The sequence below is a fragment of the Phacochoerus africanus genome, chromosome 2 (genome assembly GCF_016906955.1).
Source record: "Phacochoerus africanus isolate WHEZ1 chromosome 2, ROS_Pafr_v1, whole genome shotgun sequence".
In the NCBI taxonomy this organism is placed as follows: Eukaryota; Metazoa; Chordata; class Mammalia; order Artiodactyla; family Suidae; genus Phacochoerus; species Phacochoerus africanus.
In genome coordinates, this window is record NC_062545.1 from 119061498 (window position 1) to 119305290 (window position 243793).

Below are 243793 nucleotides of genomic sequence, written 5' to 3' on the forward strand. Positions count from 1 at the left end.
ATTTTATATGAAGCAGTTTGTATCTCTTAATTCCCTACCCTTACCTGTTTTCCCCACCCCTTTCTCTCTCCCTACTGGTAACCACTAGTGTGTTCTCTCTATCTGTGGGTCTGTTTCTTTTTTTGTTAAGTTCACTAATTTGTTGTATTTTTAAAATTCCACATATAAATGATATCATACAGTATTTGTCTTTTTCCGACTTACTTCATTTAGCATAATACCCTCCAAGTCCATCCATTTTGCTACAAGTGGCAGCCTTTTTATGGTTGAGAAGTATTTCTTTGTATTTATATACTACTTCTTTATCTATTAATCTGTTAGTGGATGCTAACTGCTAACATAGCTTGTTTCCATATCTTGACAATTATAATAATGCTGCTGTGAACTTTGGGGTACATGTGTATTTTTCAAAAAGTCATTTTGGATTTTTTGTATATAAACCCAGTAGTAGAATTGGTGTGTCATATGAAGTTCTATTTGTAATTTTTTGAAATATCTCCATAATGTTTTTTTTTTTCACAGTGGCTTACCAATTGACATTTCTACTTATAGTGTACAAGTGTTCATTTTCTACCCACGTCCTTGCCAACATTTGTCATTTGTGTTCTTTCTAATGATAGCCATTCTGACAGGTGTGAGATGGTATCTCGCAGTTTTGACTTGCAATTCCCTGTTGATTAGCAGTGTGGAGCATCTTTTCATGTGCCTGTTGGCCATCTGCATTTCCTCTTTGGAAAAATGTATATTCAGTTCTTCTGCCCATTTTTTTAAAAAATCGAGCTTTGTTTTTTAAATGTTGAGTTGTATAAGCTGTTAATATATGTTGGATATTAATCCCTTATCAGTCACATGATTTGCTAATACTTTGCCTCATTCAATATGTTTTTTAAATTGTTTTTATAGTTGTTGATAGTTTCTTCTGCTGTACAAAAACTTTTAAATTTTAAAAATTAAAAAAAAAATTATTTGTCTTTTTAGGGCCACACCCACAGCATATGGAGTTTCCTAGGCCATGGGTTGAATCAGAGCTATAGCTGGTGGTTCATGGATAATGAACCTGCATCCTTATGGTCATATTTGTTTCCACTGAGCCATGATGGGAACTCCCAAAAGCTTTTAAATTTAATTGTGTCTTGTTTGTTTATTTTTGCCTTTATTTCCTTTACTTTAGGAGACAGATCCAAAAAAAATATTGCTGCAATTTATGTCAAAGCCTGTTCTGCCCATGTTTTCCTCTAGGAGTTTTATAGTATCTGGCCTTAAATTTAGGTCTTTAATTCATTTTGAGTTTATTTTCACATACGTTGTTAGAAAATGTTCTAATTTCATTCTTTTCTATGTGGCTGTCCAGTTTTCCCAGCGCCACTTAATGAAGGTACTGTCTTTTCTCTATTGTATTTTCTTGCCTCCTTTGTCATAGATGAATTGACTATAAATGTGTGAATTCACAAAAATGCTTGTCTATATTGATCTTATATTGATAATTGCTAAGCTTTTTAAATATTTTGGGTAATATACTTATACGTGCTGTTGTCTTCTCTTTTTTGGTAATCACATAATCTGTGAATAAATATGGTGTTGATGTCTGTGTTTCCTTTCTTTAAAACTTTCTGATTATTTGTATCTTTTCATTTTTTCTTGTTTCCTATAGGGTTTACTACATATATTTATGGTAGGGATATGTTGATATATATGTGTGTATATATATATATGTCTGTGTGTGTTTTACTATCACTAATTTTTCACAGTCTAACTTGAAATTATTTACCACCACACATATATTAAGAACCAGAAAAGTCCGCTTCTATTTCTTCCTTCCCATCCTTTATATCTTTTTTTCCCTATATTTTACTTACACATATTTTATAAACCTCATAATACATTTTTATTACATTTTGCCTTAGACAATTACACTTACTAATGTATTATTTTGGAATTTTAAACTTATATATAGAAAGTTGCAAGAAGACTACAGAGATTTCCTGTATACCCTTTACATTGCTTTGCCTGAGGCTGTCATCTCAAAAAACACATGGCACAATCACCTAAATCAGGAAATTAACATGATTTAATACTATTTACTACCTTAGTATCTCAATCAAATTATAAGCATTTTTTGCTCATGTACTTGTTCTGGCCCAGGACGTTATCCATGATTCCGCATTTCATCTAATTGTCATGTCCCTTAGTCTCCTCCAGTCTGACATTTCCTTTGTCTTTATCTTTTTTGATGTTGACACATTGAATTAGTATGAATAGATGTTTCTTGCTTGCCACAATTACTCTTGGTGCTTGTCTATTGGATATTTTCTTCCTTTTTTTTTTAAATAATGAGTTTTATTTTTTCCATTATAGCTGGTTTACAGTGCTCTGTCAGTTTTCTACTGTATAGCAAGGTGACCCAGTCACACATACATGTATTCATTCTTTTTTCTCACATTATCATGCTCCATCATAAGTGACTAAACATAGTTCCCAGTGCTATACAGCAGGATCTCATTGCTTATCCATTCCAAAGGCACTAGTTTGCATCTCTTAACCCCAAATTTCCAGTCTGTCCCACTCCCCTCTCTTGCCTCTTGGCAACCACAAGTTTTTTTCTCCAAGTCCATGATTTTCTTTTCTGTGGAAAGCTTCATTTGTGCCATGTATTAGGTTCTGGATGTAAGTGATATCATATGGTATTTGTCTTTCTCTTTCTGACTTACTTCACTTAGTATGAGAGTCTCTATTTCCAACCATGTTGCTGCAAATGGCATTATTTGATCTTTTTTTATGGCTGAGCAGTATTCCAATGTGTATATACCACATCTTCTTAATCCAATCATCTGTTGATGGACGTTTAGGTTGTTTCCATTATTGGATATTTTCTTTTTCCCCTTGTAGCTTCTACATTAATCATTTGGAATTTTACTGTAAGGAACAGCAAATTTTCTTATTTTTATCCATTTACTCATTTATTTATATAAGGATTAACTTGTAGATATTTTATTCTATGTTTTATAATTCATTATTATCATCACTTATTTTGTTACATTGTCCCCATTTTGGCCTTTGGGAGATCCTTCGAGGCCCATTTATAAATTTTTTTTATTGTAAGTTATTTGCTCATGTCTTTTGTCCATTTTTCTATTGTTTTTTTCTTTCTCAATGTTTGGTTTTTGTTACATATTAGGGATATTAACTGTTGTCTTTGGTAAATGCTATAAACATTTTCTTGCATTGTATTATCTTCCACTGAGTTTCTGGGTTTTTTTTTTTTTTCTTTTAATGAAAACAATAAAATTTCCATGCAGTCTCTGTAGTCATTTTTTTTTCAATTTTTATCTTTATTTTCTCTGGGTTTTTGAGTCAGAATTCAAAAGTATTTCCCTACAAAGAGATGTTAGAAAAATTCATTTGTGTTTGCTTCTAGTATTTGTAAGATTTTATTTTTACATTGAAATCCCTGGTCCATTTTGAGTTTATTCTTATGTATGTTGTAAACTGTGAGTCTAATTGTGTGTTTTCCCAATACTGCCTGTTACTCCAGCTTCTTTTATTAAAGATTCTACTTTTGCTTCAGTGGTTTGAGGTGCCATCTTTATTATATTATTTTATCACATACTGTTAGATGTGAAAATCATGTGTTTGTTGAAATTAATTGTATAAATTGATACTTGGTCCTTTTTTTTCTATTTCTTAGATTATTCAGAGGAATGCATAGTCTCAAATTTTTGAGTGCATATTTCTATTTGGGCCCACAAGACCTAATTTATTGATTGTGTTGCTAAAATTGTCTATATTGGTACTGATTTGCATTGTGATTAATGTATTATTCACTAATAAAGAGATGTTAAGTAGTTCCCATCATGGTGCAGTGGAAACGAATCTGACTAGGAGCCATGAGATTTTGGGTTTGATCCCGGCCTCGATCAGTGAGTTAAGGATCTGGCATTGCCATGAGCTGTGATGTAGGTCACAGACGTGGCTCAGATCCTGCTTGGCTGTGGCTGTGGCATAGGCCGGCAGCTGTAGCTCCGATTTGACCCCTATTCTGGGAACCTCCATATGCCATGGATGCGGCTCTAAAAAGAAAAAAAAAAGTCACCCACTATGCTAGTACTTGCATTCATCCTTGTAATTTTGTCTCATTTTCTTATAAGTAGTGTTACTAAGGGAAAACAATTTTAGAATTATTAAATTTTTCTGGTTTGTTGAGGCTTTTTATTAGTATGTAATGAACCTTTTTATTGCTAATATGCCTTTTGCTTTAGAGCATGTTCTGTGTGATGTTAATATAGATTTCTCACCCTATTTCTTTGTATTTGGCTAGTGTGTTCTTAGCCATACTTTTATTTTCATTCGTTTATATACTTACATTTTAGGTTTGAAATTATTGCCTTTTAAGTGAAAATTCTAAACTCATTTGTTTTTATTGTGATTACTAATATTTTTGGATTCTTCCCTACCAGATGCCAAAGACTGCTATAAACTTAGGACTGCTTGACATTAATTCCTCGAGAGTAAGAATGTCTGCAAGATAGAAATACAATAGAATCACTCTTGGTTTTGGTTTTGTTTCTATTTTACTGTGTAGGTGATATACAATTGTCTAAACCTGAGTGAGGGCTTGCCTTTGGTAGCACATGTTCTTAAGAGCCTTTTTCTCTCCTCTACTCAGAGTCTAGGCTGAAACAGACCATTTCTTTGCTGTCTCCCTTTGTTGTAGATTTTTGTCTTCCTATCTTCCCTTTAATTAGGTGTGTAACCCCTTTGAGATTCTTTATTTTTGAGTGGATCTCTGTTCAAATCTTGGCCAGACCTAAGGTTTTTTTTCTTTGTTCCCTTTGTAGTCAATAAAACTCAAGATCTTTGTGTTTCTGCCATGATGCAATGGAGTAAAGGATCTGGTGTTGCTGCAACTTCAGCATAGGGCACAGCTGAGGCTGGGATTCAATACGTGGCCAGGCAACTTCCATATGCCACAGGTGTGGCCATAAAACAAGCAAACAAACAAACATACAAAAACCTCAAGATGCTATGTTACTGACAGTATAAAACCTCTAGATTAGACTTTCTTCTGAACGTCCCATTCATATAGTAAATCACCTAGTTATTGTTTTCACTGAAATAGCTCACAAATACATGAAGTTGAATGTTTCTTTAACTGGACATTTGCTTTATCCTCCCTTATTGGGTCTTCTTCCATCTTCCCAAACTCAATTCAGTCAGTGACATTACCATCTATCCACTTACTCGAGCTGTCAGCTGAGAATTAATCTTGCCTTCCTCTATTTCCATTTCTGTATCCAACCCATTAGCCAGGTGTATTGATTTTACATCCAAATATATCTCACATCTAATTCTCTGATACTCTCTAGATAAAAATCATCCTGCTGTCTATTGACTACTTCAATAGCCACCTCATTGGTCTTCTGCTTTAGAACCCCTCTGGTCTGTCTATGTGTTACACTGCACACAGAGTGAGGTCTTTAAAATATCCTCTGTAATAATTTATCATTACCTTAAAATCTTAATTTTTATACTATTTCCTATATAGCCCTATGTTATCAGGATCTTGCGTTATAAGAATCCTTATTTTTGAACAAACTAGACTTCTCCTACAAACTCTTGACAAAATAGATTTTGACTTTCCCCAGGATTATCTTGAGGGTTCTATGCCCTGCTCTTTTCATTAGAGAAAAATATTTCAGACATCTGTGCTGCGAAGACTATTTATTTTTTGCATTTCAGTTTATAGGTCAAAACTATAGAGGCTTCTTTTCTGACTACCTTATCTAAATTATATCTGGGTCTCTCCCTTCTGGTCTTACTGTCCTTTTCATTAGATACTCTTGCTTTTTGTTTGATTTTGATTTATTTTTTATTTTTATTTTTTACTTATTTTTTTCTTGGTGGCACTTAGCAAATTTTGAAGTTATGTGTTGTTTGGATAGTTTTTAATTTAAATTTTTTTATAAAATTGTCTTATGAGAGTGTAAGAATGATGAGTGCAGGGCTTGTGCATCCATAAACTCTTGTATTCCCATTATATACAATTGTGCCTCACATATAGGGGATACTCAATAAATATTTCTTATATTATTAGTCTTGGCTAAAAATTGAATTTCTCTAAATATTACTATACCTCTCTTTGGAAAGATAAAGCTAGCAAATTTGATTCAGTATTCAAAGTAATAGGCTTGAATTCTCCATGTATTAGAATAATTCCCCCATTAACCAAAAGCCCTAGGGTTTGGGGGTGCCCTAACATTGGGAAACAAGTTAAAGTATCTTGTTTTTGTTTTTTTTTTCCCCTACATGACTCCTACCATGCAGTGGGAATCAAACTATGTTTTGGCCTAAGCCTATCTTAGAAAGAAGAGGAAGTACATGATTATTAATAGGTTCAATAATATAATACTTGTTTCCCATTTGGGCCCTTTTTCCATTTCCACTTTAACCCATATAGCAAAGGGTGGGAGAAGAAGATCTGATGCCTGTTTTCCTTGGAGATCTATCTTCTTTGATATTTCATGATTTGTGACTTAACAACATACATCATGAAGAAATTACTGTGCATTTATTTATGCCAAGCATCAAAAATCCCAATTTATGTACATTTTACATATCGTATAGGGCATTATTCTATTCATGCCTCTTTTTCAGAGGGCAGTAATTGGCTCTAGGAAAGGTATTCTGTAGCTGTTAACAGGCACTGTGAAAAGCTTTCAGCCAATACATGCCCTTTCAACTCTGTAATGCTCTGAGGATATAAAATCAAACACCAAATGTAGAATAGGCTAAGGGTCAAATTCAAAGTTTTTCTATGAGTGCACTCCAATTTATTTTAACACTTGAATTCATAATTAATATTTGGACTTTGCAATAAGAGGTCTTTGAAATTTTCAACTGTAGAAGCATCTCTAACTTTGAGAGATATGCCTTCTAGATCTACTATTCTTTTATTTTAACTATAAAATATACCTATCAAGTTTTGATAAAAATTGTTTTTGTAATTCTTTAGAATATAAATTAGGTATATAATGTTTATATTTATATGATGACATGCAGTTAAACTATTTGAAAACAAGTCAAATTAATGGCTTTTAAAGATTATAGAACAATGAAAGAACCTGTGTTCTAGGTTAGAGTGGATCAATATATATTTTTGTAGGGTTCTTGTGGAAAATAGGACAAACCTATATTTGAATTACATTTCTATAATTAATAAATAACTTGAGATACCTAAGTGATGTATTTCCTCTCCTGCCAGATTCCCAGAGATTTCCCTATTTTATTTTTTAGTAAAAAGGGCAAGTACCCCTTTTAGACCAGGATTAACAACTCTTACAGCCATGTGCCTAGAGATTAGTGAACAGGTTTGTATCATTCCTTTTACTGTTTAAACGATTTTAAATACTTCTGGTAATTTGGAGGAATGGCTCCCAAATGTACATTGAATCTATTAGGTTTCCATTAATTTCCATAAATTGCCTTTTTTAAACGTGTTAAGAATGAGACCTGATTAGAAAACTCAAATTTATACCAAATTCATGGATTTTTAGTACAACCTATAATGATTTGCTTTTACTTAATGGAAGCAGCAGAGTAAGATGCTTGATAGCTTAGACTTTGGGGTCAGACAGATTGGTATGAATTCTAGCTCTGCCATTGGATGGTTTACTTACTTGTTTAGTATAAGTGGCTTGATCTGATAAGTGGGAAGTGGGCTGAGAGAGATTAAGTTCTTGTCTGAAATCACAAAGTTGCTACTGACAGTCCAGAAGAGGATCTAAGCAGCCTGACTCCCAGTCCGCACCTTGAAATAAAAGTAATGTATTTACCCATATGTGACCTTAAGTGTTAATCGCAGAATCTCCCTGAAGGCATTTTATGATTATAATAATACAGTCCTGGTGACTGGTGCTATTGTTGTCAGCTCTGAGTCCTGGGTCTTCTCTGATTTCTCTCACTGTAATGTTTGTCTTGAGGGAGACTCTTTCTATTTTTGGCAACTTTAGTGGCATCTGAGGGCTGGCCATGGGACATTCTTTTAGGAGATGCTCACTAATTGGGAAAGGTGTCAATGGCAGGGAAAGTAGACATGATATGAAGGATGATTTCCTAAATGACTTCTGAAGCAAGTAGTCTGCCTTTTTGAGTGTACTTTTTGTACACTTTTACTGAAATGATGGATTTACCATTATCCCCTCTGTGCTACCTCTTGATCTAGTCAGCACTGGATCTGACATCTAGACATCTAACTCAGATATCTGGAAAGCTCTGGGATTCCAGGATATTTCTTTCATATTCAAATGTCACCCATATACTGAATGACTTTTTATTATTTTAAGCTGATGTTCAGAAATTAATCCAATACTACATTTTTATGTATGTAGCATGATACAGCTATTCAGTCTATGAATTTACATAACCTCTGTTGTCAATGGCTATGTTATTAGTTTGCTCACATATTATATACAGAGATCCCTGAGGACCCCAGTGCTAATTGACAGTGTCTGAAGCCAGTTAGAGTTTCTTACTATCATTGTAAACAGCCTTTCTCTTAAAATATTATTTCACTGGGACTCCATTTGGAACCTCCATTGCTTGTTCTGCAAGGTTTGGTCAGTCACCTTGAAATCAACTTTTCTTATATGTTAGCATTTCTTACCAAAAGGAAGTACATTGAGAGAAACATGTTTGACATCATCTCTCTGCATTGTTACCAAGCCCCTGCTTTCCTTTCCTAGCTAAATGGCTGCCAGCTGCTTGGGACATCCGTGGTGAGGATGCATTGTCCCCAAACTGGCCAAAGAAAACCCAAGAGATCCCTTGAAAACAGGCATGAAAAATTCAAATCCCACTCCAAAGCTCACAACTCTTTTGGAATTTAAGAATCATTAAAAGTTAATTAAGACTTTGTCATAAAGAAAGAATAACAATACCTAATGCTTGGCTGGTATGTTACCACCTGCATACACAGTTGCATTCTCTCTGCACAGCTAACCCAGTCCCGTAAGGCTAAAAATTTGTGTTCTATCAGATGTTTTATTAGGTGAGCAAATAACAGGGCAGGTAGGAATATGGATGTCAGAATCAGATTAACTTGCATTCTAATCTCAGGCCTCTTCTTCTTACTGGATGTGTAACCTTGGACATGTTACATAATCTTGCCAAATCTCAGCATCTCCCCTGATGAAGGATGATAATGCTGTGTATTTCACGCATTCATCCTGAGAATTATATAAAATACCTTAAAAAATAGAGATACAAAACAAAAGCAAAAACAAAAACAAAAAAACTTGGCACAGTTTCTGGCATATATAAGTGCTTTTTAAACAGGAGCAATTATTATTAAAGAAAGAAAATAGCTCGATTGTCTACAATATTTCCCAGCCTTTTGTTTAAAGTAGCTTGCAAATTAATCACACACTGTCTTCCATCCCAGCAAATGATGCTGATAGCTATAAATAAAATATTTTCTAAATTCCAAATTTTTTTTTTCAAAATTGCTGAAGCTAATGAGCATAGTAAACTATTTTGAAAAGGGGCTGCTTTAAGATGTAGCTGGCTAGCCTTGGTGGTCAATTAATCCCCATTCATGCTAGTCCAAGTTCATGTGCCCAATACACAGTGAAACCAAAGCGAAATGTTGGGCATTTGGAGCAGAAAAAGGTTTATTGCAGGGCCATACAAGGAGAACCATGGGTCATACCCCCTAAAACTCTGAATTCCCTGGAGAGTTTTAGTAAAGCATTTTTACAAGCCAAGTATGGGAGGACCATCACAGGGTATCTGATCAGCTCATGCACAATTATTTGGCTGATGATGAGGTAACAGGGCAGTGTCACAGGGATTATTACTATCAGTCTGTAGGCTCTAAGAGGCCTGGGGAAATGTGCTCAAGGTCATCAAGTAGTTAACATCTTCCATTTGTTGAAGGGGCTGGTGATTTCACATTTGTAAAACAACTTAGGAAATGTGCATCTGATACTGTGATCTAGGGACTTCAGAGAGGATCTAAGCAGAGGATATGGTGGGGGGAAGGGCCCGTCTAGGGAAAGACCTATGGAGTCCTGCTCAGTTACATCCATCTTAAAGAAAATGCAGGGTTGATCAACACCCATTACTGGAACAACTTGGTAGAGCAGTTAGAAATAGACCTCTTCTAATTGCACAATCATCCAATGTTCCCCCCCAAAAGAATGTACTTGTCAGTAGTTGGACTGGATTAGACATAATACTAGACCAATCACTGGTTGGACAGTTGGATCCTTTAGGAAGTGCCAGGACAGACCACAGGCCAGTTTGTGCTGGATATGTGCTAGCAGCTGGCAGATAATTCTTCTCCATTTGAAACATAAAAAAACAACCATAGTCAAGTTCAAACACCCACTGACATATTCAGACATGGTTTTGTAATGTCCTGAACAACACCTGGATGTAGTTACCCAACTGTTATTAGACGTTTGGCTATCATCTGACATTTTTTCTGTAGTAAACCCAGAGACTGACACTAAGCAGCTTTCAAAGGAAGAGTAAATGTCATTGAGGATTACATTTCAGATCCTTGTGTCAATCAACAGAGATTAATAGGATTCTGAGAACAAAGGCAAGAAAAATAGATGTCTTTAGTGCTAGGGGAAACAAAATATCTTTTCTTACTAGGTTTCATTTGTGGAAAGGATCTCATGATCTCATTCTTATCTTTCAAAGCTGGTGATTTCAATAATAAAGATGGGAACCTGATGCATAGAAATTCATGACCTGCTCTTTTTGCTGAATATTCTGAATCTGCTTCTCAGGCTTCATCCTCTGGCTTTACCTTACTCTGTGTTCAGGTGGTTGACCTCCAGGGATTGTGTAAACCAGGCTCTCTTGACTTTGAGCTATTGGTTGAAATAGTCAATGGGAGGAACCAAAACATGATTGGCACATGGAAAGAAAAAAAAGTTAAAGTGTGTTTGTTTGTTTATGCTTTCTAGGGTCACACCTGCAACATATACAAGTTCCCAGGCTAGGAGTCAATTGAGAGATGCAGCTGCTGGCCTACGTCATAATCACAGCAACACAGGATCCAAGCTGTGTCTACGACCTACACCATGTTGCATGGCAATGCTGGATCCTTAACCCATGAGTGAGGTCAGGGATGGAAGGTGCATCCTCATGGATACTAGTAGGGCTTGTTACTGCTGAGCCACAACTGGTACTTCACAGTGTTTATTTCTTTAGACACCTCTCAGTGTCTCTCTGCTAGAGGTCACAACTCCAGTTGGATGGCACTTTCTTGGAACTTTCAGTGATTTTCGGTAACCATTCAGACTACTTACTTCCTGTTGTTGTTTGCCCCAGGATATGTCACCATCTTTTGTGGTTTCTTTTAACTCTACCTTTTGTGAATACCCCTTTGAGTCATCACTTTGGAGTAAGCTATTTCCTGCTGTGCCATTGTTTCTAAAGGAGCCAATGGAAGAAATGATAGCCCAGTATAATGAAGGCTTTCTATTGGCTTTCCTACACGCCTGTTAAGATTAGAAAATTTAGTAACCTCAGTATTTATATATTTCTGAATGTTGGCTCATGCCCTGGAGTGGTGGCAGTTGAGCACTCAAGTATTTGGTGGTATGGTGTAGTGGACAAAATGAAAACCTGAGAAAAAAACATATTTGGAAATTAATATATTTCTAAATAACCTATGGGGCAGTAAAGATTTCATCAGGGAAACTGGAAATATTTTGAACTGAATTAAAATGAAAACATATAAAATTTATAATGTTAACATTTTTATGTGATGCTAGTCTAACATATTAAAACATCAATTATATTTTATAGTCTAGCAATGAACAACTAGAAAATAAAAATTTAAAAATTACCATTTAAAGTGGCATCAGAGAATAAGAAATAATAAGGGATACCTTTAACAAAATATGTGCTTAACCTAGATCCTGAAAACTATAAAATACTACTGAGAGAAATTAACATAAATATTCATGGGTCAGAAGATTCAATATTACTTAGATGTCAGTTCACCTCAAAATGCTCTGTAGATGTTATTGTACACACGTTTGGCTGCTCACCACTCATAAACCAATGACTGGAGAGGCAAGTGTCAATAGAAAAGAAACCTCCTTTAATCAGAAATATTGGCAATGTGGGGAGAAGGTAGACTTGTGTCCAGAGACCAACTCTGAAGATTGTATTTCAGCCATGACAGGTTTTAAAGGGAAAAATTGGGGGTGGGGGAAGAATCTCAGTAAATCATCTGGGCAGGAGGTTGTGTTCTGTATCTTCTCCACTGAGTGCAAACTAGCTGCTTCAGATGTTATTTTGACTGCATGATCTGCCTGTAGGATTGCTTAGGTGGGGTTGGTGGGAGTCAAGAACTAGCCATTTTTTTTAACTGCTTCATTCTTCATTTTTACTTCTTTTTATCTAGGAGAAGCATCAACAGGGTATACAAGGCATGGTTCACATTCAGGAGAGCATTCATCAAGAATTAGCTTCAATTTCTTAGTGACCTCATCATCGCTATAATTACATTCTTTTAAAGTTAGAGGGGAATAGAAATGGGGAGACAGAAAAGGGGCAAAAGAGCTCCTTTTCCAGATTCACCACACTGACATAAAACTTGTAGTCTTTTGTTTGTTAGAAATTGAATGTTTCTAAAATTAGTGTGAAAATAAAAGAAAAAAAGAGAATATGTAATGGAGTTAGAATATCCTAAATAATTTGGAGAAAGAGAAATTCGGATAACATACTGATATAAAAAATTTCCATAGTTATAGCAACCAAAACTGTGTAGTATTAGCATAAGAATAAACACAGATCTAGGAAACGTAATTAGAACAGAAAGTCCAGAAATAGACACACATGCTGTGTGTGTATATAAATTGAGAATATATATATTTTACTTTTGTTTTATTATAATTGTTTTTTGAAACCTCATTCTTTACCTTGCACTATACAGAAAAATAAATTCAAAATGTATCAAAGTTTTAAACATAAAAGTTAAAACTAAAAAACTTCTCAAAGAAAGCATAAGATAAAAATGATAAAATCTTCTTGACCTTGGTAGAGAAGATCTGTTAGGACCAAAAAAACATGACTCTCACTCACAAAAAAGGTAATAATTAGACTAAATTGAAATTTAAAGCTTTTACTTATCAAAAAATACTCTTGGAAAAATAAATAGGGATGACACTGAAGACTAAGATGTAATTGAATATATGTATCTATTTATATATGTGTATATTCAACATATTTATAAGACAAACTAATTAAAACTATGCAAACAATTTAAACAGAACCTTCATGTATGGAGGTATATGAATGATTAATACATACATGTGAATATGCTTTCTATCAATTACCACTAGTGAAATGCAAATTAAATATTCAATAACATATGACTATACATGAACCAGAAAGACTGAAATTAAAAATTCTGATAATAAAGTGTTGGCAAGGATATAGAGCAGCTGGAACTTTCACATACTGTTTTTAAAAAAGCCAAATGATAACAACTACTCTGGGGAACATTGTGAAATTTTTCATACAATTAAATAAATATACATTTATTATAAACTCCAGTATTTCAACTTTTAGGGATTTAATCAAAAGAAAGGAAAACTTGTAATTATATGAAGTGTGGACCTTAATATTTGCAGCAGCCAGACTTATAGTAGCCCAAACTCTAAAACAACTTGTGTCTATCAGCAAGTGTAAGGATAAATAAGTTCCATTCAGTGGAATACTACTCAGTAATAAAAATGAGCAAGGTACTGATATTCAGTAGTATATATTAATTTCCAAAATTGAATGAAGGAATTTCCAAAATTTTAATGAAGGAGGTCAACACAAAAGTTGCACAATGTGTATCCCACTTATATAAAAATCTAGAAAAGACATCTAATTTACAGATACAAAGAGCATATAAATGGATTTGGAACTAGGAGCTAGAGTGGTAGGACTCACTGGGGCAAGGAGGAAAGGGAACTTTTTGGGGTAATTGAAGTGTTTATGATCTTTATTGTGGTGGTTTCATGAGTATATACATTTGTCCTTGATGCAGATTATACCTTAATAAAGTTGATTAAAAATAAATTTAACAACATTTACAAGTAGTTCTATTGTTTACTTTATGTTATCAGTGATTAAGAACAGAAACACCTTGATGAATTTATCATGTCTAGAGAATAAGCCATGCAATGATTGAAACATAATTTTTTCTTTCAAACTGGGAAATAATTTATCCTTTCAAGAAAAAAAAAATGATGGATTTTTCTATTTAGCTTACCCTAAATTATAGTTTCAGTGTAGTCCTCCCCATCCCCACCTCAGTGGAGGTTAGGGAATAGTGAAAAAAAAAGATAAAACCAAGAAAAAACAAGGCCTTATTTTTAAGATGTGAAGATACCAATAACTTGAAATACTGGTTGGAATTCCTCCATAAGATTTGGTCTTTACAGATATTTGTGTCTTCTTCTTTTATTTTTCTTTTGGCTGCACTCTGGGACATGCACAAAGTTCCCATGTCAGGGACCAAACCCATGCCACAGCAGTGTCCCAAGTCACTGCATGACAGCATTGGATCCTTAACCTACTGCGCCACAAGAGAACTTCACACCTTCATTTCTTATATCTTCCTAATGCCGGAAATCGTTTGGTTAGCTGTTGTACCTCTCACCTGTGATCCAAGACTCCTATATATGATTATCCATGTCCTCAAAATATCCTCCCCTTCTCCATTAAAGAATGATTTTCCTGGAGTTCCCGTCGTGGCACAGTGGTTAACAAATCCGACTAGGAAGCATGAGGTTGCAGGTTCGGTCCCTGCCCTTGCTCAGTGGGTTAACGATCCGGCGTTGCCGTGAGCTGTGGTGTAGGTTGCAGACGGCTCAGATCCTGCGTTGCTGTGGCTCTGGCGTAGGCCGGTGGCTACAGCTCCGATTCAACCCCTAGCCTGGGAACCTCCATATGCTGCGGGAGCGGCCCAAGAAATAGCAACAACAACAACAAAAGACAAAAGACAAAAAAAAAAGAATAATTTTCCTAAGGAACAATTGTGTTTGCATCTACCTTTTAGGAAAACCATTGTTTATCTCTTTTTATTATAAAAATGATATGTGCTTAAAATTAAAATTTAAAAATAAGAAAGTACATAAATTAAAAATGATAGTTTCACCTTTCCTCTTTTTGTTGATGGAAAAAAAGTCATTAAAGTTTGCTCTGTACTATTTTCTATGCCTACAGAAACATAAAAATATGTGTAAGTTGTATATATATAGTAGGTTAATAGGTAATCATACTTTATATATTTTTCTTTTTCTTTTAAAAATATCATTGTATCGCTATACGGAGATAGCTATTTTCTTTTCTTTTTTTAATTTCTCAATGAATTTTACTACATTTATAGTTGTACAATGATCATTACAACCAAATTTTATAGAATTTCCATCCCAAAACCTCCAGCTCATCACCTGACCCCACAACTTGTCTCATTTGGAAACCATAAGTTTTTCAAAGTATGCTAAGTCAGTATCTGTTCTGTGAAGAAGTTCATTGTGTCATTTTTTTAGATTCCACATGTGAGTGATAGTATTTGATGTTGGTATCTCACCGTCTGACTGACATCACTTAACATGATAATTTCTAGGTCCATCCATGTTGCTAAAAATGCCATTATTTCTTTCCTTTTAATGGCTGAGTAATATTCCATTGTGTATACGTACCACATCTTCTTTATCCACTCCTCTGTTGATTGACATTTAGGTCGTTTCCATGTCTTGGCTATTGCAAATAGTGCTGCAGGGACTATTGGAGTACATGTATCTTTACGAGTCATGATTTCTCTGGATAAATGTCCAGGAGTGGGATTGCAGGATCAAATGGTAATTCTATTTTTAGTTTTCTGAGGAATCTCCATACTGTTTTCCACAGTGGATGCACTGATTTATATTCCCACCAACAGTGTAATAGGTTTCCTTTTCTGCACATGCTCTCTAGCACTTATTGTTTGTAGACTTTTTCATGATGGCCATTCTGGCTGGTGTAAGGTAGTATCTCATAGTGCTTTTGATTTGCGTTTCTCTAATAATGAGTGATGTTGAACATCTTTTCATGTGTTTTTTGGTCATCTGTATGTCTTCTTTGGAGAATTGTCTGTTTAGATCTTCTGCCCATTTTTTGATGGTGTTGTTTCTTTTTTTGGTATGGAGCTGCCGAAGGTGTTTATAAATTTTGGAGATTAATCCCTTGTAAGTTTCATCATTTGCAAATATTTTCTCCCATTCTATGTGTTGTCTTTTCGTTTTGTTTAGGGTTTACTTTGCTGTACAGAAACTTTTAAGTTTAATTAAATCCCATTGGTTTATTTTTGCTTTTACTGTCAATACTCTAAGAGGTGGATCTGAGAAGAAGTTGCTGTGGTTTATGTCAGTGTTTGGCCTATGTTTTCCTCTAAGAGTTTTATAGCGTCTGGTTTTATATCTAGGTCCTTAATTCATTTTGAGTTTATTTTTGTGTATGGTGTTAGGGAGTGTTCTAATTTCATTCTATTCCATGTGGCCATCCAGTTTTCCTGGCACCACGTATTAAAGCAGGCTGTCTTTTCTCCATTGTATATTCTTGCCTTCTTTGTCATATATTAGTTGACTGTAGGTGTGTGGATTTAATCCTGGGCTTTCTATTCTGTTCCACTGATCTATATGGCTATCTAAGTGCCAGTACCATACGGTTTTGATGACTGTTGCAGTGTAGTATAGTCCGAAGTCCTGGAGCCTGATTCCTCCAGCTCCATTTTTCATTCTCAGAATGTCTTTGGCTATTCTGGGTCTTTTGTGCTTCCAAACAAACTTTAAAATATTTTGTTCAAGTTCTATGAAAAATGTCCTTTGTAATTTGATAGGGTTTGCTTTGAATCTGTAGATTTCCTTGGGCAGTAGAGTCATTTTGATAATATTTTTGGAATAGTTTCAGAAGAATAGATGTTAGCTCTTCTCTAAATGTTTGATAGAATTTGCCTGTGAATCCATTTGGTCCTGGACTTTTGTTTATTGGACATTTTTTAAATCACAGTTTCAACTTTAGTACTTGTGATTGGTCCATTAACATTTTCTATTTCATCTTGGTTTAGTCTTGGAAGATTCTACTTTTCTAAGAATTTGTCCATTTCTTCTAGGTTTTCCATTTTATTGGCATATAGCCCATATAATAGTTTCTTAGGATTATTTGTATGTTTGTGATTTCTGTTGTTACTTCTTTTTCATTTCTACTTTTATTAGTTTGAGTCCTCTCTCTTTTTTTTCTTGATAAGTCTGGCTAAGGATTTATCAATTTTGTTGATCTTTTAGTTTAGTTGAGCTTTTAGTTTCATTGATCTTTTCTATGGTTTTCTTCATTTCTATTTCATTGATCTCCACTCTGATCTTAATGATTTCTTTCCTTCTACTACTTTAGGTCTTGTTTGTTTTTCTCTCTCTAGCTACTTTAGATTTAAAGTTAGCTTGTTTATTTGAGCTTTTCCTTGTTTCCTGAGGTAGGCTTTATTGCTATAAACTTTCCTGTTAGAATGGCTTTTGCTGCATCCCATAGGTTTTGGAGTGTCATATCTTTGTTATCATTTGCTTCTAGGTATTTTTTAATTTCCTCTTTGATTTCTTCAGTGATCCATTGGTTGTTTAGTAGCACGTTGTTTAGTCTCCACGTGTTTGTGTTTTTTGCAGTTTTTTTCTTGTTGATTTCCAGTCTTATAGCTTTGTGATCAGAAAAGATGCTTGATATGATTTCAATTTTCTTAGTTACTGAGCCTTTACTTGTAGCCCAGGATGTGATCAATCTTAGAGAAAGATCCATGTGCACTTGAGAAGAATGTGTATTGTGTTGCTTTTGGATGGAATGTCCTATAAATACCTATTAAGTCCATCTGGTCTAATGCTTCATTCAGGGCTTGTGTTTACTTGTTGATTTTATGTCTGGATGATCTGTCCATTGCTGTAAGTAGGGTGTTAAAATCCCCTGCTATTATCATTGTTTTATTGTTGATTTCTCCTTTTAAGGTTGTTAGCAGTTGCCTTATATATTGTCGTGAACCTATTTTGGGTGCATAGATATTTAAAATTGTTATATCTTCTTCTTGGATTGATCCTTTGATCATTATGTAGTGTCCTTCTTTGTCTGAAAATATTCTTCATTTTAAGGTCTATTTTGTCTGTTATGAGTATTGCTACTCCAGCTTTCTTTTGATTCCCATTTGCATGGAGTATTTTCTTCCATCCTCTCACTTTCAATTTGTATGTGTCCCTAGAAATGAAGTGGGTCTCTTGAAGACAGCATATATATGGGTCTTGTTTTTGTATCCATTTGGCCAGTCTATGTCTTTTGGTTGGGGCATTTAGTCCATTAACATTTAAGGTAATTATCGATATGTATGTTCTTACTGCCATTTTATTAACTGCTTTGGATTTGTTTCTGTTGCTGTTTTTTCTTCCCTCCTTCTCTTGTTTTCTCCTCTTGTGGTTTGATGACTATCTTTAATGTTGTATTTGAGTTGCTTTTTCTTTGTTTGTGCATCAATTGTAGATTTTTGGTTTGCGGTTTCTCTGAAGTTTTGATGTAAGAGTCTATACATATACAAGATTGTTTTAAGTTGTTGGTCTCTTAACTGCAAGTGCATCTGCATTTGTACCCTCCTCTTCTCAGGATTTCTGATTTAGGTGGCATAATTGTGTGAGGATGATTTTGTGTCTTTACTGTATATATACCTTTACTGGTGAGCCTTGTCATTTGTGGTGTTTTTGGTTTCTGGTTGAGGCCTTTTCTTTTCTGCCTAGAGGAGTTCCTTTAGTATTTACTGTAAAGCTGGTTTAGTGTTGCTTAATTCTCTTAATTTTTCTTATCTGTAAAGCTTGTGATTTCTCCTTCAAGTCTGAATGAGAACCTTGCTGGGTAAAGTAATCTTGGTTGGAGGTTTTTTCTTTTCATCACGTTAAGTGTATCCTGCCACTCCCTTCTGGCCTGCAGAGTTTCTGCTGAAAAATCTGCCGATAACCTTATCAGGGTTCCCTTGTATATTATTTGTTTCTTTTCCCTAACTGCGTTCACTATTATCTCATTGTCTTTAATTTTGGTCTGTTTAATTAATATATGTCTTGGGGTGTTCCTCCTTGGGTTTATTTTATATGGTACTTGTTTCACTTCCTGGATTTGAGTGAGTGGTTCCTTTCCCATTTTAGGGAACTTTTTGGCTATTATCTTTTCAAATATTTTTTTCTGTCCCTATCTGTCTCTCTTCTCCTTTTGCTGCCCCTACAATACAGATGGTGGTGTGTTTAATGTTGTTGCAGGGTTCTCTAAGGCTGTCTTCATTTGTTTTCAATCTTTTTTCTCTTTTCTGTTCTGCATCCATGATTTCCACTAGTCTGTCCTATACCTTGTTTATTGGTTCTTCTGCCTCCTGTATTCTGTTCTTGGTTGCTTCTAATGAACTTTTAATTTCAGTTACTGTATTTTGCATCTCTGCTTGCTTAATTTTTATATCTTGTATCTCTTTGCTCAGTGTTTCCTGTAAATTATCAATCTTTGCCTCCAGTTTATTTCTAGTGTCTTGCATCATTTTGAGCATCATCATAGTCTTTTTCCTGGAAGCTGATAATCTCCAGATCACTTAGCTGTTTTTCTAGGGGTTTTTTCTTTCTCCCTTACCTGAGTTACAGTTTTCTGCCTTTCCATTTTTTTTATAGGTTTTTGGTGTGGTGTCCTTTTTGCAGACAATAGAGTTGTAGCCTCTCTTACTCCTGATGTCTGCCCCCCTTGTGAAGACAAGTTTTCTGTTGAATCCTGCTGGATCATTGCTTTCTTGTTGCCTTTGGAGATGGTGGGCAAGCCTTGGGATCTTAGCTCTCCTTTCTCCTTTCCTTTGTACCACATCTGGCTTTCTTCTTGGTCTTCTGTGTATTTTCTAGAGACCACTGCAGTGCACCACAGAGAACAGGAGAGATGTTTCTCACAATTCTTGCCTTCAGAAATTCATGTTTGTTTGTTCAATAGACATTTACTGAGTTCCTGCTCCCAGCTAAAACTGGATGATTGGGATTCAAAGGTTTTCACACATGGCAGAGGCCCAGTTACTATGGTTTGGAGAAGAGGGTGAGGGGTGAAGGGTATATATACTTTTCCATAACTTGTTTTTTTATTTAATAGTATAAACATGTGTGTATATAATTGTTTCTCATAGCTGCAGAGTATTTTATAGTATGAACAAACTGCTATTTATTCAACTCTTTGTCCATTAATAAATTTTTGGTTTGTTTTGCTTTTATTTTTGTGTTATAATTTCATTATTTTGCATGTAGCTGTCCAGTTTTCCCAGCACCATTTATTGAAGAGACTGTCTTTTCTCCATTGTATATTCTTGCCTCCTTTTTCGTAGATTAGTTGACCACAGGTTCATGTATTTATTTCTGTGCTTTCTATCCTGTTCCTTTCTATAACTGGAACAAGATAGAAAGTACTTCTTTTTGTTGTGGGTGCCAAATACCATACTGTTTTGATGACTGTATCTTTAGACTATACTACAAAGTCAGGGACCATGATTCCTCCAGCTCATTATTCTTTCTCCATATTGCTTTGTCTATTAGGGTATTTAGCTTTTCCATAGAAATTTAACTTTTTTTTTTGTTCCAGTTGTGTGAAAGATGCCATTGGTGATTTGGAAGGGATTGCCTTGTGTATTATAGTCATTTTGACAATATTGATTCTTCTAATTCAAGAACATGGTTTATCTAGCCCATCAGTTTGTGTCATCTTTGATTTCTTTCATCATTGTCTTACATTTTTTGAAGTTACATAGTGAAAGACAAAAATCATATGATACCACTTTTATGTGAACTCTAAAAAAAAGGATACAGGTGAACTTACTTGCATAATAGAAGCAGACTTACAGGCTTTAAAAAGCTAATGGTTACCAAAGGGGACAGGTGGAAGGAGGAGGAATTAATTGGGGATTTAGGATTGGCATATGTATACTGAGGTATATTGGAGTGATTAGCCAACAGGGACCTGCTGTATAGCACAGAGATCTCAACCTAATATTCTATGATAATCTGTGAGAAAATAATCTGGAAGAGGATGGACAGGTATATATGCATAACTGAATCACTTTGCTACACAGAAGAAATTATCACAATTTTGTTAATCAACTATACTTCAATAAAACTTGAAAAAAAAGTAAAAAAAATTTTTAGTCATCTTTTTTATTGTAAATAGTGCTCCTCTAAACATCTCTCTACTTATTTATTCATGCTTTCATTTCTTTTTAGTATAAATCTAGATGGACCTGAGGAGGATCCTAAATAGTTTCAGCTGTTAGCACATGGCTTTTAAAAATCTGTGTATAAGGCAATAGAGGTTTTATTTTCTTCCTTTTGGCTACACCTATGACACATGAATATTCCTGGGCCAGGGATCAAACCCAAGACACAGCAAAGTGAAAATGCTAGATCCTTAACCCACTAAGCCACCAGGGAACTCCAAGTCTCTTTTTTATTTTTTTCTTTTAAATATTTTTAATTTTTAAATTTTATTAGAATATAGATTGACTTAAAATGTTGTATTAGTTTAAGGTGAACAGCAAAGTGAATCAGTTGTGAATATACATATATCCTTTCTTATTTTCCCATATAGCTTATTAGAAACTACTTAGTAGATATCATTGCCAAACACTAAATTCTTATTAATTATATATTTTATGTAGTAGTGTGTGTATGTTATTCCCAACTTTCTCCTTCGTCCCTCTCCCCCACACCCAGTGATTTCCCCTATGGTAACTATGACTTTGATTTTAAAATCCATGAGTTTGTGTCACTTATATAAGAGTCCACATATAAGTGATACCATTTGGTATTTGTCTTTCTCTGTCTGAGTTACTTCACTTAGTATGATAATCTCTAGGTCCATCCATGTTGCTGCAAATGAAATTATTTCATTCTTTTTTATAGCTGAGTAATATTCCATTGTATATATGTACCACATCTTCTTTATCCATTTCTCTGTTGATGAATATTTAGGTTGTTTCCAGGTCTTGGTTTTAGGAAATAGTGCTGCAGTGAACATTGGGGTGCAGGTTCTTTTGAAATTATTATTTCCTCTAGTTACATGCTCAGGATTGGGATTGCTAGATCATATGGTAGTTCTGTTTTGGATTTTTTCAGCAACCTTGATAATTCCCTCCATAGTGGTTGCACCAGCTTATATTCCCATCAACATTGTAGGAGGGTTCCTTTATATCCACATCCTCTGCAGCATTTATTGTTTGTGGACAGTTTGATGGCAGCTATCTGACTGGTGTGAAGTGATATCTCATTGTAGTTTTTATTTTCATTTCTCTAGTAATTAGTGATGTTGAGTATCTTTCATGTGTTCTTTGACCATCTGTATGTCTTTGGAGAAATGTCTATATCTTCCCATTTTTTTATTGGGTTCTTAATTTTTTTTGATATTGAGCTGCATGTATTTTTTGTATATTTTAGAGATTAATTAATTTTCAGTTGATTTATTTATGAACGTTTTCTCCCACTCTTTGGGTTGTGTTTTTTTTTTATGGTTTTCTTCAATTTTAAGTTATTTAGGTCTTATTTGTTTATCTTTGTTCTTATTTTCATCACTCTAGGTGGTGAATCCAAAAAGAGATTACTGAAATTTATGTTGAAGAATGTTCTTCCTCAATTTCCTCTAGGAGTTTAATAGTGTTTATAGCCTTATGTTGAAGTTTTTAATTCATTCTATTTTGTGTATGTACTAGAGAATGTTCTAATTTCATTCTCTTATATGTAGCTGTCAAGTTTTCTCAGCACCACTTATTGAAGAGATTGATTTTCCTCCATTGTATATATTTGCCTATTTTGTCGTAGACTAATTGACCATATGTGTGTGGGTTTATTTCTGGACTATTTATTTTTTATTATTATTTATCTATGATTTCTGGTTTTGTTTCTTGCCTCCTTTGTTGTAGATTAGTTAACTGTGGATGCATGAGTTTATTTCTTTGCTCTATCCTGTTCCATTGATCTTATTTCTGTTTTTGTGCTGGTATCATACCACTTTGATGACTGTAGCTTTGTTGTGTAGTGTGAAGCCTGGGAACCTTATTTCTCCAGGTCCACTTTTGTTTTTCAAAATTTCTTTGGCTGTTTGAGGTCTTTTGCATTTCCATATGAATTTTAATATATTTTGTTCTAGTTCTGTGAAGAATGCCATTGGTAATTGGATAGAGATTGCATTAAATCTGCAGATTGCCTTGAATAGTATAGTCATTTTGACAGTATTGATTCTTCCAATCTAAGTGCATGGTATGTATATCCATCTATTTGTGTCATCTTTGATTTCTTTCATCAGCATATTATAGTTTTCAGAGTACATGTCTTTTGCCTCCTTATGTAGGTCTTTCCTAGGTGTTTTATTCTCTTTGATGTGATGGTAAATGAGATTGTCTCTCCTTAATTTCTCTTTCTGAATTTTTGTTTTTCACATAGAGACATGCAGTTGATTTTGTGTATTAATTTTGTATCCTGCAACTTTACCAAATTCATCGATGAGCTCTAACACTTTTCTGGTAGCATCTTTATGATTTCTGATGTATTGTATCATGTCATCTGCAAACGATGATAGTATTACTTTTTCTTTTCTGATTTGGATTCTTTTTATTACTTTTTCTTTGATAATCACCATGGTTAGGGCTTGCAAAACTATGTGAATAACAGTTGTGAGAATGGACATCCTTGTCTTGTTCCTGATGTTAGTGGAAATGCTTTCACCTTTTCATATTTGAGAATGATAACTGTGGGTTTGTCATATATGGCCTTTATTATGCTGAGGTATATTTCCTCTATGTCCACTTTCTGGAGAATTTTAATCCAAATGCATGTTGCCAAAGTTCTTTTTTAAAAATGCAAATTCTGGCTTAATGCCCTCCTTCCCATTATTCTGAGATGGAACTCAGATTTTCCAAATTTAAGCAAACATCCTCACTGACTTTAAAACAGACATTCCTAGAGCCACATTTTAGGAAACACTGTTAAATTCTTAAATTTCCTGGGAAACCTGCATAGCATTTTTCGAGTTTGAATTTCCTCATTTTTCCACACTAGAATGTAAAATCCACAAAGGTGAGTAGTGTTTATCTGTTAATTTGTATATAGAACTATGATTGGCACATCAAAGACATACAGTATTTGATAAGTAAAAGAATAAATAAATTAGTGCATAAATAAGTAAAGTGAAACCTAAATGTATAGGATTGCTTTTAGGTTTCAATATAAGAATGCTCCTAACACTATTGTATACAATACTGTCGGCACTCCATAAATACTAACTCATTTTCCTTCTTGAATTTTCATATACCATGGTACACAAAATGCCAACTATAATTCAGTGGAGGTGTTACTTAAAATAACAATAACTATAATAAATGAAGAAGGAAAATGAGCCTGATGGTTTAGTGGCACAACATGATAGGCTGTATTTTTTAATGAAAATTTTATACTGATTACCAAAGAATTACCAAAAATTACCAAAAAATTCATCAAATGGGAACATTAACTGATTTTAATAGCCATATGAAATGTGAAAAATGTGTTATAGACCACTATACTAATGTTAACTATGATAGATCAAACCAAGTGTGTGTTGTAGAAGCAGAGGGATATTTCTGAGGATAATGGGAGAGATATTTAAATTTTAGAATTATCTTAAGTAGTCAAAATTTAAAGACAAAACAGATTCTTCCACATAAAAATAAAATATATTATTAATCCAGATCCTGATTGACAGTATTTTTGTCTGGGCTGTGAAGACTTCCCTTACCATTGTTTACCAAGGAAACACATTGGTCTATGAAGCAGACAAAACGTTGCAAAGCTTTAGTTATACTAAGTTGTGTTGGAAAACTTATACTTACTAATATTAACCTATTATTTAATTGGGCATTTAACGTCACACTCAGGGAGCTTCTGTGAAACCTCATAAGTCATTCAAGAACTTGTGAATACAATTACATTGCTGGAAAATTACTGGAATGATGAGTTTCCAAAATAGGTACTTAAGATTTAGCTTCAAGAAAATTTTATATTGATTATCAAATAGAAATTGATTACCAAAGATAAACATATAATTTCATTGCACTAAATAGGTACTATTGTAAATGAAAAAGTGAAAGAAGCTTACATGGCTTTTTTTTTTGGTGGGGAGGTCAAGTCAAAAGGAAGGAGCAGCAATTTTGCCACTAAGGGGACTATTCTTAGATTAAAACATATAGTAATGGGGTATAGTCCCCTTGGTGGCAAAATCTCTGCTCCTTCCCTTTTTTTCATTATATTATTAACATTAGCTCTATGAAATTACAAGCCTGATGGAATCTCCCTGTATGTTAACTTCCCAAAAGACTGCATCAGAGTGAATGTAAATAACTTGCCCAAGGTACATAGCTGCTAAGAAGTACAACCAGAACAAAAAAAAAAAGTCAAAATATAATAAAGAAAATCTTTGAAATTTCTGACTCCTATTAGATTTATAAATTAAACTGATTGCTTAATAATCTTCTGTCACTTTGTTGGTGAATAATATTACATTAGTCAGCTTCCCATGGTTTCCTAGACACCTTTCCAGGGGGCAGGTAGGCTCATCCAGATTTGACCTGACTCCGTAGATAGTAATTGCCAGTTCACACAAGCCAGGACCACCTAGTGCATTTGTGTACCGAGCTGGACTAACTGCATTGCCTCTTCTGAAGCCATTTTTATCAGACTATCTATTATACACACACACACACACACACACACATATATAATATATTTTTTTCTTTTTTAGCCACACCTGCAACATATGGAAGTTTCCAGGCTAGGGGTTAATTTGGACCTGCAGCTGCAGGCCTAAGCCACAGCCACAGCAAAGCTGGATCTGAACCACATCTGCTACCTACAGCTCAGTTTGCAGCATTGCCAGATCCTTAACCCACTGATGGAGGACAGGGATCCATCTGGCATCTTCATGGATATTAGTGGGGTTTTTAGTCCACTGAGCCACTACAGGAACTCCGATATTTGTTATAAACATAGAGTATTTTGATCTTTGGCAGGAATTGTGACTGTTAGCTGTTTCAAGCTATATATTGTAGTTTTGATCCATGTGAGAAAATAGGCTTGGTTTCTTCCTTTGAATCCTGAAATGAACCCCCACACCCATGGCAGTCAACCCTAGCAGTGTTCTTTGTGTTAGTAGAATGCCCTCTGGGTCCTGCTGCCATTTCTCAGAATGTTCTAACTCCTGGTTACTAGCACTATGGTACACCAGTTTGAATATGCCTAGACCAGATTGAGCCAAGCGGATGAGAGCATGACCAGATAAAAAAGCAGGATTAGAGGTTGTTACCAGCGGAGAAAGCACTTCACACAAGGCTCAGAGGTGGGACTAAGTGTCATATGATTTAGGGGTGGTAGGAAGTGAGTGAGGAGACCAGCCTGGGGTAAGAAAAACAATTAAAGTAAGGAAAGTGAACTTAGGCCCAGAGTGGTGCCAGATTTCTGCCCACTTTGAATTTGAGGCAAGACATTGGAGGTAGTCAGTATGGATTCAAAATAAACCAATATATGGAGAACAATGTAGTAGTGTAGTCACAATGAGAATGTGACTTGAGAAGAAAAAAGCAAATTTGAAAAGTACCAAGAATCACTAGTTTATGTATTACTAAACTCACAATCAATATTTACCTTGTGCTTTTTTTTATTCATTGGATAAAATTTTCCCATCAGTAAGATAGTTATTATTGTGATTTGGAGATTTAAAACCAACTTGATAAATGAGCTGTTACTAGGGAAGTAGCTTGTCCATGGAGGTTGTGTTATTACATGTAATGCAGACCACAGACAGGGTAGCCTACACTGAACTTTGGAAAAAGTAATGTAGCAGGCAAGTTTTCCTTTCTCTTCCAACTCACTCTTCCACTGCAGCTGGACTTCAGATGCCAGAGTCCTCCACAGCTCACAGACTTCTCTTTTTGATGAGGCAGAATCCTCCTGAAGGACTATAGGTCACACACTTGGAATCAGAATGTTAAGCAGCTGGGAATTTGAATGAACTGGACTTGTGCAAAGAAGCATGGCAATGATTAAGTGAGAAAACTCTTGAAATATATGACTTATGTTAGAGTTTTGTATTACTGGCTGCCAAATAGTGAGTCTTAGCACATCTCTCAGAGGGCATTTGCCAGGTCAACTATGGATATAGTACTTGGACTCGAAAAAGTCCAAATCTCTGGAGCTTTCTTAGTCCTTTCCTCTGTGCAGCTGCAGCTAAGGGGAGTTTCTGGCTTATTCACATGATACATGTTTGCTCATAGTATTCAAGAAGGCTTGAGCTTCCAAACCCTCTGGATACAGAAATAAAGATTTAATGAGATGTTAATAGATACATAAACATGTGCATAGTATAAGAAAGGGGCATCTGTGTGCATTTGTGTTTGAGATGGGGATGCTGAGGTTTCCTACAAAAATGTGATGTCTGAACTTGAGTTAAAGGAAAGCCACTAGAAGCTAAGCAGATGAGAAAGGATGAAGGCAAAGCATGCTAGGCTGAGGACAGAGCTTGCAGTAATTCCTGCTTGGCCATTTTGTTTTATCAGTTTGGAAAGATATTTACTGTGCCATGAGGATATCTGAAAGACATTTGTTCTTAGAAAGCTTTCTTTTTCCCTCTTGCAAAAATAAGTGAGTTGTGCTTCCCATGAAGGCTGACAGTGTCAGAAACTCTGAAGGGGAAGAACCCCCTAAAACACGTAGGTCACAGGACCATGTCCTCCAGGAAACTGGAGGAACTGAAGAATCTGAAGTATCATGGGTCTGTTGATAATGATGAAAGGTTTTCCTGAAGGGTGAGGAGGGTCTCAGTGAGTGCCTTCTATAGACTTCTTCAATCATCCTAGTTTTATCTGTTTCAAAGGAGGCAGTGTTTATTTGGTAAGGAAATGTGGAATTCCTTATTGAGCAGGGAGACATGAACGTTGGTAGGGAGCCTGCTGTCCAGTGGGAAATATATGCAACTTCATTTTCAAGATACTGTGTTCACTGAGCAACCACAGAGTCCAGAAAAAATAATCTTTGATAAAAAAAGACATTCATTTTAGGACTTTGAATTCTCATCCTTGCAAAGTTGAAGATTTCGGTGCAATTTTTTTTGTCTAAGTACTGAATATATATGAAAGGTCCATCAGAGCCATACTCTGACTGAATGCATCAAAGGCCATTAAAAAAATCAACAAAAAAGAACTTAATATATCCAGTATGAGGAAATAGGTATGTTTGTATTTGTTCCATGAATAACTTATTAATTAGCTGTTCGAGTTTTGTGGGATGTTTGTTGATTGTGTTTGCACATCTTTCTTCAGCAGTAAAAGACAGTAAAATTTAATCTATTTGCATGATAGAAATGAAAAGCCTTCCTTAAAACGTTGGTGATATTTGTCTCTGTTATGACCTTTATTGAGTGTCATGTTTTCTTCTCTAGAAGTTATGTCTCATTTTATGTCATACACCCTCAACATCAAGCTTCCTACATTATTTGTGACTTCTCTAATCACAGAATGTTCCTTAAAATTCTTAAAAGTTTCTATGTTGCCATCTCTTACTAGAGTTTAACCCAAACAAACATCTGTTTCATAAAACAACAAACAGAAACTTTTAAAATTCTCTCTGTAAATACTTCATAAAATATTTTATTTAAATGCTATTCAGAATATTGTGTAGTTGGGGAAGAGAGCTAATATTTATTGAGTGCCTGCTTTATGCCAGGAATATGACATGTTTTTTTCTAATAAATGCTTTGATTTTTATTTATTTTTTCCTTTTTAGGGCCTCACCTGTGTCATATGGAAGTTCCCAGCTAGAGCTCAAATCAGAGCTGTAGCTGCCAGCCTATTCCACAGCCACAGCAACATGGGATCCGAGCTACATCTGCAAGCTACACCACAGCTCACAGCAATGCCAGATCCTTAACTCACTGAGTGAGGCCAGGGATGGAACCCACATCCTCATGGATCCTAGTCAGGTTCGTTAACTGCTGAGCTATGAAGGGAACTCCCCCCAATAAATTCTTAAACTCAGGAGGTGAGGATTAGGCTTTATTTAACATGAGGAAATTTTGAGTCACAGGAGTAAAAATGATTATTCAAGGTCACACCATTAGTTAATGCTGAGCAATGATTTGAGTTTGAGTTTGAGTCTGCAGGACACCAAAGCTCTTCCTCCTTCTATCACACTCTGTCAATAGGAGGAAATCCCAAAATGTAGGGTACCATGGACTCCGCAACTGCAACGAGAGGTGTGAAAATATGATGACTTTGCGTGAAACAACTAACTTACTACCTAGCATCTCAAGACTGCTGAAATAAACAACACAAAACAGTTTGGCATCAACAAAATGCCCAACCTAACATAAATCCTCATATCTTCCAAGTATGGGATTTGAGTGAAATGTTTTATCCAGACAGTTTTAAAATGCCAACAAGAAGTACAATGACGAATAGGAGGCAAAATGGAGGAAGAGTAAGAGGACACACTCACCCTCTCCTACAAACACATCAAAAAAAAAAAAAAACCAAAAAACCACATCTACATGTAAAACAACTCACACAGGACATCAACTGAATGCTGGCAGAAGACCTTAAACCTCCAAAAAAGGCAAGAAACGCTTGATATAACTGGGTAGAACAAAAGAAGGAAAAAAAGAGAAAAGGAATTGGGACAGAATAAGCATTCCTGAGAGAGAGCTGTGAAGGAGAAAGGCAACCCACACCCTGGGAAGCCACCTAACCCTAAGAAAGATCAGTGGAGTCAGAGGGATTTTCAAGACGCCAAGGAAAGCACAACAGCAGGTCTGAGAACCGAAAAACAGAGTGAGAGAAGCACGGATCATTTGAAACACTGGCGCAGACACTACAGCCTGAGAAGCTTGGATGAGGGCTGGGAGCTGAGACTTAGAGTCTGGAGGTCAGTCCCTGGGAGCAGACTGGGGTTGGCGGTGTGGAGACAGAATAGGGAGCGGTGTGCCCACGGGCAGGGGAAGCCATAGGCTCAGGGCTGGGAAGTGGAAAGCCATGGCAGAGGGAACCCAGGACAAGGTCCAGACCCACAGAAGAGATAAGGCGCCATTATTGGGGAGGGGAGAGGAGAGGAGAAGAGGCAGGCCACCATCATAGAAGACTCCTTGTGTCCCAGCATGCTTACCCTCCCACCCCCATTGCAAAGAGCTGAGCATCCCAAACGCAGCACCCCGACCCAAGCGAAGCGGAGAAGCCGTGCTACTGGCCAATCTGCTTTGCAGCTCTCCGGCCCACCCAATCTGGGGAAAGCCCTGTGCTGCTCTGCATCCATATGACTCTGGGCCGCCTCACCCTGCCTAGCCCTGCAGAAAGCCGCCTGCCACTTTGCAGCGCTCCAGGCCCTGCCCCAATCCACCAGAAGCGGAGGGCCATGTTTTAGCGCTCTGGGCCTGCCCCTACCTGGGAAAAGCCCTGTGCCTCTCTGCATCCCTCTGGGCTGCATGGCCCCACAGGAAGCCATCTGCAGCTTTGCAGAGCTCTGGGCCCTGCCCTGACCCAGGAGAAGCCATGCACAGCTTTGCAGTGCTCTGGGCCCACCATGAGCTGGGGAAGCCTTGCTCCACTCCACAAAGCTCTGGGCCTACTCGCCTCACCCATAAGAAGCATGCAAAGCATGGGCGCAGCTTTGCAGCGCTCTGGGCGAGGTCTAGGCCCGCTCTGACCCACGGGAAGCCATTCACTGATCCGCATGGCTCCAGGCCACCTCACCTGAAAGGAAACTGCACTACCCACCCTAGACTGTGCCTCTCAGGCACAGCCCCTCATGACCAGAAGTTGTTTGCTAGCCCACTGTAGACCTGGTGTCTCCAGCAGTGGGAAGCCGCTTACTAGTCCATGGTGGAGGGGACCTGCAGATGGTGGGAGCAAAGGAAGGCAATTACCCTTGACTCCGAAAGTGGGTGTGGCCTTCCACAGCTAGGGATATCTGAACAAAAATCACTTGCAGCCCCAACCACTTTAGAAGGCATCACAGAGAAGGACACTACAACGGAACTCCACCTGATGTTTCTCTTGCTCCACAGGGGAGCACACTCTCACTGCAGCTGCCACTGCCAAACATTCTGGGAGGGGCCCAGTTGCTTGATCACTGTCCCTTCCTAGGAACCTGCAACTAAGAGTGCCTTGTTCAGCACATCCTGTGGGGGCTAAGCAGGACCAGGTGCTTCTTGCATGATTTACAGTTGGCAGGGGGCAAGCCGCTGCAGTTATCTTTGGCTCCAGAGTTGGCAATGACCCGACACCACTAGGGGATGGTGAACAGGCACCACTTGCAGCCCCATTCCACTCAAGGGCATCACAGTGGAAGGCATTGTGACCGAATCAACTGTTGGTGCTCGTGTACCCTTGCAAACACACCAGCCCTGCTGCTGCCTCTGCTGAATGTTCAGGGCAGTACCCATATGTCATATCTCTGTCATTCCCCAGGATCCTACAACTAGGAACAGCCTGTGTAGCACCTCCAATGTGGGTTAAGATGTATTACCTCATACATGGTCTATAGGTGGTGGAGGTAAACCACCACAGTTATCACAGAAGCTAGAGATGATCATGGCCCACTCCCACTAGGGGTCCCTGAAAAAGCATCACCTGTGGTTCCAACCACCTCAAAGGAGGGCATTGCAATCAAACACAAGCCCTTATTGCTCTCACCACCTCTTGGGAACTCATGAACCCTGCTGCAGCTACAGCCAAATTCACTGGTCACCTTGCAGATCCTTCTAGAGCTCACTACGACTGCCCAGGGCCCTGCAAATAGGGGTAACCTGTGCCACCTTCCTGCAGGTTTCTGCTTCTGTTGAGAGCCCAATGATCAGGCACTGAATGCTGGCACTGAGCATCCTAGGGATAACAGACGGCTCACACCAAAGAAAGAGACAGCAGATTCAAACTCCCACACAAAAGAAACAAACAAAAGTACCCCCCTCAAAAAATACAAAGGGATATTCTTGCATAGAAATAGACTTACAAGACTACAGTTTGGCCTCCCCAAATTCACAGGGGAAAAAAAAAAACACAAGCAAGTGAAAATACTGAAGGAGTTAAGAGAGGATATGAACAGTAATGCAGATTCTCTCAGGAAGTAGAAAATATAAGGAGGAGCTAAGAAAAACTAGAAAATTCAATTGCAGAGATACGAACTGAGCTAAAGACAAAAATGAGCAGAATGAATAATGCAGAGGAATGAGTGATGTGGAAGATAGAATAATAGAAATCACCCAAACAGGACAGCAGACAGAAAACCAAATGAAAAAACATGAAAGCAATATAAGAGATCTTTAGGATAACATAAAGCAGGCCAATCTATGCATAAGAGGAATTCCAGAAGGAAAAGAAAAAAGGGGATTGAAGATATATGTGAAGAAATTATGACTGAAAATTTTACAAATCTAAAGAATACTGTATCAAGATAGCACAGAGAGACCCAAACATGTTGAACCCAAATAGGACCACACGAAGAGATATTATAGTGAAAATGGCAAAAGTTAAAGAGAGGATTCTAAAGGCAGCAAAAGCAAAGCGTTAATTATAAGGGAACCCCCATAAGGTTATCAGTGACTTCTCTAAAAAAACACTACAGGCCAGGAGGGAGTGGCAAGATATATTTAAAGCGCTGAAAGGAAAAAAATTTCAACCTAGAATACTCTATCCAGCAAGAATATCATTTAAAATAGAAGAGGAAATAAAGAATTTCTCCAACAAACAAAAGCTAAAAGAATACAGCAATACAAAACCCATACTAAAAGAAATACTGAAAGGACTTTCTCTCTCTCTCTCTCTCTCTCTCTATATATATATATATATATAATAGGTTTGAAGAAACAACAGTTGGAAAGCAGTCACTTAAATGAGCCAGCATACTGATCTAAACATGAAGATGTTAAAAGAAAAAGAAAAAAAAGACATCAAATTCATACAATGTGGGCAAGGGAAGAAAGAAAAATTAGATTCTTTTTCATTTTTTTTTAAGGATGTGTTTGAGCCTATATGATTATCAGGCTAAACCAAGCAGATATAGGAAAGGGTTAACATACTTAAAAAACAGGGCAACCACAAATCAAAACCAAACATTACATTCACAAAAACTGAAAAGTATTCAAACTTAAAATAAATGGAAATCATCCAATCAAAAAAAAAGAAAGGAAGAAAAGAGAAACATAGAATCAACTGGAAAACAAGGTTTAAAATGGAAATAAATACATATCTATCAATAATCACCTTTAATATCAATGGACTGAATGCTCCAATCAAAAGACACAGAGTGGCAGATTGTATAAAAAAGCAAAAACCTTCAATCTGCTGCCTACGAGAGACTCACCTTAGGGCAAAGAACACTTATAGATTGAAAGTGAGGGGATGGGAAAAGATGTTTCATGCCAATGGACCAGACAGGAAAGCAGGAGTTGCAGTACTCACATCAGACAAAATAGACTTTAAAACAAAAGACATAAAGAAAGACAAAGAAAGACACTATATAGTAGTTAAAGGATCCCTACAAGAAAAGGATATTACAATCATCAATATATATGCCCCTAATATAGGACCACCCAGATTCCTACAACAAATATTGACTGACATCAAAGGAGAAATTGATGGGAATACAATCATAGTGGGAGACTTTAACACCACACTCACATCAATGGACAGATCTTCTAGACAGAAAATCAATAAAGCAACAGAGATTCAAAAGGAAACTATAGCAAAGTTAGACTTAATCGACATTTTCAGGATATTACATCCAAAAAAAATTGGAATAAACCTTCTCAAGTGCACATGGAACATTCTCAAGAATTGATCATATATTAGGGGACAAAGCTAACTTCAACAAATTTAAGCATATAGAAATTATCTCAGATATCTTCTCTGGCCACAGTGGCATAAAACTAGAAATCAACCACAGGAAAAGAAGTAAGAAAAAACCTACTACGTGGAGACTAAACAACATGCTACTAAAAAACCAATGGGTCAATGAGGAAATTAAAAAAAAATACCTCGAGACAAAGGATAATGAAGATACAACCACTCATAATCTACAGTATGCTGCAAAAGCAGTGCTCTGAGGGAAGTTCATAGCAATACAGGCCTTCCTCAAAAAAGAAGAAAAATCTCAAGTCGACAACTTAACCCACCACCTAAATGAATTAGAAGAAGAACAAACATAACCTAAAGTCAACAGAAGGAAGGAAATCATAAACATCAAAGAGGAAATCAATAAAATAGAGATTCAAAAAACAACAGACAAAATCAATCAAACCAAGAGCTGGTTCTTTGAAAAGGTAAACAACATAGACAAACCTCTGGCTAGACTCACGAAGAAGAGAAAAAAAAACCCAGATAAACAAATAAGAAATGAAAAAGGAGAAGTCACAATGGATACTACAGAAATACAAAAAAACCCCATAAGAGAATACTATCAACAATTATATGTCAACAAATTCAACAACCTAGAAAAAATGGACATCTTTCTAGAGACCCACAGCATGCCAAAACTGAATCAAGAAGAAATAGATCAACTGAACAGATTGAACACTAGAAATGAAATTGAATATGTCATAAAAACATTCCCTACAAACACAAGTCCAGGACCAGATGGCCTCACAGGAGAAATCTACCAAACATACAAAGAGGGACTTATAACCATCCTCCTCAAACTTTTTCAAAAGGTTGAAGAAGGAACACTCTCAAGATATTCTACAATGCCACCATCACCCTAACTCCAAAACCAGACAAAGATACCACCAAAAAAGGAAACTATTGGCCAATATATTTGATAAATTTAGATGCAAAAATTCTCAACAAAATTTTAGCTAGCCAAATCTATAACATCAAAAAGAGCATACACATGACCAGGTGGGATTCATCCCAGGTTCACAAGGAAGTTTCAGCATATGTAAATCAATGTCATATACCACATTAACAAAAAAATGTAAAAAACCACATGATCATTTCAATAGATGCAGAAAAATCACTTGACAAAGTCCAATATCCCTTCATGATAAAATCTCTTACCTAAGTGGGTACAGAGGGAACATTCCTTAACATGACCAAGTCATTTATGACAAACCCACAGCAAATATCATACTCAATGGAGAAAAGCTGAAAGCCTTCCCACTAAAATCTGGAACAATACAAGGATGCCCACTCTCACCACTGCTATTCAGCACAGCAATCAGACAAACAAAAGAAATAAAAAGCATCCAAATAGAAGAGGTAAAACTGTCACTGTATGCAGATGACATGATACTATATATAGAAAACCCTACGGACTCAACCCAAAAACTACTTGAACTGATCAACAATTTCAGCAAAGTAGCAGGATATAAGATTAACATTCAGAAACCAGTTGCATTTCTGTATACCAGCAATGAAATATTAGAACAGGAATACAAAAATACGAAACCTTTTAAAATTGTACCACAAAAAAAAAATATCTGGGAATACACCTGACAAAGGAGGTAAAGAACTTACATGCTGATAATCAAGGAAATTAAAGAATATGTAAAGAAATATAAAGATATTCCATGCTCCTGGGTTGGAAAAACTAATATTGTAAAAATGGCCATACTACCCAAAGCAATCTACAGATTCAATGCAATCCCTTTCAAATTACCCAATGACATTTTTCACAGAATTAGAACAAACAATCCAAAAATTTATATGGAACCACAAAAAAAAAACAGAATTGCCAAAGCAATTCTGAAGAACAAAAACCAAGCAGGAGGCATAACTCTCCCAGACTTCAGGCACTATTACAAAGCCACAGTCATCAAGACAGTGTGGTACTTGTACCAAAACAGACAGACCAACCAATGGAATAGAATAGAGAACCCAGAAATAAACTCAGACACCTATGGCCAATTAATCTTGGACAAAGGATGCAAGAATATAAAATGGGGAAAAGACAGTCTATTCAGCAAGCATTGCTGGGAAACCTGGACAGCTGCATGCAAATCCATGAAACTAGAACACACCCTCACACCATGCACCAAAATAAACTCAAAATGGCTTAAAGACTTAAATATAAGACAAGACACCATCAAAATCCTAGAAGTGAACATAGGCAAAACATTCTCTGACATCAACCTTATGAATGAGACCTGAATAGACACTTCTCCACAGAACATATACAGATGGCCAACAAGCACTTGAAACAATGCTCAACATCACTGATTATTAGAGAAATGCAAATCAAAACTACCAAGAGATACCACCTCACACCAGTCAGAATGGCCATCTTAATAAGTCCACAAATAACAAATGCTGGAGAGGGTGTGGCGAAAAGGGAACCCTCCTGCACTGTTGGTGGGAATGTAAGCTGGTACAACTACTGTGAAGAACATTATGGAGGTACCTTAGAAGACTATACAGAGAATGACCATATGACCCAGCAATCCCACTCTCGTGCATATATCCAGACAAAACTTTACTTAAAAAGGACACATGAACCCACATGTTCATTGCAGCACTATTCACAATAGCCAAGACATGGAATCAACCCAAATGTCCATTGACAAATGATTGGATTAGGAAGATGTGGCATATATTCACAATGGAATATTACTCAGCCATAAAAAAGAACGACATAATGCCATTTGCAGCAACATGGATGGAACTAGATACTCTCATCCTGAGTGAAGTCAGAAAGAGAAAGATGAATACCATGTGGTATCACTTACATCTGCAATCTAATATATGTCAGAAAGGAACCTTTCCACAGAAAAGAAAATCATGGACTTGGAGAATAAACTTGTGGTTGCCCTGGGGGGCGGGGAGGGGAGGGAGTGGAAGGGACTGGGAGCTTGGGGTAAATAGATGTAGAATGTAGCCTTAGGAATGGATTAGCAATGGGATCCTGCTCTGTAGCACTGGGAACTCTGTCTAGTTACTTATGATGGAACACTTAATGTGAGAAAAAAAGAATGTATACATGTAGGTGTAACTGGGTCACCATGCTGTGCAATAGACTATATATATATATATGATAAAAAATAAAATAAAAATCCCCAATGCAAGAAAAAAAAAGTACAATGACTATTTTCAGAAACAAAGACATAAAATCATTAAAACAAATAATTTTCCCACACAATACCCAAAGAACGGAGAGATTTATTTGAATCACTTAGTTTTCTCCATCAGGATTCATACAGTTATTTCTCATTTTAATAACATTTTCAGAACTAACATCCTGTTCAATAATAACAGTCACAAATGCTGAAAATCCTCTGTGGACACAATTGAAAAGTAAGCCCTCTTAATGGGATGCTTTCTTTTTTTCTTAAATGGATGATAATTAAATATTTTGCTAATAAGCATGTAAAAAAGCATTTATTAAGTATCTGAGGTATATGCTTTTTATGTCAAGACCACACTGCCGTTAATAAGATGGATGCGGATCAGAAGATAAAAGCAGAGACCATCAGAAGAAAAAAAAGCAGAAGCCAACATCAGCAACAAAGTCTTAGCACAGTAACTCCGTATATGAAAAAAGAACAAGCTACTTGGCATTAAATGCAAAAGAAAGTTTATGGTAAAACAAGCAAGTTCCCTGGGGAAGGGTTAATTAAAGGGGCATTTCAGATAATGACATGTACAGATAGTGGAAGTATTGCTTGAAAATAATAAGAGTTCTCTATTTCCATTTCAGGACTAGGCTAAAAGATGTTTATTTTCTTGGGAAAAAAATAAGTTTTTTTGTGTTTTTTCTGCTAAGTTTTCTGTGAATGCTTTATGCTTTGCAAAGGCCCCAGCTATCAAGAGATAAGACATAGTGTCATTTAGTTGAACTTAGACTTCTTACCTACCTGACAGAATTCAATTGTTTGTTTTTCAAGATTTGAAAAAAAATCTTTAAAAATTACTATTAATGCTAATTGTAGGAAAATATTAAACAGAGTTATATAATAAGAAAAATAAATCTATGACCCTATAACTATTAATATTTTAGAATATTTTTATGTTCATTTATTAAAACATCTATTTAATATCTCTCCATGTATACACCTATACCAGCACCTAATTGTGCCAAGTACTGCATAGGAATATAATAAGGTATCAAACAAATCAAATCTGTGCCCTTAGAATGTTTAGTGTGTATTTGGGGAGAGGGCACAGGTAAATACCAAATAATTACACAAATATGTAATTGCCCTTGTGATTCAGTGCTATGGAGAGAATCATGTGACAAAATGAGATTTATTAAGAAGAAAATAGGTAACTAGGAAAATAAGGATATTTAATAGTGAGATACTGAGGTAACTGTATCTTACCAGATAGATTCCTCTGTAAAGAAGATTTGAGGCAAGATATTAAGGCTGAGTAGAAAATAAGGGACCAGAAGTGTGGAGTAAAGAGAGACAAGGGGAAAAGTATTTTGGGGTAAAGGGAACAACCTATGCCAAGATTCTGAGGGGAAAGGAATAAGGTGCATTTGATGAGCATAAAAAAGTTCAGAAAACCTGGAGCATTGAATGCAATGATGAAGTGGTATTGGAAACCAGACTGTAGTTTTTCTTTTAGGTTGTTAATAATTTGGAGCTTTATTGTAAAGACAACAGGACCTATACTGTTTTAAGCAAAGGAGTTCTATAATGAGATTGGCTTTTATTTTTTTTATTTATTTATTTATTTATTTATTTATTTATTTATTTATTTATTTATTGTCTTTTTGCCATTTCTTGGGCCGCTCCCGCGGCATATGGAGGTTCCCAGGCTAGGGGTCTAATCGGAGCTGTAGCTGCCAGCCTATGCCAGAGCCACAGCAATGCAGGATCTGAGCCACATCTGTGACCTACACCACAGCTCATGGCAAGCCCGGATCGTTAACCCAAGGGCAGGGATGGAACCCGCAACCTCATGGTTCCTAGTCGGATTCATTAACCACTGTGCCATGACGGGAACTCTGAGATTGGCTTTTAAAAATATCAGGCTGGTTGCAATGCTACAGAGAATGGAAGAAAGGCCCAAATGGGTTCAGGTAGAAAGGTTTGTAGGTTTTGATAGTAGTACATAAGGGCCATGACAGTTGTGTTCTAGCCTTAGAACATGACTTAAGGCCTTAAAGTTGCTTTATGATCCTTGATGGTTGCTACACCTCTATCCATCACACCTACAATCTCGGAAGCAAATATAAAGCAGTAGAGAAAGGTACTGTCCATTCACAGCAACCAGGGAAGCTGAGAAATACCTTTTAACAAGTCACTTTGCCATCTGAAGTAATATCTGTTGTCTTCTTCTGGTAGTGAGGAAGAAGGGAACAAGAAAAATGGGTAGGCAGTGAGATCTCTCTGCCATAGAACATGTGGAGATGGTGTTTAATTCCAGGCCCTGCTCTTAATGGGCGTTATTACCTTCAAAAAGCCCTCTGTGAAGAACAAATGGTGTGCTATATGTGAGAATGTTGTTTAGAAAGTGATATATGTTAGCCATTGTTATTATTTCCAAAGTGACTAGCTCTGTAGGTACTTGAAAAGTAGCTCAATTTTTATTATAAATGACAGACTACTTGGATTTCAAAATTACTGCTCCAGAAATAAAGTTCTTCTTGTAAATGTATGAATATTGCATTTCCAAAGCTATAATGAAATATAATTTTATATCTTGCTTTTCTATTTAATATTACATTCCAGGCATTGTCCCAGGTTTTTGCATATTGCTCATAGTCATCAATTTTAGTGGCTGTATAAAACAAAAGGATTATTTTGTAAATTTGCTGCTACTTCAGTAATTTCTGTGAGTGAAGCAGAGAGTCTACTTCCTTTTTCTTTGATTCGTGCATTATTGTGTTCTTTTGAAATTCTAGAAAAGAAACTTTAAATGGAGTATAATCTATTACTTTTTTTTTTTTTTGTCATTTCTTGGGCTGCTCCCGTGGCATATGGAGGTTCCCAGGCTAGGGGTCTAATCGGAGCTGTAGCTGCCGGCCTACACCAGATCCACAGCAAAACGGGATCCGAGTTGCATCTGCGACCTACACCACAGCTCATGGCAAGCCTGGATCGTTAACCCACTGAGCAAGGGCAGGGATCGAACTGGCAACCTCATGGTTCCTACTCGGATTCGTTAACCACCGTGCCAAGACAGGAACTCCCCATTACATTTTAAAATCACTATGTTGTACACTTGAAACTAATATAATATTGTAAATCGGCAATACCTCAGTAAAAACAATAAAAAAGTAAGGTGAAACAAATTCCAGAAAAGTAGTAAACACTGCAGAAAGTATGTGATTTTATCTTTTCCTTCATTGTAAGGGGGATGTTTCTTGTGATGGTTTACTCCTTATTTTCTCTAAACTTTTGTCTAGAGTATTTGTTAAATTTCAAAATTCATAGCATCTAAGGAGAGAAAACTTTAAATTTTGTATATCAATGTGATGCATTTTATTAATGGACTTCCTAACATCTGATCTTTGTATTCTTAGGAGAAATTTATTCTCCTAATTTTCCTTCAATGCTGTGAATAATTTTGAAATTACTTTGATTATAACAATTATTTAAGGAAGTGGATATTACTAGTCTATTAGTTACTTGTGGCATGATAATGCCATGTGCCATTTATTACTTCAGCATTTTACATAATTCATTTAATCCTCTCAATACCTCCAATGCTGGGAACATTGTTATCTCCACCTTGCAGATGAGATAGCTGAGACACTCCTTCTATCACAGTGGACATCAATATTAAATTAGCATCATAAAATAAATTGAGCAGTTTTTTTTGTTGTTTAATCCTCTGACATTTCATAGGGTATGGAGAGGAACTGCTTCTTGAACATCTGAATGAACTCTGCAGTAAGACCAATTCTCCTGAAACTATTGGGGAAAAGATTCTTTTATAATAATTTTAATGTTGTTCATAGTTCTAGCCCAGGCATTTTTTCTGGCTCATCATAGGCCACTGTTGATGTGGCAGTAAGTGGTTACGTGTTCAGTAATGTTGGTTTTCTCTGAGGGATGATGGAATGCCTGCTTTGCTCAGCCTCCATTGCAGTTAGTGGCCTTGCAGTTAGGCCAGAAGACTGTGGATGGAAACGATGCTATTTCCATGACTGCCTTAAAATGGTCTATGTGACTTCCATGGTTATCTTCTCTCTTGTCTAGATGGATGCAAGTGGAGGAAGGATGCTAAAGTCATTGCTTAAAGAAAAACTGCCCAGGAGTTGACCAACTCACATTTCATTTTGCGGTGAGTAAGAAATTAAATCTTTTTTGTGTTTTGAGCCACTAGGACCTTACATTGCTTGCTACAGAAGCTAACATAATTAAGCCTGACCAATCTATTGGTAAATTAAAAAATTGCCAGAGAAGTAGATATTTTATCCATGCTTTCAAGTTTATTAGCGCAGGATTAGAAATTTCTTAAAATTTAAGTCTTTGTATTGTAATTTTCCTTTTATAAAAAACCCCCACAGAACATACCTTTCTCATTCCCAGTTTAGTTTAATATTTTGCTTACATTTTCATCGTCTCATTTTTCTAAAGGAGAGTTACTTTTAGAATTTATTTAGTGTGGGGCTAGTATGGCCTGTATCTCCTTTCTTTCTTCATTCTTACCTGTTTAATGATATTTCCTTTGGCAGAATATTTGATTCATATTTTAAAATATTCTATAAAGCCTTGAGAAAGTATATGCACTGTTATAATATTTGCAGATTTTAAGAATGACATCAATTCTTTCTGGTTTAAATGTATAATTCAAATGTTATATATATTTCCATTATATTACACTGTGTTGGTATCTTTTAAAATTTCAAGCAGTGTTTGCTTTCAGTCCTTACTCCTGTGTACTGGATTTATTTAATCTATTCTTTTATTTTTAATTGAAATACCTGACATATAACTGTGTAAGTTTAAGGTATGCAACATGTTTATATATTGCAGTATGATTACCATTTTTGCATTAGCCAATACTTTTATCACATTACATAATGATCATTTGTTTTATGTGGTGGGAATAATTAAGATCTAGTCTCTTAACAAGTCCAAAGTTTATAATACAATATTGTCTATAATCACTACACTGTGCATTAGATCTCCTGGACTTACTTACCTCCTAGTTGAAATTTTGACCCTCCTACATTGTTGCTGTTCCCCTCCCCCCACCCAGTCCCTGGTAACCACCATTTTACTCTCTGTTTTTAATGACTTTGGCTTTTCTTTTTAAGATTCCATGTATAGTGACATCATATAGTAATAGTTTTTTTATGTCTGGCTTATTTAGCATAATGTCCTTAAGATCCATCCACATTGTTACAAATAGCAGAGACTCCTTTCTTATGGTTGAATGATATTTGCTCTGCTCTGCTCTGCTCTGCTCTGCTCTGCTCTGCTCTGCTCTGCTCTTCTCTTCTCTTCTCTTCTCTTCTCTTCTCTTCTCTTCTCTTCTCTTCTCTTCTCTTCTCTTCTCTTCTCAGGGCTATACCTGGGCATATGGAAGTTCCCAGGCTAGAGGTTGAATCAGAGTTGTAGCTGCTGGCCAACACCATAGCCACAGAAATGCCAGATCCAAGCCACTTCTGCATCCTACACCATAGCTCATAGCAATGCCGGATCCTTAACCCACTGAGCAAGGCCAGGGATTGAACCTGCACCCTCATGGATACTAGTCAGGTTCATTACTGCTGAACCATGACGGGTACTCCCTGAAAGATAGTTCATTGTGTGTGTGTGTGTAGGTATGTGTGTATCAGTGTGTATCACATCTTTATCCATTTTTCCACTGAGGGACATTTAGGCTCTTTCCATATCTTAGCTGTTGTGAATAATACTGTAGTAAATATGGGAATGTACATCTTTCTTTGGTATCCTGATTTCATTTCTTTTGAGCATATACTCAGAAGTAGAGTCCTGGATCACATGGTAGTTCTGTTATTATTATTATTATTTTTAGGAAACTTCATATTGTTTTCCATAGGGCTGTATCATATATATTCCCACTAAGAATACACAAGCGTTCCTTTTCCTCTACATCCTTGTCAACACTTGCTATTTCTTGTCTTGATGATAGCCATTCTCACAAGTATGAAGTGATAACTCATTATGGCTTTGATTTGCTTTTCCCTGGTTAGTGATATTAAACACTGTTTTATGTAAATGCTGGCTATTTGAATGCCTCATATGGAAAAAAAAAGTCTATTTAGTTACTCTACCATTTTAAAAATTGTATAGTTTGTTTACAATATTATATTAGTTTCAGGTGTATACACAGTGATTCAGTATTTGTATTACTCTGTATTCCATTTAAAGTTATTATAAAATAATAGCTATATTTCCCTTGCTGTGCAATATATCCTTGCTGCTCATCTATTGTATACATTGTAGTTTATGTCTTTCTGAATCCCTTACTCCCATTTTCCACACTGGTAACCACTAGTTTGTTCTCTATATCCGTGATTCTGTTTCTGTTTATAAATATATATATTTGTTTTATTATTTAGATTCCGCATATAAATGATAATATACAGTATTTGTCTCTCTGTCTTACTTATTTCACTGTTTAATACCCTCCAGGTTCATCCACATTTTGCATATGGCAGAATTTCATCTTTTTATGGCTGAGTAGTATTCCACAGTATGTTTATGTGTCTGTCTATCTATTTGTTTATCTATCAATAAGTCATTCGTCATTTTCTCACTTAAAGTGATAGCGACAAAAGAAGAATGTCTGATAAGCTTGTGATCAGATGCAACTTAAGTTTTTCTGTTTCAGTGACTATTTATCTACCTCTATGCAAAACCTGTATTATTTACTTGGCATTATGACAAATCTTGAACTCTGCCGGAGGTATAAAGCTGGAGGAAATACTTGATCAATCTTCAAAATTGCCTTGACTATTCTTTTGCCTCCATATGAATTTTTTAATTAGCCTCTAATCTATTACAAAAATACATTGTTTTTTTTATTTAAATTGCATGAAACTTGTATACTAATTTGCAAGGAATTATAATCTTTATAATACTGAGCCTTGCCACTCATAAAGAGACTTATTTTTTCTTTGTATTATTGTTTATGCCCTTTAGTAGAGTTTTAGAATTTTCCGATATGAGTCTTTATGCAATGTTTTTTAGATTTCTTCCTAGGTGCCTTAAAACTTCTATTGCTTTGGTGAATGGATTTTTTTTTCTTTTCTTCTTAATGTATGCTCTAATTGGTTATAAATATGTCCATTTATTTTATATGAGCATAAACAAGTAAATATGTGTACGAATCTGGCCAAATCATTCAACCTCTTCAAAGTTTAGTTTCCTAATATGTGAAGTTGAGATTAAAAATAAATTTCACAGGATATGACTCATTAGAATTTAATCAGTTAATCTAGGCATATACATAAAAAGATGGTTAGCATGCATTAATGTTTTTACCTCCCTTTTCTTCATGCTTAAAGAAAGACTACTTAACCATCTGATATCATTGCTAAAAATCTGTGAGAATTAACTAGCTAAGTAAGATACTACCTTTGGGATAAAATCAGTTTGGCCTGAAGTTATTCCTTTGCTTTCTGGAAACAGCCTTAGATTACTGATTTTAGAGTAAATAGAAGTGCCCCAGGCAATGTATGGCGGGGGGGGGGGGGGGGGGCAGAGAAGATAGCTTCAGGAAAACTAGCTCATCTGGATTTTAGTTTCCTGTTATATTATTAGCTAGCTGATATTAGCCTATTCATTATATACCTCTGGGTCTCAGTTTCTTAAGTGAAGAATTTTGATTAAATGATTCACATGATTACTTTCAGTTCTTAAATTTTATGATTCTATCATATCTTTTTCAGGAAATACCACTGTAGATACTTAAAACTTAGGCCTATATTAACCTTTCAGACTTGTAGCCTAAATGACTTTCTGTAAAGGAGACAAAGGACCAATGCCTTATGAATATTTTCATTTCAGCTATCTCAGATCAAAGTTTTGGGCATTATAAAAAATTTTAATTAATTAGCTTTGTAAAATGGTAGATGATAAGTGCAACAACTAAATAGAGACTGTCAAACTGGATTAAAAAAATGTATGCCACATAGGTGCTATTTACAATGATCACATTTTATGTAGAGTGATACAGATAGTTTAAATGAAAAATAAAGGAAATAAATCAGTCAAATGCCAATTAAAATATATGTTTTCTACTATTAGTTATTGCAAACTTTAGGACAAAGAAAATTACCATGATGAAAGAGAAACATTGCATAATGATAATAGAGTGAATTCACTGAGAAAATACTATACTCCTAAATGTATACATATCTACCAACGGAACTTCAAAACAAACAATGAAAACAGATAGAAATGACAAGATAAATAGAAAGATTCATAATTATATATGGAGACTTAAAAACTCTTCTCATAGTAATTGGTAAAACAATCAGAATCAGTAAAATATTTCCTATCTGAAGCACACTATCTACAACTTGATTTTTGTGTTAGATTTCTTCCTTGGTGCCTTAAAATTATAACTTCTAACTTAAAGTTATAAAATTATACTAGCAAAATATATTTTTTCTTGTGCATGTGGAATATTCAGTATGCATATCTTGGGTCATAAAACAAATTTTGCCGAATTTAAAAGAATTGATATCATACAAAGTACGTTCTCTAACTATGGTGAAAGATGCATCTATTAACCCCCCAAATCCCAATCCATCCCACACCATCCCCCTCCTCCTTGGCAACCACAAGTCTTTTCTCCAAGTCCATGACTTTATTGTCTGTGGAAACGTTCATTTGTGCTGTATATTAGATTCCAGGTGTAAGTGATGCTATATGGTATTCATCTTTCTCTTTCTGACTTACTTCACTTAGTGTGAGAGTCTCTAGTTCCATCCATGTTATTGAAAATGGCATTATTTTGTTCTTTTTTATGGCTGAGTAGTCCATTGTGTATATATACCACATCTTCTTAATTTATTCATCTGTTGATGGACATTTAGGTTGTTTCCAAGTCTTGGCTATTGTGAGTAGTGCTGCAATGAACATACGGGTGCATGTGTCTTTTATAAGGAAAGTTTTGTCTGGATATATGCACGAGAGTGGGATTGCTGGGTCATACGGTCATTCTATGTGTAGTTTTCTAAGGTATCTCTATAATGATCTTCATAGTGGTTGTACCAGCTAACATTCCTACCAACAGTGCAGGAGGGTTCCCTTTTCTCCACACCTTCTCCAGCATTTGTTATTTGTGGACTTATTAATGATGGGCATTCTGAGCAATGTGAGTTGCTATTTCATTGTAGTTTTTTTGTTTTTTTATGTTTTCTTTTTAGGGCTGTACCCATGGCAGATGGATGTTTCCAGGCTAGGGTTCCAATCGGTGCTGTAGCCGCTGGTCTACACCACAGCCATAGCAACATGGGATCTGAGCTGCTTCTGCAATCTACACCATGACTCACAGCAATGCTGAATCCTTAACCCACTGAGCAAGACCAGGGATTGAACCCACGTCCTCACAAATGCTAGTTGGGATTGTTATCCACTGACACACAACAGGAAGTCTATTTCATTGTAGTTTTGATTGGCATTTCTCTAATAATTAATGATGTTGAGCATTTTTTAATGTGTGTGTTGGCCATATGTATATCATCTTTAGAGAAATGTCTATTCAGGTCTTTTGCCCATTTTTCAATTGGGTTGTTGGCTTTTTTGCTGTTGAGTTGTCTAAGTTGTTTGTATATTTTAGAGTTTAAGCTCTTGTCAGTTGTATCATTTGAAACTATTTTCTCCCATTCCATAGGTTGTCTTTTTTTAAATTTTTTTTTATGGTTTCCTTTGCTGTGCAAAAGCTTGTCAGTTTGATTAGGTCCTATTGGTTTAGTTTTGCTTTTATTTCTTTTGCCATGGGAGACTGACCTAAGAAAATATTTGAACAGTTGATGTCAGAGAATTTTTGCCTATGTTCTCTTCTAGGAGTTTGATGGTGTCTTGTCTTATGTTTAAGTCTTTAAGCCATTTTTAGTTTATTTTTGTGCTTGGTGTGAGGGTGTGCTCTAGTTTCACTGATTTACATGTGGCAATCATTTTCCTAGCACCACTTGGAAAGAAGAGACTGTCTTTTTCCCATTTTATATTCTTTCCTCCATTGTTGAAGATTAATTGACTGTAGGCATCTTGGTTTATTTCTGGGCTCTCTACTCTGTTCTGTTGGTCTCTATTTTATTTTGGTACCAGTATGATACTGTCTTGATTATTGTAGCTTTATAATACTGTCTGAATTCTGGGAGAGTTACTCCTCCTGTTTGGTTTTTGTTCCTCAGGATTGCTTTGGCAATTCTGGATCTTTTATGGGTCCATATAAGTTTTTGGATTGCTTGCTCTAGTTCTGTGAAAAATGTCATGGGTAATTTGGTAGAGATTGATTTGATATGTAGATTGCTTTGGGTAGTATGGCCATTTTAATGATATTAATCCAACCCAGGAGCATGGAATATCTTTCCACTTCTTTGAATCCTCTTTAATTTTTTTGATTAATGTTTTAAAGTTCTCAGCATATAAGTCTTTCATCTCCTTGATAAGCTTTATTCCTAGGTATTTAATTTTGGGGGGTTCAATTTTAAAAGTTACTCTGTTTTTATATTCCTTTTATAATATTTCATTGTTGGTATATAGAAATCCAAATGATTTCTGAATGTCGATCTTGTATCCTGCTACTTTGCTGAATTCGTTGATCAGTTTGAGTAGTTTTTGTGTGGCGTCCTTAGGGTTTCCTATATACAGTATCATGCCATCCTCATGATACCTCTTCTCTTCCAATTTGGATACCTTTTATTTCTTTTGTTTGTCTGGTTGCTGTGGCTAAGACTTCCAATACTATGTTGAATTAAGGTGGTGGGAGTGGGCCTCCTTGTCTTGTTCCAAATTTTAGCAGGAAGTCTTTCAGCTTTTCTCCATTGAGTATGATATTTGCTGTGGGTTTGTCATAAATGACTTAGTCATGTTAAGGAATGTTCCCTCTATACTCACTTTGGTAAGAGTTTTTATCATGAAGGGATGTTAGACTCTGTCAAATGCTTTTTCTGCATCTGTTGAGATGATATGGTTTTGACATTTCTTTTGTTAATATGGTACATGACATGGATTGATTTGGATATGTTGAATCATCCTTGTGAACCTGGGTTGAATCCCACTTGATTGTGGTGTATGATCTTTTTTATATAATGTTGGATTCAGTTGGTTAAAATTTTGGTGAGAATTTTTGTGTCTATATTCATCAAAGATATTGGCCTATATATATATATTTTTTTTTGGTAAATACTTTGTCTGATTTTGGTATTAGGATGATGGTGGCTTCATTTTATGTCTTTGAGATTATTCCTTCTTCTTCACCCTTTCAAAAAGGTTTAAAAAGGATGGATATAAGTTCTTTGCACCTTTGGTAGAGTTCACCTGGGAAGCTCTCTGATCCTGGACTTTTGTTTCTAGGGAGTGTTTTATTAGATACTCAATTTCATTTCTATTGATCAGTCTGTTCAATTGATCTTTTTCTACTTGATTCAGTTTTGGTAGGCTGTATGTCTGTAGAAAGTTATCCATTTTTTCTAGGTTGTCATATTTTTTGGTATGCATTTGTTGGTATATAATTGTTTATAGTATTATGGTTTTTTTTTTGTATTTCTACAGTGTCTGTTGTGATTTCTCCTTTTTCACTTCTTATTTTGTTGATTTGGGTTTTTCTGTACTCTTCTTGGTGAGTCTGGCCAGAGGTTTATCAATTTTGTTTATCCTTAGAAATAACCCACTCTTGGTTTTATTGATTTTTTCCTATTAGTTTTTGAATCTCTACTTATTTACTCTCTGAGCTTTATGATTTCCTTCCTTCTGCTGACTTTAGGGGTTTTTTGTTCTTATTTTTCTAATTGTTTTAGGTGGTAGGTTATGTTGTTGATTTGAGATTTTTCTTCTTTTCTGAGGATGTCCTCTAAGGACTTCTCCTGCAGCATCTCATAGATTTTGAATAGTTGTGATTTCATTACTATTTGTCTCAAGGTATTTTTAAATTTCCCTTTTGATTTTCTCATTGACCCATTTGTTTTTTAGTAGCATATTGTTTCATCTCCATGTAGTCATTTTTTTCTCATTTATTTTCTTGTGGTTGATATCTAGTTTCATGCCACTGTGGTCAGAGAAAATACTTGAAATAACTTCTATACTCTTAAATTTGTTGAAGTTAGTTTTGTGTCCCTGTAAATGGTCAATCCTTTGGAATGTTCCATGTGCACTTAAAAAATGTATATTTTGATTTTTTTTGGATGTAATGTCCTGAAAATGTCAATAAGTCTAACTGTTCTCTTTTTTAAATTGCACAAATCATTTTAATCCCTGTACCGAGTATTATCTTCCATTGTTTTGTAAATATTTTTTCTTTTTTATGAATTTTATTACATTTATAGTTGTACAACCATTATCACAACCCAATTTTATGGCATTCCCATCCAAAAGGTCTAACTTTAATATTGTGTCATTTAGGATCTCTGATGGCTTTTAGATTTTTTTTGTCTAGAGGATCTGTCCATTGATGTGAGTGAGGTGTTAAAGTCTCCCATTATTATTTTGTTCCCATTAATTTCTCTTTTACCTCTGTTAGTATTTGATGTATGTATCTGGGTGCTCCTATGTTAGGGGCATATGTATTATAATATACTCTTCTTGAATGGGTCCTTTTATCATTAAATACTGTCCTTCTTTTTCTTTGTGGCCTTCGTTTTAAAGTCTATTTTGTCTGATATGAGTATTGCAACTCCTGCTTTTCTCTTTTCCACTGGCATGAAATATCTTTTTCTGTCACCTTACTTTCAATCTATATATGTCCTTTACCTTAAGGTGAATCTCTGAAAGGCAGCATATTGTAGCTCTTTTGTTGTATCCAATCCGTCACTCTATGTCTTCTGTTTGGAACATTCAGTCCATTGACATGTAAGGTAATTATTGCTAAATATGTATTTATTACTATTTTAAATCTGGTTTTCCAGTTTATTCTGTATTTCTCCTTTGTTACTTTCTTTTTTTTTTGGTTGGATGATTTCCTTTTATTTTATGCTTGTCTACTTTTAGTTTTTGTGAATGTAATGTTTGATTTTGATTTGTGGTTGCCCTATTTTTCAAATATGTTAATCCCTTCTATATCTGCTTGCCTTTAGCCTTGTAGTCATATAGGCTTAAACACAGTCTTAAAAAAAGAGTTGAGATTTTCTTACTTTCTTTCCCACATTCTATGATTTTGAAGTCCTTTTTTTCCATCTTCATGTCTGTTTTTTTTTGCTGTTCCTTGTGTTTATCATCACTTTTACAATAGTTTTTTTTTTCTTTTCTCGTTTTAGATCTATATGCTGACTTATTTAAATGACTACTTTCCAATTGTAATTTCCTCGATCCTATTTCTTTCTTCTTTTTTATTTAGAGAAGCCCTTTCAGAAATACTTTTAGAATGTATTTAGTATTCCTGTACTCTTTTAGCTTTTGTTTGTTGGAGAAATTCTTTATTTTCCCTTCTATTTTAAATGATATTCTTTCTGGTTAGAGTATTCTAGGCTGCAAAATTTTCCCTTTTAGAACTTTGAATATATCTTACCCCTCTCTTCCAGCCTGTAGTGTTTCTATAGTGAAGTCAGCTGATAGCCTTATGGGAGTTCACTTGTAATTGATATTTTGTTTTTCTCTTGCTGCCTTTAGAATCTTTGCCTTTAACTTTTGTCATTTTTAGTATGTCTTGGTGTGGGCCTGTTTGGTCAACTTGTTTGGGGCCCTCTGTGCTTCTCGTATCTTGATATCTCTTTCCTTTAGATTTGGAAAGTTTGCAGACATAATTTCTTCAAATATATTTTCAATCTCCTTTTCTTTCTTTTCTCCTCTGGAATCCCTATTATGCATATATTGGTTGCTTGACATTATCCCATGGATCTCTTATATTGCTCTCATGTTTTTTCATTTGGTTTTCTGTCTGCTGTCCTGATGGGGTGATTTTCATTATTCCATCTTCTAAGCCACTAATTCATTCCTCTGCACTATTCATTCTGCTATTGCGTGCCTTTAACTCAGTTTGCATCTGTGCAAATTAATTTTCTAATTTTTCTATGTTCCTCCTTATATTTTCTAGTTCCTTTCTAAATTAATCTGCATTGTTGTTTATATCTGCTCTTAATTCCTTCGTATTCATGCTTTATTCCTTCAGTATTTTCACTATCTCCCTTTTGAACTCAGTGTCTATTGGACTGCAGAGGTCTGTTTCATTGTTTGTTGCATCAGGTGAATTCTCCTGTGCTTTTAACTGGGAATGGTTCTTCATTTTGCTTATATTTTTCTTATGTTGTGAGTTTAGGGAAGCCAACTACTATAGTCTTGGATCTATTTCTCTGCAAGAGCATCCCTTTGTATTTGGTGGGGGATTACTATTTTTGGTGTCAGAGTTTGAATGCTATTATCCCCTTGATAGGGTGCTTCATGTGTTTTCAGGGAAAAGGAGGCAATGAGCAGGGCTAGTAGTCAGTGCCTAGTTGCTGGGCTCTTAACAGTAGCAAGGACCTGTTGGAAGGTGGCACAGACTATTCCTAATTTCAGGAACCTGAGAAGTGGTAATATGCCTCCAACACAGTTAGGCAGTGCCTGCAGCATTTGGCAAGTTGCAGCATCAGGGTGTGTGATTTCCCTGGGAAGTCAGAGCAACAATAGTTAGTGTTCATTTGCAATGCTCTCCTCTGTGGTGCCCTCTGATGTGATTGGGGCCACAAGTGGTGCCTGTTCACAGATCTCTAGTGGTGGCAGGCCATGCCCACCTCTGGAGTCAGAGATAACTGTGGTGGTTTGCCCCCACTACCTGTAGACTACACAAAAAGCACCCATCTCACTTAGTCCATGCAGGAGGTGCTGCACATGCTACTCTTAGTTGTGGGGTCCTTGGAAGTGACAGTGATCAGGCATGTGTAGGCGGTGGTGACAGCAGGGTAGGTATTTTCTCAGGAGAGTTTGCACAATTATGGGTGGTACTAGGTTGTAGTGCCCTCTTCTTTGTTGATCTCTGAGATGACTAGGGCCACAGGTGAAGCCTATTCACAGACCCCTAGGGGTGGTAGGGCACACCCCCCTCTGGATTCTGAGATGACTGCTGTGGTTTGTCCCTGCCACCTGTAGATCACACAAGAGGCACCCCATTGAGTTTGGCCCCCTGGGCCCTTAGCCCACACAAGAGGTGCCCAGCCTGCACAAGAAGTGCCTCATTCTCCCATAGCTCAAGCAAGTTCTGTCTGTGCCAGAGGTACCCTGCCTTCTAATAGTATGCACATGTGCAGGGAAAGAGATTCCTATGATGGTCCTCCCCTCCTCCTCTTGCCCTCCCTAACAATGGCACCTTGCTTCTCCAATGTGCCCAGACCTCTTCCTTGCTTCCCTCAGCTGTGGTGTTCCACTCCCTAGCTCATAGTACACTGATCCCTAGCCCCTCAAGCTGTCTCCACACAGCCAACCCTAGTCCTCTCCCTGGAATTGACTTCTGGAGCCTGAGTCTCAGCACCCAGTCCCCACTTGAGCATCTTAGTCTGTGGTGTCCAGCAAAAGCCATTCTTGATAAAAACTCTCAGTGAAGCAGGAATAGAAGGGAACTTCCTTAAGCTGATAAAAGAAAACCTATAACTAACTCCACTGTAATTGTGAAGGACCACATGATTTCTCCATAAGACTAAGAAAAAGTCAAGCTTAACACTACTATTCAAGATTGTACTCTAGTTTTAATTATGTATGTGATGAGAACAGGTTAAAATATGAAGTTAATATATTAATGAATGGATAAAACTAATGTAAAAAATGAGAACTGTGCCTATTCTTCCTGCTTTTATATTATATATTGGGATATGAATACATTATAGAGGGAGTTCAGTTACTCTAAATAGTTAAAGACCATTGAAGCACAATTCTTACTAGGGTTATTTTCAGTACTACAAGTTTATAGCTGTATGTGGCCAGTGCATTAAGGAAAGAAAAACAATAATATGCACACATGAAAGAAAAATGCATTTTTGCCACAATTGTCAACTTAGAAAATCCCAAGGAATCTACCAAAAAGATCCTACAAATAAATAATAAGCAAGATTAGTGAGGTTGTGGTAAGGTACCATTTATACAAAAATAAGCAATTGAAATTTGAATTTTATTCTCAAATTACTGTTTGCACTGTTATTCAGGCACACACAGATGAAATCTTTGGTAGGATTTTTTTCACTTTTTTTTTTTTTTTTTTTAGGGCTGCACCTATGGTGTGTAGAAGTTCCCAGGCTAGAGGTTGAATCGGAGCTATACCTACAGCCACAGCAACACCAGACCCAAGCCACATCTGCAACCTATACCACAGCTCACAGTAACACCAGATCCCCAATCCACTGAGTGAGGCCAGGGATCATACCCATGTCCTCATGGATACTAGTTAGGTTCATTATACCTGAGCCACAATGGAACTCCATTTGGTAGGATTTTTATGCTAAAAAAGTAACACAGATGAAATAAATCAATGAAGACCTAAATAAATGGAGACATGTACTGAATTTATAGATTGATGATTCAATATTAAGGTGTCAGTTGTTTCCAAATGATTTGTAGATTCAACAAAATTCCACTAGTGTTTTAAGTTTTTAAAAATGTAAAATTACCAGAACAGTCAACAGCACTTTAAAAAAAAGAACAACATGGAAAACTCACATTGCCTACATTGAAGACAATACAATTCCATATTAAGACAGCGTCATATTGGTAAAAAGGTAGGAATTTTAGAAATAGACCTTGCACCCATTTGGTCAGTGGATTTATGACAAAGGTGCAAAGGTAGTTCACAAGAGAAAGGATAGTCTTTTCAATAAGTGGTGTGAGGTGGTACTGGAGCAATTTGACTTTCCTATGCAAATTAACTACTCAATTAAAAATAATCAAAGAGATAGACAGAAACCTCAACCCAAATCTCACATCCTATAATTAAAATAAATAACTAATTTCAAAATGAATCATGGGTTACAGGCCAAATTGTAAACTCTAAAACTCTAAAACTTCTTTAATAAAATATGGGGAAAAAAAAAACCCTTTCTCTGAAACAATTTTTAAATATAATACAAAGCCATGACCCATAAAAGTAAATAAGATAAATTGGACTTTATCAAAATTTAAAACTTTTGCTCTTTGAAAGATAATCTTATGAGAATGAACAGAGTAACCACAGACTGGGATGAAGTATATGCAAATCTCATATCTGACAAAGGACTTCTATATCCAACACAGATGTCTCCAAATTCAACAATAAAACAAATAACCAGTTGAATAAATGGACAGAAGACTTGCAGACACTTCATTAAAGATAATACATGGATGACAAATACATCATCAATCATCAAGGGACTGCAAATTAAAACCATATTGAGATGTTTCTTATATACATATCAACTAAAATAGAAAGCAAAAAAAAACCCCTGACAATACCAAGTGCTTCAAAGATTTGCAGCAACTGGAACTCTCACCCACTACTGCAGGAAATGTAAAATAATATGATCATTTTGGTAGAAGTTTGACATTTTTAATAAAGATAGATACATGTTATGACCAGAACTCCCACTACTAGGTATTCACTTGGGGAAGAGGCAATTATGTTCACACAAAATCCTGTACACAAATGTTTATAACAGCTTTGTTCATAATATTCCAAAAACCAAAAACAACCCAGATGTCTTTGAACTAAAGAATGAATAGATACTCTTTCCTACGTCCATAAAATGGGATACTACTAAGCAATGAAAACAGCTGATACGTGCCATGAGAAGGATGACTCTTAAATGAATAATGCCCAAGTAAAAGAATTTAGGCTTAGAAGGCTACCTACTATATGATTCCATTTATATGACATTTTCAGAAAATATAAAACCAGGAGGACTGAAAATAGGTCACTGCTGCCAGGAGTTGAAGGTAGGGCGAGTGTTTACAAAGCAGCAGCATGACGGAATTTTGGGGGATGATGGCACTGTCCTAAATCTTGCTTGTTGTGCTTGATACATGATTCTATGAATCTGTCAAAGCAGGAAGTGTATACCAATAGAATTCATTTTAGTATACGCAAATTCAAGTATATATGATGTGTTAAAAGGATAACCATTACTTTTCCTACTTTTATAAATCTTTATATTTACTGTTTCTAAGTCATTCATTGCAAGATCACCATTACTTACAATTAAAAAGGAAAGCAAACCATTAAATTATAGCATGACAATGACCATAAAATGTGTCCTGATTTTAAAATTGTCATAATATGAAAAAATATACTTTAAGTACAATATGATAGTTACAAATTGGATCTTCTCCTCCTTCAAATCACGTGTCCTAGTTCTCGATTTTGAAAAACAAATACCAGACACCTGCAACTGAGAGATCACCCACCTCTGGAGGGCTGGAACTCAGGGAGCAAGGAGCCAGCTATTTCTAAGAAAGGACTTCAGTGAGTATAAACACAGATAGTACGAGGGAAGGCAGTCCATTCCCTTTGTGTACCCAAATTCTGCCATGTGGTAATAAGGGAGTTGGACTTCTATTTAGGGATATTTTCTGAGTCCTGCATAATTATGCTTATTTTTCATTATTTGAGTATGAAGATTGAAACTACTATGCTAAGCCCATAAAAGTGCTAGTATAGTCATGTCTTTATATAAGAGAAATTAAAAGGAGAAAATAAACCTCATTTCAAACTTTTTTTAAAAAGACAAATGAAAAACATTAAGCTAGGATTGTCACTTACAAATGTACCTCATTTAAGGGAAATTCAATATATAAATTATCCTAAAATTAGATGAATTAGAGCAGGGTGTGATGAAGACATCTGATTATTTATCTTAAATAATAATTCATCAGAGCTCCTTTAAATAGTAAATGTTCCACTATGGTTTTAAACACCTCATTTTAGCCAAATTTGATTATCATGTGTTTCTTTGAGAACTTGTGCGTTTCATCTGTAGATGAGTAACAGAGTTGTGTCTTTGTGCATTTTATTTAGAATAAGATAAATAATTTACTAAGCACTTTAATGGAGGCTATTGTTGACAGAGATGGCTGTGAATCTCAAGGTGATGACCAATTTGGATATATAAACACAATAGACTTTGTTTTCAAAAAAACAAATACTTGTATCTTGGGAGAAACAACGAAGACTGTGGAAAATTAGGACCTGTAGTTTACGGTATTGATAAATAGACTAAATTCACACCATCACCATTAGTGTTGGACACATTGTACACACACACAAAGACAGAATGAATAGATCCAATTAAACAAATACTGGAAAAATACTTAGCTCATAATTTTTAAATGATCAATGCAAACCCGAACTGCCATTTATTCAAGGGTATCACACTTCATGACAATAATATGCTCCTAAAGAGCTCAAGTCAATGTTCTATCAAATTGTAATAAATCTTCAATGTATCCTTCAAAAACATAATGAAACTTTTCATAATGTAAGTTTTTATTAAACAGTGTTACTTGTCTATATGTTGAATGTTGAATTTTCTTCATGACTTAACAGTATTCAGAAACACACACACAAGTAGATACATCAGCTTTTTCTTACTTTCAGGTTCATTATCTTGTAATATGTAAATTTTTTGATGAATACAACTCCTGGAAAATATTTCTTTTCAATCCTAATGAGATACTAGAATCAAACAATGTGAAGATTGTTCTTTCCAGTAAAAAGAGTCGATAATTTTATTCCTAAATAATAGAATGATGTTGCATACATGAAATAAAAAGGCAGAAGATATGATAAAGTATTGCATGTGCTCAGTATACATCCATTTATTAATGCATATGCCAGAGGATTGCATTGTATTATGCATTTGGAAAAGTCATTAACAAAGCAATTGCCTATCAATTTAACATGAATTAGTAGATCTTACTATGTTTTCATACCCAGTAACAGCATGGTTCTGAGAGTCATGATACTTTTCATTTCTGTTCTTAACATATCAGATCAGCTTATTCACAAAATACATTCCTTTTAACAGTTTCTTGTTTCTGCATGTGTATGTTGTCCACTAACAGTTATGACCATAAGTTACAATTACAAGGTACTGTTCTACAGCCAAGTATTTAGGTACAGACTGTAAAAAGTCAAATCATAAAAATAGAGAAAATGCAAATATTCATAAACTATTTCATATTCAAATCCAATCTAGTAATATTTTTATCTACAAAGCTGTAATAAGTTGTTTTCCTATTGCATTTGATGCATCTTGGGCTTGTAAATAACACAAATTACACAACTGTAAGCAATTTCTTCAGACTTCATTTTACATTTTTCACTAAAGAATTGAAGAGAAGACTTTTTGCTCCAGTGCAATATATAGTAATGCTGCATTCAGTACAAATTTGAATATTTCTAAAAAGAAAGCATTTAGCTGATTATAGCACTAATAAGGAGTTAGTCATAACTGTCAGAAGGAAAACACTAACAGTATATTTACTTATCATAGGTAATTTTAAGAAACAAACTTTCTGTCGTACTTCTAAGCCATTACTTCTATGACTTTGACTTTTTAAAGAATGAAATTTGGAAAAGCCAAGACATAATGCTAGATGGCAAATGCTGCAACTTACCTTTTTTTTTTTTTTTAAACAAATGTTATATGACCTTGGCAGTTTCAAAGAACAAAGTTTTGTTCATATATCAAACATTGTTAACAAACTCTACTTAGCATTGCTTTGTATAAGTTTGCTTTTAATAGCATTTCTTCACAGTGATATTTCAGGAAGGTTGGAAACTGGTCAGCATAAAATATTTCCCACCTTTTCTATTTTAATTTGTATGCAAAAATCATCACAATAGATCTGCAACTATAAAATTACAAATACTTTCTAGAAGTAACTGCATTTCTAGTCATGGTAGAAAAGGTATATGTAAGACATCTACAATGAGTTAAATCTAAATAAAACAGAATTTGAGTGACAAATGCTTTCATATCTACCAGCCTTATAAACCAATATAATGAGGACAACTAATGGACGAACTCAGAAGACTGTTTCTTAGGATATTTAATGGGTGAGAAACTGGTAATGAAATAAACATTTTAAAAGATACTCTGGATATGTCACTTTACATCATAATTTTGGCACTTCATGGAACATTTATTTCTCAAAGACCAAAATTGGTATAAAAGTTCTGCAGGTTTTACACATACCTTGTAGACATGGTACTTAAGTACTGGCAAACACTGAAACATAATGAAATAAACATTCCCGCGTATTTGCACATGCATGCAGGGGTCAAACAGTTATAGTTGATGAGTTCCGGAAGATGCGATCTTGCAGTGTTTGTTTCAAGCACTCTCTTCAGCAAATCTTGTTTCAGATTTAAGTCTTACAAATTCTTTAGCCACATCATCACTGGTCCTCTGAGAGAGGATTCTAAGGATCGTCAAACCAGTTTCATCCATAGAGATGTTTTTCAAGAGGGGATACCATGCCCCGTGGCTTCCCTTTTCTGCTATGTTCTGAAGCTGAATTACTGTCATTCCGATAATTCGATCTTCCCTGGCAAAGCAGTAATCCTTAACTGAAAGATGAAGTTCATAGGCCCCTGGGCGGTTTTCTTTACTCAGAAAGCTGTGCGGATTAAAAATAGGAATTTTGAGCATTTTCAAATAGAAATCAACATGCTTCTAAGATACTACTGAAAGTTTTGTACATCATTCAGAATATTATATTGGTAAAGAGCATGTCTGCATTTTAACTCTGCTGCAGATATCCTTTAAATTTTATTTAGATTTTTTAAACATAGATATTATTCTGAAATCTAACTTAAAAACTCTTTCTTTCCTAGATACAAATAGGAAATCAATCTAAATATGCTTTACAGCCCTGATGTTAAGGGTATTGATAGAAACTGGAATTAAAATATTGCATCATGTTTAATCATTGGAGGCAAGGTCTCCACAGTGATATAGGGGTAGGAGGGGCTGTAGGGGTCATGGAAGCTAGACTGAGGGTGGGTAACTTTTGGAAGAATTTCTGTGCCCTCTCAATGTCCATTATTATAATTTCCTTTCTTTACCTCAGACTCCTGGAATTGCTATTATATCAAGGAGCCTTTGCTCAGGGGAATACACTGCACAGACTATCAAGCAGTATTCACAGGATACTAAATTGGATACAAATCTCCAGAGTAAATCAGTTTCAGCAGAGCCTGGTGTTTCAATGCCAATTCTTTTCTATGGCAACAGTTAGACCTGTCAAGATTGGGACTAACCATGGCCTCTCCTAATCACAACCTCAGGTACCTTGTCAGTGCAAAACTGAACCTAATGAAGAAGACTGAGCGGTGAAATGCTCAGAGTAATCCTGCCCTGCCTTTTATTTTAATTCATCCTCAGACAGTCTTGACTTTCTAATGACTGCACATCTATTCCTCAGCAGTGCAAGCCTCTGAATTCCTTCCTTTTCTAAGTGACTTTTTTTTCCGATCAGACATTTTGCAGAGCCAAACTTTGTTTTGGGGTGACACCAACAACTAAACTGTGCATTTATTTTAGAGACAATCTGAACTGATGTAAAAGAAAATGGAAGCCTTGTAGGTAAGAATAGAATGGCAAAATGTGATAGGATCTGGGTTTTCCTGTGAATTAAAATGAGTCAAAATGTCACCTTTTCCCAGAATCTTGGTAGCTCATGGTATTATATCTGAATTTTGCATTATTCAAATATTCCTAGAATCTCTCCCTGTGAATCTCTCCTAAGTATAGCTATACAATGCTTACTGCCTGGTTGAATAAATGAGTTGGGTCATAACTTACAACTGAAATGTTTCATTGTACTTTGGTGACCATGTGTTGCTTTTTGTCTTTGTGCCTTGTTTTCTCTTCTTGTCCCCAAGGTTGGGTCCCAGCATAAAAACTTCCACAAAGGGACGGAACATTGCAGTGGTCTGCCAGTGTAAGTCATTAATAGCAATCACTAAAACCAAAAGAATATAAAGCATTAGCAAACGAATGTATGGGATCCTAGACTCTCCCTTTCATCCTTAGAGTGAATTTTTAAGAATGATGCATGAAGCCACATCTTGCATTTGATAACACCCTAACCCCACTGAGGAAAGCAATTTACTCTCTGGAATGCATGCTTGATGGGCTTTTAGCTCTAAGCCATGTGGCTTTGAGATGACAAAAATTTAGTTGTAATTGCAATAGCAATCATTACTACTGAAAAGTTATGATTTTTGTTTAGGTGAAAATGATATGTTTTTCACATGAAAATTATGATTTGGTCATCATCACACATTTAGAAAAACAGAAAATAGTTTAAAGTAAAAACTATAATTTTATCACATAGAAGAAATGACAATATTTTAGTATGATACTTTCAATATATATTTACTTTCTATATAAAATGAGATCATAATGTATTGCAGTCTTAAAAGTTGCTTTATTTTTTAAGTCCATCATGGAAAACATTCTAATTTATTATATATATATATTTCCAACTGCAAATATTACATTATATATATTTCATCATATATTCAACCAATCATTTGTTGTTGCACATTACGGCTGTTCCCTAATTTCAGGCATCATAAATAAGACTTAAATGAACATTCTTATATGTACACCTTTGCCCATTCTTTGATGATGATATCCCTAAGGAAGTATTTTATAATCAAATGTTCTAATGCAAAAGGTTCATAAAACTTTGAGCATTTGATATATAGTAGAAAAATATTTTTCAAAAATTTAATTATGCTGGCATGTATAGTCATGCCTGCTTATCTGTATGCTTACCGATACTGTATATCATCTTTTATAGACCACAGCAGTGCTACTTTTATAAAACATATACATTAGATAGTGCAATTTAAAATATATTAGAAGGTTGTGGTTTTGATGAAAGTAAATATTATTTACAGTGACTAAATCTGTAATAATACAAAAATAGAACATGGTTCTATTGAGCAAAATATTAATCATTAAAGTACATCTTTGAAATTACCCCTATATTCAGATTACATTTTTACCATATAAAACCAATTGATTCAACCACCTATTAAATAAAAATCAAACCAGTTCTTGGAAACTGCATAGAAAAAGCAGGTAGGTTATGTGGATAGTAAGAACACACTGAATTAACATCTAACATGTCCTTGGCAAGTTACAGAGCAAACCATAGCACTAATGTTCAAAGTATGCCACAGCATCAACCACAGAGAAAATGTTCAACATACAGTTTTGAAACATAATCACCAATATAGTTAAACCATTTAGATATTTCAGGTAATATAGGCTAAATATCTGTGCCATTGACTTTTTTCAGTTACAAGATGAAAGTCCTGGGTTCAGGAAGAAATTCTGAACATGCCCTAAAATCATTTAATAGACATTTTTTAAAACAGATCCAGGTAAAAAATGACATTTTCGTTATAATGATATCGTTATTTTTCCAGAAGTTAATGTCTCACATGCTGTTTGATCTTCCATACTTGAAATGTACCTTTTACAGTGACTTTGTGTTCTCCTGTTCCTGGGGTGGTGGTGATGTCCACGTGAACCGATATCTGACCCACTGAATCTTTGGAGGGGCGACCTGCAAATCAGCAAAAATTTACTGGCCTGACCTTTCAGATCATTTAATAATGGACATTGACATTCTGTGCATAACAGACTTTTAAAGTATGATCCTGGAAATAAATAGTTCTTTTTCCTAATAGCCCATCATAGATACTGATAAATACTCACTAAATTAAATTTGCTATGCAGGTTTGAGGCTTGAGTAGCATCATATTTAGCCCAGTAGGTAAACTTTCAAATGATCTTCAGATATCATAAGACACCCTGTTAGTATTACTATTGCTTAAAAAACCCACAAAAACCTTGCCATTGCCTTTACCAGGCACTTAATAAAGCTCTTTTCACTGCTTAGTTACCAAGAGGTGTCACTGCCTTTCACCTTTGTGAGTGCTTTTCTTCCATGTGCCATAGCACAGCACCAGGGTCACAGAGATGGCTCTATGGAGCATGGCCTTCATGAGGACCACACTCAGCCAGGAGAGAGCAATATATACACGTTCACCACACATAGTGCGATAGATTCTAAAATAGCTACATTTGCAAGGTCTACTGATGGTATAAAAAAGGAGTAGTCATTTCTACCCTGATACAAGTTAGCAAAGGGTTAAGCATGTTGTACTGGAAACTGCCTGTGATTTGGGGTCACATAAACTTGAATTCAAATTATAGGTCTGCCACAACTGGTTCTGTGATCAGAATTTGCTATATTTTCAAGTCTCAGTTTTCTCATTTGTAAAATAGGGATAACAATGTCGCCCCCACCCCACACATCTATTAACATATCTATAAACATGTTTTTTGTTCACAAATAGAAGCATACACTCTAATTTTCCTTTAGCTTTTTCACCTAAAAATAGATTAAGATCATTCCATTTCAGTATATATAAAGCTATACCTCACTCTTTAATACAGTCTGGAATATCACAGCATTAATTACAAAGTAAATGTACTTTGTTCCCTAAACATTCATTTGCTTAAAAACAAATTACTTACCTGCTTACAGATAATCAAAACATTAAAATATTTAAAACACTTAAAATAATGTTAAGCCTCTATTCCATTATATAAACATACCATTATTTATTTAACCATATTTTGGTTGTTTCTAGTCTCTTGCTATTATGAACAAACTATAATGAATAATAATTTTTTCATATTTACGAGTTTATAGTATAATTTCTAGAAATGATATTTGTCAACAGTATGTAGAATTCTAATTTTGCCCCATAGAGATTTTAATAATTTACTATATATGAGATTAATAAGAACCTTAGTTTTGTAAAAGATATGGTCAATGAAAAAGCTGAAAAGAAAAAGTTCTAAGAGATTTCCCATTTATAACTCCAGAAAATCACTGGATGTGGGTCAGAACCTCTCAACAGGGCCTGAGAAGAGCTGGTTCACCACATGCACCCCTCTCACTCCCACCCTGCCCCAACCATTTGAGAATAAAAGGACTGGAAGATAGTGATCACTTTGGGCATTAGCCAAGGGTTATCACTTTGGACATTAGCCAAGGGTTATCACTTTGGACATTAGCCAAGGGTTGCTCCCTGGGAAGGGGAGAGGGGAAATGCTTCCTTTTCCTGAGGTATCAGGAAGAAAACCCCAAGCAAAGTACTCCTAAACTCTGGAAGCCGGGAAGATAAGTATCTCATTTTGTAATTGGTTGCCTACTTATCAGACACTATGACTTGAGCATGGCCAAGTGTGTGTATGTTTGGGGTGGGGGGCAGCGACCTACAGTGTGACTGGACCACCACCCCCTCCTTCAAGTTGTGGTTGCTGAGAATATGGGAGATGACTCCTGAATGGGCTTGAAGTGCTAGAAATGGGGACATGAGAGGGAAAATGTGATCAGAGGCTATAGTTTTACTGGGGATTGTCACACATGGGGCACAGAGGCAGGCATCTCAGAGGAATGTGATGTGCTCGTACCAGGTGAGGTGCAACAGGAAAAAGCAGCCAAGTCTTGAGTCTTCAAAGAGTCCATCAATGCCCTTTGGAACTACTTGGAACAAGTCTCACACCAGCCTCTTCTAACAATCTTGTACTTTCCCAAAGACAATGAGCTGGAAAACCTCTACCATTAACCAAATAGACAATGACCTCCAAAGAGATAGCGACAACGAAGGGTTACCACTGAAGTTTAAAGAGCTATCTCCTCTCTTTCTCTCTTTCCTCCTCAATATCAGGGAAACCACCACCAAGAGAAAGAGGAAGGTACATAGAAGAGAAGCCCACTCCTTCCTTCCTCCTCCTTCTACTGACAGAGTCATCAGTTTTGCCTTCTTGTAGATAGAGAAGGAGAGCTTTGAATCCAGTAGGTGACTAAAACTTTAATGTGACCAGAATAAGGTCTTAAAAATCTGAGTAAGTTTCTAATAATACAAATAACTAACATAATGTGGACCTGGACAGTGATGTCAGTAAGGGAAGCATCTGTGCTGTAAAAAGCAAGGCTTACAAGAGGAGCTGATAACCCATTTTGGAAAAATAAAATAATTTGTTGTCATCCCTGAATGGATGACATCCTTATGCTATGAAGTTCTTTTATTCAAGAACAGATCTTCCCATTATTTAAGTCTCTTTTTGTACTTCAATTATGTTTCATTTTTTTCTTCATGTGAATATTGAACATTTTAAAAAGCTTATTCCTAAGTATTACATCTCATTCTATTTTAAATGGGACCATTTCCCCCTTTATATTGTATAACAGGAAGACTCATGATTTTTTGTATATTTTTTTATTCAGCCAACTGAAATTTTATTTTTTATTTTATTTTTTCATTTTTTATTACTCAAATGAATTTATCACATCTGTCCAACTGAAATTTTAATCAAAGCTTTTCATTAACTCTTTTTAAGCTTTGTTGGTATGCAATCATATTATTTTCAATGAATGAAACTTCTCCTTTCCAGTTTTTTACACCTCTCATTGTTTGCCTTGGCTAATTTTATTGGCTTCTATTTCTAATACTGCATTTCATGATAGTATTAAAAGTGGATATGCTTGTTGCCCTATGTTTGGCTCTCTGAATTCATTGTCTACCCTTCTCCATTCTGCCCTTAGATGGACAATTCAGGGGTTTCCTCTATACTCTAGTGTCTAGTAGGGCTTGGCCAGTGATATTGGATGGAGGGAGGGGAGTAAGACCAGGTGTTTGTCTTTAGTCTTGTGGGGTCACCTACTGCTGGCTGAACCCTGCAACCCCAAATCAAAATTCTTTCACCAGCCCTCAGTAGGTGACAGTCTTTTTCCTGGTTCTGGGAGCTCCCCTGCCCCTTATTTTTGTTGCATTATTTTGTTCACTAGTCTTTCTGGTTTCTTAATATCCCGTCCATACCTTTGTACACAGTTTCTTACTAAATCCTTCTCAAATAATCTTAATTTGGGTGTGCCATCTGATTCCTATGGGGACTTTGGTTAAGAGAGTTAACATCTTTGATTTGCTCTTAATTTTAATGGAAATGCTTCTAGTATTTTTGTAATATTCTTAGGTCTTGAGGAATATTGAGACAATTTTGGGAGGATATAGGACTTAAAATATGGGACTCAATAATTGTTATTATGATGGATTTTATAGGGGAAAAAGGAGACTCTTGAAGGTTGAATTGAGATTCATTTTTTTATTCAACAAAAGGAGCTAGAAATAACATGTGCCCATGTGTGGATGCATAAAACAGAATGGTATGTTTTGGAAATTGCAAGTAGTTTAGTATGGATGGAGCACAGACACAGTAATATGAGGAAACATTAAAGAAAATATTGGTACTTTCAATGCCATCCAAAAGTTGTTAAACATTGTCTTGGAGCTACTGAGAAGTCTTTTAAGATTTAGGTTTTGAAAGAATTTGTCTCAGCTGTGTTAAAGATCCTTTTTATCACCCCATTCTCATCTGGAAAACCTCACACTTGCATCTCATCATACCATGAATCAAATCCCAAAACCCAGCCCTTCACTAGGATGCTTCTCATAACCTTTGCTTCATCTTGCACTGCTAGTCCACACTGGTGCCTTTGACTTTCTTCTTCAAAACTTTATTTTCATCATGTTTGGAACACCCTTCTTCCATTATCCTATGAAACTCTGTCCAAACCCCTCTATTGTGAAATACTGTCATTTTTTATTATTCTATAAATAATATATAGTTATATTCCTGATTTCCTCAAATATTGTAACATAGTAAATGGGCAAAGAAGTCACTGATTACAAATCTGGTCTGTCACTCATTAACAGCTTAAAACTCCTTGAATTTCCTTATTTGTAAAGTGGGGATAAAGCCACACACCTGGCAATATGATGGTGAGGGATACTTGAAAAATATGTAGGATATTATGGGCCTCATACATTGTAAATGGATTATAGTTTATTATAATAACTATGCCTGATAAGCATGTTTCAAAGTTATTGAATATCTTGAAGATTCTTACATAATGCTCACAAATAAAAATTATGGAGAAAAATCCATTGATGCTATAGTTATCGAAATAAAAGACTGCAAGAAGACAACACTAGAGTGACTGGAGTTTTCCCCAACAACTTTGGCATTCTTATTTTCTTCAGTGAGACTGTCTGGGTTGAGTATAGTAGAGATGAAGGTTGTTAAAGAGCCCTCACATTTCTATGAGAGAATGTTCTTCCCACTATGAAGTAAAACCTTTGATTAACCAAGAAATTTGGTGAAATGAGTTTTCTTGATTACTGAAGGTTTTTTGTTTGTTTAGCTATTGCTGAAATCACAGTTAACGAGAGAAGTTCTCTCAGCGACACTGAAAATGTATCTGGGCTGTTTATTTGTCTCCGTTGTTATATTAAGGGTCAGATCCTGCTCCGTACCTAAGTTTGTGGTTAAGACTTTTATGGATGGTATTATACGCGTTACTATATATAGCAATGTAGCAATAGTTGGTTTCTGCCCAGAGTACATATCTAGAAATGATGGTCAGTAATTGATTGAACAATTGTGTAAATGAGAAAAATCTTCCATCAAAGCACTCACCAGGAGTGAGTACCATTTCTGAGTTTCTATTCACCAAGGTAATCTAAAGGCTTTGTGTTGTTATAGAATTTGATTTTTTTGGTAGATATATAAAACTTGAATTAGGAAAATACGTAAGTTTCTGTTCGGTGCTCTTAGTTATGGAGGAGAAATTTCATGCTCTTTGTTTTGAAGACAACTAACAGCTAAAGAAATGCGCCTAAAACCTTTTAAAAGGTACTCTAAATGCATAGATATGTTTTCCTCTTTCCCAAATTGCTTCTCTTCAGTCTTCCACTTGTACATCCTAACTCTGAGTGTGTTTTTAAAAAGATTTAGAGGGTTGCCTTGGTGGGTAAAAACATGATAAAAATCAAACTTAGGTACTCAGCAGTCTCTGAGCCACGTTGTGGAACCTCTTGGTTGGAAGCATTTACTAAAAAGTATACATTTCCTTTTCTAACACAAAATGTGAAATTTACTGCCTAATCAGGTCAAACATAGTCTTGAGAACTGGCTTTTTAATGTGGTACAACCCTAAAAAAGTGGGTTTAGAAATGTGACAGTTTTCTGACAATTCTGAGTAGAAGCAACTCATTTAAAAGGTTTTATACTGATTGCAATTATTGCTTAATCATCACGCTATTCATAATTGCCACTTTAGAACTTCAGGTTTGTGTTTTCGAGGCCTGGTGTTTACACCCATGCTATGCCTAGCATTGCAATTAATTATGCAGATTTTTTCTTTCCTAACTACATTCCATAATGTCAGGAAACCTCTGTTAATATTAATAATCCAGGAGTTCCCATTGTGGTGCAGTGAAAATGAATCCGACCAGTAACCATGAGGTTGTGGGATTGATCCCCAGCCTCTTTCAGTGGGTTAGGGATCTGGCATTGCCGTGAGCTGTGGTGTAGGTTGCAGATGCAGCTCGAATATGGCATTGCTGTGGCTCTGGCGTAGGCCAGCAGTGACAGCTCCAACTGGACCTCTAGCCTGGGAACCTCCATATGACACAGATGCGGCCCTAAAAAGACAAAAAAATATTAATAATCCATACTTCTTATCCCTAATTCATATGATAAACATAATATTTGGATACATATTAAATGGCATATATTTATTCATTGATTAAATATGCAAACATCCCTCACATTGCACAGTTTTCATGTTCCATGATATACTTTGATTTCAGTCCCCAGTTTCACTAAATAGCATGCATTTCCCTGTGACATATTCACATTTTAGTTATCATGGCATTTTAAATATGTATCATTACATAAAGTACAAAATTTGCTGCTGGTGTTTTAGTTCACAAATCACTGACTGTAAAAGTAGCAGGTAGACATTATCATCAGTGACCACATCACTTCTTTCAAAGTCTGTTGGTGCTTGGTCACTGTACACCTGTTCAACTCACACCCAGCAAAGTGTGCAGTTGTATTGCTGCCTTGCTTCCCAGTGATAAATCCATGTGACATTTTTAAAACAAGGATAATCAAAAGAGGGAAGTGGCCAGGAAAGAAGAAAGTTCAACAAACAAACAAGTGATAACACTGGAGTGAAATTTGTATAGAATGTGAATGAGTTCACTAAAAAAAATTACTGACCTTGGGAATGTACACATTACTGCCAATGGAGGGACTCTAGAGAAGCAAACAAGGAACTTAATGGAAGTGACCTTATTGGCATAGATGAGAAAGAAGATGAAGATGTCTTAGTGGAAGTGATGTTGGAGAAAAACTTAATGTTAAGGGAACTCTGAGATATAACATTGAAAGCAGGATAAATAGTTGGTAATTAATCTAAACTTTGGAATGACAGTTCACCAAGGCATAGAATAGATGTTCACTCTTTATAGTTATATGATGAGAAGAAAAAGGCAAGCGCTGGTCAAACTACTCTCAATAAAATTTTAAGAGAAATGAAACACTTTAACTCATTGTTTCTCATGTTTCCAATTACAGTGTATTAAATAAATGTTTTAGTTTTTTTCATTTCTTTATATATTTATAGCTGACAGTAAATACTGTTTCTTTTGACAATAAAATTTTAAAAGTCACAGTATAATCAAAATTTTCCCATTGATTAGCAAGATTGCTTTGAACAGTTTCGGTTTGCATAGTTATTTTTATGGTCCTGCATTAATGTGCTAAGTGAAGGTTGTACATATATTTGAGTTGAATCAAAGTATTAAATACTTTGGCAGATGCTGAAACTATGGAAGCTGCCTAATTTAGTCACATGTGAGTTACATGTATGTTATAAACTGTAAAATACATTTTTTTTCCCACCAATTTGGTAGAGTTAGCTTCCAATAGTCCTAAATCTGATCCGTCTAACATTTGTGCATGGTGAAATCTCCTGAATGCCTATCCCAGAATCAAAATGGAATTCAACAAAAGATCAAGTTGAAGAAAGTACATATTAATAAGGAAGTTATTTTCCAAAAAGAGAGAAAAAAAGGCAGCATATAAGAAATTTTCATTTCTGATGGAATGAAATATGAAAATAATCTAACATGGTGCATTTTATTCATGTATTTAACAATTTTTATGAGCACTTAATGAAAATTTAATCAGCAATTATGCCTGTTACATAATCTTGTCTATTCTAAATACATAGAAATTAGACTATTGTGCCCCAAATCAACATGTGGGCCCTGAGAATGTTTCATCACCAAGATTATTGGATCATAAATACCAAACTCTCTATTTCAGGAATGATTAACACTCTTGTGATTAAATAATGGCAAATGGCAGGAGAAAGAAATAGTTGACTGTTTTATTTGAAGTTCTCTTTAGAAGAGCAGCTTTTGGTAAAAAGGTTTTGATAAAACTTCCTGATGACTATCAGATTACGATATAGCACCATGTAAGCACCCCGAAAGCGTTTGTCTCTCACCCACCATAATTATAGTACATTCTGTGACGGAATGCATTATCTTATAAGCATGTAGTGGTGATTATTCATGTAATGTTTTAATTTGGTAATTATCTCCAAGTACTCAATTAGCATCCTGTAAAATATAGATAAAAAATACTGCAGCTGCTCAAGTCATTCGTACAAGTTAACCAAACTGCTTAAGCCTCTGACAAAGGGGTTTGAATCTGTCCACATGGGACTTCCTGGGACCCTCAAAGGAAAGGTGGAGAATTCATGAGGCATGACCACTCTGGTAATGGCACACTTCAATATCACTGTCCTTCCCTACTGCTCCTCCCACCTCAGGTCTATGACTCCAGGTGAGAGTAACTTAGCTCCATTCAGTTCTCTAAGACTTTAGACATCCTCAGAGGTGGTGGGAGGAGAATAAACCAGGAAGCGGCTTGACTTAAACCCCTTTCCTCCTCTGATAGCTTCGTGTGCTTTCCTCTTGTTTCTTCCCTGTTCTTTGCTTATTAACTCTATGGTATTTAATATTTATATTTGAAGTAATTCATGGTAGTGATAACAGTAATGGGTACAGTTTTTGACTACTTATGTGTCTGGGCATTGTGCTGAATGCTTCAAGTATAAGATCTTTGTTCTAATATCTGATAAAGGTATTGTGTACATTTTACAAATGGTAAAATTGGGTCTGGATTTAGTTACCTTTCAAAGTCATTAATGGAAAACTGAGATTTGACCTCAGACTTCTGACAGGCTGTGATGTCCCTTGAATAGCTTCTCTTTACTCTTTCCCTCTCTACCTTCCTTTTTTCACATCAGAGAGGAAAAAGTGAATGCTGTCTTTTTTTAATGGAATTTAAATTCTTGCTAAACTAAAAGGCAGAAAAGGATGTGAAACTGAAGATAAAGAACATAGTACATAAGACAGAAAGCACTTATATATCTTCAGATTATGTTTTTATGTGTGATAATATTTAGTTTTACTAGCAACTTTTTATATTAAACCCCACAGTAATCATTCAAATGTGTATTTAACTTAATATTTCCTCCTGGAACTCTGATGGCTTCATAGCTCTCCGTATTTTAACCTTGACCTTACTGTTGATTGAAATATGTTATATTCCTACTTTATATCAGTGAGTTTCCAGGGCTTATCGCATGCTGAAGTGTACTGCTGAAAAATTAACCTGTGATTACTAAGATTTGAAACGTGGCAAGTCCCTGATGTAAGTTGCTATGCTAGTTGGATATCCTTTCAGAATTGTTTTGCAAAGTTTAATTATCCTAACTTGAAATATTTCAGAATTGAAAAGTATATAGTTTTAATGTTAGAACTAAAGTTGGCCATGGGACCTATTTGATCCAATCTCTTTGTTTCAGAGCTAAGGAAGTTGAGGATAAGTGTCTTGTGCAAGTTTCCATAGCTGGGCAGTATCAGCGGTGGGTCTTGTTTTCCATTAAGGTCTCTTTCCATGGACACACTGATGGCCTCTAAAAAGGTGTTTTAGCATCTGCACAGTTGGGACAGAGTCTCAAAGAATAGTAGAATCTGGGAAAGTAGGTAGGATGTGGATACGGATAATCAGCGCTGATTTTTTCCTACGGTAAACTTGGAAGTGGCAAAAATCAGAAAACTAGATTTTAATTCTGACGATTGCCCAAGAATGATTTCTAATCATTATCCATTTCACCTGATCTGACAGCAGCTCTCTTTCAAAATCTCGTCCTGTGCCATGATTACTCGTAAATACTGCTATCTGAAGGAGAAGGGTATGCGAAAGATTACTCCCACATGGCAGTGTGTATCCTCCATCGTAGGTAAGAGGAGACTAGAGTATGATGCATTTTGAGGGATGAAAGCTTTAGGACATGTCTTTTCTTCCTGGGAGTCACTGATGTCAATAAACATGGTAGTAGAAATTGCGCTGGTTTAGATAAGTGAAGTCAGGCTAGGGGCTATGCATCCCATAGCTTCAAATGGTGGGTTCTATCAGTAGCCAAGTATTTTTGAGAAGTGGCTAAGGGTAATCCCATTTGCTGAATGTATGATCTGAATTAGACCTTCTTATTTGGGGATGAGTAAACATATAAAACTCAATAAGGGGCTTCTGAAAAACATTCTAGAGCACAAGGAAAAAGTAACACCATCTCAAGGACTCAGGTGAAAGCCAATCACTGGAAATGATGCTCCTGAAGAAATTAGAATGAAAAATGGACTCATGATCAAATACATAAGAAAAGCAAATTTCTTGAGCTTAAAAAAAAAAAGCCCTGAACTTTTAAAGAATTTAATTTGTTTTATAAAAGTTAAAAAGCACAAATATACCCATGTATATTTAGGGGAAAAGGAGAAGAACAAGAGGAGAAAGAGAAGAAGGAAAAAAAGAAAAGAAGGAAAAAAGGAAGAGGAGGAAGAAGAAATGTACCCAAGAAGAAAAGGGAAATAATTTATTTTCTTCCTAAGTAAAATTCAGAAGGAAATGGAACAATGCTTGCAAAGTTCTGAGGAAGGGAGCCTATATTCCCAAAATTTTAAACCTAAGAAAGCTATTTATCATGTATGAATGAAACAAAAAAGTAATTTTATAATTTGAAGAGCTAAAAAATTTATTGACATAATATCCTCAGAGAAGATGACTTGGAGTCATATTTTAACCAAAAGAACCTAAAACTGGGGAAGGTTTGTGGTAGAAAGCATGGCAGTAAGTGATGACAAAATTTAAATATAAGAATATACTTTATTGTAACAGGTAGATATCAAATAGATATGCCTCCCTTATTATATTTGAATTTATTAAGTCAATCATGGTCTTACTTGGTTTTACATTCCCGGTGTCTATCTCTTTGTGTAGCACAATGAAGGAGCTCCATAAAGAAGTGACTGAACAAAACTTTGGATGCTGTGTGGATTGAACAGGAAAGCAGGTGTTGAGCAGGGATGAACTCTTTTTTTGTATCATTTTTATTACATTCCACATTCAAGTGATATCATATATTTGTCTTTCTCTGTCTGACTTACTTCATTCACTATAATAATCTCTAGGTACATCCATGTTGCTACAAATGTCATTTATTTCATTTCCTCTTTAACTCTGAAAAATTTGTTCTCGGTTTTATTGTTGGAAAATAGTATAAGTTAATCAGTGGCAAAATAGTGAAATTATAGATGTACTTAATGTAGATTGTCCTTATCAAAGAAATGGGTATTGATCTATGTCTGGCTTCCATCACGCAAAAGTATGCTCTCTTGCGGTACAATAACTACAGAGGAAAGTTACCATCTCTGCAGGAAAACTGTGGAAATTGATAAAAACAATTCATGTGAATAGATGATTATGGAGTTTAAATTTGCTTTGTAGCAGCTCAGAGACGCTCATGGTAATCACTTAATTAGGTTCTGGGAGTTTGGGGTTGTGGGTATTAGATATGGCACAAGTTCTATTCAATATAGTGTTAAATTAGAATGGCAAGACACTACCAATAATGACAGAAGAGTAAAACAACTGATCCTGAGAAGAAAAAATGTAAATTACAGAGAAAGTCAAAAAAAGATATTTGAAAGTTCACCTGAGGTTTTTATATTATGTGTATTTCCCTAAAAGAGAAAAACATGAAATTACTGAATTGGACTAAAAATTAAATGAGAGTAATAAGACAATTAGTTAACAACACCTGCCTACCAATTCCCTCTGGTGTAATGCTGTTACAGTTAAAATAGCCAGAGCACTAGGAAGATGGGGTGTAGCTCTTACCATCCCCCCTCCCTTTTCTTAAATCTTAGTGCTTTTCTGATGTTGCAATACATATTATTTGCTTTTAGTTCTCTCCCATCAAAATATAAGCTTCATGAGGAAAGTATCTTTGCCTTAAAACAAAGGAGGCACTTAATAAATTTTTGTCAAGCATACTAAGTTATATATAATTTGAAAGAAAAGGTTAAGAATAATGCTAACATATGTCTGATTTTTTTTTTGGTCTTTTTGCCTTTTCTAGTGCCGCTCCTGTGGCATATGGAGGTTCCCGGGCTAGGGGTTGAATCGGAGCTGAAGCCACCAGCCTACACCACAGCCACAGCAACGTGGAATTCAAGCTGTGTCTGCAACCTACACCACAGCTCACAGCAATGCTGGATCCTTAACCCACTGAGCAAGGCCAGGGATTGAACCTGAAACCTCATGGTTCCTAGTTGGATTCATTAATCATTGCACCACAATGGGAACTCCAAGTCTGATATTTTAAATAATAACTCTAAAATGATAAAATGGGTTTATAACCTTGGAGTTTAATCATGATCTGCATCTTTATTTTTATTTGCTGCTTTTAAAAAAGAGATATTACAGAAATAGTTAAGTTCCCAAGCATACAACTCTCTGGTCCCATTCTCCATTATCATGGATTCAGAACTTATAGAATGTTTCTCAAATGTTTTACAGTTTTATTGATCTATCCATAAATATTGTACCTTCAGAAGTATTAATATATTGTTAAAATAATAGGTTTTTAAAATACTTATAAATGATATTATCATGAGTATGATTATACATCTTGCTTTATTTCACTCACTATGATGGTAGAGGTTTAATAGATGTTGTATTTCATTCAGTTTTAACCACTGTAAGGATACTGTTTTATGAATAGATCATAATTTATTTATGCATTCCCCTATTAATTATTAAGATTTTTTCCAACATTTTGCCATAGCAAATATAGCAACAAAATAGCAACACAGTTTGAATACACATCTTTGAATATGTCATCTGTTGAGACATTAATCAGCATTGCACTGAATTTATAGAATAATTTGAAAATCTTGATCATATTTTTATATAGACCAAAAGCATAGTATTTTCTCCATTTATTCAGCTATTAATTTCTATCTTACCTTGATTAAAATATCAAATACTTTTAGAAATTTTATACATATTTTATTTTGTAATAATTTTGTTAAGAAGTCATATTATAAATTTAGGTTTATAAGCCTTTAACTTTCATCAAGAAATATGTTAGTTACTTTTATGATTGGCTCTTGTGTACATAGAAATAAACCTTTTTCTTGTTCATCTAAAAAAAAAAAAGTCTTATTATTAGTTCCAGTAGTATCTCTAGATTTGCTTAGGCTTTCTGTGTAAATAATCATGTTGTCTGCTTATAAGGACTTTTTTCTTTTTCAAATTTCTTATTTTTTGAGTAGGGAATAAGATAATAATCTCCTGAATTAGTTTTATGTGTATGTAACATTAAGACAAAAACTTAATAGGGAGAGTATAAAAAGAAGTAACTGGGTCACCATTCTGTACAGTAGAAAAAAAAATTGTATTGGGGGAATAACAATTAAAAAAAAAACACTAAAAAATAAAAAAGGACCTAAGTTAACTAATTTATACATGTAAGTACAAAAATTCTAAATAAAATATTGATAAAATGCAAACTTATGACCAACTAGGGTTTATCTTGAAAAGGTTGGTTTAAACTACTATTCTGATGAAAAAAACTTTATTTGGAGTTCCTATCATGGCTCAGCAGAAATGAATCTGACTAGTATCCATGAGGACGCAGGTACGATCCCTGGCCTCACTCAGTGGCTTAAAGATCCAGCATTGTCGTGAGCTGCGGTGTAGGTCACAGACAGGGCTTGGACCTGGCGGGGCTGTGGCTGTGGTGTAGGCCAGCAGCTGTAGCTCTGATTTGATGCCTAGCCTGGGAGCCTCCATATGCTGCAGGTTCAGCCCTAAAAAGACAAAACAAAACAAAACCCAAAACTTTTCTCATAAATTCTGAAAAAAGCATTTGATAAATTTCAGTGCCCATTCACAATAAAAACTCTTAGATAATCAGACCTGAAGATTCATTTCTGTGATAAGGAACATTTCTTTTAAAATAACAACCAATACTATACTTATATGTCAATCATTAGAAATTCCCTTTTAAAATTGGAAACAAAATAAGATATGCAAAATAAGAATAAATGCAGAGTTTGAAAATTTAAATGACCACAATGATTAAAAACAGAAAATATGGTATGGCTCTTGGAAATGGTGACATTAGTTTTTTGCAATAACTAAAGTAACAAGTGAAAACTTATTTAACAAGACTGTTTCTTGAATTAATTTGATAGATTAAAAAATAAACAAATAGGTACGTGTTTTGGATGGCAATATATCACTCTCAAAGCAGCCAAAAAGGAAAAAAAAAAGGATAATCCCAAAACAAACAATTAAAATGTGATGAGACAATGAACTTTAATGTAAACATAAAAATTACATGAAACATATCTCTAAAGTTAAGATAAAGTAACTTAAAGAATGTCACTTATTTGCATATTTAGTTATAGATTTACTGCAAATTTTAATCAAAATCCCAAACTTAAAAAAGTTATTTTTGGGATGGAAATCCTGTGAAATCAGATTGTTATGATCATTATACAACTACAGATGTGATAAATTCATTTGAGTAATAAAAAAAGTTATTTTTTACAGGATCCAATGCTCATTTGAAAATTCAATGACAATAGATACTAAGAACTTGTTAAAAGTAACTAAGAACTTTTTAAAACATTAAATAGTAACCAAGAACTTTCTTAAAAAGAGAGAAATAAAATGTATTATTCTTATAAGATGTTAAAGTGCTTTATTAAGCAACAATAATTAAATTAGTCTGATCCTGGGCTATAGGTAAAATGGACAGACAATATAGGAAAGAAATCCAGAAATAGAATTCCAATATATTTCAGATATCCATGGCAAAGGAATCCTCAATGGAACAGGTCAGGATTATTCAATAACTAGTGGGAGAATTGGTTACTATATGGAGAAAAACTTTGTACCCTCACTATACATCATAACACCAAAAACTAATTCTGTTTAAAAAATTAAAACTGAAAAAAGAAAATATAGATGAATTTTATTTAAAATTTGCATGTGGAAAGGCTCCTTGGACTTAAAATGAAGGAAATAAATCACAAAGAGAAACACAATGAAATATATATTTAGGTCAAAGATATCCTATGTAAGTAATCAAGTGAATAAGAAAATGCAACAAATGTTACAGAAGGTTACTTTCCTCAATGTATAAAGAAGTCATACAAATTGATTAACTCAAAGGCACCATTAAATGAATAAAGGTCATAAACAGACAAATCACCAAAAAAGAAATTCAACTAGTTAATAAATATTGAAAATGTTTAATCTTTTGTAGTCAAATTAATGTATTTTACCTATTATATCAGCAAATATTTAAAACAAATACCACCTAGTGCTAGAGATTTTGTGGAAGAATCTAATATTCTAATTGATTTTTGATTGGAACAAATTTATAGTTGGAAAGCTACTTGGGCATTATATGCTTTCTAGATATTCAGAACTTGAGATTCAGTACTTCCATTGATGGAATTCAATTCAAAGTAAATTCTAAATACAGAAAAAGTTTACTGATTTGTAATTTAAAATATTGAATGAAAATGAGAAGTAAACTTAAGTATTCTATAGTTAGACAACACATGAATTATAAATTACCAATGTGATTGGATATAAGCTTGACACACTGACAAGGAGTTATATAGCATGTAAAATATTATGTTGGAATGCTGTATGAAAGAGATACATAATTTCATATAAAGCTTCTGGAGTGTTTAAAACAAATACAAGATGAAATTGCAAGAAAACATATCAAAAGTTTAATAACTTGTGAATAGTCTTTTCCTTTTTTAATTATGTATTTTCTATTTTTACAATGTATATATGTTACCTTTAAAATCAAACTTTTAAAAAACCTAGTTAAAACAAGTTTTAAAACTTATGTCAAAAAACTTTGATATAATATTGGCCAAAACATAAAATTTATCAATAAATGAGAATTTTAAACTCACGACTATAGAGGTTTGAAATAGTATATCCATATATTTTTGCAGAAGAGTTTGATAAAGAAATTAAAAATTGCTTAATCTTTCAGGATTCTACAAGTTACCCAAAATATTCAGAAATTATCTGCATCTAGATGCTTCTAAAATTTCTAATAATGTCCACTATTGGCAAAGCTAGTGGGATAACTGATATAAAAAATTGGAAATCAAGTTTTCGAGATAGTGTATAGAAAGTCCCTGGACCATACTCCTGGGATTTGAATTCAGGCTCCACCACATATTAGCTGGGTGATCTCAAGTGAGTTATTGAATCTCTTTGTGTTTCAATTCCCTTATCTATAAAATAAGAATAAGAGTACCTGCCTCATTTAATTATTGCAAAGATTAAATAATATCATCTGTAAAGAACTTTCAAAAGTCCTGGCATATAGAAAGTCCTCCATATTATTGTGATTGTTTATTAGAATATTAAATCTTTGACCTAGAAATTTCTTGTATATGAACTTGTTATGCAGAAATATCTACATTAATACATGAAGACATGTATGACTGAAGAGTTCATGCAACATTTTTATAATAGCTAAAAATTAGATTCAATCTATATGTTTCTAAGCAGTAAAATGGGACACATATATTCATTATGAAATATTATGAATCCACACTAAATAAGGGGAATCTGTATATAATACATGAAAAGATGTGTATGAAAAATCAGCACAATAGTAAGCACAGGACCCAGTTCTGATAGGGAGGAAGAAGAATATAAGTTTTTTATGTGCAAGACTGAACATCTGGGAGGATAAATGTCAAGGGCATACAGTAGGAACAGGGTTAGCTGAGTGTATTAGCTTTTCCATCATACACTTTCATATAATATTATTTGTTCTCAGTGAACTCTGATCATTTGTTAATTAAAATGTTGAAACATACCAAAAGAACCAGAAAGTTGGAGCAGGAAAATATAGATGGCAATTTCAGTTCACTGATTTAAAACCCTCTGCTTTTCCTATCTGTGAGAATACACACTTCACTGTTGTGCCTGTCATTTTGACCAGGATGTTATCCACCCCACCAAGCAGATATCATGAACAAATTGCTAAAGGCAGCATGTGAGCAAGTAATTGAACAGTGCTGAGAGGGAAATTGGTAATGTGCATTGATGGCTAGATGGAGTGGTGTCCACGGTGATTCCATAATAGGTACCAGGTGACAGCAAAAGACAGCTGACTTCTTTGCAATAATCAGTTAAGAATGCTCACCAAGCAGAATACTCCTGAGAAGTAACAGTAAAAGCCATTTAAAAAAAATCGTATTTGTTATGGACAACAATGCACACAGATCCAAGAGATGACATCAGTAGGTCCTAGGTTCAGAGCACTGAGCTGAGAGATCATTTAATATCAAAGACTTCATTGCAAGTCAAAAGACTAAAGAACTAGAGACTAGTGTTTTAATAGGACACTAGTATTAGATGTAACTCTCCCCATTACTTTGAGGCAGCTACTCTGCAGGCAGTGGGCATGTGTGATTAACTCCTCTGCAGAAAAGGTGCCAAGGCTTAGGTATTGCTCTGACCTTTTTATCTAATGTAATTTGGTGAGGATAATATAAAAAGAGAGAAGGAATTCTAATGGACAGAATGAATAACATTTGTCAAAAAAGAAATGGAGAATAAATATGGTCCCACTTCTCAGCTGGTACAGTAAATGTAGATAGAGAGCTTAATGCAAGAAATCCTCTGTGTTTCCTTTCCTTCATTCCTTACCTTTACCTTCTTTAGTCTGTCTTGCTTATTGATCATTATACAGTACTGAATAAGACTTTGAAATCTTTATAACACAATATAAAAAAGTGACTGAGTTTAAAAATAAATGAATTACACATGGTTTCTTCATTTGGTCACTAATATATTAAATCTGCCACTTGGCTAGGTTTTTTTGGGGGAAAACCCAAAGAAATGCGTTGCATTTCCTACATATAGAGAAATGAAGGAAAATACATACAAAATAACTCTACTTGAAGAAATTTGTAATTTTTAATGTGAATTTGTAATCTGAAAGATTTGGGTTTGAATCCTGGCTCTACATTTATTAGCTTTGGCCTTGGGTGATCATTTGAACATCTCTGTAAAGGATGAGTGTCCTTATCTATGGAACTGAAATAACCCATCTCCTTCACATGATTAAGAGGACAAAATGAAGTAGTACCAGATGAACTGACTGTCTAATACATGTCAGGTAATTATAAATAAGTCCTTTATTTATGCTTCTTTTATTTGGATAAGCTCTATTTAATTTTTGTTTAACAGATCAATTTTACATTTAGAGAAAATATAAATATATCTTGTTTTAAAGGAAAGCATCTTGAATATATTGATTTGATGTTAACCTTATTAGATTAAAGAAGAATAAATATCTACTCTTTATTAATGCTTATTGAAAAAACCTGAAACTATTAATCTGACAAAAGAAGGTAAACTGGCTTTTTTTTTCCCCTAGAGAATGCATACTCTTGAAGAGACTTTAAGTTTTGAAGTAAACACACATAAAAATACAAAAGCAACTATTTGTCTGGAGACATCAGGAAAAAAGCAAAGGGCCTCAGAAATAATTTTCAGTGACTGTATTAATTATAAGTGCTATTACTCTAACAACTTCATAAGTTAAAACAATACCGAGGAACTCCATGGCAGGGTATAGCATTAAAAATTACTTTTCTTTTTAAAGAAAACATTGAAACTGACTCTGAAAAAGGACAAACATGCATGAAGAAACACAGAGGTCTGAAGGAATTTAAATACTGGCTTGCATGAATTCCATGGCCCAATACATACATCTCTGTGCCCTGTGGCTTGGTTCTAACTTGAGCATTGTCAGCATTTTTACAATTCATTTCTCTCTTTGTTTAAAGTATTTAGAATTAGACCTTTGTCAAAGCCTACCACTGAGTTCACAATGCAGGATTTGCAATAGAACTGAACATCACTGCTCTAAAAAAAGTCAAATTCAATGTATTACCTATCTATCCACATATATGTGTGTGTCTGTATATATGTATATGTATACATTTTAACTTAAAAAATAAATTTAGAATTTGAGGCTGAGGTCAAATGTCATTTTCTATAGAAAGCCGTCCCTGACCCCTCCTCTAGAAAATAATCTCTTTTTGATACAACTTCATTTATACTCTGTTTATATATTTTAGTGTTCTACTTTGATTTTAGTTATTTGTATATAGAATGTATGTACTTCCAATTCAGTAAACTGTAAACTCTCTAAAGATGGGATATTGATGGATTTCTCCCTGTGACTCCACACCTACCCCAGCACCATAAACTCTCAATATGACTTTGGTCACAGAGCACAGCAGAGGTCATGGGAACAGGCTCTGGAGTGTCTTATAAAAACCTATAATGGAGAACAAAGGACCTGTGCATTAGTGGGAAACAAACACTTGGAAATTGGTAATGAAAACTGTGGAAACGTTATATTCAGGAAGGCAGGTAGAAAAATAAAATCATGCTCAGGAGTGAGCTTTCAACAAAGTATATTTAAACAGAGAAGTTCTTTGTGTCTTTACCATTCATGTGTAAAGGGCTTTGGGGTGAGAATGGTTATAGATCTGAACTGGAACAGAAGTGATTTCTGTATATGGCTAAGAATGAGTTCAGTGTTACAAAAAAGGTTCTGGCAGCAATTTAACTGTACAATGATAACCAGGTAATAATTTCACAATATTCAGAATAAGCATGTTTTCCCAAAGTTGCCAGTATAGTGATTTTATGAATAACAAGTATTTTTCTCATTAAAATACAAGAATCTATTTACTCAAAAATATATTCAATATGATAAACTTATACTGGGAAGGTTTCAGGGAAGATGGTTCAGCATGTGGCAGCCTAATTTTTGGATCTTCCTAAATCCACAAAAAGAAAAACAGCAACTACTTACTAAAACTAAAAAACTCAAGAAAAACATTTACATGAAACTTGTGCCAAGGTAGCCTATAAATCCCTAATCATGAGAATACAAGAGCCACTGCCAATAACCACAAGGCTTTTGTGTAATTGATGTCTGTTTGGAAGAGAAACATGGGGGCATCATATGGACTTGAGAACCAGAGAGCACTCAGCTGATAGGTACTCACTGGATGGTCCTGAGGGCCAATTTGAGATAGATAGTGCTGGAATTTGGAGGGATTTGCCCAATCCAAGAACAGGTGAGGGCAGTGTTGGTGGTACAGTGGTGGTACAGGAAGTCAGGTAGAAAAATAAAATCATGCTCAGGAGTGAGCTTTCGACAAAGTATATTTAAACAGAGAAGTTCTTTCACGAATAGGTGCATGCACAGAGTAAGGACAGAAGGGGTAGACATAATCCAGCCTCTGTGCACTTGCTATACAAATCCTACCTATTGTTTGCTTAAGGGAGGGAACTTGAGTCCAGTCAAGCCTCTAAACCCAGAGGCCAGTCTGCAGGAACTCTGAAGGATGAACTGAATCACTCTCTACATATTCTGTCAGGAAATTCCAGCCTGTGGAAGGCTATCATCAAGCAACCCATGTTTTTCAAAAGATAAATTTTGAAGAAAAAAGACAGAGGGGGAACTTATAAATTAAAGGGGCTTAAAAGGCATCCAATTTAAAAGAATGAGCAAATAAAACTCTAGTGTCTAAAGAAACATTCTTGGGTATAAAACTATAAAGAGATGGTGAGAATTGATTAAAAGTCAAGACAGTGTTTACCTCTGGAGGGAGGGTAAGGGCGTGATTGTGATAGAACATGGAAAAGCTTCTGGCAACATTTCTTTGTTGAACTTGGTGGTTCTTACATTTGTTTCATGTGGTTCTCTGTATCTATTTGTTTTACAATAAAAAAGTAAAAAAAACCAAAAACCTTAAAACATAAAGCCCATTGATAATATAATCTCAAAGTAGAAATATTAAACTATGCTACAAACTTGATGGGGGAATGGTGGCAGCCACTTAAAGGATTATCCTGTGTCTCATTTCTATGAGGTTGGCTGTTGGGTGGGAGGATTTTCTTTCTAAGTTTGCTTTAACCCTGTCTCACTTTCAGCCCAGTGAAATCAATCTATTGTTCTCATTGAAAGCTAGCAACAATTGTGTTTATTACTCTAGTGTATTAAAGAGCTATTACAGTAATTAAGGTATTTCAGAAATGAAGTTATCCCATCTACCTCCAGGCTGTAAATCTCCATGGAAACCACCTATGGCTTTGCTTCCTTTGGATGCCTTCCTGGTCCTCAGAGGACAGTAAAGAGCTAATCTCTTCTCAACAGCTGTTAATTGATGGAGAAAGAATTGCCCATTGAGTGTAAGCCAGGCTGAACTACCCCAGAAAAGGGCTAGTGAGTAGAGCAGGAATAAGACTGGGGAGCAGCACTGGGGTCAGAGGAGAAAAATAGAGGAGAGTGAAAGTCAGCTTTCATTGATGGGGCAGTGCATAGGGAGAACTGGAAATCACTGCAATAGGCCAGGCACTTCTAATCCTCAGCATTTCCTTATCTTTGCCTTGCTTCCATGTCTCCATTCTGAAGGATGAAGAAAACAGCCTTCAATGGATGATAATAGCCCTTAAATGGGACCGGGGTGGCTTTATTCCCTTCTGCCTGTTGTCAAATCCAATAGTACTGACAAAGCTCTTATTTAAAGGCAGGGGGGAGATTTGACCATTCTATTAAGCCCTTAAAATGAAAGAGCACGCATGGGGTAACAGGAAAGTTCTGTTCTCTCTGTGATTACCAAAACTTTAGTACTTTTTCCTGCTGACAGAGTCAGTGAAAGCCAAAGTTAATTTTTATTAACTGCCAGTAGAAGTTAGTGAAACAAATAAGGTGACTGCTATACCGCTTTGCCCAGTGATCACATCTTTGATTCTCTGCTTGTTGATGACTATACACCTTACCCATCCTTCAATGCCAAGCTAGGTCTTTGTTCCGCCAGTAGCACATTCCTACCACCAAGTGTTTACTCCCTCCTCTAAACCCATAGCCCTGCCCTGTGATGCTCTTATGGGACTGGCTTGGATTATAAAGTAATTTGTCCCAGGAGGTTTTCTTCTCCTTGATGTTAGACACCCTATTACATTGCCCTTTGGATTCCTTGTAGCATCTAGAAGAGTTCCTGGCATATTGATCATCAAAATGTTTATTATTTGACTTATTTTACTCATATCCATTGCATGACATGTCAAGTGTTCTTTGGAACTAAAGAATTAATTGCTAGGAAGAATGCAATAGTTCTTCTAACCTAACCTAATCCATTAGACTGTAGCTGACCTGAGAATAGGGGCTGAAGTATTTAATGTTGTGTCACCAACTACAATAGTGCTTGGTCCATGATAAACTCTTGGCTAACATGAGTCCTATGAATGAATAATGATTGATCTATGAAGGTCTCAAAGTATAAAAGAGGTGAGTTTTATTTATTTTTTCTTTATAAGAAACCGATTAGGTAAGAAAGATATTCCCAATTCAGAAGTAGTTTATCAATAAATACCTGAAAGGAGTTCTCACCATGATGCAGTGGGTTAAGAATCTGACTTCAGAGCCTTGGGTTGCTGGGAGGTGCAGATTTCATCCCCAACCTGGTGCAGTGGGTTGAAGGATCTGGCATTGCTGCAGCTGCAGCGTAAATCATACCTGTGGCTAGGATTCAATCCCTGGCCTGGGAACTTCTCAATGCTGCAGGTGAGGCCATAAAAGTAAATAAATAAATTAACACCTAAAAAATAGGCACCAAAAAGTGAACTGTAGTGAGTATTCAGGTGTTACAATTATTATGTATCCAGAAATATGAAAGTTCTACATGGATGAAGAAATCTAGAGGCATTTTATAATCTAATTTAATCTATATGAGCTCATCTTGTTCTCAGACTAGACCTTCTATTCCTGACCTTCTGGCCTGCTCCCCCCATACCCTGAACATAGTCTAACTCTTTGCCTTTGGTGCTATCACATTATATTCAGAGAAAGTCCCTTATTTTCTAAATCATATTCCTTTATTGAGATCTATCTCTAGATGTCTCTTTTTCATACAATGCTCTGTAGATAACAACTCTATTCTTTTGAGATTTATAGAGGCCTCCCTCTAATGAGATCAAGGAGCAGTCCAGAGCCTCTTATGTTCCCACGCTAATATGTGCTGCTTTGAAGTGATCCTCTAATGGTCCCATGCTTACCTGTGATTCCCAGATGAACAAGATCAAGGCTTACTCTAATGGGAATGGTGTCCATTATTCTCTTTGGCTCAAAGCATTTAATAGGATAAGGGGTTCCTAAATGATTATATGTCTGCTAAGTTACACCTATGAAATCTCTTCCTAAAAAAAAAAAAGATAATCAAAATACTTTAAAACCCAGAGAGGAAGTTAATCTTTGCAATAACTCTACACGAAATGGTATAGATACTTACTGTTCTCTTCAAGTTTACTTGCAATGGTTGGGGAGCAGCAAAGGAAAGTAGAGAGAGAAGTCCATATTTTCTTTAGGTTATAAGTAATACTCAGGAATCAAAGAAACAGATGCCTTTCATTTCCACAGAGGACGGAAACAGAGATAAAATAGGCTTAATGCCTTCCCAGAGAAAATGTGTCTAGAGGGGGGGAAGAATTTTTCACTGAACAAGTGGTATTATAAATGGATGTAGGCCACCTAGAGGAGACTCTAGAAAACAGTATAGGAGTTCCCGTCGTGGCGCAGTGGTTAACGAATCCGACCAGGAACCATGAGGTTGCTGGTTCGATCCCTGCCCTTGCTCAGTGGGTTAACGATCCGGCATTGCCGTGAGCTGTGGTGTAGGTTGCAGACATAGCTCGGATCCCAAGTTGCTGTGGCTCTGGTGTAGGCTGGTGGCTACAGCTCCGATTCGACCCCTAGCCTGGGAACCTCCATATGTCGCGGGAGTGGCCCAAGAAATAGCAAAAAGACCAATAAATAAATAAATAAATAAGATAAAAAAAATAAAAAACAGTATAGACAACCATGAGTCTTGGGTGTTTTAAACATTTGATCCCTGAAGGAACAATTGCTCTCTTGATATTCTTCCAGGGCCCTGGGCCCATTAGATTTGGAGAATCTTATTTTTCAATACTTGGACAGTCTTATCAGAGTTAGAGAAAAGGCTCTTACCTGTTGTACTACTGTGGATAAAAATGTAACGACGACTGCAAGGAGATAACTGAAGAAACAGAAATTACACTGGAGGTTTATAAAAGATACAACATCAAAGCAAAAGTAGGGCAAGGAGTCCAATGCAGATGAAACCGCTCAGCTTTATCTTTTCTTCACCTGAACCCCTGAGGCTGGCACACATGCTCACGGGTAGTAGAGAATGTTCTGGATGTGGACACTTGAAAAAGGGATTTGTGTCCTAGTCACTAGGAGTGAGACTGGAAGTGAGTCTTAAACCTCTCAGATCCTCAATTTTCTCCATTGATGAGATGGGAGTGACAACATTTCTCTTTCCATGGTTCTGAGAGGATCGAGGAAGATCATGAACACAGATACATTTGATAAACTCTGCAATCTGCTTTTACTGTAAGGTCTGATTATTGTGAAAGAGGTTAAGCAGGAAGAAGGGGGATGGTGAGAGAAATAATAGAATATGCTGTTTTGTTTTGTTTTGTTACTAGCACAACTGCCGATTTTTCATTCAATGGATATTGAGCACCAGAGGTACAACAATGAACAGAACAAATACTTCTGCCATCGTTTCTGAAAGAAAACAAACTCCTTAAATTCATGAGTATGTGTGTATGCCTGTGTTTTAGTTTAATCAATATTTGTAAGTGGTATTATGAGCTATCTATACCAAACAGGTTTTTGTAATAACAGATTCCTGTGAACAAATATATGTAGAAATATTGTATACTAGGTCCTCCTCACAATGCATATTTGCAAATTAAAAGTGAAGGAAAAGTGCTTAACTTATAAGTCTGAGGTCCCAAAACTAACTTGACCACATAACCTATTTTTTGTTTCTTTTCTTTTTTTCCCCTATCTTTTATTATCATCCTAAGGAGCAATTAGAAAGCAACAAAATATTCTTTATCTGGTAGCTTTTAAATAGAATGACTCAAACACCCATTCTTCTTAGTCTAACGATCCATGTGTCCTCTCAAAAGCTGGCCTCACTACAACACAGTATCTGCTTGGTAATAAATTTCATGAATGTTTTGACAAAAACTTTAGGAGCTGAATCTTCACAGTTAAAGTAGTGCCTGATACGGAAGCAGCGACATTTTACTAAAAATAGGGAAATTCAGTAAAAAAAAAAATTGTACCAAAACAACAGAAATAGATTCAATTTTTTAGAACTTGAATTTTATAATACTTGAGCTAAATCAGAATACATTAACTAAATTCTTTAGGAAAACGTTAGTAAGCCTTTTCTAGTGCTGCTTCCTTTAGCTTGATTCAACAGAGATCCAATCCATCCAAATAATACATACTGTGCATGGAAATGTCTCTGTACTCAGGACCTGGCTAGGTTTTTACTCAGAATCACTAAAATCCCCCAAAATCTTATAGAATCTTAGAATTATAGAGGACCTTAGGGGTTAAAATAGTCCATTCACTGTGAGAGTCCTTTCTACAGTGTGTATGGAAAGTCTTGATGGGTCTTAGCTTGGTTACTTCCTATCTTATTGACATCCCATTCCTTTTCTGGATAGTTCCATTGGTTAGCACCTTTTTTCTTAATATTAAGCCAAATTCTACCTTATAGGAATATATGTAATACCTCAGTGTTTAAAGATCTTTTTTTTTTTTTTTTGCTCTATGAAAATTAGGTATAACTGGAAAATGGCTTATATTAATGGCCAGCATAAAAGTATTTTTACACAGAATAAAAATTTTACTATTTGCTTTTCTAACATTTGGAATCATTCATGTAAGCAGTTTCTTTTGATGTTTCTCATGTAATGTATTCATACATCATTCGTTAACTGAATAATATTTTGAGTTCTTTTTTAGGTGTTAGGCAATAGAGTGTCAGTTCATAAGAAGATCAAAATTCAATTCTTAAAAAAATAAAAACCAACATTACCTTTCACACAGCTTGGGCTGCCTTGCCCCCTTCTGCCATATTTCAGGGGTGCAATAATTCCCCATGCCTAACACTCTTCTTTTTTCTCCCATACGTCTTCCCCCAGACATCTCTGTGTGGTTTATAAACAGACCTGAGCAATTGGCTAAGATAAACCCCTTGTGTGTAAAGCAGCCTGAAGCTGCAGGAGCTCTGCTCTGGAGGTCCTGTGGAGTCTTTTCTTTTTTTTTTCTTTCTGTTTCTTTTTTTTTTTTTTTTTGCTTTTTAGGGCCACACGCGTGTCATATGGAGGTTTCCAGGCTAGGGGTAGAACTGGAGCTGTAGCTGCCAGCCACAGCCACAGCCACAGCCACGTGGGATCCAAGGCATGTCTTCAACCTACACCACAGTTCGTGGCAACACTGGATCCTTAACCCGCTGAGCAAGGCCAGGGATCCAGTCCTCATGGATGCTAACTGGATTCGTTTCTACTGAGCCATGATGGCAACTCCCCTGTGGAGCCTTTCTACCAGAGGATGCTGAATCTCAAAGTGTTTGTCCTCCAGCCATTATCTTCTAGTGAACCTGGTAGGATTTCTCTGGTTCTGGCCTTTCTCTGGGCACCCAGTGCTGTCCATTGCCTCACACATGATCCTACCACTTGTCCCTAGTGAGTGACCTCTCTCGTTTGGCTTCTTGAGTGATTGTTGTGTATATGTGTTCATATGTGCACAGCAAAGGGTAGTTCCTCACAGTAAGTCTGGATATAAAGTCATTTGAAATTTTTATTTAAATTCCAGTTCATAGATTAAAAAAAAATCCACAAAACTAAAAACACTATAATTCGCTGGGCTCTATAGTCAGCTTCCTTATGGGGACAAATTATCTAAAATTCATTCATGGAAAGGCATGTTCAGCATATGTTACAGCAAGGATTCTTTTTAACATAACACTTTTGGCAGAAAGAATGCCCACAGTTGTAATTAGCATATTGATATGCCATTAGAAAGCAAAATTTTGGCAAATACAATTTCTAAAATGGAACTTACACATATTTCAGGTTTGAACTCTCAGACTCATAGCTCAAACTCAGTCCAACTCATTTAGACTTGGTCATGTTGAATCTTTGACCAAAACTACCAGTTAGTTCAGTCAGAACTCTCAAACCAGACCCTCAGTAGAAAACATTACTGCTGGTTAAGACACATTTTTCATTGAAAGTTCTTAAAGCCATTTTATATTTAATATTTAGTATGGTTGTGAGAAAATCTATTAGCAACTCTAATCATTTTTTAAGAGATCAGATGATTAATAAAGTGAATAGGAGGTTATCTTTCAATTATCTGGCTATATTTCTATACAATATCAAGTACAAGTTATTTGAAGATTGAATCTGTTCAATAGGCCAAAGAATGAAACAAATAGAAGCTGTCCAAGAATTTTTAAGTAATTCTGGGAAAAAATGTTACGCACTTAAGGAAGGCACTTGTTTCACTAAAACCACTCTTAGCATGAGTGCTAGGGAATATATTTTCATGTAGTTTTCTTGGCAAAATGAGAGATGAAAAGACAATTGCCTTAATTTAAGCAAAAACAATAAAACATCACTAGTTCTATAATTAAGAATCCAGTTATTAAGTACTTATTAGGTATTAGGCATTGTTCTAAGAGCTTCACATATATTCAATTAATCTTACTAACCACACCCAGGGGGTACTATTCTTTTTATTTATTTTATATATTTTTTTGTCTTTTTAGGGCCGCACCCATGGCATATGGAAGTTTCCAGACTAGGGGTGGAATAGGAGCTAGAGCTGCTAGTCTATGCCACAGCCATAGCAACACCTGGTCTGAACCATGTCTGTGACCTACACCACAGCTCACAGCAATGTTTAATCCTTAACCCACTGAGCAGGGCCAGGGATCGAACTTACGGATGCTCACGGACACTAGTCAGGTTCTTAACCTGCTGAGCCACAATGGAAACTCTTGGGGGGGCTATTCTTATCCTCATTTTATAGATGAGGTAATTGAGGAACAGAGAAATAACTAACTTACCCAATATTACAGAGTTAATAAACGGCACAGCCAGGATTTGAAGAAATTGATAATAAGGCCATATTTGCAGAGGGAAGTTCAATTTACTTGAGAAAACAAACAAAATATATTGTCATTTCCTTTGTGCTTGAGCAGATAATGCTTTGGGTTCTAGGGCTATTTGCTGAACCATCTTATCTAGGAATATACAATCCCTTTATTTTGATTCTGCCGGATTCAGGAATTAGATAAAATATGACTTCCTGAGACTAAAGACTAAAGTGTTTGACCCATTGTCAGTGTCAAGGACCATTTTTATTGTCTTCTGAAACTGGCATAACAAATGCACAATGAATGTCATCTTTCTCTCTCTCTCTTTTTAAAAGCTGACTCAATGAGTCATTGAACCATATCCAATTGGATTCTCCTCCATCTTTTATTATTGAATAACTTACATGAAGATGTCTTTTTTACCAAAATTAAAAGGCTTTTCTGTCTGCATATGACATTCTCTTGGGTCACTTTATAGATATTTATATCAAAAGAATATGACACAAAAAATCAGAAATTGAAACCCAAGTTTGAATCCCTATCAGTAGACTTAGGCAACTTATAATAATTATAAATGGTTGCAGGAAGGAGACAAATAATCTGGGCAGTGTTTAGTCATATGGTATGGAAAATGAATCTACTAATGATTGAATGTTGAGCAAATGAATAAATGAATTGATGAATAAGGAACTGTGCTGCCAGTCAATTATTATTGATTGACAGCTTTGACAACCTAATTATATCACTGGTGTCTAGGGATTTTTCTTCTATGCATTCACGTTTCTGGTTCCTGTCTTCCCAAGATGGGGAGGAAATACTGTTTTTAACTATACTTCCCAAACACTGCCCAAAGTCAGGGAAAATACTAGGCAATATATAAACATCTGTTGAATTAATGATCAGAGATACTCATCTCTGTTACTATTGTATCCACACAAATTAGAGGTTCTATTAGACTTTATTACATCATAATTCTGCTGCTTATATAAATAAATAATAGTAGGCTAATAAGACAAGTTATAATGACTATGGGCCAAAATTGGTTTTACTCATATGTCCATAGCATTACTCTAAATGATTGAAAAATCAGTTTTCTGATAAAAGTTTTGGTTGGTGGGCTGATTAGTGAAAAATACCCTCTGTCTATAGTTTGAAGAATTTAGATTTGAGCCCAGTTCCACTACTTAATATCAATGTAACTCTTCCGAGTCATTCAATCTCACCCTGAACTCCTGTCTTATCTGAAAATGGGTTTAGTCTCACATTCCTTATAGGGTCACTGAGCAGATCAAGTATGGGACATAGGTATGCTTTGTCTAATGGACATTTGGGCCATGTCTGCCTAGGATTCATTAGCCTCCTAATAACTATAACATTTACCTGCTAATTTCCAAATTGGCTTAGTGAAAAGAAAAATTGAGTTTCTTTATTTCCATTTCCCATACCACTGTCTATTCCTCTGTTCTTTTCAATTTCTTCATAGTGGCTTTCCTGCCTTTCAGTACCACTTTCTCTCTTTAATGATGCAGGACACACTGCCCATAGTTGTGCTCTGCTTAGTTTGGTTCTACCTGGGGGTTTATTATTGCTGAGGGTAATGCTCTATCAAGTTACCTTGCCTTTTCAGTTAAAGAGAATTCAAGGTGTTTATACACCCAGGGAATGAAATGACTTTGAGTGGAAAGTGAAACGAGGCATAACTGAATATAACAGGACAGTAATGCAACTTAGAGCTAAAGGGATCTAGTGTATTCTAAATCTATCATAAAATTTGACATTATAGACACACATAGTTTAAACAGCCACCCTCCCCCATAGAAACTGACTTTTAAATCACATAATGTTGTTTAGGAACAAAAACTAAACTGAAAATAATTGAAAATAATCCCCTTTGTTTGGAATCACAGGGAGGGATCAGGTTTCTAGGTTCTTCTATTATGTGTAAGAAGGCATTGTCATTTTAAGTGAAAGCTAAAATACAAGGAGAATGTGAGGCAAATATGCAGGCCTGAATGTCAACTTTGGCCAATAGGAAAGTGTTTTTGTTTTCTGTATTTTATCTTTCAGTTTTTCTTGTTTGTTTTGGGGGAGGGTTGTAGTTGATCTGAGAATATTCCTTTGATGGCGTTCCCATGGTGGTGCAGTGGAAATGAATCTGACTATGCACCAAGAGGTTGCGGGTTTGATCCCTGGCCTCTCTCAGTGGGTTAAGGATCCTGCATTGCTGTGAGCTGTGGTGTAGGTCACAGACATGGCTTGGATCTGGCATTGCTGTGGCTCTGGCATAGGCTGGTAGCAACAGCTCCAATTAGACCCCTAGCCTGGGAACCTCCATATGCCTCTAGTGAGGCCCTAAAAAGACAGGAAAAGAAAAAGAGAGAGAGAGAGAATATTCCTTTGAGGCTATAAAAACACATGCTTTTGTTTGGGGGAGAAAAAGATATTTTTTATTGACTCTATACTTAATTCTCATGCTTCTCAAGTGCTCCTTTTATCTAGAAGTTTCAGCCTAGAAACATTACAAAATTGCCTGCACTTAGAGTTTGCAGCTGACACGGAATGAGTTACAGGTGGCCTTGCCTGCATTATAGGGAGTGCCTCTGTGTCAGGTTTAGCACTGGTTCTCCAAGTGTGGCCCCTGGACCAGCAGCATCAACAGCTCCTGGGAAACTGTTATAAATACAAATTCTTAGACTCCATCCCAGACCTAATGAATCAAAAATTCTAAGAATGAGGTCTAGAAGTTTGTGTTTTAATGAGCTCGGTGTGTGATTCTCACATGCCCCAAAGTTTGAGAACCACATGTTTACTGTTGTAGAAACTCAAAATGAGGTGACACATTTCTTTCTTTTTTTTTTTTTTTTGTCTATTTCCCATTTTCTTGGGCCGCTCCCGTGGCACATGTAGGTTTCCAGGCTAGGGGTCGAATTGGAGCTATAGCCGCTGGCCTACGCCAGAGCCACAGCAATGTGGGTTCCAAGCCGCGTCTGCAACCTACACCACAGCTCATGGCAATGCTGGATCCTTAACCCACTGAACAAGGCCAGGGATAGAACCCGAAACCTCATGGTTCCTAGTCAGATTCGTTAACCACTGAGCCACGACGGGAACTCCTGACACATTTCTTAAGTCCAGATAAATGGCCAACACCCTTGCGTTGTTCTGATGGTGCTGAAGGCCATTACCTGGTTTAAGAGAGAGTCAGGCTAATAGAAGTATGGTCATAATTTGCATTTTCCCTACTAGGCTCTAGTCATAAGCATGATGATTTACCTAGAGGACCTGCAAGGAGCTACAGACTCATCTCTTCTGAACTGTTCTGACTCAGAGACCTTTTAAGGTGCTAGTAGCAAAAGTGCTTACATGGCACTCACTGATACCTACCCTGACCTGATTTTCACCTTGTGTTTCCTAGCCATGCCTTGCCTCTGAATGATGACAATCTGTAACTTTGATTGTCCTCTCTTACTGTGTGCTCCTCCTCAGAGCTTGCACCTCCTCCCAGGATTCAATAATCACCTCCTGAATGGAGGTGCAGAACAGACTGCTCTCTTCGCCACAGCTCCCATCTGCCCTATGGACATAGTCCCTTGGTATATCCTAATATTAGCACTGACAGAAATAGACTGAATGTATCATTTGCCTCAAAACAACCCACCATCAATACGTCCACTCTGTGCTCAGTGGTAGGTTTCACGGATCTGCAAGTCACCTAAGCTCACCACTCCCTTAACCTTTGCTTGCTTTATTTTGGAATGACCTGTAGATTCTTTCTTCATGATATTCCTCATATTCATCCCTTCTTGTCTGTTCCTATTATTAGTATATTTAAACTGTAAATATTTAAGCTGCAAACTATTTTGCAGAAGGTTTCTTTCCTTCCTTCCTCCCTTCTTCCTTCCTTTCTTCCCTCCCTCCTATGCAAAAGCGGATGGCTTGAGAACCTTAGGTTAATCTGTGGACCTCCCCTTTCTTTTGAGCATTTCAGTGACTACAACTCCATCTATGCACTCCTGGGCCTGACATTCAAAGCTCTCTAAGTTTTGATCACAACCTACTTCTTCCATTACCCTTCCATTCATTCCTCCCTACAGATTCTTACTTCAGTGGTTCTCGAAGTCAGTTACCAGGAGAGCTGATTAAAACACAGACTTTTGGGCCCAGTTCCTAGAGTCTTTAATTCTGCAGGTCTGGAGTGAGGCCCAAGATTTTGTCAATCCTAACAATTTCTCAGTGTTAATAGACCAAATGCTTGTGCTCCCCACCCCTAAATCCATATGTGGAAGCCCTAACTGCCAACATGACTGTATTTGAAGCTGAGGCCTCTAAGAAAGTAATTAAGGTTAAATGAGGTCATATGAGTGGGCTCCTGATCCAGTAGGATTAGTGTCCTTATATGAAGTGACACTAGAGAATGAGAGCTCTCTCTCTACCACATGAGGATGCTGAGAGGTGGCTATCTAGAAACCAGGAAGAGGGCTCTCACCAGAAACTGAATCTGCTGGTACCATCAGCCTCCAGGACTGTAAGAGAATAGATTTCTATTGCGTAAGCCTCCCAGCCTATGACACTGTGTTACCAAAGTCTGAGCTGACTGATACCAGGAGACCTTGATGCTGCTACCTCTGGACTTTGCCTTGAGACAGACTTGACCTCTGTGCCTTGCAGACATGCCTTCCTCTACTCCTCCCCTCACTTGAATCTCACAAATTTTTCAAAGCTCACCCTGAGCCACACTTCTCTGAATCCTCCCAACTCTCCTGCCCAAAGTCCTTTCTCCCTTTTTGAAAGCCCTTACTTGGTCTTTAGATTCATCTGGTATTTGGCACAAGCTACCATGTGTAATTCTTTTTTTCCTTCATATGGTTGTTTTTAGCTTCAGTGGAAGCTCCATGAGCAGAGAATGTCCCCCCTTGTGTCTCATACCCATCTCCCTTGTGACATCGCAAGCATTCAAAAAATACTCCATTATTTGACCACCCTGATGTGCATGGAGCAGAATTTCCTGGAAGCCACAGGTGTGAATGCTTCAGGTGTCAGCGTGGTAGGTTTCTCAGCTGCTCTAAGAGCCTCTTGGTACTGAGGAGGGAGAGCTCACAGGGGGTCATGTGATTACTAGATTCCTTCCTGGAGGAACTCATACTAAGAGAGTTCCTCTTTCTATGTTTGTAGAAGTAAGAGGTACTTTTCAGACAGTGCATCCAATAATAGTGATGCAGTAAGAATGAACATAATGGAGAGATTGCTGTGCACTAAGCACTTCACATACATTACCATTATGATCCTCCCAGCAACCCAACAGACTTTGGAGTTACTGGGTTACCCATTGTACAGATGGGAAAATTGAGACTTACAGAAGTTAAGTAATTTTTCCAAGGTTATATAACCAAGAAGAGGTAGAGCAGATGCCTGGGCTGTAACTGCATGTTTCCCTATTCCCTTGTTTTAACCAACATACCAATTCTTGCACCTTCTCCAGAAATAAGCAGAGACATTTATGCCAGAAGTTTCTATAAGCTTGACTTTCAACCTTCAAAGACTGAGATTTACTATTTCTATGCCACTTAACAGAGTACATATTTCTTTTTCTAAGATAAATCAAACACGTAATAGCAAGGCTTAACTTCTAGTGTCAAGGGATAACTGAAGGAGAAAAAACCCATATCTTTTCTTGGAAGTTAGTTATAAAGGGCACAGGGAGGTTATGAAGCAATAGTTGCAATCTTCAATTAATGCCACTGATGCCTGTGATCATAAAAACCTGTTCTCAGTGAATAAAAACAGACGTCATGGCTCAGTAGATCCAGAGAAACTGTATTGCATTTTGCTTTCTCGACTCAGTGACTTGAAGAATGTTTTTCTGACATCTCAGTTTGTCAGCATTTCCATAAAGTTCCCAACAACTGATATTCTAACCTCTGTTTCACTTGCCAATCAGTCCTAAAACAAAAATAACAGCAATAATGGAAACACTGAAGAATATCATAATTACCTGAAGTAAGAAAGTATCAGATAATTTCAAGAATACCCATTTTATCACTGACTTGCATTTGCCTAGTTTTAATCAATGCATTACAGAATTACTCTGGTAAATTTCTTCATAAAGTAAGATTTATAAGTTATTAAATTATAAATAACATATATACGTTTGTAAACATAACGTGTGTGTGCGTGTAGTTCCTACTCCTAACAATTCTCCCACCCACAGAGCAATTTTGAGGCCCTTTGAATCCTAAGGAGAAGGTGTAATTGGGCTGTTTATTTCAGCCCACAGATTTAAATCCAAAGCCCTGAAAGACTTCAAAGTCTCCTATTTTGAACTGATTATACCTTTACTCTGCACATTAAAGTGAGTTCTTCATAGATATATTTTTTAAAAATTATGATTCAAAAAGAAATCCTTGGACATTTTTCAACAATTTGAAAGTGCAAAAAAAATATGAGCAGGCAGGAAAAAACAAACAAAAAACACTGTAATTTCACCACACAGAAGTAAACACTGATTTATTTTGGAAACTTATTGAAGAAATTTAATCTCCTATACTTTTATTTATTTAACAAGATTTATTTCATCAGCTCAGGTCTATTGTAGTGCTGAACTCTACCATGAACCTGCTCCATATCTCCATCACTATTCCCACCAGCCTAGCCCCTAACCTACCTGCCTGCTTTTGTCTTTTCCTTCAGTCTTTTCTCCCACACTGTACACTTGCTCAGATCACTTCAGTGGCCTCTACTGCCCTTGGGTGACATGATCGTGTCAAAAGAGCACTCAGAGGCAGTGTAGAATATCACACCAATAATCCAAAGACCTCTGTCTGACTCTGCAGGGCTTTTCTCAGACTCAGGTGAGAAAATGGTAGTTGAAGTGCCTATAAACTGGAGCAAACTGCAGGTACGAGTGGTTATTAGTTTGATCTTTGAATGAAATGCCAAATGTCAAATTTTGTTGTTGTTGTTTGGTTTTAGAAACAAAACAATTTTGAGTTTAATTTTAGAAAAATATGTACATTACTATCAGAATTATTTAAATCCAACTTAGCCTTATAGATGCAACTAGTAGAGAACACTTGAAGTGAGAAACAGTGTTCTTATACCACCAATACTGTGTATAGTCTTGGAATTAGATCTAGTTCTCACCCAATTGAGAAATGAAAAAGATCCCTTCTCCCCCCACAGTTATATTGGTAGTGTTATAGGAAAATTAATCTGTCACCTGTTTATGCTAAAAAATGAATGAAATAACAATGAAAGTATACCTTTTCTGATCTAGAAATATGTATGCTTAAATGATTTGCACAAGGAATGATAATTTCCCTCATTGCATGACATACAACAAATACCTACTTATTCTGTGCTTTGAGGACTTTAAATTTTGCTAATGATTCCATCAGTGACTCCTGGTTGTCTCAATCTGATTTCTAGTTTTCAGAGAAGATGGAACACTGGGCAAAATAAACTGCATTATGAGTGGGATCTGAGATTTTGATGACTTGGTCAGAGTATAATGGAAATATTCTTGTGAGTGAAAAGCTAATATCCTCTTTTGTTCATTCTGGACAGCTCAGTCATCAAAATGTGATGTCTTTTCTCATTCCAAAGATAATTATTCTGATACTTGAGTGGATTATTTTAAAATGTTAATCTTTGCTGACCCAAGTGGAAGAGGGGCTATGGAAGAAAAAACCTAGCAAAGCCATGAAGATTTGCTTTTGAATAAGTCAGGGTATTATTAGAAAAGAGATGGAAATTCAAATTAGGGTAATTTTGGATGGTTTGAGAAAGAGACTGTTTATGATGGTTTAGGTGGGGTTCTAAGGAAAGCCCTCCCTCCAAAGGATAGTGGGGCTATTAATACCTCTAGTCCCTAAAGCCTAGGGGCAGAGAAAGCTACTCAGATCTAGAAGGAAAGAGTTTCATAAGGAAGGCAACACTGAGGGACCTAGAGTCAAAGGACACAGTCAGCCTGAATGAATGGATTGTGGCCAGAGGGAGCTGAGAGAGAATGAACACCTGACCTCACTCTTTCCTCCCATGGATCTTGGAAGGGCTCCCCGCTGGCTGAAGCCAATGGGAAACAAGGAGTAAGAGAGTCCATAGTTGAAATCCATACAGCCCAGCCTCCTGGGGAGAGAATACAGTGGATTAGAAAGGGCAAATGGAAGATATTCAGGGCAGCCTTTCATTGTAGTTTAACTAGCATTTAGCACAAAGGCTAGCACGTGGAAAATGCTCCTGGAAATGAGTCACATAAAAGAATATATGACTATATCTGTGACCTAAACTGAACATGGTAGCATATTTCCTTTTTTCCTGGTTGTGTTTAAGTTCATGTAACAGGTTAAATAAAACGTCATGATTTCAAGAGTCTAAGAGAAATTAGTGATCTTATTTTCTCCATCTGACTTTACATACCCCTTTGTATTTCTCCGGGGACACTATCTTATGCCTTGTATGGAAACTACTGAACAGTATCAGCCATCAAATTGTAAGCTTCTCTCTCTTTTTCTCCCTCTCTTTTAGACTATGAACATACTTGCTTTCACTAAAGGCTTGTTGAAAGGTTTATATATGAGGACTGTCATATCACACAATTTAAAATTTTCTGCATTTAATTTCCTAGCATTTATTTTTTCTAAAATTCACTAAGCATCTACTTTGTATCTAGCACTGTACTACTTTGTATCTAGCACTGTACTCAACACATTTGAAGAATGAATAAGCAAGGTCTTATCTTCCTAGGGTGTATATTGGGAAAGAAGAGTAATATAGATTAGCAATCATGATATAACTTTATATGCAAGGGAAGTGTCAGAAAATGATATTTCTGCTGGTGGGGGACAAGGGTAGAAAAGAATAGAAAAGAGAAGGAAGACTAAAGCAGCAATTGCCTATACAGACACACACAGACACACACACACACACACACAGAATAGACGCTAAAGGAGTGAAATGAGGCTATGTTAGAAAGGGTTTTCTGAAAGAAGGATGCATTTTCTTATTTTCACCTTATATTCCTACAGTATGACTACTTCCAAATAATATTCAAATGGTGCCCTGGCTACTGTGTCCAGTAACTAGAACAAAGATGAGAAGAAACTGGGAAGCAAGGTAGAAGTATGGGAATAGAGTTTGTTGCTAGGGTGAAAACAACAACAAAATCAAAAACTGAAAGATTATCCCTGGAACAGAAGGGGGCTTTTGTTATACTAAAATGAAAAGTAAGGAGGATGAATTAGCCCCCACCCTGTTATTCAAAACTAGGGAGATGAAAACTCAGGCTGTAGGAAGAAATCATAATACATTCTGCTTTCTTTGCTGATTAAAATAAGTGTGGAATAGTGGGAAGGGCGATATCTCTACCATTTATTTACAGGACTTTAGCAAGTTTCTTCATCTATATGTGACTGGTCTCTTAACACAATGATAAGTGTGGATGAAGTTACTAGCCTTGCAGGATGGTTGGGAAGAATAGCATAATGGCAGATGACTTGCTTTTGGTTTGCTCAGTATTGTTACTGTAACCTTACCTAACACTTGTCATTTCTCCTTTGGGAAAGGATTCAATATACTCAGAAACATATCACATCGCCACTCTTGTTAAATTATTTGTACAAAACTTTTTGACTGCATTAAAGAGCCTTGTTTGAGTGTTATAAGACCAACTGCAACATTTGAAGAGCCAAACCTTAAATATTCTCCATTTCTTCACTGTACCTAAGAAATGCTTGCGTCTAGTCTTGGAAGGCAGTGCTAGCTGGTGGGATCCCACTGTTCCAGGTATAAGACAGTGGCAGAGGGCTGTTGGAGGGGATTATGGATTTCTGGTTATCTCTGAAAGTCTTATTAGCTAAAATGAGAAACCACTTCTGATTGTGATTTCAAATCAGTATTAAACTAAAGATGGCAAAATGGGTTTTTAATATTACTCCCTCTTCTCCCATAAACTAAACACATTCCTCAGCATTTTCCCCCATTGGTGGCATCAAGTTGAAGTTTCAGTTTGGACTTTGACCTAAAAACTACTTTTTTTTTTTAAGGGCCACACCCACAATATATGGAGGTTAATAAACTAGGGGTTGAATCAAAACTGCCACTGCCAGCCTATGCCATAGCCACAGCCATGCAGGATGCTTAACCCATTGAGCCAGGCCAAGGAATGAACCCGCAACCTCATGGATACCAGTCAGATTCTTAACCTGCTAAGCCACAATGGGAACTCCTAATTTCTTTATTTTGATGCCAGTTCTTCTGTAAACTAAATATTAGGAATGTTAAGACCATCTACTCATTTTTGATAAGAAGAGACCTTTTCTACAGTGGACCACTTCAGAAAAGGGTTTCTTTTCTGCTTACAGATACATCTTTTCTAGTTTGAGGAACATAATAGTGATAATTAATATTTTATATATTATGAGTGCATTAAAGTATATTCATAGATTCCAAAAGGTAAGCTGGTAGCTATCTGATTTCCATTTCAGATTCAAATATATTATACTCCATTTGAGCAGGACACGGGTTGTTATAGTGACCACACTGATCTGATAACATTTTAAGCAGTTTTAAATAAGCAGCTATTCAAAGATGTTGCTCACAAAACATTAAAAAGAGAATATATTATAAAATAAAAACATTTCACCTCATATGTTTTAATTTATAGTCTTTTTTTTTTTTTGCTTTATAAGCCATTGTAACTTAGACATAAAAAAAAATCTCTTTTGTCTATAAAGCTTTTGAGACTTAGATTCCTCAAGCTGTAATAAATGCTCAGGTAAGGAAACAGAATATGACACAGGATATCTCAGCAATTAATCATTCTGTGCCTCATTCTAAATTGTGTTATCCATTGAAAAAAATTCTGCTTAACATGTTAAAGCTTTATACATTTTTCACTGTCTGCTACTGCATGAAATATTCAAAGAGCCCTTGGCGTAATGAAATAGCTTTAAGATAAGCTTTATGAAAAAAATGATGATTAATATTGTAATCAAGAAGCAAGAAATGAATTTTGTACCAGCATCTTAAACTGTAAGTAACACCTCTTTGAGAAACAACAACAAAAAAAGTATGAAATTTCAAGCTAACTACCCAATTTAAATCATAGAGTCACCTTCAAGAGGAAGAATGTTGTATTATACATATTAAAATAATTTTTACTAATATTACACCAAATTATTAACCATGCATGGAAATCTGAGATACTTTTAACCCTCTTTATTGATCAGAAACAGGTAGTGATGTGGTATTTTGTTTTAAAGGCAAACTAACTTTTTTTTCCTAATAAAAATATACTGTGGGATTTTAACATTAAGAATGCAAATATATTCTGTCCTAGACATTTTCTGCATCTAGCATACCTTTTTATTTCTACCTCCTCATGTTTCAGTTTTCCCAATGACCTTTCCTGTCTTCCCAAGCCAAATTGTTCCCTATTCTAATATGACTTATGTTGTATCACCTCTCACGTTGTTTCAGTCTAGTGTTAGATCAGGGTATCTCAACCTCAGCAACTTTGCCATTGGGAGCCTTAAGATAACTTTCTGTTTTTGGAAGCTGTTCTGTGCACTGTAGGATATTTAAAAGCCTCCCAGGTCTACACCCTTTAAAAGCCAGTAACATGACCACCACTCCCAGACAGGACAGCAAAACGCTTCAGATATTGACAAATGTCCCAGGGGTGGGGGAGGGGCAAAATCACCTCTGCTTGAGAACCACCATATTGGAGCATCTGGTGTACATAAAATAATGTTCAGCTTTGGACTGAATATATGCATCGCTGTATGGGACTTCAATCAGATGTGATGTTCAATAAATATTTGTTAAGTGAATGCAGCGTGAAATGGTGTTTTACTACTGGAGTACACTGCCAGACTAATAAACATGTTAATCAAAAACTGAACTTTCAGTTTGATTGAGGACTTAAGAATGCTTTTGTATCCATCTTGCATTTGTTATTTTCCAATATTTGGAATAGAAAGAGGAAAAAAGACAGTGTTTTTACAAATTAATAGATTCCATTTAAATTCTGTGGCTCATAATTTTTTAAGGAAACTCCCCTGCCATTTTTGTTGTTTGTTTTTACTACCAGAGAAAGAGGACATCTAAATCTATTCCAAAAAGAGGACAAAAAATGGAAGAAGAGAAAGTGATAATAGAAGGGAAAAGGGAAAATGAGGCACAAAAGAAAGAATAAGTGAGCAAGATAAAGCAGGCTTTTCTATACTTATAAACCCATTTGTGGAAAAGCTGAAATAAAAATACTTTTAAATGAAAGTATATCTTTCAATTTGAAGATAGTGTAAAAACAATTATTCTTTCTCCTTATACTTAATATTACAATTTTCTAACACAAAAAACAATAGAGAAAGAGATGCAAAAGAACATTTTAACAAAGGAAAGTGAACAAAGGAAATGGAGTAAGGGAAGATGTTATGAGAATAAGAAAATAGAGTATGGATGCTTTAAACAGCACAAAGTTCTAAAGGATCCAACATTGTTTTACACAACACATAGATTTACTAGATAACATGAGTGATAATTCAATGTAGTTTTAAACAAAATTGCAAAGTATGAGAAATTAAGGAGACAAAATCAGTTTGTTATTGCTCATAAGTTAAATGAAATATGTAAATTTTCCAAATAATGTTTACTACTTCATAAGTTGAGTTTCACTAATTTAATTAGTTCTGTAATCCTAACTTAAGACATCATGAGAGAAAAAGCTCAAGTAATAGGGACAAATTTATTCAGGGAATTTGTCTTTTTATACTTATCATCAAGAAGATGCACCATGAATGGATAAGCAATGAGGTCCTGTTTTATAGCACAGGGAACCATATCCAATCACTTGGGATAGAACATGATGGAAGATAATATGAGGAAAAAGAATGTTTATACATGTATAACTGGTTCACTTCGCTGTACAGCACAAATTGAGAGAACATTATAAATCAACTATATTTAATAAAAAAATTTAAAAAAGAAGATGCACATGTATTGGTTAAGAGCACAGGATCTATGTCAAGAACCTGGAACCTGGCACCCCACTACCTGAGTTCAGAAGTATGACCCTGGAGTTGGGTTCACCCAGGAGCAGACTCTGAGACAAGCATCCCAGGATAAATGATGCACCTGTGAAGGCATCCTGTCTGAGGGACAGAGCCCCATCTCCCAGGGCAACTCTGGAGTTTGCATAGCACACACCTTAAAAGTTATCTCAACTGAGGAAGCTCATGTTTCACTTGTTTGTTTTTTAATTTGTCAGTCTCTTGTCTCTTACTGGTTGGAAGCTGTTTCCTGGGGCACTGACTCTTTGACATCGCTGCTTACCCTGAACTTGGCTCCTCAGTTAGAGGGTGGCAAGGGTTTTCAGTGTGCAATCCTAGCTTATCTATCAAATTTTCTATTTGAAAGACCCCCCCATAACACAAGTATGGTTTTTTTCAATTGCAGTAACAAAAGAGAAATTAGATTAACAAAAACCAAATACGATAAATATTCATAGGTATTTAGTACTTCACCAAGTTCTATAAATTTATTCAGAGTGTTGTAATGATATTAACACTGGAAACTCCTAGACTTCATATGGTCATTTTGGACTCTTCCTGCTACTAGGATAACAGGTACCCGAAGCGGATGGTGGATCCTACTGTTACTTGCAAATACTCATCTGCAGGGAGGAGTACCAGAGAATCTGATAGGTAGCACTCAGGTTCCCCTCTTTGAGGCCTGTGTTAAATGTTTAAAAGAACAATAGAGCAGCCTGTATAAATAAGAGCCTGGAGAACTAAACTTTTCTGTGTTTCTCTGTCAGTTAAAGAACCCTAGAAGCTGAGGCTCCTTAGAAGCCAAAGAGCACACAGACTGACCTGGGGCATTTGGAAGTTGTACATATAAGCCATAGCTTTAGAGTCTGTTAGAGAAATGGAGCTTGTAGCCTTTCATATGTTCCATTTTCACTTGTGTCATAAAGACTTCTAATATTCAGCAAATTTTACTCTTACCTCTGCTTTCCCTATTTTATAAAGGACATGGTGTGTCTTCTGACTTTATTATTCCGTCTCTGGTAATGGGTATTGAGATGGGATTGTGGTGGAATTTGGAGGAGAAAGGCGATGGACAGAAACTCTGAAATACTGCATCCCTTCATTGATGAGACTTGGCCTGCCTCCATTTTTGATTCAACAATGGTTATGTTCCCTTAGGTAATAGTATTTCTCTCTCCCTCCTCCCCCACAATTTGAAAGTATAAACAACTATTTGAGTAGGTAGAGAGGAGAATTGTAGAGAATTCTAGAGAGATGGCAGGTGACAGTAGAGAAAGCCCCACTGTCACTGAAGACATGGAAAGAATATATGAGCTCAAGTGGGCCCCACAGGAGGGAACTGGGCTTCAGCCATGCTGTCAGGACCCCATCCCAGAGGACTGGACACTAGGAACAGATATTCAAGAAGCTATTGGAGGAAGCAAGGGAGGGGGCCCTGGAGGGAGCTGGGGCAGGCTCCACTCATCAGAGAGCCGGATAGAAGGGGAGGTTCCTGACTAGGGCCCTTCAGAAAGCCAGCATTTGGATACAGCTGTCCAAGAAAATTCAAGACATCTCCCTTCCCTTTATTTTCTTCCCCCAAAACCCTGAAGTAGAGAGAGATCTAGAAGATGATGGGGAGGGAAAGCAAAGTGCAAAACAAGCTCCCTTCACACCTCAGGATCTTTGGGCCTGATCATGCTGGGCTGGGGACCACTGGGGGATGAGATGATAGGTAGGGAGGAGATGGAGATAGTTTCCACAGAGCATGGTTGAAGGTAACTATTGGAGAAAATGAAAAACTATATCCTACGAATTTCAGTTATGTCAAAAATTGTGCGCTTATAAAAAGACAAATGGAGTTAAATAAGATTAAAATAAGGTATGTTGTCAGGGATTATTGGGATTATGAATCCTCTTATTCCCCCTCCTTATATGTTTTTAATGTTGCCATACAACTCATATAGTTCAACATTAATACATGTGCCAAATTTCATACACCAGCATTGATAAAGATATGTAGTTTTTTTGTGTGACATCTATGCTGAAATGCGGGCCATGTGGTATACATGTAATGTGTATATATAAAAGCAAAGCCAAGTTTTTTTATACTCACATTCTTGCAGAATAAAGCAACAATATTATTCTAAAAAGATGCATTAAAATTGAATTCATTTTTATACAGTTTAGAACTCCTTGAGGGATCACAGATTCAAGGAGTAATGTATCTCTTGATAATGCTTTATGACTCAACTTCTCCTCTCTGGAACCATCCCAAGATATAGGCTGGGTTTGCAGATCACATTAAAAGGAATATTTGCAGCATTTAATCAGACATTATCAGAAAGCACCAAGTATTAAAGACAGGTCAAGCACTTACCTAGCACCTACCTTGACGTTATCGTCAGTGTAGTTAGAAAAAGGAAAATAGCCATGACATATACAAGTCTGGAGCATTTTCATCAAAGGAAAAAAAAAATCTGTAGGCCTTTTTTGAAGGTTCTCACAAATGAAGATAATGTGTCCTCTAATTTATTTTTATTATTTATGGGATGTAATTTATGATGTTCTAGAGTTTTAGCCAGCATTTGGCTCTTTATTGACTTAGAGTGACATTTTCAATGATCTTTCAAATGCCAGCCCTTAAATGTATGCAACTGCCAAAATATAATAAATCACAAAGCAACTTGAAAGAAAGGTTATTTAACAGTAATATCCTAGAAGCTTATGAGGTGGGAAATTTGCCACATAAAACCAATCTGAGTTTCCAATAAAATACCTCGTTCATTTCAAAGTGAAAGCTAGAATTTCTCTCATATAAAATTAGGATAAAATGAAATTTCCCTCATCAGAACCCAAGAGCAGGAGATTTTACATTTTAAGTCAGGATTGGGGAATGATCATCAAACTCCGCAAGTTACCAAGGCCAACAAACACTGACTATTTTGTACTAAGTTGAGAATATCAGTTACAGATATTCACAACCAGGTATTACTAAGCTTTATGAAGTTAGACCCAACAGCACAGGTCAACCATTTAATATGGTTTTAGTATTAAGCATATCCAAGTGTTATTGAAATTATTCATAAAATTATAATTCAGGAGTGCTAAAAATCTCACAATTATCTATTAACCATAATCTTCCATTCTTATTAATGATTTAATTTATTATAGTAAAATTAACTGTATGTATAATAATTCTTATGATGAAGTTTGGTTGTGTTTGATTTACTTTATTCTCACATCCAATGTGTTACTTACTTTGTGAGGTTTGCGTGTCTATGAATTTCTTTATCAAGGCATCAGTAGTTTGGGTATAAAGACTGAGAGCGTATCTCAGAGACTGAAGATCTGGGCTCTTCTCCAAGAAATTCTTTTTCAGGCCATTTCCTCCTGCATGAAAGTATTGCTAAAAAGGAAAAGAAAAAAAATGTGTATATATATATATATATATATATATATATATATATATATATGCAGAGGCATTTAGAAAGAAGTATTGGAGAAGTGATTCTATTGCCATAATGGTGACACTCAAATGGAATAATACAATAGGATGAACATAAGGTAGATATAAAGAAACAGTACCACATGCCCATGGACAAGTCCACACTAAGTAGTTCATGTTCCCTCAGTATCTCTGAAATGTTGCTCTACATCACAGAGCCCAGATCCTCAAGGCTTAAGACTTTTCCTCTCATTCAAAACTTAAACAAATGGGATCATGAAGATGCAGTGGTCAGAACACTTATAGAATAACAGGTTTAGTAACGTGTCACTTGGTTATTGATTTCTTTTCAAGAGCATGAGAAAAATATCCAGGGTTGTCAAATTTCACAGAGAAGGTAGTGCCTGGTCCTATATTTTCCAAATACAAGTCTGTAATTCTAGGCCAGGTGCCCACTGTTCTCATCTTCCCCATGATCTAATCACATGATGGTGTACACATAGGCCCATCTGAGGATGCAGAATGGTCCTTAGAAATCTAACATCCTCATCGTGGTTTTGATTTGCATTTCTCTAATACTGAGTGACGCTGAACATCTTTTCATGTGTTTCTCGGCCATCTGTATGTCTTCTTTGGAGAATTGTCTGTTTAGATCTTCTGCCCATTTTTGGATGGGGTTGTTTGTTTTTTTGGTATGGAGCTGCAGAAGTTGTTTATAAATTTTGGAGATTAATCCCTTGTCAGTCGATTCATTTGCAAAGATTTTCTCCCATTCTGTGGGTTGTCTTTTTCTGTTGTTTAGGGTTTCCTTTGCTGTGCAGAAACTTTGAAGTTTGAGTAGGTCCCATTTGTTTATTTTTCTTTTTATTGTCAATACTCTGATAGGTGGATCTGAGAAGATGTTGCTGTTGTTTATGTCAGAGAGTGTTTGGCCTATGTTTTCCTCTAGGAGTTTGATAGTGTCTGGTCTTATATCTAGGTCTTTAATCCATTTTGAGTTTATTTTTGTGTATGGTGTTAGGTGATGTGGTACCACCTTACACCAGCCAGAATGGCCATCATCCAAAAGTCTACAAACAATAAGTGCCAGAGAGGGTGTGGAGAAAAAGGAACCCTATCACACTGTTGGTGGGATTATAAATTGGTGCAACCACTGTGGAAAACAGTATGGAGATTCCTCAGAAAACTAAACATAGAACTACCATTTGACCCAGCAATCCCACTCCTGGGCATCTATCCAGAGAAAACCACGACTCGCAAAGACACATGTACTCCAGTGTTCATTGCAGCACTATTTACAATAGCCAAGACATGGAAACAACCTAAATGTCCGTCGACAGAGGAGTGGATCAAGAAGATGTGCTACATGTACACAATGGAATATTACTCAGCCATCAAAAAGAATGAAATACCAGCATTTTTAGCAACATGGATAGACCTAGAAACTCTCACGCTAAGTGAAGTCAGCCATACAATGAGACAGCAACATCAAATGCTTTCACTGACATGTGGAATCTGAAAAAAAAGACTAAACTTCTTTGCAGAACAGATGCTGACTCACAGACATTGAAAAACTTATGGTCTCCGGAGGAGACAGTTTGGGGGGTGGGGGGATGTGCTTGGGCTGTGGGATGGAAATCCTGTGAAGTCAGATTGTTATGATCATTATACAACCACAGATGTGATAAATTCGTTTGAATAATAAAAAATGAAAAAAAAAAGAAATCTAACATCCTTTGAACCTTAGAGATGTAATAAAAAAAGTTTCTTTCTTCTTCTTCTTCCTTTTTCTTTTTTTCTTTCTTTCTTTTTTTGCTATTGTCATCCAACAAACTCAAGACACTGCTATATTTATAGGTAAGATGATGGAGAAAATATATGTTGTTTGACAATGAATATGGTCATTGAAGGATGTCAGCATTTTTCATGCCGCAGGTATTAAGCACAGGTATCACTTTGGGAGACAGAATATCTAGAGATGTGACAGAACTAAGGCTGTTATTTCCTAACCATTTACAGATGATGATGTAGTTATAGTATTCTGTTGTTAGATAAATGGTCCTTTTCCCTGTACCAACAATGCTAAACTACGCCCTCATTGCAACCTGGTTCACTACAATCTAGGATTCTCACAGTATGGTATGTTTTGAGAAAGTCCAACAAATGATTCTGATATACCTTCCTAAATGGATATATGTCATCTCTCTGTCCTACTTCTAAAACATTTCAATGAATTGAAAATTTGTAATTATCACATTTTCTTCCCTAAGTGGAAACACATTCTAAGCATTTTTTTTTTAGGCATCTGAGTGTACTTTCAGAGACTGTAATGTAGCAAAGATTCAGAGCACAGGTCAGAGAAAGTAGGCAATGGGGCTGTGACCAGAAGAAAGTATTCACAACTGCAGACACCCTCCTCTCAAAGAAACCTATGGCCATTTACAATCCCACTCACTGGCTCCAGCTGGGTGTGCCATGAAAACAGAAGTGGCACCTAAAGCTACCTATGGTTATGAAAAGGAGGTGCAGAAACATGGGAAAAGTGGTTTTTTAATTTTTGAAAATATGACAAAGATATAATATTTAAAGTTGCTCTACACCTCGATCTTACAAAAATGTTAAAATATTTTCACATGCAGAAAGTATTGAGGACTGTGCATCTAGAATTGTTTCGGGTATCTTGGTAGATAGAAAAAATATGATAGTTCCTTTCCTTGGGAAATGAGATATGATACCAAAAGCGGGAAAATGTTAGATGGATGTACTGATGGGGGAGGATTTGCTTGGACTTGACTATTTTTCCTGGAGGAGTGGTGGTGGGTGCTCTGGAGCTCTCTTTACATAATCAAGCAGAGATGGAATAATACACCCTAGTTGTAAAGAGCAGCAGGATAAAGTGAACAAGGACTAGGTGGCATCAGTGGAGGGGAAGACTTTCTCCCTTTCAGTGCTTCACAGACAAGCTCCAGGCTCATCAAGCTTGGGCATTAGTGCTGAAGATTAAAATGGTAACGTACAGGAAGAATAAGAAGCAGCAGCTAAAATAACATCTTGTGATTTCTTGGGACTACCGAGAGTTGTCAGGAAAAATTGTGAAAAACTTTGAAATGGGCAAAAATGATTAATGGGTGTCCTGTCTAGTGTACCCATCTGGTGTAGCTTCACTTTCCATTGTCTTGGAGTGATTTAAAACCCTGTTAACTGTGTAAAATGGATAATAATGTAAATGGCTCTTGTCTATAGAAATGCACATTAATTACTGCTGGTAGGATGCAACTGATTATAGTTCTGTATTTAGATCTGTTTTGCCTCTATTAGTAAATTTATTTTGGCTTTCCTCATCTGTTCGTGGTTCTTGGAATTCTCCTTTGAGCCTGTTGTAAGAGCTTACTGGTTCCCTCATTAATTGATGAGTTAACATTTTTGACAAGTTTTATAATTGTATGGATGTCACAATTATATCCTTTTAAAACAAATTATTTTTAACAGTGTATATGAAGTACCCTATGACAGCATTCATAAGGGTGACCATAGTTTTTAACTCTCTAATTTGTGAGGAGGGGCCCAGGGCCCATGGCTCACCCTAACAGCATCAGCAGTGGGGGCAGTGTGGCATCAGCCTTCCTGCTGCTTCTCTCTCTCTCTTTTCCCTTAACAAATCTTTATTACATCTGTCTTGTGAATCTTGTGCCAAGAATATGAAGCAAAAGAGGCCCAGAGTGTGTTCTCAAAGGGATTATAATCAAGTAAGAAACATAACTAAATGTCAATGAATGACTCCAATAATATGTTGGATGTATAAGAAAAATGATTTAAAAAGATAATGGGGGCAGCAAACAATTCTATTGGGGAGGGAGTTAGTAAAGGCTTCGAAAGAGGTGACATCTTAGGTGTTTATCAGTTTGTCAGCACTGCCATTTTTCACTTCAGCAGCCACTAGATAAGTTACTACCATGGACTGAAGAGGAAAAGCCCAGTAGGTAACCAAGAGAAATTCGGAGAAATTGCTTAGGAAGAATGGAGGTACAAGTATTCCCCACCCTATTTTTTCGTCTTTTTGAGGCCACACCCACAGCACGTGGGGATTCCCAGGCTAGGGGTTGAATCAGAGCTGTAGCCACTGGCCTATGTGACAGCCATAGCAATGCCAGATCCTTAACGCACTGAGCGAGGCCAGGGATTGAACCTGCATCCTCATGGATACTAGTCAGATTTGTTTCCTTTGAGCCATTATTGGAACTCTGATTCCCTACTTTTCGAAAGTGGGCCTTATGACACTTTGCTTTTATGGAAGTCCTACATTGGTACCTGTTTTTGCTAACTGAAAAAGAAAAAAAAAAAAGAATTTTCACTTTTGTCAGAAAACATGAAAAGGAAAAATAGAATGTTCAGCATTTACTCTTCAGTGAGATTTTACAGAGGCAGTGTGTACCTGAGTGGCAGGCGTGGCACCGCCAGGCACCTTCCCCAGGAATTGCACTCAGCATCTCTGCATCAAGCCACCTTAGTTTTGAATTGTATCTGTGCTTCATTTAGATTTATTTTGTGCTTAATGAATCCTAAGGTAATTGCTTCTTTGCTCTATGTCATTGTGGCTAATAAAAGCTTTCAAAGGAATACTCTCCAATAGTGGGGAAAACCTGCAGCTGTAGTTCTCATAATGTATTACCTTGGTTAAGTTTAAAATACTTTGTTTTGCTACTTTTACTCTATTCCCATCATTAAACTTGTGCTTTCTGGAAACTGCAAGATGCTTCTAGGCAGTAGAAGGTCTAGAGAAGTTAAGAGATGACATAATACTTTTAAAGATTCATAACACTTTTTAACACATGAAAGACTCTGAGACCCACTGTGGTAAGGAAATCTGTTTAACTGTTTACTAACATACCTGGTTCTTAAAATTGCTTGACTATAGGACACCCATCACTCAGGACATCTATTAACTCTCATGGTTACACAAGTGTTTCATGGAATATGATTTAGAAAACTTTAGGATAGAAGAATGTGACTGGACTTCATATAACTGAGATATGTTTGAGAGTCTAAAAGACATCATGTAAAAACTGAACTAGAGTTAGGCTATGAAAGCATACACTATGTACAATATTTGCTTAAAACCCTCTAATAATTTTATAGGAAAATATGTTTTTACTAAAAACACATTATTTTACAGACTTCTGATACATGGGAGACTAATCATTGAAGCAAAAACATCAATAAGGTGTCCCTTTGCTCCTGAGTAAAGCCTGAAGTTCTCCTTATACTTGCTGAGTAAAGCCTAAAGGTCTTACTCTATAGGCTACTGAACTGACTTCCTCATTTGAGCCATTGAGTGTTATGAGTCACCGTGTAAAGGCTCTAGCAGGATAGTAAATGAACAGTAGAAGATTTGTAAGGGTAGAAACGACGTGTTTGTCTTTCAAGTGCATTGTGTGATTGAAGATGTTGCAAGACAAATCTGAGACAGGAGGTAGCAATGTTGGGAGAGAAAACAAGATGGAAGATGCTAAGGAAAGCCTCCATTCTGGGACCACAGATAAATAACACAAGCCATGGGCTCCTCACTCAAAGAGGGAAGGAAATGATTTCTATGGTTATGCAAATGTCAACTTGACCAAAACACTACTTTATGGAAGCCTTTCACACAGTATTCAGAACCTGGGCAATAGCTCCTAAGAGCACAGGTCAGGTCTGTATCTCACTGGTACAGTTATTGCATTCACCTTGGTAATCAGAGATTTCGCATTTAGTTTTGACCCTTTGCAAGAGCCCCCAAAGGAACAGGAGAGTAGAATTTGTATTTTGCTGTGGCTTGGGTTTGAAAGATGTAAATGCGGTGCTGATGCGTGAGAATGAATGTCTTAACTATTAAGCAATACCCACCATCCACAGCTCAGTGCGGCTTAGTTGATCTCCATTCATTATAGTAAGCATTTTGGGTGGAATTAAATGCTAAAGGGGGAATGTGGGAATATGAGGTTTTAAAGCCTTTTGACTGTTTCCCTTATGCATTTTAAAAGTGATTTTTTTTTCCTCCATTGGTTCTAAACCAAAAAGTTGGGACTCAAGTTTCTTATTATTCTGCAACCTGCAGTATAATCCAAGAGCCTTCAGTTTCATTTGTTTAGATGTTTTAGTTATACTGGTACAAATCAGAAAATAACTGGCAAAATGAGGTACGACAGGTCATTTCCTCCTCATTCAAGAAAGGAATTTTCAATCAGAGAACTGTGGAGAAGTTGGCTGTTAAGTTCCGTGAAGGGTACAGATGTCAGCTGGATGACATTCTCTCTACCCTTGGCCTTGTTCTGGCCTGATATTTTACCATGGACTTGGAAAAAGGCAGAAAACATATTTTCCAAAAATGTATTTGAGCCAAAATTTGAAGTTAGTACACTGGATGACAAGCTCTGACTTTAGAAAGGTTTTGGCAATCTGGAATGGTGGGTCAACATTTATATGATGAAATGACAAAGAGGCCTGTATTCAGGATAAAATGTTTCCTGCAAAGTTACAGAATGGGGGTGACTTGACCTAACATCAGTAAAAATTTAAAAGCTATTAAGCTTTATTTGCTCTCAAGTTTAATATGATTTATTAAGTGATGCATTGACATGCACAGATAGCTCAAAACAAAGGGTGTGAAAGAGCAATAACCTTCTCTGCTGATTAGAACATATCTGGACTATTAGGGTCATTTCTAGGTGTCATAATTTATAAGAAATATGAAAAAGTGGAAGGCATCCAAAGGTAGGTGACCGGAATTTTATAAGGTCTAAAAGGCATGTTATTTAATAAATGGCTGCAGATAACTTGGAGCAGCATGAGAGTTTTGTTTTCCCTGAAAGGTTATCACATAGAAAGGAAATAGAATTATTTTATAGCAGTTTCAAAGGACAGAAGGAGTACAAATACATAATTTGTACCAGGGAAGCAGATGCTGGTTCAGTATAAAGATGATTTTTCTAATAATAAGTGCTTCTTAAAAATTGAAGTTGCTCCTTGTGAGTTAGTGACTGGCCATCATCAGGAGGTGGTCAGTTAACCATGGGCCAAGAACAATGCAAACCAGCATCTCTCTTTTTGCATGAAAAGGGAGATGCTGGCTTCTGTTTCCAATTTTGAGATTTTTAGAATCCACTTCTTTGATCTATTCTTTACTTTAAAATGAACCAGAAAGTACAATTCTTTAACTTTCCTCTGTGCAGTGTGAATTTTTTGCATAGATTATTTAACCTCACAGAGCACTGGTTCATTCACTTGGAGAACGGGAGCAGATATATTCATTCACCTGACTGTGATGTTGTAAAGATGAAATTAATTACTCTTATCTGGAACCACAGAGGGAGTTCTTTCTACTTATAAGAAGATATACTTTACTGTTAGAATAACTCCACAAAGTCTAGCCTTGTTTTTTTTCCTGAGCACTAGCCCCTGTCTCTGGCATTTGACTCGACATTCATTCCCATGTTCCTGACACTATATCTCACTCCAATGTGGCAACAGGCAAACAGCCTTCCTGCTTGATTTGCCATTTTTCTCAGTGGACCATGCTTCCTGGCCTCTTGGTCAAAACATTGAGTTACCCTGGACTCCTCCATCACTGTTGCCCCATTTTCAGTTGCCCTTTGGGAACTGAAAGTGGGAAACCTCATATTCCCACATTCTAGATTAGAAACAGTGATTTCTCCTTTCTTGTGTCATTCATATCCATCTTTTACTTTCTACTTGTAAGACTGCCACCTTGGTGATGGCCCTTATCATCTTATGCACTAAATAAATGTAACTGATCTCAGATTATAAACTTGAACTACTCAATTCATTTCGTATATTCCTGTAAGATTTCCATTGCTGAAATGGTGGTGCTTTCAGCATGCCATATAGTTTCAAAACCATCAACTTTCAACCCAAACATTTCCTGTAACCTCAATTTTACATGGCTTCCCTATGCAAATTTCCCATTAAATTCAGTCCAGTCCACAGAGGGGTCTAGCACTGACTCCCAGCCTTCTGCTCCTGTGCCTTTCCATGGTCAAACCCTTTCTCCCTGATTATGTTCAAGTCATGAGTCTTCCTGCAGAGAAAGCTACTGTCTTTCCTATCCCACCTCTGAACTCCCAGCTGTCCTTCAAGACTATTCTTTCAGCTTTTCCTGATTTCTTGAGCTCATGGTGGTGGCTTGCTCCTCTAAATCCTTACATCTGTGCCCACTCCCCACTCCTGCCCCCCACCCAGTAGTATCTTTATCACCCTATTCCATATGTGACACTGTTTTCTTGTAAATTAACAATATCATTACTTAATGTGCCTTCTCCCTCTTTTAATCTAGATTAGAAACTCCTTGAGAAAAGGAATTGTAATGCTTCCCAAAGGGGAGTCTCAGAAAGCACTGAAAATTTTAGGGGGGGGTTGTGAAAATTTTAGGGTGAAGATGCTGTGCACAGGGAACCAAAAGGACAAAGGGAAGGCCTTGGACTATTTCTTGGGGAAATGAGTCAGATTTAATCATTAGTTTCATTGAGAGAGAATGAAAGGAGGAAAAGAAAAAACTATTTGTAGTAGCATATGTCAGATCTGGGTTTAACAGTAGAAAGAGTTTCCTTCAAAATAAACCAATCCTCAGGCAGTATGATACTTACATTTATGAAGCGCTTTCTATATGTTAGGAACTGTTTTAAATGTGGTAGCTCAATCTTCTAATAGTAACCCCTTAAGTCCTGTTATTATTCCCACAAGAGAGGACTGTAGCTTGTATACACTAGCTTTTCTCACTCATAATCACTCACTATTCTGGTACTCTAATGCCAGTCATGTTCCCCATGTAGTTTCAAATATTTTATTTACATTTTATTTATGTCCATTTTCTAATGTTTGTAAAGGCTTCCAACCTTCACATAGTGGTACTTTGCTTCATGAATATAAGGAGGGGTGGTGAGAGGCACGGTGACCACATCTGAATGAGGGTTGGCAGGAGCTATATATGAGGTATTGTTTTCTTTACCTTGAAAAAAATAATAGGCTTTTTTTCTGTTTCTTGTATTCTTCATGAAAATGCCAAAAAAAAGAAAAAAGAAAGAAAAACACTTGAGGCCTTAATGTGATTTGTGAGAAAAAATTAGAATGGCTAAATAAAAAATCAGGGTAAATGCTGTCTGCATGGTTAGCAAGCTATTCTTTTTATAAGCCTAATAAAAACACTCAATTCTTCTAATTCTTCATGTTTGTCATATACTTGAAGATGTTTTAGAATCTATTTTTACTGACTAATGGAAGCATGCCAATCCAGGAAGATTGTACTTTTTCGGTACATGTACTATTTTGAGAGTGGGTTCCCATCATGGTTCTTTTTCTTCCAATACCTGCATCATTTTTTTTGGAAAATTCATGCAGATGATCCATTTTGCAAACTCAGATATACTCATAAACTGCCTATAACAACAAAGTTTATTTTTAAAAAATTACTTGACAGCTATTTTAGAGATTATTTCCCAAGACAACTGGAGTCCTCTTTTATATCAGGATATGCTACTCCTTCCCTTTTCCAAAAAAAACCTCAAAATCCAGATTCTTGGTGTTTAAGCCTATTTTGGCTCTAATTCCATCTGTCTCTACTATTCCCTGTAATTCTCAGACTTGATCTCACTCCACACTAGACTATTTCAAGCTTTCAGGCTGACCCACACCTTCTCACATTTCAGTCATGCTTTTCTCTAAGCCTATGATGACTTTCCACCTTCCTTTTCCCAATTCATGCTCTAAACCCCAACTTTCTTTTCCAAGAAGCTTTCCCCTAGACACTCACAGAGAATGTTATCACCCAGTCTGCACTCCCCAGCACTTTGTCTGCAGCTCTTTTATTTTATGAATTGTAGATGTTTTTGTTCCTAAGAATGAGATCTCTCTTATCTTCGGCCACCCTCTCCTGCTGATTGTATTTCCTACCCACAGTAACTCTTAAAGAATGATTTTTTGAATTGTACTATTCCAAACAATGAGTTTATTTTGTTCTTCCCATGAGCAGCTGAATTGTAAATAATGCAAAAACTATACCTACAATGATAAAAGGAACCATGCTAAGAAGCAGCTACCAAAATTGCCTCTTGAATTATGGATACCAGGATGGGGTAGGACCTCAGTCAGGGTATGAGCCTCAGAGGCAAAACATCACGTGTTATCAGTCTGGGTTCAGAAGTGGTGTTATCTAGGATTTTTCAAAGTCATATTTGAATAGATATTCAATAGACTTTGAAAAATCCTAGATAACATATAGTTAGTCCATATTTTCCCCTTTAAACCAAGAAATGCAGATTTCTAGAGGGCTCTGATTCACATATTTATTATTTTTAGAGATATTTTGTATTTTACTGCATGATGTCAAGCATTTGCCATATGCGTTTCAGCATGTCATGGGTCCAAATAAGTGTTCCAAGCGAATTTTGGAAGCTTGGGAAAAAGAAAACCAGCCAGTTTTTTTCCCCTAGGTTTTTCAAACTTTGTCAAAAATAACTTGGGGATTTCTCAAGATTTAAACATTTCCTGAAGTCTTGGGATTCATGCTCCAGTCAAGTGTCCATGCTGGTGGAAAAGACCTGCAGTTTCTCTTTGAAAGAAACCCACATTTTAGGGAATCCATGGCAGTCCTGGGTCTTCCCGAGATATGGGTCTGAGACTTAAAAGGGGATTTTCTCCATTGGCTTCTGTAGCAGCTTGCACATACTGATTAAGTTCTTGGCTATCTGTTTCAGAGCTGTTGCCTTTCTACTTTTATTTTCAAATACTATTGATTTGGCTCTGTGTTGGCAGGTAAATGTAAAATCTCCAAGCCCAACCATGCTGGTTGCAGCACATCGTTGTAAACCTGTCACTTGTGCCATGTTCTATCCTTTTGACTTATAATTGAAACTGCATGTGACTAGTGTGACAACATAATTAAGTCCAATTTAAATTTCAGTATTTAGAAAGTTAATAGTTTCATCAGTCCTTGTGTGGAGTTTGAAGGATTTCACATTATTCTTATTATAAAATAATATAAATAATTGAAATATGGCATTTTAATTTAGAAAGAACTAATCTCTCCACAAAAACATTACCGATTTTGGCTTGCTACATTTTCCTACACCTTTTTAACATTTTATGAAATAATGAGACATAGAAGTAAGGGCACTGATTTTAGAGTTTGGAACCATCTCTCAGCTCTGCCAATTAAAAGCAGCTGTGTGGCATTAGATAAACAACTTAAATGCCCTTAGCCTCTGCTCTTTCATCTATAAAATGTGAATGATCATTCTTGATATACCTAATACCGGCATGTTTATAAGGATCATGTAAGATGATGTACATTCATGAAAGGTGACTGAAAGAATGCACAACACTATTTCAGACTACACAAACTCCATAGCATTCTCTTCCTTCAATTCTCACTTTTTTATTTCTAGCTTATTTGCTTAAATTCAGCTAAAGAAGAATTAAAGATCTTGTCTTTGGCAGCCTTTGGGAATTAGCAGTAGCATCTACTGCTTCAATTTAAGAATATCTTTCTCACAAGGACTTTGTCTTATGGTATTCCCTTTGCTGGGCTCTCAGCAGACATTGAATCAATCACTAGCTCTTGGAGCTATAATTCATTTAAGTAGTATTCCTCTTTCTCCTGAATTCCTTTGCAGTCAACATCAGCATTAGCGCCTTGCAGGATAGTTGGGGCAAATCTCAGAATCAGACAAGGGAGTCCCAGCTTTGGCAAAATGATGATAGGGCCAGTGAAAGTGGTGTCAGGTGAATCCCTTGACAGATGGGCAGATGGCAGGGACAAAAGGTATAGCATGTGTCTCACGGCAGGCACAGTAGGTATAGCATGGGGACCCTAGAGAAAAAGTTGCATCACAGAGACTGAGGAATGGAGAGGACTGAAGACCTGACCTCAGCTCTGGGATTCAGGACAATCAGCATCAGGATCCAGTCCTGGAGAACAAGATCATGACATAGACCCATTTGATGGAAGTTGGACACTAGGCAGCAGCTTTTCCTAAGGAGCAAGGCAAGTATCTGGTGACTAAGGCTGATTTAAAATATCATTACAGATGACCTGGACAGGAAGATAGGATAGTTGAGCTGTCAACATGTAATCAAGAGGATTGCTTGGGGATCAAGAGTGTCTCAGAGTTTGGGCAGAACTAGGTCTGCAGGTGCTGGCCATTTGTCCCCATCAAGAAGAACTAAAGAATGCTGGGTTTAGGGACAGGAACCAAATGTGTCAATACACTGATGCCATTTTTTATTTTCAGAGAACACATTTTTCTTTTTCTTTTAGAGTCACCCATTGACCTAATAAAATCCACAAAGGGCTGAGTTCTGATTCTAAAAATCCTTTTTTTTAAATTTACTTTTTATTGTTCATTGTGTGCCCCATAGTTATTTTTTCTACTAGCATTCCTCATAGCCATGAATGCTGCTATAGCTCCAAAGGTCAATCACTTCTTATTCATATTTTTGAAAATTATTTTTTAAAAGAACTGCTTTTGTATTTTCCTTTTTTTCCCTTTTTAAAAATGATTTTGCAAAATGTTATACCTCCAGCCAATACTCTTGCTGCATCTTTAGAAACTCTATTGCTGTCATCTCTGTACCAAAATTCAGACTCTCCACTTTCTACCAAGTATCACAAAATTTTCCCTCACAACTTTCATTTTACAATTTCAGTCACCAAAGCATCCAAAGATGGCTTCTTATTAAATACCAAACTGCACAAGTCATGAGATAATAGTTTTGTGAAAGTGTCCAGTTGTTACACAAATGGAGCAGTTTTAATGAGTCCTATTGTAATGTCTGTTTCTTCCCAGTGAGATTATTCTGTGTTCTGAAAGTGGTGTGGTAGCTCACAGTTCTTTATGACACTGTTCACATGTCCTTGATAATAGATGCTTCCCCCACTGAAGCACTGAGACACTGGACACGGGCCACATTTAGGAGATAAATTAATTTTCCCTCTTTAATAACTTTCACATATAAAAAGTCTGTATAGAAATCTATAAGGAATTATATGAAAACAAAGAACTTTCAAGTTATATGCTGAGCTGTGCCGATACCTAGCCCACACTACAATAACTTTTGGCCAACCTTTGGCTATGAAAAAGTGACACATGCAACAAATGCCTTTGGGTTTTCAGCAGAAAACTAAATTATTGTCCTTACTTAAGAGAGAAGGGAAAATTGATTTTTCCAAAACCATTTCAACAAGCACAGAAAGCATAAACAGAAGTTTTGTTATCCCTAAATCCCCTGAAGCCTCTATTTAACTGGGCTTTGGGGGTACACGTCTTTCCTTGAAAATACCTGTCACAACACAGGTTTGATACACATTCTCTAAAGGTAGACAAAAAGGAAGCAGCTATAAGGGCAGAGAAATGTTGATGTAATAAGGACATAGTATGGTCTAAGTCCGACACACTCCCAGAGTGTATATGTACAACTCTCTACTATGTCTACAGATGGCACAGCTTTACTGATATGTATCAGGTAGAGCATCAGGTAGCATACACTCTGTGAGGTACACAGAGAACTCTGGATATGCATCCAGGGACACTATAACCTCACCTTGATGGTAGCCAGGACCACTTCCATTATAGCACACTGTCTCGGTGTCAGACCCTTAGCATCCTCCCGAATCATGTGCTCCTGGAAAACAGGTTAACAACTATTTATAAAATAACCACTTTTATTTACCAAGTGTTTTCAAACAAAATATGTATAATCCATATATGGAAACAGTTTCCATTTGAGATATCTTTTTTATACGGACCCATTTTAGAGGATGATTTTGTCAGATGTTTAATAAAAATCTTTTTCTAGAAGAAATGCTAAATATTTATTTAGAAATCAGAACTTTGATTTCTATGTGGCTTTATTTTTCACTTGCAAGATAATGATAGGAAAAAAACGAATCTTGGAAAATGTACATCCAGTTTTTCCACTTCAATTCCTGCTTTCTGTTCTGTCTCAGTGAGGAAAGTCAGTCATGAAAGGGATTTAGGAGGTCAATCCTGGCTTCTCTTAATTGATTCTGATCGTGTACTTTATTTTCTTTCTAGGCTCTCCTTAATGCCTAGTCATTATCAAGAAAATTCTGGAAGAATTAACTGAATTTGGCTCTGGGGATTGCCAATATTTTAAATCACTTTCCAATATTTTGGAACTGATTTCCATATTAACAATGCAGTTTTCTCATCGTTGACTATGAACTCTCTCAACCCATAATTTAAAACTATTTTAGGGAAATGATGGTAGAAAGTTGATGACAACAATGAAGGAAATAGAAATTTGTCTAAGAGAGATACTTTAAAATTCCTGACCCTCAAATTGATGCAATCTTCCCTGGCCTGCCAGTATTCTAGTCAACATCATTCAACAAATATTTACTGAGTGCTTATTATGTGCAAGAACTATTCTAGGTGATGGAAATAGATTGTTTAATAAAAGAAAATCTTTTGTCCTCCTGGAACACAAATTCTAACTTACATAAGTGCCTCCATGTGAATTAGCAGGAAAGCCAATGTGGGTGAAGAATGCATGGCTTCATCAAGGGATCAGTGCCTTTGGTTAGCCATAAAAGCACCTCTTTTTCTATGGGGCACAGCCCCACATATGGTGTAGCAAATGAAGCATGGGCTCTATTTCAGCTGTCATTCACCCTTAGCCAGGCACTTTTACGTAACTGTACAAATTGTACAATCACACCCAGTGGCTCATCCTTCTATTCTAGACCTTTTTCATTCTGTCCTTTAGCAGATGTCATGACTTTCTAAATATAATCTCTATGTTTCACTCACTTCTGCCAACTTTCAGTGCCTATTTTGGCAATTATTACCTGCTAGGCATGCAATATGTTTTCAGTAATTGAATTGTACTTCTTCAGTATATCTTACAGGATTAAGCATTCTTGAATAGAATCACACTACTTTGAATAGTGTTGCAAACATGGTATAATGCTTCATAGATCCACAATCTACATCTCACTGCATTGTTCTCTCATATAGGGATTTCCACACAAAAATTTAGGAGTCCATTTGATATTTAAAAATGGGAATATTAAATACCCATTGAGATTCAAAGAATAGTGGAAAATTCTTGCCAAATTATTAAAAGAAATGCTTTAGGGCAAGTAAATACTATAGGTTATATTAAATATATCTCTCTGGCTTCATCAATCTTGACTGGCTTTATGATGTGGTCACAGTATTTTTTAACAGATGCTAATAAATAATATATGTTGGTGCTATAGAAAAATACAATTCGTGTGAGAAATGATTTTCCGAGAATTAACAATAGCTCATTAAAATAAGGGAGTCTCTGAAATGGGCTGGCAATGAGTTACTGCCTGCTTGCACTAAACTCACAGTCTCAGACATATTTTTACTCATTTATTTTGATTTTTTTTATCACCTGTCCATAAAGAGGTATTCTCTTTTAAAAAAATATGCTAAATAAATCCCATAAAACTGCAACAAGTTGGACATACTTAATATACATACATTATGAAGCTCCAGAGGATGAAGTAATATAGAATATGTCAAACTCTTTACAAACACTTGTTTAATGAATAAATCCAAGATCATGGTCCCATGAAGAAAAGTAATTAGTTTCTCTCATTGTTCTATTTTCTTTGATTCTGTATGCTTTTAAGTAAGGTAGTCATTAGTTAATATTTCTACATAGGTTTTCTGAATTTATCCATCAATACAATTATTTCAAATGGCATTTTTCCTGTGGATCAAATCTGCTTTCAAACTAATAAATGAAAAATGGATAGACCCATGGTTTAAAATGAAAACAAAAACAACATTGGAAAAGACATTCTAGTAAAACATGGAAAAATAGCTTTATGAAATTTGCAGGTTTGCCTAGAAGAGAAAAACGTATGTAAAATATTCTCTGACATAAATTGTACCAGTGTTTTCTTAGGTCATTCTCCCAAGGCAGTAGAAATAAAGGGAAAAAATAAACAAATAGGATCTAATCAAACTTAGAAACTTATGTACAGTGAGGGAAACCATAAACAAAATGAAGAGACAACCTACAGACTGAGAGAAAATATTTAAAAATTATGCACCCTACAAGGGCTTAATTTCCAAAATAAAAAAAACAAAAATCTCATACAACTCAACAACAACAAAACAAACCACCCAATCAAAATATGGGCAGAAGATCTAAATATACATTACTCCAAAGAAGACATACGGATGGTTAATAGGCACACAAAAAGATGCTCATTATTAAAGAAATTCAAATAAAAACTGCAATGAGATATCACCTCATACTGGTCAGAATGGCCATCATTAAAAAGTGTCCATAAATAACACATGCTGGAAAGAGTGTGAAGAAATGGGAACTCTCCTACAATGTTAGTGGGAATGTAAGTTTGTACAGGAATTAACAAAAAATTAATGCCATATGATCCAGCAATCCCACTCTTGGGTATCTATCCAGATAAAACTATACAAATCAAAAAGATACATGCAGGCTTATGTTCATAGAAGGACTATTCACAATAGCTAACATATGGAAACAACCTAAATGCCCATCAACACATGAATGGATAAAGAAGATGTGGTTATTTTATATACATATAAAATACACACATACACACACATATACACACAATGAGAATAACTACTCACCCATAAAAACGAAACATGGGTGGACCTAGATATTATACTAAGTGAAGCCAATCAGAAAAGAGAAATACAAATACCATACGATATCACTTATATGTTGAATCTAAAATATGACACAAACATATTTATGACAGACATAGAGAACAGACTTGTGGTTGTCAAGGTGGGGTGGAGGAAGGATGCAGTGGGAGTTTGGGGTTAACAGATGCGAACTATTATATATAGAATGGATAAACAACAAAGTTCTACTATATAGCACAGTAAACTATGTTTGGTATACTGTGATAAGCCATCATGGAAAAGAATTTTAAAATGAAAGTATATAAATGTATAAATAAATGACTTAGCTGTGCATCAGAAATTAGCATTACATAGTAAATCGATTATACTTCAATTTTAAAATGTTTGCAGTTCTGTATTTCATGGAGTTTTAATATTTTATATAACAAAGTAGAGGGTTTATTGTCCTGTAATTAAAATAATAACTAAAATGGACTAATACTTTAAAAATTAAAAAAATCAAGGGACAATAATAAAAAATATGATTCAAAATTATTTTTTAATCTATGACAGAGGAGGCAAGAATATACAATGGAGAAAAGACAGCCCCTTTAATAAGTGGTGCTGGGAAAACTGGACAGCCACATGTAAAAGAATGAAATACACAAAATAAACTCAAAATGGATTAAAGACCTAGATATAAGACCAGATACTATAAAACTCTTAGAGGAAAACATAGGCCAAACACTCTCCGACATAAACCACAGCAGCATCTTCTCAGATCCACCTCCTAGAGTAATGACAATAAAAAAAATAAATAAACAAATGGGATTTAATTAAACTTAAAAGTTTCTGCACAGCAAAGGAAACCCTAAACAAAACTAAAAGACAACCCACGGAATGGGAGAAAACACTTGCAAATGAAGTGACTGACAAGGGATTAATCTCCAAAATTTAGAAATACCTTCTGCAGTTCAATACCCAAAAAACAACCCCATGGGTAGAAGATATAAACAATTCTCCAGAGAAGACATACAGATGGCCAAAACACACATGAAAAGATGTTCAACATTACTAATCATTAAAGAAATGCAAATCAAAATCACTATGAGGTACCACATTACACTGGCCAGAATTGCCATCATCAAAAAGTCTACACACAATAAGTGCCAGAGAGGGTATGCAGAAAAGGGAACCCTATTACACTGTTGGTGGGAATGTAAATTGGTGCACCCACTGTGGAAAGCTGTATGGAGATTCCTCAGAAAACTAAAAATAGAATTACCATTTGATCCGGAAATCCCACTCCGAGGCATCTATCCAGAGAAAACCATGACTCGAAAAGACATGTTCTCCGGAGTTCCTGTCGTGGCGCAGTGGTTAACGAATCTGACTAGGAACCATGAGGTTGCGGGTTCGGTCCCTGCCCTTGCTCAGTGGGTTAACGATCCGGCGTTGCCGTGAGCTGTGGTGTAGGTTGCAGACGCGGCTCGGATCCCACGTTGCTGTGGCTCTGGCATGGGCCGGTGGCTACAGCTCCGACTTAACCCCTAGCCTGGGAACCTCCATATATCGTGGGAGTGGCCCAAGAAATAGCAAGAACAAAAAAAAAAAAAAAAAAAAGACATGTTCTCCAGTGTTCATTGCAGCACTATATACAATAGCCAAGACATGGGAACAACCTAAATGTCCACTGACAGAAGAGTGGATAAAGAAGATGTGGTACATATACACAATGGGATATTACTCAGCCATTAAAAGGAGAGAATGGCATTTGCAGCAACATGGATGGACCTAGAAATTATCATGCTAAGTGCAGTCAGTCAGTCAATGAGACATCAAAATCAAATACTATCACTTAACATGTGGAATCTAAAAAAACGACACAATGAACTTCTTTGCAGAACAGATACTGAGTCACAGACTTTGAAAAACTCACGGCTTCCAAATGAGATAGGTTGGGGGGTGGAGGGATGCACTAAGGGTTTGGGATGGAAATATTATAAAATTTTGTTGTGATGATTGTTGTACAACTATAAATGTAATAATATTTATTGAGTAATTAAAATAAATGGAAAATAAAATATATTTAAAAAAACTAAGTTATTTTTCCATCACCTATGGATAACAAGATCCTGTTTACTCTTTTTTTTTTTTTTGGTCTTTTCAGGGCTGCACCACAGCATAAGGAGGTTCCCAGGCCAGGGGTCGAATCAGAGCTGTAGCTGCTGGCCTAATCCACGGCCACAGCAATGCCAGATCTGAGCCACATCTGCAGCCTAAGCACAACTCATGGCAATGTTGGATCCTTAACCCACTTAACGAGGCCAGGGATCGAACCTGCGTCCTCATGGATGTTAGATTTGTTTCTACTGAGCCATGATGGGAACTCCAGATTCTGTTTACTCTTTTGGATTATTTAAGTCTTAATGAAATAACTCTTCTAGGATGTTTTATTAATAATTTTCTTTTATCTCAGTATAATCAAAAACAGAAATATAGATCAATGTAACAGGATAAAATGCCCAGAAAGAAACCCAAGTACCTATGGTCAACTAATGACAAAGGAGGCAAGAATATACAGTGGAAAAAGATAATCTCTTCAATAAATGGTGCTGGGAAACTGGAAAGCTACATGTAAAATAATGAAAGCAGAACACTACATAACACCATAGAAAAATAAACTCAAAATGGATTAAAGACCTAAATATAAGGCCAAATACTACAAAAATACTAGAGGAAAACATAGGCAGAATGCACTTTGACATAAATCACAGCAACATCTTGTTTGATCCCCTCATAGAATAATGAAAATAAAGACACAAATAAAGCAATGGGACCTAATCAAACTCAAAAGCTTTTGCACAGCAAAGGAAACCATTTAAAAAAGTGAAAAGACAACCCAGAGAATGGGAAAAAGTCTTTGCCAATGATTCAACAGACAAAGGCCTAATCTCCAAAATACACAAACAACTCATGAACCCAACAACAAAAAGCAAACAACCCAATTTAAAAATGGGCATGAGACAAAATAGACATTTCTCCAAAGAAAACATAGGGATGGCCAATAGGCATATCAAAAAAATGCAAAGTATCACTAATTATTAGAGTAATGCAAATCCAAACTACAATGAGGTACCATCTCACACCAGGCAGAATGGCCATCATTAACAAATCAACCAATAACAAATGCTGGAGAGGGTGTGGAGAAACAGGTACCCTCCTCGATTGTTGGTGGGGAATGTAAAGTGGTACAAACACTATAGAAAACAGTATGGAGGTACCTCAGAAAACTGAATATAGAATTACCATATGACCCAGCAATTCCACTCCTGGGCATATTTCCAGACAAAACTTTCCTTGAAAAAGATATATGCACCCCTATGTTCAAAGCAGCACTATTCACAATAGCCAAGACATGGAAACAACCTAAATGTCCATCGACAGATGAATGAATTAAGATGTGGTACATAGATGCAATGGAATATCACTCAGCCATGAAAAGAGACAAACTGATTCCATTTGCAGCAACATGGATGAAACCAGGGACTCTCATACTAAGTGAAGTAAGCCACAAAGAAAAAAGGCAAACACCATATGATATCACTTATTTGTGGAATATAAAACATGGAACAGATGATCCTATCTAAAAACAAACAGAAATAGATCATGGCCAAAGAGAGCAGACTTGGGGTTCCCATGAGGGAAAGGGGAGGGAGTGGGATGGATGTGCATTTCCGGGGTTATTTGGATGCAAAATGTTATATTTGGAATGGATGGGCAATGGGACCCTACTGTAAAGCACAGAGAAATATGTGTGATTGGGTCAGTTTGCTACAGTAGAACTTGAAAAAACATTGTAAATCAACTATACTTCAATATAATAATTAAAAAATAAATTTAAAAATGAAATAATTCACTGAATTGAAGTAATCTTGAGGCCACAAAGGTACCTAGAGTCTTAGTTTTCTTGGACTCTGTTTTTTCCCAAGTAGCATGCATATGCCCACTTTCCAATCTCTAGTCCACTTAACATTCATAAGATTTCAATGCAGATAACTACACCCCCAATTCAGGGGTGGTTATATGACTTAAGCAAAATGGCATGTCATTCCCAGGCCACAGAGGCTGGCTTGGCAATGGTGATAATAGTCCATTAGAGTTGATGCTGTGCCAGCCAGTGGACTTTGCTGCAATTCCTTACATCAAGGTGGATTTTTTTTTTTTTCTTGACTCTGCCTGCAGCATGTGGAAGTTCCTGGACCAGGGGTCAAACCGAGTCATAGCAGCGGCCCGAGTGCCTGCAGTGACAACCCCGGATCCTTAACCCACTGCACCACCAGAGAACTTCAAGGTGGGTGTTCTGTTCTACAAGAATTCAGGTTCTAAAGTGTTATACAAAAGCAGAAAACCATCTTACAAACAGGAAAGGAGGTTTGCTAAGGCAGTAAGTCAAACAAGAAAAGAACAGAGTCAAGAGATAGTGAGTAACTGGGTTCTGTAACATTGTTTGAGTTCCTAATCAAGGAGTGATGGAAACCAGAGTTATCCCAGGACTATAAAACTTCATGGAGCAATAAATTCCTTCCTTGCTTTTGTTAGTCTGGCTTTCCATCACTTGCAACTGAAACAGTTATAGCTGATATAACATTCAACTCAGGAAACTAAAGCTGGGGGAGATGGAGTTATGTTTCCCAGTGTCACATAGATGCTAAGCACATGGCTGAGGCTGTTTCTTTTGTAATAAGACACTGTGCTGTCTCACTTTGATGTTTGATATGAGAAACTTCAACACTGTATAAATCCTTTTTTTTTTTTTTTTTTTTTCAGAGCAGGGACTAGAAATCTCTGGGAGGTAAGAAGAAGAATAAAGAAAATGATGGAGATCCAAGATCCAAAACAATAGTTTGGGTCTATTCATTCTGCTTTCCTTCTGAACCATCAACATCACTGAATAACTGTGAGAAAGAGTTTTATGTGAGGAGTATATCTTCTAAACGGATTATTGGCTTTTAACTTTTTTTCTGACAAAGCAGATAATGTAGATGACATAAGGCACTGAAATTACAGGGCACCTATTTAGTCTCGGTAAGTAATTATGCCATCAGATGGGTTACCCTTCCCCCGTGTTGGACATACAAAACAATTCCAGTGATACATAACTGAGATGCTAGCAGAAGGAGGAGGCAATATTAACTTCTCATGATTGCAGGGGGGATACTCTGTTTAGTTACCATGCAAAGACAATGTATGCATCATCTCATTTATCCTCACAACAATCCTGTGAACCAAGTGTTAACATGGTCTAGATTTTACAAATGCCATCTCTGAAAATTAGAAAGGTCAAATACTTTGGCCAATCTCACATACTTGGAAGCAGCTGAGGTAAAATTTGAGCCAAAGTGGTCTGTGTCTGGAATCCATCCCCATGCTACACCATATTCTCATAGGTAGAAATGGAACAAAAATGACATATATTTCAACTACAGGCACAATTCTGGCCTAGATGTGGTGCATTGATAATTGAAAAGATTAAAAAAATGTGGTATATATTTATAATAGAATATTGTTATTCAGTCATTAAAAGGAAAGAAATCCTGCCATATGCTACAACCTGGCTCAACCTGGAGGACATTATGCTAAGTGAAAAAGGCAGTCACCAAACCACAATGTGTATTGTAACCAGTCAAGTTAACTATTTAGAGGGAAAAACTTGCAGTTCCCTATACAACTGCAAAGTCTTGTGAATCTCAAGCAATAATAAAGTGTAGAGTTATTTATTCAGCAAATCCTCATTATAATGGGGTTGATTATGCTGACAAGTTCATTGTCTGCTTGCATGAGTTTATTGTCTCACATGAGGTTTCTGGCCTAGTTCTAGATTTTCCTGGATTTCTGTGAAGTATTCTTCTGCCTTTATTCACACAAAGCATATTTAGTATATAAAAGAAAACATGTTCTCTAACTTACTCCAAAAGCGGTAATGCTGAATGTTTCAACACAAGAGTCAAAACTTTCCAGTGGCCCTACAAATTGGAAAAATATGAGAAACACGGAGGAGGGTAGAGAGAACAAAAGTACAGTTTGGCTCCATTTTAATCTGATTATCCATAAGAAGATTGTGAGATTATAGACACACATATCCAGTCAGGTCATATCAGATACCATTCATAACAGGAGGCTGGTTTCTTGCAGAGCTGGAGTTAGCCCATTACTCTTCACAGACAACTAGTAATTTCTTTATTCTTATTACCTTCAGTTTGGATAGTTGTCCCAGATCTTTAGCTGCGATGAAAATCATCTGGGGGCCCTAGAGACACACACATAGAAGAAAGAGAAGACAGATGTAAGATCTTCAGTTACAATCAGAGTAGCAATGTGGTCAACAGACGTGTGCTCTATTTTTCTTATTTGATTTGTGACTTTTATGCCATTTGCCTTTAACTGGTCTATTTTACAAATTGGATCAAAGCATCATGAACTGCTGGCAAGCTTAACTGTCCTCACAGGCATCCCACTTCTGGAAGTTTTCATCTAGGTTACTGAATGGGTTGCTGCTACTGTAGCTGGCTTCCTGTAGCATATGGATCACATCAGGGCACTTTAACTTTTATTTATTTATTTTTAGCTAAGTTAATTCCTTTACTTCACTCCCTGCCCCAGCCCTGCAAATAAGTCTACTCAAAATTCCCGGATCCAAAGCTGAAGAAGGTGGAAATGGTCCCTCTGACACACTGCCCGACCTCTCAGAGCCCTGCCCTCTTAACTCCTCCCTCAGCTGGAGGTTTTTCCCAGCAGCCCAAGGCCCTGGGGTGTGCTGAAAAACACTGAATAAACATCAGAAGCACTAACAGAATGCCCATTAGAAAACCCTAATTTTTTTTCACAATAAGGACAACCAACTATTCTAAAGTAATTGTCTCCTTAAAACAAAACAAAACAAAACAAAACTGGAGCATGTATCTTCAATCGAGAAATCCATTCTTGGAGTTCTTAATGTTTGAGAAAATTGAGGTCATGGTAAGCTTTCCTAGGGAAGACCTTATATCAAAAAATGAAATTCAGGAGTTCTCCTGTTGCACAGCAGTTAAGGATTTGGTGTTGTCACTGCAGCAGCTTGGGTCACAACTGTGGCGTGGGTTTGACCCCTGGCCCTAGAAATTCTACATGCCATGGGTGTGTCAAAAAAAATGCTATACATAGATAGCACTTCTGCTATATAATCTAAGTGTAGTATTAAAAAAAACCTATAAAATTGGGCATTAGAAATAGTAGGGCTTATGGGGAAAACAGCAGGGGGCAGCACAAAGTCCATGCAATTTTGTTACCAAAGAACTGTCAAAAACATTAATGCTACTTTGGGAGATAGCAGGAACAATAACTTACTGAGGCTGGTGGCTGCCTCAAAAAAAAAAAGTTAAAAAAAATAAAACCCAAACGAACAGCAGCACAATAGAGTATAACTGTGGGCTAAGACAATGCCTATAGAAGTAGAACTCTGAGCACAGCGGGGAGGTAGCCTGCCATGTGTGAGAGCCAAGCAAGGTGCATCTTTCAGGATACAAGGCCTACATGCAAAGTATGCCTGACTCCTCTTTTTTATCTTTTTAAAAATGAGGATGAGAGGGCTCCTGTCCATGTACAAACTGAGTGCTCTTTCCTTTCCTGCTGAAGTTTATAGCTCTTCTATTATATTCTTCCTTCACCTAGGAAAATTCACTTATAAAGCAATACAACTTCCAGATTGCCATTCCCCTGTTGGCCAATTAAGTAATAAGTAACTGGTGGTAATAAAAACACATTATGCACTGTAGGCGAATGTGTGTTTCTATATGTAATTTTGATACCCAAGTGTATAGGTTATAATGATTATACCAAACACTGATGGCATAAAGCAAAACTCAAAGGAATTTATATTTAACACTCACTGTCTGGCAGTAAATCAACAAAAACATATGAATCTTTGCATCTTGGAACACGGTACAAGAAAACATTTTTCTATCTAATTCCACTGGATAAATATGGACTGAGTATGCATAACTAATGCCATCAATACATATTTTAGTTTATTTATAATTACTCATGATTTACTTGTCTTCCTCACAGAAAAAAAAAAAAAGTGATTCCCTAGCAGTTGCTTGTTAGGGTTCTTTCTTTCCTTGCTCAGAATATGGGAACAGAAACAGCTTAAGAGTGTATCCACTTTAGCATTGTCTCACTTTGCTGCCAATTGATCTTTCTAGTTCTTTTTTATTTCACTGTGTATGATACAATCATGTTTTGCAAATTGACTAAAAGATGTCATCTATACTAACCTACAAGTGGGAAGGTGATAAAAACTAAAGGAAAAGGGAAAAAAATTGCCGATAGCAGTGTTGGATTTATTTTCTTAAGCTGTAGAAATTTCAGGAAGAAACATAACAGAAATATTCTATCATAAATCTATTTACCTCAGGATTCATAATAAAATTAAAAATGATACGTGCAGGAGTTTCTGCTGTGGCACAGTGGGTTAATATCTGGCATAGCTACAGCTGTGGCTCAGATTGGATCCATGGCCTGGGAATTTCCATATGTGGTGGATGCAGCCAAATAAATAAATAAATAAAATTATATGTGTAGACCAGACAACCCAATGAACTTTGATACATTTCTTTTTTTAAGAGATGCAGTCTGAAATGTCAAGCAAGTGTGAAGATTGAGTGCCACTATTTAAATCTGATTTGTAGAAGGAAATGTCACTGGAACGATCATTGCTAAGAGCTTGTGCACCAAACCCTTTTTCCCCAAATGAATTTATTACTGTTTCCTCTGGATCAAAACCATTTACTTAAACAAAAGACAAATTAGATGTGTTACTGAGATAATGACTAAAATAATTTAATTTGAATACTTACTGTTTGATCTGTCAGAGGAGGGAGAACAATTTGTTTTTCTATTTTGTTAAGAACTAGTTTCCACAGCTCTTTCAATACTCGCTTCAGGACTGTTTTCTCACAGATTTTTGCTGAGAGACTTAATCTGAAATAAAACAATCACTTATAAGTTTCTTATCAAGGTATCATTTTATGTGTCAGAAACTCGCATTTTTCAAAACCAAAATTCACATACCTGGACAGGCCTTTTTAGTTTTCAGATGCTAGATTTCATTTATGAGAAAATGTAATATCAAAAATCTGTTTCATCATATTGTATAGTAGATAATTCACTGGTAGAAAATGAATTCAGAGAATTTCTTTTCTTAAATTGCTTCTCAAATTGACATCAGGGCTCCCAAAGTACATGATTTTTACCTGCATTCCAGGCTTTATTACTGCATGCTGAATGTTCATGGTACAGGCCAAACATTAAAGAAACACATTTGCATCACTACCTGGCCCTGGACTGATATAATAACACAGCGAACATGCATATAATTTAACTCAAGAGCCAAAATTTACCAGCTTATTTGTTTTCCAGTTTCATTGAGATACAGTTGACAAATAACACTATGTAAGTTTGAGGTACACAAGGTAATGGTTATGTATGTATGGCAAAATGATCACCACAATAAGTTTAGTTAACATCCATCACCTCACATAGTTATATTTTTTGTACTATGATAAGAACTTTTAAGATCTATTCTTAGCAATTTTTAAATAGTTAAGACAGTAATGTTAGCCGTAGTTACTACACTGTATATGTGCTGTACATTACATCCTCAGGGCTTAAACATCTTATAACCAGAAGTTTGTAGATTTGGAGCCTATTTCCGGCAACCACCAATTTGTCCTCTGAGTTCTTTTTTTTTTTTTTTTTTAGATTTCCAATTTACCCACTTTACTAGGCTTAAGGTATTTCTTACAAATTCTTCTCCTGGTGAGATGATGATAGTAACATCATCTAGCATTTATGCAACGTTTTAGTTAAGAATCCTCTTCTGTAGATACTTCTCATTGACTAGTACATCCATTTTAGAAATTAAAAACCGGCTCAGGGAGGTTAGGGAACTTGTGTAAGTACGTGAAGCTGGTAAGTGATGGCTGAGATCCAGTATGTTGTCCAAGGTCCTGTGCTGACCTTGGTCAATGCGCCTGTGTGTGAAGGCCCAGAAGTACCAGAAGGCACAGCGCTATACAAATATTTATGGAATGTGCCATAAATATTGTGGCACTGAGCTCTTTGAGCCTCCTTTAATAAGAGATAATCACAGCTGTTTCACAAAGGACCAGAAGTGAGTCATATTTCAGGGCAGCCTCATGGGGTCCCTAGAGTGCCATCATCTGTACTTTTGGACTCGAAATTATAAAATTCGTTCTGGTTGAGAGAGAGACAAAATTGACTTTTAAATATTTAAATATATAATTAATGTTAACATTTAAGGAATTAAGATGTAAAGGCATGTTATGTATGAGAGGCAAAGAGAGAGACTTCTGAAACATATTTTTCAGGTAAATAATGCATCTATAAAAATCCATAAAAATACAGGAAAGTGACTTCCTCCAGACGAAGAGGAGAGCTGGGGGCCCTGAGGCATGGCTGTGGAACTCTGTAGCCCCAGTAGTTTGGGGACCATTGCCAAAGGTGGTTTTTCTAAGCTTGCTGGTAGATAGAGACTCACTATATGGATGAAACGTAGAAACCAGGTGATATGTCTTGGAAGAACAGTAAAACCAATCCTCACAGAAATTCCTAGGATGATTTGAAATGCAACAAATCTGCCAATTTTACAGAAGATGTGTAATTTCCATTTTTAAAAGGTCTGAGTTTAAAACCTGATCCTTTTTTATGGTCAGCTCATGTACTTGGCATGCTAACTAACCCTGTTTAAACAGGAACTGAACCAACAGGAATAAAATTGTTGACATGTTTGCAGCTCTGCATGGGATTCCTGTTAGCTGGAAATGGACTTTATAGCTTTAGTTTTATGGGGCAGTGAGCTTGGTGGAGAAAATGAAGCATAAAGAAATATGATGTTTTATTTAGGGATGCTGCACAAAGAAAGCCTGCACATTTATAACACAGTTTTTGTTTGTTTGTTTTGGTTTTTCTGTGCCTGTGGCATTTGGAAATTCCTGAGCCAGGGATCAAACCCACAACATAGCAGTGACCTGAGCCACTGAAGTGACAACACTGGATCCTTAACCTGCTGTTGCTACAAAGGAATTCCTATAAAACAATTTTTAAGGGAATTGTCTCAAAACCACCTTGGAAGACTTTTGGCCTCTATCATTCATTTTAAATAAGAGAAAATAGGAAATCTAGCAATTGCTTCCTTAATTTAGTCAAAGTTAACCAACTTGATAATCAAGCTGAATAACATGTATTTTAGAACCTAATCTATCTATTTTGGCTGACCACAGATCCAGTTAACCAGATAATTTTCAAATGCCATGTATAGTGCCTGGTGATAGAGATTTCCTTTCATACAATTGTTCATAAGTGCATGAAAATGTATTCAGCTGTTTTCCCTCCCCTGGGAATGCAATTCCCTATTTCCATACATCCATACTCTTATCTGCCTTTAAAGAAAGCCCAACCCAAATGAAATTTATACTGACCAACTATATGGGAAATTATTACTTTACACCATATTGGGTTTATTTGTTGTACTTTTCTTATTTTTTATTTCTAAACTGTTAGATCCTTGAGAACAGAAAAAAAATTTTTAATTCCTGTAACAAGTGGCTTCATGTTTATATGTTCTCTATTAGCCTTGAAAATTTCCACAACTCCCCATGCCTCATGTAATTTTTCTTTCCAAAATGTTTAAATCATTCACAAATTTTTAAAGCTCAGTGATGTTTTTATATTTTTATACACTGTCTCTTTCTACTGAGAATTAGAGGAAATGACATATATGATGATATAATAAAGTATAATCAGAAAATTAAGACCAAGTGAGCAAGAATCTAAATATCCTGAAAAGAAGGGCCAACCCACTTTACATATAAGCTCTATTTTATAGATGGTGAAATAGATTGAAGTCCCTCGATTAGTAAATAACATTACTAAGATAATTTAGGACTTTCTATGTGTTCCACAACTTTTGGTTACAGTATATGCAAAAATAGTTTTGCTAATGATAAATGATATATTCCTAAGCTATTGACTGGAATCCCCAAAACAGAAAGCATTCCAGGAGTTTTGAGAGGATCAGGATTGCTTTGTCCTGTCATTCATTCACCATTACTTTTACAACTAAATGGTACTTTCTGTGATTCAGTTCCGTCTTTTTCATAGAAAAGAGTTGCATCAGATGACAAAAATTTTAAGGAGTTATGTAGAAAATTAGGTGATGAAAGTCTCCACTAGGTAACCAAAGATAGAAAGACACATTTTTCTCTTTCATCTTCCTTTCTCTTCTCTTCTTCACTTTCTTCTAATTTTTTCTTCTATACCACTTACTTACCTCCTGCTAAGCTACCTAATTACCTATTCACCTGTCTTCTAGATATTTCCTCACTGCAAACAGAAAACTTAATTTTTCTAGTCATCTAAACAGTGTGGTACTTGTACAAAACAGAAATACAGATACATGGAACAAGATAGAAAGCCCAGAAATAAACCCACACACCAATGGTCAACTCATCTGTGACAAAGGAGGCAGGAATATACAGTGGAGAAAAGATAGCCTCTTCAATAAGTAGTGCTGGGAAAACATGTAAACACTCTCTAACACCATACACAAAAATAAACTCAAAATGGGTTAAAGATCTAAGTATTAGACCTGATACTATAAAATTCTTAGAGGAAAAGACATAGGCAGAACAGTGTCTTGACAAAAACTGTAGTAATATCTTCTCAGATCCACCTTCTAGAGTAATGAGAATGAAAACAAAAATAAACAAATGCAACCTAATTAAACTTAAAAGTTTTTCCACAGCAAAGGAAAACATAAACAAACTGAAAAGACAACACACAGAATGGGAGAAAATATTTGCAAATGAAGCAGCTGATAAGAGATTAATCTCCAAAATATGCAAACATCTCATGCAGCTTTATATAAAAAAATACAACCCAATCAAAAAATGGGCAGATCTAAATAAGCATTTCTCCAAAGAAGGCAGATAGACGGAAAAAAAAAAAAAAAACACCACACACATACACACAAAAGATGTTCAAAATCACTCATTATTACAGAAATACAAATCAAAACTACAATGAGGTATTATTTCACACAAGTCAGATAGCCATCATCAAAAAAAAAAAAAAAATCCTGTTGTGGCACAGAGGAAATGAATCTGACTAGTATCCATGAAGATGTGGGTTTCATCCCTGCCTGAGCTCAGTGGGTTGGAGATCTGGTGTTGCCATGGGCTGTGGTGAAGGTTGCAGATGCGACTTGGATGCCGCATTGCTGTGGCTATGGTGTAGGCCAGCTGCTGAAGCTCAGATTTGACCCCTAACCTGGGAACTTCCATAGGCTGGTGAGGCCCTAAAAAAAAAAAAATCTACAAACAATAAATGCTAGTGAGGGTGTGGAGAAAAGGGAACCCTCCTTCACTGTTAGTGGAAATGTAAACTGGTGCAACCACTGTCGAAGACAGTATGGAGATTCCTTAAAAAAACTAATGGAATCCCCAAAACAGAAAGAACTACCATATGATCCAGCAATCCCATTTCTGGGCATCTATCTGGAGAAATCCAAAATTCAAAAAGATACATGCAATCCAATATTCACTGAGGCATTATTTACAACAGCCAAGACATGGAAGCAACCTAAATGCCCTTCAACAGATGAAGAGATAAAGAAGATGTGGTACATATATAAATGGAATATTACTCAGCCATAAAAATTAGGAAATAATGTCATTTCCATGGATGGACCTAGAAATCATCATACTAAGTGATGTAACTCAAACAGAGGAAAAAAAAAATGTCATATGATATCACTTACATGTAGAATCTGAAAAAAGGATAGAAATGAATTTATTTGCAGAACAGAAACAGATTCACAGACTTGGAAAACAATCTTATGGTTACCGAAGTGGACAGGTCAGGTGAGGGATGGATTGGGGGTTAGGTATTGTCACATGCATACTGTGGTTTATAGAATGACTGGCCAACAGGGACCTGCTATATGCCACAGGGAACTCTACTCAATAGTCTGTGATAATCTACACAGAAAAGAATCTGAAAAAGAATGGATGTGTATATATGTATAACTGCATTAGTCTGTTGTATGGAAGAAATTATCAAAATATTGTAAATCAACTATACTTCAATAAAACTTTTAAAAATGGAAAAAAAAGACAATTTTTTCTACCAAACTAACATGAAAGTGATAAGAACTTTAATCTTGCTTATGGAGTATAGTTATAAGTAAAAGGAAATGGAATTAAAGTAGATGTAATAAATATATGAAATTCTCCTTACTAATTTTTCCTTTGTTGTCTTAGCTTTAAGGAAAGGTACTGTATCCTTCTTATTTATTCTGGTCTCTTTGGTATTAATTAATTTGCCACAATGATATTAAATGAGATAATATAGGTAAACCAGTAGTGGTAACACTTGTTCCATGGAAGGCATTCAAAATTATTTTTTGCTTTTCTAACTTCAGTTCTGGTTTTAAGTATAACTATTTAAGAAATCATACCTCTTGTTGCTTTAGATCACTGGTTCCCAATTGTGGACCCATTTTAAAAATATAGGTACCTGGATCCTCCCCCAAACTGACAAAATTAGAACTTCTAAGATGAGGTACTGAATAGAAACATAAAGAAACCAACCTTTTGGGGTAAGAAAATTATCTTAGTTGGTCTTAAAGGACTCCATTTCTACCCACTCCTATCACTACTGGACTGGAGTCAAGGATTTTGACTCTCCATCTCTCCATCATCACCAACCACAGCCTATCGAGATTAGAGTTTGATACAGATAGAAATTTAGGAGTAAATAGTTACTGAAGGTGGAGTGGGGCATTACTTCTACTTGCCTTTGAGATGAGTTAATTCTAATTAATTTGTGCTGACATGAAATCAGATATTCTGGATTCAACTCTATCTTTATGTCCAAGAAGTTACAGAACAATATGTTATCTGAGAAGCAAGAAATCTTTCTCTGCCTCCGAACAGCAATATCCTTAGTTACCAATATTTATTTCTTCTCCATTTTTCCTTTTCTATATAGTCATGCCTTCTCTTTTCCCATGTAGTAATGAATTAAAATTTTTTGCTATTTTAATGAAGCGATTGTTTTCTGTAGAAGCCCCTTGAAAGCTGTCCTGCATAAAGGAAAATGTTTTTTTTTTCCTTTCAAATTCATACCAGCCAAATTTAGAGCAGTGAATACAGAGAAACCTGGGTAGAATACTTACATTTTGTCCAAAAAGTCCATGAGAGGTCTTAAAACAAGCTCTGCATCCATTGCTGCACTGTTCTTATTTGACGCTGTATTTCCATTTGCTCTCATTTGATTTAGTTCAAAACTCATTTGTTTTATGCACTCTTCAATGATAAGCTGGAAACTGAAAATAAAGAATATAAATTCTAGAGCAAAAGCAAACATTTATGCCTTCTCTTGCCAATGTCTGTTAAATTCACCACAGGGAGTTTTGCTCTTTTTCCAATGATTTGATTCCCCTTGCCCATTAATTTCCAATCTTATTGTTCAGCTGCAAAAATTTGTTACAATGAAAGCTTATTTGGAACCCTAATACATAAAGTAGATAAGAATGATGCTTTTCACATTGATTTCATTTGAGTAGGGGTTCATTCTGCCCCCATCTCTCATAATAATAGCTGAGATGTTTCTCTGAGCATTGTATGGAAAAATGTCTGTCTGTGAATGACTCCTGGCATAGCTGTATACCTCTTCACTTAGCTTCTCAGACTCCACATCCTCTTGACTTTCCTCCACCCTCACTGGCTGCTCTTTCCCAACTGTCTGACCTCTAACCATTGGAATAGGGTTGCCAGGCTTAGCAAATTAAAACACAGAATTCCTAGGTAATTTTCAGATAGTGATTTTTTTAGTGTAATTGTGTCTTATGCAATATTTGAGACATATTTATACTAAACACTGTCCATCTTTATCTGAAGCTCAAATTTAATTGGGCATATGCTGTATTTTATCTGCCAATCCTATATTGGCAATCCTACCTCTAGGCTCAATCCTTAGACCATTCCACTTCTCCACCAAAAATCACTTCCTTGGCAATCTCATGGTTCTCATAACCTCTATATGCTGGTGACAACCAAATATACATCTGCAGACTTCTACTCTGAGATCTAGAACATTATATTTTAAAGTAGCCTGCTTATGTGGCCTTTTTACTTAGATAGAAGTATAATGAATCTTTCTCATACTCAACATCCAATCCATTAGCAAATCTTTACAAAGATATTAAACCTGAAGATCTATTATTGCTTCCACAAAGCTACTGTAGATAACCTACCATTATCTTTCATCATGTAATCATTTCCTACATTGTCTCTCTGTTCAACCTTCTACAGGTATCTTCTAAAATAGAAAACAGATCTTATATCAATGGCTTTAAGATCCATTTAAAACAAAACCTAGAATGTGTTTAATAGAATTAATTAAATCCCAACATACGTTGGCCCCAGAAACCTCCTTGATGTAATTTCTTGCCACTCTTCCCTCTGCTTCATTGCAGTCCTGCCATGGAGGTCTTCATGGCGTTCTTGTAATTCTCTGAAGACACTCTTATCTCATGGTCCCTACTATGTTCCCTCCTCCAATCAATTTCTCATAGGTCTCAAATTGCCTCATTTATTACAGGCATATGCCAAATGTCTCCTGCTCAGAAAAGTCTTTGGTTAATATTCAACCTGAAATGACATTCCTATCATTTTCCATTTCCTTATAGATCTTTGTTGCATTCTCCACTATTTGACATACTACAGAGTTTTTATTTGTTTATTGTCTGTTGTTCCAAATATAATATAAGGTCTGTGAGGGCAGCACCTTTTTTTCTCAGTACTGTGTACCCACACTATGAATTCGTCAAGAAATATTGGTTGAATGCACAGCGGACTATCCTCCATCCACCCTCCCCTACTGCCTCCCCACTCTAAAAATTTAACTAAGTCTGTGAAGAGTAATTCTCAGCATTATTGTTTTCATTCTTTACATCCTCTACACCAATTTGCATGGTTCCTACCTAAGCAGCAGAAATAGAAAAAGATTTAAATAGTGGAGATCTCAGCAAATCCACCATTCGTCCATGCTGTCTGTTTACTTTCACATTTCCAGCAAGAGGAGTAATCATAATACATATGTAGGCAGACAAGAAAAAAGTCATTTAGGAGAATGGGAATAAATAAAATCTTGGGAAATGATCACATCATGGGAATTTTGATGAGAAAAAGGAGGAGTTCATTTTAGTACAATCAAGTCAGTCCCATTCCTCTTTTTGTCCACACGCAATGATTACACAGTTCCTATTATTTGGGAAGCATCCAAATGCATAAATTCCTCATATTTTATATAGAAGTTTAGTAAGTTTCACTATATAATGCTTTCATTATTCATTAAATAAAAATAATAGAAATATTTATTAATGTATGCACACATTCTACAACGTTGAATTAATACTTACTGTGTGCCAGTCTCAGTTACTAGGTGCTGAGGCTACATTAACGTACAAATGTAAAATTTCTTATTCTTATGGCACATGTGAGACCTTTTATTTTCAGATTTATACTGTAAAAATATGTTAGCCTATAGAGAAAGTGGTGATGGTGGTGGTGGGTGTATTTAGTGAGGGGTGATGGTGGTTAGATACTTGGGACAATAGAAAAGAAATAAATAATGTTGGAAAATTTGAACTAATTGATTTACCACTTGGACATCAGTGATCCTTTGAAATAGCTACCTGTCTTTAGAATGATTCTCATATCAGTGTATTGGGATAGAAGACAGACTGAGCAGAAGATATAATATGATCCAGAAATGTGAAAACAGGTTTACAGCAGACCCATATACTAGATATCCACCAGAAGCCAGTTCTGTGTGAGGGATCAGGCACATGGAGGAAGGGTTATCAGAGAATAAGAGATCATGGCATCCTCCCTTAGCATTAATCCGGAGTGAGTCAACACCCACATTTGACCTGAAAATCTTTTTCTCCATGACTTTTTGGTAAATTCACCTAAACAGTCTTTTTTCCTATGCATTTTACAGTCAAAAAGTTTTTATTAATCAGCAGTTCCAGTTGATAATGACAGACTCTATGAGTACTCAAGAAGCCAAACACACAGAAGAATTCCTATGAAATGTTCCTGAATTTTTGGTTTACTTAATCCAGTCATCCCCTAGCACCAAAGATATCACTAAAAGAAATGTAATAAACAAAAAAGAAAACTACAAAATATGTGTGTAAACAGAAACCGAAGAGGCACAGGTTTTGAAAACGTTAAGAACATGGTTAAGATCTCACTGAAGTCCTACCCCTTAGTTTCAGTTCCCAGGGGGTTGCCCTGTGAGTGTAGCAGGAAGCCAGGGACCTGAGCTTCAGCTATTTTGTTTGGCTCTGCCCTGGCTTTCCTGAAAAAAATCATCCTACCAACTACATGTAGTAGAATAATTTAATTGTGGGTTTTAATAACAGCCAATGAAGTGGATTGGGGGCAATTAATTATGCACTCCATTTTAAAACTCTAGACCATTAATTTAGACTATAAGAAGAGTAGATTCAGGCTAAAATTATCCTGTTTGACTACACAGCATGATCACAGAGATCATTATGGACCTCCCACCCACCCTGTGTATGTGTGATGCAGACCAAGTTGGTAGTGTGGGAAATAAATCCATGGCAACAAGAATATAATAATTATTCTTTTTATAATGAAAGCATGACATGTGGACTGTTTATTCCAATAATCCTAGCTTTTTCTGAGATATATTTTAAAAATAATGAAGAAATACATACAGGGTAACCAGGAGTTTCAACATCTAGGTTAAAATAGCTGACTTCATATGGTTAAAGTACTTCAAATGCCCTCCTAAGGGCACTGCTTGAATTTCATAACTGAAGTTTGCTCAGAGTTTTTCCAAGCCTAATAAGTATTTGAGGCTTTGTAACCTGAATATTGCCCTCTCTCAAACAAAACAAAACAGAATAAAAAGTACTTGTTCAGAAGGATGATTTGGATATATTACAGGAAGTAATTTGAATATACCTTTATCATTTACGCTCTACTTTCTATTCTGTTTACTCATCTTATTTCCCATCAGTTTCTGAACACCTCTTAACTATTTGTGACCCCCCCTTTTCCCCATTAATTTTGCTAAAACTTTTATTTTTGCCTTCAACAGTCTTTTCACTAAACACATATTAATTCACAACTAAAGAAATGTAAGACTAAGTGTCCCCCCATGTCAGAGCCAAAGAGCCCCCAGATCTCTAGGACAATGTCTGCTTCTCCAACTCTTGATATGCAGAAACTTCAAATTGCTTGTTAACATTGAGGCCAAGTCAGCAGAATCATCCAGGTCAACAAATAACACAAAGTAGAAGGCAGAGGAGCTACGACTCTGTTTATTACATCAAGACTACAAACGATTACATTTAGAATGGATAAGTAATGAGGTTCTACTATACAACACAGGGAACTGTATATAGTCTCTTGGGACAGACCATGAAGGAAGATAGTAAGAGAAAAAGAATATGTGTCTGTATATATATATACACACACACATTCATATATATATAATTGGATCATCATGCTGTACAGCAGAAATAGACACAACACAATAAATCAACTATACTCTAATAAAAAGTTGAAAAATACAACTGCATCTGGCTTAGAATGGTATTTTTCTTCACTTTGCCTAATTTCTATCTTTGAGAAAAATATGATACTTTCAGCTTCTTTTCCACTTTAGTCTTTCTGATTTAAGAGTGGCAAAACTATCATTATTGTTTGGTAAACATGTATGTTTCTAAAATGCACTAATACATGATGAGTGGGATTCAAAGAGATCACTAGCCCTGTTCATAAGAGTAAATTTCAGTCTTATTTGAGAACTGAACACACAGCTTAAAATAAGTCAACATTTATTGAATCAATATTTAAAGAAAATTCTCTATGAAATTAATGAACCTCTTCACAGATGTGATAACATATGATGAAGATGACGGCTTTTTCCTTTAAGACCAAAATGAAGTTTATCTAGGATGAACTTCTCAATCTTTAGTACCACACCTGAGACAAGATAAGCTAATCTTTAAAAAAGAAAAAAATATGGATGTGTCAGTGGTTTCCCTTGGGCTAACTGTGTTAATATTTTTAAAGCCTAAAACCTAGAATCCTGCCTTAATTCAGGTATAGGGCTAAGAGTTCAGTTCTTCAGAAGTGAAACCACACTGATATGTAATGGCATGAACACAACTCATACTCATTATGAATGTGAAGATTTTCTTCCTGCCTTGGTTCCTCTCTCTATTCTTTCAAAAGCCAATTGCTAAGCTCTGAACACTAGAATTGCAAATAGGAATGAGGTATGATTTCTGCTTTTAAGAAACATACAGTAAAGAGAAGGAAACAGGCAAGTAAACTGGAACTTAGAGCACAGTGGTGCAAGTACTACCTGGCTGAAGGATACAGAGAGTTCTGGGGAGCAGACAACAAGGCATCACCATAAAACTGCAATGTCATGGAAACTATTCCATAGGAGGTGATACTTAGATTGAGTCTTAAAGTTAAACATATTTAGGCAGTCAGAGGAGTGAAACAGGATTGAAGGAATGATCATCATTAACTAAAACCCAATACATTTGGATAGTAATTACTTAGGCCACTTACCTTTCACCATAAGTGACACTGAGCTCATCCAGAACCCCACTGAGTTTAACTTGAAGTTCTTTTAGAATAGTACTAGCTTCAGGGTCTAGCTGCAAAGAGACCATAGACAATATTACTTTGGAGTTCTGAGAAAGCATGCCTCGTTTCTCTTAGAAGCATTTTAATAATAAGGTAAACTTCCAATAATGTAGCATATGGATACTTTTTTCTTTCCTTTTTTTTTAGAAAAAATCTTTGAAATTAAATGCAAAATTTAGGTAATTCTCATGAAACCAGAAGAGTTCTTACATATGAAAAAAATGATCGAAATGCATAGCATGCATACAAATAAGAGCCAGAGAGCAAAGCCTTTGTTGGTTACAGCAGTGGGATGCAAAGTGTGACAAAGTAACCTCCAGAATATAACTTAGAACACTGGTTATACATTAGTTAGATGGATGGATATATATATATTGAAAATATATTTTCACCTTTAATAGGCCTATAAATAGGTCCTTTGAACATTTAAAAAAATTGGTAAACTATTAATTTTTTGCAATATTGTGTTGTGCCTGCTTTATTTAAAGAAGTTTTGCCAAGTATGGAATTAAAAATAATACATAAACAATTGTTCTCTTGCTCTAGTGTGTTTCTCTGGAGGTGACAGGCCTAATTCTCTTCCTGGATGCCAATCTGTAACTCAGAGTTCAAGATTCAAAATGTCCCAATTTTTATTTTTTCATTTTTCCATTGGGGGAGCAAAAGAAAATAATAAAATCAAGATAACATATTTTATGATTATTTTTACAGTGTAAAAGTCAATTATTCTTTTTATCTGATTTTAGTTCTAAAATATTAGAAATAATATACTATAAATAAACATAAATGAATAAAACATCAGTCTATTAATGTGGCAGAATTTTTTTTTAATAATGGAAGAGGGAGTTCCCATCATGGCTCAGAGGAAACAAATCTGACCAGAATCCATAAGGATGAAGGTTTGATCCCTGGCCTCGCTTAATGGGTTAAGGATCCAGCACTGCCATGAGCTGTGGTATAGGTTGCAGACATGGCTTGGATTCCACGTTGCTGTGGCTGTGGTGTAGGCTGGCAGCTGCAGCTGTAATTCGACCCCTAGCCTGGAACCTCCATATGCTGTGGGTGTGGCCCTAAAAAGACAAATAATAATAATAATAATTGAAGAGAAGGATCAATGTAAACCTTACCACACTTTTGAAAATGTTATCCTGTTTGTTAATTACAGTTTTACAAAGTAGTTGTCAAAAGAGAATGACTTATAATAGATGTATCTAGCTGATAGAAATTCATTTAAGGGATTGATTTTTCTTTAAAATTTAAGCCAATCTTCCCTCGAGTCCTTAAAAATTCAGTCTTCTACCATTAATACCTATAAGTTCTTGCACAAGCTGATCTATTACTTGGAGAGAGGGGGATAAGATGAAGGAAAATGCAGGGAGTAGAACAAATTAGAGGAGGACTTAGTATAAACAAAAGAACCTAAGAATATCAAAGATACACACAACCACCAAATCACTTAAACTCCTGGGAGCTGGCCCAGGACCAAAAAGTGCCCCTAATAGAATACATGGGTCAAAAATTTTATAATCCTCCAAAAACATTTTCTAATACTAAGAAACTATTAGAAAGAAGTATTATTTACACACCTTAACAGCTGGGTTGCTTTAGATTATATGGATGTGACTAAAAACATTGTAATAGAAATCCCAAATTGCATTTGACATCTGATACTTTACTGGTTATATCAAGCCAGTCCTTAATGTCAATTTGGACTCCAATCCAGGTTATTTCAGGATTGGTTAGTTTCTGCTTCTTTATAAGAGCCAATGTGAGCCAATCTGATTCTTCTGGACTCTATTTCTTCTGTGTCATTAGAGATTATCCCCCCTCCCCATCCCATAGGCCACCTTAACAGATACAGACTTCTCTAGTTGTGGGAAACTTACAATATCACTATGTTTCATACTTTGAGAGTTCCATTCATCTATAACTAGTTGTAAAGCAGTGAATCAAAAGAAAAAAATTAGATATTACCTATTTTTTAAAATCCCTGACACTGATAAGCATTTAAACACAGCTAGCTTAATGAGGCCTAACTCCCCAACCCTTCACCAAGAAATCTTAAGTGGATTGTCCAACCCAACCATGGAAGCTGAATGCTTTTTATCACTTGTTATTGCTATTGTCCCAAGACCAGTTTTAACCTAACTTCACTTGGATACAAATGTTCAAGAATAGAGAGTAAGAGAAGACCCACCCCCCCATACAGTTTTCTTCAGCTCCCACCTGACTCCTTGGAAAACTGTGTTGGGAGAATAGATGGTTGTCCCCCAGATTTTGCAAATCTGACCCCAGATATCACTCACTCCAGACAGTTGGTTACTCTAGAATCTGCATTTACAATGTTGTTAACTATCACTATCCATATAACACACTCTTCTGATTACTCTCCTATAAATCTCTCTCTTCTACTCGACTCCTACTAATTTCACCTGGGGTATCTGTCCTGGCATGCCAAAGCATTTACCAAATACTTGAGGAAGGATATAAGGGCAGCAAGAAGCATGAAAAGATTCCCTCAAAGGGATTCTGATATCCAGAGAGCTCCTCTCTGTAGACTGACACTTTGCATTGACTATTAATAGACTTTTGCATTTGAAGTCTTTCATTCCTTAGCAACCAGATTCTGGAGCTACCAAGTTAGTCCTGATTACAAATTTTTGTCTCACTGCCAGACCATGTCAGATTATGTCCTGATATCTGTTTGGTTCCAAAAATATGATTACCATACCCCCAATGTATTTTTTTTCCAGAATAAATTCTTTCCCTAAGGAACCTAAAGGGAGTATATATTATTTAACCTCTTCTAACAGTAATTGTTAAACCAACCATCAAGCTCTTGATAAAGATATAACTAGTGGGTTGGAAAGTGGAATTTCAACTCTTTAGATAGTTCAGTATAAACTATTGAAAAATAAAGACTCCATATGGAAGAAGTTAAGGACCATTAGTGTGAATTTTATTCCTTCTCCACAGTGTTAATTACTATCTCATTTCCTTTCTCTTTTCTACAGACAGCTAGGCTGCTTATCCTCACATTGGGCTCATAAGCATTAAGGTTTGTTATTTGCTCATCTAAAGAAATGTCAATTAAGAAGGCCAATTACTCCCCTGGCCCTTATCTTCACAGTGTCAAAAATTTGGTCATTAGTCTGGTAAAGTTCACACCCTCTTCCATATTTTTGCAGAAAATCCTTCAGTAAAATTAAACTTCACTATTTCTATAAAAAAGAAAGCTTCATTTCCAAGTAAATGTTGCTCAACTTGAGCTCTCAGTTTCCTTTTTGGATTTTGTTATATCAAACATCCCTATCTTCCATTTTTCCATTGTTATTTTTATTAACCCATCCTATAAATCATGCTCAAACAATGTATTAACATAAAGAGTAGAACAAATAATAAAAGAAAAAAAAACTTATTTGTAACTACCTTCTCATTGACAACTAGCTAATATCTTTTCTTCTCTTGACCTTCAAACTGCTCACAACATAAGTGTAAAATGTTGCCTTCTTATCTCTTAAATATTAATGAATCCTTTGTAGAGCAGTTTCTGCTCTGGATACTCCATGGAAATGTTCATATATGGGGCACTGCTGATCACTTACTTGCTAAGTCAAATGACTTTGTCCTCAGACTGCACTCATATTGTTTCTTACTCTTTCTCAAGCTCTTTATTTCCTTGTTTCTCTAGAAACTATTTTCTCCTAGATCTCCAATTTTTTCTGCCTATGATTTGTCTATCTCTGTGGTCCTTTGTATGTTGCTTTGATATTAAGGTCTTTCATTAATTGTTCTTTTTTTTTTACTTTATATTCCCTTCTTGAGCAATCACATTTATGCCTAAGGCTTCAACTCTGTGCTAATGACCTTGGAATCATTACCTACAGCTTGAACAGGATGCCCTGAGCCTCAGGTCTGTATTCTCACCTGCCTATTAGCCTTTTCCACTTTGATGACACCAAGCTCAACCTATCAAAATGGGTACTTATTACCTATCTTATGTTATTGTCTCTGATTTAGTTGAAAGCATGAAATTGTTTAAAGCAGAACTCTGAAAGGCATCTTCAATTCCTCTCTGCCTTCTTGGATATCAAATATGATTGATAATATTAATGAAAGGTTTTCTCTATCTATCCTATCCTCTTTATTTTCTGATGCACAGTTTTTCTCATCCAGAATATACTGCAATCATGTTCTGGTTGTGTTCTTGTTTGCTGTTTTCCCACTTCTATCCCATCCTCCCAACTGTTCCTAGAGTTGTTTTAATAAAACCTATATCTGATCATGACACCTGCTGAACTCTAGCTGGATTTCAACCAAGGAAGTCCCTCAAGCAATTTCTTACACTCTTATCTGGGCTCTTGCTATTTCTTTTATTTTGGAAAATCTCTCCAATGCTTCTTTTTGATCAGAATTTATCCAGCCTAGAGTACCTAGCTCAACTTAGAACAGATTATTGTGAAATCAGGGGAAATTCCCTAGTGAATCCAGGAGAAAATTACTCTCCTTGGAAAGCCCTAAGTTATTCGGTAGAGATACAGCACTCAGCATGGATACTCTATGGTGTGTCATCAGAAATAAAAGAATGCACAGTGCTCTCTATTGTAAAAAAAATATGCCCCAGCTCTACCAATGCAACCCTGTCTTTAGTTTTTATTATTATTCCTCTTATGAGAGAACCTCCCTGAGAACTTATAAGATCATTTTCATAGACTGTGACATTTTTTATGCCATTCAGATGTGCACAAACTGTTATGCTAAGGCGTCAGTTATATAAATTCATGCTTCTAATTTCTTGGTTTGAAAAACTGGAAGAACATCAGTAGCTGTCTCTCATCCTAATTAAAGAGAGTAGGCAGTAAATACAGCTGTCATTGTGCTTCAAATCAACTAAATGCCTGAGATATGTTAAGTAAGGTTCTTCAAACTAGACAACTGAAGGGAAAAATGCCTTATCTTTTGTAATTCATTCAATGTAGTTCTGAGTTAGTGAACATATGGTAAATTATCAATTTTTCTATTTATATTTATCTGAATTAAAAAAAAAATACCCTCAAGTCTTATGAGTGGCATGACATTCTTTCAAACTTTTTTTTTTTCCTTTTCACCTACAACACATATATTAACCCTATACTCTGTGGATTGCTCACAAGGTTCTTGTCCTTATAACCACAGATTTTTAGAGCAGAATGAACTTTAGAAATCATATTGTTCACTTCTCTTTTTCTTATAGATGGGGAAAAATCAAGGCCTAGATGTCACATTCTGGAGCCACATGAGGCCTGAAAATCAGTGATCTAAGAAAATATGTTCTTTAAGGAAATTCTCTTCTGAAAATAGTCATTTTTAAAAACGCAAATAAGTATAATGACTGGGAAGGGATTTTGGGCTTAGTAGGTCCATCTATTGGGTGATTAACTATGAAATGGGGTGGAGTAGGGATAAGACAGGAATAGAAGAAATGAGACATAATATTTATTCTCTAAAAACTGCCTTTTTGCCCTGTCTTACTCTGACTTTCCCATTCAGCTGTTCACATTACTGAATCTCTGCCCTGTTCAACAGTGTGAATAGTCCAATCAACTGAATTGAGTACCTGTTGAACATCAGGTGATGGGGACAGATTCTCTCAGTGAGCCATCTGCAGGAAGTGCCTGAGGGCCACTCTGCCAAGTGGGAGAACAGAGAGGATTGGCTGGGTTAAAGAAATCAGTTTTATTGGTTTCTGCATTGATTTATGGTTTATCAAGGCAGGCATAAACAAAGGAGGGGGACCCACAACAGGACTGTAAAACTGCTCTATTGTAGAAAATGTCAGTTAAAGTAGAACTCTATTTCTCTCCCTCCAGAGAGAAGGCTGGCTTGTGTTTTTACTCCTGAAGTTTTCTTAAGATTTAGAGAAAAGGTAGTTTAAAAAGATGCATGATAGCCCCAGAATGACTCTATGATCTCAGGGGAACGCTCGGAGGCTGAGGTTAACGAGGAGCACCTGTCTGGGTCTGCCTTTCATTTTGACATGTATCACCCACCCAGAAACCTCTCAACCCTGAGGGAGCACCTTTTCTTCATATTACAAGCTTAGCAGTGAGCTGAACTTGATGGGATAGTAGTGCTAGGTCCTTAATCATATTTATTAAAATGTCTCAAGGCAATTTTCCCTTTTGGTCCTCATTATTCGCTTAATTTTCTATTAAGACCAATTTGTTAACTCTAATTGCAGAGATGGTTCAGAGCAGAAAGAAGCCAGGCAGTCTCTTCACGCTGCCAAAATAAGAGGCCAGCACTTCAAGCACCAAGTCCCCTTTGTCATCTGCTGCCTAAAACTAAAAATAACTGCTTACTTTTAATGAATTCAGCTAAATACATCTCACCTTTGAGCTTAATTTACACAATAAGAGGCTAGAGGTTTGAGTTTATTCTTTGACTTACCGCCAGATATCACAATTACAACTCTCATTTGAAAAATACTTTCAAGTTTATAAATCAGTGTGTGGGGGTACCCCCAACAAACTTTACCTCTTTAATTGTTCTGACTTCCCTAATATATTCAAAACTCTTTGAGGGTGGGGTCTGCATCTTAGTAACTAGTGATGTGTAGTAAAAATTATAGTTTATAATAGGTGCTCAGCAAATCAATAATGTGTTGAATGAATTAATGAAAGACAAAATTCTGTCTTCACGTTCAGCATGCTCTAATCTGGTCTTCCTTGAGGCAATCAGCCCAGAGGGGAAGAGGTGGTTAAAGTGGTCCAAACAGGACAGGGGACATTTGGCTGCTGAATACCTCTTTCACTGGGCCTAATAGGGAACTGTGATCTAACTGCTGTTTTACAAGGTCTTCTGCTTATGAACTCTTTGAGTATAGAGTATCTATTTTTTTTTTAATATCCTATCTCAACTCTTCACCTCCTGCAGAAAATATAAGTAGGCACCAGTAGACAGTTCAATTAAATGGGAAGAACTTTGCAAACGGCTTTAGGCACAATTTTAGAACATAGGAAGGCATAATCTGGTTTGAATTATCTAATTTATTATCTAATGACATCTAATACAAACTTTAACAATTTTATTTTGTAATTTATTTTGTTATTTCTGGCAAAAAGATAAAAATAGTAGCTAGCTTTTCATTAATGCATTAACTAGTGAATTATATCTCTATTTACATTGAGAAAGGATGAGACAGATCAAAAATCTGAACATAAAACTTAGCCACTTTACCACTGTAACATCTCTTTGAATAAGATTATATATAAAATGTAAGTATAAAGTCCAGAGGGTTGAAAATGCTGGATATTTGCATAAGACTGCAAATTAGCCACCTATATTTTGGGATTATTATATTCTTTAATCCAAATATTTCCCTGTGCAATTGCATGCTGTCTCAAGGTCCATTCAAACACATTAAAGCTGATGTGTCCTTAAGATTCAAAACACAGGGAGGTCCCATCATGGCTCAGCGATAACGAACCCTACTAGTATCCATGAAGATGCAGGTTCCATTCCTGGCCTTGCTGAGTGGGTTAAGGATCCAGCATTGCTGTAAGCTGTGATATAGGTTGCAGACATGGCACAGATCTGGCATTGCTATGGTATGGCATGGTCAGCAGTTGCAGCTCCAATTCAACCCCTAGCCTGGGAACTTCCATATGCTATGGGTGTGGCCCTAAAAAGAAAAAAAAAAAAAAACAAGCAAACAAACAAAAAATACTCGAAACACATTAGGTAGGTGGACTAGAAGTCATGCTCAGATGAGGCAAGGGGGTATTCTGAGCCATTTCCTAATTATCTGGTTGCTGATCTAAAAGCAAAGATCAGTAATTCCAAAATGCAGTCTCCCAACCCAAAGCATCAGCATCACATGGGAATTTGTTAGAAATGCAAACCATGGGGCCCATTTCCAGACCCACTGAATCAAATAATCTGTGATGGGGTTCAGCAATGTGTGTTACAATCAGCTCTTCAGATGATCCTCATACATGCTAAAGTTCAAAAACTACTGGCATGAACTATTATTTCCTTTATAGCAACAATCTTCAATTCCTGTAGCCCAGCAAGTATAAAGTTGGAAGAATACTGCCAAGTAGAATACAACAGAAGTTATTTTTCTATCCTCTTTGGTCAGGGGGTTGCTTAGCTGAAGACTGAGTCCACAGGGCTAGTAAGTTTTACAATGAATTTTGATCAGCTACATATATTTGCTTTGGAGCAGTCAGATTCAGTTTCTAACTGACACCTCAAATTCATTATTAAAAAATGAAAAGCAATATAGATATCCATCTCTGAAACAAAAGATAATTAAGTTGCTCCTTAAAATATGTGCATCTTTAGGATAGATGGTATTATGTTCCTCATTAATCAGCCCTGTTCAGGAAAGTTGACCACAGTGAGATAAATCAAGAGCTTCAATCCTTCTGAGAAATATCAACAAAAATAACATGATTATTGTACCTATTTGGTTTACTCTGCAGTCAGAATGAGAAAATTTAGCTAAGCAAATGCTTAGCCCCACATTTCCCTAAAATGACTTAATGCTGGCTAACTACTAGAATTTGGAGCACAGTCAACAGGATAACAGGCCTATGATAGTTATAGATTCTGCCATTTGAGATGATTGTAACAACACAGTATTGTGATAGAGTAATGCTTCTGCTTCCACGACATGGTCATAATTCTTCTAAATCAATTGCTACAATGCAAGTTCATAACCTATATTATAGCTTCCTGAAAAGAAATTAAATGTTGAATTATCTGATTTTCTTTTTCATGTACTTGTACAAATTAGATTGTAGACCAAATAAATATCACTAAGTCCCCTCTGTAGATTGGAGCAATATGTTTTTAGGAAAAAAATATGAATATAGACTAGGTATTTATTTGTAATTGATGTATGCTGAGTTACACTCATGAAATAATTAAGCTATTGCAATGATATAAACCAAATGATATATCTATTTTACTTTTGAGCTATTTGTGCTATTATAGGACAGTAAAACAATCATTAACCAATAAATGAAAATTGTTAAATTCTGATTATTATTTTGCTGTTACTATGTTACAAAGGGAGAAATAATACCATAAAGGGATTGTGGTGTAAATAATTTAACTTCTATTATTCCATACTACAATTTTATCTGTTCTCTACAGTGATTCCCCATACTGCATGAACATTTAAAAAAAAAATCACCTATGATGCTCTCTAAAAAACAGACTGTGGGCCTCATTCCTAAAGGTTACTTTTGATGGTTTTTGAGACATTGCTGTTGTTCTCTGGAATAATCAGAGAGTTGTTAATGGAAAACATGCTCTTAATTTGTATGCAGGGAAGTGGGCTGTTGAGACAGTTTATAGAAGAAGAAAGTTAGTGGTCTGCTTTTCTCTCTTGATTATTTTTTCTATATAGGGCATTGGAAAGGATGTGCCTGCAGAGCCCATGGGCTCTTGTGTGTGCAGTTGTTCACAGGGGCTGTTCCAGTGCCTGTTTTTGGAGCCACTGTCAACAGCATCACCCCCCAAATCACCACAGTGTAAAGCCAAGTTTCCATCTTGGACTCCACACAGAGAATGAATAAAAAGGGTTTAAAACACTCTTTCAGTTTCCAGAGGGAAAAGAGATTTATCCTGTGAAGAGAGAGCAGCTGCCCTAACAGTGGTTGGGTCAAAGCAGGAAAGAGCTGCAGCGTCATGCAACTAGGCCTGCAAGCGGCCAGCACTTTGCAGATGGTCTCAGAGGCAAAGCCACGCTGTTATTAGAAGCCAATTAATGGACACATGGCATCAAAAACTATTTTGAGCAAATGTACAAGCGATCATTTGCTAATTAGGTTTCTATAGCAAGAAGTGTACATCCTAGTACAGATGGTGGGGCACAAAATTATTAGAAACCCCTAGAAGAAGGATAAAATCTAGGTTAGAAAGCTTCCCTTAGCAACAGCAGTCAAGGTTTTTATAACCAGTTCCACTGTGAGGAAATAACTGGGAATCGGCAATAGTACAAACCCATTGTATTATCATTAAAATCTGTTGAACATGCCCATAAGTGCGGTATATACTTTTTGCACCAAAGGGTGAAATCTGTCATTCTAAATAAAACCCCTTCTCACCTTTATGAAAGCCCCAAGTTAAGGAATTCTTTTAGATATTGCCTTATAGATAACTAGAATGGAAAGATTATGACTATTATTTTGAGATTCTGGAGAGGCTGAGTATAGCAATCAGCAACTCCAACATCATTCTTGTATTAATAATTATTTCTGTCTAGAAGGCCACCTATTGCACTCAGACATGGTTTCTCCTGACATTTCTTTAACCCCTCTGCAGTGCTGACAAGGCCTGCTTAAAGCTTTTTCTTAGCGACAGAAGACAAGATGAAAATGGAAAAGAAAAAAGGAACAGTACATAGAAAGGGAGATAGGAGAACATAGAAAGAAGGTAGAGAGAGAGGAAAGGGATGAAAACTCTAGTTAAATGTTGGAAAAGAAAGGAGCTAGAGTCAATGCTATCCCTCTAACAATTTCTGTTTTTGAAGCTAGACGTTCATTTCATGTATTTAATTGAATTTTCCCTGTAAATTATGTATGAGGAGATGAGCAATTGACATTGCAAGAATTATAAAGGGAGAAGTCACCCAGCTCAATTTTTCTCTCTTCCACCATTTTCTCCAGAAAGGAGACTTCTATGATGCAGCCATAGATTTGCAACTCAATTTATCATGTGAAAACTGTACATTTCAAATTGGCAATTTTATCTGAAATAATCAATTTTGGTTACCTGGTGGCTTGGCCCACATAGTTTCCTTAAAAATAGGAATAATGTGTCTGGATAACATTCATTTCAGCAAGATATCAGTGACATTAGGGTTCAGCCATGGTATAGTAATGACAGAGTCACAATATTAGGAGAGATTTCTGAAAATGAGGCATTTTATTTTATTATTTATTTTTGTTTGTTTTTTAGGGCCACACCTACACCATATGAAAGCTCCCAGGCTAGGGGGTCTAGTCAGAGCTATAGCTGCCAGCCTATGCTACAGCCACAGCAATGTAGGATCTGAGCCATGTCTGTGACCTACGCCACAGCTCACCTCAATACCGGATCCTTAACCCCTAAGTGAGGCCAGGGATTGAAGCTGCATCCTCATGGGTAATAGTAGGATTTGTTGCCACTGAGCCACAATGAGAACTCCTGGAAATGTGGCATTTTAAATATAACTCTGTCTTCAAATGATATGTGGTCTTTAAAATTTGCTAAAAGGAGATAGAATTTCCCACAAGAAATCAGTCATTTCCTAACTACTTTTCAAAACAGTAAGAGGACTGAAGTCTGAATATAAAACATCAGGAAAATTCAAAAGGGAATCTCCAGTTAGGCTCCCTAATTGCTTGTGCTCACCTTGTTCAGCAAAAGAATTCTAAAAAATGAGACTGATGTCCTCAAACCATGCAAAAAACATTAACACATTTTGGGGAATGAAGCCTTATACAGACTAGACTGAGACAGTAGGGGCAGCGCAGCTCATAAAATTTTGTTTTCAAAGTTTTTCACCTTCACACACATGTATCCTGGTGCTGCTTCTTTGTAAGATGCTAAATAGCAAGTTCATTTTTCAAAAAACTGAGGCTCCAGAATAATGAAAAAGACATTGGTGGGGGTAATGTATAAAAGTCTCTTTAGGGTAATAGAAATAACACATGTGAAGAAGCCCCTTCTTAACTGAGGCATTTTCAGCCTCATCAATTTAGAAATGAATAGGATCTTTGCTTTGAAATCGACCTTCACTTTACATGTATCATACACTTACTGCAATAAGGAGCAGTATGTAAAATTTTAAACAGAAGTATCCCTTCATTCCAGTTACCCTGGGGATTGTTTTACAGAGGAAGTGATGGTGGGAGAACATCAGCTGTGTGACCTCCATCTCCAGTCCTCGGTTCCTGAGATGCTCATGTTGGTTTGTGAAATACAAGACTGTGGCAGCGCGAGGAGGCTGGGGCACAGCTAGTATTTCACCATCTGCCTGATCCAAACAAGCAAATGAGAACAAGGAGGAAGTGCAATGGTCTCTGGGTTGGGAAGAGAAACAGCCAGGTGAAGGATAAGATGCTTACTATCACAAACCTCATAAAAGAATCTTTCTCCTTCCTTCTTCTGCTCATGGAATTGCAAGTCAGAGATGTTAGACAAAGACACAACACATTACAGACACAGAACACAACACAGTTTGGACAGATTTTTGAGATGTGAAAAATAAACCACCAATACATCAAGAACCACTAGACCTGCGAAGCACGTTGCAGAAGAAAACAGATCAGGTTGATGTTGCGTAGTTTGTTAAAAAATTTGCCATTTGTGGAACTTTATAGATCATCAGCATATACATAAATATATTTAACTGTGTATATATGATTATATACAGACTACAAAGGCTAGTGACCTTGTCCCTCCTTCTATTCATACTTCTAATGTAGTTACTTGTGTTGTAGATAATAGTTGCCTTAGTTGTAATGTTAATGGTATTTTAGACTATTAGCACGTCCTGCTTTTTAGGTAAGCCATGTAAAAACATGATTACGTCACTTTCTATAGCAAAGAGATCTGCTGCTTCTGATTCTAAGTAGATATTTAGCAAATGCAGACATTAAAAACATACCCACCTCTTTTCCTCCCATGGATTCAAACATTTTTTCCAGCTGAACCCGCAACTGCTGAATATTGTTCATCAATATACAGGGCTTTAAATAAAGCAAACAACAACAAAAAGGAGTGAAAATCCTTTTTACATTAAATTATTGAATTAGTTTTCCTTCAATGTCTTCATATGCAACTATCACTGAAGACCTATTACATTTAGCAAATAGAATAATTATACTTTTTTCAGATTATACTTTATAACAGTTAAGAATGGAAGAGGCAAAAAATGACCACTTCGGGGAATCAAATTTAGTAATATACTTAGATAATAAATCATTGGAGACTTTTTATGAAAGTTTGTTTTATTCTTAGCACTATGGCATTTTATACTTAGAAATTAACCAAATTCAGTGTTTTAAAGATTTACTTTATGAAAAACAAATTAGTTTAAATAATTCTATCATTTGACTATTTCAAAATCCAAAACACCATCTGAATTTCAAAAATGCAAAGAAAAAAGAAATGTAAAAACTTTTAATAAATTCTGGCTATTGATGAAGTCCACATGTTGGTATTCAAAGCCATTACTTATATGGCTCTAAACCATGTTCTTCTCTCAGCTCCCTCAACTGTACTGTGATGAACTCTCAAATCCAAAGGGCTTATTCCCCGCCAAACACCTGTGCTTGGCAGACTGGGGTTTAGTTTAGGATGTGGCCCCTTCACATGAACTTCTTTGCCAATCTGAGTCACATCCATCATTCATGTTAGGGCCTTCTTTTTCCCAGATGGTGTCCTTTTCTCAAGCACTTGACATTTATTTTATTTAACTTCATGTTTGACTAGCTTTTGACCATCTCACCATCTGACCTTAAATGTACTGTACATGCCACTATGTCTTTTTCTGCTTTCTCTTACTCGCAGGGTACTACATGAGCCTTGCATATAATACATGCTTTTAAAATGTTCCTTGACTTGTTTCCAAGGAGGCAGAAGTAGAGCAATAACATAAAGATGTAAAGCTTTGTGATAGGACTAGGTATGTCCTCAGAATAGTAGAAATTACTAATTGGAAAATGGAATTCAGAAGTTATAAAATAATTTAATATTTGCTACATACTGATTCTGAAGAGCCAGAAGGGGAAGAAAACAGTGAAAGAAAGGAAAATGGATATGCCTTCCAAGGTGCCAGGAAATGAGCCAATAACGAATCAGAGAGAGGCATGCAGAGGACGTACAGGACATTAGAGAGATGTTAGTGCTCATCAGGTGGACAGATTTTATTATTCTTTTAACCACATTATTGGCCTTTGAGAAACTTTCTACCTGACTCTTCATGTGACCACATCCTAACTTCAATTTACAAAAACAATTGACAACTATTCTCTTGATTCCAGGCACTTATTTATCTCTTATTTTTTTAACACAGAGATTTACCTCCTATAGATTCTGTTCAGTAAGCTGAACCACAATGTTCTATAATCAATTCTGATCACCAGCTGGGATTGAGAGCCCCTGCATTTAGTCTCAGTCTTTCTGTAGCACGTATGACATTCAGGGTTTTAGCATCTTGACCCAGCATCAACAAAGTGAACCTGCAGACCTTTGTTTGCTCCAGAATAAGGAATAGGTCATTTTTTTTTTTCCCCATTGCAGAGGGGAAAGCACTAAGGAAGAGCATGACTCAGTGAGAAGCAGGAAGACAATAGGGGTAAAACGCTTTATCACTCTGCTTCCCATGGGTCCAAGTATGCTGGGTATGATTATTTGAAATTAACATTCAAGCTTCTCTTTTTTTTGACACATGTAACTGTACTTTAGTCCCCACCTTACAAATTAAAGCAACCTCCAAGCCTTCTTAATATGACCATTTCCAGTAAAAGAGAGCTACTAAGAAACAAAAGGAACATAGATACTTGGGCTCACTTGGCAAGGACTGCCACTGACCCCTGTCAAGGCTCCATAGAAAAAAACGAGATGCAGTTATCCAGAGGGAGATTAAAAACAGGTATGAGACTTTCCTCTTTCATTAAACCTTCTCTGACCTTGAAATGTTCCAATTTTGATTTTGCTGAATCAGTTTATCAAATCACTAAAGAGAATTAAATTACACAAATCTTCTTTAAACCTAACTGGGGAACAGCTTTTACTTTAAACACCTCTCTAGTAAATGAAAACAACAACAACAACAACAACAAATTAAAATATCCACAACAAATGGAACATTAACCTAATTCAGAAGCATCATTTGTTGATGAGTTTAGTTAGATAAAATAATCTATGTTTCAAGTTAACTTGCAATCTTTTAATCCGTATATTTTAGCTTTTCCCATAAAAATGTCACAATGTATTAATCTGAACCTGGAATAGAGTTATAAACCTAAAATACAATTAATGTAAAAGTTAGTTCTGTTCAAACTATGGCCATTTCTACATGACCAAACTATGTCCTTATATTTTTTTTTTAAATTTAAGTGTAGTTGATATACAATATTACATAAGTTATAGGTGTACAATATAGTGATTCTCATTTTTAAAGGTTATACTCCATTTACAGTTGTCATATAACACACCATATTATATTGGCTATATTCCCTGCGTCACACAATATATTCTTGCAGCTTATTTTATACATAATAGTTTGTACCTCTGTTGCCCCTACCCACTTTCATCTCCCTAGTGGTAACCATTGTTTGTTCTTTATATCTGTGAGTTTGCTACTTTTTTGTTATATTCATTAGTTTGCTGTATTTTTTAGATTCTATCAAAGCATGCTTCTAAGTTGAAAAAGATTTAATTAAGTATACAAAATTAAGTAATTCTGATATAATGCTGCTTTCCTATAATGCAGAGTGTAAAAAAAAATGGATTAAAAACTTGTGACCCATTCCACATTTAAAATGTCACAGAAGAAAAAAATATTCTGTGACAGACATTTTGTTTAACTGTCATCTTTAATCCTGACCCGTGGTAAAGCACATGATATGGGCATCTCTTGGAAGATGTCTCTCTTTAAAAATTTATAGTACAATTTTCACATGAAATAGGAATAGTGACATATCTAGACAGAAAATAATAATGTTTCAATGTTCTTGATATTTAAAGAAATCTGTAACAGTGGTGATATGTACACACACATACAAAAGCACTTCAATTTATCTCAGCTCAAAGCATACATTGAGCAGCCGGCTGATATATTTTCATGAAAAATCTAAAATGATACTTGGCATTTGAAAGAGAGTCTAAGACTGGTCAAGATATCAGTTATTAGGAAAGCATTGAGGAAGGAAATTCCTGGGATGTAATATTTCAAGGATTTTTTCTTCATAAAAATTTGATTTTGAAAAGTATAAAGAAAAATACAGAGTACAATACAATAAACAGTGACTTAGGTTTTTTTCTCATTAAAAAAATTATACTATGAATGTTAACACAGAATGTAAAAGTCTGCATGGGCCTTTTAAGACAACTTTTCCTTTCTGAACGACACAAATTATCCTTGATAATTCATAGCCACATTTCAAAGCCTTCAGTTTGGCTATCCTATTAAATTAGAATCTTTTCTGAAATTATTTGGCACTGTTTTGATTTTCACTATAATACTTTTCAAATTATTATGAATTTAATTATAACCAGATGCTTTCAATAAATAAATACTCTATCTTGCCTATTAGAGTATTTATAATCAATGACAGCTAGAAATCACTGCTGAGAGATCTGGGAGTTTTAGTAAAATATCTGGGCAGCATTTTCATTTAAGGAAAAGGAGAATCTTTTAGGATCTTCAAGAGCCATTAGGACTGACTTATCTTAATGAGCTGTCAGCAAGAGGGCAATGAGATTTCACCAAGAATTCTGTTTAAGACTTGCCTGATAGGGGGAATGGATTTTTTGAGGGGGGGGTGGGAATCTCTCATTTTCATCTTGAAATATCTTGTACTGACTTTAAAAATATTTTTTAGTTTTTTTTTTAAAGCTATACAAATACAAATATCATATGACACTGCTTCTATTTTGAATCTTTAAAAAAAGGTATAGATAAAATTATTTATAGGCCAGAAATAGAGTCACAGAAATAGAAAACAAACTTATGGTCACCAAAGGGGAGAAGTGGATGAGGGAAAAAAGTAGGAGGTTGGGTTAATATGTACAAACTACTCTATAAAAAATAAGTAAGAACCTACTGTGTAGCACAGAGAACTATATGCAATATTTGGTAATAACCTATAAGGGAAAAGACTCTGAAAACGACTATATACATATGTGTGTGTGCGTATGTATATATATGTATAGAAACCTGAATATATATACAAAGTTGAATCACTTTGCTACACCTGAAACTAACACATTTTAAATCAATTATACTTCAATAAAAATTCCTACAATGTTACCAATATATCTGTCCTAAAATTACATATGGCAAAAAATATTTTTACCTTCCACCATAAAATAACACAGATTATATTCCAAATTAGTTTCTCTTGCTTCTCTTTATTCCTCATATTAAGCTGAAATACTGCTTAAGATCTTATCAATATTTTCTCAATCATCCAAAAATTAAAAGGCTAAGCTAATAATTCAGGGTAGAAATCAGCATGATTGCTTACATTTACCATCCTTTTCAGCTTATTTGAAAACTGAAAGGCTAAATTATACTCATTTTGGTATTTGTGCCAAAATTACACTAGTCGGTGTCAACACTTATTAACAACATTATTAACTCCTAGGTCCCAGCTCCAGTGTTGACAATGACTTGGGTTTTCAACTGTTTATATGAGTCATATTCCTTATCATCGCGGAAAACCACAAGCTGGCTAGCATTGCAATGCTCTCCACGTTCCTCTGAATTCTATTTTGTACCTGTTCAGGACTACTAGGAAATTTTTAAACAATCTCTTAAGATGCATATTTCCTATCATCCTGTATGAAAACAGAAAGAAAACAAACTCCTTTGCTCATTTATTAGTTTGAGGAAGCAGCTCTCAATTGAGGAATGCTTGAAATTAGAGACATTTTTACTTACCACATTTTCCTTATCACAATATGAACTGAAATCACTTGATACAATTGCAGCATACTGAAGCAGAACTTTATTGATGGTCTAGGAAAAAAAAAAAAAACATTGTGACATATATCCAGGTAAATAAATACCTGTATTGACATCTATATCTATATCTATCTATCTATACACTCACACACATATAATACAGGTTATGTTAATCGGGCACTCTTTTCTAATGTCTTTTTCAGATGAAGGCAGGACATAAGTAGCGCTTAAATCTATACCTTTGCCAAAAGAAGGATCTCAATTAAACTATTTTATTCAGACGACAATTTGTAACATTTCTGAGAACATCTGGAGGATAGTCCACATGGATTCATTTCATTTTAAGGCAACCAGTGCCATCACACAAAATTCTTTATTTTGAAATTATCTCAATACTCAGAAGATATACTATTTGTTGTAACCTCCTTTATGCTTGTATACTTATTATGTTATGCCCCCCAGTGATTTTTTTCTTTTCCTGAATAAATGACACTTAATCCTTTGATCACCTTTCAGGGTTTCTACTTCCCATCATTGTCCCCAACACAGACACACACATCTACTGTGACAAAAATTCCTTGTGGTGCTTATTTTTTCAACTTCATGCAATGTTTCTAAATGAGCAGGGTCAGAACAGTCCCATATGTCCCTTAGAGATGAATATTTTCAGTATTTTCCTATGATAAAAAAACCTTACTGATAACAAGGACCACCTCTTAAAACCTCGACTTTGATTTTTGTTGAATCACACTATCTCAGTATATTTACCTTTCATTTAGTAAGTTACTTATTGATGCAATATTTGCTAAAAATATTACCTGATATTTCCTCTTTCTGTCTTTTTCATCCTAACTCCACATTTCACTTCTCTGTCTAATAACTCTTTCTGAGCCTAAGGATGTCCTCTCCTTCCATTAATTACACAAAACAAGAGAAAATGAACAAATTTTGTTCATTACATTTTATTTTAATTACCTAAATAGGTATTCATGAGTTTGCATCTTACTGCTGTTACTTACATAGCTTGAACTATCATAAGTCAAATATGGACATTATTTTATTAGAAGAGAGAAAGCAATAATCACAGTAGATACAGACCATCACTTTTTATAGAAAAACAAAGACAGAAAGAGCTTTTTTTTTTGTATAACATATTCATCTGAATTTTCTTAGTGGCTCAAAATCAACCTAGGGAAACACTCCAAAGAGCTAAGGTGAAGGAGAAATGTTTAATTTACAAACCTGAATTCATTAAATGTGACTCTGAACTTGTTTTATAGACTTTAACAATCACAGTTGAAAACCTGAAAACTGAAATTAGGGATAATCGGCAGAAAGAGAACTGGTATTTTCTGGAAGTACTAAGTAAAGTAATAATATGTCTCAATTTAAATAGAAAATTGGCCTTGGAAAATATAATATCTTATCAAGCAGCAGATGAATAAGTCTAGGAAAACAGGTGGCGAATCAGACTAAAGTATCTTCTAAGCGCAGCTGTTCAAATTTTACTTTAGACGTAATACTGAAAATGACTCTGGAACTTACCTAAAGAGTTCTGATTTACTCATACATATGAACACTACTCTCAATTTACATGTTCTTATGACAGTATAAACTACAGGAATTATTTCACTCTATTGTAAAAACCAAAACCAAAAAAAAAGCCTTACTTTGAGAGCTCCTTGCAACTCAGATTATCACTTGTTCAAGACCTATTTTGAACAGGGGAATCCAGACATTCATTTTCTGATTATTCTCAAGGTATCCCCTGGTGTAATGTTGCCTCTACATCACAGAAAAACCCTGTTCCTTGAATTCCTGCTGGAAGACAACTGATCCTGTGATCTCACATCTACTAGCTTATAAATGCCAATGGTTAGCAAGTCAGGATAGGTTGCATTTAAGGACAAGGGCTTAGCCATGTAGGATGTAGTTTAAGGCCTTGTGCTCATAAGAGTTGTGTGTACACTGGGTATAATAATACCCATTTCTTTGGGAGCATGTAAAGTACACCTGAATGGAAGTGTTCATGCACATTTTAGGGGAAACTTCAGTTTCATTCTAATTTATTCAACAAAGTAAAATCACTATCAGACATGAGTTCTTTAATTAACACTAGTGAGCACAATTGAATCTTGAACAACCAGAGAGCTAGGGGTACCAACCTTCTAACAGTCAAAAATCCATGTATAATTTATAAAAAGCTTTTGATATTCACACTTCTTCCCTAGAAGAAGTGTGACTATCCCCAGATTCAACCAACCACAGATCATGTCATACTGTACTATTTACTACTGAGAAGCTGTGGATCCCTGCAGTTCCAACCTGTGTTGTTCAAGGGTCATCTGTAGTTAGTTATGTCTACCTAAGACCTGTCTCCAATAGCTTCAGAAGCATCACCTTGTTGGGACTATAAATTTTCTGATCCTATCCCAGATCAACAGAGTCAGCAATTCTGGGTTGGTCTCAGCAATTTATGTTTTAACAAACCTTCAGGTGATGCAAATTGAGAACCATTGTTCCACCTAGTGTACAGCAGGATGGAGGTAACTCTTCAGAGAGAACCTGTTGATGGAAGGGGAATGTAGCTAGGCCTGGATGGTAGGGAAGGAGGCAGGCAAAAGATGGCCCAAGAGAGGCAGTTTCATTATGTTCCAGAATAAAACACCATTTATGTGAAAAGATCATCATGAGGTGTAGACAGTTCTTTTATGGATGAAGAAAGGAAACTAACATTGAAAGAGTCCCAGATTAAGTAAGATGAAATTCTAATAGGATTGTGGCAGTGAAGCAAGGGGTTCTTCCATATTTAAAGGTCAGATAGGATGACTAAAATATCTCCCATACTCATCTACTTTAATTTAACATACAGCTTCTGATACTATTGAGTTGGGATGGCCATCAATTAATCAAAGTCACTATGGTCTCCTGATCTGATGCTGCACTAGTACAAGAAGGCTAAATATTCTGTCAATACTATTGGAAGGTCCTCCAAGGGATCTTACATTTACAATCAGGAAGACAAGAACCCTGGTCCAAATCCATCTTTGCAGTCACAATTTATGCATGGAGTTCTACAGTATTAGAACAACACAGAGGATAAGAACACAGCAGTATTTGTTAAGTGACATTAGTAATGTGAGTTCACTGCCTTATACACTGTATTTTAATGCATTCAAATAAGATAGAGTCATCTTCAGATGCCTGGGTTTGGCCTAAAGGGTAAAAATAAATGCTGAGATTCTGCTCTCCAACTTAGCAATTGATTTCTGATGATACCAGACTGTGAAAGTAGTATAATGGTTGTATAGTGATTGAAAGTATTTCATTCATACCCTTTCTACTATTGTTTGAATTATTTAAACTTTCTGAGCTTGTTTCATCATTGAAAAAATGATGCTAACTATCTCTTGAGGTTGTTGTAAAGAATAAATGAGACAATATATGTAAAGTGATTAGCACATGGTAGTACTTAAATAATTAGCATCATTATTTTTTAAAATTAGGATTAGGTTCCCAGAGAACAAAGACTGTATGGGTTTCATTCACCATAATATCACTAACTCATAGCCAGGAGTCAGTTAACATTTGCTGGTTTGCTTTTAAGCAGTGCTGAAGATATCAATACTATTTTTTTTTTTTTGGCTTTTTAGGGCCACACCCATGGCATATGGAGGTTCGAACCAGAGCCATAGCTGCCAGCCTATGCCAGAGCCACAGCAACTTGGGATCTGAGCCACATCTGAGATCTACACCATAGCTCAGGGCAATGACAGATCCTTAATCCACTGAGTGAGACCAGGGGTTGTGCTTGAGTCCTCATGGATGCTAGTTGGGTTTGTTAACCTCAGAGCCACGATGGGAACTCCATATTTCTCTTTTTTAAAATCAAACTACCCATACTGGTCAAGAGCAGCAGTTCAGCCATAGGAAAATTCACTGACCATGTGCCTATCTTACCCCTCATCACAGCTCCTGAATGTATCTGCTATTTGAAGCATTTGTTTGATGCCCAAGTCTTATATAGGTGTTAGTGAAAACAATGGATCCCTTTAAGATCCATTTTACAGCACTAACTTCTCTAAGACGCCTGCAGATGTCATCAATGTGTCTTCTCTTCAGGGGATGGTTCAAATCAGTCTAAGTCTCAGAAAGATACTATGACTTCAGTATCTTTTGATACATGGATCCCAATCCTAAGGATAGGATTTTTGGGATCGATGGTCACATCCAATGAAATAAAACAAACTCCAATCATCTAAAATTATTGTGAAATAGCTAATTATATTAACCACAGAGTCCCATTTTTATTTTTGTGATAAATTCATCTCTTTGTGATAATAACTAGTTAGTACTGAATGTCAATGAATTAAAAGTGCTTTACTTCATTGAAATTATTTTACTGTGCCCACAAAAGCTCATATTTCCTCAGTGACTGGTGGGGCCTAATTCTTTTCTTCTTGCTTCAAAGAGTCCCAGTTCAGCTTCCTTCTACTCTCTCTTAGTGCTTCTGTGATAGGGGCCCTCCCAGAACAAAGGGAAGGCAATGTACACAATCAGCATCTGTACAGAAATTCCAAACTTTGTAGCAGTATGACATAATCTGTATCCATGTGCAACTTGTAGCATAAACCATCCAACCGGAATTTGCAGAATGTATGTTAACTTATAAGGGGTACAAAGGGAGGGAAGTGCAAAAGAAAAAAATAATGGAGGGTCTATAAGACAGCGCCCCGCTTCATTCAGGGCTTAGCCTCTGGATGTGAATCCATTGAGCCAGTGCTGTCTGGAATAAACGCTACTTCCTGGCAAAAAGCCTCAGTGTCCTGTCTCCCTGCACGAGAATCCTGCAACACTTCCATGTCTCTTCCTTACATAACCTGCTACCTGAGTCCTCTGTCAGTGAATTCCAGTTACTTTTGTAATATATGCAGTTATGATCATATGTTACTAAATATATTAATTAAATGAGATTATTTAATTCTCATATGATCTTGCTTCCACTTCAGAGTTCCAGGAATAGCATGTGACACTTTCTAAAACACTATCCCTAATGACTCTATTTCGTTCTTTTCTTGGCTGTCACCCAAAACACAGCTAGTCAAGAAAAGACTTAGGGAATTTTTAGAATAATTCTCTTGCAAAATTCACTGCAGTTTTCCCCATATAAGGAAAGTGGAATCGGCTACTACTCAGAAAGTTCCAGTAAGTTATTTTTAGTTATTGTCTTTAAAAGTGGGAGGTTACTTTAGTCTAACTAGTCAAAATATTTCATGGCAGATAAAATACTTTAATATGGTGGGGCTGACAACTGGTCTAAAAGCCTTCATTGGATCCTTATTTTCTACTAAAAAAAGTTTAGCCACTTGTCTGTTTTCTAAGACTCTTCACCATGTGGGCCAAACCTTCCAACTGTAATTCCATTAGCTCTCTATGAATTCTATGCTCTTTCTTCAGTGAGATCTCTCAAGCTAGCACTGCTGAGTCACAGAATGGTGGAGGATGACAAAAATTCTCTCTTTACCAAACTCTATCCTAGTTCCTCCAAGGCTGCTTCTCAACAGGGCCTCAACCTTGGCCTATAAAGACTTGAACAAAACAGTAGCAAAATTTCTAACAGCTCAAAGCCATACCCCTAGGATGATTCCTACATGCCCTTAAAGTACCTGTCTGAGAAAAGTCAAGACTGATAAAAAATTTACCATTTGTTCCAGCCAACACGTGTAGATAGGGCGCTGTCTCCCAGCCTCTGCTGGGGGGGGAGGGGTACCAGCCTAACTCCAATAAGCATCAGTTAGCAAATCCAGAGCAGCTTCCCATAGACCAAGACCCTCTTCCTGCTTTTTTCAATGTTTCTCTTCCCTGACTCTACAGAGCTCCTGCTTGCACCCTCCCTCTTCCCACATTCTCCCTCTAAAGTGCCCAGTGACCTCTGTACAAATCGGACTTGAGTCTGGTTCATTCTGGACTCTTCCCCACTGCAATAGCTTATTACTGATTAAAATCTGTCCTTACCACTTAACTAGTAACTGGCTTTGTTTATTTTTGACAAAGGCTCCCCTATAGTGTTGGTCACCCAACCAATATCTGACATTGAGTGAGTGGGAAGTAAACCTTTGTGTTAAATCATACGGTTTCCAGGTTTACTTATTGTCTCAGCATAAACTATCCTACTAGAGTTAATAAAGCTGCTGTCTCCCACAAGAAGCCCTTTCCTAATCCACCTGTCAGTGAACCAGGCTTAGACTTTTCCAAGAACCAGAGCCTATGACAGGGTCAGGCTTAAGCCTTCCATTCATAAAGATCTTAAATTTAGATTTCTTGTATTAATGCAAGTGAAGTAATCTTCCCTGGGGTTTGTGTCTGTGGTTAAACTCAGTAGCATGTTAAATATATACTTTTTTTTCTTTTTTTTTTTTTTTGACTTTTTGCTATTTCTTGGGCTGCTCCCGCGGCATATGGAGGTTCCCAGACTAGGGGTCCAATCGGAGCTGTAGCCACCGGCCTATGCCAGAGCCACAGCAACGCGGGATCGGAGCCATGTCTGCAACCTACACCTCAGCTCACGGCAACGCCAGATCCTTAACCCACTGAGCAAGGGCAGGGACCGAACCCGCAACCTCATGGTTCCGAGTCGGATTCGTTAACCACTGCGCCACGACAGGAACTCCCAAATATATACATTTTTATAAGCCAAATCATATCCCCTCAAAATGACTAGTTGAGACTAACTCCCAATATCTCAGAATATGACAATTATTTGGAGGCAGAGTCTTTAAAATGTGAGTTAGGTAAAATAAGGCCATTAGTGTTAGCTTTAACCAAATATTACTGTTGTTTTTATAAGAAAAGAAAATTTAGACACACAGAAACACCAGGAGTGTATGGACACAGACCATGTGAGGACACAGACCATGTGAGAATACAGTAAGAAGACAGCCATCTGCAAAAAGCCAAGAGAGAGGTCTCCAGAGAAACCAAACTTACTGATACCTTGATCTTGGATTTTATAGTTTCCAGAACTGTGAGAAAATTAACTGCTACTGTTTATGCCAAAGTTCTGTGGTGTTTTATTCATGGCAGCCCTAGCCAATTAGTACATCTTAAATATTATACTCTTTCAATGAGTTTTGGCATTTCCTTATTTTTTAGCATTATGTATACATATCCTTTTTAACCTCTGAGGTAATTTGATTATAGCATTTGACTTTTTTTATAGTTGTTTACAGGTTTGGCCGTCTCATTATAAGTTTTTTGTGTTTATTCATGACTACACCAATGAATAAAGTGGCGAATAAAGTATGCAAGTCTGCCAATGAGGAAGTAGTGTCATATAAACAGCCGAGACCTCTGCCATCATTCATGGAGCCAGGCTTATCCTTTGGGCCATCTGTAGGTCTGTGCCCTACATCCCTACATTTTTCCTATAGCTACCTTGATTTAAAATTTCCAAATATCCACTGTTTCTTAAATGGTTCAAAATATTTGGTTGAACTTTTCAACCTAGGAACAGAGCTCTTTAAAACCTGGACCCATCTTCATTCTCCCAACCTTCCCTGCTGCTTCTCCCAGAACAGATTATTTTTTTTCCCCCAGAGGATTGTTTCTCCCTGCTTTTCAAATTTTAACTTCACCTTTTTAGGCTGAATGAGCCACATTTTTCCCAGGAAACCTCTGTCTATTTTGGCTCTCATTAGTTTTCCTTCTGCCCAACTGTGGATATCACAGTGCCTGAGACTGAATTGTATCCCTCTTCATGCCATCTTCCAATTAGTTCATGTCATGTGGGCTTAATTATTATTTTTGTATATATTTTTTAAGATTTGAAGGGCAGAGACAGCACCTTTTCTTTCTTGTATTTCCCTTGAACCTTTTAGCAATGTAGTAAGCACTGTGCAAGCCTTTTTAGACATTAACATAACATTATGTTTTCAGACATTAAAAAGCTTCATTAAAAGGAGGAAGAAGTCTTAAGCTCAAAATCAATTTTTCAACTAAGAAAATGAAATTCATAAAAATCAAGGGAACTGCTCAGACTCACCCTACAATTAGGGCTCAGTTTTCATTACTTCAATTTCAATATATTTTTCATTGCACTATAATGTACTATTGCTAAAAAATACTTGCAGTTTGAGTATGAAATTCCAAGATGTTATTTTCAGCTACAAAGCTGAAATGGAAAGTAATTTGGCCACCATAGCAGTCTCATCAATTACAAATGACTGAGTCATTAGTGTGAATAATTAATATATTTGTTTAAGATGATAAATCTGTAGTTAAGAAACAGGAAAGGCAAAAAAGTCCTGTTTGACAAACCTGAAACAGCCTACTTGTATTAGAATTAGAAAATTAAATTGGAGTAGTGGTCAGACAAGACTGATGCTGCAAAACAACAGCATTTTTCAGATTCTGTGCAGGAAAATAATAACATGCCACAGTCCTAGGGAAGAAAGGATTTCTTCCATTCAACCTACCTTTGCAAATCTTCTCATTAAGTGAGATAATGCTTCAGGATTGGGGCATTCCAGTTTCTTAATAATCTCAAAGCTCTGATTAAGCTGAGCAAAGACATCAACCACAGAGCAAGAAAAGAGTGCATGATCAGATGTCTGCTGGAACTGTGAGGAGAGAAGGTGAAACCATCCCAGTAAGTGTATTAGAGGGACTGAATGGAAAGAATCTTCATTATGTAACAAAAAGCACTGAATCTCCGATATCATGTACCTTCATATCATGTATTTCTCAGTAATAAAATACTTACCCATTTTAAAATCATTTATCTCCTTTTTTGGAAAGTATAGTAAAACTAGTATCATGAGGTAGGTTGCTATTAATTGGTTTCTCCGTTACTGAATTGAGGGACCAGTTCTTTCAATTTCTCATTTCCCACAGGAATTAGGATAGTTTAGCAAGTCAATTGTGACTTAAGACAATTGAGTTGCTTCAGAGGAATTGAGAGGCTGTGTGTTCCCAATCTTGGAATCCTGGAAAATTTCCAGGACAACAAGGGAGCTTTGTACAAGCCCACTGGAACTTGTAGAATCAGACAAATTCAAGGAATAAAGAATCTTCGGGCAAAAGGGTGATTGATTTTTTTTTTAAAGCAGTTCCCTAGGGTTCTTATCAACCTCTACATTGTGTTTTAATTTTATTTTGGTAATTAGAGGATTAAAATAAACCTTGATTAATAGCAATGAGCCTAACAATTCCCATTAGCTTAAAAGTGAACAGTGTGAATGAATCTTGACAATAAGCAATCTGAAAGCCATTTAAACTCACTCCATCTTTTTTGTCTCTTCCCAGGGCTCCATGAAGGAACTCCATTGACACATCTTCATTCTCATCTAGCCACTGCAGGACAAAAGGTTCAAACCACCTGAAAAAATTAATAGTATTACATACTATAAAAGATGTCATTTGTACATAATTAACAGTGGATACTGCTCTTTTCTTATCTGAGAGTGATTCAAGACCAAAAATCTCTTTTCATTCTCTTTTTCCAGTGCTGCTTCCTTGGAGACCTTTAGCTTCACATCCTCTTCTCTTTCACCTGCAGCTTCTACCTTTTTCATGGCCCTTCCCATGCTGCTGCAAATATGTTTAGTTCCCAATTTCCACTCTATATTTCCCTTTATAATTCAAAATCCTATAAAATGTAGATCCTGTGTACTATGTCCCCTCTTGTGTCATTCTCTAATTTCTCAGTGCTTTACCATCTGGCTTTCATCTACACCGACTCGTCTCCTGTAACTGATTCTGGGTGCTCTAGCTTTTTACAATGTGCCATCCATCTGCAATTGGGTTTTATGAATGGTCTAATTTTCAAAGTTATTATTTTTTTTTCCAAAAGGACATAGAATTGTCTACCACCATTTATTCAGAAGCATCATCCTTTCCTCCTCTGCTTTGAATCAGCATCTTTGGTGCAAATCAAGTAACAGCAATGTGTAGATTTGTCTCCAGACTATTTTGCTTCATTGGTCTATTTATACAAAAGAGCATAACACGATACTCTTTTAAAAACTGTAATTTCTGAATAAGTCTTGATAACTGATAGTGCATTTCTCCAGGTTTTTTTTTTACTTCCTCTTTAAAACTGCCTTGGCTATTCTTAGCCCTTTGCATTTCCATATACTACATTTTTTGAATGAACTTGTCAATTTGCACAAATTTAGCTGCTGGACTTTTTAAGGGACTGTGTTGAATCTGTAAGTCAATATGGGGAGAACCATTATCTTTATAATCATGAATCTTTTTAGGAATACTTTTATCTACTTCATCTTAAGGAATTCTCTCACTAATATCTTATAGTTGCTGGAATAGAGGGCATGGTTATCTTTTATCATGTGTTTATCATGGTTTTAATGTCATTTACATAATATGCAGTTTTCTAATTGTGGCTATCAAAGAATAATTCAATGACCTACCACATTCATTTTTAAAATTTTTTTAGTTTTCCTATAGTTTCTAATGGAGTCTGTAGATGCACGATTATGTCATATGCACATACTGGTAGCAGCAGTATATGCTTTTACAATCTTTATACATTTTTATCCTTTTCTAGTTGTATTGTACTGCCTATAATTTCTAGTACAAGGTTAAATAAATGTGAAGTTACCAGCTAGGTCTCATTCTTGATCTCAGGGGAAGTTTTCAAAATTGTATCCATAAGCATAACGTTTATATAGTTTTTTGAAGGAGTCTGTGTTTTATTAGATTAAGATAGTTCCCTTCTATTTCTAACTTACTAAGTTATTTTTTTTTATAATAAATTGATGTCCTATTTTATTTAGTTACTCTTATGTGTCTTGTTTAATGATTATAGTGATTTTCTTTTCATATTCCAGGAGTAAATTCCCCTTGGTCATGTTACTTTAGCTTTTTTATAAACCACTGAATTCGATTGGCTAATACTTCATTTAAGTTTAATTTTTAAACTGTGTTCAGAGAGAAATCAGCCTATAATAATAATAATCATTATATCATTATTATTATAATAATTATCATTATTATCATTATTATTATTATTATTATTTTGGCTGCACCCATGGCATGTGGAAGTTCCTGGGGCAGGGATCAAACCTGTACCATAGCCATGACCTGAGCTTCTGCAATGACAACTCCACTTCCTTAACCTGCTATGCCACAAGGGAACCCTCTTGGCCTATAGTTATTGTTTGTCATGTTCTCAATAGGTTTAAGTAATGAGGATATGCTGACCTGGAAAATGATTTAAGAAGTATTCCTGCTTTCTTTGTAACAGTTTTTGTAAAACTGATGATATTCTTTTTTAAACAGTTGGAAGAATTCCATTTGAAGCCATCTGGGATCGGAGTTTTAATTGTGACATGATTTTTAATTAAGGATTAAATTTTTAAAATAGTTATATGCCCATTCAGATTTTATCTCTTTCCCTATGTTAGTTTGATAAGTTTTACTTTTAAAGGAATTTGTACATTTAGTCTCTTAACTCTGCTACCATAAATATTCTCTTATTATTTATCTTTATAGGGTTAGGGTTAGTGATGTTTTCCTGATAATGATGATTGGTGCCATCTCTTCTTTTTGCCTTGGCCTTGATAGGCTTTTTTGATTTTTACAGACTTTTCTGTTTGTTTATTTATTTATTTTTGAGGCCACACCTGTAGCATATGGAAATTCCCAGGTTAGAGGTTGAAGCAGAGCTAAGCTGCAGTCCTACACCACAGCCTACAGCTATGAGCGAGGCCAGAGATCTAAACTGCATCCTCATGGATACTATTCAGATTTATTTCCACTACACCACAACAGGAAGTCCTGATTTTTAGGGTCTTTTCAAAAACAAACTTTGGCTTTGTAATTTGTCCTTGAATTTTCTATTTTTTTATTCCAGATTTATTATTTTATTTTTCTAATTTCTTTGACTTGATTGGTTTTTGAACACTTTTTCTGATAACTTTTATTACTGATTTTATACCCTTTTTTCTTTATATAGAATTAGAACCATAAATTTTCCTCTTTCTTGTTTTATCTGTAATCTGCAAGTTTTAACATGCCATATCTTATCACGTAGTTAAAAATATTGTGTGATTCACACTATGATTTCTTTTTAAGCTTACGAATTAAAGCATCTGCTTAATGTCCCTATCTGTGATTTCCTAGTTACCTCCTCAGAGTTGATTTTTGGCTTAATTACACAGTAGCCCAAAAACATAAAGTATATATTTCAATCTATTAAAATGCATTGTACTTTCTTTTTAATCTGGTAGATGGTCTATGAACTATGAAAACAATGTGTATTTTATTACTTCTTTTTATAAATTGTAGATAGGTATTTTGAGTATGTGTATGTTTGGTCTGATCCTTCAGTTTCTGAAAGAAGTATAATCTCCAAATAGGACTGTAGACTTGATTTTTCCTTTTACATCTGATGAATTTTGCTTTATATATTTTGCTGACATGACATATGATACATTTAAATTTAGAAATGATATATCTTTTTACTGAATTGCTTCTTTAATCATCCTGAAATATTCCTCTCTCAAACTATGTCCTAAAGTCTATTTTGTTTAATATTAGTTTAACTGCATATGTTTTCTTTCAATTATAGTTTTTGTCCATTACTGAACATTTCTAGACCCTTATGTTTTAGGGTGAATAAATTGTAAACAAGATAATTTGGGTTTTAACGTTTTATCTATTAGGAAAATACTTGGGGTTTTTTTTTGTTTGTTTTTTGTTTTTTGTCTTTAATTTTATTTTAATTTTTTGTACAGAATAAAATACATATATTTAAACACAATTACATTCACTCAGATTATTATATCATGGATCTTAAGAAACAGATTAAGTGACTCCCTCTGGAGAAGTGGAATGAAAAATATGCTGAGACAAATAGGAAATTTATTCTATACTTTACCCCATTTTGTATGGCTTTCATCTTTGTTATTTGGTATTATCTATTACATTTTTCTTTAAAAATTAGCATTATATTACAATTGTGTATATTATGCAACTAAAATTTATAAAGAAGAAAGCCTTATATACCATTAAATATTTTATATAGCATAATAAAAGGAATAACTTAACTGGTAAGAAAAGCAAAAATAATACACCCTCTGAAGATAAGTAAAATAAAAAATGCATAAATTGGTTAAAAAACAGTGTAACTATATAAATATGTCCTCACAATTTGTTACATCTTATTGATTCTTCAATATAGGCATTACACCATTCTAGGTGATGTGATAAACAAGACATTATAGACCTTGCACTGTACCATAGAGAGAAATGGTTATTAATAATACAATTGTAGAACTGTATTATTTAATTGTACAGTGGCATTAATTAATTATAATTATCATAAATTCTTTGATGGAGAGGAAATCAGAATCAGGTCTAAGAAGACTCCAGCATTCCAAGAATGATGTCAGATGACCCCCTTCATGGTGGATTGTGCTCTTATTTACTATGAGATATATTTCTTCTCCAGAGATTCCTTGTTTGTGTATCAATTGTAGATTTGTGGTTTGCAGTTATTCTGAAGTTTTGATATGAGTCTATATGTATACGAGATTGTTTTAAGTTGTTGTTCTCTTAATTGCAACTTCACCTCCAGTGTCCTGCATTTGTACCCACCTCTTCTCATGATTTCTGATTTTGGTGGTATAATTCTGCATGGATGATTTTGTATCTTTACTGTATATATGCCTTTACTGGTGAGCCTCATCATTTGCGGCATTTTTGTTTCCTGTTGCTGTCTTTTCTTTCCTGCCTAGAGAAGTTCCTTTAGTATTTGTTGTAAGGCCAGTTTAGTGTTGCTGAATTCTCTCAGCTTTTGCTTATCTGTGAAGGTTTTGATTTCTCCTTCAAATCTGAATGAGAGTCTTGCTGGGTAAAGTAATCTTGGTTGGAGGCTTTTTCCTTTCATCACGTTAAGTGTATCATGCCACTCCCTTCTGGCCTGCAGAGTTTCTGCTGAAAAATCTGCCGATAACCTTATCAGGGTTCTCTTGTGTGTTATTTGTTTCTTTTCCCTAGATGCTTTCAAGATTTTCTCTTTGTCTTTAATTTTGGTCAGTTTGATTATTATGTGTCTCGGTGTATTCCTCCTTGGGTTTATTTTATATGGTACTCATTGTGCTTCCTGGATTTGAGTGAGTGGTTCCTTTCCCATGTTAGGGAAGTTTTCAGCTATTATCTCTTAGAATATTTTGTCTGTCCCCTTCTCTCTCTCTTCTCCTTCTGGCACCCCTATAATATGGATGTTGGTGCGTTTAACATTGTCCCAGAGTTCTCTGAGACTCTCTTCATTTGTTTTCAATCTTTTTTTTTCTATTCTGCATTCATAATTTCCACTAATCTGTCCTCCACCTCGCTTATTCGTTCTTCTGCCTCCTGTATTCTGCTGTTAGCTGCTTCTAGTGAGTTTTTTATTTCAGTTATTGTATTTTGCATCTCTTCTTGTTTAAGTTTTATATCTTGTATCTCTTTGGTCAGTGCTTCCTGTAAGTTATCCACCTTTGCCTCCAGTTTATTTCCAATGTCTTGCATCATCTTCAGCATCAACAGTCTAAAGTCTTTTTCCTGGAGGCTAAGAAGCTCATCACTTAGCTGATTTTCTGGGGTTTTTCCTTTCTCCCTCATCTGAGTTATAGTTCTCTGTCTTTTCATTTTTATAGGTTTTTGGTGTGGTGACATTTTTACACATAATAGGGTTGTAGCCTCCCTTACTTCTGGTGTCTGCCCCCCTTGTGGCTGAACTCAACATGGGGGCTTGCTGTAGGCTTCCTGATGGGAGGGGCTGATGCCTGCCCACTGGTAGGTGGAGCCAATTCTAATCCCTCTGGTGGGTGGGGCTTAGTGTCTGGATGGGATTAGAGGCAGCTGTGTGCCTGAGGGGTCTTTAAGTAGCCTGTTTACTGAGGAGCGGGGCTGTGATCCCACCTGGATTGTTGTTTTCCCTGGGGCTTCTCAGCCTGACTGAGGGTGGGGTTAGATTTTCCCCAAATGGCCACCTCCAGAGAAAGGCAGCTGCTGAATATTCCTGAGAGCTTTGCCTTCAATGTTCCTCCCTCACAAAAAGCCACATTCACCCCTGTTTTCCCAGGATGTCCTCCAAGAACTGCGGTCAGGTTTGACCCAGATTCCTATGGAGACCTTGCTCTGCCCTGGGATCCAGTGCACGTGAAAGTCCATGTGCACCTTTTAAGAATGGGGTCTTCATTTCCCCCAGTCCTGTGGAGCTCCTCTGCACAAGCCCCACTGGTCTTCAATGCCAGATGCTCCAGGGGCTCTTTCTCCCAGTTCCAGATCCCTGCACATGAGGGTTTGATGTAGGGCTCAGAACTCTCATTCCTGTAGGTGAGTCTCTGTGAACTGGTTAGTTTTCAGTCTGTGGTGCTTCCCACTCTGGAGGTATGGGGTTGTTTATATCACGACATCACCCATCTTACCTCTTAATGTGGCTTCTGGAGTAGGGTATCCTTTTTAAGGTCTCTGGTCCATTTGGGTGGAGATTGCTTGGCTTTTAGTTGTGAATTTTGTTGTTTTTAGGAGAGAAGTTGAGCCCCAGTCCTTCTATTCCACCATCTTAATCTTCGCAAAATACTTGTTGACTAAAGTACTCACTTTCATTTAATGACTACACTTAATTTTCTGATATATTAAATTTTAAATTTATCATCTTTCCCCCACCTCAAATTTCCTACTTGCTCTTTATTTTTTTTCATTCTCTTTTGTTTTTTAAAAACATTTTATTAAAGTATAGTTGATTTACAATGCTGTGCCAATTTCTGCGGCATAGCAAAGTGACTCAGTCCTACATATACACAGATTTTTTTCTTATATTATCTTCCATCACGATCTATCCCAACAGACTGTATATAACTGCCAGTGCTATATGGTAGGACTTAATTGCTTATCTATTCTAAATGTAATAGTTTTCATCTACTAAACCCCAACTCCCCTGTTTTGCTTTTTAAGTATTCTTTTTTTGCTCTCCTCCTCTCCTCCATTAACTTATTGATGCATAGTATTATATTATGTTTTACAGGGTTACAGTAAATTATAACACACATCCAGGACATTTTAGAAGCCTTTTAAAGTATTTTACACTTTCCAAACAAGTCAAAGATCTTATAACATATTAACTCAGTGTATCATTCTTCCACATTTTAATGCTGCTGTTGTCTTATATTTCAATCCTATGCATATGTTATTCTACAGATTTTAAAAAATTTTATACAGTTACAATGTTTTTAAATTTATTAAATTGTTCACCTTTTCTAATGATTTTTATTCTTTACTATATTAATGTATTTTTACCTTTAGTCATTTTCCTTCTATCTGAAGCCTGGCTTATAGTGTATTTTTGGTGAAGATCTGCTGGAAATGAGTTCTCCTAGCTTCTAAGTTATGTAAATCTCTTTATTTTGCTTTATTTTTGAAGAATATGTTTCATACTTGTGGAATTCTAAATTCTTAGTTGCTTTTCTTTAAGCACTTAAGAGAAATTGCATTGTATTCAGTTTTCAGTCACTTCTACTGAATAGTCAGCCAACAGTATCACTACAGCTCTTGAAAGTAAAGTGTCTTCTCTTCCTTGACTTCAGTACATATAAACATTTTCTTCTTTCTTTTTGATTTTTTCCATGATGTACCTATAGGTATGTTTCCTTGCTTTTATCCTTATTAGGATTTATAGAAATTCTTAAACTGTAGCTTCACGTTTTCTATCAGTTTTGCAAAATCCATATTTAGTATCTTTTCATGCTCTTGTTATAATATTTGCCTTTTCTGGGGCTCAATTCTTTGTACATTCAACCTTTATAATTTGTCCCATATATCCATTGCTCCATTGTTCTATATTTTGTTTTTTTGTTTCTATGTTTTTATATGAATATTTTCTCCAAAACTATCTTCCAGTTAGTTTAGCACCACTTTTGCCATTAGGACCATCGATTACATTCCTAATTTTATCTTATTTCATTTCTACAATGTCCACTGTATTCTTCTTATAGGTTCTATTCTTCTGTTGAAATTCTCCCACAATTTGAAGTACACATAAAATTTTATATCTGATAAGGCTTCTATCTCTTTTTCTCTTAGGTTCTAGACATTTAGTCCTATTGCCTAGCAGTCTTCAATCTTTTGTTAAATATTAAGAGTTTGCTATTAAAAAAAAAAACAAAACAACAACAACAAAAACAAAAAAAAACCAGGACCTTTGGCTGATCATTCCTTCCTGAGTGGATCTAAGTTTCTCCTTGTAGGCAGAATACAGGGAGTTCACCATGATCTAGAAAAGGCTGAGTTTTAGGCTGGGCTAATTCCAGTTGGCCCTTATTTTTAGGACAGCCATTCAGGGATCCCACCTGAATCCCTGGGTGTTTATAGTGCTTCTTCTTTCTTAGGAAGCTTTGCCTTCTGATTTTGTCTTCCTAGAACCGTAAGACTGCTGAACTGTCTACTTAGTTTTTAATCTCTTAGTGCCTGCTTTCTATTTGCTTATTTCCACCTCACTCTCCACACATGGGCAGATCAGAAATCAGAGAATACCTCAAGAAGAAACTGCATCCTTGTTCTAGGATCTTGAACCCACAAATCCAAGCAATTTCATGGCCCTGAATTCCAATGTTTGTTTCCCTAGCCCAGGAAGATCACTGTAGACTCTGGGTTACGGCTCTCTCTTTGACCACCATGATTTGTATTGCAAATTAGTAAATGCAGGTAGGTGGGGAAGATTGGGGAGAAATTGCAGCAAATACAGTGTTCATCACAATGCATTTTTCTCAGGGAACTTAATGTCTCAATTCCTGGTTGTCTTAATTGCTCTCAGATGCTGTTTAATTTTATTCAGCTTTTATAGTTGGTTTACAGTGAGAAGGTTAGTCAATTTTAGTTGGTGTATCTTAATTAGTCTAGACAGAGCCAGAATCAGAAGTCTCTAGCAAATAGCTCCCCTTTTTTTTTATTTCCTTATTTCCAGTCAATGATACACACCAATGCTTAGGGCCGTGTACTTCATATTTAACTATTCTTTCATTCTTTTGTCCTTATGTGTACTTAGTTGACAAATTCTATAAATTCCATATTTGAAATTTCTTTCCCACATGTCTTCATCCTTTATCTTTTTACTACAATTACTCTATTACTTGTATAAACTTTTAACTTCTCCCACTATCCCAATCTATCTTATAAACTTCTAAGAGAAAAAGTTATTTAAATGGGAAATTCTAATCTCATCATTACATTACTCACTGCCTTCTAAATCTCTTCCCTATTACCCGTTCTTTGTTTCTTCCAACCCCCACAATGCCTAATGAAAGCAGTAAAAGCTTCACAGTGTTTATGTAATCTAGTTCAAACGCACATTCTCTACATTACTTTCTACTCATTTTATACCCTATGACTCCACTGGAATGCAACTATTTCCCATGGATCATAGCCCATATATTCCTTTCTTCAAATTATGCTCATAAATTTCCTTTCCTTTTCCTGCCATAACCTAATCAAACTTTCAAAGTCTATAGCAAATACTATGCCATCCATAAATACTCTGTAGAATCTCCTAAAGAAGGGTAATATCTCTCTTCTGTAAGACCCTGTTGCACTTTGCTTATATTACCTGAATTAGTAATTATTTCATTTTGCCTTGATTTATCATGATTTTTGTACTTAATATCTCCTTGAATATAAGCTTTCTTCAGGGTGAGATCTTTATTTTATTCATCCTTGTCCTACAACACTTGGCATTGTGCCTAGAATATGGAAGATCCCCTGAACAGAATGATAAATATCAAATGCAGGGTATTATAAATCTGATTAAGTGATTATAAATGTATCAATGATTATAAATATTTATGAAAGTATTATCTGTTTAATAATGACTTCGATTTTAAAAATATTAAGTTCTAAGACATTTCTCAGTTTGAAATAAAGAGAAATCTGGATTATACAGATCAATATGCAAGCACCTGTCGTTTTCCCAACAAAATCTGAGTTTAAGCTATTTTATAGGAAATAATCTCATCATGTGTACTATTATATATCAAGTATTATGTATTTCTTTCTCTTTGAGTTGAATATCCAAGTAAGGCATACTTGAAAAATGAAACACAATTCAATATATTGTTCCCAAAGACATGCAAATCACTTAATGTTAATTTTATAATATAAATGTCTGCATTCAAGTGAACATTATGTGAAGAGATTTTAGGACTGCATAATTCAGGAGTAATTTTATAGGACTAGGAATTGAGAATAAACTTTGGGGTGAAAATCACTACTTACAAGGAGTATTCAGGAACGGCATCCTTGAAGGCAGGAAGTTCTCGCACATATTCATTATAAAACCATTTCACTTTGAAATGCAAATTCATATAATCGGTGCTCTTGCATAACCGCTGCTTTTCATGTTCTATAACAGATAAAATCAAACATTTAATAAAGTTTGGTTTGCCAACAATGATGTGTTCCAATCTACTTTTGTTATTAGGATTTCAAAATTGGAAGAAAATAGCGTCTCTGAGGTAAAGGCAAAGTGAATTGCTAAAGAAAGACCCGAAACTTTACAAAATGCAAAAATCATCTGTTTGGTCCTATGCAGAATAGGTCAGGCAGTAAGAGAAATAATCTGAATGCTCTAATGTGCCTTCCTGAAAAAGATAAGAATTCTGGTGAGTTAAAGAGTGATCAAGTACCAACATTATTCTATTTATCTGTAAGCTTTCATATTTTGACTACTTTCAGCCTGATGCAATGTGCCAGAAAGAATTAAAATGTGTAGGCATGTATAAAACATGAATCAAACTAGGAGGCATAATCCATGATTAATACCAGAAATGTGAATGAGTAGATCACATTTCTGGCCTGGACTTTTAATACTTAAAGAATTAAGAAGAGGAAATATATCTAACTTCTAAGCCAGCTGATTTCTTCCCCACCTTTTAAGTTCAACTAAAGCTATTTGTACCCTGTGACTTTTTTTTTGACATTTCTTTTGCAGGATTTTCTAATATGTGACTTTGTTCCTCTCTTGCTCCAAAAGTAAAACTGTTATTTAGATCTGGACATATAGTACTAGGAAATACAGACAAAAGTAATGTTACTGAACACATTCATCGCTGCTCAATATTAATATCTTGGCCAAATCTGGCTATAAGAATAGACATAACCAAACCCCAAATATCTCTAACTATATGCAGGTTGAAAATACCCTCTGACAAGTTCTGGCTAAGGTCTGTGAACCTCCTTCAATCTAAGGGCTTTGATTCATAGTAGGAATATCCTTTACATTCCAGGATGAAAACACTAACTGAAGCAATTTGATTGTTAGAAAGTAACTGAGGGCACCCCTGCTCTTCAAAACCTGAGTATAGAGGTTAAATTTCAGTAATAAACACAAGCGGTAACAACCTCAAAACAAACTTTCAAATTATCTAAATAACGATTAATTCAAGACAACTTGTAGAACCAAGAGAGAGTGTGAGCACATACATATACATCTATATATGTATATATATAGAAATGAAAGTAGAATATACCTGTAACAAAAGTAATATACTGTAACTATAGACCAAAGTCCCATGCAAAATTACCAACTAGGTAATGTTTTATTTATAAAATTCCTCCAAATTCATTTCACCCTCTCCCCACGTCAGTGGTGGTTCTCCCCTATCCTTCTCCCTTCAGATGATAGTATCCCTCCATGCCTTAAGAAAAACCATTTATTTGATAAACTTATACATAGGAGTTGAAGGCACTCCTACTCTGAAATCCAGATAAGGAAAGACCCTCATCCTAGGCATCCTAGGACCCATACTTAGAGTGAGATCTACTTATCATAAATACATCTCAAATTAAATAGTGTATGGCTCCCTCTGTCCTTTGGGATCCTACTCTTGGTACTAGCCCAGAGGCAGCCAGAACTCTCAATATTTGCCTTCGTGACTAAAACCACTTATTCCTGTTATTAACACCTTCTAAGCCGCAGTAATGCATTGACATATCTTTTGTTCTCTATCCTAGAAACCAAAGGTGACTGTCCAAATGCTTATCAAAGTTTGCAGATTGCCACTGCTGACCACAGAAACAGACAAAGCTTTGTAGTATGGAAAGGAATTTGAGCTATGGAAGGCTTTAGGTAAGAGAAAGGGTAAATTAATTCACTCACCAGGTTCTTCTTCTGGACAGCATAAATGCAATAGATTATTGCATAGCAAAGTATGAATAAGCACCCATTTTTTTTGTTCCAATTCATGCATGTGAAAGCACTCATTAATTAATGCAGATTGCAAAACAGGTGGAAAATATTTTGAATATTAGACGATTTATATTACTTTCAAAGTTTACGTATGCATGGTTTCTACATATATACATGAAGCCTGATACTGATTCTTTGCCAACTAGATGGCTATTGAATTCTAGAACTGTCAGTATTTTTATTTTTGAAATTTAGACTTATGAGATTTAACTCATTAAATTTTGGCTTTATTCAAGTTATTTGCATAAAAGTTTATACAAAGTAATAACTTTCATTTGCCTTCATTTTAATAAATACTTCTGAATATTTTAGAAGGAAATAACTTTCTGAGAACTACATTTGAACTAAATCTGAAAGCATACATGAAAATAATTTAAAACTTTAATTTTTGTATTTAGTTTATTTTAAATCATGCTTTTATAAAATATATATTCAAATCATGTTTGTTTTGAATAAAATACCATTTTATATTTAGATCCTTTATATATTAAGAATGTATGTAGGGAGAGAAAGCATTAAAAAATTGGTAGACTAGACGCGGCTCGGATCCCGTGTTGCTGTGGCTCTGGCGTAGGCCGGTGGCTACAGCTCCAATTGGACCCCTAGCCTGGGAACCTCCATATGCTACGGGAGTGGCCCTAGAAAAGACAAAAAAAAATTTGGTAGACTAGGAAGACCCTAAGGTGACAACTATTTACAGAACAATTATTTATGAAAAAGACCAAAATCTACTAGAAAAGACCTTCTATAACTAAAGATATAAAGAAGCAACCAGAGAAAGAAGGGTGGGAGGGACAGAATCGAGGTCTAATCAAGACCATACCACAAACAAGAGAATAATTACATTTCACAGGTTCTCCCTAAAGTGCAAGGGTCTGAGCCCCACATCAGGCTCCCCAGTTTGGGGATGCTGAGCCTAAGGAACATTTGTTTTTGAAGGCTAGTGGGGCTTACTTTTAGGAAACCCAGAGGGCTGTGGGAAATAGCGATTCCACTCTTAAAGGGATTACACAAAATTTTACACACTTTGGGACCCAGGGCAGAAATAGTAATTTGAAAGGAGCTTGGGTCAGACCACTTGCTGATCTTAGTGAAATCTCCTAGAGAGGCAGAGGGCAACAGAAGCTCACCCTGGTGACAGTCATTTTGGGGAGTTCATCCTACTATGTGGACATTGGTGTTGGCAAGCCTCATTTTGGAATCCTCCCTCTAGCTTATTAGCCTGGGGATCCACTCCTGCCCATCCACTAGTCTGAAGGCATTAATGCTTAGATGCCTCAGGCCAAGCAACAAATTGGGCAGAGGCACAGTCACATCTACCAACAGAAAGACTGCCTTAAGAGCCCCTTAGCCCACAGCAACCCCTAGACACTTCCCTGCCCACCAAAGGGCCCATGACCCAGCCCCACATACCAGTGTGCAGACACTAGATCAAGGTCTCTGGCTTGAAAACTTCCCTAACCTAGGGAAAGAAACAAACCTCCAACTGCAGAAAGCACTGAGAGTCCCACACAGAATCTACACAAAGAGGACCACATCAAGACACATTGTAATTAAAATAGCAAAAATTGAAGATAAAGAGAGAATAGTAAAAGTAGCAAGGGAAAAGAGACAAGGGAACTTCCGTAAAGCAATCGGCTGATTTTTCTGGAGAAACTGTGCAGGTCAGAAGGGTGGCATGTTATAATTAAAGTGATGAAATGGAAAAACCTACAACCAAGGATATTCTTCCAGGCAAGGCTTTCATTAAGATTTGAATAAGTCAAAAGTTTTATAGAAAAGCAAAAGCTAAAAGAGTTCAGCTTATACAAGAAATGTTAAGTGAAAAAGTTAAATGTTCTAGAAGTGAAAAAGACTACAGTGAGAAACATGAAAATTATGAAAAGAAAAAGCTCCTCAGTAAAGGCAAATATATAGCAAAGGTAGTAAATGTAGGAAAGTTAGAACACTTTAAAATTAAGGTTAAAAGACTGTAAAATCATCTGTATCCAAAATAATTAGTAAAGGGAAACTTCACACCTTCATGTAAAATAATGAAATTAGAACTTTTTTCTCATACCAAATACAAAAAAAAAAAAAAATCACTCAAAATGGATTAAAGACCTAAATGTAAGACTGGAAAACATAAAACTTTTGGAAGAAAACATTAGCAGAACATCGTATGACATATATCTTAATAATTTTTTGAATTTTTTCTTCTAAGGTAATGAGAACAAAAGCAGAAATAAATAAATTAAATGTAAAGGCTTTTACACAGCAAAGGAAACCAACAACAAAATGAAAAGGCAACCTACTGAATGGGAGAAAATATTTGCAAATGGTATGACCCATAGGGGTTGATAACCAAAATATATAAACAGCTCATATAACTCAAAAAAATTCCTAAAAACTATATTAAAAAATGGGCTGAAGACATGAATAAACATTTTTAAATAACACAGAGATAGCCAAAAGGCACATGAAAAGATGCTCAACATCACTAATCACCAGGGAAATGCAAATCAAAACCACAATGAGATACCATCTTACATCTGTCAAAATGCCTGTCATCAAAATGAGCAAATAACAAATGTTGTCAGGGATGTGGAGAAAAGGGAGCCCTAGTACACTGTTTCTGGCCATGTAAATTGGCTTAGCTACTGTGGAAACAGTATGGAGGTTCCTTGAAAAACAAAAAATAGAATATGATCCAGAAATTCCACTCCTGGATATACATCTAAAGAAAATGAAAATAGTAGCTTGAAAAGATACATGCACCCGAGTGTCATAGCAGTATTACTTACAATTGCCAAAATATGCAAGCAATGTAAGTGCCCATCCACAAATGAATAGATAAAGATGTGGTACATATACACAATGGAATATTACTCAGCCATATAAAGGAATGAAATCTTGCCATTTGCAACAACATGGATAGACCTGGAGGATATTATACTTAGTGAAAAAAGTCAGAGAAAGACAAATACTGTATGCTGTCACTTACAGGTGGGATCTAAAAAAAAATAAAATGAATGAATACAACAAAGAAGTGGTAGACTCAGCAACAGAGCAGATTAGTAGTTATCAGTGGGAAGAGGGAAAGGCAGAGAGGCAAGATAGGGGTAAGGGATTAAGAAGTAAAAATGCGGGAGTTCCCGTCATGGTGCAGTGGTTAACGAATCCGACTAGGAACCATGAGGTTGCGGGTTCGGTCCCTGCCCTTGCTCAGTGGGTTAGCGATCCAGCCTTGCCGTGAGCTGTGGTGTAGGTTGCAGACGCGGCTCGGATCCCGCATTGCTGTGGCTCTGGTGTAGGCCGGTGGCTACAGCTCCGATTCAACCCCTAGCCTGGGAACCTCCATATGCTGTGGGAGCAGCCCAAGAAATAGCAACAACAACAATAACAACAACAACAAAAAGACAAAAAAAAAAGAAGTAAAAATGCTATGTATAACACAGGGAATATAGTCAATATTTTATAAAACTATAAATGGAATATAATTTATAAAAATTTGAAATCACTATGTTGTATACCTGAAACTAATATAGTATTGTATATCAGCTACACTTCAATAAAATATGAATTGGGTAGAATGAATATAAAAAGGCTGCGAAGAAATTTTAAAAAGTTCAAAGACAAGATGTGCTTAAATATTTTAAAACAGAAAAAAATTAAAAAGTGCAGATATCATGTGACTTGGGAAAGGTTGTATTATTTGGTACAACTGTAAATAGAATACCAAATATGTGAAATGTTTTATTATAACTACATAATTAGTAATTTTGTTGAAATAAGTATAAAATACATTTCTGAAATAAAAACATAATAATTTGATTTATTTATATCCTTACTGCAAAACTCAAACATTGCTTCTCAGCATACCCAAATATACATATTATAATTAAATTATCTTTGATATTCCATCAACTTTCAGTACATTAAAAAAGTTGTTTCACATTTTTTATTTCATCAATATGAAAGTAAGTTTATTAGCTTGTTTTAGAAATGGTAAATATTTAAACCTATGATATGTGGAGTTCCAGTTTTGCTCTTGCCTTTGCAAATGTTAGGGCTGGAAACCTGACTTAATATGTCACATCTTCTAAGAGTTTTGGCAGATTATCAGAATTGTGAAGGGAAGGGTACCAGCCCCATCTAATAATAGAAATGTTTATTGAGTGTGTATCTTGTACCAGGTCACATGAGAGGCACCGGAGATATGCGATGAAGGACCCATGTGCACAAAGCTTAGGGAGGAAGGATGACCCATAACAGGAAATTTAATACTATATGGCAAATGCCATGATTTGACATCTACACAGAGATGTGGTCTCCTGGAGGAGAGGAATTTAGCTCAATGTTATGTTTTAGGTGAACAAGAGAGAAACTGCTGTTAGTGGTCTAGTACCCAAAGAAGAATTTGAGCCAGTGAACACATTATATAAAAAAAGAAATTCCTATAAGAAAAGCTAATGCTATTTAATATATATGTGTCTCCTCTGTGAAACCTTATAACTACTGTTCCAATTACAGCTTTGGCCTTTTTCCTCTCTCTACTCATGTTTTGGTAGTAAGTTTGGGTGAACTTTAAACTTATGTTGTGTCATAAAAGGAAAAGGTTCATCCATCTCTGTATAACAAAGTCACCTCTGTACTTTGGAAAGCTGGTAAAAACCAGCTGCAGGCAGTGTCCCAGTTGGTTTTTTAGACAAGGCCTTCAGTTTACTTGCTTAACCCATTTACACTTCATCTAAATGCAGCAGTTTTGCCTTCTTCCCTATTTGGGCACTCTGCTCAGGAATAGACCTCCCCAAACCCATTCTCCTGAACTCTTCAAGCTCTCTGCTTTCCTACATTCTTCTCATCCCTGCTGTTCCGGCAATTCCAGGAAAGGAACTAATTTTCTGTAGCCACACCTTTGCCAGGCCATTCTCCCTTGTCCCCCACCTGCCACATCTCTCCTATTGAGGATGGATGTGAGAAGAGATAGGAATGAGATAAATCTTTTTAAAAGATGAAATCTGGTTTTTCTCTAACATAGAGACCATCCATTCTAGTTTCCAAAACTACTTGATACGAGAAACTATCAATATTTTATTAGCCCCTGTGATGAAAAAAAAAAAAAAAACTTCGAAGAATTAATAAGAATGCTCTCCTTAATAGAACTGTTTTCATGCTCAGGGGAATTAGTTTCTATTCTTTTAAGTTGCGTCTCTCTCGAGCACCTTCAACTAATGTTTTCTGCTCTCTATGGAAAGAAATGGGAGACTAGTACCATCTGTTTTCACATTCTGCCAATTCAACCAAAGAGTAATTGACATCTTACATGCATTACGTACTTCAACTGATACAGTAAGAGGTTTTCAGTTTATTGAGATAGTTATGAGGTAGGTTTGATCTTGAGAAAAAGTCAATTGATAATGGAAAGGGTATACTCATGTATAATAAGGTCCATCTGTGATGCTTGTCCTGAAGTAGAAAATATAATTTAACCTTTTTTCATCAGTGACTTGTAATCATCATGAAACTCAGTACCTGTGGCAGGTTTAACTAATTAACTGGCTAACAAACCAAGTCCTTTTTCTCCCAGGCACACAGCCAGACTATATTTCCCCACCTTTCTTGCAATAGGTTGGCCTATGATTGAATTTTGGGACGAAGTAATAATGCCATTTTAAGTCTTGCCCTAAAACACCTCCTGTGAAATCTTCTTTGCTCTCTTTTCCCTCATGTGCTACCAGAGGCAGAAGATCCAGCTGAGGATTCTGAGACTCTAGAGGATTACAGAGGTGCTAGAGAGTAGAAGTCTGGGTCTTTGAGCCACTTCTCAGAGGAGGGCTGCCCAATCAGAAACACCTACTTTAAATTGTACAAGTAAGAAATAAACTGGCACTGTATTAAATCGTTTGTTATGGATTAAGGCTACAAGGGGTCACACATAGGTTTTTCTAAAGGTTAAGATACACTTATTAGAGTTCCCATTGTGGCCCAGGAGTAATGAATCTGACTAGGATCCATGTGGACATGGGTTTGATCCCTGGCCTTTCTCAGTGGGTTAAGGATATGGCATTGCCATGAGCTGTGGTGTAGGTTGCAGATGTGGCTCAGATCTGGCGTTGTTGTGGCTGTAGGCCGGCAGCTACAGTTCTGATTAGACCCCTAGCCTGGGAACTTTCACATGCCTCAGGTGCAGCCCTAAAAAAACAAAACAAAAAAAATGCACTTATTAATTAACCTCCAAACTATTGCTTTCTAATTTCATGTTTCACACATACACAAACACCCACCCACCCACACACACTCAGGAACTATATCAGTATAAAAACCTCTAGCAAACCCCACTGTGAATTGATCCACCATCACACAGGAAATTAGTTAATCATATGTTTGAAGTTCACATTAAGAAATCTGTATTTAGGCTTTGAGAGAGAAACAATCACAGAAATTAAAATACATACATTTTGCAGATAGACTAATATCACACTTTATTTTCCTGTCAGCCTTGTTTGATGCCTGTAAGCTCTCAGCTATATTTTGAGCAGTCATTATTACCACTTAAATAACAGCTAAAAAGTGAGCTGTTATTTTCCCAAATCCACAAGCTTATTTTTCTCATGTCATCATGTATTTCTCCCATAATGTCTAATCATATATTATAAGGAGATATTTAAAATAAACTATAATTACATCCTAACAACAACATACCAAATAACAAGGGAAGAGATTATAATATCAAATTTAAAAATATACTTTAAATTATCTTTAATTTTCCCAAAGTATCTTCTGCTTACTGGGAGACTATATTCACAATATTGCATTTATCTCATACAATGTGAATGACTCATAGTTTATTTAGCCATCAATCTTCCTACATTTTTAATTTTGGCAACAAAGATTTAACTAGCTCATTACATTTACAAAATAAAACATTTAATTAGTTTTTTGAACTGCAGTATAATAATTTTGTACATAATACAACCTTTGAATTTCAATGAGAAGTGTGAATATTTTACTACCAGAATAAAAACACTCCATTAAAACCGTACAATGAAAAAACTTGGCAGTTTAGAAGGATATGCCTCTTTTCCTTTAGATAGTGTTTGCCAGCAGTTACTCAAAAAGAATGTATTTTCTTCTGAAAGTCTGTGCATGGGATTTTATGTATAATGCAGAATTATACAATTATATATTAATTTACAGGACTGGGGTGGTGTACACTCGATCCATAATCATGCCAAAAGTAAATTTGCTATCATCAATCAGCACAGTGTCATTTTCCAGTTCTTAATTAGTGACATCATTTTATTGCATGAACACTCTGTGCAGTCCTACAGTTGGTAGTGTTCAATTTTTTTTAGGGCTCTCTTAAACATCCCTCTAAGTGCTTGACAGCCTGTTCTATCTTTAAGAGGCAGTGATATGGAAGGTCTGTAAAAAATATCAAATAAAAAGCCAGCATTAGAGGCCCAATGCACATGAATTTTATGAGATATCACGTGCTCACAAACCCCAATCTTGACTCCCAGAAGCTTTGGTAGTCTGTATTGGACTTTTATATATAATATACATACATAAACATTTATCAAAGATAAGCATAAATGCATAGTTACCATATACGGATGGAGATCATGGACTCTTTATATACTGAGAATGCTAAGCCATGTGACTAGAATTTAAAAAAAAAAGGAGACAGAAAATGAGAGAGACTGGGAGAATGAGGGAGGGAGAAAGGGAGATAAGGGGAAAGACAGAATGGAAGGGAAAGAGGGGGAGAGATAAGAATCATGATCTATTTTAGAGCAGCTCTATAAAGGTTTGGTAACATTAACATATTTTTCAGGGTGAGCTATCACCTAAAATTATGGCTGCAAAAGTAAGTTATGATATTTATAAGGTATAAAGTTTGGAGTAATAAGATCAAAGTTAAAAAAAAAATAAGTGACTATACATAACAATAACATGTTAACAAAAAGTAATCTGGCCCAATGTGAAGCTTCCAAAGAAGAAAAGCAGCAAAAGAAGAGAAAAAATTAGTCATGACAATAAATTACTGTAGTCAACTTTCTTAAGAATTATTGACAACAAAAGAACAAATATTAATTTTTGTAGGTTAAGAGAGAAGATATTCAAGTTTCTCTAATGATGCATTTCTGGCACTAAGCCTCAGCAGAACACTATTAAAAAGAAGCAAGCAAAATTAATAAAAGATTGCCTTAGTCCATGACCATTGAACCTGATGCCAGAAATAGTTATGCCTGTAGCTGGCAGTCCTACTCATAACTAACAACCAATCTCTCAGCAGAATCCCAGAATGAACTGAGGTTCACAATTTAATTAAATCAGGAATGATGTGGGTCACCACACTTCATAGCTACACTCTCTGATATACCCTGCTTAGAATTCTGCTGTAGATTTACAATCCCCAATCTAGACTGGTGGGTTTTGAGTGAGACTGACTCTTTCTGGTGGAACCAAAACTTCTTGAATCCCTTTCAGTGTCATCCAAAACTTGAACTTCCTCTATTTCTGGATAAGAAATCTGTTCACAAATGAGTTGTACCATTCAACCATCCTTTTCGACATCAGACATTTCTTTGCCAAAATTAAACACTACAATACCAACATCCCCTCTATAATCCTCATCTAGGACACAGACTTCTATATCTGTGAAGTGTTTTGCAGGCCAGCCATAATGTGGAACTACTCTTCCATCCCAGACACCCAGAAGGAAGAGCATACCATTTCATGATACCACCTAGAAGAATGCTGCAGGACTTGTCTGAGCCATAGACCTTGGAAATTCAAGAAGCAGTGTGAAGACAGGACCACGTAATCTGGCACTAGGAAACTAGAGATGGATAGCTATAAGGGGAAAATGGAATGAGATGAAAGTTTTTAAAAAGCGAGATGGTTAACAGACTGAAAAATAATGGTAAAATTGCATGCGCCCAAGGAAACTACTGGTGTTAATTCACAATTCATGGAGTGAGGGTAAAAAAAAAAATAAACAAAAACAAGCTTCACTTATATTGTACTTTTACCCACAGTCCTAGCAATACAGGTAGTATAAGGCATTTCCATGAAAGGTAGTACCTGGGACAAAAATGTGCATTTCATTCATTTATGCAACATAACTACTGATTATCTACTATGAGCCAAGTACTATTCCCCAACCAAGCAAAGAAGAAGAAAGAGTATTCCTGCAATTTTTGGATATATATATATTATAGTGAGGAGAGGTAGACAATAAAAACTATTCAACAGAATGTGAAGTAGTGGTAAGTGTTCTGGGAAAAAAATAATGCAAGATAAGGGAGCAGATGAGCTGAGCGAACATTTTTCAACAGGGCTCTCAGGGGAGATCTCTAATGAGGTGCCATGAAAGCAAACTGAATGAAGCTTGAGAGCAAACCATGCAGCCATCTCCTGGAAGAGCTTTTGAGGTAGAAAACACAGCTACTGGAGTGACCCTCAAGCGAAGATGCGTACTTGGTGACTTCAAAGTGATGCAAGGAAGCCAGTGTGGCTAAGGCAGAGTAACTGAGAGTGGTCCAAAAATTTGTTGGTGTACACCTTCCCATGAGGAAAAGCCACTGCTGCATCGTAAAAGACCCAATTTTCTCTATTAGAATAAAAGGCCCTCTATGTATATCAATTAAATTTTTATTAAGAATTGTCAATAAAATATAAGCATAATTTCATCCTATGCATATAGCTCACATAATCCACTCATAAATAATGTTTCATGTATTTCTCAGTTTAAAACTTTTATGGCAAAATTGTTGCTTGCTTTGGGCTTTTTCTTCAAAGACTCAAATCTTTATGATTTCATTTCTTTTAGTTTCCTATATATTTTCTCATTACTTATTTAAATGTAACCTGTAGCTGAGATTCTTTTCTAGGATAAAATTGTTTTCTATCAATTATTCACGACATATAAAAATAAAAAGTACAAAAAAAAAGTGGAGACATTTTTTTGGTAGATTTCAACTAAACTATTTTTCTTTTGCTTTCTAAGTTGCCATCATGTTTATTACTTAGAAGGGAAATGGAACTAATAGTTATGTCATGAACATAGGTGAAAAAATGCTTCACTCAATTTATATTTTAGCTATAAGTGGTTACAATATTCTAAATATCTGATTACTTTTAATTTTTTTATTGGGGTAATAGTTATTTTTTTAACTTTATTAATAATTTCCTTGGGATTTCACATTTTTTAAAAGAAACAATGGCCTTAAATATGTGAAACATATAACTTTCTTCACATTTAAAGAAATAAAAATTTAATGAAATGGTATTTATCTATCAGATTACAACAGTGGAAAATATTCTGTTTTGCTTCATAGGGAAAAATTAGCATTTATATGTTAAAATTTTAAATGCGCAAATCTTTTAGCAATCCTGCTTCTAAGAATTTCCCTTCTAAATGTATTTGCACATGTAAACAAAAATAATTATGTTCAGTGTTATTTATCTTAGCAAAATATTAAAAGCAATCTAAATACTTAGAAATATAAGAATAATTAAGTATATTTTATACATCCTTTCCATTGATAACAATATAATTGTAACAGAGGATGACATAGATCTAAATGTGTTTATATAGTACAAACCTTAAATTATATTGTTAAGTAAAATAGCAATGTTCAAGAGAGTAGGGATAATACATCATCACTTAGGTAAAAAAGAAAAAAAGATACATACATACATACATGTGTATGCTTAGAATATTTCTGGAAATACAGAAGAAACTAGAAACAGTGATTAATTTGTCAGGCATCAAAGAGAAATTTTTCACAGAATATTCTTTTGTGCTGATTGTTTTAATTCTGTACATGTATTTTAAAAAGCAATATCAGAGTTCCATTGTTGCACAGCAGCTAAAGAATCTGGTGTTGTCACTGCAGTAGCTCAGACTGCTGCTATGGAACAGGTTCGACTCTTGCCCCACCCCAAGAATTTCTGCATGCTGCAGGGGAGGCCAAAACAAAACAAAACAATATCTTATTTAAAAAGTACAACTACAAGTTAAAAAGTATAGCACAAGGAACTCTAACCAATATTCTGTGATAATCTATGTGGGACCAGAATCTGAAAAAGAATGGATATAATTTCCATTCACTGTGTTATTCAACAGAAATTATCACAACACTGAAAATCAACTATACTTCAATAAAATTTTTTAAAAATGGAAAATTTAAATAATTAAAAATACAACTAGGAAAAATAAAGAGCAAACTGACAATTTAGGAAACAAAGCAGTAATCTGAAGATTAATTTAATAAATTCTTCCAGAATGCAGAGATAATTCTTTGAGCAGACAATCAGAGAATAGATTACTGACACAGTAGTCAGAGAGACTTCTGTTAGAGAGTAGAGATCCAATATAAGAACGAAAGTGCAAACAAAGGGAAAAGCATCAATAATAAGATGAATAATTAAGAGTTAAAGAGGACTTTTTTGTTTGTTTTTGTTGTTGTTTTGTTTTGTTTTGCTTTTTAGGGCTGCACATGCAGCAGTATGCAAGTTCCCAGGCTAGAGGTCAAATTGTAGCTGTAGGTGCTGGCTTACACCACAGCCTCAGTAACACTGGATCAAGCTGAGTCTGTGACTTATGCCACAGCTCACAGCAATGCTGGATCCTTAACCTACTGAACAAGGCCAAGGATTGAATCTGCAACCTCATGGATACTAGTTGGGTTTATAACCCGCTGAACCATGAGAACTCCCAAGAGAACTATATTTTTGTGGGAGAGAGAGGAAAGCTAGTATGAAGTTAAGAAATTCTCCACTAGTGAAAAGATACTCACATCTAGATACTAGTGAATAAAGACATCAGCTGGAATGGTTGAAAGACAAAATAAAGAAAAAAAATCTTTAGGCTTCTAAATAGGAAATATATATATATATATATATATATATATATATATATATATATATATAAACAAACGTGTGTGTGTGTGTGGCACAATTACTTATAATAGGATGGCCTGTGACACTTTCAGAGATTATGGGATAGCTGGACAACATGTACAGAGTCATGAAAGGAAAATGTACAGAGTCACGAGAGGAAAAGGTACAGAGGATGGAAGAAGAGTATATACCCTCATGTTTTTGACAGGAAGGCAAAATATATACAGCTGAACTGGCCACTAATAAATATGCACAGATGTGGAGGGATTGGGTCCTTCTTTCACAAAGCGTGTCGCTAAATCTTAAAAGCAATATATCTTATAATGACTCATTATTTTTCATTAGAGAAATAAACCTATTTATTGGACACAAGGAGTTCCTTTGGTAAAGTCTCTCCCCCAGGCCAGACTTGTACCAGATTCAGAAGTCCAATTAAATAGGAATTACATTTTTTATTAAAACATAAATCAGCCACCACCTACGTATGCCAAGAAAAACGATTGAATGAAAGTATCCCAAAGGTTGTTGTGGTACCTCTGGATGACTCTTCTCCCATGTATACTGATTTGTATTCAAATAAGGATGCTTTTTTTCATGTTTATTTTGGAAATGAAGATACATGTTCACTGAAGAAAAATTCACACAGTAGGGAGAAGTTCAAAGAAGAAATAAAGATCACCATAAATCTCATCATTAACAAATATGTTGTTAAAGTATGCCTGATTACCCTTGAGGATAACTGTATGAATTAATGTATCTAAAATATATGTGTACATACAATGTATAAATACTTTATGTACTATTAGCCCTCTCCTTTCATTCAACATTTTTCCATGCCAATAAAATTAGATTAATTATTCAATATGGTTTTTAAAAAAACTATGCTTTGTGTCCTCTTACACATACGCTTCTGTATATTTCTGTTATATTCTCCAGATCTGTCTGATTTTAGAGAGTATAAGTTCTTTCTACTATATCATACAACTTCATGGGGGGATATACACAAAAATGAGATTCAGATGGACTGTAGACTTAAAACTGAAAAGTAAAACAATAAAACTTTTAGAAGAAAACACGAGAGATTATTTCATAAACTTCAGGAGACAAAAACTAACTAAAGAAGACAAAAACAGCACTAAAAATAAAAGAGGTTAGTGATAAATTACACTGTTAATATTAAGAATTTCTAGGAGTTTGCACTGTGGCACAGTGGGTTAAGGACATGGCACTGTCTCTGTAGCAGCTTCGGTTGCTGAGGAGGCACAGGTTGGATTTCCCCCAGGCCAATGCAGTGGGTTAAGGATCTGGCATTGCCATAGCTCTGGCTCAGATTTGATCCCTGGCCTGGAAACTTCCATGTGCTATGGATGTGGGGAAAAAAAAATTAAGAACTTTAACAAAAGAAATTAAATGACATGTTTTAATGCCATACTACTCAAATCAATCTACAGAGTTAATGTAATCCCTATCAAAATACCATGAAATGTTTCACAGAACTGTAACAAATAATCCTAAAATTCATATGAAACCACAAAAGACCCCAAATTGCCAAAGCTGGAGGTTATCACACTCCAAGACTTCAGACTATATTACAAAACTACAGTAATCTAAAAATGGGACTGGCATAAAAGTAGACATCGATGGAACAGGTTACAGAGCCCAGAAATAAACCCATATACCTACTGACAACCTAGGGCAAAGGAGGCAAGAATATACAATGGAGAAAAGACAGTGGTGCTAGAGGAACTGGACAGCTACATGTAAAACATAGAGATTGCAACATTTCCTCACATTATAAAACAAAACAAAAACCTCAAAATGGATCAAAGATCTAAATGTAAGGCCAGAAATCATAAAACTCCTAAAAGAAAACACAGGCAGAACATTCTATGACATAAATCACAGTGATATTTTAGTGGATCTGTTTCCTAAGGCACAATAAAATAAATAAATGGGACCTAATTAAACTTAGTAGCTCTGCACAGCAAAGGGGTCACTGACAAAATGAAAAGACAACCTACTGAATTGGAGAAAATATTTACAAATGATATGACCAACAAGGAGTTGATATTCAAAACAAATAACAGCTCATACAACTCAACATCAGAAAAGCAAACAACCCAATCAAAAATGCACAGAAGAATAGACATTTTTCAAAGAAGACATACAGATGGACAATAGGCACTTTCATGGAAAGTTGTTCAATATTGCTAATTATTAGAAAAAAATGCAAATCAAAATAAGGTATACACCTCACAGCTGCCAGAATACCTAACACCAAAAAGGTTTTCCAACAAATGTTGGTGAAGATGGGGAGAAAAGTAAACTCTTGTACACTGTTGGTGGGAATGTAAACTGGTGCAACCACTATGGAATATAGTATGAAGTTTCCTCAGAAAACTAAAAATATAATTACCATATGATCCAGCAATCCCACTCTTGGGGTTATATCCAGAGAGCATGACAACTCTAATTCAAAAAGATACATGTACCCCAATGTTCATAACAGCACTGTTTACAGTTACCAAGACAGTGAAGCAACCCAAGTACCCATGAACAAATGAATGGATAAAGATGTATAAAGTATATATACATAATACATATATACACACATAACATACAATATTTCTAAGCTATAAAAAAGAATGAAATTCTGCCATTAGCAGCAGTATAGATGAACCCAGAAAATACTATGCTTACTAAAATGAGTCAGAGAAAGATAAATACTTTATGATATCACTTACACGTGGAATCTAAAAAACCTAACACAAGTTAATGTACATGAAAAACAGGAAATGATTCACAGATTTAGAAAACATACAAGTGGTTACCAAAAGGAAGAGGGAAGGGGTGGCAAATTAAAGTAAGGAATTAAGAGATATAAACACTTATGTATAAAATAGATAGGCAACAAGGATATATTGTATAGCACAGGGAATTATAGCCATTATTTTGTGATAACTTTTAATGGAGTATGATTTGTAAAAATAGCAAATCACTAAGCTGTGCACCTGAAACTATTATAATATTTTAAATCAACTATACTTCAATAAAGAAAAGACATTATTAAGTGAGTAAAAATGCTAGCCACAGATTGAGAGAAAACATTTGCAATGTAGCTATCCAACAAAAGGCTAATATCCACAATACATAAAGAATCTGAAATATTAAGACAATATTGGCAAGCTCGATTTAAAAACTGGACAAAAGATTGCAAAAGTAGTTGCCAAAAGAGCCAGATGGTTGACAACTTTCAGAAAAAGGAATTTCACTTTTTTAGTTATCAGGAAAGCAGAAATTAAACTACAATTTTAGTTATACCACCATTGCATGCCGACCAATATGGCTAGAATGAAAAAGGCAGCAATAGCAAATCTTTGGAGATATGGAACAAATGGAAGCTGTATACACTGTTGGTGGGCAAGGTAAATGGTATAACCACTCTGGAAAACTAATTTGCAGTATCTACTAAACTGAACATATGCATCCCTATGACCTAGTAAGTGCACTCCTTGAGTACATCCCTGACAGACATGTGTGCATATACATATTCACTTAAACATGTGTATAAGAACCATCATAGCAGCATTTTAGTAGCATAAAATTGTAAACTACCCAATATTCCTCAACAATAAAATACATAAATAGATAGACCTGTACTTGTACATTGGAATACCATACAGTACTGAGAATGAACAAACTAGTCTCACAAAAAATAATGTTGAGTGGAAGAAGCCCAGCACAAAATAGAACGTAGTCTATGGTTTGCTTTAAATGAAGTTCTATGTTGGGTTAGACGTCAAAACAGTGAGTAACTTCCTAAGAAGGATTAGGGAGTGGTGGGAAAGGAACATGATGGGGACTTCTGAGGTTCTGTTAACAGGTAAGCAAACTGCATAAAAATGTATCCAGCTGGATACACATGATTTGCAAGCTATAGTTCAATAAAATATGTACTCAGGAAAAATACACCTCATCCTTTAGGCAGTGGTCAGCAACTGAAAATACTTCATATAATGGAGGATTTATGAACATATAAGTTACATCATGTCAAATATGCCATAAGCCAAAACTTTTCAAAATATATGGAGTATGAAAACCACAAGCCCCTGGGTATTTTCCCTCTATTTATAATGTGCCATCAATAAAATTTCCACCCAGAAGTTAAAACCACCAGTTAATATTTTTGAACACTACCTTTATATAATCAATCTTCTGCTCATATTAATTTTTCTAAACTTTACATTGTGTCACCTAACAATTTTTACTCTTTAGGTGAAAGTTAAGACAAAGAGAATCAATGTATCTGGGGCACTAATTAAGCACAGGCTTATTCTTTTTGCTTTCCCTCTCTATTTATCCATACTACACTGTAATTTAACTCAATTCAACAAGTATTATTGTTTAGGAAGGGCAAACAACACTCTGTGCTATGGGAAAAGAAGCCTAGGATATAATTCCCACATTTACACAAAGATAAATAGAAAAATTAATCTGCCTTTGGCTTAAATGGATACACCAGAGGACAGACTTGAGAGAGCAAGGGGAACAAGACATGGATTTCATCTTGAATCCATCACCTAATGCCCTTATCAACTTGGACAAACCATTTTTCTCCTATGGCTCAGTTTCCTTCTATGTAAAATAGGACTGTTATTTCATCATTCATCTCCATTATTCAGAAATAATGAATTTTATAATTTTATTTTGATATAATGTAAAAATTACAGAAATGCTGCAAAAATAGTACAATGGATTCTCATATATTGTTTACTCAGTCTCAACAATGGTTAATATTTTTCCAAATTTGCATTGTCTCCATTTTATATATATATATATATATATATATATATATATATATACACACACACAAGTACATATATAGATGCAGAAACAGAGAATTATTTTTATAAAAATATAGTAAGGAAATATACATCAATTTCTATTTTCTTTCTTTCTTTTTTTTTTTTTTTTGTCTTTTTAGAGCCACACTCACAGCATATGAAAGTTCCCAGGCTATGGGTAGAATCAAAGCTATAGCTGCTGGCCTACACCACAGCCACAGCAACACCAGATCCAGTCACATCTGCAACCTATACCACAACTCACAGCAATGCCGGATCATTTAACCCACTGAGCAAGGGCAGTGATCGAATCTGGGTCCTCATGGATACTAGTCGGGTTTGTTACCACTGAGCCATGACAGGAACACTCCTATTTTCTTGAACTAGGAATGAATATTGTATTTTGTAAAGTGCTTTCTCAACATCTATAGAGACTATTATATGGTTTTCCTCTTAGAATTATTAGTATGTCATATGATATTAATGGATTTCCTAATAATAAACTAGCCTTTTGTCTTAGTCTGTGCTGCTACAAACAAAGCTATAGACTAGGTGGCTTATAAACAGTAAACATTTATTTCTCACAGTTCTGGAAGCTAGGATATTCAGGGTCAAGGCTCCAGCACAGTCAAGTTCTTGGGGAAGACTTTTCTGGTTGCAGAATGTGACTTCTTTTATCTTCACAGTGTGGAAGGGGCTAGGGAGTTTTCTGGGTCCTTTTTTGAAATTAAGGGCACTAACCACTTTATGACCAGAGGCCCTGAAGATATTTTCTTTATCTATAAAAATCTAATAATTTTACTAGGATCTGTTTCAAAGTTGACAGTTCCAAGTTGATTTTCTAGTATCAAGTCAATTTGTCAATTTTCACCCTGAGGTCTTTTGTTTCTATAAGATTTTCTTTTATTACAATTTTAAGTATAAGTTCTATTGCTTTATTTTGTTTTTCCTTCTCCAGGGACTCCAATTTCACATATTAGATTTTCTTTGTCCATCTTCTATTTCAACAACTGTCTCTGGCTCTCTTTACTTCTTTGGAGATTCCAATTACACATATTAGAAGTTATCACTTGCTAGTACTATTATTCTATGCCAACCTCTTACTCAGCAGGGGAATCATATTAATGACTCCTTGTGTTTTCTTATTAGCTCTTATTCTAATCAAGCTATAATGCTGAGATCCTTATTTTTTATTTTATCATGCCGACCCTAGCGTTTACATCAGTGTTGGCAAAAAGTAGAAGCTCAAAAACTTTGAATAAATGAATTGCAATTCATTATTCAAAGGCTAAAAAGACTGGCTAAATAATTATGAAGACCACAATGTACAATTATCTTCTGATGTTCTCTTGCTGACTGATTATATATAGGGTAATTTGAAGATGAGTAGAGTTACAAAATAGTACAATTAATTTCAAATCTGGGAATTTACCCCATTCTCTTCACCGTCATATTAGTTATCCTTTTTTGGTTCATTTATTGCTTCTTTCAAGCTGAAGTATCTCATATACATATTCCAAAAGCAGGTAACAACAGCATCAATACACATTGAAATTGCGTGATACCGAATGCTGCCACCAGATAAGTATTATCAAGTTAATATACAGAAAAATTGCTATTGTATTATATAGCAAATCAGCTTCTATTATCCTTGGAGCTAGACAATAAATGAAAATTTTAGTGAAGCATGTTATTATAGAAGTTTTAAGATATAGAGAAAATCAATGTGTGAAATTGTTTATCCTTTAAAAGCATTCTATTATGTGAGTCCTTAATACCTATTCATCAGTCAGGAAAATAGTCAATAAAGTTTCAGTTCTCTTAGTGCTACATTAATTTACTCTCATTTTCTACTGAAAAAAATTCAACAAATGTATCTGAAGCAGTACTGCCTATAATATGTGTGGGTTTGCTGTTGAGAACCTAAGCTACTCAAATGAAGTTTTGAGTAAAAGGCTTAAGATAGGTCTTTTTCCTTGTACTGACTACAGCCATTATAAATTTTTAAAAATACACATTTCACTCATATACAAGTTTTCATCCTTTAGAAGAATTGATTAAATCCACAGAAACAAATACATCGCTCTGTTGCTTTATGTATACAATCTGTTAATTACTAAATATATGTATACATTTATATTAGCATATATGTGTGTATATATAATATATAATATATATGTATATATGTATATATATATATTAGCTGTAATGTTTATTTTTAAGATTGGAAATATATATTAATACCTCAATAAAATATCACTATGAAATAGCTGGAAAACACTTGTAAGTCAGTTGATAGCTCAGAGAAAGTTTCTCTATTCCAGAAAGATTTCTTTTAAATAGCTAATAAAAGATGAACATGGCAGCGTAAAAATGGCCAAGTTTGTGAAAGAAAAAGAACATACAAACTAGACACTGAAAAGATGTGCAACCATACACATCTTTTAATGTGTTCGGTTTGAAAAAGCAAATCTAATCCCAAGATAATTTTACCTATAAGATTCATAAAGATTAAGCATATTGCTAATTCCGGGTGTTGGCAAGACATGGAGAAGCAAGCACTTTCCAATATCATTAGTGGGAATCTTTCATGAAACACTTAAATTACTATCCATACTTGATTTACATTTCTTAGCTCACCACTTCTTTCTCCTCACAATCACTCTTGTCATAGTTTTTTTGTGATCGTAATAACTAAGTATGTGGCTGAGTGAGTGCCCTGGTTCTTGGCCCTGAGCTCTGCTCTCCATTGGGTTTGTCCTCCCTTCCCCCCACAGCCATCCCTTTCCATGATCTTATCTCCAATCATGTCATTACCAACAAGAACCTTCCCCACAACTCTCAGTTTTAAGCCTTTTGCTCTTTGAAAAGCACTGTTCTCATTGACTACTACTGTATCTCTCTCTCATATATACATACCAAGACCCACATTTTCTGTATAAATGGCCTCATTCATAAATTTATTAGCTACCTGATAGCACGGTCCATGAGTGGTCTCTTCCTTTATAGACATTCTCAACTATCTGGCTTTTCTTTGTCTTTGTCATATTCTCCTGGCAAAGGACAAACCTGGCTAAATCCAATTCTTTATTATTTTTTTCTTTTTCTCATTTTAGGGCCACACCTGCAGCATTTGGAAGTTCCCAGGCTAGGGGTCGAATCAGAGCTACAACAGCCAGCCCACACCACAGCCACAGCAACAGAGGATCCAAGCCACATCTGTGACCTACACCACAGCTCATGGCAATGCTGGATCCCTGACCCACTGAATGAAGCCAGGGATCAAAACCACATCCTCGAGGATACTAGTTGGGTTCATTTCCACTGCACCATAACAGGAATTCCTCCAAATCCAATTCTTTAACTATTCTGTGCCTGTATCCCAGTACCTCAACATGACTGGAAAAAACACAACCATGTTGACTGCTGTCATCTAAAGTAATGGTTACAAACATCAAAAGCACGCTTCATATGTACAGGGAGTTCCCATTGTGGTTCAGAGGTTAATGAACCTGACTAGAATCTATAAGGATGCGGGTTTGGTCCCTGCCCTTGCTCAGTGGGTTAAGGATCTGGCATTGCCGTGAGCTGTGGTGTAGGTCGCAGACGCTGCTTGGATCCCACGTTGCTGTGGCTGTAATGTAGGTCAGTGGCTACAGCTCCCATTCAGCCCCTAGCCTGGAAACCTCCATATGCTGTGGGTGTGGCCCTAAAAAAAAAAGACTGAAAAAAAAAAGGTGCACTCCATATGGACAGCCATCTCCATAGTTCACTAAGCACTTGGTCCCTATGTTCTGAGATTATTATTTCATACTTATGTTCTTTTTCCACCAATATCCAAAAACCTTTTCCTCTCTTCACTCTCAGCTGATCACTTAGATATTCCACATCTCCCACCACTGTATTACCAACCTACCTTCTATAGCCATGTACTTTGTCTCCCCTCCTGCTATATGGCTGAACAACCTCTATTACTATCTAAAGCTAACCCATCAACCTGCATACCAGATAAAACCAAATTTCTCCCACTCAAAGATTTGGTGTTTCAATCATGTACTATCTCTTCTGCATTATCAATTTTTCCTCCGTCCAACTGAATTATTCCCATAACCACAGACATATGACATGTTCCTATTGTTAAATAGATCTTTAATGTTAAAACGACGATCAAGGGGATTAAAGAGTTAACATTATATATAGAGAGAAATCAAATTAGAAAGTAACAATATATTTTGCTGGATAACACTGAAACCAAAAGAAACCACAAACAAGGATATGATATAAAACCCCTTACAACAAGAATAATGGGGCCTAAATGGAAAACATCGTAAAAAAGTATATATGGCAATTATTTTAAGTTATTATTATAAAGAAGCCATATAGATTGAAATTAAAATAGTATTCACTGAATTAAAAGACCAACATTAATGGACAGAGACATGAATAAAAAATACACAAGTAAAATTAGTCAACAAACACATAAAAAATTTCAAGTCCTCAGTTATGAAAGACATGTAAACATTCAACTCTTCAGTTATGAAAGAAATTCAAAGTATAAACAATGAGCTACCACTTTAAAACTGTTAGAACAGCAAATTTTAAGTCGTCATTACAAATAGCCTATTCTGTCAATGTGGGCTGAAATAAGCACACTGGCCACCTCCTTTACCAGTGAACATTGTGGAAAACTCTGGTACATGTAGCAATACATTTCAAGAAATATACACAATACTCATCATAGTGTTAGTACTCAGTGATGCTACTGGAAATATGCCCCAAGGATGTAAACAGAATGAGGAAAAAGTATAACACAAGAATACATTCACTATAGCATTATTCATAGTAATTTAAAGAACTCTATTAACCTGATCATCCAAAAATAGAAGGTTGTTTAAAAAGCTGAGGTATATGAATTTGGTGAAATATTATGTAACTATTAAAATGATTTGGAAACTCCATCAATATGCCAAAATCCAAAAAACATGAAAAAATATAGAAGTGCATCTATGCTATTATTATAATGAAAAAGTATTCTGTGTTCATCTGTAACAGTGGAAAATGGAGTAGAAGGATCAAGGCTAATTTAAAAATCTATTTTTATTATGATTATTGAACAAAAAAAAAATAGTTAAATAAATTCAAAATTATCAACAAATAAATCTCTTTTCAGAGTTCCCGTAGTGGCTCAGGGGAAACAAATCTGAATAGTATCCATGAGAACTCAGGTTCGATTCCTGGCCTCACACAGTGGGTTAAGAATCTAGTGTTGCTGTGAGCTGTGGTGTACGTCACAGACACAGCTTGGATCCCATGTTGCTGTGCCTGTGGTGTTGGCAGCAGCTACAGCTCTGATTCGACCCCTAACCTGGGAAACTCCATATGCTGCAGTGTGGCCCTTAAAAAAAAAAGAAAAAAGTAAACCACTTTCCATGCACCATGAAGCAAAGATTTATTGTTTCTATTTTATATTTTAATTCAAGCTTAGATTACTCAGGCTATGAAAAGCAGTAAAGGCACTGGATTCTGACTGCTTCTTCAGAAGTAATACGATAACTACACATAAATTGCATTCATGAAGAATTAGGCAGATATTCAAATGCAAAGATTTTGAATATAATATTATTACTATTAATGGAGTCCCAATAAAGTGGTTTATATTTATAACAATTTATGTAGAGGAGAGGGAGGGAAGAAAAGAGAGGGAAGGAGGAGGAGAGAGAAGAAGGGGGAGTACCTGGGAAGGATGGAGAGAGAATGCATTTACAGAGATCTCTTGTAGCAGGAGAGAGCCAGTTTGAGAAGCCTGGCATCTAGGAAGGAATGCATGGAAGAAATGTTTCTGTCCTGAACTAGTGCAGTTGTTAAGTGGATTTGAGAAGAAAGAAGAAGAGGATACTTAAAAGCGGACACTGGTAGAACTTCGACCCTGCAGAGAAAGAATAAGGAAGAGCAGGGCATCTAGTCTGACCTGCAGGTATAAATATGGTTACTGTCCTCGGAGTGGGGTGAGTACAATAGAAGAGAGGACACAGGAAGAGAGGACAGATTTGGGAAAAGAATAAGTTCTTGATTTGACTTTGAAATGCTAGAGGTATTTCACCACCATACCCTCTAGAGAGGCTAATTGTAACTCACGGAGAAATCAGAGCAGTTCTAAAGACTGAGAAATTGTACCTAAACATCAAATCATGATCATGTGCCTTTATGGCAAGAGTATAAACACTAAGGTATATTATACTGAATATTTTAGAGTTGAGAAGATTCTGCATAAAGGAATCCGGGAACTCAGAGAGAGGACTCCTCTTGTTGATGAAAGTAGAGAGATCAGCCACACTTAAATCTATGTTTTCTAAATGTGCATGCTTATTTTCTAAATTGTGCATACCCAAAGCCTTAGAAACAAATGAATTGAATGTTTAAAACATAATACTTTTATAGATGTGGTATTTTTCTACTAGAAGAAAAGCCAAAAGATGGGCATCTTTATATTGTGATTCCCTTCCATTCAAATTTTAGAAGAATCAGTGCTTTTAGGAGACATGCAGAGGAAAATCAGTTGAATTCGTAAGGATTTGGTCACACACTTTCTGCAGCTTTGAATTTACTGTGGGATCACAGCTGCTGGTCCAGTGATTTGTCCTGAAAAGCTGACCTGGGCTGGGCCCATGATGTGACTCTTTTTTTCCTTTTTGCTGAGAGAGCCTACAGGCTTTTCTTTTGAGTAAATCCTGTCATGTATTTTGTTCAGGGACTAATCTGGTTATTGCTTGGAATTTATTTACCCTATTTCTACTTATATGCACACTCATCCCTGCTAACTAGACAAATTTCTGAGTGTCAGACAAAGAATATAAGATAAGAGATGTAAGGACACAGGAGTAATTACTTCCATCACATACCCAAACTGAAGCAATATTCACGTGTATATATGCCTATAAGTCACTTATTTTAATTTCATAGGTTTCAAATAAGACTTCAAACATTATCCTATAAAATATATAATACAAACTACATTGGAAAGATTCTAGAAAAGGTAGGTCATGTGCCTCAGCTGTGTTCTAATCACATGTGTGACCTTGATAAATCATTTGATGTTCTTGCTATCAATGTTCTTGTTTGCAACTGGACAGAGATAGACTAACTAACCTTCCTCTGGTAGGTCTTAAATTCCAACTGGCCGCTTTCTCATCGTAAAAGTTTCCCTATCACTCAACTTCATCCATGGCCTGACTCCTGGGAAAACAGCCCAACTCTGAAGATGGAACATATGGGAGCCCAGAAAATAAACAAACTATAGGTCTGGGGAAGGGAAGGACTGTAATGTGAACAATCAAATCAATCATAAATGAGACTCAGATTTTTATGATAAACACCAAATGTTTTGAGAGTTACAACTTTTATAAATTTTGGAGCATCTGCTGAGTGAGTTTCTTTGCAGCTTATGTAATAGATGCAACAACAATATTTAGCTGCTATTGAATATGTATGTCAAGCTTGCCAGCTGGAAATTATTTCGTGACTAAAATATCATACATAGAACCAAATAGCTAAAGATGGACATGCATTTCTTATTTTGGAATCTTCTGGGGACCTGCCAACACAAAAAATAGTTGAGGCTTGGTGGTAACTATTGGGAGCAATTATTCCAGAAGAAACTAATTTCACCATGGGGAAGAAGCATGTTTGTTACCATACATGCCAAACTGGTGAACACATCTGCACATAAACCAAATACTCTCATTGCAGGCAGCCAACAGAGAAATGTAAATTTTATTTTATTTTTAAATTTAATTTTATTATTTTTTTGTCTGCGTCCTCAGCATACAGAAGATCCCAGTCCAGGGACTGAATCGGGGCCACAGCAGTTTTCAGAGTCATAGCAGTGACAATGTCAAGTCCTTAACTCCCAGGTTACCAGGTAAGTCCAAGAAACATAAATTTTAAATTTCACACTTTACACTTATACAGTCAGTAATGACATTTAAAGTCTTTTTTTGTTTATAAAGATTTTGGTATTTTTTTACTCGTTTTAAATTTTTTTGTTGAAACAGACCTTCCCATCCCTTTTAAATTCCTGCCTATTCTTGAGATGTCACCAGGAAAAATCACTTCCTTAGAGAACTCTTTTCTGACTCACCAGGCAAAATAAAATGGCCCTCTCGAGTGTGCTTACTGCATAATATACTTATCTTTTATAGCAGACATTATAGTTACTTTTACCTAAATAAGCATGAATATTTGATCAATATTCAGGTCTCCTTGACAATATCAAGTCTCCCTGACAAGACTATGAGCTCTGAATAGGCAAAGATTCCCTCTTCTTTGTCTCAAGCAACTACCACAGTGCCTGACACAGAATAGGCATTTAAATATTAGCTTAACAAGAATGTATTGTACAACACAGGGGATATAGCCAGTGTTTTGTAGTAGCTATTAATGGCATATAACCTTGAAAAATTGTGAATCACTATGTCATATATCTGTAATTGATATAATATTATACATCAACTACATTTCAACTAAAAATAAATATTAGCTTAAGTGGTCAAATAATGAGTAATTTTTTGCGGATGTAAGGGATGCATTTAAATACAAATAAGAGATCAGTTCACATCTTAAGAATATTTTTGCAACAGCCTTTCTTTAACAATCTTAAAAATGACTATTTGGTACTTTCTAGTACTGTAGATATGGAGACCATATTCATATGGTCTGGATTCCCTGAGACTTTTCCAGTTTCAGATATGTTATTCCACTTCATATGGAAATAGTCTCTTATTGGTCAGATTATGTGACCTGTTGATTTGTTTAAAAGATACAATCAAAATAACTATAGGGTATTCTGAATTCCAGAAAATGCTGCCTTATTACAGACAGTAATTTACATAATAGAAAACCAACAGTCCTCAAAACTACTTCCTCAGTTGAAATCAATTCATATTACATAGACTGCAGCATATATTTTAAGTAGATCTGTTTTACAGAATGTGGATCTTATAAGAACAGTGAAATAATAAAAATTCATTTCATCAAAGCTGGGAATCTGACTCATCAAGAAGAGGAGAGAAAAAACCCAAATAAATAAAATAAGAAGTGTAAAGGGGGAAGAAAAAACAGATACTACAGAAATACAAAAAACCATGAGAGAATACTGGAGTTCCCGTTGTGGTGCAGTGGTTAACGAAACCGACTAGGAACCATGAGGTTGCGGGTTCGGTCCCTGCCCTTGCTCAGTGGGTTAACGATCTGGCATTGCCGTGAGCTGTGGTGTAGGTTGCAGACGTGGCTCGGATCAGGCGTTGCTGTGGCTCTGGCATAGGCCAGTGGCTACAGCTCCGATTAGACCTCTAGCCTGGGAACCTCCATATGCCGCGGGAGTGGCCCAAGAAATAGCAAAAAGACAAAAAAAAAAAAACCATGAGAAAATACTATGAACAACTATATGCTAACAAATTTGACAACCTAGAAGAAATGGACAACTTTCTAGAGACTTACAGCCTGCCAAAACTGAAACAAGAATAAATAGATCAACTGAATAGACTGATCACTAGAAATGAAATTGAATATTCATTTCAGTTCCATTAAATAAGAGTTCAGGACCAGATGGCTTCACAGGTGAATTCTACCAAACATACAAAGAGGAAATTATACCTATTCTCCTTAAACATTTTCAAAAGGTTGAAAAAGAATGAACCCTACCAAAGACATTCTATGATGCCATCACCCTAATTCCAAAACCAGACAATGATACCACCTAAAAAGAAAACCATAGGCCAAGATCTTTGATATCTTTGATGAATCTCAACAAAATTTTGGCCAATTGAATCCAACAACATAGAAAAAAGATCATTCACCATGACCAGGTGGGATTCATCCCAAGTTTACAAGGATGGTTCAACATATGCAAATAAATCAACATCATACACAACATTAACAAAAGTCAAAAACCACATGATCATCTCAATAGATGCAGAGGAAGCATTTGACAAAGTCCAACATCCATTCATGATAAAAACTCTTACCAAAGTGGGTATAGAGGGAACATACCTTAACATAAAAAAAGCCATTTATGACAAACCCACAGCAAATACAATATTCCATGGAGAAAAGCTGAAGCCTACCCACTAAAATCTGGAACAAGACAAGGATGCCCACTCTCACCACTGTTCTTCAACATAGTGTTAGAATTAAAAGGCATCCAAATAGGAAGAGAAGAGATAAAACTGTAACTTATGCAGTTGTTAAGATGTGCAGATGACATGATATTATATACAGAAAACCCTAAGGACTCAACCCAAAAATAACTTGAACTGATCAAAAAATTCAGCAAAATAGCAGGATATAAGATTAACATTCAGAAGTCAGTTGCATTTCTGTATACTAACAATGAAATATTAGAAAAGGAAGACAAAAATACAATACCTTTTAAAATTGCACCCAAAAATTCAAATACCTGGGAATACACCTGACCAAGGAGATAAAAGACTTATATGCTGAGAACTACAAAACATTAATCAATGAAATAAAAGAGGATTCAAAGAAATGGAAAGATATATTCCATGCTCTTGGATTGGAAAAATCAATATTGTAAAAATGGCCATGCTACCCAAAGCAATCTACACATTCAATGCAATCCCTATCATATTACCCATGACATTTTTCATAGAACTAGAACAAACAATCCAAAAATTTATATGGAACCACAAAAGACCAAGAATGGCCAAACCAATCCTGAGGATCAAAAACCAAGCAGGAGGCATAACTCTCCCAGACCTCAAGAAATATTACACAGCCACAGTAATCAAGATAGTGTGGTACTGGTACCAAAACAGACAGACAGACCATTGGAACAGAATAGAGAATCCAGAAATAAACCCAGACACCTATGGTCAATTAATCTTGGACAAAGGAGGCAAGAACATAAAATGGGAAAAAGATAGTCTTTTCAGCAAGAATTGCTGGGAAACCTGGACAGCAGCACGTAAATCAATGAAACTAGAACACACCCTCGCACCATGCACCAAAATAAACTCAAAATGGCTGAAAGTAAGACCAGACACCATCAAACTCCTGGAGGAGAAAAGAGGTAAAACATTCTCTGACATCAGCCATACAAATGTTTTCTCAGGTCAGTCTCCCAAAGCAACAGAAATAAAAGCAAACCTAAACCAATGGGACCTAATCAAACTGACAAACTTTTGCACATCAAGGGAAACCAAAAAGAAAACAAAAAGACAACTTAATGAATGGGAGAAAATAGTCTCAAATGATGTAACTGACAAGGGCTTAATCTCTAAAATATACAAGCAATTTATACAACTCAACAGCAAAAAAGCAAACAACCCAATTGAAAAATGGGCAAAAGACCTCAATAATCTGTTCTCTAAGGAAGATATACAGATGGCCAACAAGCACATGAAAATGTTCGACATCACTGATTATTAGAGAAATGCAAATAAAGACTACCATGAGAGACCACCTCACATCAGTCAGAATGGCCATCATTAGTAAGTCCACAAATAATAAATGCTGGAGGGGCTGTGGAGAAAAGGGAACCCTCCTGCACTGTTGGTGGGAATGTAAGCTGGTACAACCACTATGAGACCAGTGTGGAGGCACCTTAGAAACCTATACATAGAACTACCATATGACCCAGCAATCCCACTCTTGGGCATATATCTGGACAAAACTTCCCTTAGGCACATGCACCAGCATGTTCATTTTAGCTCTATTCACTATAGCCAAGACATGGAAACAACCCAAATGTCCATTGACAGATGATTGGATTAGGAAGATGTGGTATATATACACAATGGAATACTACTCAGCCATTAAAAAGAACAAAATAATGCCATTTGCAGCAACATGGATGGAACTAGAGACTCTCACACTGAGTGAAATAAGACAGAAAGAGAAAGACAAATTCCATAGGATATCAGTTATATCTGGAATCTAATATATGGCACAAATGAACCTTTCCACAGAAAAGAAAATCATGGACTTGGAGAATAGACTTGTGGTTGCCAAGGGGGAATGGGATGGATTGGGAGCTTGGGGTTAATAGATGCAAACTATTGCTTTTGGAATGGATTAGCAGTGAGATCCTGCTGTGTAGTATGGGAACTATGTCTAGTCACTTATGATGGAGCATGATAATGTGAGAAAAAAGAATGTATACATATATGTGCAACTAGGCCACCATGCTGTACAATAGAAAAAAAATTGTATTGGGGAAATAACAATAAAAAAGAAATTTAATCATGACCAAAAATAAAAAATAAAAATAAAATTTAAAAAAAACAGATGGATATATATTTGTGGCAAATCCTGACAAGATATGATACTGCATATTTGAGGCTCTATTAGATATTCTAAATATTCAGTCATTGTATAATAAGGAGGTAAGTTATGGAACCCCTATAAAGACAGAGGACAAGTACTGGCAAATTACTATGATTCAGACAAGTAAAATCAGTGATTATACAACATTCAAGGAGATATGAAATTTAAAAAATTTAGTTGTGCACTCTAGAAAATGTGCTCATGTTAATAAAGCTGAATGGAATCAGCTTTATATGTAACTTTTTTTGAATACACAATTTAACAAAACTACACATTTGCCAAAATAAATCCCCAAATATGGTACTCTCTTAGCAATAATTAGTCTGAATATTCCTCCCTCAACAGTGAATTACCAAATTACTTTGTTTGCAAGGGCAAAGGGAAGCAAAAAAAAAAAAAAGTTACTCTTACTGCTTTGGGTATTATCATCTTTTGTCCAGGTTTCCTGTAAAGAGAATTTGCAACATGCTTCGTGATACGTGAAATTCCCCATGGCAAGACCTGAATCACTAAGCAGGCAAAATCTGTCCAAACCCACGCACCAACTGTTCTCTCAGTTACACTAGCTATTGAATATAGTTGCCAAGTTCCAGAATTTCTCTGTGGAATAAGTGAATGAAAGACCTCCATTACCCAGCAGGCTCATTCTGATTCTTGAAATTCCTGAGACAGTATTTTGTGTGAGTTATCAATTCACAGGCTCCCTCTTCCATGGAGTGCAAAGGAAATGTGATTTCAGTTCGCATGAAAACAGTTGTATTCAGTTTGTGCAAATTTAAAAAGATATCTCTTTTGAAAACAATGGCATAGGAAAAATGACTCAACAAGTCATTTAGCTTCTGTGTGCCTCAGTTTCTAAAAATATTTAACACTGATATACCCAGTAGTTATGAAACTTAATAGGCTAATGAGTATAAGCAAGCAGCATATTTAAAAATATTTAAACTTAACAATGAAAGGTAGATTTAAATGAAAGGAGCATGCAAAGGATGAATAAACATAATTTTAGAATTTATATTTTATCCCAAGTGATCTAAAAGTTTAATAGCTAATTCAAATTGAGTTTGGCTACCAAGCCCTAACCAAAATATTTATCACAATTTGAAGAGTGTAAAACTAAATATAAGAATTATTTATTACCTTAGGTCATGTGGAATGAGAATTGATAAATCACAACTTAAAAGGGTAGAATAAACATAGCTTAGTTCATGGTTTAGTTTTCCTTATTCACCAAAAAAAAGTGAATTTGGAACCTGAGGCTTCCATTAATCAAATATTTCAACACACTATTAAGTACTGTTTTATGGTTAAATTAAAGATACACCTAAGGGGAGTTCCCTTTGTGGCTAAGTGGTTACTAACCTGACTAGTATCCATGAGGATGCATGTTCGATCCCTGGCCTCACTCAGTGGGTTAAGGATCCGGCATTGCTGTGGCTGTGGTGTAGGCTGGCAGCTGTAGCTCCGATTCAACTCCTAGCCTGGGAACCTCCATATGCCGCAAGTGAGGCCCTGAAAAGAAAAAGAAAAAAAAAGAAGAAGATATACCTGAGTACAAAGCATACTGAAAAATGAAGTAATAGTCAATTATACCTTTGTTCATAGGTTCATACTCTCAAACTCCTTTACCATTTTGGTAATAAAGCGTTTTAGTGACAAATGTACATTTCAGTATACCATATGACTTTCTTTACAAAAGAAAAATACAATTCAATTCAATATTTACTATCTAAATAAAATCTCTTACATTTTATCCACAGCTCTACTATTCTTCAGTTTCTAATACTTACTTTTACAGTGACATGACATATTTCTCCTTAAGCAAGTAGAAGTAGATTAAAGGAATGGCAAAATAGCAACATTATTATTACACTGACTTCAAAGTTTCAATATCAATTTCTCATAGAGACAAAGAATAAGAATTAGTAGATGATAAAATCTGAAATTAGTGAAACTTGGGTAGAATTCAACTAAAGGAAAAACTAATTAAAACTACAAGTAAATAAATATCCATAAATAATATTGGTGCCCATTTATTTATTCATTTTGCTTTTTAGGACTGTACCCACAGCATATAGAAGTTTCCAGGCTAGGGGCTGAATCAGAACTACAGATGCTGGTCCACCCAGAGCCACAGCAACACCAGATCTGAAATGCAGCTGTGACCTACACCACAGACCATAGCAATGGTGGATCTTTAACCCACTGCGCAAGACCAGGATTGAACCTGCATCCTCATGGATACTAGTCAGGGTTTGTTTCTGCTGCACCACAATGGGAATTCCTTGATGTCTAATTAGAATGGAAATTTTCTATCTGGCACATCTACATGAATGAAACTGACAAAGAGAAACAATGCAGGCATCAGTAGTTTTTGTTAATATGTTAAACCTACATGCAACTTCATGTTTCCATATTTACCTATATGGGACTTCTTTTATGGTTCATGAGAAATAACCATATAACTATTTTTCTTATGAGTTAAGAAAAATAGTGGAAATGTACTAAAGTTATAAAATCTGCAATTTTTAAAAGGTAAAATGATGGATCATATAGGAAATTCATAAAAGAATAGTCCTTTAACCTGTTAGCCTCAGAGGCATCTCTATTTTTCTTTTTATCCTAAAAGTTGAAAACATCTATAAAATCACTGCTTATTAATCCCTTTGCTTTTTCTTTTTAGGGCTACACCTGCAGCATATGGAAGCTCAGGCGAGGAGTTGAACTGGAGCTGCAGCTGCTGCCCCATCACAGCCACAGCAATGCGACATCCTCAAGCCACTCCCCAGTTTGCTTCAGCGGATCCTTAACCCACAGAGTGAGGCTAGGGATCTAATCCACATCCTTATGGATCCTAGTTGGGTTTTTAACCCGCTGACAGGAAGTCCTATAAATCACTTTTTAAAAGAGTATTACCAAGATATAATTTACATAGCACCAAGTTCATCTATTTTAACCTATACAATTCAAAGAGGTTGAGGGGACAGGGATTCTCCTGCTAAGGGATGCAAGCTTTCTTTTTGCAATGGTGAAAATGTTCTAAATTTAGATTAAGATGACAGTTGCACAGTTTTGTAAATTTATGAAATTACTTTGAGAGACTCCAGGGAAGGATGGCATTCTTATGTAAGAAAGTTTAAGAAATTATTCAAGGCTTGGGAAACATGGGACCCAACAAAAGGAAGGAGGCATATAAGGTAACAAATGTTACCAGTGAGGCAACACCTATTAGTGCTGGATTAACCACCTAACCTAGAAGAAGTGGGGCAGGTAGCAAAAACCCCACAGAGGAGGAGGAGCATATTTACAACCCATCAGCCTTCTGGGAAGCACACAAGAGGTCAAAGAGCACAGTGCCTGGGGATTCTGCAGCCTTGTTTGCCTATGCCCACTTTGGATTTGGCATAACGTGTATGCCAAGAAATAAACTGAGGAAGTCGCTCAAACAACATTTATTTGTTAAGTACATACCATCCGTGTGCAAGGTACTTTTGCAGTTGCTGTTGTCAAAATAGAAAGGGCCTGCTTTTATGGCACTTATATTCTATAGGAGAAATGGACCAAAAAACCCACAAACAAGCATGCCTGTGGATGACAGACTGGGGTTGGATCTATTTCCCTATTTTATAAAGTGGCAAGGGTTTCCTTTTCAGAGACCTGAGGTGGATATTTAGGATGAAAGCACTGCAAGCATAGGGGGTGGTACATGCAGAGAACCTGAGGGAGAGATGTGTTTGATATGATAGGGGAAGGGCAAGGAGGTCAGAGTCAAGGTGACAGACTGACAGTGCTAAGAGGTGAGTTCAGAGAAGGCTGCCAGCTACTATGTAGGGCCTTATAGTCCAGGACAGGAATCTGGATTTCATTCTGAGCATGATGAGGTTTCTGAGCAAAAGAGTGACATGATTAATTTTTGTTACTTGAAAACAGAGAAACAATAATGTCAAGATGTTTTCAGGACTGGGGAAATAACTGAGTGAAGCCTTTTTAAGGATCCATTGAGTACCAGGCAAAATTAACAATGGAAGAAACCCTTCAACATATTTTCAACATTTGAATTTAAAGTTAAAAATATCTAGTAAGCATCTAAGCTGAACCAAAACAGAACAGATTGTGTACAAGGGAAAAAAAAAATCATTCTGGTCTTATATCCCTTTGTTATAATCCTGAACACCACAAGCCAATAGAGATATGTTTTCAGAGGTTTGAGAGGAAACAAGTATGATCCAACAATGACACACCTGCAAAGATATCACAAAAGTGCAACAGAGGATTTTTCGGTCATGCAGGGGCTTAGAATATACAACTATGTACTTTTTCTAGTAATACTTGTAAATATATGCCGGAAAAATAAATCAGGATGACGCTGTTATTTTTAAAATCAACAATAAAGTTAAAGTAGATTACAATGCAATACCATATTTTCAAATATAAAGTATTTTGGAAAAAGGAACCCTCTAACACTGTTGGTGGAAATGTAAATTGGTACAACCACTATGGAAAACACTGTGGAGGTTCCTCAGAAAACTAAAAATAAAACTACCATGTAATCCAGCAATCCTGCTCCTGGGTATATATCTGGATGAAACAATAATTCAAAAAGATACATGTACCCCTCTAATCACAGCAGCACTATTTACAATATCCAATATATGGAAACAACCTAAATATCTATCAATATCTATCAACAGATAAATGGATTAAGAAGATGTGATGTACACATATATATATGAATACTACTCACCCATAAAAAAATGAAATGATGTCATTTACAGCAACATGGATGCAACTAGAGATTATCATAATAAGTCAGAAAGAGAAAGACAAATATCACATGACATCATTCATATGGGAATCTAAAATATGGCACAAATTAATCTACTTAAAAAAACAGACTCACACACATTGAGAATAGTCTCATGATTGCCAAGGAAGAAGAGGAAGGAGTGACATGGACTGGGAGTTTGGGGTTAGTAGATGCAAACTATTATATTTAGATTAGATAAACAATAAAGTCCTACTGTATAGCACTGGGAAAAGATATCCAATCTCCTGTGTCAGACTATGATTAAAAATAATATTAAGGAGTTCCCGTCGTGGCCCAATGGTTAACGAATCCGACTAGGAACCAAGAGGTTGCGGGTTTGGTCCCTGCCCTTCCTCAGTGGGTTAATGATCCAGCGTTGCCGTGAGCTGTGGTGTAGGTGCAGACGCAGCTTGGATCCCGCGTTGCTATGGCTCTGGTGTAGGCAGGCCGGTGGCTACAGCTCCGATTAGACCCCTAGCCTAGGAACCTCCATATGCCGTGGGAGCGGCCCAAATAAATAGCAAAAAGACAAAAATAAATAAATAAAAATAAAAATAATATTAAAAAAGAATATATATGTAAAAAAATTTCGATATAAAATTTGAGATGATCTAATTGAAAATTCATACACTGTATGACCCAACAATACTGATATTAGGCATATACTTTCTGTATGTACACCTGAGAGAAATTCTCACAGATAAACACAAGGAAACATATATAAGAATGTTCATTGTAGCATTAAAAAGATCAATAGAAAAAAATAAACAAACCAACAAAAAATGGAGTTCCTGTCGTAGCACAGTGGAAACGAATCCAACTAGGAACCATGAGGTTGCAGGTTCAATCCCTGGCCTCACTCAGTGGGTTAAGGATTTGGCATGGCCGTGAGCTATGGTGTAGGTCATAGACATGGCTCGGATCTAGCGTTGCTGTGGCTGTGGTGTAGGCTGGCAGCAACAGCTCTGATTAGACCCCTAGCCTGGGAACCTCCATATGCCTCAGGTGCGGTGGCCCTAAAAAGCCAAAAGACAGACAAAAAAAAAAAGATCAATAGCAACAAAAAAATAGAAATAAATTATAAAAATAGGATAGGGAGTTCCCATTGTGGCCCAGAAGAAATGAACCCAACTAGGAACCATGAGGTTGCGGGATCAATCCCTGGCCTTGCTTAGTGGGTTAAGGATCCAGCGTTGTTGTGAGCTATGGTGTAGGTCGCAGAACGGCTTGGGTCTGATGGTGCAGTGGCTGTGGCATAAGTCACCAGTGGTAACTACGGTTTGACCCCCAGCCTGGGAACCTCCATATACCATGGGTGTGGCCCTAAAAAGCCAAAAAAAAAAGATAAATAAAATGTGTTAATATTCATATACTTGAATAGTATACAAAAACTGCATGAACTAGATATATGTATTATCATGGACAGATCTCAAAAATGAGTGGAATTAAAAATATTTTGGTTAGTAATGATGTAAAAATTAAAGGTAAAAAGTATTTGTAGGTCAAATGTGGGAAAAAACATTAATTTGTTTACTCTTTTTTTTTGTGCTTCCGTGTATTTGTCAAATTTCCCATAATTTCCTCTTTTCAATCTGAAAAAAACATACGATTTAATAAAGAAGAAATCATTCTGTCATATTTTCTAGTGTTTAACAAAAGGTTATGCTCCACATTTTCCATATATTCCAAGAAAAATAGAGTTTTCAGATCATTAATGAAACAGATTCTTAATTTATATGGGGTTTTAGAATATACCTAGTTCAATAGTTTTCATCTCACAATGTTTTAGCATTGAACTCTCCATTCAAGGAAAGACTTAAATCATCACCATCACCAAAGCTAATATCCTTCAGGTACCTATTCATAGGTGCTAGGCAACATTTTAACCACCTTGCTTGTAGTATCTCATTTAATCCTCACAAAAATATAACTTATCAGACAAAGAAACTGAGGCATATAGTTGATATGGCAATTGCTGGACTCACATGATGTCAATGATAACACATGAATGGTAAGTAGTGGAGATGGATTTTGTACTCATCCTGTCTGATTAAAGCCAGTGTTCTTTGTTACTTAGCACTCTATGGAAGACATCCTAGAAAATAAACCCAAATCATTCCTGCCTTCGTACTCACACTTTTGGGTAATTCCCTCCTCTTGAGGGTATAATGGACCTAATGAATTATTTTTAATGAATAGAATAAAACACAAATTAAGAGATACCACTTTTGTGACTGGTTTATAAGGACTATGAAATCCACTTGTTTGTTGACTCACTCACTATTGCTTTCTTGGCTTGAACACTTGAATACAGTAACATGTCATGTGGAGAGGTCCCCCTGGCAAGCAACCACCAGGGAAGAAGTAAGGCCATCAGTCCAACAGCTTTTGAGAAACTGAATTATGCCAACTACCACATGAGAGAGCGTGGGAGAAGATACTTCACCAGTTGAGCCTTCAGATGAAATCACACTTTTGCGTGACACCTTGGTTTCAGCCTTGCTAAAGACCTTAAGACAGAGGACCTAGCTGAACCATGCCCAGCCTACCAAATGTGGTAGGCAAAATAATGTGCCCCTCAAAATGTTCACATCCTAATTTGCAGAGCTCTGAGTATGTTCTGTTACATGGCTAAGATAAATTAACGTTGCAGTTGCAGTTAAGTTTGCTAATAAGATGACCTTAAGATAGAAAAATGATCTTGGATTTCTAGATAGGCCTAAGATAATAACCAGGGTACTTAAATGTAAAAAAAGGAGGCAAAGAGTCAGTATCAGAGTGATGCAGCATAACACAGAGATGAATAAACATTGCTGCCTTTGAAGATGGAAGGTCATCACAGTCAAGAAATGCAGGGAGTTCCTGTCGTGGCTCAGTGGTTAATGAATCCAACTAGGAACCATGAGGTTGTGGGTTCGATTCCTCGCCTTGCTCAGTGGTTTAGGATCCAGCATTGCTGGTGAGCTGTGGTGTAGGTCACACACACAGCTAAGATCCCGTGTTGCTGTGGGGAAGGCTGGTGGCTACAGCTCCGATTGGACTCCTAGCCTGGGAACCTCCATATGCTGTGGGTGTGGCCCTAGAAAAGACAAAAAAAAATGCAGGAAGCCTCTAGAAACTATAAAAAGCAAAGAAATAGATTCTCCCCTGGAGCCTCCAGAAAGAAAGGTGGCCCAGCTAACACTGTGGTTGAACTCAGAGACACCTACAACAGTCTTCTGAGCTACAGAATTGCCTGAAATAATACATTTTTTTATTGTTTAAAACACGAACTCTGGGGCAATTTGTACAGCAACAGATATCTAATAAGCATACTATGTCACACAGAAGAAAATTTAGCTACTTTGGGATCTTTCTCTCATAACACCCTACCAACAAAGTATCAGTGAAGTTTTGACCAAGTGTTCCATAGAGCCCAATATGAAGTCAACTGAGCTAGACAAACCTCTCAGGAGATGGAGAAATTCCTCTAAATGGTATCACTAAGAGGGACTATGAACATTGAGACCTTGTTTGACTTTGGGTCTATTAATATGATCTCCCATGTCTGGTAATGCCTGTAAGATTTTTTGCATTAACTATAACATTTTTTTTTTTTTAGAAATTCTACTTTCATAATAAATGAAGTATAGTTGATTTATATTATATTAGTTTCAGGTGGACAACATAGTAATTCAGTATTTTTATACATTCTAACATTATACTCTATTTAAAGTTACTATGAAAACTGGCCATATTCCCTATGCTGCACAATCTATCCTTTGTTTGTTTGTTTATTTACCTTTTGTGTTTCTAGGGACACACACAGCACACCAGTAGCAGATGGATGTTCCCAGGTTAGGTGTCAAATCGGAATTGTAGCCGGTTAGTCAGGTAGTCTTAGGGGGTTCTTAGGTAACTCTGTTTTTCTCTTTCTCTTACTGACTTTAGAAATTTTTAACTTTTCTACTTTAATTATATGTATTTGGATTCATGTTCTTTGGGATTCTCTGTACATCCTATACCTAGATATTTGTTTCTTTCTTCAAGTTTGTGAAGTTTTCTCTCATAATTTCATCAAACTTATTTTGACCCTTTTCTCTCTTCTTTTGTGATCCCTTTAATGTGATAATTATTACACTCGATTTTGTCTCAGAGGTCTCATAAACTGGTTTTTCTTTTTCTTTTAAATATGTTTTCCTTTTGCTGCTATGACTGGGTAATTTCTATTTCCTGTCTTCTATATCACTTATGTGTTTTTTTGTGTGTGTGTCACCCAGTCTGCAGTTAATTCCTTCTAGCATATTTTTCATTTAAGTTATTGTATTCTTCAGCTCTGAATGGTTCTTTTTTATATTTTCTAATTCTTTTTTCAAAAAACATTTTTTATGGACACACCCATGGCATATGGAAGTTCCCAGGCCAGGGATTGAATCTGAGCCAGCTCTGACCTATGCCACAACTATCACAATGCTGAATCTTTTAACCCACTGGGCCAAGGATTGAACCCATACTTCCTCAATGACCCAAGCTGCTGAAGGTAGGTTCTCCACAGTATTTTCCAATTCTTTGTTAAAATTATCACTGTGCTCATTTTTCTTTCCCCTCTTTAAGTTAGTATTTTCCAATTCTTTGTTAAAATTATCACTGTGCTCATCTATTCTTTCCCCTCTTTAAGTTAGTATTAACATCACTATTGCCTTGAAGCCCTTTATCTGGTGAATTATTTATCTGCTTCATTAGGTTTTTTCAGAATTTTTGTAATTGCTGTTCTTTCATGTAAAACATATTCCTTGGTCCTCCCATTTTTCCTTAACTTTCTCTGTCTCTATAAAATTAGGTTAAATGATTAACTATCTCAGTCTTAAAGAAGTGTCCTTGTGTAGAAGCATTCCTATGCACTCTGCATGTATCCAGTAGCTTTGGTGGGAGAGGTGGATCTGAAGTAAGCATGAGTCACATCTTCTCCAAGATCTGCTGACAGTCATCACCTTGGTTGTGGGTGGGGCTGGAGATGGAGCAGTTAGAACCAATGCCAAATGTGAGTAAGGGCTTCTCCTATGTTCAGTGGCCAACACTGCCCTCTCAGGGGCATGAGTAATGACCTGGAGCAAGGGAGGCTGGAGCAGAAACTCAGTGCGGTCCCAAGTGCACACCAGTGCAGTCGTGTGAAACTGGCCAGAATCCTAGGCAGTCTCAATCTACTTCCTCTGGCTTGTTTCAGGAGCAAGCATGTGTGTGCATGTTTTGTGCAAGTGGAGTTCAAGTTTCTCGCAGCCCCTCTCGAAATCTCACTGGTCTTCAAACCAACCAAGAGAACTTGTCTTCTCAGTGTTGGATGGACCACAGGGCTAGTACACTCAATATGTGTTTTGAACTGCTCACTCCCCAGGATCTCCAAGCCTGTGCAATCCTTTCCCTTTTGTGTCTCCTAGTAATATAGGTCCTGACCTGATTGCTTCTTTCCCTTCCTACCTGACTTCATCTGGATGTTTCTTTATAGCCTTCATCATAGAAGCATATTTCTGCCAGTATCTAGATTGTCTTTAGTGAGAATTACTCCACATGTGGACATATTTTGGAGGTATTCAAGGGCAGAGGTGAGATCAGTGTCCTCCCACTGCTCCACCTTGCTTCCCTGGATGGCATTCCTTCTACTTCATACTTGAGTGGTGATTTTCCTATGCTTGGAGTTTTCCTGCTTGCAAATGGTTTACTACTGGTTGCCTCTTTTTTTCTTCTGCAGAGTCTTCACGCATACCTCAATGCCTTCACCTTATACCAGCTTTCAATCATTTTGCATTTTGCCTTTGTGTTTTTTAAGCCAGAGAAGTGGTTCGTGGCCATGATGTTGTGGCACCCTTCCACCTACAGTGATTTGTGAATAACCATCATATTAACGGTATTAAAGTTTATAGACAAGTTATCTTACTCTTTTAAAAGAATAAAAAAAAGTTTTTTGGTCTTTTTGTCTTTTTAGGCCTGCACCCACGGCATATGGAGGTTTCCAGGCTAGGGGTCCAATCAGAGCCAGCCTACGCCAGAGCCACAGCAACACAGGATCTGACCTACACCACAGCTCACAGCAATGCCAGATCCTTAACCCACTGAGTAAGGCCAGGGATGGAACCTGTGTCCTTGTCAGGTTTGCTAACCATTGAGCCACGACAGGAACTCCAATTAATTTAAATCTTGTATTAATATTATAATACTATATAAATAGTATTTTATTGTAAAATATATTAAAGCAGTTCTGTTCATATTCTCTTACATGCTAAAGTTGTTCCTACTGGGAGAGAAAAGATTGGGGTTTTCTGCAGCATATGGTATTTGCATAGCTTGACAGCCTCAGCTGTCATTGGACCTATTCTGAAGTCAGGATTAGCATTTTGAAGCACACCAATGACAAGTAGTGTGCAGTGCACTGAAGTCTCTTAGGGAGATGGAGGAGAGGGCTACCCACACAGAGCACAGCATGGTGGACTCAGCTTCTCCATCAGACATTTCTGTTCTCTCTCCAAAGTGCCCCCCCGCCATGCTCCAACCTGTTCTGTTCTCTCTAGCATAAGATGGTCACCAGGTATAAACTGTCTTCCTTTCCCACTAAGCCTCCAAAAATGCCATCTTCTTGCCCCTTATTTCAGCTCTTTTTGCTTTTGAATATTTCACTGTTATGAGAATGCTATGTCTGAGGTTATACACAAGCTGCTCACAGGTAGTTTCTTAACAGGGTAAAAAATATGTGTATCTTGACTGTTAATGCTTGCAAAGCTCTGATCTAAAGCTCAAAGGAACTTTCAACAGGGCTTTTCCCCTTCTCCTTGAGTTATAAACAGGTCACATTTATACACATTATTTATACTCTATACAATTGGCAATCATCCTAAGAGAATCAACAGGAGATCATTCATTCAGAGCTTTCCCTGGAATGTTTCCAAATAAAAAACACGGTAAAAATACAGTTTCCTGGACTCCTTATTAGAAGAAAGTTTCTAGAAAGTTGGTTTTATACCAGTGGCCATCTCCTCCCCAGGTTTTCTTTGTTGCCAGAATATTTTCACTGGCTGCGTATTAGGCATATCTAGACAAAAGCAAAGGTTCTTGACCAAAATACCACCCCCAAAGTTACAGATAATTTGTATGCTTTGGTTCCATCTGTCTATCTGCATGCACTGCTGCACTTGTGATTGATGTGATTTGATTTAATGAGGAGAACAAATTTACAAGTTCCACAAGTCAAGTAACTTAGATGATGTTCATGTATTCATCTTATCTTCTTTCTAACAGGGGCAGCAAGGCAGCAATCAGCATCTAAGGCCATGATATTTAAATATTTATATTTCCCATTTAAACTGAGTTTTTTCTAAGCTAATTTTAACAATTACTTCCAATTTGTTATTTCTCTAATATTTTTAAATAAAAGATGCTAATAGGCAGGAAAAAAATGTAAGGTTTTGTCACTTCTCTTTTTTTCTTTTCTTTTTGTCCTGTCTTTCCCCAGGTAAGATGTGATTGAAAGACTAACAGAAGGAAAACAACAGAGGGGAAAATGAAGAGCTAAATATATAATGTTCACCTAAATGATAATTTAGTACATTAGATATTGACATGTGCAAACCAATTTCTTTGTTTTCAGCAAATGCCAACCTTATTTTCTTGATTGCACTCTTACTACATTTCCCTTCCAAGAAATTATGCTCTACTACAGGTTCCACATTCAAATACCTTGCCCAAGGGATATGATAATTGACCAGAAATATCTTAATTAGCTTTAAAAGAAAAAATTATTAGGCTTAAATATAGCATTCTCATTACAGATATTTAAAAATAAAGAGCCTAGTACACAAAAACAGTACCAAAACTGTGTCAAATTCCCAATACTCTATTGGTATTTGAAAATTCATGAATATGGAAATATACCTGGATATTCTTTTGTGGGATTTAAATATTATTGCAGTGTATTTTTAAATGATTCAAAGATTTTTATTTCACTATCTACCATGTTCTAGAAGTGACAATTCAACTACAAATGGGATTATAATATTTCTGACTCCATGAAGCTTGTTTTTAGGTATAAGAGGAGTGATTTTTTTTGCGGGGTGGGAGGGGGTTGGCCATGCCCATACATGTAGAAGTCACTGAGCTAGGGGTCAAACCTGCACCACACACACAGTAGGAACTGGAGCCGCAGCATTGACAAAGCCTGATCTTTAACTCACTGCACCACAAGACAACTTCAAAGAGCAGTGTTTTTAAACTGCTGGCCCAACTCAACAAGATGTCATGAAATCAATTTAGAGGATTATAACTAAAATTCAAAACCACATATACAGACATATGAAATTGAAAAAAATATAAAAAGAAATTTGAGAGTGTTCCCATTGTGATTCAGTGGTATCCATGAGAACATGGGTCCGATCCCTGGCCCTGCTCAGTGGGTTAAAGAATTTGGCATTGCCATGAGCTGCGGTATAGATCACAGATGCAGCTCGGATCCTGCATTGCTGGGGCTGTAGCATAGGCCAGCAGTTACAGCTCTGATCCTAACCTGGGAACTTGCACATGCAGTGGGTGCAGCCCTAAAAAAAAGACAACAACAACAACAACAAAAAATAGAAATTTGAGGGTTTATCATCTCCTTTGTCATGAAGTCAAATGTCATGAAACTTTTGTTTTGGTTTTGTGTGTGTGTGTGAGTACTGTGTTACTGTAAAAATGTAATTTTGACTTTGGATTGTGACCAAACACAAATAGTTCTTTGAAAGAAAGAGAAAAAACTGGCAAACAAGTAAACAAAGAACTAGTCTAAATAAATTGATTCAGATCCAGTATTTGAAGGATAAAAGGTAAGTGGGTTTTGTGGGAGTGTAGTGACGAGTGGGATGGTCAAGGCAGGTTATAAAAAGAGGTGAAATGGGAACTGAGACTTGCAGGATGAGAAAGAACCCACCACACAGAGATCAGGGAAGAGCTATATAGTGGAGGGAAAAGCCACTGTGAATGCCCTGGTGAGGAAGCAAATCTGGCCCAGAAGTGGGGAGGAGGCATGAGGGTGGTGCAGCTAGAGGTGAGGGAGAGGGAATGAGATGAAATTGAAGGGTGATTAGAGTCACATTACACATTGTGTCAGAAGCCACGGTTGAAAAAAAATGGATTTTGGTCAATTGAATGAGGAAGATATGGGAAGCTTTTACATGCCAGAGAATATCTGGATCCAACTTAACTGTGTATAGGTCAGTCTGGATTCTTTGAGTACAGTGGATTACAGAAAAACAAGAGTGGAAATGTACAAAGTATTTAAGGGCTCTTACAGCTGTTAAAGCAAAGGGGAACTGTGGCTAAAACCAGCTGGAGGTAATGGAGATGGAGAGAAGACTACAGAGCTGAATATGGTTTAGAAGTAGAGTATCATTTATTTACAGATTTCTGTGTGTTGTGTATCTGCAGATGGTGGCAGAATTAGAGAAATAAAGGGAACAAAGGTAATGTCTCAACACTATACAAATGGTGGCATATTTTGCTGAAATAGCAAAGGTCAGGAAAGGAATAGAATTTGGGTAGGCAAGGACCTAATGCATAGCACAAGGTAATCTATTCAACACTGTGTAATAACCTATATGGGAAAAGAATATGAAAAGGAATGGATATATATACATGTGTATGTCTGTATGTTTATATATATATATAAAGATACATTTATATATATATAAAACACTGATTTATTTTGCTGCACACCTGAAACCAACACAACTTTGTAAGTCAACAATACTTCAATAAAATTTAATAAATAAAAAAAATTTAAAAAGAATTTCGGTAGAGAGGTTTTAATTCTAGAGATTTTTAAGATGTAAGTTTCAGATGCCTAATAGACACACTTTTCATCCATGGCACTGATTCAATTTTATAATTATATATTTATTTATTTGCTCATTATAAAGTTCCTTGAGGCAGTGGTCATGGCTGTTTTGTTTATTTTATGTATTGTGTTGATCCTTGCATGCCTGGCACAGAGCAATCTTGCAGGGAATATCTATTGAATGAATGATATATAGGTGTAGGTGCTAATGAACACATGGATGCATATCAGTGATGGTCTTTCCCTTAGTAATTATTTTTGAAAATAAATCTAGTTTTAATACAAGAATGTCATGACACATGTTTCTACAATATTTTCTTAGCCTCTTTGCTGAAAACTCCATCTTGTCCTGCTTTACTTTATCCCCTCTTCCTGTTCGAAAAACAGTCACAGTGTTGGTGAATGACTTAAGCTTAAGCACAAAGACCTAAAGGCATAGGTTATTCATAGGGTCAGCTGAATGAGGACATAATGCATTGGTTTAGGCAAGCCCAGACCTGTGCAGATGGGCACACACGTTTGCACAGCATGATACATCCTCTTAGAATAAAAGAAAGAGGAGCCTCATGGCCCCAAGGGGTTTATGAAGAGTCATTAGCAGGATATGCATTAGCAAGTAGAACCTAGGTGCAAACCTAGGCCCCCCAGTTGCTGCAGATAGGCATGAGGTCTGCAGAAGCACAATGGTGATTCTCTAGATGTTGCGCATAGATAGCTGACGCCAAGCTTCCTCAAATGCTAATGATTGTTAAATGCCTAAAGGTCAGAATAAAGCTTAATCAGCAACTAGCTATTTAACTTCTAAAATAACTTAAAAAAACCTATATCCTGCACCTACAACCCCTTCCTCACTTGACGTAATCCGAAAGAGCACAATAAAAGCAATGTGGTTTCTTGAGGCAGCGCTCTTGGTCCTTGAGACTTTGAGTCCCCAGGTTCCCACCTTTACTTAAGATAAATGTCTCTGTGTTTTGTTTTATGTTAACTTTTTTTTCCTTAAGTTTCCTAGCACCCATTCTTCAGCCCCATCCTGCTGAGCTGGTCTTAGCACAAGAAAAGAACTTCTATACACCTAATGGTAAGACAAGAACAATGAGATTTTTCAGAACCTTGAAGCTAAGATCACTGACTGGTAAATCACATGCCTTCTAGAACAGTGGTGCTCACACTTTAGCTACATGAGATTCATTTGAGGTCTTATTAAAATAGGGACCGGAGTTCCGGTCGTGGCGCAGTGGTTAACGAATCCGACTAGGAACCATGAGGTTGCGGGTTCGGTCCCTGCCCTTGCTCAGTGGGTTAACGATCCTGCGTTGCCGTGAGCTGTGGTGTAGGTTGCAGATGCGGCTCGGATCCCGCGTTGCTGTGGCTCTGGCGTAGGCTGGCGGCTACAGCCTGGCGGCTACAGCTCCGATTCAACCCCTGGCCTGGGAACCTCCGTATGCCGCCGGAGCGGCACAAGAAATAGCAACAACAACAACAAAAAAGACAAAAGACAAAATAATAATAATAATAAAATAAAAATAAAATAGGGACCACTGAACCTCACACTCAGAGTTTCTGATTCTGTAGGTCTCAAGTGAGGTGTGGGGATCTGCATAGCTAACTACTTCCCAGTTGATGCCAATGATGCTGGTCCAGGGGAAACCAGTGCTCTGGCGAGCAAAAGTTCTTGAGTTTCAAAGATCCCTGGAAGAAGTCTGCAAAAGGGCTATGGGTGATCTACTTAAACATCCATGAAATGATTTATACACATATTTCATGTCTATGCTATGTGAATCTTTCTGGTAATAGAGCCTGCATATTTCATCAGATTCTCAAAGGCCTTAAAAACTTAATTGAAAGTAGTGATATTCAATCTTGGATATACTTTAGAACTTCCTGAAGTCTAGGCTCTTCTGATCAATTGCTGTGTGACTTTGGGCAAAATAATCAACGTCTCTGTGTCTAAATTTCTTAATGTACAAAACAGAGATAATAATAATAGCACCTACCTTAACGGCTTGTTAGAAAGTTCAAATAAGTTAATATTTGCAACTCATTTAGAGAAGTGCCTAATAAGTGCTAAATGGGTAGCTGCCAAATAAGATTATAAACCATTAAACACTTTTTAAACGTCGAGTTTCTATGCCTGGTGATTCTAAAGCACAGCTAGGGTTGCAAACCACTGCTTTGCAATGAAAAGACACAAGAGATACAGTGTGGATTTAATTTCCTCTCCGTGAACCAGACTTCCCTTCCCAGAGGAGCTTAGGAAACTAGAGAGGGCTAACAAGAGCCCTAGCATTTTGGAAATCAATTTATCTACATAAACTCTCAAAGGCTGGTTCATATTGACCTTCTTTCTTGTGGTCAAGGGAGAGGGCCTGAGGGGAAAGCAGGAAGAAAATTGGTTTTACCCAGGTTGATTGCTACTTTTGTTTCAAATCAACACAAACAATAAAAGCCTATCCTAATATAAGAAGATGCTCGTATTATAAAGAAATGATCGGAGAGGTGAGTAGTAACTGCGCAAGCTAGTCTTCAAACTGACACCAGAGATCCTGGCCCCCTGGACTTTGTGTCCCTGTGTGCTCTCTCCTGCACTGAATGTCGCTCAGCTGTGTGATCAATAAGATATCATGGAAGGGACAAAGGGTAACTTCCCAGGCTAGGCTGGAAAAGACATTGCAGTTTTTCAACCCTTTGTTTTGCCTTGTTCACTCTGGGAAAGGCTAGCTGTCACACTGAGAGGACAATCAAGAAGTCTGTAGGGAGGACCAAAAAGAACTGAGGCCTCCTGCCAACAGCCCACAATGGCTTGACAGGCACATGAATGGGTCACGTGGGAAGTGGCTCCTTCAGCCCATCAAGCCTTCAGCAACTGCAGTTCTTGGTCAACCTCAGAAACCAAACATCCTATCCCACAGAAACCATGGGAGAGCTTACATACTTATTCATGTTTTAATTCACAAAGTTTTGGATAATTTGTTAACACAATGATAGATAACTGATGCACTATTTTTTTTTTTTTTTTTTTGCTTTTTAGGACTGCTTCTGCAGCATGTGGAAGTTCCTAGGCTGGGGTTGAATTGGAGCTACAGCAGCCAGCCTATGTCACAGCCATAGCAACCCCAGATTTGAGCCACATCTGTAACCTACACCACAGCTCACAGCAACCCAGGATCCTTTAACCCACTGAGCAAGGCTGGGGATTGAACCCGTGTCCTCATGGATACTAGTCAAACTCATTTCTGCTGTGCCACAGCAGGAACTCCCTGAGACACTAATCTTAAACTAGATGTCTGAGCTGAGAGTTTCCCTTTGGCTATTTGGTGCCACTGCAGGTGATTTGCTTGTTTTATTCTTTCCTAATCTTTAAGCCCCCCTAAGGTAGCAGGAAGTGATTAGCTAGAAAACAGGCATGCTCTATGATGGACAGAAGGACAGCCCAGACTGCTGCCTTGTATTTTTCAGAGGCTTCACATCCAGAGAAGAAAAAAAAAAGTGACAAGAATTCTGAGCTGTAACAAGCTCAACAGTTAGGGGGCAACTCTGCAGGACCTTGAATAGAGTCAACAAAGACTTAAATTCTAATATCATCAAAGAAAAATGTGAGAAAGCTGAATGTTTCTTAGGAGTACAGATGGCTAGGTTGCTATCAATCCCTTGGATTGCTGGTGTCTATTATTGTTCTTTATATCCAAACCAAATAAACAGCAGAATAATGTGAGATACAAGTAGAATATTTCTGTTAGAGACTAAGTTTGGACAAAGAGAAAATGACCAGGAGGACCTTGAGGTGCTATTTATACACTGGCCATGCAATGATTCGAAATACCTGAATAGGTAATGCTCCATTTCTTAGTTCTAATAAACCAGGTTACCAGGCTTTTAGAAAACAATTTCCATTTACCTGAGACTTGGCTAAAGTTCACTACTGTGGGAACAGACTTAAAAACTGTTACCTGGAACTTCAGAACACACATGGGATGCATTTGACAAATAGCTTTGTTTACGTGGCCAGTGAGACCACATGCATAGTCTAACTTAGCTTAGACCTGTTTTTGCTCTGTAGTTATTTTTGGGGATACAGAGAAAGTGGCTAACCAGTTAATTAAACTCTACACTGATATACCTATTTCTACCAAAGGAACACAATAGTGTACTCATGTCAACAAATTTTAATTAATTTTTACTGAAATCGATTATAAGACAAGTTAGAAGATGATTGCAGGGTAAGGTTAATAATAGCATTACAAACACTCCTGAACACCATTTTTTTTTCTTTTCTGTTATTTAGAAGCCAAACATTTTAGCATGTTCTAATTAGCTCACCCTCTGTGTCTATTCAGAAATAAAAAAAAGTAGTTTCAATCTAATCATAGGGAGTGGGGAGGGAAACTGCCAGAGAGGAAGAAATCGCTCAATGCAGTTAGTCTATGTGTGAACAGGGCTCTGTGCTTGCCAGTTTAGGTCATCTGAATTAGCATTGACGCTTTCCTTCAGAGTAAAGATGAAAGGAGGCACGAAACCCTAAGTGTCTGAGAAATAACATGTTTAGAAGGTGAAAAGCACAGTCAAATAAGCTTCATTTCTAGTTTCCATTTTATTTCCTTTCATGTTGTTGCTCACTTCCAGCTCACCAGAATAAGCAGGATTTATTTGCTATTGCCACTCCTCCTGATTTTTAACTTGAGTACTTTTCCTTCCTTATTCTGATTTCAGGTCTTTTGGAAGGGATAAGCAAGAGGTCCCAAACATCATAGTGTGTTCAATCTCCTGGAAAGCCCTGAGCTTACCAGGTGTTGGAGAGGATAATAACAAAGGGGAGAGGGGTAGACAGGCAGTAGGAGGAGAAAATAAGACAAGCGCAGGGAGGTGGGGAGGCAACACATCCATCTACCTTGATCTTGCCCTGTTTTTTTGTTTGTTTTATTGTTGTTTTGTTTTGTTTGCTATTTTAACATTTATGTGAATTTCTCTTTCCTCATTAAATGCCATGAGAGATGGCATTTAAAAGCTTTAGAATTTAAAGTCTATAGCTCGACAGCTGATTTTTATCAACCAGCCTGTGAAATCTTTTTGATGGCTGAAATTTGGCACTATTTCATAGAAGTTGAATTTCACCACATATTTTGTATGCTGTGCTTGCTAATGTGAAATAGACTATCATATACTGGAAAGCCTTTGGCTAAGGATTAAATCTCAAAGGCGTATATGAAGAAAAATATCTTGATGAACTGAAGCTTCACTATGCTGCCATCGAAATGCCAGTTTGGACAATTTAAGTGAAGAATAATGTACTTTAATACAGAATGTACCAACAGGGTGCATTCCCTGGCTTTAATCTAGAAGAAATCACTCTAATTTATCCAGTTAACCCACACACATGCCTATTTATACACACTATATTAGTGGAACTTGGATTGTCATTCAATTGTTATTTATTGAGCACTGACATGTGCCAAGTTTGTGTTAAGGACCAAACATGCTGAACATGGTCCTTTCCCCCAATAAGCTCACAATGTCATAACATTGAGACTATCACTAGTAAAACCACCCGTTCTACTTAAAAATGATTTCAAAAATTCTGTAAAATATGTATGAAGCATGCTGAACACTTAAACGTGGAGAGTATTGTCATGCAAAACTTGACCAAAATCCCCATTTAAAGTCACACTGATAAGAACAATAAAACAAATAAATAGTAATGTTAATCATCACCTTTAGCTTTTGCAGCACTATGGTACAAAAGAAGCATTACCTGTTGTGAAATGCATTTGGGGTTTTGTTCTATTAAAAATGATAAATACAGATTTAAAGACAGATGTAAACATTAGTGGTAATTCATTTGCTGTTGTTGGAAATTGACTCCAAGGCAAAAAAAAAAAGAAAAAGAAAAATGACTTGACATGAACGAAGTACATGTTTCTATTTTTCTTTTGAGTAGAGGAGTAAATAAAATAAAAAGCTTTTTCATCCTTTTATAATGGAGGCTCACTTTCCTCTATGTTAATGAGCCCTTCATGGATTTTTCTTAATTTAAGAACTGTGTATCTCTGTGGCTGACTCATTAGCATCTTGCCATTTTTTTCCCATCAAGCGTCATGCTACTGGACTTGACCCAGCCCATTTGCTCCCTCTCTTCATTCTCTTGAGGATTACTTTTCAATTCTCCCTTAAAAAATTTATTTTAATTCTTCTTTTCTTTCCTTTACTTATAAACTTAAAAACTGATACTCACAAATCAATTTACTCCTTTAACTTTTTTTCTTTCCTGATTTGTTTTTACATAGCTGATGCATCCAAACCATTCCTCCATCTTAACCATCATTATAAGGGACATTTTTCTGACTTACTTAAACACCTTCAAAAATCATTGTATGATCACTGGCCAGAATGGCCTCATGAAAAAGTCTATAAATAGTAAATATTGGAGAAGGTATAGAGAAAAGGGAACCCTCCTGCACTGTTGATGGGAGTATAAATTGGTACAAACACTATGGAGAACAGTGAGGAGGTTACTTAAAAAACTAAATATAGAACTACTATATATGATCCAGCAATCCCACTTCTGGGCATACATCCAGAGAAATCCATAATTCAAAAACATACATGAGCTCATATATTCACTGCAGCACTATTTACAACAGCCAACACATGGAAGCAACCTATATGTCCATCCTCAGAGAAATGGATAGAGGAGATGTATACAATTGAATATTACTCAGCCATAAAAAGAATGAAATAATGCCATTCATAGCAACATAGATGGACCTAGAGATCATCATACTAAATGAAGTAAATCAGAAAGAGAAAGAAAAATATCATACGAAATCACTTATATGTGGAATCTAAAACATTGACACAAATCAACTTATTTACAAAACAGAAATAGACTCATAGACATAGAAAACAAACTTATGGTTACCCAAGAGGAAAGAGAGGAGGAAGGTGATAAATTAGGAGTTTGGGATTAACACATACACACTACTATATATAAAATAGACAAACAAGGACTTACTGTATAGAACAGGGGATTATATTCAATATCTTGTACTAACAATAACCTACAATAGAAAATAATCTGAACATTATATAAATATATATGTATTTAAATATTATAATTGAATAACTTTGTTGCACATGTGAAACAAACATGGCATTGTAAATCAACTATAATAAAAAAAAATCATGTGTTCAGATCAAAGTGGGAGAAGGCACTATGTTGATTATACATTCCTTAGATTAGTAGTTCTAACATTAGCATGCATCAAAATCACTGGGATATCTTGTTTAAAAAAAAAAAGATTGCTAGGCCCCAACCTGAATCAGTAGGTGTAAGGCGGTCCCAAAAATTTGCATTTCTAACCTCTTCCCAAGTGATGCTACTGCTTGCTGGTCTGGGAACCATACTTTGAGAACCACTGGCCTAGTCAATTAAGAAAAATTAATTACCAATACATACATACTTTTTTTGCCTTTATTTTAGGGGGGTGGGGGCAAATACAATGCATGATATCTCAAATAAACATAATTGATACATTAATCTGGAAATCACATTTCATTTCAAAGTATGAAGCATGTGACCTGCCCCTAACAATTTAAATGAAGAGATCTGGTCTTTCTGCAATAATGAGCATTCAAAACTAGTAGCCATGTGCTTTTGTTTTCATTTGTTGTCCATTAATCTAGACTTATAATTCTGGGCAAGGACATATTAAAACAAATTAGATGTTGCAGAAAAGCAGGTAGGGACTGATAAGCTGAGCGTGACTGGAAGAGGTATTTCGCAGTTTGTGAAGAAGCATAGCTTGTACTTCAATGCAATCATCTGATTTTATAACACACAAACACATGACCTGCAAACACACACACACACTCAATTTCTATGGCTAATGAAAGGTATTTAGTTTTTTTCAGATCTCTGATTATTAAACATTTCCTAGAACTGCTACAACCATAACATACAGTGAGAATAATTATGGGACTACATACTTAGAAAAAACTTCTCCTTTATATGAGTGACTGTATCAGGTTTGTGTGATTGTGCTGAATTGTGACTGGAAATTAGAGTTTTGGATGGACCCTACATCTATGCTTTTGTCTGTCTATAGACACAGGCTTATATTCATGCATGCATCCATTGATTTATTGTATTTTTATAGTGTCAGAGAAAGGGAGAGGAGGGAGATTCATACAAAGATGAATAAGAACTCAGGTAGGCAATGTGTGTGTGAAGTATGCCTCAAGGATAAATGGTATTATCAGAAATATTGTGGGAGAATACTTATTTCTGAGAATCTAAGGGAAAACTTGATAGAAAAAAAAAAAAAACTTTTGAATTGGATTTTGAAGAATGCATGAGTCTTTGCTGGGAGTGGCAAGTAGGAAAAAGCCTGGGAGGGAGATCAGGGGCATTGTGCACGTGTCCTGGGGCATATGCTTATAAAAGAATGGCAGGGGAATTTTAAACAGTTGGATGTAGCAAGAGAATATAGTATGTGTATGGGGGAAAGTGCTAAGCACTACGGCTGAAATCAGGTACAGAAAGGAGAGGAGGGTACTGGGTACTATGCTAAGGAAGTTGGACCTTATCCAGTGGTCCAGAAGGCATCTACAAAGGAAAAGCCATATCAGTGAAGGTGGAAGCAGGAAAGATAATGTGTCTGATCAAGGGAGTTCCTGTCGTGGAGCAGCAGAAACAGTGGAAACGAATCAGACTAAGAACCATGAGGTTTTGGGTTCAATCCCTGGCCTCGCTCAGCAGGTTAAGAACATGGTGTGGCCATGAGCTGTGGTGCAGGTTGCAGATGTGGCTCGTATCCTGCGTTGCTGTGGCTGTGGTGTAGGCCCTAACCTGGGAACCTCCATATGTCATGGGTACAGCCCTAAAAAGTGGAAAAAAAAAAAGAATCAGAGAAAAAAATTATTAAGGAGAATTTCATACATAGAGCTTAGAGTATAGATATGCTAACAACAGGCAAAAATGAGAAAAAGTCAACCATGACTATCCGATTTTTAGCCAAGACAGTTGTGTTGTTATAATGCTATTTTATAATATCAAGAATGTAGAAAGGACCTAAAGTAGTGTTTGTCTCTTTGGCCTTCTGATAGCCACTGCCAAGGTATCTAAATTTTATCAAAAGCTTTCAGAACAGGAAAATGATTTTTTAGTCATATAAAATATAGGAAAGAATTTGTTCAGGTATAAGACATTACACATTAGAAAGACAAATATATGATATCACTTATATGTGGAATCTAAAAAAAACATGACACAAATGAACAGAAACAGACAGGACTCTGAAAATGAACTTATAGTTACCAAAGGGTAAGCACTGGGAGGAAAGATAAATTGGAAGTTTGGGATTAACATATACATACTACTTTATATAAATTAAATAATCAGCAAGGACTTCCTGTATAGCACAGGGAACTCTGCTCAATATTCTGCAATAACCTATATGGGAAAAGATTCTGAAAAAAAATGGGTAAATGTATATGCAAAAATGAATTATTTTGCTATGCACCTGAAGCTAATACAGCATTATAAATCAACTCTACTCCAATATAAAATAAAATTAAAGAGACATTATCAATTAAAATCTAATATTTTTATCAATAAGTGTTGTATTATTTCTCTGAGTCGTTCAACAGTCATCTGTTTCCTGGCAAGATTAATACTCAAGATTCTCAACAGGATGAGGGAAAGCCACCTTTCATGTCTCCTTGGTTGAGACACATTAATATTCCTTTACTTATGGGAGTTTCTGTATCTCTGAGGAACAATGGAATGGGGGAAGACACCAAACAGGTTGAGAATCACTACTATAAGGAAAGGAGGCCAGAGAAATCATTTACAGAATGTTACCAACCCCAGCTCCATCCACAGACTTTGAAGCATATAGAGGCCTAGCTTTAATCTCTGTCATTTTGATAAGATTAAAACTGAGCGTAGGAAATAGAACAAAAAAGAAATCAGTTGTTTCCAGGGAGATTTACTGACTATAGAAATTAGTCAGAAGCCAATCTTTTCTATCAAAAAATGAGGTTCAAGATAAACTGACAATCAGTGATTTGTGTGAATAAACTTGAAACCAGCAGAAAATTGCTGACAAGTAGACAAGAAAGATGATAAGTATAAAAAAACAATTTGAGGCAGATCAGGTATGAGGTAGAAAGATATTAAGGATAAGAATATTCTAAGGAAGGCTACAGAAATTCATGAGTCAACGGGTCAGTTCTTTTAGTATAGCCAAAGTGGTCAACAAGATCAGGAGAGAACTGACCATGACTTTGTGTTCTCATTGTCTTTGTGGCTACAAGGTCAAGGGCAATGTTCTTAAAGGCAAAGGGTCATCTGAGACCTATATGTGGGTACAGGGCAATTTAAAAAGATGATACTTCTTTGAAAGAAGCACCCCCTCCATATAAATGTGAAGAAAGTAAAGAACTTTCTGAAGGTATACAAATACTCAAGTTTGTAAGAGAAGACAGCACATGATAACAGAAAGGGCAAAGTAACAGTGACAACTGTGCTCATTAGGATGATGAAACACTGAAAAATTAAGAAGGTAGTCTGAGAATCTTCATTTATGGGTGAGGTCCAGCATGATAACTAAGCAGCAGACATCAAAGATTGGTGATAAAAAGATGAAATTCCAGAACTAATATGTTACATTAAAGACTTTCAAAGGAGTTCCCTTCATGGCTCAGCGGTTAATGAACCTGTCTAGGATCCATGAGGATGCGGGTTTGATCTCTGACCTCACTTAGTGGGTTAAGGATCTGGCGTTGCTCTGAGCTGTGGTGTAGGTAGCAGAAGCAGCTCGGATCCTGCATTGCTGGATCCCCCCAGCCTGGGAACTTTCGTATGCCACAGGTGTGCCCCCCCTCCCCCAAAAAAAGGATTTGCTGCCATTTAGTGCATTGTTAACCAGACACTGAGGCATCAACTCACATTTTGTCAGAAATAACTATAATGGAAAAAATAAAACTCACTATAAAATAAAAAAAAAAATAGAATCACTCATCCCCAACCCTCCAAAAGGTCTATTCAATCAGAATCTGCATTTTAACAAGACTCCCAGGAGACTAGTGTGCACAAGAAAGTCTGAGAATGTGAGTTCCCTTTGTGGTTCACCAGGTTAAGAACCTGACATAGTATCCATGAGGATGTGGGTTCAATTCTTGGACTCACTCAGTGAGTTAAGGATCCTCTGTTGCTGTGGCTGTGGTGAAGGCCTGCAGCTCCAATTATACCCCTAGCCCCAGAACTTCCATATGTCAAGGGTTCGGCCATTTAAAGAAAAAAGAAAAGGTCTGAGAAGCATTGATCTGAGAGACTTTACCAAGGCCAGGTGAAAGGTGATTGTTTTTTGAATATTATAATTAATTCCATCTGTGCCTGAGTTAATTAAGCAAAACAGTCATTTTAAAGGACTGATTTTCCGTGACTTTTAGTTATTCATTTATTCAGATTCATCTGAGAATTCGGCAAATGCCTTAGACACCTGTCTCCCATCCCACCCACCCTTAAATGTGGATGCAATTTCAGGATACAGCTTTAAGACCAACCACAAACCCTAACTTAAGAAGCAGTGTTTTACAGGGTTTGCTTTTAATAAGGACTTTGAAGACACCAACATATGTTACACATTCAGAGCCCTGAACAGGACTGCCCTGATTGAAGAATTGCCAGGCAACCAAATTCTATGGATACCAACATGATAAATGTAACATCTGCAGTCAGCTAGAATCATCGGTTAAATGATTCAGTCACTTATAGGCATATAGATGTTTCGGTGGTATTTTAAATCATCTGCAAGTTATTGTCTACTAAATAACAATCCTCAAGATTATGATAAACGGTAACATCTGAGTATCTATTATGCACTAGGAAACTATCATCTCCTTGTTGCCATTTCTCTCGCTTTCCTCTTAACCTTATAAGGTATGTATTTTCCCTAGCTTTAAAACATGGAAACTGAGGGGTTCCCATCATGGCACAGTGGAAACAAATCCAACTAGGAAACATGAGGTTGTAGGTTTGATCCCTGGCCTCATTCAGTGGGTTAAGGATCTGGCACAGCCATAAGCTGTGGTGCATATTGCAGACATAGCTCGGATCTGGCGTTGCTGTGGCTGTGGTGTAGACCAGCGGCTACAGCTCCAATTTGACCCATAGCCTGGGCACTTCCATATGCCGCCTGGGTGCACCCCTAAAAACCAAAAAATAAAAATAAATAAAAATAAATAAAATATGGAAACAGACTTACTTTAATAAATTTTCCAAAATTATAGCTAATAACTAAATAAAAAGTAGCCAAGACTGAACTCACATGTAGATCTAAATCACTGTAAAACCCATATTTGTAGCAGCCAGGGTAAAAACTATGAAAGTCTTTAGAATAACTTCTTTAGAAAAAATTCAACAAAACCAACTCTATTTCATTATAAAATGGCACATTCCATCAGAGACTTTTTTCTTCCCACACTACCTTTTTCATAGAAAGAATATCCTTTTTTAAAATCTATAAAATAATTTATTCAGCAAGTTATCACCATAGTGATCACACCAGTTACAATTAACAAACTGGTAAGGTGATTAATATCAAATATGGAAAAAAAAAGATGGCTCATATAAATTGAGTAAAGTTGGGGAAAAGTTATTTTATTTTTGCATTAGATTATTCTTTTGTATAGCAGCTGATAAGTTCATGAAGTAAAGCAAAAAGCTGCATCAAAAAGCCTAAAGTCCATAAATTCTAACTGGCTCTTTCTGTTGACCTAACTTCTTCAGAGGTTGCTTATAACACTAGTTCATCTTTAATCAGAAAAACTAACTGAGTAGCCTAAATTATATAACTCAGAGTCCTTCGAGGTCAACAGCCTGAAGCACTACTCCATAGTCAAGTAATTTTAACAACATTCTATAAGGCAAATTGGGAACGTAAGGACATTGATATCATGTGCAGAAGTGCCTGCCAAAGGAATGTTTTTTAAGTACATGCCCTCTACTCTGTGAGGTGGCCCTCATCCTCATTTTATCTAAAAGTTATTATTCATGTCACATTAAAAAAGGGAATAGTAGTAAGCCAAACATTAGATTGAAATGGTGAAATGGGAGGAGGAAGAGAGAGGGAACAGATGAACATGGATTTGTAAATACTCTTCCAGAAGTTTTAAACCTTTAATGACCCCTAAAGGAAACCATTTTAAGACTCTGACAGATCTTCTTTCCTTTATATAATAATAATGGTCTTCTCCCATCTGCACAGTGCTGTAGGTTTGCAAAGTACATTTAAGGTATCATGCTATCCTCACCCCAATCTGGGAAGTCTTATTTCTTTTTTTATTGAATAGAAAACTAAAATTTAGAGATACTATACATCAAATGCTCAAACTGATGCAGATCATAAGTGTTAAAGCTTTCTCAAATTGGGTTTCCCAGACTCAGATCTCTTGCTGTCTCCCAGCTAGCAATTCTACAAGTGTTTAGTTTGAACATAATATTCCAGCCTTGTTCTAGGATTCTTGGTCCCATCTGCAATTCGATTCAAGTACACTAACATTTATTGAGTTTCTATTAAGGTTCAGTGACTACAAAGATGACAAATACAATCTCTGCACTCAAAAGCTTCTTATCTGGTATAGAAGAAGATATATAAACCATGAACTGCAATCCAAATTACTCTTACTTCAGTCAACATGTCTTCCTGAAAATGTGTGTGGATGCACAAACTAGTGAACTGTATACACTTTAAGTGGTAAATTGTATGGTGTGTGACTTCTATCTCAATATAGCTGCTATTTTATTTTTATTTTTATTTTATTTTACTTTATTTTATTTTATTTTTATTTTATTTTATTTTTTTGTCTTTTGACTTTATAGGGCCACACCCGTGGCATACAGAGGTTCCCAGGCCAGGGGTCTAATCAGAGCTGTAGCTGCCAGCCTACGCCACAGCCACACCAGATCTGAGCGGCGTCTGTGACTACAGCTCATGGCAACGCTGGATACTTATCCCACTGAGTGAGGCCAGGGATCAAACCTGCAACCTCATGGTTCCTAGTTGGATTCATTTCCGCTGTCCCATGACAGGAAATCCTAGCTGCTATTTTAAAAGTCAAATAAAATGTGTGTTAAGGGAAAGATTCTTGTTTCCAAAAAAATCTAAGATAATCACAAAGTTATTAATTACCCTTGATCTTGAACCTGACTTTTGATAATGCAATCTCAGCATTTTGGGATACTGTTTTTGTACAAAATTATCAACCACTAATTAATCAATAAACATTTAATGAAAATCATGGTGGTTTACTTGTAGCATTCATAATTTAATCATTTTTAAGACAAACATTAAATTTTTTGACATTTATATTTCCTAACATAAATTTTATACTTAGTTGTCTGAAATTACTACTTATTTTTTAAAGCAAAGGAGACATAAAATATCCAAGAGTTGCATAAATCTTATTATGTAAGTAAAGATAGAGGCCCTGCCAAAATAAAATGTTCCCTGGCAGGCAGTTCCACTTTGGAGTGGTCCCAAATAATCAAGTTCCTCTGAAGTGTGGGCAGGGGCCTCCCTGCTCATTGTCTTGCCCTCTAATCCATTGTGAACTTTTTTATTTTACAGGTGAGGACAAGCAAGCCTAAGTAAACAAATAAATAAAGAATAGTAATGCGTTGCTATGGAGAGGACTTATATAAGGTTGTTCATGGAGGTGACTTTAGATCCTGAGGAGGTGACATTAAACCAAGACCTACATGGCTGCTTCTGCAGATGACTGGGAAGAGAAATCCAGGTGGTAGACCAACTGGGGGAAATGTCTGAAGGCAGAAAAAAGCTTTAATTGTGCTGAAGAAGATAAAGGAATCCACAGTAATCTTACATGTTTGATTTAAGTAACTGGATGAATGATGGTGTCAGTGATTCCAATAGGGAGCAGGGGGAAAAAGCAGGTTTTGATAGGGAAGATTAAGAATTCTATGCTAGGAGTTCCCATGGTGGCTCAGTGTTTAGCGAATCTGACTAGGAACCATGAGGTTACAGGTTCAATCCCTGGCCTCACTCAGTGGGTTAAGGATCGGGCGTTGCCATGAGATGTGGTGTAGTTCACAGACGCAGCTCAGATCTGGTGTTGCTGTGGTTATGGCACAGGCCAGCAGCTGTAGCTCCCATTAGACCCTTAGCCTAGAAACCTCCATATGCCATGGGTGCGGCCCATATAAAAGACGAAAAAAAAAAAAAAGAGGAATTCTATGTTGATCCTCTAAAATTTGAGATGACTGACAGATAGTCAAGGAGAGAGGGGGTGTGCAGGGGACAGAAGAGAAAATGCTACCTAAAGAAATTTAGCAGCCTAGTTGGTTGGTGGTTTCTGTCTGGCTTAAGATACATTTGATACTCCAAGGAGAGACCTGCAGGGTAGAATAGGATGGGGTTGGTAGGAGGCAGAGGGAGGGGAAGCAGGACTGATTAATATAATGGAGAAGGAACACTTTATTGCAGAATAAGGAGTTCGCTCTCTGAGCAAGTTCTGGTGTAATTTGAAGGATGAATCCTAATTTATTTAATTAGGTGGTAACCCATACTTCACCAGAAAACCAGGTATTAAAATCTATTGTGTACTTCCTTCTTCAAATAAGAAAAAGAACTGTGTGTTTCCTCTTTGTGCTCTAGCAGCAAGCTTACATTTTAGCAATGCTGCAAAGCAGTGGTGCTGTGAATGTGAACTCTAAACCAACCATACTCTACCAATCTATCTTCTACACTGCAGTCACAATCCAAGTTCTAAGCTGCAAATCTAAACAACACAAGTCCCTGCTGAAATCCCTTTAGGGTCTCTCATTTATTTTAGCAAAGAGTCAAACTCCTCATCATGACCTGTAAGCCACCACCTGCTGGTCCCTGTCAAGTTCTCCAACCTCATTTCCTGCTCCCTCTTGCTCTGAGGACCCGCTGCATTCTCTGTTCTCAAATACAGCTGTGCTCATCCTACTTGCTAACGCGCTGTCCCCGACCTGGACAAGGCAGAGATCCTTCTTGCTCATCTCTTCCAAAAGCAAACTTTTCTACTTCAGGTCTTTGTCAAGTTAACACTTCCTCCGAAGAAGTTCCTTTAGAAATATTGCCTTTCCCCCTTGTCCCACATCTGATTTAAGAGCTTCACCTCCAGAGAGTCCATCATCTTTAGTCTTGACCACCCCATACTGCAATGTGTGTGTAACTGTAGCTGTCCTACATAACTTCACTGAGGCCAGGGACCTTGCTGTCTTGTTCACTGTTGTGTCTTCCATACTGAGTGTGGTCATGGGCATTTGGATCATCTAGGGACTCAATATATATTGAACAAGTACAAAGAAAACTTTCTAGTAGATTTTAAGTTCCTAGAGAAAGGAATCCCATGCTGGTTGATAATTCTATCTCCAACTCTAAACACAATGTGAGAACAAAGAAATTCCTAGTTTTTCAACTAAAAGCTAGATTCACTCTGCTTTTCATTCTATGATTTGGGTTTTTTTTGGTCTTTTTGCCATTTCTAAGGCCACTCCCGCGGCATATGGAGGTTCCCAGGCTAGGGGTCGTATCGGAGCCGTAGCCACCGGCCCATGCCAGAGCCACAGCAACGCGGGCTCCAAGCTGCGTCTGCAACCTACACCACAGCTCACGGCAACGCCGGATCATTAACCCACTGAGCAAGGGCAGGGACTGAACCCGCAACCTCATGGTTCCTAGTCGGATTCGTTAACCACTGCGCCACAACGGGAACTCCTGATTTGGGTTTTTATAAGTAGAGTTTCTGGAGAAGAGCCCTGCCATTGTCCTTGTACCACCTATGGCCAGATTTTAACCTGCCCAGACACTGGACACCACTTCTAAGTCTATGCAGACAAATATCTGAATTAATATTACTCAGCCACCCTTTCAATGTGGTCTGATTTCAGCCATAAATATTTATGGCATAAAGTATTCCTTTATCTAAGCCTTATCATACAAGTGAAATATTATTATCCTGCAACTTAGACCATTTGATTAAATATGTATGTATTTCTTCAGGGCTTTTAAATCATTTGAGACCTTTATCTTTCTACAATATGCAAATAAATTTTAGGACTAAACTGATCACAACAATCAATATTTTGATGCATCAATTCCTTACATTTAAAACCAAGGACATAAAATCGGATATAACTAAAAGGTATATTCTAATAAGTACAGATATTTGTAATTACCTTCTAGTGCATATTTCATATCCTGAGCAAAAAGGGTCCACATAATTTCAGCGCTTATTTTTCCCATGTTCAGTTCTTGAGGAAACCTAAAATCAAACACATCTATCAGTGGATCAGAAAAGAAAAATGTGCTTAAAAAAAAAACAACAGATTTCACATTACATATATATCACAGTTATTACTATACAGCTCACAAACACTTTTTATTTATGAAATTTGTCTTTATAAAATTTCATAGGCAAAAAAGCTACACACCAAAGTGTGATAAAAAACAGTTAATGGGTGAAAGGAAAATAGACTTTGTTACATCACTGCCAGAGTACTGGTACTCAGGGATCCTGATGGATGTCTTATGCTGTGTTTTTGATTGTGTCTAAGGAGCCCCTTTAGTTGTATCAAACACTTCATC

General features: G+C 36.1%; 2 protein-coding genes across 2 annotated transcripts; both read right to left on the bottom strand.

The window, feature by feature from the left end:
* Positions 1 to 58151: 58151 nt before the first annotated feature.
* LOC125119399 (protein unc-13 homolog C-like) lies at positions 58152 to 62461 on the bottom strand. Its single transcript, XM_047766308.1, has 3 exons — positions 61600 to 62461; positions 59913 to 60072; positions 58152 to 58725 (listed from the first exon to the last, which is right to left on the bottom strand). Exons 2-3 carry the CDS (start codon positions 60032 to 60034, stop codon positions 58440 to 58442), a joined length of 408 nt encoding a protein of 135 aa, XP_047622264.1. The 5' UTR covers positions 60035 to 60072; positions 61600 to 62461; the 3' UTR covers positions 58152 to 58439.
* A 41779-nt stretch (positions 62462 to 104240) lies between these two features.
* Positions 104241 to 242202, bottom strand: LOC125120750 (protein unc-13 homolog C-like). Its single transcript, XM_047769188.1, has 14 exons — positions 242050 to 242202; positions 214987 to 215059; positions 180463 to 180589; positions 170470 to 170566; positions 169665 to 169808; positions 161167 to 161244; positions 156167 to 156244; positions 143439 to 143527; positions 137984 to 138133; positions 131583 to 131706; positions 128939 to 128995; positions 119609 to 119689; positions 105828 to 105979; positions 104241 to 104352 (listed from the first exon to the last, which is right to left on the bottom strand). The coding sequence occupies exons 1-14, from the start codon at positions 242200 to 242202 to the stop codon at positions 104241 to 104243; spliced, it is 1515 nt and encodes a 504-aa protein (XP_047625144.1).
* Positions 242203 to 243793: the final 1591 nt, after the last annotated feature.

Coding starts and splice junctions, on each gene's coding strand:
- LOC125119399 (XM_047766308.1), bottom strand. CDS start 60,034: ATGTTCCGTCCCTTTGTGGAAGTTTTTATGCTGGGACCCAACCTTGGG. Junction 58,726..59,912: donor TACAATGAAACATTTCAGTT/GTAAGTTATGAC, acceptor TAATCCGCACAG/CTTTCTGAGTAAAGAAAACC.
- LOC125120750 (XM_047769188.1), bottom strand. CDS start 242,202: ATGAGCAAGAAGGATCTCTGCCTTGTCCAGGTCGGGGACAGCGCGTTA. Junction 170,567..180,462: donor GCCGTTCCTGAATACTCCTT/GTAAGTAGTGAT, acceptor TAATTTTTTCAG/GTGGTTTGAACCTTTTGTCC. Junction 119,690..128,938: donor GACAACTATCCAAACTGAAG/GTAATAAGAATA, acceptor CCTGTTTTCCAG/GAGCACATGATTCGGGAGGA.